The sequence below is a fragment of the Ursus americanus genome, chromosome 10 (genome assembly GCF_024610735.1).
Source record: "Ursus americanus isolate L20-20 chromosome 10, mUrsAme1.1.p, whole genome shotgun sequence".
NCBI lineage: Eukaryota > Metazoa > Chordata > Mammalia > Carnivora > Ursidae > Ursus > Ursus americanus.
In genome coordinates, this window is record NC_142136.1 from 57435096 (window position 1) to 57723453 (window position 288358).

Sequence of the window (288358 nt, forward strand, 5' to 3'; positions counted from 1 at the left end):
ACTCCGTCCACGAAATGCAACACCTTCCAGCCACAAAAACTTTTAGACAGATCCACCTGAATAGACGTGGACCCATCTCCTAGATACTTAGGTGGAAACCAGAGTATTATGTTACCATTTGTGTAAAAGGAAAAAAAAGAGACAGAGCTTAAATACACACGGGACATTTCTGAATCTGTAACAGATGGGTTTCAAAATAAAAGGGAGACATATTTCACTATATACCTTTTAGCTGTTTTGTAATTTTTAGAATGTACATAAATCATCTATTCAAAAAATTAAGAAAAACTAAAGAAAGCACTTAGAGAATTGATACCATCCAATTGACTGATTGACCTTGGCTTTCCAAAGAGGACTTGTAGATGGGAACTGAAGAGGGGGGAGGTGCTTAGAGGAATACATCTGTCTCCGAGGGAAGGTTTTAAAGCTGGAGGGCCTAGGGATGAAGAAAGTGGAAAAGGTGTCAATAGACACCTAGAGACAATAGTACTTGAAAGAACTTGGGAAGTACTTAAGTTTCCTGACACTTAGAAGATTACACCCTAGCTGTGATAGCATTATAAGATGTGAGAATGTGCTTGTTTAGAAAGCCCAGGCCAGTTTACTTCTGGTCCTGGAGGCTGTCCAAGGAGACTCTCCGCAGTCTCAAACAGTTGTGCCAACACCACGCGCACTTTCAACAAGGGCTGTTTATCTTTGCCTGGTAGGGGTGGGGAGGAGACTCAAAGGTTCAGAGCCCAGGCAAAAGCAAAGAGAGGTTGGGATGCATTGGATCCTGGGATCTGTGACACTTTATCTCCAGTATTTGCCATCTCGATGGAGAGTGGGAAATAGAGAGGAGTTTATTGGTTTATTCTCCAGGAAATATCCTAGGGCTATCCCCCAGTGTCAGGTCAGCCTGAATTTGGGATTTTGTCCTAATAAAATTTTATTTTGTGAAGCAACCTCCCTCTAGTTGTTTCTTTTCTGGCTGTTCATTCCAGAATTGCTTTAACCATATAAAAACCAGGTTTGCCATTGGCTTCCAATAAAGAGAACTTTGAATGGAGAAAGAGGTAAAGAGAAATGAAGGGAAGGATATTCATTGGTTAAAGCCACTGATTGCTTGTGGCCTGCCCTTCACCTTGCCCCCCTTAGATTTGCTTCCCTCATCAACAGCATTTCTAAAGATGGCATTTTGGTGTGAAAGACCCAGGTTAGCATCCCAGCTCCCATATTAGTGGAACCACCATGGGAATTCACACAAACGCTCTGAAACAGCATCCTCCTTGGTAAAACAGGGAACACTAATGGCTACTTCTGTGTTACAGTTAGGATCAGATGAGAGCCTTTGTGCAATTCAATAAGCATTTTTTGAGGACCTGTCCTGAGTTAGGAAGAGGGATAAGTCTGTCCTTGTGCTAAAGGGCCTCAGTGATGATCTGGGAGGTCAGTGGTGAACTATGGACTAAGAGCAAGGGGATGAGAAGAGGGTGGTAAATTAAAAAAAAAAAAAAATTAGGGGGGCAGGGCAGAGGGAGAAGGAGAAAATCCCAAGGAGACTCCGTACCAACCATGGAGCCCAAAGTAGGGCTCCACCCCATGACCCCCAGACCATGACTGGAGCAGAAACCAAGAGTCGGTGGCCCAATGAATTGAGCCACTCAGGCGTCCCAAGGGTGGTAAATTTGCAGAGAATCAAAAAAATGTCTGTTACAGCAGTTAAAGCAGATTTTCCCTACTCCTGTAACTCTCCAGCATGTTGCCCTATTTTATCTTCTTCACAGCTCCTGTCAGTGTTTTGGTTTTATGTTAGGGCCAATCTCCTTCCGCCAGAATGAAATCTCCCACAGAGCTCGTACTCTGCCTCGTTCCCCTCTAGTTCGCCAGCACCTAGAGTTTATCTCTTCCTTTTCCCTGCTCCCCTTTCTTTTCTTCTGTTTCTTCTTCTTCTTCTTCTTCTTCTTCTTCTTCTTCTTCTTCTTCTTCTTCTTCTTCTTCTTCTTCTTCTTCTTCTTGTTAGTATCTTAATTGGATTTTAAGATTACAATAACTTCATAAAATGTTTTAGGGATTTTTAGGGTTTTTTTTTTTGTCCTAATCAGCTAAAATAGTTTAAATAACATAGAAATTATACACTTACTAAAGCAATGCTACTAAAAATGTGATCTGCAGACATGAAAATGTAAATCAACTTTGTCACTAAATATATTGTTTAGTTCAGCTGATTATCTTTCTTTTTTTTGCCAGACAAAATGATATTATTTATGAAGCCATTGTGACAATTCTGGAAGCGATAGTGAGGGTAGTGGCACAAGGAATGGACATATAGTTGTTTTCTATTATGACATTTATAATATTTTAAAATTGAAGATACTCAAATGATTCATTAACATGGAACTGATTGAAAAAGTTATAGTATATCCATCCAATGGAATATAATTCAGTTATTATAAATGATACAGATCAATTTTGATATGGAAAGTCATTCTCATTTTTTAAGTGAAAGAAAGCAGATCATGAAATAGTTTGTATACTATTTAATTTGGAGGAAACTAACTGCCCCATATCTGTATTTGTACATTTACACAAGAAAATTTTCTGTAAGTGTCTAGAGTGCTCAATTCTGGGTGTGTAAATTAAAGATGTTTTATTTATTTGTGTTTTTAAAAGATATTTTGCTTATTCACTTGAAAGAGAGAGAGCGTGCAAGAGCATGAGCAGCGGGGAGGGTCAGAAGGAGAGGGACAAGCAGACTCCCCGCTGAGCCAGGAGCCCAACAGGACATGGGGCTCAATCCCAGGACCCCAGGATCATGACCTGAGCTGAAGACAGACTAACCAACTGAGCCACCCGGCACCCTAAATTAAAGGTGTTTTAAAAAAATATTCTTCCCTCCAACCTATAACAACAGTAATACAAAACTGAGACATACACCTATCTCATCAGCTTAGGATATAATAGGGCCACAACATATTTAATACTCAATATTCATTTGAAAATACATACCCCAGGATGCCTGGGTGGCTCAGTTAGTTAAGCATCTGCCTTTGGCTCAGGTCATGATCCCAGGGTCCTGGGATGGAGCCTCACATCGGGTTCCCTGATCAGTGAGGACCCTACCTCTCCCTCTCCCTCTGCCCCTCCCCATACTTGTGCTTGCTCTCTCTCAAGTAAATAAATAAAATCTTAAAAAAAAAAAAAAGAAAAGAACTATCCCAATACATGAAAAGTAAATTTTTCTCCAAAAGTTCTCTTCTCTGATATTTTCTGGGACCCCAAGTTGACTTACTAAATCCAAAGGGGTCAGTTTAGGACACCATTAATAAAATCAACTGACGTATTTTTTTTTTTTAAAGCAAGACTTTCTGAAGGAAGCAGTATGTTGATTTATGTTCTAGTGTAAGCTCTTTACCTCTTGGCAGGCTGGTAATAAACAGTGCCTAACTGGCTACTCGAAGCAGCACTGCGTTAAAGGGTAGACAGAACACAGTCATGGAGCTATCCGGGCCTGCTGCTTTTACAAATGTTAGACTTAAGCTACTCTTCTAATCTCTTCGATGGGTATTGATCTGCTTAGATTTTCTTCCTTTTCTTGGATCAGTTTTGGTAAATTATACTTCACTGGGAAGCCATCACTTTCCTCTATACTTTTAAGGTAGCACTAGCGTGCAGCACATATTATCATATCGTTTTCCAGACCTGTCCAGATCTGTTTTGATTCCTAATGAGAAGATGGAGGAAGATACAGTAAAAGAGATTGAGAGAAAGGGGTCAAAAAGATGAGAGTTGAGCCAGGAGAAGTGAGTATTATGCTGGGCACTGCAGAGGCAAAGATATTCAAGCTCTCAGGGGTTTCATGTTTTTTCTTTTAATTATTCTGAATTAGTTTCATCATTAATCACTATTTGAAGAAGTAGATACTGCTCTTCTGCTTATGGAATAGTCTAGGTAGTGGTTGGTTAAAGGGTTTTTCACAGGTTCCCATTTGTCTTGTCAAAAAATTTTATTTATTTATTTATTTTTGAGGTGGGGGAGGGGTAGAAGGAGAGACAATCTTAGGCAGTCTCCATGCTCAGTGCTTAGTACAGAGCCCGATACAGGGCTCAATCTCATGACCCTGAGATCATGATCTGAGCCAAAATCAAGAGTCAGATGCTTAACCAACTGAGCTACCCAGGTGCTCTTAAAAATTTTTTTTAATTCAAAAAATGTTTAAGAAAGAATAGAAATAAAGAAATTCCCTTTGCATTCAGGGGCTAACCTTAAGATTTATAGAGTACCGTTGTACTTATATATTATTAACTAATATTAATAATTTTAAGTTTAGTTTGGGACCTAGAGAACAATTCATCAATTAGTTAATCCAGATATTACAATTACAGTTGACCCTTGAACACTGTAGGGTTTTGGGGTGCTGACCCGCCTAGCTCAGTCAAAAACCCGCATATAATTTTCAGTTCCCCAAACACTTAACTACTAATAGCTTATTGCTGACTGGAAGCCTTACCGATGACATAGAGCATCAGTTAACACATATTTTGTACGTTAAATGTATTACATATTATATACTGTATTCTTACAATAAACTAAGCTAAAGAAAAGAAAATGTTCCTAAGAAAATCATAAGGAAGGGAAAATACATTTACAGTATTTTACTGTTTTTATAAAATAAAAAAGTCCACGTATAAGTGGACCTGCACAGTTGAAACCCATGTCATTCAAGGGTCAACTGTACTCATTAAAGTTGGTCCAACTTGGATTTGTAAACGTCTTATCAATCTTCAGGAGATATTTCAAGTTCCAAGTTCCCATAAAGCATTCGTTAGCAGCTGTAGTCTGAAGTCATTTCTCTCCCTCCAAACTTCCAGAACAATTATTATCTCTACAATTTGTCAATTAATTGTATACTCCACTAGGATATCTCTTTTCTTTTCTTTTATCTTTTCCTTTCTTTTCTTTCTTTCCTTCTTTCTTTCAGAGAGAGTGCACAAGCAGGGGGGAGGCGCAGAGGGAGAGAGAGAGAGAGAAGTAGATTCCGGCTGAGCACGAAGCCCCACACCAGGCCTGTATCCCATGACTCTGAAATCATAACCTGAGCTGAAATCAAGAGTCAGATGCTTAACTGACTGAGCCCTCCAGCTGCCCCTGGGAAATCTCTTCTATTATTCTTGCTTGTTTTTTCTTCTTAATAAACTTTAAAAAAATAAGCCTTTATTTTTAGGCAGTTTTAGATCTAAAGAAAAATTACAAAGATAGCACAGAGTTCCCATACAGCCCGCATCTAGTTTGCCCCATAACTAACATCTCATGTTAGTGCTGTACATTTGTTACATTTAATGGTCCTAAATCCCTAGGTCAGCCCAGGGGTTGGGCACCAAGAACAAAAAGGCTTTAATTACAGTGAGTTGACTCTAAGACAAATTTCAGCAAAGGGTAGCCCTTGGAAAAGGACACTTTTCAAAGGAAAGTGAGTTTCCAATATCTAAACTGGAAATTAATGATGAGAAAACTAGGATGGGGATTTGAATCCACATAACCCAATAAGGTAAGTATCATCATCATCATCTTTATTTTAAGTTCATAGTCAGGAGAACAAGTCCTCTACCCCTCTACCCCTGAAGCCTCTGCCTCCAATCCTGTGTTCCTTTGCAATTTGCTGTTGTCACTACGAAAAATTTTGTAGAGTAACATTAAATTCCAACCCTCCAGCTTACCTTGTCTTTACCTTTTTACTAATTGATGGTACCTCCTACTTCTTCCTCAGGCTGTTTCTCAGTACTCTGGAGTCTCTTGAGCTCTCATAAGCCATCCTCCATGGGACCATAATGATATGATATAGTCACCAAGATGTAAACTGGAACTCTTACAAATTTGTTCACTCCGTAATATTTATTCCATAGGGCTGTCTACGTACAAACAGTTGTGTTAGATAACTGTTAGGTAACAACTTCAAAATATTGTCCTTCCCTGTAGGACTTGCATAAATAGGAGCCAAAGCCTTTCGGGGTGGGGGGAACATATCAAAGGTAGAATAGTAGGCAGAAAACAATAGACAACAAAAGACGCTACCAGTCTCGAACCTTCCCAGTTTCGAAATTATACTGATTTCCTACCTAGAGCATGCCTGGAAGGAAGACCTTAGATGCTGTAGCTTGATGTGTCCACTATATCCTCCTGTGGGACAGTGCCCAAGGTCAAGACTTTCTCATTAATATAAAATCAATTCTATGTTTAGTTTGTGAATATTAATATTCAGTAGTATGTTTTTGAGTTCACCCAAGTGTGAGAAATACATCACTTTAGGTTCTCATCCTATCTGCCACTGACTCCTAAGTAATTCTGGGTAAGTTACTCAGGCTCTCTGAGCCATTAGACTTCTCTGGCCATTCAATTTCAGTCTCTTTTGCTTTCTATTCTCCTGCCTGTTCCTTTGTGCCAGTCCAGACCAGTTTGTCCTGATTCCCCTCCTTGCCCTGCTCTATGCCCTGCAACAGCGAGCTGATCCCTAAAGGTTGCATTTCCTAGGCTCCCACATCACCTGGCTTTGGGCTGGATTCTGCCAACCAGAGAGTGGAGGGCAGTACCTCCAGCAGCTGAGCATCTCCTCTGTGGTTCCAGTTTCTGCTAGACAGGCTCACTGTGATTCTTCCATCTTCCAAGCTCTACTGTCATCACCTCTGTCCTTTGTCCCTCCTACCTAGAGGTCAGTGGCTTCTGACTGGTCTCTCTGCCCCCCCTGTGGACTTCTCAGCTTCTTATATCACACATGTAACCATTTCTCTGAATACATTCCCTCTGTTTAAAATACTCAGTGCTTTCTTGTTCCCTGGTTGGGCCTTGAAACAGAACTTATTGGTAGTTTATTTAGGAAATGACCCCAGTGAATGGGAGTAGTGTCTGGGTAAAAGCAGGAAGGAGGGAGAATGAATCCCAGGCTGGTACTATTAAGCCAGTTGCTGCTCTGGGTACCTGGAAATTTATCCTGTTGGGGACTCTGAGTTGGTGGGGAGAATGGACCTCAGAATTGTCCAGTTGCCCCAAACATGGGCAACTCCCTAGTACTTCTAGGTTTTCACTCCTGTCTGAATAGCTCAATAGGTCCCCATAGGCATGACATATTTTAGGCCACACATTAAATCTCAATAGATTTTAAAAGATAGATATCATACAAAATATCTCCTCTGAATACAATGAGATGAAATTAGAAATCAATAACAGAAGGTAAATTGGAAAATTCACAAATTTGCAGAAATTAAATAACACATTTTTAGACAACCAATAAATCAAAGAAGAAATCACAAGAAGAATCAGAAAATACTTAGAGATGGATGAAAACTGAAACACGACATACCAAAATGTATGAGGTACAGAGAAAGCATGATAAGGGGGAAATTTATGGCTATAAATGCTTACTTAAAAACAAGAAAGATCTCAAATTAACAACTAACTTTACAACTTAAGGAACTAGAAAAGCAACAAATTAAACCCAAAGCTAGCAGAAGGAGGAAATAATACAGATTAGAGCAGAAATAAATGAAGTAGAGGAAAGAAAATCAATTAAACCAAAAGTTGGTTCTTTGCAAAGATCAACGAAGTTGATGTGCCTTTAGCTAAATGGACTTAAAAAGAGAGAGAGAGAGAGAAGACTCAAATTACTAAAATCCGAAATGAAAGTGGGGACATTACTGCTGATTCTACAGAAGTGAAAAGAAGTATGAAAAGGTTCTGTGAACAATAGTTTACCAACCAATTGGATAACTTAGATAAGATGGACAACTTCTTAGGAAAACAAAACCTACTAAGACTAAATGATGAAGAAATAGAAAATCTGAGTAGAGCTACAAGGAAGAGATTGAATCAGTAATAAAAAATCTCCTAACAAAGGAAAGCCCTGGGCTTGATGGCTTCAGTGGTGAATTTTACTAAACATTTAAAGGAGAACTAACACATTTAAAGGAGAACTAACAGAAAATTTCTCAAACTTTTCCAAAAAATTGAAAGGAGGGAAGGAACACTTCCTAATTCAGTCTATGAGGCCAGCCTTACCCTGATACTAAAACCAGGTAAAGACACAACAAGAAAGAAAATACAGACCAATAACTCTTATGCACATCGACGCAAAAATCCTCAACAAAAACCTTGCAAACCAAATTCTGAATCTTATTTAAAGGATTATACATGGTCAAGTGGGATTTATTCCTGGAAGAAGGGTGGTTCAACATTCAAAAATTGGTCAACATAATACAACATAAATAGAATGAAGGGGAAAAACCCACATGATTATCTCAATCAACGCAGAAGAGGCATTTGATAAAATTCAACACCCTTCCTGACAAAATACTCCAAAAACTAGAAATTATCTCAAAATAATAAAAGCCATATATGAAAACTCCATAGAAAACATACTCAGCAGTGAAAGACTGAAAGCTTTTCCTTTAAGATCAGGAAGAAGGCAAGGGTGCCTGCTTTCACAACTTCTAGTCAGCTGAGTACTGAAAGTGCTAACTAAAGCAATTAGGCAACCAAAACTTCTATGCCGGGAGGGAAGACATAAAATGATTTCTGTTCACAGATGCTACAATCTTATATGTAGAAAACCCTAAAGATTTCATAAAAAAACCTTTTAGAACTAATAAATGAATTCAGAAAAGTCACCATACAAAGTCAACATGCAAAAATCATTTGCGTTTGCAAAAAATTGCAGTTCTATACACTGACAATGAACATCCGAAATTGAAAGTAAGAAAAAATTTTATTTATAAAACATCAGAAAGAACAAAATACTTAGAATTAACTTAACCAAGGAGGTGAAAGACTTGTAAAGTAAGAGCTACAAAACATTGCCAAAAGAAGTTAAAGAAGACATAAATAAATGGAGATCCCATGTTCATATATTGGAAGACATAATATGGTTAGGATGTCATACTACCCAAAATGATCTGCAGATTCAATGCAATCCCTATAAAAATTCCAGTGATTTTTTTTTTTTTGCAGAAATAGAAAAACCCACCCTAAAGTTCATATGGAATCTCAAGGGACCCCAAATAGCCAAAACAACTTTGAAAAAGGAGAACAAAATTGGATGTCTCACACTTCCTGATTTCAAAGCTTACTTCAAAGCTACAGTAATGAAAACAATGTGGTATTGGCCTAAAGACAGATATATAAACCAACGGAATAGAATAGATGGCCCAGAAATAAACCCTCCCATGTATAATAAAATTATTTTTGACAAGGGTGCCAAGACCACTCAATAGGGAAAGGGTGATAGGAAAACTGGTTATCCACATGCAAAAAATAAAATTGGACCCCTACCTAACACCATATATAAACATGAACTCAAAATGGATTAAAAACTGAAATGTAAGACCTAAAACTACAAAACCCTTAGGAGAAAGTTAGGGCAAAAGCTTCATGACATTGGATTTGGGAATGATTTCTTGGATAGGACACCACAGGCACAGACAACACAAGCACAATAGACTAATTGGATTTCATGAAAAATTTTATATGTCGTGCATCAAAAGACAATATCAACAGTAAAAAGAGTAAAGAGAAAAACCCTACAGAATAATAAAAAAATATTTGTCAATCATATATTTGATAAGGGATTGCTATGCAATATACAGAGAGAACTCCTAAAACTCAACAACAACAAAAACAATCTGATTTAAAAATGGGCAAAAGACATCAATAGATACTTCTCCAAAGAAGATATGCAAGTGGCCAAAAAGTACATGCAAAGATGCTTAATATCACTAATCATTAGGGAAATACAATTCAAAACTACCATACTACCCCTCATACCCACTAGGTGTATAATCAAGAAAAACAAAATAAGTGTGGGTGAGGATGTGGAACGCTTGTGCACTGTTGGTAAGAATGTAAAATGGCATAGCCACTGCAGAAAACAGTAGGAAGTTCCTCAACAAATTAAAAAGTAGAATTACCTATGATCCAGCAATTCCACTTCAGGGTATATATCCAAAAGTGCTTAAAGCAAGGTCTTTTTTTTAAATTCAATTAGCCAACATATAGTGAGTGCATCATTAGTTTCAGATGCGGTGTTCAACAATTCATCAGTTGCATATAACACCCAGTGCTCATCACATCATGTGCTCTCCTTAATGCCCATCACCCAGTTACCCCATCCCCCCCCACCTCCCCTCCAGCAACCCTCAGTTTGTTTCCTATAGTTAAGAGTCTCTCATGGTTTTTCTACCTCTCTGATGACTTCCCATTCAATTTCCCCTCCCTTCCCACTTATCCTCTATGCTGTTTCTTAAATTCCTCATATGAATGAAACCATATAATTGTCTTTTTCTGACTGACTTATTTTGCTCAGCATAATAGCCTCCAGTTCCATCTACGTTGATGTAAATGGTAAGTATTCATCCTTTCTGATAGCTGAGTAATATTCCATCGTATATATATAGCACAGTTTCTTTATCCATTCATCTGTCAATAGACATCTCAGCTCTGTCCATAGTTTGGCTATTGTGGACATTGCTGCTATAAACACTGGGGTGCATGTGCCTCTTACGATCATTACATTTGTATCTTTGGGGTAAATACCTAGCAGCACAGTTGCTGGGTCATAGAGTAGCTCTATTTTTAACTTCTTGAGGAACCTCCATACTGTTTTCCAGAGTGACTGTACCAGCTTCCATTTCCACCAACAGTGTAAGAGGGTTCCCCTTTCTCTGCATCCTCACCAACATCTGTTGTTTCCTGTCTTGTTAATTATAGCCATTCTGACTGGTGTGAGGTGCTCTCTCATTTTGGTTTTGATTTGTATTTCCCTGATGCCAAGTGATGTGGAACATTTTTTCATGTGTCTGTTGGCCATTTGTATGTCTTCTTTGGAGAAATGTCTGTTCATGTCTTCTGCCCATTTCTTGGCTGGATTATTTGTTTCTTGGGGTGTTGAGTTTGTCAAGATCCTTTTAGATCTTGGATAATAGCTCTTTATCTGATAGTCATTTGCAAACATCTTCTCCCATTCTGTAGGTTGCCTTTTCATTGTGTTGTCTGTTTCCTTTGCTATGCAGAACCTTTTTATCTTGATGAAGTCCCAATAGTTCATTTTTGCTTTTGTTTCCCTTGCCTTTGAAGATGTGTCTGCAAGAAGTTGCTGCAGCTGAGGTCACAGAGGTCGCTGCCTGTGTTCTCCTCTAGGATTTTGATGGATTCCTGTCTCACATTTAGGTCTTTCATTCATTTTGAGTTTATCTTTGTGTATGGTGAAAGAGAATGGTCCAGTTTCATTTTTCTACATGTGGCTGTCCAATTTTCCCAGCACCATTTGTTGAAGAAACTGTCCTTTTTCCATTGGATATTCTTTCGTGCTTTGTCGAAGATTAGTTGCCCATAGAGTTGAGGGTCTATTTCTGGATTCTCTATTCAGTTCCATTGATCTATGTGTCTGTTTTTGTGCCAGGACCATACTCTCTTGATGATTACAGCTTTGTAATATAGCTTGAAGTCAGGCATTGTGATGCCACCAGCTTTGATTTTCTTTTTCAATATTGCTCTATTTAGGCTCTTTTCTGGTTCCATACAAATTTTAGGATTATTTGTTCCAGCTCTGTGAAAGATGTTGATGGTATTTTGATGGGTATTGCATTGAATATGTAGATTGCTTTGGGTAGCATAGACATTTTAACAATATTTATTCTTCCAATCCATGAGCATGGAATGTTTTTCCATTTCTTTACATCTTCTTCAATTTCTTTCATAAGTGTTCTGTAGTTTTTAGAGTACAGATCCTTAACCTCTTTGGTTAGTTTATTCCTAGATATCTTATGGTTTTTGGTGCAATTTTAAATGGGATTGATTCCTTAATTTCACTTTCTTCTGTCTCATTGTTAGTGTATAGAAATGCAACTGATTTCTGTGCATTGATTTTATATCCTGCCACATTGCTGAATTCCTGTATGAGTTCTAGCGATTTTGGGGTGGAGTCTTTTGGGTTTTCCACATAAAGTATCATGTCATCTGCGAAGAGAGAGAGTTTGACTTCTTCTTTTCCAATTTGAATGCCTTTTATTTCTTTCTGCTGTCTGATTGCTGAGGCTAGGACTTATAGTGCTATGTTGAACAATACTGGTGAGAGCAGGCATCCCTGTTGTGCTCCTGACCTTAGGGGAAAAGCCCTCAGTTTTTCCCCATTGAGAATGACATTCACTGTGAGCTGTTTGTATATTTTATGATATTGAGGTATGTTCCCTTTATCCCTACACTGTGGAGAGTATTGTATTTTGTCAAATGCTTTTTCTGCATCAGTTGAGAGGATCATGTGGTTCTTGTCCTTTCTTTCATTAATGTAACGTATCACATTGATTGGTTTACGGATGTTGAACCATCCTCGCAGCCCAGGAATAAATCAGTCATGGTGAATAATCCTTTTAATGTACTGTTGGGTCCTACTGGCTAGTTTCTTGGTGAGAATTATGGCATCCATGTTCATCTGGGATATTGGTCTATAATTCTCCTTTTTGGTGGGGTCTTTGTCTGGTTTTAGGATCAAGGTAATGCTGGCCTCAGAGAACGAGTTTGTAAGTTTTCCTTCCCTTTCTATTTTTTGAAACAGCTTCAGAAGAATAGGCATTAGTTCTTCTTTAAATGTTTGGTAGAGGGCACCTGGGTGGCTCAGGCAGTTAAGCTTCTGCCTTCGGCTCAGGTCATGATCCCAGGGTCCTGAGATCGAGTCCCACATCAGGCTCCCTGCTCAGCAGAGAGTCTGCTTCTGCCTCTGCCCCTCCCTTTTGTTCTTTCTCTCTCACTCAATCTTTCTCAAATAAATACATAAAATCTTTTTTAAAAAATAATTTTAAAAAAGTTTGGTAGAATTCACCTGGGAAGCCATCTGGCCCTGGACTCTTGTGAATTTTGATTACTGCTTCAATTTCCTTGCGGTTATGAGTCTGTTCAGGTTTTCTATTTCTTCCTGTTTCAATTTTGGTAGTTTATAAGTTTCCAGGAATGCATCCATTTCTTCCAGATTGCCTAATTTGTTGGCATATGGTTGCTTATAATATGTTCTTGAAATTGTTTGTATTTCTTTGGTGTTGGTTGTGATTTCGTCCCTTGCATTCATGATTTTATTAATTTGGGTCCTTTCTCTTTTCTTTTTGATGAGTCTGGTCAGGGGCTTATTGATCTAACTAATTCTTCCAAAGAATCAGCTTCTAGTTTCATTGTTCTGTTCTACTGTTCTTTTGGTTTCTATTTCATTGATTTCTGCTCTAATGTTTATTAATTCTCTTCTTCTGCTGGGTTTAGGTGTAAGGTTCTGTTCTTTCTCCAGCTCCTTTAGGTGTAAGATTAGCTTGTGTGTTTGAGACTTTTTAAATTTTTTGAGAAGGGCTTGTATTGCTATATACTTCCCTCTTAGGACCACATTTGGTGTATCCCAAAGGTTGTGAACAGTTGTGTTTTCATTTTCATTTGTTTCCATGAATGTTTAAAATTCTTCTTTAATTTCGTGGTTGACCCATTCATTCTTTAATACGTTGCTCTTTAACCTCCAAGTGTTTGAGTTCCTTCCGAAGTTCCTCTTGTGATTGAGTTCAAGTTTCAAAGCATTGTGGTCTGAAAATACGCAAGAAATAATCCCAGTCTTTTGGTAGCAGTTGAGACCTGATTTGTGACCCAGTATATGATCTATTCTGGAGAATGTTCCATGTGCACTTGAGAAGAATGTGTATTCTGTTGCTTAGGATGAAATGCTCTGTATATATCTGTGAAGTCCATCTGGTCCAGTGTGTCATTCTAAGCCATTATTTCTTTGTTGATCTTCTGCTTAGATGATCTGTCCATTGCTGTGAGTGGGATGTCTAAGTCCCCTATTATTTTATTATCAGTGTGTTTCTTTCATTTTGTTATTGTTTTATATAATTGGCTACTCCCAAGTTAGGAGCATAAACATTTATAATTGTTAGATCTTCTTGTTGGATAGACCCTTTAAGTATGATATATGTCCATCTTCATCCCTTACTACAGTCTTTGTTTAAAATCTAATTTGTCTTTAGAGGATGAGAATGAAAATGGCTGTGCCCCATTTTCAGAGCTGGAGCTGAAAGATCGCAGTCCCCTCTCTTCAGTAAACCCTCAAGGAAAGCAGTCTTCACTTTTGAGTCAAACTCTGCAGACTCCTACAGTGCACATCCAGGTTGATCCACGCAGGGGAAGGAGGAGGATCACTGCAGAGCTGCCACTTGCAGGGCCCCCCAGGAAGAGTGGTCGTCTGATAGTGCACGCACCTGCACCGCCCTCCCAAGAGAAGGTGGAGGGTCGCCTGTTTCTGCCCTTTGCAGGGTCCCCACATGGAGAGCGGTCACCAAACCGTGCCTCGGTGGCCGTTTGTGTCAAACTGAGCTGAGAACCCACTCCTGCGCTCACTAATTGTAGCCGGTTTCCAGCTCCAATGCTTGGGAACTCTGTGGGCTCAGACACCCCCAGTCTTTCTGTGATCCTGGGGATCCTGAGACCACACTGTCCCACCTAGGATTCCACCCCACTTCACCACCTGAGCACCTTTCAGGCAGGGATGGCTCTCACTGGAGCAGACTTCTAAAAGTTCCAATTTTGCACTCTAGGGTTATATCACTTTCTGGTAGCTGGCTTACGGATGCTTTCTCCCCCTGCCGTTTATCTTCTGATTTATCCCCTCAGATTACTTCTCCACACCCCTACCTTGTAATTCTTTTCTTACATCTCAGGTTGAATTCATAGGTGTTCAGAATGATTTGATAGTTATCTAGCTAAATTCAAGGGACTAAATGAAATGAGGTCCCCAGGACTTCTGCTATCTTGCCTCCCTGCTAAAGCAAGGTCTTCAAGATATTTGTGGGGCACCTGGGAGGCTCAGTTGGTTAAGCAACCACCTCTTGATATCAGCTCAGATCATGATCTCAGGGTCGTGAGATTGAGACCTGTGTTGGGCTCTGCGCTGGGCATGGAGCCCACTTCAGTTTCTCTCCCTCTCTCTCCTTAGCTCGTGCACATGTGCTCTCTCTCTCAAAAAAAAAAAAAAAAAAAGGTATTTGTACACCCATGCTTATAGCAGCGTTATTGACAATAGCTGAAACACGGAAGCAACCCAAGTGCCCTCAGTGAATGAATGGATAAACAAAATGTGTTACACACACACACACACAATGGAATATTACTCAGCCTTTATTTTTTTTTTAAAGATTTTATTTATTTATTTGACAGAGACAGCCAGCGAGAGAGGGAACACAAGCAGGGGGAGTGGGAGAGGAAGAAGCAGGCTCCCAGCGGAGAAGCCCGATGTGGGGCTCGATCCCAGAACGCTGGGATCACGCCCTGAGCTGAAGGCAGACGCTTAAGGACTGCGCCACCCAGGCCCCCCTATTATTCAGCCTTTAAAAAGGAAGGAAATTCTGAAATATGTACAACATGGATGGACCTCAAGGACATGCTGAGTGAAATAACTAGTCAGAAAAAACAAATACTGTATGATTCCACTGATATGAGCTATTTAGAGTAATCAAAACCATGGAGACAGAAAGTAGCATGGTGGTTGCCAGGGGCTGGGGAAATAGGGAAATGAATAGCTATTGTTTAATGGGTACAGAGTTTCAGTTTTGCAAAATGTAAATGGTCCTGGAGGTGGATGGTGGTGATGGTTGTGCAATAGTGGGAATGTACTTAACACCACTGAACTGTACACCTAATAATTGGTAAAATGGTAAATTTTACATTATTTGTAATTTTACTGCAATTTTAAAAATTGGGGAAGAAAATGAAAGAACGGGGAAAAAGGATTCAACAATGTTATTAACCCTACTGAATCAAAGCATTTGAGCAGGGCTGTTTTCAGCCTTTTAATGATTCCAGGGGCACCTGGGCAGTGCAGTCAGTTAAGCGTCAGATTCTTGGTTCGGCTCAGGTCATGACCTTGTGGTCATGGGATCAAGCCCTGTGTCGGGCTCCCTGCTCAGTGCACAGTCTGTTTCAGATTCTCTCCCCCTCCCTCGCTGCCCCTTTCCCTGCTCACTCACAGGCTGTCTCTCTCTAATAAATCAATAAAATCTTTTAAAAAAAAAAAAGATTCCAAATCCAGCCTTGTCCCCAATCCTGAATTGTGACACTGAATAACTAATCTCCACTGGACACTGAGGAGTTTAGTGCCAGTGAATGGCCTACATTTAAGTCAAGAGTTTCACAACCAACATTGAATTTCTGGCTTCTCAGGAAACGGAGGAGCCCTTTTAACTCTGGTCCTGCAATCTCACATGACAATGGCTACAGCTTGTCAGTGGTGGCACATGCTCTTCTCTCAGGCACAGTCCTTACCTCATGGATGTCTCATCATTCGAGTTCCGCTGGCTGTGGTAGGCACTGGAGTTCAAGAGATTACAGAACATGTCCAAACACCAGGGCTGTCCGCAGAACAGATCAAAGGAACAGGCACTCAACACAGACAGACAGACAGACAGACAGACACACACACACACCCTTGCATTTGAACCCCCCATGTGAAGTTCCCATGATTCCCCTCACTGTGTCTCCTCTTGGCCTTGGCTGTTTTCTTGCCTGAAAGGCTCTCCTTCACCCTCTCTCATTCACTTGGCCAATTCCCATGCATCCTTCATGACGTCCCCTCCTTCAGCAAGCCTCTTGGGCCTCCAGTCATGGGGTTCAATGGCTGTCTTCATGGAGACATGCAGGTTCAAATGGATGTCAGAGAGAACCCAAATAACAGTAACTTTTTAAAAAGACAGATGTTCATTCTCTTTCACGGGGTCCTGTTTGTGCTGCGCTCCCTGGCCTGCTGGCTCTCCTCTCTAACTGTTCCACCATCCAGCACCGGCTGACCCATGAGACACAGCAGGCACAGTGCCTCAGGCCTGTGATAGTTTTAGGATCCATGAAAATGTTTTAATCTCATTTAGAATCAGAGAAAATAAATAAATATAATAATAATGAATATATAAAAATGAATCGAGCCTGGATTATATTTGTCATTATATCAATACAGTTATCAAATAGAAGTTTTAACACTTTTTTTTTTTTTTTAATGGAAGAAGGGGCCCATAAAGCCATAGGTATCGAGGGCTCTCCAAAGTCATGATGCGGCCCTGTCACCCCCCCCTCCCCTGGATGTTTACTGTCATGCTATGGTCTCTCTGTCTCAGTAGGGGACTGAAAGGAGAGGAAATGGAAGGCGGGGATAAGATCTCTCTCTTTAAGGGCATAACCTGGGAGTTGCACATATTATTTTTATAATCCACTGTCTCAATCTTAATCCATGGCCACATCCAGCAACTAAGGAGGCTGAAAACACAGTCTTTATTTTGGGCTTCCTGGTGCCCAGATATAAAGTCTATTGTAGTGTGAGTCTACTGTAATGTGAGGGAAGAGTTGCTGTTGGGAGAACCAGCTCCTTCTGCTGCAGTGACCTTTCTAGAAGCTTCTCTGGATCCTCATCCAGCTCTTCCTCACTAGAACACATGCTGTCCACTCTGCCACAGTCCCCACCTTGCGATCATCTCACTCATGTATGTTCCTGACCGCACTCTTTAGGCATTTAAAGTTCCCAACCCTGTGCTAAGGAGATTACAGCTGTCCAAAGGCAGACGAGACTGTTCGATGAACTGGGGGGTGGTGGTGGCCGTCGTGGTGTGGTGTTGCTCTTTGTCTTGCTTCTCCTGCATTTGGCATAAGGTCTGACATGTAGGTGATTGAAAAGGATTCAACTTCTTTCCCAGCATTTAATTTTGAAACTTGGCTCCCATGCATGTTTGCAGCACTCATTCGGTCTCAGGTGGTTTGAGAACCAATACCCAAATCTTTTGCTCTTTCTCTGCACCATATTTCTCTTAGCCTGATTTCTTTGGCTTGATTCTATTTTTTTATGGGACTATTCATGAAGTCTTCCGATATTCAACATTAAAGGTTAAGTTCTACCATACTAGAAAGGCAATTTTTCCACTTGGTTTGCAATAGTGTAATACTGACTTTTTTTTCAAAACTTTATTAGGGAAAATTTCAACTACATCCCAACATTTTAAAATTAGAAAGGGAGAGAGAGAATAATGAATCCCCCAACATATGTATCATCTATCATCAACAATTATTAACTTACATCTAATCTTACTTCATCTACACCTCCACCATCTTCCTCCTACCACCATATTATTTTTAAGCAAGTGCAAGACAATGTATAATTTCATCCCTAAATATTTCAGTATGTATCTCTGTACTTGTTATCTGCAAGCCACCCCAAAACATAGTGGCTTATAACAACAACCATTTGTTTGCTCACACTTCTGCAGTTAGGCCGGGCTTACCTGGTGATTCTGCCAGTGGTGTCCGCTGTGGCGGTTCACGCAGCTGCAGACACCTAGTGGCCTGAGTAGGCTGGGCCAGTCTAGGATTGCCTCACTCACATGCCTGGGGTCTCGGTGCTGGCTGCCAGCTGGGGCTCTCTCTCCATGTCATGTCTCTTCATTCGGTTGTCTAATTCTACTTCTTACATGGCGACGGCAGCATTGGAAGAGGGTGAAAGTGGAAACTGCAAGGCTCCTTAATGTCTGGGCTTCAGAACCCATGCAACCTCACTTCCAGCTCATCCTACCAGCCTAAACAAATCACAAGGTCGGCCCAGGTAGAAGGGGAGGAAAGGGGCTTCTTCCCTTGATGAGAGAAATTGCAAAGTCCTGTGGCCAGGCCTTTTAATCTACCACAGTCTCTACAAGACAAGGACTCTGTTTTGAAACAGAACGATTCCATTGTCAAACCTAAAAAAAGTAATAGTATTACATAATGATTTATGATTGATTTGTAGCTTCAGAATTACAGAACACAAATAGTGTTAACATGAAACAGTAGTGTTCGGGGATAGTGTGTGTGTGTTGTGTTTTGGTAGATATTATTAATGGGGATTTGAACTTGAATAGAAACACAGTAATCTCCAGGATTTAGATTCTAATGTGTCTAACTCACTCCTTTAAAAAGTATTTTTCTGACTTCAAAAAAAAATTAAAATGTTTCACGATTAAAGGAATAAGGAGCCTCTTCGGGGAAATTATGTATTTAATTCACTGCAGTTTGCTTTCTAATTTGCTGACTAATGATGCAAACAGACCATTAAAATGTTTCTCACGTTGCAATTTCTGAGAGTTTAGAGATGGAGAGAGACTAACAGGGCCTGAATCCCTGACCTCCTCAGCAATGATCCTAAATGTGTCTTTGTGATAAGCCATGGCAGCTGCAGGCCCCAACGGCTGACAGTCTATAAGTGGCCCCCAAATCCTGAACGCCAGGAGATTGGGCCAGGTGCAGGCTCTGTCCAGCTAACAGGGCTCCCTCTAACTCATTTTTAATTGTAGAGTCACTTTACTAACAATCAAGGTCATGAGTACATAATTAGTCTTAACGGCAAAAGACTTTTAGAAAAGGGATTCAAAATTAATTTACACACAAAAAAAGAATTTACATATAAAAAAATAAAGTCTAAGGAGACTATGGGCTTTTTGGAGGGCAGAAATCCTCAAGGAACCTGGGAAGCAGCACTGAATTGCAGGAGTCATAAAGGTCAAGAACCCTGGCTTTAGAGTAGGTGGCTTGGCCTCCTGTTACTGTGAGACCCTAAACAAGTTACTTAACCTTTCTGAACTTTAGCTTCCTCATAGTGTTTCTTTGAGAGTCAAGTGAGATGATTTGTATAAAGTATTTAGTGGCGAGCCTGGCACATCTAAGCATAAGACACATAATAGTTTTTATTGGGAATCATGTATCAGTCATCTTTATATTCCCAGATTCTATCAAAATGCTCAGTTCAATGTAGATGGTCAATTACCACAAATGAACTGACTGTGATTGTGCTAAAGATGTGTGTCAGCTCCTGACCAGTCACATTCCTTCCTTGCAAAACCTGCCCCTGCCCCTTCCTTAGCCTGTATAGTCTCACTGCTGTCTGTTTGGACAGAACTGATTTGCCGGGGAGGCTCCTGGGGGGCTCAGCCATTAAGAGTCTGCCTTCGGCTTAGATCATGATCTCAGGGTCCTGGGATCGAACCCAGCATCGGGCTCCCTGCTCAGCGGGGAGTCTGCTTCTCCCTCTGCCCCTCGCCTCACTTGTGCTCTCTCTTTCAAATAAATAAAATCTAAAGAAAATAAAAAAAAGAAGGCATAGGGCCTGCAAAGCCTCAGGTCTTTACTACCTGGCCCTTTATAGAAAAGGTTGGCCAACTTCCTGTGCAGACCGACAGCTGGCAACCCATTTTTACCATTTGCATATTAAAATGCTGAGGGGCGCCTGGGCGGTGCAATCTCTTGAGTGTCCCACAATTGGTGTCAGCTCAGGTCATGATCTCGGGCTCCATCCTCAGCGTGGACTCTCTGTCCTCCCCACTGTGTGCTCGCTCGCTCTCTCTGTAAAATAAATAAATAAATCTTAAAAAAAAAAAAAAAAAGTAAGCCAGAAAGTCCATCTGCAGAGAGAAGTGGGAAAATGGCATAGACCACAGAGCGTTTGGCCACAGAAAGCAAGGGAACAGAGAAAGGCATGGCAGAGAAAAGAGAGGGTTGATGAGGGCTGGAGGATCCATTTGGAAGGAGGCTTGCCCTCCTGGATGGGAAACCGTGCTGGCTGTGGGCGGGAGGCCTCTGTTCTGCCCCACCTGGACCTCAGAGATGGCTGCTGGCTTCCCCGGAGTGAGTGACCCAGAAGGGAGCAAGGTGGCAGCCACGGTGTCTTTTGTGACCTAGCTTCAGAAGCCACACACCATTGTTTCTGCAATCCTATCAGTTACACACAAGTCAGGCCTATTTGGGGTGGGAGGCCCCCCACCAGGGCAAGAATATGTGGAGGGGAGAGTCCCTGGAGGCCATCAGGAGACATTCCAGGGTCTCTGCAGTCCCCCTGATCTCCCCCCATGAGAATTAGCGAGATTCTTCTTACTCTTATGAGAACTGTCTTCCTCTTCTTCACTTGCGATGATGAGAGCATTTCAGTATCCTTGCAACAAATGAACCCTGACTAAAGAAAAATGATGAAGGGAGAAAAAGACACTGTTATTTGAGCCATCGCCTCTTATCAAATGTGGAGGACTCTGAGATCGTGCCCTTCTGAGGGCTTCCTTGGTCACCTCATGTCTCTCCCTGGCGTGTGGCATTCCCCACCAGCCCCTCCTCATCCATGCAACAGGAGTGACTGGGGATACGGCCACAGACAAAATGGGAAAAGACCCTGATTCCTGGAGATTCCATTCCAGAGTGGGGAGAAAGACGCCAAAGAAATAGACACATCAGGGGCGCCTGGGTGGCCCAGGTCATGATCTCCGGATCCTGGGATCAAGCCCCTCATTGGGCTCCCTGCTCAGCGAGGAGTCTGCTTCTCCCTTTCCCTCTGCCCCTCCCCCCCCAACATGCTCTCTCTCTCTCTCTCTCTCTCAAATAAATAAATAAATAAATACTCTTAAAAAAAATGGACACACCGGATGGTGGAAAGTGTCATAAAGATAATTAAAGATAAAAGGTGCATGTGTTATTTTATAAAGGTGGTCAGAGAAGGCCGCTGTGCTGAAATGGCATCTGAGGAAAGCCCTAACGGAAGAGAAGAAGTGAGCCATGAGAATCTCAGGGGAGAGAGGGCCCAGGAGTTTGCTGGTGAGTCAAGAAGCGGGCAGTCTGCACAGGCTGTAGGATCAGGAGAGAGTCTTTTAAAATGGGGCTAGGACGGGTCCTGTAGCCAAGGAGCAATTCGTGATTCAGGGATGCAGATGAGAGAGGGATGAGATCCAGAGGCTGAAGAAAGGCAACTGCCCCCGCTCACCCTGACCCTGCTCGCAGCCTCACAGGAGGGAGGACGGGATGTGAGGCAGATGGGAGCACGCTGAAGATGTGAAGATGACGGATGAATTTCTGGCCATCCAGAAAGCAAGCCACTTAGGGCAGTGCCTCAGAACATTTCATGTGGGATGAGTCACCCGGTGACTTTGTTAAGATGCAGATCCCGATTCAGTAAGTCTGAGTGGGGCCTGAGCTTCTGCGTTTGTGCCAAACTCCCTGGCAAGGCCTGCACTGTTGGTCCAAGACTACTTTTTAAGTAGGAAGGGACATAGGAAGCACATAGGATTTGTGGGCAGTGTGTAGGGACCTTGAGGTTCGTGGCCATCGACTGAAGTGCGAACAGTCACGCCAGCCAGTGTTCCTCTCTCACTGCTTGGGTACAGGCATGGAGTAAAGGGGATAGTTGGGTCTCCTCAAGGCTGAAGACAGAGCCAAGGAGTTAGTGATATTTATGAGGAAGCACTTTTAATGATGGACCATTTAATCTAGGCTGGGCCCAGTAGGAAGCAAAAAACAGCTGTGACAGGTGATGAAAACAATGACAGGGCCACTGAATTGCTGGGAAGAGGGTATTACAGGCAGTAGCTAGATAGAGACGAGGTGGTCAGGAAGGGAGGGGCTTCAAACTGAGATTTAGAGGGGATGACAAGGTCAAGCATCGGACTCCAGAGTGGCAAAGTGAAGATCATCTGGGGTGAGGTCAAGAAACAGAGAGGCCAAGGTGTAAGACGGATCATTCCCCAGATAGTGACAGAACTGATTGCTGGAAATGAAGATTGTGAGCCCAATACTCAAGTCATTAAGGAGGAAGGAGTAATAAAGAGGCTGGCAGGTGAGAGCAGGTTTTTTGTCTGATGGTGTGAACTTCGAAGGAGCTTTGTGCCAGACTCTGCCAGGTGCTGGGGATAGGAGACAGGCACAGTCCCTCTCCGAAGTGCAACGGGAAGTCAGGGAGGGTTTCAGACAAGTGTCACAGACCGAGTGTGCACCGTCCCTCAACCTATGTTAAACTCTAAAAACGCAAGACAATGGTATTTGGAGGTAGGACAGGTGCCTGGGGAAGGTAATACTCTTTACAAAACATATTTACCACATGCCACATACCATTGTCGTAATTACACCCCTCAATTTCACGTGCCCAGTAGGCATCCCAGCCTCATTTGGCAGCCGAGGACACCAGGCCTGGAGACAAGTGACGGGCAGAGCCAGCCCTTGCTTCTTGTTCTGCCTCCCTCTGAACACTGTACTCTCCCTGCTCTGCAGCTTTGATGGGCACCAAGGCTGGGGGAAGGGTGCTCCGCCAGAAATGGGGAGAAGGAAAGGGTGCCAAGGCCTGAAGATCGGATTCCGTCAGCTTGACCCAAGGCACAGGAATTGTTCTGTACACTTTCTGTGCTTTTATTATGACTTCCATTCACAAGCACCTTTCAAGTGTCTTTACTCTCCACGACACGGGATAATATTTACTTAGATATTTGTGATGGCATATTTGAACAAAGATGTCAGAAGAACAAAGGGCCTCCCTGTGCCTACTAACCTAGAGAACAAATGCACAAGGGGTGGGGGTGGGGAGGCTGTCTCAGCCCTAGGTCTCTTTTCCAGGGGTCTCAATACGGTATACCTTGCACAAGGACAGCAGTATGTCCTGTGAACTTTGGTGTGGGCAGGTGAGATACTAGAGGAGTTTCGAGGCTGCTGCAGTTGATGACACCAGCTTAGGACATGAGAGACTGGCAGAGCAGAAAAGGAGCCCACGTTCCTTATTTTACAAACACACAAGCCAATGGCCTCGTCCACAGGCTCAGCATCGGTTAGCACAACAGAGAGGACACGAATCCCTGCCTCCCAGCTATTTCTCTAATCTCTCTAATCCTCTTAAAAAGAATTGCTACAAAACCAAACAACAAAAACTGCAGAGAGAACTGGCATCTTTTGGATGAGCATGGCCTTCATCAAAGAGAGTTTTTTCAACCTGCTCGTGGTACCATTTCTCCCATGAGTCACAAATGTCCTGCGGGCAAAACGCTGGCCAGGTACACCTATCCATGGCTTTGCACTGTGGACTCTGAACTGTCAGCAGGATGGGTGGGTGGATGGATGGGTGGGTGGGTGGGTGGGTGGGTGGGTTGGATGGGTAAGTGAATGCATGGATGACTGCAGGAAGAAGTTGGAGAATATTACCTGGACAGACTCAGAGTACAAATTCTGTGACGTAAAACATTAGAATTAACATTGGTTAGTTTTTCTGTTACAGAAGACTATGTCTTGGTGGAAAAACTCTGCTGTTGCCTAGCAGTGTAGACATGAGCAGTCAATTAATTACATATAGTTACTACTGTTTTTTTAATGTGTCCTGACTCCCTCAATGGAGAGGCAGTAAATAATTAAAACACTTGCTCCTAAACTGTCCTAAATACTCCTTTGGAGCCGCTGTGAAAATCAACCATCCTGAGGGATAGAGAAGGGGAGAAAAGAATGAAAAGGAATTAACCCTTAGCACCTTCCCTTTCAGAATACATCAAGCAGTAAAAAATCACCAGTAGACGCCAAGAGTGCTACAGATGAGTATGGATGTCAGAGCAGCTCCAGGTTCTAGGGAGAAAAAGGAAAGAATCAGTAAAGGCCGTGTTCGCTCTCTTGCCCCTGGGGTCTTCCGCTGGGCGCATGACTAGGTTTGCAAGTCACTAGGCTTGTCTGTGGAGGGCTGGATCCAAAGGTGTTTTGCTGCTTTTGGAATAAAGCAGACCTGGGTGCTATCTCTTTAGCTGTGTGATCCTCGACTAGTTTACTTAACCTCCCTGAGCCTTAATTTACTCATTTGTGCTTAAGAACAAGACTGTCCAGGGTAAGTGATGTAGCACCTGGGTGTTAGGGGGCTCTCAGTGAAGCACTCACAGTGTGGGTGTTCCCTCTCCCCGCGTTGCTGCAGGAAGCGGCCGCAGGGAGGAAGGAGGACTGCAAAAGGCAAGCCCTCCCGGCAGCTTCCTAACTGCTCTCTGCCCTCCCTCTGCGCGGCGGACCAGTCCAGTCCCGGGTTCTGGAGACAGCGCGCCCCCTAGAGGCCGGCCTCAGGAACAAGGGTTCCTTCCAAGATCGGACTGATTAAAAAGCTTTGGGGCGCCCTAGGCTAATGTACGGGGTGGAAAGGGGCTAATTAAAGAGAACACAGATGTTGATTTAGTTTTCTGGAGACCTAGAGGGTGTCCTGTCGGTCCTAATATGCCCCTCCCCACCGCCGCCCAACTGACCACAGTTGGCTAAAGCTGAAAAAACTCTGTTCAAATAGAAAAGCCTCGGATTCGACTAACATTTACTGAGCACCCACTACGTTTCAATCTCTAGGCTGGGTGCTTTCACTTACGTTATCCCGTTTAAATTCAGCAACCCTTTGAGGGAGGGTTTATCTTCTGTTTTTCTGATACGGTAACTGAAGGACTGTAAGAGAAATGATGTGCACGTGGTTGAAACACGGCTACACCAGGATTTGTTTGGTTTGTTAGGGTTGCAGTGGCAAACTGCCACAAACTGGGCTTGAACAACAGAAACTTACTGTCTCATAGTTCCGGAGGCTAGGAGTCTGAAACAAAGCGTTGGTAGGGTTGGCCCTTCTAAGGGCTATAAAGATAGGATCTGTTTCAGACCTTTCTCTTTGGATTGTAGATGGCTGTTCTCACGGCCACATGGTTTTCCGTCTGTATGCAGATCCGAACCTGATTTCCCCTTTTTATAAGGACACTAGTCAAATCGAATTAGGGTCCACCCTAAGGACCTTGTTTTGACTTGATTACCTTTGTAAAAATCCTATCTCCAAATAAAGTCACTTTCTGAGGCACTAGGGGTTGAAGCTTCAACATACGAATTTTGGGGGACTCAATTCAACCATAATGGTATTTAACTCAGAACTCCTGGTTCTAAGCCTGGTACTTGCCTATAAAGCAGGGTTCTTATACTTGGGTGTACACTGGATTTACCTAGAGAATTTTTAGAAGTTATTGATGCCTCGGTTCTATCCCCACAGATTATGATTTAATTGACAGTGTATGTCTGGCTGGACATTGGAATTGAGAAAATCTCCCCAGCAGGTTCTAGGAGCAGCCCAGCTTAGAACACTGGATTAGAGCACCTTTCCACCATCATTTCTGGGCTCCATCTCAGAGGAACGCAGCACTCTCTCCTTGCTGTGTGATCAGGGAAAGAAGGTCAAATTTGTCTTTAATGTCCCAAACTAGGCCACATTTCTGTTTTCCCTTTTAATGCTTTAAGAACATTTGATTCTCACACCGGTCACAATCAGAACCTAGCACAGAGCCTGACACACAGCGCATCTTAAGAAATGTCTGAAGAAGTGTGGGAGAGAAAAGAATCATAAAGGAAGAAATGCAAACAGATAGGATATAGAATTGGGAAATTCTTGAAAAAGAGATATTTCTGGACAAAGATTTCCTGGTGTCCACTGAAGGAGAATGTCAGTACAAATAGTGACCAATGGCGGATAATCTGCCAAGGATGTGCCTCCCAGTGATACCAAACAAGGGCTTCAGGTCAGATTCACAACTTTAGATTCAATGGTTGTGCTTGAAGTGAGGGCTAACTAACCTTGGGTTGTCACTTTTCCTTCCCCTCCATACTCCATGGGGCTGGCAAATTACCCTCCAAGAGGGTCTTTTCCTAATGTCGAATATCCCTGGAAGACAAAGAGTGAAATCCTGACATCATTGTCTTGTGAAGCGGAGAGCGAGTGACCTGGTTTTTGGTGCCCTGGCTACTTTCCCCAACCTGGGCCTAATCCATCCCCACTCTCTGGGCTAATTGGGGCTGAGTGGGAATGAGCTAATTAGGACAGGTGTTCCCTTATATGCATTACCAGACAGAGCACATACCTCTGGGGGAAAAGGAATTCACACATCAAAGTAACAGGAGATATTTGAGAAGCACAACCACTTGAAATGAAAAATAACCTATTAGATTACAGAACCAAGTATATATACAAAAACAGAGGAATCAATCATTTACCTAATGGCCAGTATTGGCCTCATAAACATACAAAAGAGATTAAAAAATATATGGCTATTAAAAAAAGAAACAAGAAAACAAACCAATAAGAAATCTTAGGTATGAAAAATAGTAAAAGTTGAAATGAACATATCAAATGGACAAATAACAGAAGAGATGGAGAACAAGTTAACAACTTGGGAGACCAGGTAGAGGAAACCTCCCAGAAGAAAGAAGGAAAGGACAAAGAAGTATGAAATATAAGAAAAAGCAAGGTTATTTGTAATATAGAAGTAGAAGTACTACCATGTGGGTTAAAATTCATAATCAGGAAGTATAAATCAAGACTATAATGACATAGAATTTTATACGCATTCAGTTGGTAAAAATTTAAATAGTCTGGTAATACCACGTCTTTTTAAAAAAATTGTTTTAAAGATTTTACTTATTTATTTTAGAGAGCGGTGAGGGGAGAGATCACAAGGCCAGCAGAGGGAGAGGGAGAAACAGGCTCCCTGCTGAGATGGGAGCCCGACTGGGGCTTGATCCCAGGACCCCAGGATCATGACTTGAGCCCAAGGCAGACACTTAACCGACCGAGCCACTCAGGTGCCCCTGGTAATACCAAGTCTTATTCAATACTGGTGGGAGTGTAAATTTTTGTAGTTTCTTGGAAAGCAGTTTGACGTTTTCTTCTAAATTTGGGCATTTATACACTGTTATGGGCTGTATCGTGTCCCTCAAAAATATATGTTGAAGTCCTAACTCCTGGAACCTTATATGGACTTTGCAGATGTAATTAGCTAGTTAAAATGACATCACATTGTATGGTGACTAACATAATATAATAAAAAATCATTAAAAAAAAAATGACATCACATTAGGAGGGTGGGCCCTAAATCCCATATGACTGCTGTCCTTAGGAGAAGAGAAAGGACAGAAACAGAAGCACTCAGAGAGAAGGCCTTTCTAAAGGCCTGAGACTGGAATGATGCAGCAGAAGCCTGGAGAGGAACATGGGACAGATTTTTCTTGAGAGCCTTCAGTAGCAACCAACCCTGACAGCACAATGACTTTGGATTTTTAGCCTCCCAAACTATGGGAGAGAATAAATTTCTGTGTTAAGCTACCAGCGTGTCATAGTTTGTTACAACAGCCCTCAGAAATTCATACACATACCCAATGCCCTAACAATTTTACTCCTAGGTCTAGACACAAGAGAAATGATTTCACATGTGCAGCAAGTAACTATCGAAGAAAGTTCACGGTATTTCTGGCACGAGAACAAAAACCCACAAAGAACCTGAAAGCCTAGCTACAGAAGAGAGAATAAACAAATTGTAGTAACTCTATACAATGGAATATTATTCAGAAGTCAAAATGAATGGACCATAGCAACACACAAAAATATGGGTGAATCTTAGCAATGTATTAAGAGAAGTCAATCCCTAAAGGTAAGATACAGAATGATGCCCTTTTAAACAAAGCTAAAAGTGACTAACGTACAAGTATTTCCTTTGGATGCATATAAATAGATTCAATTAAACTACCTAAAAAGGAAGGCAGGAAAATGGTCAACAAGGAATTCAGCAAGATGTCCGCCTTGAGTGGGAAAGGCAGAGAGAGAAAGTGGGAGAAGCAACTGTATACTTAGATTTAGGTTATTGTCAAGATCTTAATTTTCCCTTTACATGTTGAATTAACGGGTGCTTAGCTACATCCACATCTCTGTTTAGATCTCTATTAATATAATCCTATCTAATGGAAGAGGCTACTCAAGGACCATTGAGGAAAGTATATCATACACAGGATTATGATTTATTCTAATTCTTTCCTATGTACTTGAGGCTCCTCAATCCCCCAAATAGCTGGGCTTGTCCATATTGGTTCACGATTCTACGACTCTCACTTGGCTTGTTCTACTAGCTCACTTAGAATTTCACCAAGGTCTGGAAGTTAGGACCATTTTCTCCAAGCTGCCTCCCTAACGAGCACCATGGTTTTATCAAACCAGACCAAACCTACAGGTCTGGCATTCACAATTGAGTTGAACATTAGAAAGCTCAACTGATTAAATAAAGGAATCTAGAGGCTGAAATTCATTGAGTTAAGTGGAGTCAGCTCAGCGGATGGGAAAAAGAGAAAAACAGCCAGTTCCTATAAAACAGAAGAATGTAAGTTGCTGGGACCCTCTTAGACATGTAGAGACAGGAAGTGGTAGCCAAAACCATGAAACCACACCCTGAGGACAGAAGTATTAATCAGGGGTTACAACAGGGATAAAAAAACAAAACACAGGTGGAAGAAAAGAAGCAAATCTAATCGCCACTGCCCATGGATCAGAATTTAATGTTTTGGCTTTGCTCTTCTGTTTTTGAAACAATAGAGCTGCTTTTCCATTTTAAAAGCAATGTATTTTAGGCACCTCAAATACCCCATATTCTGCAGGCAAAAGTGAAGGAAGAGTTAACAGCATAAATCTGTTTCATTTGACTACACGAGGGAGGTTCAAATTCTCCTTTAAAGGTCTGGCTTGTGCATTGTTCTGAAGCAGTGGTAACACGGGGATCTGGGAGGCTTCAAGGGTACCCACACCCAGACAGTGGTTTGCCAAACAAGGAGCCCTGAATTGTCATGGTGTGAATTTGCAAAACTTGATAGCTTTAGTGATATGGCATTGGTCTTGAATTTTAGGGCGCAGTACATTTTCTTTTCACTGTAAGGAAAAGGGTATGAGCAAAGATAAGGTAGTATAAGTATGTCTTTCATATTTCTTCCCTCTTCTAGTCTGTAAATAAAAGGGCAAAGATGTTACTGAGCAAATGTTCTTTAGAAAAATTTGATTTATCTGCATGCTTAGAAATTTTGCTATAGGGATAGTCACTGCTACTGTTTACACGAGACATTCCTACCGGGAAAACTAAACTCTGAGGTATTTACTATGCTTAGATAAATCACATGTTTTTCCTTGTGAGTACAGCCTGTTCAAGTTTATACATACCGTGTGTAATTCCCCAAGCACTTTCTCCAGCTTAAAAGCATGATGTCAGATGCATTTGTGGAAGTTGCTGTGAAAGTTCTTTACTCTTTAAAATACTTGCTAACCGCACCTATTAAAAGTATGCCCTGTTACTGAATTTGGCTTTGATTGATATTGGCTCCAAGAATACTGATAAAATAGGAGGGAAAACTCAGCTTTTTCCCCCTAGAACTTGAATGGAGAAACCCAAGACTAAGGATGGGAAATTTGTCAAAATAATAGCAGAATCCTAAAATGAAAAGATTCACAAATGAAGGCAGCTGAAGAACCCAGAGACTTCTCTGGTTTCTGCCATTGTGAGGCTTTGACTCATGTAGTACCGTCATACCTTTCTGTACTTTTCCATCATGCCAGAAAATAGCTAAACAGTCTGTAGTACTAGGAAAAAAATTAGTCCATTGTGAACAGAGCCCAGAAGATGGTACAAAACATTTCTTCACAGTGCTCATTCACGTCATTATTCAGTTCTGCTGCCCAACTATGCTGCATGACAAGGCCAGAACACCTCTCTCTCACTAAAGCAATTGAGAAATGCATTAAGAGTGGAGCCCCTGCAAACTCTCTGAAAGGATGGCTCTGTGGTTGCTCTGCTTGGCAGACCAGGTGGTCTGGTCTGGCCTAGCCACTGACACAGCCTCCCAATCCCAATGGTGATGATGGGACGTTAAAGTGGTAGAGAGAGTGGCAGCACTTGATCACCAGAGGCAGAGTGGGTGCAATGACTGTGGAGGGTAATCAGAATGCCTTCGCCTGACCTTTGATGGTGGTTAATTTATCATGCTCCTGGAGTGAAAAATAGATGAGCCATCTACTAGAGTAGCTTGAGCTATATAAGAGGAAAACACTCTAAGTCTGGTAGCCAAACACCTGCCTTGAGCCACCACTGTGGGCAAGTCATGGCATTTTACCAGTTTTCAGACCTAAGTCAATTTACCTACCCGAAGCTCCTTGATTAAAGAAGAGGCAGGTTGGCTCCCACATAACCAGAACCCATGGGTCCAGAATCAAGGGCTGGAAATGGGAGTGGCTCTTCTTAGTATTTCACCTAATAACTCACTTCCAGTTCATTTTTGCTTATCCTTGAGTTCTGCTGGTTTGGAAGTCTTAGTCCCCAAAGAGGACATCTTTCCACCAGGGAAAACAACAACGGTTCTGTTAAGTTGGAAAGTGAGACTTCCATCTGGCCTTTTTGGGCTACTTATGCCACTGAACCAACAGGCAGACAAAAGTTAGTCTAATGCCTGCAGCAACTGATCTTAACTACCAAGGGAAGCTAAACTGCTGCTGCACTGTAGGGACCAGGAGATCTTTGTCTGGAACCCAGGGGATTTCCTGGGGTGTCTTTATAAAGTAGTTTCATGCCCAATGTTAAGTGTTAATGGAAACCATAGAAACAGACAAACAACAAATGCAAGATAATTGGCTACGCAGTCCTTTTGGGAATGAAGGTTTGGGTTATTGCACCAGCTGAAGTTCTGACTGAAGGTGGGAGAAACACAGGATGAATAATAAAAGAAAGAAGCCATAGCTATCAACTGTAGTCTCATGGCCAAATAAAGAAATGAGGAGTATATTGCTTTGCATATTTTCTCTTTGCTTGGTATATGTAGGTTTCTATTTGCATATATCAACCCTTTTCTTCATTTTTCTCCTTCTCATTTTTATTTTTAAATATAAGTTGTTGGAGGTTAGCTTTATAGCTTAGTCTTAAGGATAACAGAATAGCAGATTGAATTGTGACAAAACTTGGGGATTAATTAACATAACCAGCAATGGGTATAGTGACTGTTTGGACCTTGCCTCTCTTCATTTTGAGGAAAGGGTGAGAACTTCTTCACTTGGAAGGATACCTGTATCTTGATTAGTTAGAAATAGAAAGTTGTGGGATGTCTGGCTGGCTCAGCTGGTGGAGGAGGTGACTCTCGATCTTGGGGATGTGGTGACGAGCCCCACATTTACTGTAGAGTTTACTTAAAATTAAATCTAAGGGGCACCTGGATGGCTCGGTCAGTTAAGTGTCCGACTCTTGGTTTCGGCTCAGGTCGTGATCTCAGGGCCCTGGGATCGAGCCCTGCATCGGGCTCCGTGCTTAGCAGGGAGTCTGCTTGAGATTCTCCCTCTCCCTCTGCCCCGCCCCCCAAAATAAATAAATAAATCTTTAAAAAATATATAAAGTTACTTTGCTATTTTATATAAGTTGCAATGTTTGTAGAAAGATGTATATGGAAACTGTGTAGCCAAAGAGGTAGGCTGTGTCAATTATCAACTTACTGCCTCTTGGCTCCAAATCCATTCTTCATTGTCTGCTCTGTGATGATGGAGATGGACCCTCCAAATATTTCTTCTTTGCCCGTGGAGGTGATGCTTAGGCTGTTGGTAAAAGGTACTATAGAAACACTGGAGGAGGGAGGGTTTTGCTTCCTGATTCTATCATGCTTCTCATACAACTAGACCCCTGCAGTGAGGGTGGCTTGTCAGGCTAGGTTCCTGTAGTGTGCAGGGGTGGCCAGTGGCATATGGCACGTCCCTGTGGGCAACTTCCCCTGGCCCAGCTTGGGCAACTTCACAGGAGAATGATGCCAGCATGGCACCTCCCTGCGAATAGCTATCCTTAGCACCCCGGAGAGCAGCTTGGGGCAAGTTGAGAGGCCTGACACTTTCCTGTGCATGGCTTACTCTGGCACCCCAAAAATAGCCTATATCCAGCAAGTCCTGCTAGCTTAGCACCCTAGCATCCATAAGCCAAGGAACACCAAGGATTGTCAGGAACCACCAGAAGCTGGAAGAGGCAAAGAGGGATTCTTCCTTTAGAGCCTTTGGAAAGAGAATGACCCCTGCTGACACCTTGATCTTGGACTTCCAGCCTCTAGAACTGAGAGACATCCCCCATTCCAGGTTCCTCCCAGTGCATTACCTAGAGTCAGGGTGTGACAGAGTGCGTTACACTGCATCACCTCTAGTAAGGGATAGTGTGAAAAAGATTTTTTTAAAAGATTTTATTTATTTATTTACTTATTTACTTATTAGAGAATTATTTAGAGAGCACGCATGAGTGGGGGCAGGGGCAGAGGGAGACGGAGAGAGAGAATCTCAAGCCCAACGTGGGGCTCATTCTCACAACCCTGAGATCATGACCTGAGCCGAAATCAAGAATTGGATGCTTAACCCAGTGAGCCACCCAGGTGCCCCATGACAAAGATTTTTAAATGTTTAAGATGCTCAAAGAGAAAAATTAAAGCATAGTAGCTATAAAAAATGAATGATAAGAAATTATTTATTAAATCCTTAGTTTTTCTAGTGGGACGTTCCCTCATCTGCTAATCGACAGGAAAGCACCCTCAGGTTCAGATGCATCCATTCCCTGACCACCAACAGATGGCTGATCCGTGTGAAGGCCTCTCAAGTACCCATCGGTTACCTACATACGGCATTTGTAAGGTATTCTGGTCACACTAGAACTGGACCGCATACAACTTACTTTTGCTTTGTTGTCACTAATGCTCTTTTCTCATGTGTCGTGTCCCTGTGTTAAAAAAGAAAATATATTGCTACTAATAACCAAGATGCTAAATGGTGATTATGACTGACTAATAAGATGATTTTTTTAAAAAAATGAAGATTGTCTTTTTATCTACAAGAATGTGTGCATATTTGGAATTGATATGAGAACGGATGAGAAACTCATCTGTACCCACTTAAATGATATTGCATAACAAATACAGGTAGCAATAGAGTTTCATTTCCCTGTGATTTTTGTCTAAGAAAGTGACCTGAGTAGATTGGTTATTTCCATACTTTGTTTTGCTGTAATCTACGTGGTAGATCCTGTGAGATGTTGTTTTGCCCGAATGACTTGAGACTTGAATTGGTCTTTTGAGTTTCTGTGACTTGGCCAGAAGCCCTTGGCACTGAGTTAGTGTTAATTTTCCCTGGGGCTGTTCTACTAGAGCATTACTTTATAATGACTTGATGTTGTCACATAAACCTCAAGATATGTTTTGGAAATTTTGTTGATTGGGCTATGTTTTATTGCATAGTGTGGAACATGTATAAAGCCTGGTTAACCTGTATATGGATGGCTCATTGTTGACTAGTTATATAGTGTGCTTAGGATTGCCTGTAATATTTAAGCTGCTTATTGATATGTGTGGTAATAGAAACCTATAATTTTGTACATTACCTTTACTGAGATGTTGCCTTTTTTATTTTACAAATACTTATACAAATAGAATTCAAGTGTGCTTTTTGCTTTTGTGAGGATTAATTTGGAAAGATTTTTAATGACATTCCACTGATTTCAGATTTCACTTGAAACTGACTTCAGTACATTGTCCTGTATATTCCCCCCCAACCCCCCCCCCCCAAACTGAGAAATTGTGAAAGAAAAGCGGGCAGAAATTAAACAAGAAAAAGTGAGTATTTAAAACAGTGCATGGGAGATAAAGAATGGAGGCAGCATGTATAGATGGAGAGGTTTCACTGCGAAGAGGGACAGAGAAATGGGGAAGTAGCTTGGAGAGGAATGTGAGTATTTTAAAAGACAAGGGATGCTGGAGTTCTTCTTCTGATCGAAATGCATGCCCTGTGATTCAGCAGTTCTATTCCTAGGTGTAAAACTGACCAGAGGATTGCATGTATGCACAAGAATGTCAGAGCAGCATTATTGTAATAGCTCTAACTAGAAACAATCCAAATGTCCATCAATAGAATGGTTAAATAAATCGTGAGATAGTATTTTTAAAAAGGAGTATATACAACAGTGAAAATGAATGAATTATAGTTATATGCATAACATGGATAAATCTCAAAAACATAATGTGGGCAAAAGAAGCCAGACACAAATAATGGTTGCTTTTGGGCAGGATAGAAGGGTAGTAGTTGGCAGTTGGCATCAAGTGGGGTTTGGAGTGTTGGTGATGTTCTATTTTCTGACCTGTGCGGTGGTTACATGTGTGTATTCACTTTATGATAATTGAGTTCCTTTTCTTTTAAAATTTTAGGTAAAATTCACATAACATAAAATTGACCATTAGCTATTTTAAGGTGAACAATTTAGTGTCATTTTAGTATATTCATAATGTTTTGCAACCAACACCCCTATCTAGTTCCAAGATATTTTCATCACCCCAAAAGAAAAACCTACACCCATTAAGCAGCCATTCTCCATCCCCACGTTGTTCATTTTTCTCCACTTCTACAAGCATGTTTTACCTCAATTAAGAAAAAAAAATTTTTTTTTTAAAGTGAAACGAGAGAAGTCCACATCTGATTTTTCTCCAGTGACATTCAGCTGCTTAGATTCAGGCATGAAAGAGCTACTCCGGGGCTGAGGATCTGCCACGGAGGAAGGGAGACAGGCTGAGGGATGAAGTGTATTCATAAGGAAGGAACTATGGTGCACCACAGAATCTAGGCTGGATAAGGAGAATGGAGTCATGAGGAAGCTGATGAGTATCCACCAGGGGGGCCAGTGGATTGGAGATTTTGCTAAGTGTGAAGAAATATGGTAGTGGACGCATTTGAACAAGTGACCTGGAAGGAAAGAGGTGGTGTTCAGAGGGTAGGATGCTTAAAGAAAGATTTTAGTGGTGGGATCATTTCTGGTGGTCCTGAGGATGTGACTGTGTGAGTGAGTGGCTGAGGTGGAATGGAGGAAAAGGTCATTGGAAATGTTGGTTGAAGGCCCAAGAGGTCAGAGTATTGAATGATTCAACTACGTGGTGTTAGATGGTTCCAACTTATCGCTGTTGAGGTCACTGAGAATGGGTGAGAATGACATGACAAGAGCAGGGGAAGAGAGGAAGGCAGGAAGCGAAATGTTAGCATCTCTCCTGAATCAAGGGGTATAGCTGAGAGGTAATTAACAGCTCCAAGGAGGAAGCTGACGGAGCTAGATGACCTGATCTTCAGAAGAACTAGGTTTCTGGAGGCAGGAGGAGGGATGAGAAGCTGTACTATAAGCCAGGAGGACACTGCCTGGGTATCACAGTGTCCTCAGGAATAGCTGGGTTTTGGTTAAAGTCAGAGAAGAGGTGGCAGGAGTGGGAGAGTTTAGGACTATAGAGAAGAGTTCCTGAGAACACAGCAGGGCGTAGGGAGACATGATGCTTGCGTCAGATTGGGGGACACACACGGCAACACAAAGACAGGTGGGGTGGGCATGACTGGGAGTTCTGCCCTACTGCCAGTGACTGGAAAAGAGGTGGAGGCAGGATTTGACCTGAAGATTCTGTTGGGGTGAGGGTGGCAACCAAACCTGATGTGGTATGTCCCGGAAATTTCTCCCCAGGAAACACAAATGACAAAGTGATGCTTTGGGTAGGAGCAACTTCCAAACATGTAGTGTTGATAGCTTATAAAAGTTTTTTCTTTCTGATAGACTCTTGTCTTAACCACTCTGTTAGATTACCTCCTGAGGAGGCACATGCTATGACTGATGCAATAGGGATTAATTTAGAAAGATTGTTCGATCACTGAGGCCTTTGTTTGTATTAATGTTCTCAAGATAATAAAGTCAACGATTGTTATCATGGCTCTTAAGATTTGTTTTTTAACATTAAAAAGTGCTCTGCCAAGCATATATCTGACAAAGGATCTCCATCTAGATATTCTAGATAAAGAACATTCTAGATAAAGAACATTCAAAACTCCATAAGAACACAACTTAATTAAAAATGGGTAAAAAGTTTGAACAAATACTCCACCAAAAAAGATATAGAAACTTCAAACAAGTAGGTGAAAAGATCTCAACATCATTAGTCATCAGGGAAATGTAAACTAAAACCACAATGAGATGCCACTACATACTGATCAGAACTGTTAAAATTAAAAAGGCTGACCATGACAAGTGTTGGTAGTGATGTGGAGGGACTGGAACTCTCACACATGGCTGGCAGGAATGTTAAATGGTTGAATGTTGGAAAACAGTCCGGCTGTTTGGTAAGAATAAACGCACACCAATCATATGATCCAACCGTTCCACTCATAAGTATTTACCCTGAGAAATGAAAGCATATGTCCATACAAGAATTTGTATGCAAATTCTTGCATACAGCAGCTTTATTTATAAGAGCCCTAAGCTAGAAACAACTCAAATATCCATCAACAGGTGAACAGATAAATTGTGATATGCCCATTCAAGGGAATACTATTCAGCAATAAAATGGAATGAACTGTTGATACACACAACAACCTGGATGAATCTCAAAATCATTATGTTGAATGGAAGAAGTCAAATCTCATTCCCCCCTCGAAAATAATACATACAGTATGATTTGAATTATATAAGATTCTAGAAGATTAAAACTAATTTGTAGTGACACAGAACAGATCAGTGGTTGTCTGTAGATGAAAGAAGTGGGACAGAAAGAGACGAAGAAAGGGATTACCAAGGGGCAGGAGGAAACTTTTCAGGATAATCGATAGATGCATTAAATCGAGTGTGATGATGATTTCATGGGTGTATGCCTATGTCAAAACTTATCAAATTGTACACTTTAAACATGTATAGTTTATCCTATGTCAATTATACCTCAATAAAGCTGGACAATTAATAAATAAAATGCATTGTTACTGTATGTCAGGCATTGCACATGCTCATTTAATTTTTTTCTCATTTCTTATATAGCCCCTTGAGTCAGGCATTATCACCTTCCATTTTACAGATGAGAAAACCAAGTCTTCTCCAAACATTCCCTTTCTTTTTAATGGGACCTGCCAACTTCTGAGGTTCCTAAAGCTCTGTTGAGTGGAGGCTGAATTCCCTCTCACACCAAAATTCCTCAATGGTCAGGAAGTGGGCGTGGTGCCCCTCTCTCTCCATTTTACCTTCCAGACCATTACTCTTCCTAAAACCAGTTTATCTGGAGTCAGTTTTTGAATGGAAGTCAATCAGATGCTAAAGCACATGCCCTTTCCACACACTCTACCTGGGAAGATGAGCCAGGAGTGGCTTCAACTGTGCTCCTACCTCCCAGGCAAACGTACTGGGGCAAGTCCTGGAGCTCTTGAGGCTTCAGCTCCCCCATCTGTAAAATGAAAATATACCAGCTCTGTGTGCGTAAAAGGGGAAATGAATGTGAGTGCATCAGTTGCAAGGGAGGGTGAGTGTACAGGCTGATTAAGGACCCAGGCTCAACAACTGGAAAGGTCAGAGTTCCAAGGCTGGCTGTGACGATTCTCAGCTGTGTGACCTCAGGCAAGTTGCTCAACTTCACCACACGTGACTTTCCCTATCTTTTGACCCAACATTTTACTATGAAAATCCTCAAACACAGAGAAAAGTTGAAATAATTATACAGTGAGTACCCACCTTCTAGATCCTACAACCCACATTTTACTGTATTCTGCTTTATCCTAATCTGTCCATTCCTTTATCAATCTGTTACAAACCGAATGTTTGTGTCTCCCCCAAGATTCATATATTGAAGCCTTAACTCCCAGTATGGCTGCATTTGGAGATGGGGCCTCTAAGGAAGTAATTAGGGTTAACAGAGGTCATAGGATTAGTGTCCTTATGAAGAGAGACACGCCCGGTGTCTCTCCACAAGAGGTCATGTGAGCACATGCTGGGATCACAGCTGCCTACAAGCCAAGAGAAGAGGCCTCAGAATGAAACCTACCTTGTCAGCACCTTGATCTTGGACTTCCAGCCTTTAGAACTATGAGGAATGAATTTCTGTTGTTTAAGCCTCCCAGTGGTATTCTGTTATGGTAGCCTTAGAGGACTAATATACCATTCTGTTATGGTAGCCCTAGAGGACTAATATACCATTCACCGATCCAACTTATTATTTTGATGTATTTCAAGGTAAGTTTGCAGATATCAGTACACTTTAGCCCTAAACATGTCAGCATGCATATCACTAACTGGAGCTCAATGTTTATTTACCTATTTCTTTAATCCTCTTAAAAATAAATATATATTATATAATTATTAAAATATGTACGTTGTGTATATATACAAATACACAACACATATATTTTTAGTAATTATATAATTATACATATTTGTATATGTAGACAGGATATACACTAAATTTTTAACCTTTGAGGAGATGAGTGAGGCACAGGGAAGCAGAGGATACTTTGACCTTTTATTATTTTATAATTAGAAAACAAAGAATTTTTAAAGATAATGGTCATTATATGTACTATTTTCTACCTATTGATGGTTTAATTTTTTTCCTACCAATTTTTTTCTTTAAGATTAAGTCAGTGTTCAAATTCTAATTGTCTCATCCATGTCAAAATGGTTTTTACAACATAAAGTCCATACATCACAGTTAATTTTAAGTCTTTCAAATATTTTTAAATGTATATTTTCTTCCTTAGCCATCCCTTTTTCCTTCTTTGCAATTTATATGTTGATGTTGGGTTATGTGTCCTGTAGCATTTCCCACAGGCTGGATTTTGCAGATATATCCCTGTGGTGTTGGTGAATATACCCACTGTTCTCAAAATTTCTGGTAAATTGGTAGTTTGGTCTAGAAGCTTGATCAGATTCATGTTCAGTATTTTTGGCAAGATAACTCATAGGTTCATGGCGTGTTCACTTGACAATCTTAAATTAAGAATTTACAGAGTGAAGAGCTTGTATACAATAGAGTTTTTTTTTTTAACTTCAATTTGAAGGAACAGTAATTGTTAGAACTACACTTGTTGGTTTTGAGACTTTCTGGACATCATTAACAGCTGAAGCATGATTCTATGGAGTGGGAATTGAACTGGGGTCCAGAGACTGGATTATCATGCTGGTTTGGTCAGATTTTTGCAAGTCCATCTACTAGAAAATTCTAATACCTAGGATACTCCTTCACCTTTTCAACTTATTAAATTCATTTATTCATTCACTCAGTTATTATTTCATTGAATAAGTGGTTTTAAAATCTCTGGGCCCCTCATTTGCATAGGTCCTTCTAAATCCTGGCAAAGACTCTTGCAACATATTCACATGGTCATGTGTTTTCATAAAATTTACAAAAATAAGCATTCTAACCACAACTGGTTAATGGCTATGTCTTTTCCACTCCCAACTTCCCCTCTGTCATGCTTCCCCTGTGCTGGGTGGTGTTGGAGTGGCCATAGGCACTTTGGGGATTTGGCTAAGGAGAAGTTGAGTTGGGGGATCTTGGGAGGTTCACAGTCATTTCATATATAAAGTTACTGTGAGCTGTCCAGATGTAGGAGTGGCTCCAGGCTTTCTCCAGCCATACCCCGTGCCAACTTACCTGATACTCTGACACGAAGAGGCAGGGCCAGAGGTCATATTGCTCCATGAATGTGTTTATGGTGCCCACCACCAGAAGTATATGGGTACTAAAAGAGAAGCAAGTCTTGAAATACAGCACCAGAAGCTAATCTGTGGAATAGTGTGGTCATCAAGATGAAAACCATGGGTGGAGAATTTGATTCTGTTGACCAGAAGGTTCTCTCCTGTGAGGAACATGCCTGATCATGCCCTGAAATCTTACAGTGCACATATGAAGAGACTTTAGATAGAGTTTCTCCCAAATTATATAACAAATCTAAACATTTGTGAGGCATTAGGAATCACGAGTTGGGAAGCTGAAGGAAACTTTTTAAATTTATCGATAATAAAAAACAAATTTTCATCAATTATGCTAGAGAAAAGACCAAAATATCTTTCTCTTTTCTCTATAAAAATGACAATTCAAATACTGTCATCATATAAACAAGTGATTAAAGACTATGTAGCCAAAAAATGTAAAGAAACAATATTATAGAGGTTAATCATTAACTAATACAAATTTATTTTCCAAAATTTGTCACGTAGAGGTGATTAAGCCAATAACTAATAAAAGTATTATGTTATTTTTCCAAAATAATGTTATTATTATTTTTCTGCTCTGTAGAGAACAGATGATGGGGTAAATGGTAGAGGCCCAGAGCCCATTTACGAGCCTGCTGCTGAAGGAGAAGCTAGAGAGGCTGATAGAAGTAGAGATACAGAGACATGAACAAATCTGGGACATTTTGGAGGTAAAGTGCCCCAGTAATTTGTCCAAGCCCACACTGCCAGCAAGGAGCAGAGGCAGGATTTGTGACATTTGAGTTATACTCAGATGGGTTCTCTACTGAGATGATTACTTAGATTGAGCAGAGACAGTGTTCATCACAGTTAAGGGCCAAGGGTTGAACCTGACTCTGACGCAGGGCAGGGACGACCTGGAAGAGGTGCTTGACGTACTGTGCCTCTGTTTCTTCATCTGTAAATTGGGATGATAATAACAGCACCTCAGAGGGCTATAGTGAGAACCATACAGCACTCAGAATAGTTCCTGGCACATACAGACAGTCAATAAATATTAGCTATGCTTTAGAAAAATATGTACAATAACATAAAATTTACCATTTTAACTGTATGGTTCAGTGGCATTAATATATTCACACGATGTACAAACATCACCACTATCCATTTTCAGGACTATTTCATCTTTCCAAACTGACATTCTGTATCCATTAAATAATGATTCCTCATTGCTTCTCCCCAGTCCCTAGTGCTCTGTATTCTGCTTTCTGTCCCTATGAATTTGCCTATTCTGGGTACCTCAGATAAATGGAATCATACAATATTTGTCCTTTTGAGTTTGGTCTATTTCACTTACCATAATGTCTTCAAGGTTCATCCTTGTTGTAACATGTGTCCGAATTTCATGGCTTTCGAAGGCTGAATGATATTCCATGTTCCCCTTGTTTATCCGTTCATCTGGTGATGGGCATTTAGACTATTTCTACCTTTTGGCTGTTGTGAATAATGCTGCTACGAACAATGAATATGTAAGTATCTGAGTTCCTGCTTTTAACTGCTTTGAGTATACACCTAGAAATGGAATTGCTGGATCATATAGTAGTTCTATGCAACGTAACTTTTTGAGGAACTGCCGGAGAGTTTTCCAAGTGGCTGTATCATTTTACATTCCAACCGACAGTGCACAAGTGTTCTGATTTCTCTACATCCTGGCCACCACTGGCTATTTTCCAATTTTTTGATGATAGCCATCCTCATGAATGGGAAGTAGAAAAATAATATTTTTAAAGGAAAAAATGAAATTTTCCCAACAGATGCTTGCAACCTGGCTGTTGGCAAATGCCTTCTGTCTGGCATTGAATGGTTTTACAAATAAAAGCCAACATTTTAAAGTCAGGAGATCTCCCCCCCCCCCACACACACAGCTTCTTCCCAAACATCCCATAGACCCAGGCCAGGACACATGGGCACAGTTGTTATATTTCTGCATATGTGTTCTATGAACCTTCTTACTGGACTAACCTTGCTTAAGGCATACCTTCATTTCCCTGCTGGATTTTTTCCCCTCCGTGGTGGCCATGTGCAATCTCTCTTTTCTGTCAACATCCCTTCTTCTGCTTGGTCACATCCTCCTGTTCGGCAAGGCCCCTGTTCTCGCCTTTCCTGATGTCTTTTGTTTCTCTTCAGCTCATTGTGGTTTGAGGAAAGAGGAAGCTGGTAATGCTGTTTGTTAGCTGACGCACCAAATGTCCTGAGGGGGCCCTGAGGGTAACTGGAATGTGGTAGAGCCCGGCAATTAGGGACTTTGGGTCAGTCTCTGATGATGACCCAAAAAGGTTGGGCAGTAGTATTGTGAAAAGTCTCCCAGTCCCCACGCTAGGACCATGCTGATTGATCTCATTCATGAATCTCCTCCAGGTATTCTTCCCCTTCTGTTGTCTAGTCATTCATCCCTTCATCTAGAACACTTACTGAGCAACTACCAGGTGCCAGGCATAGGCTGTGGGGATGCAAAGATGGTTCCTGCTCTTCCCCAGGACTGGTTGGGGAGCTCCTGGAACACTGAGACTAGCTGGGTCATGATTATTCATCACAGAAACCACCAGGAAAAGAGGGAAACCAACTGCTACGATTGCTTGGGTTTATTCAGGGCAGGGTTCTCAAACTTGTGTGTGCATCAGAAGGGCTTGTTAGGACCCAGGTAGGGGGGACCCACCCTAGAGTTTCTAATTCAGCAGGTCTGGTGTGAGACCTGAGAACTTGAATTTCCAACAAGTCCTCAGGGGATGGCTGAGGCTGCTGGTTCAGGACACACCTTTAGAAATACTGTTCTATGAAAATATGCCAGAGTGGTTCGAAGAAAATTCATGTGACAGCCACTGCTGTTAAATGTCATGAGAGGACTGCTGAAATGACTGGCTGTCTTGATAGCAATCCCAAATTATAACCGTTGGGGCCAGAAATGAGCTATCCCTTTGGCTGGGCCCACGCTTGGGGAAAGGAATTTTACCTCAGAATAATGAACCAGTAACTTTCTGAATTGTTACTTCTGCATGCCAGGGATCCTTGGAGAAGCCCTTTTAAGTCTCAACCTAGTGGAAGTCAGCTTTGAATCTTTCCCTGAAGGTGAAGCTACTGACGCTGCTGTCGTCAAGAACACTTACTGGAAATGGTGGCTTGCCCAAGACAGTCACTCATCTCTGCAGAAACATCCGGAGTGCTAATCACTGGGGTTATCAGAGTGTCACTTATCTTCTCTTTTTCTGGGCAACAAGGCAGCTCTTAGCTTGTTGATTGAAGAACTGAATTCTACAGTCTCCACTTATTTAAAATTTGTCCTAATCAAGAAACAAGTATTATTTTATGTACCCCCATAGTCTACAGTAAAAAAGGGAGCAGAGAGGGAGAAACCCCTAATTAACCGCCCTCTGAAGGTTAGTATTTGCAGGAGCATATGACTCCATCTGAGGTTCTTTTTTATTTTCAGTTTGGATCTGTCCTAATTTGAGGGAAATCAGTGCTTTCATGGTGGTAAAATTCTAAACAACGTTTTACGTAGAGCAGTGGTTCTCAGCCTTGGCTCCACATTGGAATCATCTATGGAACTTTATAAAGTCCTGAGCCCAAAGGCCAGAGCTGGAACAATTTGAGCAACAAAATTAAGTAGTATTGGATTATAACCCAAAATATAAACAAATATTCATGGGTCCATACTGACATATATAAATGCTTAAATAAAGAAATAGGGAGACTAGACAAATCTCCTGTGCAGAAGAATTCTAAATAAATTATATAGACACTCTGTCCTCCAGGAGGTAGACCATGACTCCTTAAATTGCATCTGTCCCCTCCTACAACCAAAAAGGAAGCACAACACCTTGAGGGCCTCTTTGGATTTTGGAAGCAAAATATTTTTCATTTGAGTGTGTAACTTCAGCCCATTCACGAAGTGACCTAAAAAGCTGCTAGTTTTGAGAACAGAAGGCTCTGCAGCAAGTCTAGAATGTCGTACACGCTGTTCTGCTGCTCGGGCCATATGATCCAGCACATCCGATGGTGTTTGAAATGTCAGTGGCAGATAAGGATGCTTTTGGAGCCGCTGGCAGGTCCCTATAGGTGAATTACAGATCATGTGCTTAGGACTTTGGAGCAAAGCTCTACCGTCCTCTGGGAATAACTACTCTCCTTTTGGGAAACAGCTCTCAGCCTACAACTGGGCCTTAGTAGAAACTTAGTGCTTAACTATGAGCCACCAAGTTAACATGACTTGAGCTTCTCATTGTGAACTGGGTGTTATATGACCCACCAAGCCATGTACAGCAGCACTCCATCACCAAATGGAAGTGGCATATATGTAAGTGTGCACAAGAAAGTTACATGAAGAAGAGGACCAAACGAACTTGGTCTTCACTCCTGCTACACTATCTTCTCTCCCCAGCCTGTACCTAGAGCCTTATGGGGAGTTGCCTGCAATTGGTTGACCAAGGAAGAGAAGACTTGGGCCTGGTTTACAAATGGTTCTGCACACTATGAAGGCACCGCCTGCAAGTGGACAGCCGTAGAACTACAGCCCCTTCCTGGGACATCCCTGAAGGCAGTGGTGAAGGGAAACCCTCCCAGGGGGCAGAACTTCAGTGGTGCAGCTGGTGGTTCACTTTGTTTGGAGGAAGAAATGGCCAGATGTGTGATTATAGACTGCCTCATGGACTGTGGCCAATGGTTTGGCTAGAGGGTCATTGAAGAAACGTGATTGGAAACTCCGTGACAAGGTAATTTGGGGATGTATATGTAGAAAGACCTCTGTGAGGGAGAAAATATGAATATATTTGTGTCCCATATGAATATTAACCAAAGGCTGAGCTTAGCAGAAGAGGATTTTGATAATCAAATGGATAGGATGACTCCTTCTGTATTTCCCCAGAGAGAGGCTCTGTCATATCACCCACAGGGCTCATGAACGAAGTCGCTCTAGTGGTAGGGATGGAGGTCATGCATGGGCTCAGCAACGTGAACTTCCATTTACCAAGGCTGACCTGCCTATGGTCACCACCGACTACCCCATCTGCCAGCAGCAGAGACCAACACTGAGCCCCCAGTACGCCATTATTTCCCAGGGTGATCAGCCAGCTAGCTGGTGGCAGGCTGATTATACTGAGCTACTTCTATCATGGAAGGAGCAGTGTTTTGTTTTTACTGGAATAGATACCTACGCTGGATATGAATTTGCTTTTCTTGCATGCAATGTTTCTGCCAAAACTACTATCCACAGACGTACAGAAAGCCTTGTCCACCATCACGGTATTCCACCCAGCATTGCTTCTCAATAAGGAACTCAATGGTAAATGAAGTAGAGCACTGGGTCCACGCTCAGGGATTCACTGGTCTTACCATGTTCTCCTCCTTACCCCCCATCATGAAGTGGCTGGCTTGACAGAACGATGGAATGGCCTTCTCAAGACTCCATTACAGCACCAGCGAGGTGGCAATACCTTGCAGGCTGGGGCAAAGTTCTCCGGCATGCTGTACATACTGCGAATCAGCATCCAATATATGGTGCTATTTCTCCCATAGCTCATGAGTCCAGGAACCAAGTGGGGGAAATGGGAGTGGCACCACTTGCTATCACCCCTAGTGATTCACTAGCAAAGTTTTCTGCTTCCTATTCCTACAACCTATGCTTTGCTGGTCTAGAGGACTTAGTTCTTTTTTTTTTTCCTTTTAATTTTGTTGATTGTTTCCTTCACTGTGCAGAATCTTTTTATCTTGATGATCCCAATAGTTCATGCTTGCTTTTGTTTCCCTTGCCTCCGGTGGTGACATGTCCAGTAAGAAGTTGCTCCAGCCAAGGTCAAAGAGGTTACTGCCTGTGTTCTCCTCTAGGATTTTGTCTCACATTTAGGTCTTTCATCCATTTTGAATTTATTTTTGTGTATGGTGTTAAGAAAGTGGTCCATTTTCATTCTTCTGCATGTGGCTGTCCAGTTTTCCCAACACCATTTGTTGAGTAGAGGACTTAGTTCTAAAGGGAAGAATGCTTCCACCAGGAGACATAACAATGAGTTCACTGAAGTGAAACTTAAGACTGCTGCCGAGCAACTTTGGGCTCCTCATGCCTCTGAATCAACAAGCAAAGAAGGGAGCTGTTATGTTGCCCGGGGTGACTGATCTTGACTACCAAGGGGAAACTGGACTGCTACTCCATAGTGAATATAAGGAAGATTATGTCTGGAATACAGGAGATCTCTTAGTATGATCATGTCCTATGACTAAGGTAAATGGAAATCTACAACCCAATCCAGGCTGGACCATTAATGGCCCAGATCCTTCAGCAATGAAGGTTCGGGTCACTCCATCAGATAGAGAACCTTGACCAGCTGAGGTGCTTGTTGAGGGAATACAGAATGGGTAGTGCAAGAAGGTAGTTATAAATACAAACTACAACCATGTGACCAGTTAGAGAAACAAGGAGTATAATTTTTATGAGTTTTTAAGTTACAGCATACCAAGGAGAAGAGTAAACATTACTCAAGGACTTTTATGTCCTCTTCTGGGTAAGGGGTTAGTGTGTTTTCTGCTGTATGCAAGATAGTTGTATCATGTTAGGTGGAATTATGATTTTGCTATTGTCTTTATTGGCTTAAGAAGGTGCATATGGGTGCCACATTTACAAGGTGTGGACCTGTGATGGTTAATTACATGTGTCAATTTGCTTGGCCATGAGGTGCTTAGATATTTGGTTAAAATTTATTCTGGATGTTTCTATGAAGGTGTTTTTGTTTTTTGTTTTGTTTCGTTTTTAAGATTTAATTTGACAGAGCGAGAGAAGCCAGCAAGAGAGGGAACACAAGCAGGGGGAGTGGGAGAGGGAGAAGCAGGCTCCCAGTGGAGGAGCCTGATGTGGGGCTCAATCCCAGAATGCCAGGATCACGCCCTGAGCTGAAGGCAGACACTTAACAACTGAGCCACCCAGGCGCCCCTCTATGAAGGTGTCTTTGGATGAGGTTAACATTTAAATTGGTAGACTGGGTAAAGCAGATTGCACTCCCTAATGTAGGAGGGATTCATCCAATCGGTTGAAGGCTGACCTTCCTCCAAGTAAGACAGAACTCTTCTTACCTGACAGCCTTTGAACTGGGATATAGGTTTTTCCTTGCCTTCAGACTCAGACTGAAACATCGGATCTTCTTTGTTTTCATGTCTCAGACTCAGACCAGATCTGTACCATCAGGTCTCCTGGGTCTCTGGCTTGCCATCTCACCTCGCAGATCTTGGGACTTGCCAACCTCTGTAATTGCCAATTCCTCATAATCTCTTCCTCTATCTCTGTAGGTCTATATGTATAGCTTTATATTCTATCTATCTATCTATCTATCTATCTATCTATCTATCTATCTATCTCTATCTGTTGCCTATTCGTTCTGTTTCTCTGAAGAATCTTCACCAATGCAGGGAGAATGAACATATCTCCCGTGCAGAAGAACTCCATATCTATTCTGCCCACAAGGAGGTGGAACATAACTCCCCACTTTTAAGTGTGGGCTGTGCATAGTGAATTCCTTCCAAAGAGTACAGCAGGGAAAGGAAGGGAGAGAAGAGTAATGTTATAGTGGAGAAACCTGACAAACACTACCGCAGCAAGGGGACCAAGATCAACATCAACAATGCTGATAGTATGTAACCTTGACACGATGTGATGAAAATGGCACTTTACCTCTGTGGTCTTACTCCCCAAGATCCATAACTCCGTGGGTCCAACTTCAGGAGCAGGAGCACGGAGGAGTGGTGACTTGGGTCTCCCATGCTGTCTCTTGGCACTGGGAAGGACTGCCCTCTACATGTATCAGCCCGGGAAGCATGGTCTCAAAGGGGATGGAGAGATCATCTGGAGAAAGAAGAGATCGATTATTTCATACTACAGATTGGTGAAGAAAGTTATATTAGTTTTACTTATATTTTCTCTCTTTCCATAATTAGTATGTAATATTTTTGCTCTTTTATTGGTAACAACTTTATTGAGATCTAAATCATATACCATATCTCTTACTAATTTAAAGTGTATAATTCAATGGTTTTTAGTTTATTTACAGAGTTGTGCAACCATCAGCACAATCCATTTTAGAATATTTGCATCCCGCCAGAAAGAAACGTTCCCTTTAACAGTCACCCCTCATTTCCTCCCTAGCCCCAGGCAACCACTAATCTACCTGTCTCTGTAGATTTGCCTACTCTGGACATTTCATATAAATGAAATCATACAATGTGTAGTCTTTGGTGACTGGCTTCTTTCACTTAGTATAATGTTGTAGCATGTTGCCAAATGATATTCCATTGTATGGATATGCCACATTTATTTATTCATTTATCAACTTATAGACTGCTATGAACTGAATGCTTGCGTTCCCCTCAAACTCATATGTGGAAGACTAATCTACAGTACGATGGTGTTTGGAGGTGGGGTCTTTGGGAGGTAATTAGGTCATGAGGGTGGAGTCCTCTTGATAGGATTGGTGCCCTTATAAAAAGAGACATACAAGAACTTCCTTCCTCTTTCAACCCCCTAGGAGGATGTAATGAGAAGATGACCATCTGCAAACCAAGTCGAGGATTCTCCTTGGAATCCAACCACGGTTTTGGACTTCCCAGTCTCCAGAACTGTAAGAAATAATGTCTGTTGTTTAAAGCACTCAGTCTATGGTAACTTGTTATAGCAGCCCAAACTAAGACATGGACCTTTGGGTTATTTCCACTTTTTTGACTATTATGAAAATGTGGCTATGGACATTCATGTATTAGTTTTTGTGTGCACAGGTTTTCAATTTCTCTTTGGTATATACTGAAGAGTGGATTTGCTGGATCATGTGTTAATTCTAGGTTAACCTTCTGAGGAACAGGCATACTTTTTCAAAGCAGTGCACCATTTTACATACGAAGCAGTGTTTGAGGGTTCCACGTTCTCCATACCTTTGCCAACACTTGTTATTATCTTTTTGATTATAGCCATCCTGTGGGGGTGAAGTAGTATCTCATGGTTGTTTTGATTTGCATTTCTCTAATAGCTGATTATATAAATTAATTGGGAGTGTTCTTGGAAGCTATGGATAATAAATATTTCTTTCAGTGAATTAATAAAGCAGGTTGCAGGCCCTGTTACTGTTGCCTCACTTGCCAGGAGTTAAGGCACTGACTTAGACCATTAATATCTCCAGGACCTTGGCCATAGCCTCCCATTGGTCTCTCTGCCTCTATACGTACCCTACTCCAAACCACCATCCACACTGCTGCTAGAATTATGAAATTATCCTTGGGTAAAACCCTCTTTTGGCTCCTCATTCATAAGATAAAGGATAATTTCCTTAGCCTGGAATGTAAGACCCTTCACTGCTGGATTCAGCTGCCCTTTGGCATTCCCCTGTTGCTGACCAGGCCTGGTGCCTGTGTACCTTGTCTCCTTCACTTGAAATGTTTATCTCTCAAAACTCAGTTCTCTTCCTCCTCCCACCCCAAGAAAGAAAAAGGTAACTGCCTCCCCCTGTATCCCCATTATACTTTCCTTGTACCATCATACCATAATGATCTCTTTTTCAAGTCTCTAGTCCCAATGACTCTGTAAGCAACTCAGAGGCAGAGAACATTACTTCTTTTCAAGCTACTTATATACCCAGGGCCAGCCCAGTGCCTGACACTTCCATGGGAGAGACTCAGCAAAAGCTTGTGGTCAGACCAGCTGAAACAAATTCATGGAAATGTTCATGTTCACTTTTCTTAATCAGGCTGAGCCAAGTACCTATTATAGTCAATAGACTGAATCGAAGGTTTAAGAGACCCATCAGATATTCATTTGTTTGCTCACTGGGCAGGAACGGGTATGACATCCAGTTAGGAGGCAACTGCAGTGATCTGGGGGGAGAAATGATGGTGATTTATTTTCGGAACCTTGAAGCAGCAGGTGGATAAAGATGCTGAAGCATCCATATCTCTTCCTTGCAAATGAGACAGTAAAGAACTCACACCCCATAAGTTTCTATGCTCTCTACACTGATGGTAAAATGATTATCTAGTTTCCATCCATTAAGCCTATGACTCAGTGAGGAAAATGGACAATTGTATTAATTGAGGGAACTTTTTCTTGGGGTTTTTCTGTTTCCCTATGAAAAGCCTGGTTGAAAAACTTTCCTTTCATGCCTTCTCTGGAGCTCTGTCTTTAAGCAGAGGCTGAAAAAAATTATTTAGGAGCTCTCTGTTGGAGTCTTCCCCACCCCTCCACACCACAAATGTCAGCTTTTAAAGGACAAGAATCACGTGTCCCTTTTTAAATCTCCTTGCAATGCTTAGCCCACTCAATAAATGTCAACAAATGATTACATTCTTCCATATAGATGGACATGGAAGAAGCCAGAAATCCTTTATTTAATTCACTGGATTTAATTGTCAGATGATAGAAGTATTCTGTTGGAGAAAAACAGAAGAAATTCTATCTGATATAAATTAACAGAAATCTCTAGAACCATCCTGAGACAAAATAAACCCATACTTAGGAGTATACAAAGCTTAAGACCTCACATATTTAAGTAAAATGATAATATTCTGATAATATATTAGTGATGTAGCCACTTCCTGAATTGTGAACAATCAGCTTCTGAATATCTGTACAAATGAACTGCTATCTTGTTTCTGCTGCTTTGCCACCACCACTCTCCTTCCTGCCTTGCTAAAAGTATCCCTTGTGCTTTATGTAGGTTGGGATGAAAATTAGGTGATAGTCATGATCTTTTTGAGGGGAAGATGAATACAAAGTATTATTTTATTTTATAAAGGCAACTGCACCATCTCTGTCAATGGGACCTCAGGGGAGGAGATGAAACACCTGTTGAGAGTCTACCATGTGGCCAGGTAGAAGCTGGGGAGGCAGAGTTATTTAGGTCACAGCTCTTGTCTGGTTTGGTGAGGGAAGGAAGTGGGAGAGGAAACCTCAAAGGGGATGCACAGGGCTAGGATGTAAGTGGGGGTGGCATTCCAGCAACAGAAGAGCCTGGGGGGGGGGTGGTCAATAATGTTGTGAAATGGGGGTGGAATAGGGAGGGGGCAAAGGGAAAATGGGATCTGCTCTAGATGATTGGCAGAGGTAAAAGGAAGGCACTGAGGGGTCTGGCCTTGCTGAAGGATTTCTGGGGATACATAAATAAACATAAATAAGATAGCAGCATCAAATAGTAGAATAAGGCTTCAAAAATCTGTCAAGGAGTAGAGAAGGGAACGTACAGTTAGGGGCTAAAGCATGGGAAGAAGAGAGGGACCAAAGGTGAGAGGGCAGCATGAAAGGACTGAGATGGTTTTGGAAGAGAGATCCTTACCCCAAATGTTCATCTCCAAAGAAAGTCTGAGTTACTTAAAATGCACTTGAAGAGAATACTGCCCGAGAAGACCCAAGATTGAAAGAAGACTGAAAGGAAATCATGTTAATGGATGAGAAGACTGAATATCATAAAACGTCAATTCTTCTCATATTAATTTAGAGTTTTAACACAATCAAAGCCTCAACAAAATTTTTGTTTTATTTTTGGAAACTGACATATTACTCTACAGGCTATCTAAAAAAATAAACAAGTGATAATAGCTATGAGAATCTAGGAAAAGAAGAGTACAGAGTGGGTACAAGCCCTACAAGGTCAAGAGAACATTCTAAAAAGCAACAATAATTAACCCTTTTAACACTGGCGCAAGATCAGACAGCTTTGGGAAGGTTAGACCTATAACTGATCCTAGAAATGCCACATAACGGAGTAGTTAAGAAGCGTGGGATTGAGGGGTGCCTGGGTGGCTCAGTCGGTTAAGTGTCTGCCTTTGGTTCAGGTCATGATCTCAGGGTGCTGGGACTGAGCCCCGCATCAGGCTCCCTCCTCAGCGGGGAATCTGCTTCTCCCTCTCCCTTTCCCTGGCGCTCCCCCTGCTTTTCCTCTCTCTCTTTCTGTCAAATAAATAAATAAAATCTTTAAAAATTTTTAATTAAAAAAAAAAGAAAAGTGGGTTTGAATCCTCCTTCTGCCACTTCTTGGCCACATGAACTTGGGCAGTTTCTACATCTTTAAAATGAGGATGATTGTAACTACCTCATAACGTCATTCTGAATGTTAAACAAGGCAATCACGTTAGAACAGTGCCTGGCACATAATGCTCAATCCATTTTATCTTCTTTTGTGGTCCCTCTGAAATGCAGAAGCAAGTTATAATATTTATACCCAATCAATTTTCAATTATCTTCCTAAATAACCTGAATTCACTAGATGAGTATTGGCCAAAGTATTGTACAACACCTTGTTCCTAAAAAAAGGAGGTCTTTGATTAAATGTTTTGGTAATGTTATACATTCTACCTCCCTCTCTTGGTCACAAGCTAGTTCTCTAAAGTTCTGTAGTAAATACACATATTTCCTAAAGCAGTTGGCCCTTGAACCATTTTTTTTTAAAGATTTTATTTATTTATTTGACAGAGATAGAGACAGCCAGCAAGAGAGGGAACACAAGCAGGGGGAGTGGGAGAGGAAGAAGCAGGCTCATAGTGGAGGAGCCTGATGTGGGGCTCGATCCCATAACGCCGGAATCACGCCCTGAGCCGAAGGCAGACGCTTAACCGCTGTGCCACCCAGGTGCCCCCCTTGAGCCATTTTTGCACAATATCTATTAACACCCTCTAGAACCAGTATTCTCTGAAACACACTTTGGGAAACACTGTGTTGACTAGATATAGATCAGCAGAAAAGCTTAACTATACATTATCTCAAAATGTCAAATGGCCAATTTTTAACGGCCAATAAAATCAATTAAAATATATTTGTATTAACATTGGATCCATATTTTATTCCAAGGCATATCTATCAGACCTGAATCAGTAGTCATGTTTAAATAATCAATATGTAATGAAGATTGAAGCAGTTACTCAGACAATTAAAGCAAAGGTAGCATTTTTGCAATAATTACTCAAGAAATTGTGCTTGTATAGAGCTGCCTTTTGTGGGCTTTAAATCTTTCTTTTCTTTCTTTTTTTTTGTAATGGCAAAAAAAAACTTCCAAATCACTGCTTCTGAAATATCTTATTTTGCAAAAGGAACAAAAAAGTTGTTCAAATTAAATATGTTGGTTAATGACACCACAGAAATACAAAGGACTATAAGAGAATAATATGAAGAATTATATGCCAACAAATTGAACACCCTAGAAGAAATGGATAAATTCCTAGAAACATAACCCGCCAAAACTGAAGCAGGAAGAAACAGAAAATTTGAACAGACCTATTACCTACAACGAAATTGAATCAGTAATTAAAAAACAGAAAACAAAAAAAAACCTCCCAACAAATAAAAGTCCAGGACCAGACGGCTTCACAGGTGAATTCTACCAAATGTTTAAAGAGGAGTTAATAGCTATTCTTCTCAAACTTTTCCAAAAAATAGAAGAGGAAGGAAAACTTCCAAATTCATCTCATGAGGCCAGCATTACCCTGATTCATAACCAGATGAAGACATCACAAAAACAGAGAACTACAGACTAATATCCCTGAAGAACATAGATGCAAAAATCCTCAACAAAATATTAGCAAACTGAACCCAACAATACACTAAGAAAATCATTCAGCACAATCAAGTGGGATTTATTCCCGGGATGCAAGGTGGTTCAGTATTTGCAAATGGATCAATGTGATACATCACATCAATAAGAGAAAGGATAAGAACCATATGATCCTCTCATAGACACAGAAAAAGCATTTAACAAAGTACAACATCCATTCATGATAAAAACCCTCAATAAAGTGGATTTAGAGAGAACATACCCCAACATAATAAAGGCCTTATATGAAAAACCTGCAACTAACATCATACTCAATGGTGGAAAACTGAGAGCTTTTCCCCTAAGGTCAGGAACAAGACAAGGATGTCCACTCTCACCACTTTTATTCAACATAGTACTGGAAGTCCAGCAATCAATAACTATCAATAAAAGTGACAATGAATAACAAAAAAAATAAAAGGCATCCAAATTGGTAAGGAAGAAGTAAAACTCTCACTATTTGCAGATGACATGACACTATATACAGAAAACCCTAAAGACTCCACTGAGAAACTACTAGAACTGATACATGAATTCAGTAAAATAGCAGGATGCAAAATCAATGTAGAGAAACTCACTGCATTTCTGTATACTAATAATAAAGTAGCAGAAAGAGAAATTAAGAAAACAATCCCACTTACAGTTGCATCAAAAATAATAGAATACCTAAGATAAATGTAACCCAAGAGGTGAAAGACCTGTACTCTGAAAACTATAAACCATTGATGAAAGGGGCGCCTGGCTGCTCAGTTGGAAGAGCATGTGACTCTTGATCTTGGGATTGTAAGCTAGAGCCCCCCGTGCTGGGCAGAGATAACTGAAAATAAATAAACTTAAAAAACTGATGAAAGAAATTGAAGATGACACAAACAAGCAGAAAGGTATTTCATGCTCATGGATTAGAAGAACAAATATTGTTAAAATGTCTACATTACCCAAAGCAATCTGCACATTTTTTTCCTTTTCAAATTTTTATTTAAATTCTAGTTAGTTAACATATAGTGTAACGTTGGTTTCAGGAGTGCACATTCAATGCAATCCCTATCAAAATACCAACAGCATTTTTCACAGAACTAGAACAAATAATCCTAAAATTTGTATGGAACCACAAAAAACCCAGAATAGCCAAAGAAATCTTGAGAAAGAAAAGCAAAGCTGGAGGCATCACAATTTCAGAGTTATATTACAAAGCACAGTGTGGAGGTCCCTTAAAAAGTTAAAAATTGAGCTACCCTATGATCCAGCCATTGCACTACTGGGTATTTACCCTAAAGATACAGACGTAGTGAAGAGAAGGGCCATATGCACCCCAATGTTCATAGCATCATTGTCCACAATAGCTAAATCGTGGAAGGAGCCGAGATGCCCTTCAACAGATGACTGGATTAAGAAGTTGTGGTCCATATATACAATGGAATATTACTCAGCTATCAGAAAGAACGAGTTCTCAACATTTGCTACAACATGGACGGCACTGGAGGAGATAATGCTAAGTGAAATAAGTCAAGCAGAGAAAGACAACTATCATATGATTTCTCTCATCTATGGAACATAAGAACTAGGATGATCGGTAGGGGAAGAAAGGGATAAAGAAAGGGGGGTTAATCAGAAGGGGGAATGAAACATGAGAGACTATGGACTATGAGAAACAAACTGAGGGCCTCAGAGGGGAGGGGGGTAGGGGAATGGGATAGACCGGTGATGGGTAGTAAGGAGGGCACGTATTACATGGCACACTGGGTGTTATACGCAACTAATGAGTCATCGAACTTTATATCGGAAACCGGGGATGTACTGTATGGTGACTAACATAATATAATAAAAAATCATTAAAAAAAACACACAAAGCTGTAGTAATCAAAATGGTATGGTACCGGCATGAAAACAGAACATGGATCAACAGAACAGAATAGAGAGCCCAGAAATAAACCCACAACTATATGGTCAATTAATCTTTGACAAAGCAGGAAAGAATATCCAGTGGGAAAAAGACAGTCTTTTCAACAGTGTTGGGAAAACTGGACAGTTACATGCAAAAGAATGAAACTGGATCACTTTCTTACACCACACACAAAAATAAACTCAAAATGAATTAAGGGCATTAATGTGAAACCTGAAACCATAAAAATTATAGACGAGAGCACAGGCAGTAATTTCTCTCACACTGGCCATAACAATATCTTTCTAGATATCTCTCCTGGGGCAAGGGAAACAAAAGCAAAAATAAACTATTCGAACTGCATCAAAATAAAAAGCTTCTGTACAGTGAAGGAAACAACGAACAAAACTAAAAGACAACCTACAGAATGGGAGAAGATATTGGTAAATGACTTATCCAATAAAGGATTAGTATTCAAAATCTATAACGAATTTATACAACTCAACACCCCAAGACCAAATAATCCAATTTAAAAATGAGCAGGGGACATGAACAGACATTTCTCCAAAGAAAACATACAGATGGCCAACAGACATATGAAAGGATGTTCAACATTACTCATCAACAGGGAAACACAAATCAAAACCACAATGAGATAACATCACACACCTGTCAGGATGGCTAAAATAAAAAACTCAAGAAACAAGTGTTGGCGAGGATGTGGAGAAAAAGGAACCCTCGTGCACTGTTGGTGGGAATGCAAACTGGTGCAGCCACTGTGGAAGACAGTTTGGAGGTTCCTCAAAAAAATTAAAAACTAGAACCACCATATGATCCAGTAATCACACTACTGGGTATTTACCCAAAGAATACAAAAACACAAATTCAAAAGAGTATATTCACCCCTGTGTTTATTGCAGCATTATTTACAATAGCTAAATTACAGAAGCAGCCTAAGTGTCCATCAATAGATGAATGGATAAAGAAGATGGGAGATACACACACACACACACACACACACACACACACACATATACACACACACAATGGAATATTATTCAGCCATAAAACAGAACAAAATCTTGCCATTTGCAACAACATGGATGAATGTAGAGAGTAGAATTCTAAGTAATAAGCCAGTCAGAGAAAGACAAATACCATGAAACTTCACTAATACGTGCAATTTAAGAAATAAAACATATGAGCAAAGAGAAAAAAAGAGACAAACCAAAAAACAGACTTTTAACTATAGAGAACAAACAGAGGGTTACCAGAGGGGAGGTGGGTGAAATAGGCGAAGGGGATTAAGAGTACACTTATCTTGATGATCACTGAGTAATACATGAATTGTTGAATTCCTATACTGTATACCTGAAACTAATAGAACACTGTATGTTAACTATACTGGAATTAAAATAAATAAGTGAATGACTAGAATACATATATGTGTTGGTTAACAACCCAAATTTCCCAAATAAATATGTAGAAAATAAATCCTAAGGATTCTAGTCTACTGTTACCATGAGATATTTTCACTGTGATGCTGGTGAAGACATGTCTATGTCAATTTCCTTCTGTTGTTGCTGGTGGAATAAAACTGCAGCAGCGTCGTGAGCAGAGTCACGCACTTTCTTGAAGGTGAAGACTGTCTTACTCATCTTTGCATCTCCAGCCCAGCCTTGTGCTTGCCACACTAGATGCTGAAACATACTTGTTGAACAAATAAGCTCAGTCCTATAAAAATAATCAAATGTACTGTGTCATGAGATTTCAAGAGCTCACTCAGTTTCCACCACCATTTCTGAAAAGAGCTGTGGGATACTTAAGTTATACTATCTTGTTTTTCAAGATCCCTATCCAATAGGTAGGAACAGTTTTATGATTAGTTTGACAATTGCTTATAGGAAGATATGTACTTCTAAAATGTTGGAAAATTGTTTTTGTGATGAGTTTAAACCTTTTTCCTATAACTTCATTTGTATTATTATAATTGCTTTAAAGTGTTCTTCAAAAGTAAAAATAAAAAAGGAGCTTCAGAGTTTGACTCTTCATAAAATCTGAACCTATAAAATCCAGCAAAAAAAAATGAGGCTTTTCTAAAGATAATTTTAATGGGAGGAACAGGGGCTAGGAAAAAACTGAGGAATGACAAATACAGAAGATATATCATAGCTTACTTCCTTAAAGTATTGTGGATTTTCCAAGCTTCCATGGACATATTCCAATTTAATTACAAGAATATAACACAAGGAGAAGAATTAAATGTTTCCTTGTTCCCTGTCTTTGAGGCCACACTTCCATGTCAGCACATAACCCAGGGATGAGACTGGGTGAATCATTAACTGCTGTTTATTTGTGCTAATGGAGAGCTGTCACAGAGATAATCCAAAAGACAGATACTTATTTCAACATTTCTGACAACTTTACAGGCACCAACCCCTAAATAAAGGTAATCAAATGGGAATCTACCTAATGGCCTAGCCTGGTCTTTGTCTGTCTCAAGACGGTTGTATGAGGTATGTTTTGTAGGACTGCTAAACTGTCTTTCATGCGTCAATGTTAAAAAAGATATATTCCTAAATTTCTAGCTTCCATAAAAAACTCTTTAGAAACCTCTAGAAATTGTAAATGGATTTATCTAGTCACATGTTCATGTAGAATGAACTTTGTACTGTGCCTGACAGAGTGCTTATGTTTATTTAATGAATGCTGAATTACCTGGATTTTACTAACTGTGTCATCTTGGCCAGGATACCTAATCTCTCTTGGGCCACTTCGCCCACGTGGGAAGTGAGAATTTGCACAAAAGGCCTCCAGTATGTCTTGTTGCTTAACAATTCAGTTTCAAAAACTATGTCTTCCTATACCACTGCTGGGTGAAATGATCCATTTCTTACATAGCATCACATTTTTTTGCCTCTAAGTATTTCTTTTTCAAGTTTCAAGGGCTGCTACCTTAATTATTAGCATTCAGGAATTTGGTCAATAAATCCAAGTTTAACCTACTGATCCATACTCACCCCGATTTTATAGATTTGGGTAATATTCATTCTCAGCCTTGATTTCCAGACTGACGGGCCTACCTGTCTAGTGGCTGGCCTTCTTTTGGTCACTTGTGTTATCCTTTCTTGGGTTTTCTTCAACTCATCCTTTCACCTGAAATGCAATAAGTAAACCACACATAGGTAAAGAGAGACAAATTTCATGTTTTGTTTCTTATAATGGTTGCTAAGATTCTCTGCTTAATTTTCAAAACCCTTCCTAATAGTAGCATTTTATAGATAGTTTTGATTGTGACCATACACTAGACTGGGAGCTATAGAGATCTCTTTCTGAGCTTAAATAATATGTAGGAGACCATGATACTCATAGTTTTGTCTATTTGTCCCCAGATCTCCCAGTTTTTTGTTCATCACTTGTAAGTCACTTTTGTCCACTCACAAAACTGTGTGAGAACTTGTTTACCCTGTTGAGCCAGCACTATGTCCTTAAATAAACTTTAGTATCATCTCCCCTTTCCAGAATTTACACAAATTTAATATGACAAATCCCAGTATAGATCCCTGGAGCTTCTATGTCTCCCATTTCTTTGTTTTCAATTTAACTTGTTTGGAAACTTGGCAACAGTCTGAATGAATACAATTCAGTTTTAGAAAACATCAGTTCAGCCTTTAACTAAGCAGGAACCCTATTTACGCCATCTCTGGGATAGTAATCCAGCCTGTGTATTAATTAAATGCTCTGCTGTCCTGTATTCTTGGTGCTGTGGCATCTGGGGCCTTGCTGACAGGTGACACCCAGCTCCACCTGGCGTCCTCTGATCCCTGGAGACAGCCTGGAGCCTGCCTTTCATATGCAAACCAACTAATCTAGAGCCCCACCTCCTCTATCTGGCTTTTAACACTCCCGGGTCAATATTTCCCTGTCCTAATCACCCTAGGGCAAGGTACCGGACTCCATGGAACAGCCTCTAAACCCCACAGCCTGCTGAAACTATTCAAAGCCAATCCTAAGTATGCTTACCCTGCCTTACACGTGGAACCCACAATGAAGATCCATGCCATGCTTTCCCCTTGTTCCTTCTGCCTCCTGACCTAACCTGATGCATACCTGTGTGGCATGGTGTGCCCTTTCCTCTTGGGAACTCTAACAAATCATCTTTTTCAATGGCATTCGTCCCCTGATCTATTGGCCCACCGTATCTCCATTTAAAAAAACCTACATTTTAAAACAAATGTTAGAACAATTCCAGGGACCAGAAGTTCATTTCTTTGCAAGGCAGCAATTTTAGTGGTGAACTAATAGGATAGTTCTTTCCCATCTTAAACTGAAATCTGCTTCCCTGTATCTCCCAATAATTCTGCCTCCAGGGCAACAGAGAATAAATCTACCCATTTTTTTTCAAATGCTGAGTGATCAAGTATCTGAAACACACCTGAAATACATTTGTGAGAATCACACACATGAACCTATACAGAATTTTTTGGCTTTATTTCTAGTCTTTTTTTTTTTTTTTTAAGATTTTATCCATTCATTTGAGAGAGAAAGAGAGAGAGAGTGCACGAGCGGGGAGAGAGAGGGGCAGAGGGAGAGGAAGAAGCAGACTCTCCACTGAGCCAAGCCACTGGGCTCGATCCCAGGACCCCAGAATCATGACCTGAGCCAAAGGGAGACGGTTAACTGACTGAGCCACCCAGGCGCCCCTCTAGTCTCCTTATAATGATTAGCATTTCACAAGTCATTGTGTCTTCAATTGCCCAGCGAAATGAATATTTTCTTCTAACAGTCCCATAATCATTCATTCATTTTCATTCATGGGTTAAGCAGACCCTCAGCAGCCTGGTAGCCTTCACTGTTTTATCATCATCCTTTTAAAAATGTAGTATTTACTAGATCTGGACTACTCCATATGTGGCTTCACCAGCACTATTACTTTCCTGGGTCTGGGGATCAGATTAATGCTGGTGCCTGTCATGGCATCAGCTAATAATTTACCAGATAAATTCCACAGTAAGAGATAATTCCCTGTAGTCTTATTTCCAAAATGTATTTCTAGACTCGTGTTTTTTTTTAAATGGTTCATATTAAACATAGAAATGTTTAACAACTTTTTCCCCCCCATTTATCAATGTATCTTGCGTATTCTAGAGCCAAACTTATGAACTGCAATTAGCAGAGCTCTTTGAGGGCAGGGACTATCTTATCTAAATATTTATGGAACACAACGCATAGATGATCCAATTGTTAAATGACTACATGGTAATGATTCCTATGTAACTACAGATTACACATTTCTTCCAATACTGGGACAATTTTTCCTTTAAATTTCTATAGAACTCTTGGATGGTATGTGATTTCATTTATATTGCTAATAATATTTGGCATTATTCTGTGTTATACCCACCATTTCAATAATTTTGTCCCAGTTATTTTAAAAGAGCAAGTTGAAGGGGAATTGCCTTATTCAGCACATGGAAGAACGACAGTTAATTGATTCTACTATTATGTTTCCACTCATTCACATGAACAGCCCAATTAGCTCCCAACAGTATTTCCCTGCCAGGTTGCATAATTAATGCAAATTAATAAAAGTGGTAGTTGATTATATTCCATTTACGAGTACTATATTTGGTTGTATCTGTGTACAGGGAAATTCTAGTTTTGATTAGAGATTCCTTCTCATGATCCTATCTAGTGTTTTTGCATTATCTAAAAGTTGATTTAATGTATTTTACCAAAACTTGTCCAAGATCTCACTTGCATTTCCAGCTATGCTTTCACTGTCCATAACTACTTATATTAGAAAATAAACATACAGTTAAAGATCTGAGCAACAAAATCACGCATATGTCTGTTTTTGTTAATGATTTAGAAAAGCCCTAATTCAAATTATGTATTATACCATTCCAAAGTTAATTTATAATAGTCTGTAATCCAAGTTTAAAATATGTTCATATTATCTTAACAAATGAGCCAAAGGCAATTAAAAGCCAAGTTTGCTTTTTCTGGCTTTTTTTTTTTTTTTTTAAGATTTTGAGAGAGAGAGAGAGCGAGGGAGAGCACAAGCAGGGAGGAGAGGAACAAGCAGACTCCCTGCCGAGCAAGGAGCACAATGTGGAGCTTAATCCTAGGACCCTGAGATCATGACCTGAGCCAAAGGCAGATGCTTAACCAACTAAGCCACCCAGGCACCCCTTTTTTCTGGCTTTTAATATGTATACTGATCAAAAGATTTTCATTGTTTCACATATCTAACATTACAAATCATTTGCAATATTTAAATCATTGAAATAACATGGATAATAAATTTTCAGTGTAACTATGGAAAATTGCACTAGTATGAACAGATGGATTTTTGCAATATACAGAATTAAGATATTGGATATCATCTCTTTGGCCAGGAACAAATGCATGTCTTCGTGTGTCTTATGTCCCATCTAGGCCTATATTTAGCTATCATTAAATATTTAAGCTATACTGTACTAATGTTCTTCATGATGGCTTCATGAAAGGCTTAATTTTTATATTTCTCCTAGCTCAATGTAATGTTTTTTAAGTTTACGTATTTATTCTCTACACCCAATGTGGGGCTCGAACTCACAACCCTGAGATCAAGAGTCCCATACTCTTCTGACTGAGCCAGCCAGGCGCCCCATCAATGTAATTTTTTTAAGACTTTATTTTTTTGAATAGTTTAGATTTACAGAAAAATTGAGTAGTACAGAATTTCCACATATTTCCTCTCCCAGTTTCTCCCATTAACATCTTACAGTAGGATACATTTGTTACAATAAATGAATATTGATACTTATTATTAAAATCCATAGTTTATTCATATTTCCTTAGTTTTTACCTAACCTTTTTTCTCTTCCTGGATCCCACATTATATTTTCTTGTTATGTCCCCTTGGGCTCAGTTCCTCTTGGGTTTGACAGTTTCTCTTTCTTTTTTTGATGACCTTGACAGTTTGGAGGAGTACTGTTCAAGTATTTTATAGGATGCCCCTCTAATGGAACTTGTGGATGTCTTCCTTAAGATTAGACTGAGGTTATAGGTTTAGGGAGGTTATTTTCCTAAGAGAACTTAGATACCTTCAGATTAAAAACATATTTAGACTTCATGAAACTGTTGCCATGGACATGGCACAACTCATGTATCATTTTTAGTATTGTGCCTATTCCATATGACTAGAGGAGAAAAGATAGTCTTGAGTAAAGAATAGGATGACTAAAAAAAGGTTGGTTTTAAAAAAAATAACGAAGAGGTAGATAACATTTTATAAAGACAGCAAACAGTAGTCATTTCAATTCGCTTTCCAAAGTAAGCATGTTCTTTACGAATTAAGATTCAGAAAGTCAGACAAAAATGCATAAATAATATAGTTAGTTCAATTCTGTATCTGCAGAGGTAAATTTGGGTTTTATGTAAATAAATTTACTCAAGTATATTTATGTTTTCAAAGCACGTTGTCACATTTTTATCTACCAATTAAACAATAAACACTGCAGGATTCTCTTGCCTATGGGACAAAAATAGTCTTAAATCCTTAGAAAATTTATAGTAGGCAATCATTCTCTCCTGAACAGTGGTTCTCAAACTTTAGCGTGTATTAGAATCACCTGAAAGGCTTGTTCAAACACAGATTCCTGGGTGCTATCCCCAATGGTTTCTGATTCAGTGGGTCTGGGGCAGGGCCTAAGAATATGCATTTCTAACAAGTTCTAGAGGCTGCTGGTTTGAGGACACTATGAAAACCACTGCTGAAGAGTCAATAAGGAAGCTACATTTATTAAGTGCCTATGGTGAGTCAGGTGTTTTACATATATTACCTTATTTAACTATTTATAGAATCTTATCAAGTAAATATGAGTATCCCTTTTATAAATGGGGAACCTGAGCTCAGGAAAGCTAAGGAACTCAGCCGAGGAGGTAATGGGATAAGAAGGCAAAATTACAATTCAGATTTCTGATTCTAAAGCCCATTGTTTTCTAGTACAACACACTGCTCCTTGTTGACAAAGGAGAGAAACGTGCATATCCTTGGCTCACTAGAAAAGGAGACTGTACCATGTGTACAGTGGTTAGTTCAGGTTAGTAGGGTCTTGAAGGAATCTTTACTGAAGACTTGGCAGAGGCTCAGGGTCATGGAGAGGATTCGCTTATCTCTGAACTTCTGAAATAATCAAGAATGAAGTGAATTTAATGTAAAATTAACCAAACAGGAAGAACGTGTATTTAATATAGTACTAAATATCCCTTAATTACTATTATTTTATTATTCCTTACAGAAAAACACACATTTAAATAAAAGTTCTTAAAAGACTAATCTCATTTACATTTAAGGTTAAAGCATCATACTATTCTAAATGTCTGCCAGTGTATACTACATCACCAATCAACCACTACTTACTCTGCTATTGAAGTAACAGCATGATGGTCTTCAACAAAACGCTCTGACAGTTACTAAAACATTTACCTCCTTTCACAAAGCAAATTAAAACCAGTGACATACAAAGTAAGCAATTTAAAGTTTAAGAAAAGTGGTACATTTTACAGTAAATAAATCACCAAAAAAGAAGTTGCCAATAATATATTTTCTATCACTTTGTTATACTCTATATAAAAAAGAACACTCAGACACAAATTAGACTGCAGACTTAAAACAGTTAATGAGGTCTAAATTTCAGAATGAGAAAAACCCACCCAACTCTGCATGTCTAATATAAAAACAAATATTTTATGTAAGAAAGATTCCCCTTTAAATATCTATATACATATTTCCACTTAATACTGTTAATCAAACCCATAGTTATATTTATTTAAATAAGAATTAAATAAACTGCCCCAAACGCTGATTTCATCTCACAAAACAGAAGTATTTTAAATCACAACTTCCAGATGGTATCTTGAATACACTGGTTCCTTAAACAACATTAACAAGCATATTTTTAAGAATATATTTTCATCTACAGGTCAGGTAAAGCTTTATTAAATGGTAAACACTTTTAAAAGTGCAGAAACACGAGTTTCAAAAACAAATACATTCAGAAGATCTGCTGTTCAAATAATATTTTTTCAAAACCAGGTGGAGGAGTATGATAAAATTCACTGAACTGGCAATCCAAAATTGCACTGTCATCAACTAAAGACAGAAAAAGAAAGAAATAAGTTAGAAGCTAACACTTTAATTCACAAGAATACATAATTATAAAATAGACTTTTCATAATACCATATTATTAGCAGGCAAAAAGAATAAATACATCTGCTGCCCAGGTTACAAAACATAATCCTATTGGATAAAAATAACCACAATAAAAAATAAAATTAAAAACACTGAAAGGAAATACATCAAAATATTACTAAAATTAGACAGTGTGAATATGAGTACTTTTAATTTTTTCCTTATTTGCCTACCTATATTTTCTCAATTTTATACATTAAGATGTGTTACTTTTTAAAAATTATTCTGAAAAAATTATAGATTCAAAAACGATTGCAAAAATAAAAGAGTTCTCCGTACTCTTCACCCAGCTTCCCCTAGTGGTAACATCTTACATAACCACAGTACCATATCCAAATCAGAAAACTGACATCGATAAACTACTATTACCTAGACTATAGGCCTTACTCAGCTTCTACATCTTTTTACCAGCATTTATCAAAGACAAATAAATGCACATATCCAAACAAAGACTTATACATGAATTTCCACAGCAGCTTTATTTATAATGGCCCCAAACTGGAAACAACTTAAATATCCATTAACAGGCAAAGGGACAAACAAGTTATGATATAAGCACACAATGAACTACATATACTACTTAGCAATAAAAATGAATGAATTACTGATACATTCTACAACATGGTTCAATCTTAAAATAATTACACTGAGAGAAGTCACACAGAAAAAAACACAAATTTTATGATTCAGATAATGTATACTGACAGAGAGCAGTGGTTGTTTGGTTGGGGCTGGGGTGGGGAGAGGTGAGCAGGAAGGATTATAAGGGAACAGGAGGAAATTTTAGGGGTGATGAATATGTTCATTATGTTGACTCTGGTAATGACATGAGTGTTTACTTCATAGCTACTTCTTAAAACTGCACAAATATATTTAATGCATATCACTAAATATTTTGTATGTCATATTAAATGCAAAAAAGTTAAGTACTGGATTTGACATTCATGAAGCCACTAGACATTTTAGCAAGGGTGGTTTCAGTGAAGTGGTGGTAAAGGCAGTCAGACAGGGTTGAAGCACAACCGAATGATACAGTAAGCAGTGCAGGCTGTTAGTAATGCAGCCAGATAAAGAAGGGTAAACACAGGGCTAGTGAAGCCTATGAGTTTAGGAAGGGTTTTTTGGGGGGATAAGGATGATTCAGAATGTTTACAGGCACTGAAAAGAGAGGTTCCTTACATGAGATATGAGTGAAATAACTGACAAAGTAAAGTCCCGGAGTTCGGGAGTTTGAAATCTAGACTACACAGTGCTTTTTTGTTTTGTTTTGTTTTTTTTAACATGAAGGATAGTACTTCATCTAAGATGGGACAGAAAGAAGGCAAGATTGGATTTGATCTAGAAAAGCTTCAGGAGGGCAGGAGTGGGAAGGTGGAGTTCACTACTGACAGCCTGTTTCTTTATAAAGTAGAAGGTAAGGTCATCTGTGGAGAATGAGGATGAAATTCAAGAAGTATGGTGAAGGTCTGAAATGTGCAGAAATGTAAAAGAATTGCCACAAATGTTGAGAGCTTAGGCTGGAAGGCATAACTTTGTAATGACACTTTTCTTCAGTGTGATATGGCTTCTTCTCTCCATCGTTTGTGTGTAAGAACTGACAAAATGAATGACTGGATGGATCTAGGATTAGGGATGGGATGGAGGACAAAGGTAAAGGAATTGAAGTTTTATTTTTATTTATTTATTTATTTATTTGTAATCTCTACACCCAACATGGGGTTTGAACTCACCACCCTGATATCGAGAGTTGGATGCTCTACTATTTATTTATTTATTTATTTATTTATTTATTTATTTATTTATTTATAAGTAATCTCTACACCCAACATGGGGTTCGAACTCACCACCCTGATATCAAGAGTTGGATGCTCTACTATTTATTTATTTATTTATTTATTTATTATTTATTTATTTATAAGTAATCTCTACACCCAACATGGGGTTCGAACTCACCACCCTGATATCAAGAGTTGGATGCTCTACTAAGCCAGCCAGGCACCCCTTAAGCTTAATTTTTATCTCTGATACTATCAGACCATTAAAATACTTGGCTTACTTTACTGATTTATCAATGTCAATTTATGAAATATACTTTGTGTAATTTACTATCTATAACTTTACTACATTAAAAATTATACTAAATCCAAGAGACAATTTGGAATAAAATTGTTTACACCCATTTGTATAATTTGATATCTATTTCACTTCTCAGGCTTAATTATTTAGAATATCAAGCTACATTTCCATTTAAGTAGCTAAAGGAACTGCTTTACCCGATATGGCAAAGAAACTAACCAAAATCGAAACTTAAAAAAACTTTTATATGCAAAGACAGAGAAGGTAAAATCACTGAAAAGTAATTTTTGCGAGAAAAGACTAATGAAAACAACTAAAGAGTAAAGCATACGCTTTTGTTATTAACATATTATTAAATATTTACATTTGTTATTCATATACTTTTCTGACATCCCAGTCTATCATCACTACACTGTTACCTTTCTAGTAAGTTACTATAAAAATTAATAATCAGTTCCTATTATGGCTCAGATCTAAGAATTTAAAGAAAATAAACGAGAAAATATTTTTAGATCTACTAAAACCATAGGCAGAAAAGTCATGCACCTGTTGATTTAAAGTTGATAACATAAAAAATAAAGCAGAATAGAGGCATAAAGACACTGGGCTTATGTTTGTTATTTTTTATAAAGAGAGACACCTTATTTTTTAGAGATACATATGAAATAATTATGAATAAAATGACATAATGTCTGGCATTTGCTTCAAAATAATCCAAGGAGGGAAGCTGAAAATCAGAAGGAGTATTAGCATTAGGGGGCACATGAAACCCAACTGGCTCCAAGTTGATAATTGCAGCTGGGTGATGGGAACATGAGGGTTCATGGTATACCATTCTCCTTACTTCTATACATGTTTGAATTTTTCTATAATAGAAATTATAGTAATTAAATAGTATAGAGTCATCTCTTAAGTAACCCAATTCTTGGGAGGATGCACTTGTACAGAAATTATAGTACATACATACACATAACCATCAAAAGCAAAACAATCAATATCAAACTATTCTAAATCACAATTTCTCTCAGGAGAGTTTTAACACTTAGGTAATTTTATTAAGGTAACTAAAGCTTAATCTATATAAAATTCCCATCCCTGGTTCCAAAATATTCTTTACAATTACATTTCCTGGTTATCTATATCTCCCTAATAACTGGCAGAAAAAGCTTTGTAAATTCAGCAAAGTTCTTTGAAACGTTCTAGAACATAAGACTACATGATTAAAAAAGGAGTATGGTTATTATATATTTAAGTATAACTGTTGTATTCGGAAAAACATTTTTAATACACGGGGAATAAAAAACTTCCTTAGCCCTACAGAGTGGGATTCTGATTTCGTGAGTACATTTCATATAAAAGAGGTCCTTATTGTCCAGATTTTTGAATGATAGAAAGTTAATGAAAATGTCAAGTAAAAGGTTACATATATATAATAATATTTAGAAATATTTTAGCTTACCATAAACAACTGGATACACTGTCCCTCGTATACCTGATGCTGGACAATGCATATTTTTTCCATTCAAATATACATTTAATTCTACATGGTCATATGTAATACCCTAGGAAGGAAAGAAAATATTAAAAAGTAGAAAAATAAGTGTTCATAAAAAGCCTAAATAGTCAGAAAGCACCCACTGGGAAGCATGGAAAAAACTAATAATTAGTGTCATGATATCTTTCATTACGGGTTCACGATTTGGTAGAGTTCTGCTTGAACCGAGCTGAAAAAAAAAATTAGTGGTGATTATGTGGAGGAAAAGTCAGGTAAAGTCCAAGAGTTCACATTAGAGGTAAAACAAATGAGAACAGTTTGACGCTTAGCATTATATTCAGATAATGTGAATTTTATATTGTGAATATTAAGATGATGTAAGTACTGCCTGCCATGTACAGAGAGACCTTTATTTTCTTTTTTATTTTATTTTTTGAGAGAGAGAGAATGTGCCTGAGTGCACAGTAGTGGGGGGAGGAAGTGCTCGCTTCGGCAGCACATATATTAAAAAAAAAGTAGTGGGGGGAGGAAAGGGGGAGAGAGAGAAAGAGAGAGAGAAGCAGACTCCCTGCTGAGCACAGAGTCCAATGCAGGGTTTGAGGCAGGGCTCGATCACACAACCCTGAGATCATGACCTGAGCTGAAACCAAGAGTCGGATGCTTAACCGACTGCACACCCAGGCACCCCCGGAGAGCCCTTTAAAAGTCATACAGAACACACTGCTCTCTCTCTGTAGAATTTGATCTTAAGGGGGGAAAACAAAGAGGTTTTCAGCATTAGGGTTTACCACCTGTCACTGTTCTTAAGTTGTCAACAAGTGTCTCTTTTTAGAACTTATTTCTGAAAAGAAATACATTTCCATCTCTTTACCTTGCTTTCAAATATGTCAAATGTATTACCAAGGTAAAGCTAGTGCTTATGATGGAATATAATTGGTATTTAGTATCAAGTTGAAAAATACAAAAATAGCTCACAAGAGTAAAAAAAAAAGTGGAATAAAAATAGATGAATCTGAATATCTGAACGTTACTGACGGTACAAAAGTCAAAACTAATAATAAATAGTTATTATTATTAAAATGCTGGAAAATACTTTGAAAGCCTGTATTATGTACCAAGCACTATTGTTAAGTACTTCATATTTAGTCCTCATAACAAGATAGGTATTTATTATTATTACTATTATCCCCATTTTACAGATGAAGTAGCTAAAGCACAAAAAGATTAAATAATTTAGAGGCACCTGGGTGGCTCAGTTGGTTAAGCATCTGCCTTTGGCTCAGGTCATGATCCCAGGGTCCTGGAATCGAGTCCCGCATCAGGCTCCTGCTCACTGGGAAGTCTGCTTCTCCTTCTACCCCTTCCCCTGCTTGTGCTTGTGTTCTCTCTCAAAAATAAATAAATAAACAATCTTAAAAAAAAAAATTTATATAAGGTTACAGAACTAGGAAGTGGCAGAGCTGGGATTTAAACCCATGCAGTATGGCTTGAGAATACTAACTCTACTTGTCATGCCATACTACCTCTCTTTAAAACTTTATACTATAGTTACTAACTGCTGGCAGAAAGAGAGCTTTTCTTTGAAGAATTAAGAATGGATAGGAGAGATCTTTTTTTTTTTTTTTAAAGATTTTTTATTTATTTATTCGACAGAGATAGAGACAGCCAGCGAGAGAGGGAACACAAGCAGGGGGAGTGGGAGAGGAAGAAGCAGGCTCATAGCGGAGGAGCCTGATGTGGGGCTCGATCCCATACTGCCGGGATCACGCCCTGAGCCGAAGGCAGACGCTTAACCGCTGTGCCACCCAGGCGCCCCAGGAGAGATCTTTCAATACCAAAATCATCACAGACCAAGAAGACCACCACTCCAAGGATTTTTGACTGTGGATATATTTTATCAACTTAAAAAATTTTTAGAGGTAGAAAAAGATCTTACAGATGATCTAGTCTTAACTCCTTCACTTTCTCCTTAAAATAACAAAGGCCCAAATGAGTCACTGGGGTAAGTGCTATAAAAGATTCTCCTGGGGCATCTGAGTGGCTCAGGTGGTTAAGCCTCTTGGTTTCAGCTCAGGTCATGATCTCATGAGTCCTGGGATCAAGTTCTGCACTAAGCAGAGAGTCTGCTTTAAGATGTTCTCCCTCTGCCCCTCCCCCCACACTCGTGCATGCTCTCTAGCTAAAATAAATAAACAAATCTTTTAAAAAAATCTCCTCAAATCTTAGCAAAGCCAGGGTTAAATAGTAATTTGTTAATAGTTAAAAAATACTGACAGAGATTGTTTCTGTTCCATTTAAGTTGATGTATTTAAATATAATAATAAAGCTAACTGATGGCTGGAATTAGTTTTTGTAATGAAGAAGACACTTCTCCTTTAAAAAACAAAAACAAAATTACATAAAAACAACGTGTCCTCTCTTTATAGAAACACCTTACAGGGTATCTAGCAGTTCCGAGCAGTGGTTTGTAATTCAGGCGCCCTTCACCACCTGGTGGCAGCCTAACCTACTGCAAGCAAACAAATTTTAAAAGCCAAACCTGCAGCATCAGGGCAAAATCCCAACACTAAGAACCCCCAACTCCTATTAGCAAAGTTCAGTTCAAGTATTTCTAAATTAATCTGTCCTTTTACATGATCCAGAAACTAGGTTTCATTCCACCATAATGATACCAAAATATCTGACATGTTCAAGGCATTTATCAATAATTGTTTGCATGTTCAGTGAACAGACTCTGTAATTAAGCTGCCTGTATTATAATCCAGGATCCCTCCATAAAAGAAGTTACCTAACTTCTCCTAATCTATGAAATGGTAATAATAATACTATCTATTTTATAGAGTCATTATGAGGATTAAATAATTTAATCCCTGCCAGGCATTTAAAACAGTGCCTGGCCCATAACAAATGCTAGAGAAGTGTTTGCTATTACTATTATTATTATGTAGAATGTTTACTTCTCTGAAAATTAAACTGAAAAATGCAATTTTAGACTATAATTTCCACTTTTCAAAACTATATATAAAAGGAAAAAAATAAGTATAAGCCACGTATGCCTTCCTGGTGCTGTAGTAGGCCCTGTGGATACTGTAGGATTATTGTATAAATATAATGATTTGGTCAGATGTTGAAAGCTTAGTTTTCTTGGTTTCTCTTTAGGAAATGGTATATGAATGAAATTCTGCACATATGAGAATGTTTTCCCTGTCTTAAATCCATTCTACTTTTCCTGTCACTGTCAGCAATTTGGTGAAATTTGTTCTCAAATGTTTGAACTAGGAATATAAAGGTAATATGGTAGGGTAATGTTTTACTTTTCTTGATTCTGCACATATTTCACCTTTTTCAAAGTCCTCCTTTTATCAGAATGGGTATGAAAACTCAAAGTTTAATTTAATAAAGCTGACAGACTAAAAATGACATTCTTAAATCTGTCATCAATTTGTGGTATCAGTTATCTCAATGAATGAGATAGGAAGGCAAGAATAACACACAGTAGAAGTTCAACATATCACCAAAGAAAAACATTTGTTACTGATTATCCTTGCTTATGTTTGAATTTCATCTTAGTGTAAACAGGTTGATAGCATCGACTTGACTTCAAGATTCTCTTTCAAGAAATATCCATTTGAATTAGGGTGTTCCATATTATGGACATCTGGCAATGATCTACAAATACAAAACCAACTATTCAAAAAGAACAGGGAAAAGCAAATTTTAAAAATGGTTTATGCCTTTTGTCTCCTAAAACACTTTTGCCCCCCTAAAACTCCTTCAAGAATTTACCTATTTAAAAACTAGGGGAGCATGGGCGGTTCAGTCGGTTAAGCATCCGACTCTTGATTTTGGCTTAGGTCATGATCTCAGGGTTGTGACATCAAGCCCCATGTCAGACTCCATGCTAGGTGTGGAGCCTGCTTTAGTCTCTCTCTTCCTTTCCCTCTGCCTCTCTCTCTCTCCCTCTCTAAAAAACAAAACAAAACAACAACAAAACTAAATGTTCTTCATATTTTTTAAATTGCAGAAAAGATCAGGGGCACCCGGGTAGCTCAGCTGGTTAAGTATCTTTTTTTTTTTAAGTGTCAGACTCTTGATTTTTGGCTCAGGTCGTGATGTCAGGGTCATGGACTGAGCCCTACGTCAGGTACTGCGCTCAGTGGGGGGTCTGCTTGAGAGTCTCTCTCTCTCTCCCTCTGCCCCTCTCTCTAAATAAATAAACCACCACTCTCTCTCTAAAATAAATAAATCTTTAAGAAAAATGAAGATCAGACCACAGTTAATCTTAATTTCCACATCTGTCTTCCTTTTCACCAGAATACTATATCTTTCTTCAATTCAGTAACCTGAATTTATCCTGTCTGTGTCATCTTATTATTAGAAACTTTCCCTCATCATGTAGATTCCTTTCAACTTGGTACCAGAGCCAGGAACACAAGGTTCTATGTATAAGGACATCTTTGCTGAAGGAGATCCTAGGACTCTGTTCTCAGTCAATAGCTAATAGCCTGAACCCAGTGTATAAGGTTCTTGGATAATGGCATTTAAGAAGTAACTGGGAAAGCAGAAAGGGTTCTTTGGATTACATTTTCAACAGGGTGGCTTTGGTAAAGACTTAAATATATTAGTTGGCAATAAAAATAGAGAAGTCTTAATATATATAGTTCTTTCTATCCCTTGCTTTCCAAAAAAACTTTTCTCTAATCAAGCCTTAGGATTTTGAGTCCAGTTCTTTGAAGAGTTCTCAAAGTGAAGATTAAATTTAATGAGGACCAACACTCCCAATAAAATGCTGTAATTCTTTAAGTTCATAACAAATTAAATACAGGCATATCTTGTTTTATTGCACTTCACAGATACTGCGTTTTTTATAAATTGAAGGCAACCATGTGTTGAGCAAGTCTATCAGTGCTATTCTTCCAATAGTGTCTGGTCACTTCAAGTCTCTGGGTCACATTTTGGTAGTTTTTGCAGTATTTCAAACTTTTTCATTATTTTATTTGTTAAGATGATCTGTGTTCAGTGATCTTTGATGTTACTATTGCAATTATTTTGGGGTGACAAACCATGCCCACATAAGACCATTAATTTGATCAATAAATATGTGGTTTTAACTGCTCCACTGACTGGGTGTTCCCCTGTCTCTCCCCCTCTCCTCTGGCCTCCTTATTCCCTTAGACACAATAATGAAATTGGGCCAATTAATAACCCTACAATGGCCTCTAAGTGTTCAAGTGAAAGGAAGTCACATGCCTCTCACTTTAAATCAAAAGTCAGAAATGATTAAGCTCAGGGAGGAAGGCTTGTAGAAAGCCAAGATAGGACACAAGCCAGGCCTCTTGCACCAAACAATTAGCTGAGTTGTGAATACAAAGGAAAACTTCTTGAAGAAAATTAAAAATGTTACTCCGGTGAACACACAAATAATAAGAAAGCAAAACAGACTTATTGCTGACACAGAGAAATTTTGGTGGTCTGCTTAGAAGATCAAATCGGCCATAATATTCCCTTAACCCAAGGCCTAATCCAGAACAAGGCCCTAATTCTCTTCAATTCTATGAAGGCTGGGAGAGGTGAGGAAGCTGCAGAGGAAAAGTAGGAAACTAGCAGAAGTCGGTTCATGCAGTTTAAGGAAAGAGGCCATTTCTACAACACAAAAGTGCAAGGCAAAGCAGCAAGTGCTAACGCAGATGCAGGCAGCAAGTTCTCCAGAAGATCCAGCCAAAGTGAAGGTGGCTACACTGAACAACAGATTTTCAGGGTAGATGAAACAGTCTTATACTGGAAGAAGATGCCATCTAGGATTTTTCAGAACTAGACAGGAGAAATCAATGCCTGGCTTCAAAACTTCAAAGGACGGGCTGATTCTCTTGTTAGGGGCTATAGAGCTGGTGACTTTAAATTGAAGCCAATGCTCACTGACCATTCCAAAAATCCTAGGCTCCTTAAGAATGAAGTTAAATCTACTCTGTGCTCTATAAATGGAACAATAAAGCCTGGATAACAGCACATCTGTTTACAACATGGTTTACTGAATATTTTAAGCCCACAGTTGAGACCTACTGCTCCAAAAAAAAAAAAAAACAAAACTCCTTTCAAAATATCACTGCTCACTGACAATGCATCTGTTCACCCAAAAGCTCTGATGGAGATATACAACGAGATTAAAGCTGTTTTCATGCCTGCTAACACAGCATCCGTTCTGTAGCCCATGGATCAAGGAGTAATTTCAACTTTCAAGTCTTATTATTACTTAAGAAATACATTTCATAAGGCTACAGCTGCCATAGATAGTGATTCTTTTGAAGGGTCTTGGCAAAGTAAATTGAAAACCTTCTGAAAAGGATTCACCAGTCTAGATGCCCTTAAGAACATTCGTGATTCAGGGCACCTGGGTGGCTCAGTCGGTTAAGCACCCAACTCTTGGTCTCAGCTCAGGTCTTGATCTCAGGGTTGTGAGATCGAGCCCCGTGTTGGGCTCCATGCTGCGCGTGAAGCCAACTTAAAAAAAAAAAGAACATGCATGATTCATGGGAAGAAGTCAAAATATCAACATTAACAGGAGTTGGGCAGAAATTGATTTCAACCCTCATGAAAGATTTTGAGGGTTTCAAGACTTCAGTAGAGGAAGTAATAGCAGATGTGGTGGAAGCAGCAAGAGAGCTAGAATTAGAAGTGGTGCCTGAAGATGGGACTGAATTGCTACAATCTCATGATAAAACTTCAATGGATGAAGAGTTGCTTCTTGTGGATGAGCAAAGAAAGTGGTTTCTTGAGATGGAATCTACTCCTGGTGAAGATGCTGTAAAGACTGTTGAATGACAACAAGGATTTAAAATATTATATAAACTTAGTTGATGAGGCAGCAGCGGGGTTTGACAAACTGACTCGAATTCTGAAAAAAGTTCTACTTTGGGTAAAATGCTATCAAACAGCATCACATGCCATAGAGAAATTGTTAATGAAAAGAAGGGTCAATCTTTGCAGCAAAATGCACTGTGTTCTTCTAAGAAATTGTGACAGCCACTCTAACCTTCAGCAACCACCATCCTGCTTAGTCAGGAGCCATCAACATCGAGGCAAGACCCTCCACGAGCAAAAAGATTATTACTCACTAAAAGTTCAGATGATGGTTAGCATTGCTTAGCAATAAAATATTTTTAAATTAAGGTACATCCATTTTTTTAAACATAATGCTACTGCACACTTAAAAGACTACAGTGTAGTGTAAACATATATACTCACTGGGAAACCAAAAACCTCATTTGCCTTGCTTTATTGCAATATTTGCTTTATTGCAGTGGTCTGGAACCAAACCCACAGTATGTCCAAGGTATGCCTGCAATAAATGTCAACATTTTCTCTAAGAGATCTCTAGTTGCAAAAATACCTAGTATTTTCTAATATGAATGTCAGCAAACTTTTTTAAATTGTGGGCCAAGATTTCTCTGATGTGAGAGAAGCAGGAGATGTTGATAAGCAGCCAACCGGTCATTCTTTCTCCTGAATGGAAATAAGAGCTCACGCAGATTTTCCTGGCCAGCGACAGCTCTAGAAAGGAGAGCAGTTTGGTAAGGCAGCGGTATCTACACCAAGTGCTCTCTCTGGAATATATACCACCTCATTAGATCCAATCCCAGTGCTTTGGAATTCAAACCACAAATTCCCACTAAAAGCAGTTCAACTTTAATAATTTACAGTGGAAAACAATTCCACAAGAAAACTTACCACCACATCTCCCTCCTGCGGAAGACTGTTTGCTGGCAGCCTATTTTTTTCCTCGTTGTTGTGGTATAGGGCTCCATCATTCCTCATCACCAGACTGTGCACATCTCGGCCAAGAGGAATCTGATTCAAGTTAACTTTCTGAGTTGCAACGCCAATACCCCATATTCCTAAAAAATAATAGTTTAAATGCCCCCAAAATCTGAAGAACACAAATATGAAAGAAGGGGTTGTTTCTCAGAGTATAAGTTTTTAAAAGAAGTGGTGTACTATCACTAAACTTTTTCTATCAATTTAAAAAAAAAACAAATCTTTTAAAAGTAGTATGCAAACTACCCTACGTTCTCTACAGACAGAGTACAACACAGGCGATACGAATGGGTCCTGAAGCTGTACAGCCTAGGTTAAACCTTTGGCTTAGCTAGGTCATCGGGGCAAGGTATTTAACCTGTCTCTGCTTCCTCACCTGTGAACCTGGGATTCTAACAATACTTCCTTCAAAGGGTTATTAAAAGATATAGCAAGGTAACCAAGTAAATACTTGGAACAGTGTGAGTATTCCCCCCAAAATCGGTTAAGAAAAGCAGAGTGTTTTTTAAAAGATGTTAGCTATTATCATCACTATTCTCTAAAAGACATTTTGAAAGCTACACAATTAATTTAAATGGCCTAGGGTTCTAGTCAAGCACTACCTCAGAGAAGTGGGAAATTAGTCTTTAGTTTTTGCATCTATAATGTGTGACAAATAACACAGACCTGGTCAATACCGCGAAGAGGAGAAAATTAATGATGAAGTATAAAATGATTTTCTTACCCGTACCTTAAATCAGTGAGTTTAAAACCTTTTGGTCTAAGCTGATTTTAAGCAAGCAGGTCTCCTCTTAACCAGCCAAACAGAATACCTAGAGCTCTGGATTTTGTTTCAAACTGTTCCTTCTCAGTTTTTATCAAAATCAGTTAGGAGAAAATCTATAAATGGAAGAAGGTTTGAAGATCATTGCCAATCAATTTTTCTGAACTGAGCAGAACTGTCAAAATGTTGCATGTCTGGATATTACTGTCTGGGCTTCCTAAATAATCTTACTATATAATATATCCTCCAGAGTGGGACAATTTTAAGAGTGACAGAAGGTGATAATACTAATTTCATGGGACAACAGTTCTAGACAGGGTTATAGAGTCTTCTTACTCCTAAAGAACTGTGCATGCTGTGATACACTTTGGCATAACTGCCTCAGGCTTTCATAGAGAGATTAATTTACAAACTCCAACAATGTATTTATTCTAGAGATGTCAGTGAGGATGCCATCCTTTATGGAAAATCCACATAAAAATTTGTACTGGATTTGAGGCTCAAGAAAATATTTGCTTCTCTTGAGAAAAGGTAGATTGTACTTGAGAAGATTTTAGTAACGAGAGACATTTTGCAGCTGACTTATAAAAGAATGAAATGGAGGACAGTTTCATATTTATTTCATATACTTAAGAAAATCAGTATTTTAAATTAACTTAGAAAACAAGCCCCAGGGGGCGCCTGGGTGGCACAGCGGTTAAGCGTCTGCCTTCGGCTCAGGGCGTGATCCCGGCGTTATGGGATCGAGCCCCACATCAGGCTCCTTCGCTATGAGCCTGCTTCTTCCTCTCCCACTCCCCCTGCTTGTGTTCCCTCCCTTGCTGGCTGTCTCTATCTCTGTCAAATAAATAAATAAAATCTTTAAAAAAAAAAAAAGAAAAAGAAAAAGAAAACAAGCCCCAGAAGGATGTTTTACATCATTCAAGCTTGTCGAGTAAGAGTATGATTCATTCACTACCCTTTAGTTTTCCTATTCTACGCCTATACTTATATTACTCATGCTATATTTCACTATGTTTTTTTATAACAAAACTTTAAAAAATACATTTCCCCACATTCAATACAGCTACAAGTTAACTAATTGCTATTTAATACTCAAGCAGAACTGTCGTATGATTCAAAAAACTCCATAAATTTTTTAATGAAAAATACAGACATGAGAATTCTAAATCTGCTAATTGCTTCAGAAGATAATGAATCTAGGTATTTTAACAAGAATTATGAGAAAAAATTCAGGATCATATGATTGATTTTATCCCAAGATAAAATAGCAAGAATCTACACCTTTAATGCCTGGCCAAATGAAATGGACCATCCCGCACCCATTCATCCATTCATAATGCTAGTGCCTTACACTGATCCAGTGTAAAACACACTCCTAAGTATAACTGAGGCAGAGCAGGAAAGGCAGTTCCTGTAATCCCACTTTATAGATAACAAAACTGAACCTAAAATAATTCAATAACTAAATTAACTACTTTAACCAGGATCACAAAAGAGGTGGGAAAAAAAGTTCTTCCGAATAAGTCTGGTGCTTTTTTATTGCCTCGTTAATCTTTTCCATATATCGAAAATTGCTCTTAATATTTAGAGTTAGTACTTTTAATAGTAAAGGACCATTATACCAACCTGTGGACTGGATTTTGAATTCAAAGTAGCTTTTGTTTTGATGTAAAGGGGCACTGGCTAAACAACCTCCTGTTCCACATATTCTTCTTCCATTTTTTACAATGACAACATCTGTTCCTAAATAAAAAATGCAGAGACCATGTAAAGTTTTTTATTTTCTTATTCAACAATCAAGGTTAATGTTTCACTTCTCTCAGTTAAAAAAACTGCGATGCTATATTTACTTTGAAATATAGAAATGCTGATACATTAAAAACAATTTTTATTTCACTATTTTTTTCCCCTGAGAATGTTTACACTTAATATTCATTTGTGGCCAGAAATCTTGTTGAGAGACGCAATTTAGTAGTAACTCTGTAGGAGGAGCACCAGAGGCGCTCCCCTCGCCTGGGGGAGGCTGACGCGTCTCGGGAGATTCCCGTGAAAATGGGTAGGCAGGTCCACACAGCCAGCTCCCGATGACAGGAGCGGACAGGGCTGCGTAGCCTCGAACACAGAACAGAGCCCAGGTGGAGTCGGCCCGCGTCTGGAAGAGATCCGCGAGACGAAACTGGGTCGAGGGCAGCAACTGGGAGCGAAGAGCGGGGGGCGGCGCCCGGAGGGGCAGGGCCGCGTGCGGTCCTCCAGACCCCACACTGCCCCCGACCCGCCGCGCCACACCCGGCGTGGGCCGTTGGGTCTGAGGAAGGGAGGGCCCTTACCCATGTGCTGCGTGTCCAGCTGCACGGCCGGCATCTCCTTCAGAGGGATGTGTCCCGTTCCGCCGTCCCTGCAGCACCGCAGGCAGCAGAACACCGAGGCGGCCATGGTGCCAGGACCACCGTCTCCGCCGCGGTCACCGGCCGCCCGCCGCCCCTAGACCGCGGCGACACCGCCTCCACGCCTCCGCTCCGCCTCCCGCCCCCGCCCAAGCGCCGGAGTCTGTGTGGAGCGCGCAGACCGATACAGCGACGCTCCTCGCCGGGAGGGCGCAGCGCAGGCAGAGGAGTAGCCGGCCCGGGACGGAAGATGCAGCGGCTGCGCGCGCGGGGAGGGGCGGGGCCTAGAAGGAGGGCGTGGCTAGAGGCGGAGCGGGGGCAGAGGGCGTGAGGTGAGGGTGTGAGGTGCGGGTGGGCGTTGGGTGGCGTGACCCTGTGCGCAGATCCCTTTTTGCCTTGGCCGGGATTCACTTTGAGTCCTGACGTTGAACAGCTTGCGGGGAGTCGGCGCTCTCCGGCCACTCAGTAGTCGTTGAATGCTGAGTTTTAAAAACTGTTCCCCCCAACTTTGACATTACCTTTAGGGATGAGTTAACAAAAGCAAGTCAGGCTGGGGGAGTGAGAGCTGATAAAGGACCCCGAGGTTTTCCACACACACTCCGCCCCACCACCACCGCTTGCCCGGGGCTGAGAGAACTTGGCCTCCGCCGAGAGCCTTTGCCCCCTACGGCGGCTGGTTTCTGAAGAATTTCCTCAAATTCTAAATATTCGCACAGGCCCCAGGAGTAACGGCTGTCAGTGATTTCACCGTGAACGCGCACCCGGGGTTCTAAGTTGGGTCTGGTTCATTGTAGGTGCAGAGATGCGCGTTCCGTGGCCCTCGGGGCCGCGCGGTTGGGGGCGCGCAGGCGGCCATCCCGGGAGCCTCCCGCTGGGGCGGGGCGGGAGGGCGAGGCTTGACCTGCCTCTGCCAAGCTCACCCTCCTCGTGGACTGGGGGTTTCGAGGAGTGTGAAGGGAACTGCGGAGGCAGCGAGGAGGATGTCCGGTCCCCCAAGCGAAACCTCCTCCGTTCCTACCGCCTGCTCCTTTTCGCTTCCAAGTAGGAGGCCCACAGGGTGGTCACCTGTCGTCTCCTTGCCCACTAAGATCATCTGTCCCAGGTCGATTTTATTTAAATACACTGTGGGGCCGGGAGATGGTCTTCAGTGACCTCTAGAATTAGCCTGGCTCAAAACTTTATTCCCAAATAAGGCTTCGCCCGGGTTCAAGTCCCGGCGAACAGACGCAAGATGCTTACTTAATGTGGAATGGGTCCTACACATTATTTTTTAGTGACCTGACTGCAGATATCCTTAATGGAGGATTTTTTCCCCCACAGAATAGGAAGATTTTTTTCCCCCACAGAGTAAGAGAATTTTTTTCAGGGTCCTGGGTCTCTTTGCTGTCTATACAAATGGTGTTTTCATTACAATGGGGAAAACCTCCAAATTCGTACTTTATTTAGTTACCACAGAATTAATAACTAAAGTGATTATTAAAGTGACTGAGGGTAGACTCTCTCATTGCCTATAAAGTACTTTCTTGGTAATCATTTTACACATGACATTTTTCTTTTACTGAAAACCTCGACCTTTATTCTGAGAGTTTAATTAGTGTTCGGTTCTCTTTCCACTGGGAGGGAAGGGGAGATTGAATAGAATGTTGGAGAGACAAAATTTTCTGTTGTTCCGTGAGGTGGGCACTCTTTGACATATGTAGCTAATTGAATTATTGAAAGCTTTAGGGTGGATATTGTCCCCATTTTATAGATGAAGAAACAGAGCTAGAGGGATTACATAACTGGTATAGCTTCAGATGACTAAGAAATAAACAAGGTGTAGGACGCCCAAGTCTGTATTTGCTCCACCAGATCATGCTCTCAAATTCTGAAGATTTAACTCTTGTAATAAATGCTGAAATTCTTTTAAAAATGTTCTCAATTCAAAATGCAGATTTGCACTTTATTTTTATATGTTTCATTCATCTCCATATTGGCTCTCAGCTGCCATAACTCATGTACAGACAATAACATAAAATAGCAGTTGTTAAAAGGTAAAATATTTATTCAGAAATGTTATTAAAAGCAGCACTTGTATTTAATATATAATAAACATTTAGGCCATTCAAGTCACTCACATCTTCAGTGAAAAGCCAGACTTTGAGATGGTATGAATTCGCCATTTCTGTAGAAGCAGAACTGCCCTAGCCTTTCCCGGCTAGAAGAGTAATCTGTTGGGCCTCGGCCCAGTGCACTCTGCCCCCAATGTAGCAACTCAAGCGTACTCAGCAGTATGAAGCAAGCAAAGCCAGTTAGCTCCTGAAACAGACTTCCCTGTCTTGGCAGATGAATGCCATCCATGAGCTCACAGACCTTATCCTTCTTCTATCTGGGATTCTATTATCCTTTCATTATTATTTTCAAAGGAATTATCCTTTCTTTTTGAAAAGCACAATGCTAAAGATACTTTGACAGTCTTTCACAGTTACCACTTTAAATAACAATCACAAATAAAGCCTACAAAAAGTTTCCCAAGAGTTAGTTAGAAGGTCATTTATCTAAGTCAAAAACAATAAGAGAGAATGACTACTTGAAAAAAAAAAAAAAGTCTGCTTCAGCGACATATGCCAGGAACTTGAGAACTGATAGGACAATAATGTAAAGCATGTGTTTCCGAGTTGAGTTTAACATCGTGCTCAAGATTTTCTTTAGTGGTTTTGATGCCAACCAGACATCTCCTGTTAGTGAACTTTACACTCTGTACTGGGTCATACAAAATGATTTCTCTATAAAAAATTCATTAATCAGTTATTAAGCCAAACTTTTTTTCCTGGGGGTAATCCAGACCACATTTGTGATCTTTCAAAAATCAGAAACATTAAAAAAAACTCATACTTTTTAAACCTAAAAATATTCCTGGGGCCTTGATCTTTTCATCATTATAATTTTGAGTAATAGTAACAGACATTTATGTGGTGCATACTATTGCCAGGCAATAATAAGTGCTTTTTATAAACTAATTTAATCCTTGTAACAACCCCATGAGGTAAAAGTATCCTCCACTGTACACTGGAGGAAGCTGAGGCAAAGAAAAGATAAGAAAGGTGCCCAAGTGGCTCGGTTGGTTAAGCAGCTGACTCTTTTTTTTTTTTTTTTAAGATTTTATTTATTTATTCGACAGAGATAGAGACAGCCAGCGAGAGAGGGAACACAAGCAGGGGGAGTGGGAGAGGAAGAAGCAGGCTCATAGCAGAGGAGCCTGATGTGGGGCTCGATCCCATAACGCCGGGATCACGCCCTGAGCCGAAGGCAGACGCTTAACCGCTGTGCCACCCAGGTGCCCCAAGCAGCTGACTCTTGATTTCCGCTCAGGTCATGATCTCAGGGTCTTAGGATCAAACCCCACATTGGGTTCCATGCTCAATGTGGAGTCTGCTTGAGAATCTTTCTCTCACCTTCCCTCTGCTCCTCCCCCTGCTCCTCCCCCTGCTCGTGCTTTCTTGCGTGCGTTCTTTTTTTTAATTAAAAAAAAATTAAAAAGAAAACAAGCAAGCAAGCTAGCAAGAAAGGTTCCCAAAGTCACACAGTCAAGTGATGAAACTGCATTCAAACCCAGGCAGTCTGGCTCTAGGGTGTTTGTTTTTGTTTTAAGATATATTTATTTATTTTAGGGGGAGAGAGAGAGAAGGTGAACACTGGGGGGTGGGGAGAGGAAGGGGCAGACGGAGAGGGGAGAGAATCCCAACAGACTCCACACTGAGCGTGGAGCCCCGACGCAGGGATGATCCCAGGACCCTGAGATAACTACAGCCAAAAGGAAGAGTCGAAGAGTCAGAAGCTTCACTGACTCCACCACCCAGGTGCTCCTCAGGTTAAGATGTTCTTAAGCCTTATGCGAACTGCCTCCCTAGGGTGCTACATTGAAGAATAAATTCCTAATTTTTGTTTACAATCTCTTCCCTTATCTCAGAAGCTGACATTTAAATTTATCTGGCATTAATTGCACTCCTTTAATCTGGATTTACTGAATTCTAAAGTACCTTACCTAAATTCAACAACCAAAAGATAACATTGAGAACTTTCTTCCTGCAACAGCTCCCCTTTGTTAGCAACACATTCGAACGTTTTGTGAGGGTGTCCTTCATAGACGGGGTGTCTCTAAGTGATCCAAAGAAAAGGATAGTTAGTACTTTCAATTGCTGAAACAGTTGAGCCAGGTTGGAGACTGGGAAAATCCAGAGACCTGTAGTAGGAAGGAAAGAGAAGATGCGGTAAAATGAAGGAATTTGATAGAGGTACAGAAAAATAAGAATAATAGAGGAAAAAGCAGGACAATTTTTAGTATTGAAAAGGAAGAAAAAGAAGCCAATAGCAAGTGCTCTATAAATAAGAACTCAGGGAATAAAAAATGTGATTTGCCAAGAACTTTCAACCTGGAAGGACTGTACCTTCATCTGCTTCCCTTCTGGGAAGGTAAAGCAGACTGCATAAATTGAGGGGAGTTCTGTGATTTCTCCCCAACCTCAGCTTCTCTTACTCAAAGTGCAGGTATCCTAATGTACTTATACATACCTTTCCTTACCAATTTAGAATCTAGGTACAATTGCTGCAATAATTACGAGAAAGGGATATTGAGGATAAAGAAAAAAAAGAAGGAAGGCAAAGGGCACCACTAAGGTAGGTTTTGCATTCCTAGAAGAAGTTTAGGAAGAAGAGGATACATAAAGTTAGTCCCGGGATCTACACTCCTTGTCTAGTAGTACAGAGCGTACTTAAACCAGTCACTTGTCTTCAAGGAGTTGATGACAAGTGTTTGGTGCGAAGTTTCTATGGCCAAATATAAGGCTACATACAGAACTTGATGTTATGGACAGGAGGTTGCAAAAAACACTTAGTTGGCTGGCTCACATACTTCAATAAATGTTTCTCAAAGCATTTCAAACATTCAAGTGATTAAAGAATCTTGGGACTGCAGTAGGGCTTGGGAACAAGAAGTCTCCATCTCCAAATTATGAAACCAAAACGCACTGGACATTTACAGGAGGATTAGACAGAGAAAAAACAAACAAACAAAAAAAAAACCCTCACAAAAACAGAAACTTCTTGATATATGTAATAGCTGCAAAAACCCCAAGATTATCTCACTGAAATTGTGAGAAAGATCCGAAAATGTTTCTAGGAACGAGGAAGGGAAATGAATTATTAGTTAGGATATACATAACATTACTAATTTAAGATACGTACAACTTGACGTAGTGTCTGTGGTTTTATTTTTCCAAAGTGTAGAAATATTTATGAAGTTTTTCATAAGGTTTTACCTATAGTTACGATCACTCCAAACCTATTTTCTCAGTAGTGGTCCTACACATAAATATTCCAAATGCAGGGGTTGTCAGAACCCTGATTTTTGTGTTGAGAAGGAACTGTTTCCCTTCCATCCATTAAAACATGTGTGTCTATGAATGTAGTGTAGTTCTGGGTAGGCCTAATTTCAGTTTGGGGCATAACTGCTAGGCCACTAAACTTTGCAGATCCTGTAAGCTGAGTCACAGGGAATGTGAGACTCCTTTAAATTGCCAGTAAAAGTTTACAAAACTCTAAAATATTTGAAAACTGCTTAAAAAAAACTCACTGTGAAGTAAATGATCTTGAAATACCAACCATGAGAGTTAGCTCCAACGTTATGTTATGGCCAGGAGAACTTCAGTGTAGGAAAATGGAACTGCTAAGAATTGAACATAATTAAAATACTGTTTTTCCCTCTAATTTTGGCTGTTCCAAACTTTTATTTATTTATTTATTTTAAGTAGACTCCACACCCAGTACAGAGCCCAACACAGGGCCCGAACTCATGCCCCAAGATTAAGACGTGAGCAGAGATCAAGAGCTGGACACCTAACCAACTGAGCCATCCAGGTGCCCCGCTATTCCAAACCTTTAACCAAATGCTTTAAAAATTATTATATATCTTTTGTTTTAAGCTTCCTGTTTGTATGTATCATGTCTAAGATCTAATGCAGATTTCAGTTCCTGCCATACACTTATTATATTCTATAAAAAGAGATGTAAAGATTTGGAAAGAAGGGAAATAAAAAAGTTAGGAAGATACTTGAATTTTCCCAAAATTTCAGAAAAAAATAGTAAAATTCCATTTTATATGTTCTTAATTCAACAGTACTCTGTAAATGTTTGTAAAATGGTTTGGAGCAAATGAATAAAGCCCCTAAAATAAATACATGTATTATAATTATACTTCATCTAAAACCCAGAGAGTAGTATGTAAACTGAATTTTTAGAAAGAGATTTCTATGTTAACTGCACTAAGGCAGGTTGTTGTAGAAAGGAAATCTATATACAGAATTTAAAAAATAATAACAGCTTTATTGAGCTATAATTCACATATGACAAAGTCCAGCCTTTTAAAGTATATAATTCAATGTTTTTTTGTATGTCCACAGAGTTGTGCAACCATTGCCATCACCTCAAAGAGAAACCACACACCCCTTAGCAGTCACTTCCCATTTTGCTGCCGCCCGGACCCTGGCAATCATTAATCTACTTTCTGACTCCAGGAGTTTGCCTATTCTGGACATTTCATATACATGGAATCATACAATATGTGGTCTTTTTTTCTGGCTTCTTTCACTGAGCATGATGTTTTTCAAGTTCATCCATGTTGTAGCATGTATTGGTACTTCATTCCTTTTTGTGGTCAAATAATATTCCACTGTAATAAATATATCGTATTTTGTTTATCCACGCATCAGTTGATGGACATTTGGGTTGTTTCTATTTTTTGACTATTCTGAATAATATTGCTATGAACATTTGTGTACAGGTTTTTTAGTGAACATGTGTTTAAATTCTCTTGGTTATATATCTAGGAATGGAATTACTGGATCATATGGTAACCCTATGTTTAAAGGTCTGAATAACTGCCAAACTATTTTGCAAAGTGGCTGCATCAATTTACAACTCCAGCAATGTACAATTTCTGCACATCCTCACCAATACTTGTATAGTCTGTCCTTTTTATTTTAGCTGTCCTATGAGGTATGAAATAGTATCTCACTATCGTTTTGATTTGCATTTCCTTGATGATGCTGAGCTTCTTTTCATGTGTTTTCTTGGCAATTTAATATCTACTTTGGAGTAATCCTATTCAGATCCTTGGCCCATTTTTAAATTGGGTTGTTTATCTTTTTGTTCTTGAGTTATAAAAGTTCTTATATATTCTGGGTACAAGTCCCTTACTTGTTGTTGTCTTTTCACCTTCTTTTTTTTTTTTAAGATTTTTTTAAAAAAATAATTTCTACATGCAAGGTGGGGCTCGAACCCACAGCCCTGACATCAAGGGTCTCACGCTCCACAGACTAAGCCAACCAGTCTTTTCACATTTTTGATGGTGTCCTTTGAAGCACAATAATTAATTTTGACAAAGCCCAATTTATCAATTTTTTTCTTTTGTCACTGTGCTTTTGTTGTTATATCTAAGAAACCACTGTCTAATCCAAGGTCAGAGAGATTTACTCCTATGTTTTTTCTATAGTTGTACACTTTCAGCTCCAACATTTAGGTGTTCAATACATTCTAGGTTAATTTTTCTGTATGATGTGAAATAGGTGTTCAACTCATTTTTTGGCACAGACATCCGGAAGTCCCTGCGCCACTTGTTAAAAGGGTCATTCTTTCCCCTATGGAATTGTCTTGGGATCCTTATTGAAAATTATATAGGACTTTTTATAACTCAGATAACAAAGATTTTATCTGACTGCAAAGAATAGTAATGGTTGGTTTAATCTTAATGAATATGGGTAGTCAGAAAGCAGGTACCAAGATCTTGTAAATACCTGTGTACATGTTTTAAACACGGTTGTAAAGATTAATGGGAGTTTTTGTATTAACTATTCCTTTTATAGTTACTTTCGTAAAAGTGAGTAGCAAAACCACATTTCCTCATGGGTCCTTCAGGGGGACCTCCGGTTTGTCAGTGTTTATCCTTCCCACCCCATCTCTCCTCGTTAGTTCCCTGGGTGCAGCACCCTGGTTTGGGTCGGTACTAAGAACTCTTCCTTTCACCATTGGTCCTCATCCTCATCAGACCTCATGCTTCCTTTTTACACAACTAATACTTTGTCCACTTTACTCTCCTGAAATGTAACTCATAGATATTATAATGTATCTACGTAGGAAATTTCAGAAAATCAATATAATGCCCTTACTATTAAATAAGGAGGCACGCATTCAGTTGTTGGTGATTAACAATATCTTGGAGATCATATGCTTTGATACTGTCAGAGAATAGTGTCGGGATTGGGAACAGAAACAAGTACAAAAGGCTAAAAAGAAGTTGTATGGTACTCTTCTCAGGACAGTGTTAGATTAAGAGTGAAAAATAAGTCCAATAATAACCTCCAAAAAAATAAATAACTTCAATGAATAATGTTCTTATGATACTAAAAATTAGATATATATTAAATTAAATATATATTATATATATAATGACAGTAGTATAAGATGAAATTCAGTAAAATCCTTGCACTTAGTTTCTCATCTAATTGCATAATATTGGCTTTGAGCCTAACAATATGATTCTGTAATCTTATCTGTTACGTGTTTGCATTTGGTTTTCTTGCTTTTGCAGTAACTGCACTAGTGCACTGGGTCCCTTTTCAACTAACTATATAGTTAGTAATACTTCCCAAGAAAGTAGGTATGAACATTTTAGTTGGATGTAGAAGCTCGTGTAGTTAGGCTGATTAAATTGCTCTTTGGCCTGAAAATCTTTATGTTTTCTCTTGTTAGTTTTTTTTATTATGCTTTATTAATTTCTGCTAAGTTGGCTAACAAGGTCTACATTCATTCCAAATGTATAAATTATCCAATTCAGTGCTTTAAATTTGAAAAAAATCACCTTTTAAAATAATAGCCAAGTGAGAGCAATACATTTCCAAAACAGTATCATTAAGCGTATTTCTATCTATTAATTGCAAGGTTGGAAATTGAAAAATCTTGAACAAAGGGTTATTTGTAAATGGTTTAAGTTTGCTAATAAATTCCTTGGAATTTATTAACATTATCCTTCATGTTAATGAAAGTGTTCTCATTTTCTTTCTGCTTAAAAAAGAGCTCTTTCAACTTTTCAAATGTATTGAAAAGATATGTGATTTAATTTTGAAATATTTTAACTTTAATGTTTAATTTTTCATTAAATCAAAAAATTCTACAGTTGTATCAAATAGTGAACAAAGTCTTTTAAAATAATTTCCTGTGGCAAACTTATTTCTGTGCTTAGAAAAGACATCCACGTTTCAAATTCTTTTTCATTATCATTGTAGTTTGTAAAACAATCTATCATATGTCATTCATCAACTTAATTTTTGTGTTTTTTTAATTGAGGTAAAAAAAAAAAAGTGCCATTATCCATACCTGTTAGGCAGAATACTGGGCTCCCCCTCAAAGATACCCATGTCCTAAATCCCCAGAACCAGTGTATATGTTATTTTATATGTCAAAAGGGACTTTGGAAATGTGATTAATGTAAGGATTTTGAGATGGGGAGATTATCTTGGATTATCCAGGTAGGCCAACTAGTCATGGGGCATCTTATAAGAGGGAGGCAGGAGGGTCTGACAGGGAAGGAAATGGAAGCAGAGGTTAGAGTGATGTGGGCCGAGGAAGGCACATGGCCTCTAGAAGCTGGAAAAAGCCTTGGAAGGGATTCTCCCTAGAACATTTTGAAGGAATGCAGCCCTGCAGACCCATTTTAGACTAATCTTTAGAATTGTACCATAATAAATTTGTGTTGTTTTCAGCCACTAAATTTGTGGTTACTTTGTACGGCCACAATGGGAACTAATAGGTGCAACAAAACACATAAAGTACATTGATATGAAGTATATAGCTTGATGAGTTTTTATAAACATATAGACCTATGTAACCATCCCCACATTAACATCTAGCATATTTCCAGCATCTCGGAGTTTCCCTTTGCCCCTTCCAAGGCAACTCACTACACACCAAAGGTACGTACTATTCTGACTTCTTTTTGCCATTAATTGTGTGTTCTTGGACTTTTTATAAACAGAAACATACCATATGTATTCTTTTGTGTTTGGCCTTTTTATTCAACTTAATGTCTGTGAGAATTATCCACTCTATTGCTGTATGGGAAATTTGTTTTTTTTAAGGCCGTGTACTTATTGGTATTACATATATTAGTTTATTTATCCATTTCCCATAGACTTTTACCCTTTAATTTTTTATTTTTTATTTAAACTCAATTAGAATCCTTTATTTATTTATTTATTTTTTTTTTTATTTTTATTTTTTAATAATGATTTTTTATTATATTATGTTAGTCACCATACAGTACATCCCCGGTTTTCGATGTAAGGCTCGATGAGAATCCTTTATTTATTTTTTTTTAAGATTTTATTTATTTATGTGACAGAGAGACAGCCAGCGAGAGAGGGAACAGAGCAGGGGAGTGGGAGAGGAAGAAGCAGGCCCCCAGCGGAGGAGCCGGATGTGGGGCTTGATCCCGAAATGCCGGGATCACGACCTGAGCCGAAGGCAGACGCCCAATGACTGCGCCACCCAGGCGCCCCAGAATCCTTTATTTTTTAAAAAAGATTTTATTTATCTATTTATTTGAGAGTGAGAGAGAGAGAGAGCACAAGGAGGGAGGGGCAGAAGGGGGGGGAGAGGGACAAGCAGACTGTGCTGAGTGTGGAGCCCGATGCAGGGCTCGATCTCACAACCCTGAGACCATGACCTGAGCCAAAATCAAGAGTCAGATGCTCCATCTACTGAGCCACCCCAACGTTTATGCTTCAGAGGATTAAAAAAACTATATTCCAATCACAGTATGATGATTTTCTGACATTTCCCTTAAATTTCAGAAATATGATTTTTTTTGCCAACTTTATCAGTAATTCTCTGTAAAATGTACACTTAATCTTGATGGTTTCATTGCTGTACTAGAAAAGCAAATTGGCAGGATGTGTACTTTATTTGTGAGCAAAGTTATGAAACTCAACTTCAAAAAAACACTTGAATATTACCACCTTTTTATGTTGGACATTTTTTTTTTTAGATTTTATTTATTTATTTGACAGAGATAGAGACAGCCAGCGAGAGAGGGAACACAAGCGGGGGGAGTGGGAGAGGAAGAAGCAGGCTCATAGCGGAGGAGCCTGATGTGGGGCTCGATCCCATAACGCTGGGATCACGCCCTGAGCCGAAGGCAGACGCTTAACCGCTGTGCCACCCAGGCGCCCCTGGACATTTTGAAATAAGAACTAAACAAAAATCTTTGTATATGTACATATTTACTATATATATATATATATATATATATATATATATATATATCTCATATAGATATATTTACCATATATATATCTCATATAGATATATTTACCATATATATATATATATATATATATATATATATATATATATATATATCTCATATAGATATATTTACCATGAAGGTGAGAGCACAAATGTAGGCTGATACTAGTAAAGTAGTCCCCCTTATCCATGGTTTCAGTGAAGAAGGTACTTAAAAGGTAAGCTTCCCTGAAATAAGGGGCCCAGAGAAGAGGCCCTTGCTGTCTAGGTTAAAGGGCCGAACTGATTTCAGGGCAACCAATTAGTTGATGATAGAAAGTTCTCCTTTACTGAAGAATTACAGTGGATAAATATAGGGAGAATGATACCATTTAAATGTCACCCTTTAAAATCCACTAATGAAATAAGGGATTCAGGCAATGATCATCAATGAATGCTAGAACGATTAGCTGAAATATTGATGGGGAATTTTATAACATACCGAAACCACATAAATCCACTGAATATGCTTAGTTTCACTAAAAGTGGAAAACTTGACATTATGTCTCCTAATGTGGGGCAATAGGAAGAACACAGCATGAATGCAAAGTATTTCTGCCTTTAAAGCTGAAGCAGAATCTGACAAAACGTCTAGATTTGGCTTCCCGTTTATAAGGAATACAGACATAGAGGACAAGTTAAATGACTCCGTGGCAACACAATCAGCCAAATCCAAGTGTAGGATTGTCAAGAGCTGTGCAAGGCGTGGCATTTTACCCTGCTTACGAGCTAACAAGTTAGCCTGTTCCTGTTTTGGGGATGCTGGCAGAAGACACAAAATTCCTGAGTCAGAGACAAAGGACTTTATTGCTCACAGCAAAAGTAGTATATTCAGAGCTTCATGTTCCTTTGTCTTGGTTCTTCATGCCGCAAAAGTCCCACAGAACTGACACAAAGGGCCTGTGATGGATGCCTGGGCACGAAGTGAGTTGCAATAGAGGAAACACTGAGTTTAGGGGATTCATCGTTTGTATAGTGAGTGAGAGCCAGCCTGCTCTTTTTCCAAGGGGGGAGACATTACCCAGCCCAAGGTTGCTTGCTATAAACACAACCTGCAGAAATGGACCCTGTAAAGAATGGTTAAGGCTTTGCATTCATGGCATACCCAGTAAGAACACGCAAGGACACTCAGGGCCCAAGGCAGATTGCCTCTCTCAACAATCCACCCCTCAGCCCACAATAACACATTCCTGGCCAAACTTGAATTTTTACATGAGTATGCCACTCCATCAGCCACTCTGATTAGGCTGACCACAGAGGCTGGGAGTAAATTCGTTTAATTTGTCTCATTCAGCATTTAATCAAAGCTTCTATCGACAGGACTCCAAGCAGCAAGATGAGGCCACCTTGCAGTCTTCACCTCAATCATACCCCTCCCTGCCAGGGGTGCAGACTCAGCCAACTATGAATAAGTCCCATAGGGTATCAGTAAGTCTTATTTCAGACAGCCAGGCTGAGGTCCAAGGCAAAGCTATAACCCATTATGATCCACACAAGGGAGTTTAAACTGACCTGCTGATCTAGTGTCATTGCCAATAATTACAGCGTGCAATAGTTGGGCCGAAAAGCAACTCCATTTCCAACAGAGGGTTATTCTGTAGCCCACTCTTTACCACATACAAAAATATAACCTGAAGAGCACAGGTCGCTCCACTTTGGGATTTGTTGTTCAACTTGGTTTGGATCACCATTACTTTGGTTAAGCCACATAGTCAGTGTCACCAAGTAGTTATAGTCCAGATCACCATATATGGCATAAGTAAGGCCACTTAGGCATCAGGAGAAACATATGAATTTTTTTGTTATTGTTTGTTAGCTAGCAATTTAAGCAACACATTCCTTAACTACAATAGAGTAAAAATAGTTAACAGAGGACCATTTGATCTACACTTTTATTAATTTGGTGTCATTTGTTTTCTGGTTAGTTTAAAGATTCCTTATTATGAGAAAATGGAGAAACTCCCTGAAGAAAAAAACCAAAAAACAAAAAGCTGGAGTCATCTTGCTCCATTTTATTCATCACTTTGTTTTAATGCAGAAAATAATGTATTCCAATTGCATTTGAGAATGGCGGTTCCTGATTATTAATTATGTAGTTCTGGAATTCAGAAAGAAAAACTCCCTTAATCCAGACAAGTCGTTTCATACATAACAACAACTGATGGAGAGGCAAAAGTCCCAGACAGCCAACTCAATACTTAAGTAGAACAAATCTGAGGACTGACACCACCCAACTTCAAGACTTGTTATGAAGGTACAGTAAAAAAGACAGTATCTTATTGGTGAAAGAATAAACAAATAGACCAATCAAACAGAATAAAACCCTCAGGAATAGACCCTCATAAATATAGTCAACTGAACTTTGACAAAGGAGTAAAAGCAGTATAATGGAGCAAACATAAATGTCTTCAACAAATGATGCTGGAACAACTAGACATCCACATGCAAAATAATCTCTCTAGACACTGACCTTATACCTTTCACAACAATTAACTCAAAATGGGTCATAGCCATAAATGTAAAAGGCAAAACCATAAAACTCCTAAAAAAGATAACATAGGAGAAAACCTAGATGACTTGAATATGGCGATAACTTTTAGATACAACACCAAAATCACGATGCATGAAAGAATGAATTGATGAGCTGGACTTCATTAAAATGAAAAACTTCTCCTCCTTGAAAGTCAACATGAAGAGAGAGAGAATACAAGCCACAGACTGGGAGAAAGTATTTGCAAAAGACACATCAGATAAAGAACGATTGTCTAGGGGCACCTGGCTGGCTCAATCAGAAGAACATGTGACTCTTGATCTTGGGGTTGTGCGTTTGAGCCCCACATTGGGTGTAGAGATTAAATAAATAAACTTAAGAAAAAAGAGCTCTTATCTAAAATATACAGAGAACTCTTAAAACTCAAAAAAGTAGAAAACAAAGAACCTGATTTAAAAATGAGCCAAAGGACTCTCTCCAGAGAAGATAGACAGATGGCAAGTAAGCATATGGGAAGATGCTTCACATCATATGTCAACAGGGAAACGCAAATTAAAACAATAATGAGATACCACTACATGCCTATTAGAATGGCAAAAATCTAATTCCTGCGGCAAATTCCTGCGGAGCAACAGGAACTCTTATTGCCGGTGGGAATGCAAATGGTAAACTCACTTCGGAACAGAGTTTGGCAGTTTTTTGCAAAACTAAACATATTCTTAGCATATGATCTAGCAATTGCACTCCTTGGTGTTTACCCAAATGAATTGAAAACTTATTTCCATCTGCCCACAGATGTTTATAGCACTTAGGAAAAACTGAAATTTAAAATTTCTTTCTTCTTTCTTTCTTTCTTTCTTCCTTTCTTTCTTTCTTTCTTTCTTTCTTTCTTTCTTTCTTTCTTTCTTATATATTTTTTGAAAATTGAAACTTAAAATATATTTAAAATAGCACCTCCTAAAATTAAAAAAAACCCTTATAATCGACAATATATGTTCAGGATCTATTTCCAGAAAGCTATAAAACATTGATGAAATAAAGTAAAGAAGATCTGAGTAAATGGAGAGATATACTGTGTTTATGGATTGGAAGACTCAATATTGTTAAGATGCCAATTCTCCCCAATTTGACCTATACATTGAGCACAATCCCAAGAAAAATCTCAGCCGACATATTTTTAGATATTGACAAGTGGATTCAACATTTATATGGAAAGGCTATGAAACTAAAAGAGTCAAGTTTTTAAAAAATAACAACAAAAAAGAAAAAAGTTGGAGGATTTATACTAACCAATTTTAAGGCTTATTATAAAGCTATAGTAATCAGGACAGTATAGTAGTGTTAAAAGGATAGATGCATATATCAATTTATCAATTCATCAGAATAGAGAGGCCAAAAATAGACCTACAAAAATGTAGTCAACTTATTTTTGACAAAGTTACAAAGGCAATTCAATAGAGAAAATACAGTGTTTTCAATAAATGGTGCTGGAATAATCATTCATCCATGTGTAAAAAAGAAACCAAGACACATAACTCATACAAAAATTAACTTAACAGACCCAGATATAAAAGTAAAACTATAAGACTTCCAGAAAAAAAAATCCATTGGAAATTTTGGATTTGGTGATCTATTTTTAGATATGCCACCAAAAGTGCAACCCATAATATAAAAAGTTGAGAAACTGAATTTTATCAAAATTAAAAACTTTTGCTCTGCAAAATAATCTGTTAAAAGAATGAAATAACAAGTTGTAAATGGGGAAAATATTTGCAGATCACATACCCAATAAAGAACTTGTATTCCATGGAGCCTGGGTGGCTCAGTAGGTTGAGCATCCGACTCTTGGTTTCGGCTCGGGTCATGGTCTCAGGGTGGTGAGGTCAAGCATCAGGATGGGCTCTACGCTCAGCGGCCTGTTTGAGATTCTCTCCCTCTCCCTCTGCTCCTTCCCCCTGCTTGTGCACGTGCAGGTGTGCTCTCTCTCTCTCTCTCTCTCAAATAAAGAAAATATATCTTAAAAAAAATACATATAAAGAACTTGTATTTGGAATATATAAAGAACTCTTTTATTTTTTTTGGCTGTAATTTTTTTTTAGGTAGGCTCTATGCCCAACGTGGGGCTTGAACTCACAACCCTGAGATCAAGAGTTGCATGCTCTACCCACTGGGCCAGCCAGGCACCCCTGCTGTAATTTTTTAAAATTTGAATTTCAGTATAGTTAACATACAATGTTATATTAGTTTCAGGTATACAATACAGTGATTCAACAATTCTCTACAGTAGTCAGTGCTCATCATGATAAGTATACTATCTTAATCCCCTTCACCTGTTTCACCCATCTCCCCACCCATCTCCCCTTTGGCAAATCAGTTTGTTCTTTATATTTAAGAGTCTGTTTTTTGGTTTGTCTCTTTTTTCATTTGTTTTGTTTCTTAAATTCCACATATGAGTAAAAGCATATGGTATTTGTCTTTCTCTGACTGACTTATTTCACTTGGCATTATACCCTCTAGATACATCCATGTTGGTGCAAATGGCAAGATTTCACTCTTTTTATGGCTGAATAGTATTCCATTGTATATATAAACCACATCCTCTTTATCTGTTCATCTATCAATGGACTCTTGGGCTGCTTCCATATTTTGGTTATTGTATAATAATGCTGCAATTAACATAGGGGTGCATATATCTTTTCAAATTAGTGTTTTTGTATTCTTTGGGTAACTACTCAGTAGTGGAATTACTGGATCAGAGGGTAATTCTATTTAGAATATATAAAGAACTCTTGAACCTCAACAATAATAAAACAAATAACCCAATTTAAAAATGGGCCAAATATCTGAAAAGAAACTTCCCCAAGAAGATATATGAATGGCAAATAAATATTTGGGAAGGTGTTCGATATCTTTAGTGATTGGGGATACATAAATGAAAACCACATTGTGTCCCTACTACACACCTATTAGAATGGCTAAGACAAAGAGCCGAATACAAAATGTTGGCCTTGATGAGCAAAAGCAGGAGCTCTCATTCATTGCTGCTGGAAATGCAAAATGGTACATCCACTTCAGAAAAAAATTTGGCCAGTTCTTATAAAGTTAAATATACCTTTATCACAAGACCCAGCAGCAATCCCACTTCTAGGTATTTATCCGATTAGAACTTACATTCACATAAAAATGTGTAGGCGAGTATTTATTTGTAATTGCCCCAAAATAAGCAATCAAGGTGTAAATTAATAAACAAACTGTGGTAATCCATACAATGGAACATTAATCAGTAATAAAAAGGAATAAACTATTGATTCATGCAACAATATGGGTGAATTTGAATGCATTTTAGGAAGAAGAACGTAACTGTTGGGGCTGGGTGATAAATCCATGAAGATTCATTATTTTATTATCTGCTTTTGTATGTAATTGAAAATTTCCATGATAAAAGTTTTTAAATGGTATTTTGACATAGTATTTTAATGACATCATAATGTCCGGATATGACACAAATGTGATTCAAGTTCCATATTCTGATGCTAGCAGCCACATCTAAAATGTTGCACAGCAAAATGCTAGATAAATGGAGATCAAATCTGGTAATATAAATTATTTCATTTAATATCTTAAGATCTATAATAAGAAAGTTTTTTGAATGGTTTCCAGTACACAATTCTGAGAGGAAAGAAGACTTTGGCTCATTGATTTTAAGAATTTAACTTGCCTGCGTACTAGAAACAGTGCAGAAAGCTACACAGAACAGTCTGGACTCTGGCAGTGAGAGGCTAACAGACTTCCAGGACAGAGGCTGGGGACACAAGTGAGTACTTTTCCTTCTGTGTGTTTGTCAGTGTAGTGTATGTTACAGAAGAGAGAAGTTTGTACGAGCTGTCTCTACTTGTATTTTCTTTAACTTGAGACTGAAGTTCAAGAACAGCCAGTCATCGATCATTCTTATGGATCTCTTGAGATCGTAGAGGTGATGCTCATGGAATTCTATTTACTCCCCTGTATAGGACCACCTGAAGTTTGCCCCCACTATTGTAAACTGGAATCAGACCACACTGAAGTTTCAACCCTTCTATCCATTCTCTACCAAAAAAATCACCACTCTTAAAAAATTATGAGTAGCTTCTGAGGTGATGGTAGTGTTCTATATCTTGATAGGGATTTGGGATACACAGGTGTAGGCATTTGTTAAAACTTGGGGATTTACATGTAAGATTTTGCATTTAATTGTATATAAATTTCACTTTAAAATTTGAGAAAACCATCAACAAATCTTTAATTCTATTAATGATAGGCATGTTGAATTATTTAGGGGGACATATAGCGATGTCTGCAATTTACTTTGGAATGCATGAAAAATAAGATGAATAGGTGATTGGATAGAGAAGTGAATAGACATGCAATAAACTAAGTAAAATGTAAAATGTTAATGGTAGAATCCAGATGGTAGGTGTAGAGTATCCACTATTGAATTGTCTCAGTTTTGCTGTATATTTTATAAATTTGCATAATAAAATGTTTGAAAAACTATCAAGAAACTTAATGCCACTCTAATTCAGCAGGAAATGCGGAAGAGGCCACCGCTATGATTAGATCTGTATTCTGATTACCAGGTGCTATAGTGTTTTAGACTTAATCTAATTTCGTGGATTCTGATCTTTTGCATTTTTACTACTTAAAACTAGTTACCTTATCACCCCTCTACTTTGACTTTCTGGTTTACCTGTTAATTTGCTCATTCATTTTCAAATACTTAACTTTGCCTACTATGAGCCAAGCCCTGTGTAGGTGTTGGGGAATATTGTCTTTGTCCCTACTGGGCTTCCATCCATGGCTTATTCGCAGTAACCAGTACCTCTACTCCCTTCATTCTGTCAGGAGTGCTGGTTCCCGCGTCTCTGGCTAAGCCTCCACTGGAAGGACCATTTAATCCTGGAATACTGTAGACTGCACGCTAAGGGCCTAGGACGTTTGGGGTTGAGGGGGAGTCTATGAAAAATGTTTTATATTTGAAAAAAAAATCTACAATTTACAAAAAACAAACTGCAAAATCCTGTACATTCCCTAGGCTGCAGAAACAACTTCTCGTCACCTTGATTCTCCCTTTCTTATGGCTTTGGATCCCATAGGCCTGCCGACTGGCATTTCTGTTCCCAGTGGCCAATCTGGTCCTAATGTGGATGCTGGAGGGGAACAAGGAACTCCAACAGTCAGAAGGATGCCTAAGCTATCCTTCTTTGCTCTTTGGAATCCCTTGGGCCGATTCCTTGTTCACCAGGCTATCTTCTGATTTCCATGTAGGTCTGCAGAAAGAATGTAGTATTTGAGTATTTCTGGTCCCTTTAACAGTGGTTACTCAAGCAAACAAGTATAGTAGCTTATAATTAAGAGTTGCTACATCACATGTCTAGAATTCAGGGAGAAAAAACACCAATCATGCCAACGTCATCATAATTATCACCATTATCATCATCTCTTGTGGCCATTAATTTCTCGGTGTAAATTAAGTTGGTAATATAATGACTGAGAAAGGGGGATGAGGAATATTTTGGCCCACTTTCTCAGCCATCGCCTTAGCTTTGAATGGTTCTAGTTGACTCATGGCTCCTAAAGCGTTTTTCTCAGCTTCTGGGTTCTAACCACCACTCTTCTCCTGTTGTTGACTTTACTTGCCCTCTGACCTCATGCAAGGCCCATTTTACCGACTGAGACTTTAGCTTTTGTTTCTCTGCTTTTAGCTGTGTTATTTCAGGGTCCTTTGGGCAAGACGCAATCAGCCCAGGGCCCTTGGTCACAGTGATGCTTCTATGGCTTGTGCTCACTGCATACTCAGAGCTGGGACCTAGACAACTTTTTGCGCATAAAACTCCATAATTATAAAGATTGCCACCTAGTACATATCGACAGATATGGGATATTGGTGTTCAAGACTTTGTTTGAACAAAAGCAAACAACAGAACAATGTCTTATAAACCAGTATTTAATGAAGACCGAGAGTGTTATGGATATTTTATTTTTATTGGTTGGTAATTATGTCTGCATGATTCACAAAATTACTGTAACATTCCTGATTTTATTGTTCCCCCAGGAAATCCTTCTCTATTTTAAATAAAGCGTGTTTTATTTATCGAATACATTGGGTACCTCTACCCTGTTATAGAATTCAACACTGTAAATAAACTTAAAGAGCTATGTGGTTTGACTATTTTAGCAGAGGCTTGGCTCCCTACAGAGAACAGTGATTTGTATCCCTTCCTCTTTGGAACCAAAGGGGACCAATGACAGCAGTTTGCAAGGACTATGTTTAGATGATTGAATCTCGAGTCCTCTTCACATCTCTAGTCTGTTGTGTTCATTTGGAGAACCGTGAACAGATGGAAGTCCATGTCTCTGATAGAGACCCCACAGAACTCACTGCGTAAGACGTACCCCAGCTTGGCATTATCTTTTCTGCATTTTTCTTCTGTTTCTGTTAAAAAAAGCTATAGAGTAAAAGAGAAAATGAGTGCACGTGTGTGTGTGTGTGTGTGTGTGTGTAACTTGTTTCAGTTACCATCAGTTTGGCATTCAGTATTATTCAAATATATTCATCTAGTATTATGGCTGCTGATCGGCACATTTTTTATATACGTGTATACACAGCCTAGCGCCATATGGTTCAATACAATTTAGCACCTCTGATGTGAAAGGCACTGAGCAATCTTAAATCTCTTATGGAACGAAGTAGGGTATAAACCAGCTAACAAACTATACAAAGATACAATATGGGAGATACAAAGAACACTGTACTAGTCCTAACCTTACTGGAACCTAGGGGATATTCTGGTTAAAGGCCAAACTGATACTTTAATATTTCATAAAGAATTATGACGTAAAAGTTTATTAATAGAATAATGATTAGAGCTCTTTTTTATAATTGAATGGAGTTTATGTTTACTCATAAATATTTATTATTCATTATGTATTACATAAATAGTATTTATTATTGTTTATATAATAGGTAAAGTAGTGTATGTTAACCATTTTTCAGGATTAACTATTTTATATTAAAGCTGTATGAGAAGATACTGTCTAAACCTCTCTACAAGATACATGAAATTCTAACATAACTGTGGAAATTCAACATGTTTTACTTTGTCACCAGGCACAAGACATTGGTCTACCATACCCTCCTCTCCATCCTGGTCTTTACTCCCACCCCCTACTCCCCTGAATTAGGACAGATAAGGGAAGTATAAATATGATATAACCAGGCAACCCTTCTGATGAGCTTCCACTACGACACCGCAGCTACCTTGGTCATTACAGTGACATTGGTATGTTTTATACATTTTCATTCCATTTATTTCACAAAGTTTAATGTGCTATGTTCAAAATTACTACAGGTACATTCTCAACATTTCCAACAAACATAAAAATATTGGTTTTGTTTTTGCTGATTGAATAAAATTGGGAGGTGGTGTTTTTTGGTTGTTGTTGTTTGGTAATAGGGCTCCCGTTTGCTGAGAATTCGGTGAGGGTCTTCAGGGGCAGGAAGCCTGTCGAAGCATTTGCTGTTAAACCATTGGCTGACAACATTTGGCCAAACCACAAGTATCGAGGGCTGGGCTTCAGCACGTCAGTGTGGCCACTTGCCTTAGGTGCTCAGCGCCTCCCACCTGCACCAGCCCCTGCACCCCTCCCACCTCCATCAGTGGTGCCTGTTTGTGAGGGTGGGGGTGGGGGTGGGGGAAGGGGCTCTCACTTTTCACCCCATGCACTTCTGTCCTGACTGCGTTTCTCCCACACGTGCCTTTTTGTGAGAACCTTTAAGTTCTACTCGCTTTTGCCTGCGCTTTCCAAAGACATGCATTTCTGACACTTTAATTGTGAATGTCAAGTGTTCATCGTGGCGCGGCCCCTGCCCCCTGGCTACTCGCTCCTCACAGGTCATACTCCTTTCTGCTCCCCGGCCTCCTCCTTTCTTCCTTCTCACCTTTTGCTTTTTCTCCACTCTCACGGGGTTCCCGTTCTGCCTGTCCTTTCTTTCTTCTCTTGCATAGATTTTTGTGAACTATACCTTTGCAGGCTCCGTTTTAGAGATTCATCAAAGGTCCTCATCTGTAATTATATCCACTCTTTGTTGCTAAGACGAGTGTTCCTTTAGGCCTTGGTTTCAAGAAATTTGTCCAGAGTGACTTCTGCATTGAGTGGCATATTTCTCCACTTCCTTGAGAAGGCATTAAGGAAAACATGTGCTCTTCCTCTTTCTCCAAGTTCTTCTGCCTGCTGGCTTGTACAGCGTATTAGTTAACAGCAGAATTTTCTTTTAAAGCAAAAGCAAATCATTGCTAGAGGAGACAAAATTAACTAAAAGGCACACTGAGTTGTTAGGTACGTCCAGAGTCTGATTTAGATTTGAGAAGAGGAGCAGAAGTAATTTTTGTTTTTTAGAAAGTGAGGAGGTCTCCTGGCCTAGTTTCAAGAACGTGACCAGAGAAATTCTATTAAAAAAATAAAAAATAAAATCCAACAAAATCTAGCTGGGAAGATAAGCCAGACTCTTGTTAAAGTGTCAGAGATCTTACATATTTTAAATGCACTCATTACTTATTAATTTACTATCGAAATGCATAGATATCCTCGTGGCCCCTGTTGTTAACCTCCACTCCCTCTCTGTGGAGTCCTGACCTTTCTCTGCAGCAGCTTCCACATGAACCTTGGGTGGGGGCTGTCAAGACTACTCCCAGGTAATCTAGGTCTTTAAGGGAGCACAGCTTAGCCAGATTGCTCCCATGCAGGTCATCAGTTTCTGCGCACAGAGAAAATGCTAGAGTGAGTCACAGTCCTCCTTTTCTAACAAAAGGGTATTGTATTGTGCTGTTTGGTTTGGGCTCTTGTATGCCACTTGTGGTTGCAAACTTATGGCACATGAGGCACAGTTCCAGAGAGACACCACTCAAGTTACATTATAAAGATCTGATTTGGGTGTGCCCCAGTAGACTGTGAGATCCTTTAAGGCTGCGACTCTTTTCTTTATCTTTGATCCCCAGCCCTAAGCACACTTGTGCTTAGCTCAGGGTATGTACTAAATAAATGTTGCTTGGTTGGAATGCTGCAGCAGGAGGGGAAGGGCAAAAGCTGGGTTGTACCACGAGCGGACGACGTCCCTGTATGAGGCCGCATCACCTTCACAGGGCCAGCAGAGGGCGCACTTGCATCAGTAGACAGAGCGCGGTTCCTTGCCCCCCCACTTGTTTTCCGGAGCTTTACGTTTTGGGTGAACTCAAGGCCTGAGACTACAGACATTTCAACTTAAACCTGGCACACACCATTAGGACATCACCAATTGTACAGAGGAAGCCTATGTTACATTCAGTCCAAAGGCACATGAACAATCCAGAATTAGCTTAAGCAATACTAAGCCATGACATCTCTGGTAGAATCAAACTTAAAGAAGAAAAATCACCTAGTGTTCCAGGAAATTTTGGTAATTTTAAAGTTGGAATGCTCCTTACGCTCACTTGACAAGCTAGTCCCTCTAATCCAGCTATCGCATTTCTCAGACGAGGAAGCTGAGGTTTATGAAATTAGTCCTCTAGACTCCTCATGAGGATAGATCTACAGAAAAATTCTACTTCTTTCGATGTTGGGTTTTAGGCGTGTTTCTAAAACATGTGGAAAGATGGCCATTTGGAAAAACTGCATCTAGAACCCTTCTATCTCTCTTTCACACTCTCTCATATACATTTAAATATGTACATAATGTACATATAAAAGACATAATATATAATATGTAAAATGTAGAATATATAATATATATTTTATGTATAAATTAACATTGAAATTAAATTTAAAATTAAATAAAATTAAAAAAAAACCAAACTGAAATCCTCAAACCTTCAAAGAATCAAGTTCTCAGAGCATTTTAAATGTACCTACCCCTCCTGCTGGCTTGTTTCTGATGAATCATGACTCTCTGTCCAAGGCTGCTTGTCAGTGCTCATCCCCCACCTTCCCCGGGTGTCCCCATTTGAAGGCAGCCTTTCCTTGGGTTCTGCTTTTCTGTTGGGGCTGGAGGGAATACCAGGAGGAAAAAGAAACAGGATAGTATGTCCATGCAGCATGGGAAGTCTGAGAGGTCTCAACTTCAGGGCAAGTTATGGCAAAGGAAATCCCTTGGTCTGCATGAGATGGCTCACATCCCTGCCAAAAACCAAGGTTGAGGGCAGTCCGGCCCAGCTCTAACGGGCTGTCACTGGACAGGTTAAAGCAACTCTAAAAAGTGCAGAAGGGGGAGCACTTGGGTTGGTATCACAGGCCCTCCTTGGGGAGAAGTACATCAGGAAAGCCACCCTCCAGGAAATGTCCCAGGAGTGGAGCCTGGAGCCTCCTCAGAGCCCAGGAGCGGGGCAGGGGTAGAAGGGAAAGGGGTCCATAAAAGAGACGCTGGCTGTGAGGGGGCAGGGCAGAGTGGGTGTCAGAAGTCCTGGGCTCAGGATTTTTGAAAAGTGAGGACAGGCCATCTGGCTGGCTCAGGAAGTAGAGCATGTGACTCTTGATCTTGGGGTGTGAGTTCAAGCCTCATGTTGGTGTAGAGATCAATGAAAGAAAGAAAGAAAGAAAGAAAGAAAGAAAGAAAGAAAGAAAGAAAGAAAGAAAGAAAGAAAGAAAGAAAGGAAGGAAGGAAGGTGAGGACAATGAAGTAGGCTGGGGCTTAAGGGCCCTTGAGCAGGACACTTAGAAGAATGCTCCCTAGCCAGCAGGAAGGGAGGGGCCTGAGCACTTCTCTGGCTTCTCAAACTTGCAGATGAGTGGGGATCACCTGGGGATCTTGCTAAAAGTCAGATTCTGATTCAAAGGTCTGGAATACTGCCTCTGGCTCTGCATTTCTAACAAGTTCCCTGGTGAGCCTGCTGATCCAAAAACCCTACTTCCAGAAGCAAGGATCTCTTCCATTTGAGTCTGGACGTCAGGGAGCAGAGACCCAATCACTGGGCAAATTCTTTCAGCTGCAGTTCAAATCCAAGGTTGTCTGCAGCTTCCCAGGCAGTAAAAGCATTTAAGGAGGAGTTATTTATGGGGCGAGGAGGGAAAGGGGTCTCAGAGTTAGGGACTCCTCACCAACCTCACAGGGTGCCTGGGAGCTAGGAAGAAGAATGGCCGGTCTTCCCACGAGTGGGGCAATAACAGTCAGGGAGACGTGGTGAGGCAGAAGATGCTAGTTCCTGAAGGTCCCAAAGCAGCTCCTAAATTCCCCTCAGGCAGCTTTTCACATGCTACCTGGAGGCTGCCAGGTTGAGAGGTTTTGAAACAAGATACTGGGTTACCCCACAGAAGCACCTGCCAAATGAAGTGACCCATTGAGAGAAGCTGCTAATTGTAATAGAGGCAGAATGTTATCTGTACTAAGTTTAAAACAGTTTTCCAGGGGGAAGTGAGGACAGGCCAAGGCAGCCAAAAAGCACTGGGTGTTGCCTTTGCAGAAAGCTGAGTTACATGGACAAATAGCGTTGCCAGGTGTCCTGTATTGAACCGGACGGACAGTGTGGTGTTTTAGCTTCTGGAGTATTAAAATGCAGCAAACACCTGTTTTAAAAAATCATTATTATTTCAGATGTACTTTTCTTACATTTGGATTGATTTTGAATCAGCAGAGGTTTGTAATTTTAGCTTTTAGTTACTCCTTCTGCTAAGTATTGAATGGACAAACACCACTTACAGGAGCCTTAGGATTCTTTTGAAATGTGAGGAATCCTTTTATGTTATCTGTGTGCAAGGAAACTGTTCCAACACTAATGTTAAGTATTCTGTTAAGTGAAGTCAAAATCTATCCCTTGGGAGGGAAGGGTGCACTCTGCAAATAAAGTGTTTTGTTTCCTCAGTCTCTGTGGGTTGGATATTTTTGTAATCCTATTTACCCAGGAAGCAGGGAAACACAGTCATCTTGGGGGTAGTAATAAGCGCCAACGTTTACTGAAGGCTTACCATGTTCCCAACGCGGTGTGAGACTCGATGTCCTCTACCCCTTTCTGCAACGATCCCATGAGGGAGATGCTCTACTTGTCCCTATTGCACAGTTAGGGGAAACAGTCTCACTGAGTCCCAAAACCGAATTCCTCTTTTTCTCTCAGATCCCTCATCCAATTTATAACAAGTTCTGTCTGTCCATGATAACTCCGAAATAGACCCAAGACTCTGAACTTTTTTCAACTTCGCTCAGGCCCTCGTTACCCATCTTGCTCGAACATTGCATTAGCCTTCAAGTGCCCCCCTATGCCACTCTTACTCCTAGGACTTTCTTCCCTACACACAGCAGCCAGAGTGGTCTTCTTATTTTTATTTTTTTTAAATGTTTTTATCGGAGCCTTGTTGACACAGTGTTGCATTAGTTTTAGGTATCCAGCCTAGTTAATTCCCCTGCTCTATGCTGGGCTCACCACAAATGAAGCTACTGTCTGTCCCCACGTGGCACTATTACAATATCACCGACTAGAGTCCCTGTGCCATCCCTGTGACTAATTCATTCCATCACTGCAAGTCTGTATCTCCCCAGAGTGGTCTTTTTAAAATTGTAAGTCATACAATGTACTCTCCAGTGGCTTCCCTTCACATTTAAAATAAAATGCAAAGTCCTTTCCAGGACTACAAGGCCCTACATGATCTCCCAGTTGCTGCGTGCAAATTCTTCATTTGGTCAACAAGTGCTTGTTGAGGGCCTACTATGTGCCACGCACTATTCTAGATGCTGGGCATCTTGTTCCTGTATAGAGCTTACATTCTAGTGGGAGGAAACAATAGCCGAAGAAATATGTAGGCTATCAGGTGGTAGTAAGCTCTGTGAAGAAAAATGAAGTAGAAAAGGAGACTATGGGGGTGCCTGGGTGGCTCAGTTGGTAGAGCATGTTGACTTTTGATCTTGGAGTTGTGAGTTCGAGCCCTACCATGTAGAGATTACTAAAAAAAATAATAAAGTTAGAAAAAGAAACAAAAGGAGAATAGGGAGTGTTGAGTGGCAGTGAGGGTCCACCAGGAGGGCCAAGTAGTTAGCCAGGAAAGTCTTCCTGAGAAAGTGACACTAGTGTAGAAACCTGACGGTGAGGAAGGAGTGAGCCAAGTGGATTGTAGAGGGAGAGCATTCCAGATAGAGGGAATAGCAAGCACAAAAGCCCTTAAAGAGGAGTGTGCTGGGCATGTTTGAGGAACAGCAATGAGGCAGATGTGGCGAGAGCAGAGGCAGTAAGGTAGGGGAGTAAGCAGAGGTCAGAGAGGTCCTGGGGTGGGTTGGGGTGAGATAAGGCCATGTAGGCCCTTGTAGGTCCCCACCCCACCCCCACTCCAGGGGCCTGGAGTTTGAGTGGGTGGGCAGCAGGGGAGGAATATGAGCAGGGCAGGGATGTGATTGTGGAGAAGGGCAGGGAGACTTGCTTGGAATCAGAAACAGGAGCAATAATGGAGGTGAAGGTCAGAAGGGAGGCAATGCAGGAAGCGGGCTCCAGTGTTGCCCATGGGTCTGGGAAATGAGGACAGAAGATCAAGCATTGGATGTGCCAAGGCAAAAGATTTAGCAGATGAGGCACTTTCCGTGGGATGGTGGCCACAGCCTGCGGGAGAGGCTTCAGAGGGAACGGGGAGAAAGGAGGTGGAGACGGTGAGCAAAAGTGCTTGCGGTATAGAGACTGTCGGAAGCCTGAGGTGGTGGGTCGTCAGGAGAGGACTTTGTGACAGTGGAGGAAAGTACTGCATTCCTTATGCCGGTGGGATCACGAAGGAGAAAGGAGGACACTCGCTAGAGAAGACTGGAGGGGTGGAGTGTGCGTACCTGCCGGAAGGCCGTCAGCCCTGGCACCTGCAGGAGGGAGAGCGAGGATGGGGTACAAGTGCGTCTGGGAGCTGGTGGATGTCCTCGATTGCTGGCCTCTGTTTTCTCAGTGAGATAGGAAATCTGTCCATGAAGATGAGGATTAGGGAAGAAGTGTTACAAGTTTAGGGAAAGAAAGATGACAGGAAGCTGAGGAGTTGAGTGTTCATGCAAGGGAGTAGTTATTAAACTGGACTTTGGATCTAAGCTGATTAAGGGCGGAAGTGAGGATATGAGGGAGGAGACAAGCAATCAGAAGGTAGTGAAAGAGCGGACTACTGTAGGGTCCAATAGAGCTGGAGAAATTTGGGGTTGGGGGACTCCAGGGCTAGGAAGATTGGGGGGGGGGAATTAGAATGCTTCATGTGCCACCATTTCAGCTCGCTTGCCTTACTGCTGTTCCTCCAACACTTGAAGTTGGTTTCTGCCTCAGGGCCTTTACGCTTGCCATTCCCTTCACATCCTTTCCTGGCTTGTTCCCTAACTCTACTCAACTCTCTGCTCTAACGTCACATCCTCAGGGAGGTTTTGTCTGATCACCTAGATTTGAAAAAAGTCTCTGTCCCTTGACTCTGTTTCATTTTTCTTCATGACATTTGTTGCTTCCTGGAATTATGCTATATTCATTCATAGGTTTATATTCTGCGTCTCCCACTAGAATGTAAGCTCCATAAGGGTAGGGATATTGTCCTATACACCATTTTATCTCGAACACATAATAATGGGCACTCAGTAAATGTTTGCTGAATGAATAGTGAATGAATGAACTTGCCCAAGGTCACTCAGCTAGTGAGTGATGGAGCCAAGATTCACACCCAGAAGTCGGACTCTAGAGCCCCAGGCAGGGTGACAGAGGAACTAGACAGAGAGACGGGGGGGGGGGGGGGGGGGGGGGGGCGCCTGCAGCCCCGAGTGAAATTTCCACCTCTGAGATTTTGGTTGCTTTCCCATGATGGAGTTTGAGGGGAGCAAGGGAAAACAGTTATATTGGAAGCTTTATTGGAAAAGGCAGAAAGTAGAAGAAGAAAAATAATTTCCTGGATAGAAAACTATCTAGAAGGACAAAAAACAAATCAATAACATTGTGCAGGTCTGAGATTGGGGCATTGATCAAAGGTCACTTACTTCTGATGTGTGTGTGTATGTGTGTGTGTGTGTGTGTGTGTGTGTGTGTGTGAAAGAGAATGCATTAAGGGAGTGCTTTTGGAATTAAAAATTAAAATGCAAAAAAATACCCACTTTTTAAAAAAGGGGAAATAAAGAAAACTGCAGACTCTCTGGTAATGAAAGCAAAGGCTAACACTTGAGTCATCTTTTCTGGGAGAGCAATGGGTTTAGAAGATTAAGCCAGGCAAAGATTTTAAACCATCCATTTTCTGAGTTCTTTGAATCTTCAGTGTCATTGGGAATGACTCAGAGCTCGATGCTTGTGATGCAAAACTTACTCCTCAGTGTTATTTTCCATTTGCGAATTGGTTGGATCCATTCGAGTCAAACTGTGCTTTTGTAGACTTGGTTGCTTCTTTTGGAAGTGTTCTTTCAAATTAGGTTACAGAAACAAGAGCTGAATTACACAGACAGCTGCAGAAACAGATTTTTCCTTTCAAATGTAAGATGAAAAAGGGAATATTGAGAGTATTCCTTTAGCGTTGAAACCGACCAACTTTCTTGGTAAAGTTGTTTCTTCACAGTCAGAAATTGGGGGGGGGCTCTCCACACTCCCTGAAGAGGCAGCCAGGCCCCTTTCAGGGCAGAAGTTGGGGTCACACAGATGGATGTTTGAATCCTGTTCTGTTCCTCATAGTTGGATGACTTTGGTCAAGGCGCTTTAACCCTGTTACTTCCTTCATTTGTAAAATCCATGTCCCCGAAATTCCCTCGTGGGGTTGCTGTGAGGGTTAATTGAAATGATGTGTGTGGTGTCACGGAGTGATTTGCTTGATAAATGGAAGTTATTATGTAAATTGCTGGCAGACTATTACTTGCTTTTGTGCACTCATGTTTTCGTTCTAGCTCTGTTGTTCATAGACAGCATGACTATATAATTTATCATCCAAACTGGGATCCTTTTGAAAATGGAAGAGTATAACAAGCCAGAGTGGACTCTGGGCTCTTAGGAGTAATTAGGACTAACTCCAGGCAAACCTGGATGTATGATCACGCTCCCAAAGACTAACTCCTGGTAAGACAGGAGGCAGTGGGAGAGAGCGGGCTGCCACCATACCTCCTGCTGGAGGGACAGCAAGAAAAAGGGGAGGGGGCGGGGAAAGGCGGGCCTTGCCTGTATTGGTCAGCTAGTTAGGAACCAATGACCTAATCTTTCGAAAATGTTAAGAATAGAAGAAGCTGGGCCGTGTGGGTGGCTCAGTCGGTTAAGCGTCTGCCTTCAGCTCAGGTCATGATCCCAGGGTCCTGGGATCAAGTCCTGCATCATCATCAGGCCCCCTGCTCAGTGGGGAGTCTGCTTGTCCCTCTGCCTGTTGCTCCCCTGCTTGTGCTCTCTGTCTCTCTTTCTGTGTCAAATAAGTAAATAATACCTTTAAAAAAAAACAGAAGAAGCCCTCTTTCCCTTCCCACGAGCCACTTTATGATTTGGCAAAGGACTTCCCTCTGTTGGGAAATCCCTGGCAGGTAACGAACACGTGCCCTTAATTTCTTCACTTCCTTTACCTACTTCTGCCTCCAGGACAGAGATTAACTTTCTCTTCCTAAAATTGTTAGTGACCTCATTGGAAGATGCAATGGTTCACTTTACTTCTCCTGTCAATATTCAAGACTATACTCAGTTCTTGAGATTCTTATTCTTTTCTCATATTTATGCCACTTTTCCCAGTGTTTGTCTCCTAGTTCTTTTTCTTTTGCATACACCTTACATGTAGGTGTATTGATGGAATTATATAGTTGGCAAAAAGTATCCTTGTGAAGACTGTGGAAAGATGCAGAAATGATTGCTTTAACATCCTAAGTAGAAATAATGTCATAGAAAATGCTACATGTTAAAAATAGGTAAGGAGATTTTGGTCTTAAGAAGGCATTATGACGGCATTATGTGATCCAAAGATAACAGTCTTACCCAAGCCACAGCCACAGCCAAGATCCCCCAAGGGCAGTAGACGTCTAGGGAACACTAGCAAATGAGAATTAAAAGTGCCATTTGCTGGGCCTGAGCACCGCTACGAGCTTCAGCCTGAAGACTGCCTCTATCTTCCACGCATAAACAGACTCTTACCTCTGCAGGAGCACAGCAGAGAGAATGCCAGGTCCTCTGCCTGAGAGGGAAGAGAGCTGGCTTCAGCAGGGAACAAAGGGGCTGCAAAAGAGAAGAGAGATTCTCTCTTGGGTGTGCAGAGGCAGGCTCATATGAGCTTGAGAGAGCAGATTCTGGTCCTCTCTTTCCAAGTCTGCATGTAGTGAACTTCAGGTGGAAATTAGCCCTGGCAGGAATATTTACATCATGGAAATTGGTAAACACTACAAAGTGTGGCTTCCCACCCCCCACCCCCCCTGCTCAAAACTGAATGTGAACTATGTATCAGCACACCACCAGGAGAGGGCAGAAAACATGCGACACTCCCTTACTCTGAGTTGTCTCTGGTTATAAAATGCACCATTCTGTTTCATTGTGGGAAGAGCCTGAGATCGATGTCTGAGTTCACATCTGCAATAACAAAGATGACAATGACAACCCATTGAGCATGTCTGGGTACCGTGCTTCACTATACCAAGCACTTCCCATGCATAACCTGAATTTATACTCAAATCACTTTATGAAAAAGGAACTGTCGTTACCTCTCTTTTACATATGAGGAAACTGAGGGTCAGTGCAAATAATTGTCTAATGTTATACTGTTGGTAAGTAGAAGATTCTGGATTCAAGTCCAGGCAAGTCCTCTCTAGAGCCTCAGCTCTGACCTTCATGATAATCCCTTCCTGGGGAAGGTGGGCAGAGAGGGTGAAAAAGTTTCCTCCCCAAGTGGCACTTAACCGTATGTGTTACTATGATAGAAACATGTGTATTTTAAAAAGTTCATCCTTTTGTGTATTGTGATACAATTTTTACATAAGGTTTTTAGATGTGCAAAATAATACTATTTATTTTCATGGATATTCACATATGTAGTAAAGGTGTAAAAACATAAATGGAGATAATGTGGGTACATAGCTATTTTTTTGTAATCTTTTTGGTATATTTAAACTATTTTATAATAAAAATTTCATATATTTCTATATAAGGTAATCAGATTGCTTTTAGAGTTACGGGTAGTTCTAATCATTTATTTAAAAAATTTTAATGTTGTTATATTGTCTTTTCTGTTAAAATAGTTTTTTAGAAATGAGTGTATGCAAAATCTGGTAAAAGTGAATAATGTCTGTCAGCTATATTGTGCCAGTGTCAATGTCTGGGGTTTTGAGAATATCTTACAGTTATGTAAGATGTCATCACTGAGAGAACTGTGTAACACAATGGATCATTATTGCTATTTTTAAATGAATTAATAATTTTATTTATTATTTGCAAAAAGTTTGAGAATCTCTGTTTTAATGAAGGTCTCCTCTGACCCCCAGGTACTGTTAGATGTTTTCCCTATGTTCCCACCCCTCTACCACAGCACTTACCACTTTGTAGGTTATGTTTATAAAGTAGCATTTACTGGGGCGCCTGGATGGCTCAGTTGTTAAGCGTCTGCCTTCGGCTGAGGGCATGATCCAGGAGTCCTGGGATCGAGCCCCACATCAGGCTTCTCCCCTGGGAGCCTGCTTCTTCCTCTCCCACTCCCCCTGCTTATGTTCCCCCCTCTCTCGCTGGCTGTCTCTCTCTCTGTCAAATAAATAAATAAAATCTTAAAAAATAATAAAGTAGCATTTACTTAAAATGCTATTCTTCTTTTCCAGGAAACTTTGATAGGCCACCACATTTTTTCCACACTTAAAAATTGAGATATGATTCATAATACCATAATCATTCTCCCTTTTATAGTGTTAAAATTCAGTGGGTTTTAGTATATTCATGAGGTTGTGTGCAACCATCACCACTATCTAATTCCAGAATGATTTCATCATCCTTAAAAGAAACCCTGTGCTCATTAGCAGTCACTCATCATTTTCCTCTCCCCAGTCCCTGGCAATCACTAATCAACCTTCTATTTCTATGATTTTGCTTATTCTGGACAATTCATCTGAATGGACTCCTGTAATAGGTGGCCTTTTTGGCAAACTCCTTTCACTTTTAGCATAATGTAACCAAGTTTCATCCATGTTGTCACATGAATCAGTATCATCCTTTATATGGCTGAATAATATTCCGTTGAATAGGCATACCACATTTTGCTTATCCATCCATCAGTTCATAGGCATATGGGTTATTTCCAGTTGAGGGGGGCTATTCTACATAATGCTGCTGTGAACATTTGTGTGTATGTTATTGTTTGTACGTATGCTTTCAATTCTCTTAGGAATATATCTAGGAGTAGGTATGCTGGATCATAGAGTAACACTGTTTAATTTCTAGAGGAACTGACAAATTTTTTTTCCAAAGCATAGGCCAGCAGCTTTTAAAAGAAGTTTTTTTTTATGACTATAAAGAGAACACATTATTTAACCATTAGAGAAACTTTGAAAAATCCAAGGAAGAATCAGGACAAAATAAAAGTCATTCCCACTTTATACTACTTATGGATAACAATTGTTAACTTGGTGATCACTTTTTAACATGTGCACACACACACAATCTGCATTATGCTGTATATACTTTTTGAAAATTGTTTTTCACTTATAGAAGACATGCATTTTTGAATTGTTAAATGATCTTCTAAAACATGATTTAAAAATGGCTACATATCATTATTTTGTATGAATGTACCAGGATTCATTTCATTCATATCCTTTGGATGGGTAATAACAATATTTCTAACTTTCCCCTGATAGCTGTGTAGCAAATAGTTTTAGCATATAAATTGCTGTGTTTATGATTACTTTCCTAGGATAAATTCCTAGAAATTGAATTAAGTATATGTAATTTTTGAACGTTTTTTTATACAGATTCCCGGGTTGTCCTCTGAAAAGTTGTACCCATCTATGTTGGTTTCCAGCAGCAAAAAGATGGTCTGTCTCCCTCATTGCTGGCCTATTGGTCATTATGTTTTAAGTCTCTGCTAATTTAATGAACTAAAAAGGGCTTGCTTGGCATTTCTTTGATTATCATTGAGAATGAATTTTTTTCCTCATGCTTATTGATCGTTTGTATTTCCTTTTTTAATGTCCTGTTTTTCAGGTATTTGGCCTGTTTTTCTACCTAGGTGTTGCCTTGTTATTCAGTTGGAAGAGTTTGTTCTAATTGCCTTTTTCTTTTACAAATTTTTCTCTTCTTTACAAAAGTAATAGATGCTCGATGTAAAAATATAAAAGAATTCTAATAACATAAAACTTAATAAACACTGAAAATTTCCAAATTTTATCCTCTCAAATTGATAATTTGGTACATATTCCTCCAAATGTTTTTTTCTATCCATATTCTACCAATTACACTTCTTTTCAAAATTGGAACCATAGTGGCGCCTGGGTGGCTCAGTCAGTTAAGGGTCTGCCTTCAGCTCAGGTCATAATCTCAGGGTCCTGGGATCAAGCCCCACACTGGGCTCTCTGCTGGGCAGAGGGGGATAGCCTGCTTCTCTCTCTCACTCTGTGCTCTCTCCCCCTCTCTCGCTCTCTCTCAAATAAATAAGTAAATAAAATCTTTAAAAAAACCTGGAATCGTAGTATATCTATTGTATTTAACTTGATTTTTCACTTACTATATCTTATACATATCCCATTGTCAAACATACAGCTTTATCTTCTTTTGAAAAATTATTTTATTTTTTAAAGATTTTATTTATTATTTATCTGAGAGAGAAGCTGCAGACGCAAGCAGAGGGAGAGGCAGAGGAAGAAGCAGACTCCCTACTGAGCAGGGAGCCTGATCTGGGGCTCAATCCCAGAACCCCCATGACCTGAGCCCAAAGCAGCTGCTTAACCAACTAAGCCACCAGGTGCCCCCAGCTTATATTCTTTTTAATAGTTGTGTGTTATCATGAGTATAGTGTGTTTTAAACATGAATAGTTTTACATTTTTATTGAGTTATATCATTAAGTCTTTTTTACAGTGTATTGTTTAACTTTCATGCATAGAAAGAAGGTTCTCAATTTTTTATGGGCATTTTCTGGACTGTTCAAGAAATTATCTTCATTTTCAGAGACAAGCTATGCTGTGAAAGCGTGAAGACTCCTGATACATCTTGTAAACTGTAGAAGTCTGAAAACCTGCTTTGTAAATGAAGGGGAGGAGATAATGTTTTGATCAAATAAAATGTATTAAAGTTCCTATTTTAAGTGAATAAAATTCAGTTTTTGGCTGGTCTCAACAGCTAATTCCTAGAAGGTTGAAATGCATCAATAGTCTTTGAAAGAGAGAATTCTTACTTTCCTTAAACATTCATAAAAAAATTTGTGATCACTGGGTTAGGTGCTAGGAATGCAATGACGAGGAAACATGGACACACACAGGCACACAACACACAAAATCCCTGCTCTTACGGGTTTACAGTCACGTGGAGACAAGCATTATTCAAATAATCACACAAGTTAATATATAAAAACTAACTGCAGTGTCTGCAATGGAAGAAGAGTACAGGACAGAATGGGATGATTCAGAGGGATCTGTCCCTGGCCTGGAACATTTTGGAAAGCTAACCTGGGATGCATCAGCTGTGCAGCAGTTGAGGGACTGGGGTGGGGAGGTGGGGTTTGGTGGCAGGAGGAGGGTGCATTAGGGAGAGAAGGAACTACAGGGGTAGGAACCCTGAAGTTGGAAGGAGCTCAAGCCTGGGGCAACCCAAGGGCTAACTCAACTGCCCACAGAGAAGAAAGGCTATGGGAGGGGAAGAAGCATGCCTCTGCTCACGTATTTAAATTCAAACAGTTTTCATCATCTAAAAATGGTATGACGGGGGCCCCTGACTGGCTCAGTCTGCAGAACACGCAACTCTTGATCGTGGGGTGGTAAGTTTGAGCCCCAAGCTGGGTGTACAGATCACTTAAAAATAAAATCTTTAAAAAAGAAATAAAAATAAATGGTATGACTACAGGCTATCAGTTTGTGATCCCTGCTTTACAGGGAATGTGAGAATCACCAAACTGTGACTGAAGTCCTGAAGTGTCCTGAAATAGTGGCGTGTTCAAAGAGTTCCAGAATTTGAATGCTGGGTAGAAGAGGATGAGCCAGCAAGTGTTCCTGAGCTGGGAAAAGAAAAGCCAGGAGTGAGCAAGACGTTACTAAAGGCCAGGAAAAGAAGGCCTTTAAAGGAGGACTTAGCAAGTACTGCTAAGAGATCAAGGAAAATGAGGAACTGAAGCAGTGATCTCCACAAAATGCCCAACTGTGCTGATATCGTATAATAAGTCTCATGCATCTTCTGAATTGTCTGTGTCTTCTGCCTGACTGGGAGGGGGTGTGGCTGGGTTTGATCCAGCACAAGCTCCTAGAGACCCGGCCTCATGCTAGCAACAACCAGCATGGTGTAATAAATAAGACCATTATAAGATAAGCGCATTTTTGACAAGGTATTTATTACCACATGCTTTAATATCAGAGAGACTCAAGTAGGTTCACATCAAAAACCATGAAGCATGTATTTCTCGAGCAATGCTGTAAAGATAGGTATCTGATAAATCTAGGTCTTCGGAACCAAAGCTCTATGAAATGTACTATTGCCTTTATTTAACATAGACTGTTGAAGGTACGGGAATCTACCAGCTACTGAAAACTACACAAACCCCACCTCTGGTGTATCTTTATTTGTGAAAGAAATATTCTAAAAAAGAGTCCCATAGAACAGGATGAAAGTCATTTTCTAAATTGAAATTATAGGACTTTATTATTGAAACTGACATTTTTCAAGATAAAAACAGAGCACATAATGATTAATGAACTCAACAGAAAGATTCCAAAATAAAGTACTACAAACTCAATTATCTTAAACTGTAAATATATCGTATATGTAGCTTTACCTGAATTAAAAATTCTCAAGGCATTCACAAAGTTATTCTTCATCAAGAATAAAATTCTACATGTATGGGAATTCAGAAAAAATTTAGTTAACATAATTGAACGTAATTAATTATTGTTAAAATATCAAAACAGAGCAGTACATTTCAGAGTATATATATGTAGTGATTTTTAAAGCTCTAGTGAGACACATTCTAAAATGTAGCTAAGCAATGTATTAATAATGTATTAGTCATACAATGTAGTTAAGATCATTATAGAAAAATAAATTATATATATGATTGATATATAAATCTATATACAAAAATACATATAATTTCCTCTTATTGGATTTTAGGAAAATATGTGTCATAGTTAATTCTTTCTATATTGTATTTTATTACAAGTTAAGAACTTAATGAGCAATTATTTGGTATTAAATGTTTCAGTAGGACTTAGCCATATATGCTGTTACTTTTATATATATTATTGCATTTTTAAAAATCTGTAGTTTAAACAAACCTCAGAAGTATTAAAATAAAGGAAATTTCTTCCCCCTTAAATCTTGGATCCTTGATCAGATTAATCTTCCTGAAATTCTTTCATCTTATTAGTGCCACATAAATAATTATTCAGTGGCTCCCATTTTCTACAGAATGAAGTTCAACTCTTTATTCTGACATTCAAAATATTCCATGCTTTGGCCTCAAACTTTATTTTCAAACCAGGCCATGCTCTTCACTGACTCAGTGTCAGCAAAGCTCATTCCAACCCTGAGCTGTGTTCCTCACTTCCAATGCTCCCATTTCTCATCTTCAAATCCTATGACTGGTTGGTTGTTTGATTGATTGATTGATTCATTTATTTATTTTATAGGCTCCACACTCAACGTGGGGCTTGAACTCATAACCCTGAGATCGAGAGTCCCATGCTCTACTGACTGAGCCAGCCAGGTGCCCCAAACCCTGCGATCTTTAAATGTTTCATTGGACTCCCACCTCCCCTGGGAAAATTTCCCTAATGTTTCTGATGCCTACCTCTAATCTCGTCTTTAACACTCATGTTGGCTTTTAAATGGCCACTCTCATCTACCATTACTGAACTAGTTCCTGTTTTTAAGACTTGTCTCTTCAACCAAACGGGAAATTCCTTGATTAGTGCCTTTGGTGCCTAGCACAACCCTGAGTACATAATTATAAGCACATGCTAGTATCATCTTAATTACCTCTGACATTTTACTTTATTATTACAATTTTTCTTTCCAACTACAGAAACAGCACAACTAAAGGCCAAGTTTACTGTTGCTGTAGTGTCTCTCATTCTCTTCAGAACCCCACCGACTTTGCTATTTGCTCCATTTAATGCATGAACGTCACTGTGCAACTAAAATATATGGAATCTGGAATTTTCTTCAAACCAGGGGCTAATACCTTTAATTTCCTCAAGTCTTGGGTAAGTTTCTGTCTTCTGTGGTAAATGTATATTTGCAGATAGATTTTTTTCCCTTTTAATGGAGTATTTTGGATGTTCAATCAATTTCTCTGAAATTATAGAGCTTTAAAATAACGGAAAGTTCTCCTTCCGTTGAGTGTGATTCCCCCCCCCCCTTTTTTCCCTTGTTTCTGTAACTGAGCAAAGGGAAGGGGGTATAGAAGTGGTAGGATATATGCTTTTTAAAAGGCCACCCCGGGCTTGGTATAGAAAAGTATAAATTATGGTCCTTGCTTCCTCTACTGCATAGGCAGCTTTGTTCTGCTTAAGACCGTTATGCTTTAGCTTCAAATCTACAAATCCAAAGCAGCTGTAATCCCAAACCAGCATGGTTCTCTTCCTCCATATAACCGTAACGACCATTTATTAATCACCTCCTATATGTCGGATACAACATTGATTGCTTTACATATTACCTAATTATCATAATTGACTGAATCATAATTCCCATTTTACAGAAGAGAAAACTGAGGCTTGGAGATGTTAAGTAATTTGAACTAGTGATACAGCTAGAGAGTTTGGATGCAGAACTTATTCTAAAGACTCTGCTCTTTTCACTACACCTTGCAATGTCAGTGCCTCGTATTGCCAGGAATTCTGTTTCGGGAATGTTGGGGCTTGTACTGATGACCTTGGCAGCTATTGGGAAGGACATAATAATAATAAAATGTTTCAATGTGTTTGAGGAGGCTCACCAGCAGTCCTCTGCTGCACACATTTGCTTCAGTCTTATATTAGGTGTTTCCCACTCTGACAATTTACATTATAGTTTTCACCAAATTTGGCACTGTCCCTTTTGTTACAGAACATCTGATCACACGTCTTGGTAGGTGGAAAGAGAGCTGGCAGTTTTTACCTTTGTCAAGACTCAAGACACAAACAACAGAATGAAATCAACACAACACTAAGAATATATACATATATTTCATATGTATATTAGAAATTCTCCCTGTAATAATAGATCACAAAAGACAAACTTAAATAAGACTATATAGTCTTGTGCTGACATACGAATTCCAATCTTCAGCTGTTAGCTTACTTATTTGAAGAACAGTCAATAGAAGGAAATTCCAGTGTGACAAGAATTTTGACAACCCCTCAGCGTTATCTCTAATGGCATCTAGTTAACATTGTGATTTTCCAGGACGAATGTAGCTGTGTGTATATGTTTTAATCTGGCAGTTATTCTAGTCATACTGTATGTGGCAATTCCCATTGCTGTTTTTTTTTTAAAAAGATTTTATTTATTTATTTGAGAGAGAAAAGGAGAGAGGTAACACAAACGGGGAGTGGGAGAGGAAGAAGCAGGTTCCTAGCAGAGGAGCCTGATGTGGGGCTCGGGGGCTCGATACCAGAGCACCGGAATCACGCCCTGAGCCGAAGGCAGACGCTTAACGACTGCGCCACCCAGGCACCCCTCCCATTGCTGTTTTATTAGGACCTTGGGAGGAGAGAGGCTATTCTTCCCTATTTTTCTATATCTTAGAGTTTAACGTATAATGTTCTTTTAGTAATTTGAGTCTAAAGATTTCTATGTCGATTTAACCAATGTTTTACTTTTAGTTGGGCAGAAGTTTATTAGTATTTGCCACCAAACAGATCTAACTATATAAATATGTATTATATAATTACATTAAGGCTAATTTGTGTTTATGAGTCAACAACCTTTCACTCTTGGATCATTTTAATATTAGGCATTTAAAATGCTTTTATAAATCAGATTTTTTTGGTGTGTTTAAAAAAATAACACTAATTTAGTAGAAGACTAGGGTGCAGTTTCATGGCATTGACAGTTATGGTGCTGTAGAAAGAAGCTATACCTCGTATCCAACTTTAGAGTCTTGGCTCTACCTCTTGATTTTTCTCTTGGAGAAATCACTTCATCCATTTACTCCTCTACAGGATGAGAATCATAATTTTCATCCCACGGTGTTTTTTATGAAGACTATATGGCATATAGGAGCTGTTCTACAGAGGCAAAACTGGGTTTAAGGGATAGGGGCATGGCAAGGAACTAGACATCCCAGAAGGAAGTGGGGAGGGGCTTTTATGGAGTTGGAGCTAAAGACTGGTCACAGAGCCCAAGGACTATGTATGGCAGGCCTAGAATACCTCTCCTTGAAATTCTACTCCCAAAGACCAGACTTCCCTACAGGGGGTGAACTCAACCCCAGGGCATATTCTGTGATTTTGTCCTTGTTGCCCTTCCCCCAAGATTGTAAATTTTGGAGAAGCCATTCGTTCACCTTTGTATCCTTCTTGGAACCAAACAGATCATTAGTATAAGTGCTTAATGTGTTTGATATTAGACAAAGTCCCTATACAGAATAGTGACTCAGGTTAGCAACTGAATAACCATTAGCAGCATTTAAGTTAAAGCCAATTTTAAGTTCTTCCTTCTCTCCAAAGGAAAGAAGAGTGGTTTTTCCTAAAAGAAAATCTTAAATTGAATTGGGTCGCTAGTATTCAGCCTAAAGCCCGCAAAGAAGTAGGTGCAAGGTTGGGGTGGACGATAATTAACCTTATTTTGGTTGTGCTCTGGCCGGGGCCTATAACTAGAACCCTGGGGTTGGTCCCAACAGGAATGCCCGTCCCACCCAAACCGAGTTGTAGGGTGAAAGGCAGACAGTTGTCTCCGTCCTTCCAAGCCACTGTGGCTGTATTTCTGGTCTTGAGAGATGCAGATGAAGTGGTGTGAAGGGTTGGGCTTTTTTTTTTGTTCCTAAAAATGCAACGAACAAAAAAAAAAGTACAACAATCCAAACCCAACCATCTTGTTGCGCGCCAGCTTTCTTCCCGGGTGGCTCCACCGGGGACGGCACCGCCTCCGGCCGCCCGCAGTCCGTCAGGCCCAGCCCACGCGTCTTAGCGAACGCCTTCAGCTTCTCAGCGCCCAGGCTCGGCCGGCTCTGGACACCGCGCTTCTCGGCGCGCGCAGCCCCTCTGGAAGGGAGAGAAGCGAGCAGCCCGGAACCCTCCCCTCTTCCAGGCGCACCGCGGGCGGTGGCAGTTATTGTTGGCGGTTGTTGGCACCGGAAGGACTCCCGCCTCACCTCACCCGCTGCCCCCCCACCCCCACCCCGGGGAAAGGCGAGACCCGGGAGACGGAACAAAGGCGAAGCCCGGCCGAGGAGGCGGACCGAGGTGCCGGGAGAGGAGGGCGGTGGGGCGGGGCACGCCTGGCGCCGCGAGTCCATTTTGCGGCGGTGCTCAGCCGGTAACGCGCGGTCCCCGCGGCCGGAGGACAGGCGGCCGCACGGCTCCAGGCGGGGCCCCTCCCGCGGCCCCCGAGGTCCGAGATAAGTACCCGCCGGGTCCCTCTCAGGGAAGGGGGGGTGTGATCCTCGGACCTGCCGCGAGGCTGGGGACTTGCCCTGGCAGGACAGCGACCTGCGTGGGGGGGGGGGGTGGTTCCCGGAGAGCTCAATTTGAGCTCCATTCCGAGCTGCTCAGCGGAAACCAGCTGGGCACTGGAACAAGGCGTGAGATGGAGCGGCGTGCAGGGGGCGTCCGCTGGGCCCGTGCAGCGTGTCTGTGCCCCAGAAAACCTGCTCCGCTACGGATTATGCCTGGCTTCACTGCCAGCGCCTCGGTATCGCCTAGGAAAGAAAAGGCGACCATGAATCATAAATCGGAGCACTCGGCCACTTTCTGGCACTGAACCTGGGGAAGATGCCTGGCGCCGGGGGAGGGCGCCCTAACCGGGAAGCTCCTTAGTACTGCACAAAGATCTCGTCATGCTCCTGGCTTTTTCACCAGGTCCTAGCACGCTGGCTCTATTTGTGCCGGACGACTGAAAAATATTGAGGGTCAAGACTAAGGATCCTGTGCAAATAAATGCATAACTCTCTTCTTTGTTCTTTCTTTGCAGTAGCCCCGTGAGAAAAAAACACAAACCTGATTGCTTTGTCCTGGGAAATAGTAACCCTGACGAATACACCTGCTGGCAGGGGACAGAGGTAAACTACAATACTTCTCCCTACATTAAGAAACCAAAAAAGCACCCAGTTTTTTTTTAGGTCCAGAACCATGCAAAATTGAACTATGTGTAGAATGTATGTGTTCCCATCCTCATGGGTGGTCTCTGTACTTTTCGTATTTTTTCAAAACTCAGGATAGATTCAGTATTTGGAAAATATTTATGTAGCAATTAGTCGATATGTATTACAGTCCACAGATTTATATTGAAAAGGAAAAGAGAGGCCTTAGCATTTCTTTTTTTTAAGAAGATTTTTTTTCCTTCTCCCATACCATGCTGCTAGGACTTGTACAACAATACTGAGTTTTTTATACAATAGGTATTTTAAAAGCAGAATTTCATTTATATAGCCACTCCTTCTGGTAGAACTTGATGGAGCTGTTGATTAACTGGTTATATTTGTCTTACACAATGAGAAGATACATTTCTTCAGGCTCTCCTTTTCTCAAAAATACCATCTTTTTTGCACTAGCTGAGATACTGAAGCCTCCCTAGTAAGTCCTTCCATAACACCATGTTATTCTTTCAGTTCTATACATTTATGACAGGTTGGTTACCTGGTCTTACTTGTACCACAGCTATTGTTCAGATATGCCCATTTCCATGAAATGGCTTTGTACCTGCTATCCTATATAATGCTTTACCTGTTCATGAAATTGAATTTCAAGAGAGTCCGGCTCTCTTTCAGGACCTTTCTTGGTTAATATACTCATGCTCTAAAATAACACTTTAAACGTGAATTTACATTTTTTGTATTTGTACACAACTATAACTAATCCACCTTACATTTATATGGTTTAGCAATTTACAAAACTGGCACACGTTACTTAATCTTCCCAAAAGCATGATGATGTAGATAATGTAAAAATCCTCATTCTATGAAGGCTAAAACTCCTGCTTGAAGTTAGGTATTCAGAGACAGGTTCAGTGCTCTGTTTCCTCTACTAGTGAGCCTGTTATAACCTAATTTGTAAAAATCATAAAATTTTAGAGGGGTATTTAGAGAGCCATGATTAAACTTCTCCATTTTATGAATGAGAACACTGAATTCTTGACCCACTTTCTGGATAGTGCTAAAAGTCTAAGAATTGGGAAACTCAGGTCCTGTGCCTAGCTTGCTGTATATAATTGGGAAAGCTCCACTTATGCGGGGGGGGGGGGGGGCTCAGTTTTTTTCATTTATAAAGTTAGGTGTTTTCTAGATGGTCTCTAAAATACTTTTAGACCCAGTACATTTTATTCCTACCCCATAACTTTTATTACCATATATTCCCTATACATATTGGTAATCCTAAACACATACTAATATTAACTGCCTTAAACTGTTTTATATTTTAAATTTGGGTAGGTATGGTAAAAATGTATGCCTTATTCTTGGTTTTTTACTAAACTATAAAAGTATGGTTCTGTTGTAAGATCAGGAACTGCATGGAGAAGTGGGGCACTCATACGTTTTTGGTTAGAGTTCATAAATTTGAATACCCCTTCTAGAGGGAAACCTGGCAATCTTTTCAAGGTCCTTAAAAGTGTTTTCTACTCTTTGACACACCTAACAGTACACTTACAGGAATCGTCTAAGGAAATAACCAGAGCTGTGGACTAAGACTTTTCTACAAGATGTTCATTTAAATGTTATAATGCAAAAGACATATAGCCAGTAAGAGCATCCATAAGATGAACTATCACAATTTAGAAGAATATATAATAATAGGGGGAAAACATGTGATTAAGTAAGTAAAAAATGGTGGACACAAAATTGTGTGAAGCTACCAGTTTTGTTAAAATATGTATGTACACAAACAGAACACACACAAGATTGGAAGAAATAAAACAAAACAATAATAATGGTTATTCCTTGCTGATGTGATTATGGGTGATTTTTCCCCTGTATTTTCTGTACTCACAAATTACTTTTATAGTTTAAGAAAAACATAAAAGCTGGTTGCTTGGATAACTTCTCTAACTTCAGTATGGAGTCAACTTTCTATGTCCTTTTCATAAGGCATTTATCATACCTTTTAGAGGAACAATATCTTTGTAAATGTGCTGTATTTCTGAATTTAGGGCAGGAATTTACTTTTAGCTTATATTTCATCTTTTTAAATATCATTAGGTCATTGGATTATTCATTCTTGTTATTCATTGAAGACACTGCCATCTTCATTACCTTGGCCTTGAACTCTGGATACCAGAATGGTAGTGGATGAATAGAGTGCTATGCCCACTCCTCATAACCAAATACAGGCATCCTCTGACATATAGAATAGTTTAATTCCCGTTAAGCCTTCTATAAAGCAAATTCCTATAAGCTTTAAAAAAAAATCATTTCCATTATAGCTGGAGACATATTACTAAGGAAAAGTTGACTGAAAATTTTTGTTGATAGTTTATTGTCTTTCTTGTGGCATTAGTGCCACAAGTATATTCTACTGCAATAGCCTGGTTCCCCATTATAACTCCATGGGGAGCTTTTTTATTCCCCCTGCATATTTGTGGTATTGAATATGAGCATGGAGTGCCAACATAGTATATATAATATAGCCAACCAAAAAATTGCTTAAAGTTTAGCATGATTGGCTTTCTACTTGATATATTCTGTAGCTCACATTTACTTTAGAATAAGATGTATACATAATTCTACACTGAGCAAAAGGACCTTTGTTTATACTAGTGACATTTCTAATAGGCATCTCAGAAGTAAGTTCTTAAGTTGATAAGTAGTGCTTATCAGTTTATCTACAAAATGCCTATTTTCCCTTCTATGGTATTATATATAACATAAGTAACCTCACTTATCTAGATAAATCATGCTGGCTACCTACCAAATGTTAGACTTTGATAGTACTTTCTGAAAGCTGGCATTAACCTGAAATACAGATTTAGATGATGACGGAAACTTTTTAATAGATACCAACCAATAGAGATTGCCAAATTTATGGTTGTAAAAGAAGACAAGTGGTTTTAGGGGTAAAAATTTACATCTTCATTAAACCCACTTACGTTTATTTGAGAGAAAAGAGACCAGACATTTCTGGTTTGACCTTTCCATAAGTCATTAGTTCCAACTTAACTTAGTTGGAACTCTTAACAGATAAAGATAAATATCTGAATCTGGTTGGTACTATAGTAGGAGAATAATTTAGTCTATATGTATGTTTTCCTCAAATTCAGACTCATTCGAATGGATTTCATCTGGGTGGCAGAGAATGGGCTTCAATACTGTTTGGAAATCACACAGACTTCTGTGGGGTTTTTTGTTCCTAAATTTAAAATAATTTTTTGAAGTAATCTCTAGATTGAATTTACGACCCTGAGATCAAGAGTTGCATGCTCTACTGACTGAGCCAGCCAGGCATCCTCCCACAGACTTCTTGATAGTTGTACAGAAGTGGGATAGGGATATCTGATTGAGCTGGTACCTAAAACCCTACTGATATAATGCTGTGGATTACAGAATAATAGCTGGGGTAATTATCAAGAGACACAAGGAAAAGATGAAAGGGAAAGAAAGGTAAGTAAGGTGAAGAGGCAGGTAAGGGATAAAGAAAGAATAGGAGGAAATCAAAAGATTGTACACCTTGACATGGGGAGTATGATGACTTAAGAGAATAAACAAAGGAAAGAGTCAAGGCAAAATAGTGGTTCAGAAAAGAGAACGAAGGAAGGGAAAAACCCATGTTTTTCCTCTGACTGGACTAACTAGTAAGGGTAAAGACCTGGTTTTTATGTTTTTGAGAATGTTACCGTAGTCCAAAACCTCTGTGAAATTGCTGAATAGGTGGGTCTTCCTGGCTGATGGACCTTTTGTTCTAGCTTTATTTTGTCCTACTTATCAGGAATCCTACTAGAAATATGCTGTGGGAAATTTTAACTACTAGTTCTAGGATAATGCCAGAAAATGAAAGTTTCTTATTGTCTTACATTGACACATAAATAACTTTTATATTGTGTTTGTAGAGCCACATAACAATTAGACAAGCTGTTTTAGACACTATATATATCTTCATAGTCCTTTTTTGAGATTCTTAAACTCACTTTATCCTGTTTTGATCATATAAATTATGGAACAGTCTCTAAAAGCGAGAATAAATTATAATTACACATTGATATGGAGCACTTAAAACAAATATTTTATAAATAATTTTCATACATTATGACTTTTAAAACAGGTATATAATGAGGAGAGAAACTGTAATATGTATATGTGGTTTGTCAAAGGCCACTGTCTAAGAACCAGACAAGTATGTCAGCCTCCTTATAGGCTTGGATCCAGAGATTCTCAGTAATACATTTTTTTTTTATAAAAGATAAAACAATACTATAGCAGATCAAACTCTTGTAAAGCTTATCATACTTCGCTAATAATGCTTCTGAAGTTTTGCTTTTTAAGCTCAATATGGTTTTCCTTTTTTTTTTTTTTTTTTTTTAAGATTTATTTATTTGACAGAGAGAGACAGCCAGAGAGAGAGGGAACACAAGCAGGGGGAGTGGGAGAGGAAGAAGCAGGCTCCCAGTGGAGGAGCCTGATGCGGGGATCGATCCCATAACTCCGGGATCACACCCTGAGCCGAAGGCAGATGCTTAACGACTGAGCCACCCAGGCGCCCCTCAATATGGTTTTCTTATAATTGGTCTCCCTTTTTAGTTTTTTCCTCAATTTTTTTATTGTAAAAATTTTCAAATATACAGAAAATTTGAAAAATACAATAAATATCCTTACATCCTCTACCTAGATTCAGTAACTTGACCCTAAGTTTCAAAAAAGCATTACTAGTGGATCTCCTACTAGCAGAATACAGTATACTACTTGAAAATAAGATTAATATGCTAAGAGAAAGTTCTTAAAAAAAAGAGTGATCCCTTTTATTCCAAGCATTGTTTCAGGAAAGATTGATGGTTCCCAGTTTAGTTGAGGTTTGTGTAATTTAGTTTTGTCTGTGAAGTGTGTTTCAGTATTTGCTATGTAGTTTCATATTAGGTATCTACTTTGGAATTCCTGAATCCAAAGATGCCTCAAAGCAGGATGGAAATTTGATTTAAATCCTTAAGATACAAAGTATTATTAACTTTTCTTTTTGTTCTCTAATGGGATCTGGAAGGAAATCATGGGTAATATCTTGAACAACTTTATATTCCTGCCAATTAAATTCAGAGGCTTAATAGGAAAGTTTCTGTCAGTTTTTTTTATTAAAATTAACTTTTGTTTAAGAGTCAATAAATGAGCACCTTTTGCATTATAACATTTTGAGTTGATCATTTAAAAACAAGGGACTTGTAGGAGAGAGAAGTCTAATACACATATATAGGTTTTGCTTCTATTTTAAGTCTACTTTCCTTTATAAGTATTGACTTTTCCATTTTTAATATTCTGGTTATCATGTTTCAGTTTTCATTTGTAGAGACTTGTTGCTATATACCCACTCGAGGTAGGATTGATGAAGCAGTTTTCATAGTCTACCTTGAGTGCAGATGTCATGAATTTTTGCCTAAAAGTAAATCTGTGGTGGTGTTATACAGCTATGCATTTGTCAAAACTCATAGAACTGTATACCAAAAAGAGTGAATTTCATTATATGTAAATTAAAAGTATATTTAAAAATACACATATGGCAGGAAAATGAGGTTGAAAATGAAAGGTGGTAGACAATTAGGTATATATTTACTACTTTGTTGGTATAAAACTTGGGAAAGTTCTGGGGCGCCTGGGTGGCACAGTGGTTAAGCGTCTGCCTTCGGCCCAGGGCGTGATCCTGCCGTTATGGGATCGAGCCCCACATCAGGCTCCTCTGCTATGAGCCTACTTCTTCCTCTCCCACTCCCCCTGCTTGTGTTCCTTCTCTCGCTGGCTGTCTCTGTCAAATAAATAAATAAAATCTTAAAAAAAAAAAAAAAAAAACTTCGGAAAGTTCTAATTGGTGGGTAAAACCGATTTTTGTGCTTCAAAATTTAGATTTTCTTGGTTTTCAGAAACATATTCAAAGGAAAAAAATGAATCTTGGAAATGTGTTTGCTATTGTACACTGAATTTGACAGTGCTTAAGTTGAAATTTTATTACTGGAGAGCAATAATTTTGTTCACATAAAGTTTCTTGACTTCTGTATTGGTAAAGAAAATCAGCTGTAGAAAAGAGGGGATATGTTCTTTAGTTCCTACAAAGGAGTTTGTTTTATTGACTTCTCCAGATTTTTATGTGTTAGCCATACTTAAAGAAAAGGATCTACGAGTTCCTTTACTGCAAAATATACTCTTCACTTAGTGAGCCTAAAACCTTATTAATTATGTATTTTCCTTTAAAACTTGAGGCAACAAACTTTCTGTGGTTTTTTGGATTTGGCTGTCTCATTCTCTAAAAGTTGGCTGTGGAAGTGGTCACATTAATTTGGTCATAGAGAAAGTTTTGAGTATAAAGAGAAGAAAAAAATGTTTAGCTTTTAAAGTTAACAGAAATAAGAATCTTTATTTTTTTATTTTTTTAAAGATTTTATTTATTTATTTGACAGAGAGACAGCCAGCGAGAGAGGGAACACAAGCAGGGGGAGTGGGAGAGGAAAAAGCAGGCTCCCAGCAGAGGAGCCTGATGTGGGGCTCAATCCCAGGGTCCTGGGTTCACGCCCTGAGCTGAAGGCAGACGCTTAACGAGCCACCCAGGTGCCCCAGAAATAAGAATCTTTAAATTATAAACCAAAATTTGTAAGCTGCATCACTAAAAATGGAACTGGATCCACCATAATTTTGATGCAAATTTTTATTTTTTGAAAAAAGACTTGAGAGAGAAAGAGAGAGCACTAGGGGAGGAGCAGAGGAGCAGAGGAAGAGGGAAGTAAGCAGAATTCCTACTGAGCAAGCAGCCTTAAGCCTGGCTTGATCCCAGGACCCTGAGATCATGATCTGAGCCGAAATCAAAAGAGTCAGTCACTTAACCAACTGAACCACCCAGGTGCCCCTTGATGCAAATTTTTAAAAAGGGACTTTCTAAATAGTTTTTTCCTCTGGTTCATTTTCAGAGCTATAAGGTGATTATGGCTTTGGGATGACTGTTTACTACTAAATTTTTCTGTGTGTGACATTTTCCTGTTTATTTTTCATACTTGATTGCCTTAAAATTCTTTTTGGCCCCTATTACAGTATGTATTTCAGTTTTCCTCAAAGTTTCCCTTTGCCTAGGGTGCCCATTTTTTCCCTCTGTATCCCAACCACTTGGTATTCTTTGTTTTCCCTCTTACTTATTTAATATGCTTGGATAAGATTCTCTGGAAATATTCCTTGCAAGAATGAGTAAATTAGTTTACTTTATTGAATGCTGCCCCCTCTTACTTTCCTGTTTCTACTACCTTCTCCAAAATCTAGTTTTAGCATAGAATTCTTAGGTGAAAGAGGACAAAGAGGAGTAGAGATGATAAAATATAAAACCAGGACTAAGGTAGGAGGATCATCAAAAGTTTTCCTTCTTTGTTCTAGAGTCAGAATTTTTTAAAAGATTTTATTTATTTATTTGACAGAGAGAAAGAGAGAGAGAGAGAGCAAGCACAAGCAGGGGCAGCAGCAGAGGGAGTTGGACAGCAGACTCTCCACCAAGCAGGGAGCCTGATGCGAGGCTCCATCCCAGGTTCCTGGGATCATGACCTGAGCTGAAGGCAGACACTTAACTGACTGAGCTACCTGGCACCCCTAGAGGCAGAATGTTTTACAGCTGCTTCATAACTTCTCTCAGGGAGCACACTAACCCGTCTTTATAGCCATTCTCCTCCCAGTGCTTTTAAAAGGTTTTATGATTTCTTATGTCATGAGAGATTGTTCAGAAAGATCAGCTTATCACGTATTTTTGCCATATGACATTAAATTTGACAGAATAATCTTTGCTTTAATTCTGCATATAATTTTATTATAATTTATTATACATATATCTCTCACTACTTAATGTAAAGCCATAAACGAATTAATTAGCCTTACAAACTCAGCTTATTTTTTAAACACTATTTATCTTCTAGATTCTAGCTCTAATTGTGATTCTTAAAATTACTGCTAAAATTTATTTACTTATTTTTGATTATAAGATTGTCTATAGATTATTAGATCCTATCTTATTTATCCGTTTGGTGGTAACATGACATAATTTGTCCCTCAGTAAGCTGAAGAGGACATAGTTAGCACTATATTTGGTTTTAAAACTTTAGGGATAGAAGTTTTAAAATGTACATTTTAAAATAATAAACTTGAACTGAGAAATGGTATTCTCTAGATCAGGAATCTCAAATTTTTTTTGTCTTAGGACAACTTCACACTCTTAAAAACTGAGGATCCCAAGAGTTTTTGTTTACATATGTACTGTATGTAGATATTTACTATATTGGAAATTAAAACAAAATTTAAGATATTCATTTAAAATAAAGATAAACCTATAACAATAAACCTATTACATGTTAACATAAATAATTTGTATGAAAAATAACATTTTCAAAACAGTTGTGAGAAGAGTGGCATTGCTTTACATATTTATAGATCCCTTTAATGAATTGCTATTAATAGATTATAACTGGAGTCTTTTATCTGTCCCTGCATTATACTTTTATCATTGGTAAGAAATACCATTTGATTTCCTTGAAGTGAAGGGATTATTTTGTTCATTTTTGAGACGATGTCTGCTTTACCTAAGTCTGAATAGCCAGTTTTTCATTTATTCTTTAAATAAAAATTGTGTTCGATAAGAAAAAAGCAGCTGGTTCAGATTACAACTCAATCACGTAAGTGCTTTTTCTCCAGACAATATCTGTTGGGTGCCGCAGAAATGCTTTGTTTACTTCCTTTTTTTATCACTCAAAATATTAAAAAGGCATGTACACACTGATCAAGATCTAAAAAAAATGTGGGGCGCCTGGGTGGCGCCTAGCAGTTAAGCGTCTGCCTTCGGCTCAGGGTGTGATCTCGGCATTATGGGATCGAGCCCCACATCAGGCTCCTCCACTGTGAGCCTGCTTCTTCCTCTCCCACTCCCCCTGCTTGTGTTCCCTCTCTCGCTGGCTGTCTCTCTCTCTGTCAAATAAATAAATAAAATCTTAAAAAAAAAAACAACCAGAAAAATGAATAATTTTGGCTGCTTCATAAAGAACATTCTTGAATGAGCCGGCTACCACCACCTGCATCGTGGGTGTGTGGTAATGAAGAATACAGTAACTTGTAGTACAGTTTGGTGCTGCCTTTGCCTTGTTTGATTCCTGCTAAGGCTCCAGCAGTGTCTACTCACCATTGCTTTTACAGTGCAGTTGTCAATATGGTGCCAAAAGCAAATATCTCAGTATTACTGTGAAAAAAGTATTGAGCTTCACAAATGACTTGAAGAGTCTTAGGAACAGCAGATTTCTGCCCACATTTTGAGAATTGATGCACACTAGACAGTTTTGGTGGTTTAAAAGAAAACTTCATTTAATTCTCTGAAGAATGAATTGCAACTCTCAGGTTTTTACTATTTTAATAATTGTAATCTTGCTTTTGAAATAGAAAAATTTGCTAGTTTTTAATAAAAGCCTGCACAAGATGCATGCTTGAATTTATATTTCTATGCTTCTTTCTTTTAAATAGCATACCATTTTATAATTGTGGGCCCAGACTAAAGAGCTCATTCTATTCAGACACTGAGTAGCTTTGTTTCTGACAGCTAGTAGTCAGCTTTCTGTTTTAAAACAATCAGTTGGGTCCTGCTGGCTCAACTTGCAGTTGTCCTAGACCTAACCCTATCTCAGCCAAAGACTGTTGTTGGAAAGCCCACACAAAGGCCTTGTGTACAGGGAGTCCTGCTAATAAGGAGTGTGTTCCAGTCCCAGCAGATTAAATCTGCTTTGGTGTGCATTCCCTTCCTAAATTTCTCACTCATTTCCTTTGTTTGCCTGGTTATTTCAGTGAGAGATCATTTTTAATGCCTCTGAAGATAGTTTCTTCTGATTATTACATAGTGGAGGAGATGACTGGAGTTAAATTTTTTCTTTCTCTATGGTAGGATGTGATGGAGCTGCTTGAAGAAGATCTCACGTGCCCAATTTGTTGCAGTCTGTTTGATGATCCTCGAGTTTTGCCTTGCTCACACAACTTTTGCAAAAAATGCTTAGAAGGGATCTTAGAGGGGACTGTGCGGAATTCCTTGTGGAGATCCTCTCCATTCAAGTGCCCTACATGCCGTAAAGAAACTTCAGCTACCGGAGTCAATAGCCTGCAGGTTAATTACTCCCTGAAGGGTATTGTGGAAAAGTATAACAAGATCAAGATCTCTCCCAAAATGCCAGTGTGCAAAGGACACTTGGGGCAGCCTCTCAACATTTTCTGCCTGACTGATATGCAGCTGATTTGTGGGATCTGTGCTACTCGTGGTGACCACACCAAGCATGTCTTCTGTTCTATCGAAGATGCCTATGCTCAGGAAAGAGATGCCTTTGAGTCCCTCTTCCAGAGCTTTGAGACCTGGCGTCGGGGAGATGCTCTTTCTCGCTTGGATACCTTGGAAACTAGCAAAAGGAAATCTCTACAGTTACTGACTAAAGATTCAGATAAAGTAAAGGAGTTTTTTGAGAAGTTACAACATACATTAGATCAAAAGAAGAATGAGATCCTGTCTGACTTTGAGACCATGAAACTTGCAGTTATGCAAGCCTATGACCCAGAGATCAACAAACTCAACACCATCTTGCAGGAACAACGAATGGCTTTTAACATTGCTGAGGCTTTCAAAGATGTGTCAGAACCCATCATATTTCTGCAACAGATGCAGGAGTTCAGAGAGAAAATAAAAGTAATCAAGGAAACTCCTTTACCTCCCTCTAATTTGCCCACAAGCCCTTTAATGAAGAACTTTGATACCAGTCAGTGGGAAGACATAAAACTAGTAGATGTGGATAAACTTTCTTTGCCTCAAGACACTGGCACATTCATTAGCAAGATTCCCTGGAGCTTTTATCAGTTATTTGTGGTAGTCATTCTGCTTAGCTTTCTTATTTTCTTTGGTCCCACTATATTCCTAGAAGGGTCTTTATTTGATGAATTCACAAGTTGGAAAGACCATCTCTCAAACTTCAGTTCCTATCTGATTAAATCAGCTGATTTTGTAGAACAATCAATGTTTTACTGGGAACAGGTGATAGATGGGTTTTTCATTTTCAGTGAAAGATTTAAGAATTTTACTTTGGTGGTGCTGAACAATGTGGCAGAATTTGTGTGCAAATACAAACTATTATAAAATCTGTTGCAAGTGTGTAGTTCTCTGTCTTTTGTTAGAAATTTGTTAAAGAGCTGAGTGGTAGTTCAGATTGGGTCAAAATTTCAGATATTTTCCTGCAAAAGTATTCCTTTCAAAAATAATGTCCTATACGTGTTGTTCAAATTAGGTAGCATAAGATAAATGTGGGATTTAATAGTAAGTCCTGAACCCTCCATCCGTTTTAAAGAGTGCTTTTGTAATACGCTTCCTACCCCCACCCAGTACTGGTTGTGTTTATGCTATGGAAAAGAGGTGAGAGAGCACAAGATCTAATATTGTGTAAATGAGGTAGTGTTACAGTGATTGTTCATTTAAGCATGTAATAAAGACTACTCTCGTAAAGCAACTTTTTTGGAGACTGGACATTCTTTTAAAAAAGGAAAGATATGGGTGGGTTGGACTTCAAATTTCTCTAGATTTGGATTTCTAAATTTTACTTTTTTGCTAAAATGTACATTTCAGGTAAATAAAAAGTGGCATAATAGGTTTACATTTTTAGGAGGGTGGAGATTTCAGCTTGCCTTTTTCTCCTTCGGTTCTATAAATTTATCACCAAAGAATTCAAAGGAAATGTTAGGTGGCTGTGCAAGCAAAGGCATAGGTTAAAAAAAAAAAATTCTAACACATGGCAAGAACAGGAAATGGGAAAGCCTTCTTTTTACTGGCAGCTAAGTGTTGTGTTGTTCCAAAGTATCGTGGCAACTGTGCAACCAAACCAATCTACCTACTTGCTTAACATCTTTTTAAAGAGTAGTAAGGTTAATTTGACACTAGATGGAACAATCTTTCAGCTATTATAAAGTGCAAATTAATCAGCTAAAAACTAATATTTGTTAACTAGAATTTAAATAAAAACTTAAAAAATAGCAATACATACATATATACTACTGGGGGAAAAATAAAACACTAATGCTCACATGAGATAAAGATGTCCTACCTCCCACAGATTTTTTTTTTTTTAAAAGAGAACTAGGTAGTTTTTTTTTTTTTTTTTGTTTTTTTGTTTTTTTTAATTTATTTGAGAGAGAACAAAAGCAAGGAGGAGAGGCAGAGGGAGAAGCAGACTCTCCACGGAACATAGAGCCCGTTGCAGGGCTCAATCCTAGGACCCTGGGATCATGACTTGAGCTGAAGGCTGATGCTTAAAGGACTGAGCTGCCCAGGTGCCCCCCCAACTCCCACTGATTAAAAATACTTCATTTTTTTCATCTTGCTTAGAATCCAGATGAAAAGAAGCATTCTCATCCTAGAACTGCTCTCTAGTCCCTTATTTCTGTCACGGAACAAGACATTCCTTGAAAAGCCCAGAGTGTCTTTACCCCAACCTTTAATTTGGTTGAGAGGAGGCAACAGAAGAATTCAGCTATGGGAATAAGAGTCAGATTAAGCTGCTAGTTGAGGTAATGGCTGTTTCATCCATAACTGACAATTCATAATTTAGCCACTAAATTGCTAAAGCATTCATAAATTATGATAATGTTTCTCTGTAAATCTTAACTTCTGCCATGACAACTCATTGTAGATAAGAGGTCTGGGGAAAGGGGAATGCTTTTCTGCTCCCAGCATTTTTTTTCTTTAATTTTTCAAATCTTTAAATCTTTTTTTAAAGATTACTTATTTGAGAGAGAGGGAGCAAGAGAGAGAGAAAGAGCACAAGCGGGGGGAGGGGCACAGGGAGAAGGAGAAGCAGACTCCCCACTGAGCAGGGAGCCCAACGTGGGGCTTGATCCCTGGACCCCTGGATCATGACCTGAGCTGAAGGCAGATGCTTAACGGACCGAGCCACCCAGGCACCCCTGCCAGTACTTTTATTAAAATAGAGATTTACAATAGGTTTTCATGGATTTTTTTTTTTTAATGGAATACAGGAAAGGGATCTACCTGACGTCTATCCTTAGAAATATTGGCAGTTTTTCTTAAACAATCCAGTTCCTCATCTGTTGCTTTTTCATTTTGTATACTGCAAGTTCCTAAGCAACTCAAATTTGCAAACACAGCTATGGATACACTATTTGCTTTACAGTAGTGACGTGGGAATCTAGGTCTCGGTTTTTGTTATTTTCCCCTCCCCTCCCATTTCTTAATCATATATAACTAGCAACATTTATGGCTAGAGGTTGATTTACAAGTCTGTAGCCTCTAGTTTGAAGCAAGACAAGGATGAGTAGTCAGGAATTGGTCACTTTGAATGTGGGAGGGAAGATATTCACAACAAGGTTTTCTACCATAAAGCAGTTTCCTGCTTGTCGGTTGACACGAATAATAGACGGCAGAGACGAAGAATTCAAGATGATTGGTGGCCAGATTTTTGTGGACAGAGATGGTGTTCTATTTAGTTTCATCTTAGATTTTTTGAGAACTCACCAGCTTTTACTACCCACCGACTTTTCAGACCATCTTAGGCTTCAGAGAGAGGCTCTTTTCTATGAACTGGATCCTCTGGTTGATCTCTTAAACCAAGAACACCTGCTACAGCCAAGACCTGCTATTGTGGAGGTGCATTTCCTAAGCCGAAACACTCAAGCTTTTTTCAGGGTGTTTGGCTCTTGCAGCAAAACAATTGAGAGGCTAACTGGGAGGATTACAGTGTTTATAGAGCAACCTTCAGCACTGACCTGGAGTCGTAACTCTTTCCCTCCTCAGATGACCTTACTTCCACTGCCTCCACAAACACCTTCTTACCATGACCTGGTTTTCCAGTGCGGCTATGACAGCACTACTGATAACCAAACTGGAGTCAGGTATTTTGTACTTTGAAGCATCTCTCTTCTATATCAGTTCCTCATGTTTCCCCTCAAAACTGAAAGTTTCTCATGGTTGAAACTTTTCTTGGAAAAAATTATTACTCAAATGTTTTGGGGGTAATAAGTAGAGTTGGATAGAATGATCAGATAATTATTGTCCAAACTGGACTATTTTTCAGATCAAAGAGGGTATTGTTATTATGTGGGACAATAGGAATAAACCAAGACTGTCCAGGGAAAACTGGAACTATGGTCATTCAAGTTGTAAGAGGAAATAATTTTATAGATTATGTTCCATTGCTAGTGAATTTGGCTTAGGACTGAGACAACGCCTTTTTTCCCCCCAAGAGATTCTTTTTAGTGGCTGGCATACAGTAAAGTCTCAGTAGTTTCTCCTGATTTCCTTACACTCTACGTGTATTTGTTCTTTTAGTCTTTATGATTTGACTACTGATCTTCCTCCATCTCACTTTATTTTTAAACGCCATTAAGGCAGATATATCCCATAGCAAATTTGATATCCTATTACATCTTTGGCACTCTTAGACAACTCAAAATATTGGGATAGGCTGTCAGTATGTTAAGGATAGTTGCTCCTGAGTCAATTATTCACTTTCTCCCCGTGTTGTTCTTGGCTGAACACTAAGGCTGATTTCTACTCTTCCGTCAGGGACACTTTTTTTTTTCTCCTTAAAAATGTCTTAATGCTGTCCCATCATTATTTTACTAACTGTGAAAGCTGGCTTTAATTTTCAGGAGGAAAAAAAATAGTCCGTATATGTTCTTTACTGATACTATTTAAAATGTTTTTTGGGGAGGAGAAAAGGTAGACATAGTTTGTGGTATTTTCTTGACTTCAGCAGTTGCCATCAGGAACTATCGATGTTTGCCTCTCCTACAACACACCCCTTTGTTCTACTGACCAACTGAAGAACACTGGGCAGTATGACAATTCTTCAGTTTCTACACTTAATAATTTCCTGCCCTCCCAAAAAAGGTTGAAATGTCACTTTGGGAAAAGGGAGCCAGTTAAATTAATAGGCTGACTGTGAAGAGAACTTAAGACCCTACCTTTATCTCAAAGTGTTTTAAGATATCTCTGTATACACCTTTCTTTTCACTAGTGGGTGCTAACATGAATAATTCAGAAGGGAAAACTATTACCTTTTTTAAAAAATTGATTTAAAGATTAAAGATCTTTGAAGATCCCTTAAAAAAAAAAGACAGCAACCCCAGGAAAAATCGTACAATTAATTTTAAGAAGAAACATGCAAAGTAAAAAGATCCTGGAAATAACAAACACTTTAAAATCTATGCACATGGAGAAAATAATTGAAAAAAATATGCTGAAAAACAAGACTAAAAACTAAGGTTGGAATATTCTTGTATGTACAGTGCCAAGTGTTTTCACCTTTGCTAAGTGTTTGTGTTTTAGAAATAGTACAAATTTTTTTCATTTTAATGTGAGAAGGGCATTATATTTAAACTTCCAAAATAGATATTCCAAAACCAGAGGCTCTTTTAATAACTATTTTTTTTCATCACCAAATGGTATTCTTTTCATTTGCTGGAAGTTCAGAATTTTTTTCCATTTCATAAGTGTTTATGATTTTTTTCTATCATACCAATTTCAAAGTAGAGATGGAGAACCTGACTAAGGGGACATTACTGGGATTTTGGGTGACTGGATGAAAACTCTGGCCCTGAAAGGCCCACCTTAGGTACATAACTGCCTGGCTAGCCATCATTTTTATTTCTTGCTCACTCCCTGTTCTGAATCATCCATTCAGATGTTTTTTGAAGGTGGGAAGTGGAGGAGTAAGCCTGGATGGCTCCTAAGAGTCTGGTGTATCATCCAGCTGTTCAGTATGTTCTTGTTAATCTAGCAGATTGCTCAGTTACTATCTCTCAAGTTCACAGTATGAGAAATACTTGGCTTGATCTTGCCGAAGACCATTCATATGATACCACATTATCAAGCTCAAGTTATGGTCATAGGATTCTAGAGTCTCTTTGGTAGCTAGCCTTTATTCTATCTGACCTTTCCTTTTTAAATGGGATCAAATGGAAAAGTGTAGTTGCCTTTTAAATTTTTAAAATAAGTTTTGATTTTCTATTTCTCAATGCATTCTTCTATCCTTTTTTTCTGCCTTAAAATCTTTCATTTCTTAATTTGACCTCTTAGGGAATAAAGTACTATGGCTCAGTGATTTATTGCAAGCGCTTGGTAATACCTACTATGTATTATTTGTATCTTAATGTGAGATGTGCTATAACTTCTCTTTAACAAATGTTTCTAGGCTACACGATCAAAATCTGGGGTTTGGGACTAGATGGAATGATCTAATGTGAAAAATGTGCTGTATCAAACATAAACATTTTTTGATATGTACTTTGTACTTCTATAAATCTTACAGTATTTTCTTTGCCTAAAATTAATTTCTAAACATGAGCTACAATAACTACTCTATTTTAATCATAATTAAAAGGAGGCAAAGGATGTCCTAAAGGCTCTTTTTATGCCATAAAACTACAGAGAATTTAGGTGCTATGTGGAAGTAATTTAAGTTAGTCTTTTCTTCACATCTCATAAACAAATGGTGAGAGGACTCAAAGACATAAAAATATCCTTGATGGTATTTAAAGGGGGTAATATAGCTATATCTATGTAGACATGTTGACATTATTAAAACTAACATACAGCCAATCTGAAAAGTTCAGGTTGGCTTTTTTCTTGAACTATATGTATTGGTTCTATAGAATATCCTAGGAAATACAAACATTTGTCATTTTGACTCCAGAGGCCTTTTGACCCCATGCTTTACTCTTTAACAATGGATAGTTATTGAGTAAAAATTGACAATAAAATCTTGACATTTTTTATCCGCACAATTGTACCTGAAAAAATGCATTTGATAGAAATAAGTCACAAAAGAAAAAAATTGTAATGTCAGTATTAATAATGGGTAGAATTAGATCTAGGGGGGAAACTAGTGTATAAAATATTCATTAAAATGATTAAATCAATTCATTTAGTTAAGCTGATTAAATGATATTTAGTAAATTGAAAACAAAAATTAGAAATAGTTAAATTATATAAAAAATTAAGCTAATTTGCCTGATCAAATTGTTTGCTCCAGAAAATAATTTCTCAATGAAAATTCATCAGTCTTGGTTATATTCCTAAATGTGGATTTAAGTGACTTTGGAGATCACAAGAAGGTCTCTATTTTCAGCACCCTGAAATTACTAATTTGGATTTATAAACAAAGTCTTAAAAAAAATCTGATCAAAAATGGTATGATGCCTTTATTTGAGGTTATAAGTCAACTTGATGTGTTTAGTTTTGCTAGTTATTAAAGGGATGCTTTATAATCAAACATGTGTTGTGTGTCCTAGGTATGTTTCTATAAAACCTGATAACCGAAAATTGGCCAATGGAACTAATGTCCTCGGCTTACTAATCGACGCTTTATTAATGGAAGGCTTCCACTTAGTCAGCGCTAGAACATTATCCTCTGAAGACAAAAGTGAATGCTATTGCTTTGAAAGGATAAAAAGGCCTGAAGCTCTCACCATGAACAAAACATTGAAACCAGAGACTACCATCACGTCAGAGCAATCTCAGAAAAAGAAATGAGGTTCTCTGTTCTCTTTTAGAGTAAAGAGAAATTGCCATTTTCTTGTTTGGAAATTCCATATTTATGGCATGTATGTTAGTCATATATGTACTCATCTTAACTTTTGGTCTTGTCTCCTAGCGCGCCATCTCCGGCAACCATACCTCAACAGTGCTTTAAGCCACACTAACTGCTTGCTGCTCTCTAAATAACACTGTGCACTTGGTGCTCTGGCATATGCTCCTTCTACCTTCAATGCCTCCTTCCCTTTCTTTTCTTCATGAACACTTACACAGCTCTTAAGAATGGGTTCTGGAATCAGACTGCTTGATTTCAAATCCGAACTTAAACAGTTACTACCTATATGACTTGGGCAAGTTATTTAAGTTCTCTGTGCCTCAACTTCTTTATCTATCAAGTGGGGATAATGTTATCTCCTTCTAGGATATGTGAAAATAACAGGAGATAATGTAAAGTACTCAACACACTGTCTGGCACATGGTAGACAAGTAACTGTTAGTGATGGCAATGATGATGATGAAGAAAAAGACTGGTAGCCTGCTTTCAATTGTACCTCTTCTGTGAGGCATTTGTTCCCTTTTTTCCCAGGGATATTAATCAGCCTTTTCCTCTGTATAGACTTATATGCCATCATAAAAACAAACTTTTTTCACTTGACTGTGAGCTTAATCCACTCAAAAGTTTTAACAATACTATGTGTCAAGCACTACTAAACATTTGGTAAGATGAATAATAACTGTTACTAATTAGCACCTACATTCAGTGAAAAGCTTCTGAATAACCTCTCCTAACATTTAAAATATACATATACTATGACTTAGTGATTCCACTTGTAGGAATTCCTTATATATATGTGTCATTTTGAGCACTAGGATAAACATCGAGAAAAGGAAACTTTATGTCAAAGAGCACCAAACACCCAGTAGGGTTAAAAACTTGCACGGAAGCAGTTGAGTACCTTTTTAAAAAGTACAAATTAATTCATTAAAAGATGTACATTAAACATTTGTTAGACAACATACTAGGTTTTCAGAATTAAAAAATGAGTAAGACAAAAATTCTTATTCTCAAAGAGCTCACATTCAAGAAAGAAAGTACATCATCATAACAGGAAAAGATTAGAAATAGACTCAAGTTCATCAATAGGGAATGGGTAAATTATGGTTCACACAATGAAATACTATGTAGCCCTTAAAAAAGAATAGGGCAACAGTTTACAAACTAAGGAAAGATTGTCAAATATTTATAAGTGGAAAAAAAGCAAAGAGCAGAACAATATATAAAGTGGGAAAATAGATTCCCCTTGTGTGTGTATGTGTGTGTGTGTGTGTGTGTGTGTGTGTGTGTGTAGTTTCCATTTGTGGGAACATACTCATTTTCTTATACATGCATAGAATTTTCAGCAAAGATACAGGTCACCTATGTAGAAGGCAACAAGGTGAGTGGGGTTTAGGTGTGGAAGGAAGACTTACTTTCACTAGATCAGAGTAGATGTATTATCTATTTAAAAAAAAAGGAAAGGAAGAAGATACACCTGAAAGACTGTGTGTATGTGTGTGGGGGGGAAGCGATTTTAGGGGGACTATAATGGCATAGTATGGCCTATTATCTTATACTGATACAAATGTTAATCTACTACCTTTCCTGTGAAAGCCCTCCACTTAGTAAAGAATTTGCATTCCATAAATTTCTACCAATTATAGATTTGTGTACTAGGTTGTAGAGAAGAAATAAATATTTTAAAAATTTCCCAACAGTATCTCAACAGGTTATGTATAATGTAGAAGCCAAATACTTCAAGATTAGTAATGTCAACGTTAGCAGTTGAAAAAATGACCCAAATAAGAGAAAAAGCCCTATGAATAAGTATTTTGTTTTTGGTGGCACTTATCCCCTTTTTTCTGCAAAAAAGCCAATTTAGTTGTTTTAGTATGTCATCTTAATTTTGGGGATGATGAGTTTGGTTCCCTTGCTAGCACCATATTCTAGGGCACAGTATTTCTATTCTGGTAAGTTTTTGACATTTTGTGATTTAACTAGTTGGATATAGTTGGCATGGTTATATATGCAACACTGTTTAATTCTGTAGAGAGCTTTGCTGATAAGATTATTTAAAAAACTGGTAACTGGTTAAAAAATGCTGAAACAAAAAATATTGTAACAGGTTGGCAAATAATAAGACAGGAAATGTTTAAACTACTGTTAAGGGGCGTCTGGGTGGCTCAGTCGGTTGTGTCTGCCTTCAGCTCAGGTCATGATCCCAGGGTCCTAGGATCGAGTCCTGCATTGGACTCTGCTCAGTGGGGAGCCTGCTTCTCCCTCTGCCTGCCACTCCCCCTGCTTGTGCTCTCTCTCTCTCTCTCAAATAGATAATATCTTGGGGCGCCTGGGTGGCACAGCGGTTAAGCGTCTGCCTTCGACTCAGGGCGTGATCCTGGCGTTATGAGATCAAGCCCCACATCAGGCTCCTCTGCTATGAGCCTGCTTCTCCCTCTCCCACTCCCCCTGCTTGTGTTCCCTCTCTCACTGGCTGTCTCTATCTCTGTCAAATAAATAAAATCTTTAAAAAAAAAAAAAAAACCAAAACAAAACAAATAGATAATATCTTTAAAAATAATTACTGTTGATGTGTTCTCAGTCATTCATATTTGCACAAAACTACTTTGAGTTGAGAAATAAAATATTCTTTTTAATGTGCTAATAGAAACATATTACCTATGGAGACATAATATATATGACATTCATTTATTCATTCAATAAATATTTATTGACATCTACTGTGTGCCAAATACTATTTTAGACATCGGAGATACTGCAAGGAACAAAACAATGCCTTCCCTTCTAGGGTTTTTTCACAAAAACAATTCATAACATTGACAATGGGTTCAATCAGAATAACAAGCATTATTATTAAATAGTTTCTCAAAAGTTATGAGTTCACAATGCAGAGGTTTTTAGAAGGAGACAGAAGATTCCAATTTTAAAATATTATTCATTAGGGGAAGTGTACTTTCAGAGTAGATTGAGTTTCTTATTTTAGTAAATATTTTACAGATTATTGCATCTGTAGATACATATGTCAAGATCATTTCAGTAAGCCTTTTGTGTTTACTCTAAAATAGAGTGGGACACTGTTACTCGGATATCAAGATATGCAAAAAATTCAGTCTTGTTTTAGAAAGGGAGGCAGGCAAATGTAGTTTGAAGAAAACAGGGATATATTAGATGCACCACAGGCAAATTAAAGACTCTTATCTGCTTTAGAAAAAAAAACTTTTAACATTTCCATACAGGTACCACTTAACTCTTGACTGAATTGATTTGTCACTGTTAAAAGAAGCTTGTCTTGGGCAAACCTCGTTGAAAACCTTCTTTTACCAAATCATATGTACCTATCAATCCATCTCATATATACAAACATGAATCATCACAATGATACATTTAGCTCTGTCAGTCCTTAACAGGACCATTAGTAGTTGGGTCTCCCCTATTCTCCCACTTCTGTTATGTTTAGCCTCTATCACCCACAGTTTTGTTTTGCATAAGGTACTAAATATCTTAGCTTATTCTTGAACCTCAATAATTTACCTTATAAGCGATTGGAAGTTGTCCCTAAAAAGATTTTCTAAAAAGGAGATCTAATGTTGAAACTTACTTTTGAATTTAATATACAAGTCATAATTACAAAGAGTTCTTAGGTTATAGTAAAGTCAGAATTAATTTGGGCTGCTTTCAAAATATATCTGAAATCAGGAGCCTGAAATAATATAAAATGGTCAAAGGAAAGCAGCTAGAGAAATAATATATGGTTTAGGGAATCATAAGTTATTTCCAATTTAGCTTCTATACTGCTTACAATATTGGTTATCTAACACAAATATTAGAAATGGCCACATCACCAGAAACCTCGCTAGGAAAACAAAAGACTTGCTTAGAGCACTCTAAATTTCCCATATTCTACTGTTATTTTTACTCTATGCTGGGGTAGTTGACTCCTTAACAGCAAGTTTAGCAATGCAGAAGAGCCACTATGAGGGAATTTTTAAAAATAAATTTAGGAAATTATATTACTTTCCTGGAGCCAAAGAACCCATGGAAGAGAATAACATAACAAACTTAGTGTTTCAAACAAAGTTCAAGAAATAGAGTTGACATGAAAATATATTACTAAAAATACTTAGATATCTGGAATACCAATGACCTAGTAAAAGCCATAATTATAATTACTCACTAGATTTGCCACAGAACTACACTTCAAGAATTATTAGGCCTTCCATCAGACCTATTAGAGGTGAAAACTTATGTTAAAATTTCACCAAAAAACTCATTATGTCATAAATATTAAGCTTAGGAAATGCCTTAATATTTACTTAAACTATGAGATAGATACAATCACAAAAATCTTTCCATGGATAAAAAGTTAACACCTTACATGGTAAATGGGAAATAAGTATTAAACATGGCACAGAACAAAAGGGCAGCAACATGCAGCAAAATAAATAGGACTTTGATCCCCGAACTAAAACATGCCTAAGGTTTGTCTAATTCTACAGAAATTTTAGATAGGCAACATTCTGCACCTTTACATTTCATACCAACACCTCAAATCCAGAAATCATTATTTTATTTTTTAAAAAGATTTTATTTATTGGGGCGCCTGGGTGGCTCAGCCGTTAAGCGTCTGCCTTCTGCTCAGGTCGTCATCCCAGGGTCCTGGAATTGAGCCCACATCGGGCTCCCTGCTCAGTGGGGAGTCTGCTTCTCCCTCTCTCACTCCTCCTGCTTGTGTTCCCTCTCTAGCTGTCTCTCTCTGTGTCAAATAAATAAAACCTTTTAAAAAAAAGATTTCATTTATTTATTTGAGAGAGAGATAGTGAGTGAGAGAGAGCACAAGCAGGGGGAGCGGCAGAGGGAGAGGGAGAAGCAGGCTCCCCGCTAAGCAGGGAGCCTGATGCTGGGCTGGATCCCAGGACCCTGAGATCATGACCTGAACTGAAGGCAGACATTTAACTGACAGAGCCACCCAAGCACCCCCAGAAATAATTATTTTAAAGTGGCTTTTTACTCTATCAGGTGAGTAAAACACACCCAAAACTAAGTGTTTCTGTTTCACGTTACTCTCCATTATTTCACACTCTGGTAAGAATCTGAATTTCTTTGGGTTCCCGAGTTGGAAACCGAACAGGAGAGGTTTGTCTTACTCTCCTTGTAGTAAGAGACCCCAGGAAAGTCTGGCTACGGTGTCTGAGCTTCCACAAATTCTTTTAAGATGAGGATTGGGATTGTGCTTTATACTGATCTTTATCCTCCCCCCACAGCGCTGGACATCTAATAGTCTCATTTGAACTGAACTGAAAAATTTGGAACACTGTAGTCTCAGTAAATAAGCACTTGGAAAAACAAATATTATAGTAATTCAAAGATGGATGACACTTTATGTAAAGAGTCTGAAGGAACTGATTCAAGCTAGAGACTACAGAAAAAAATCCCATGGTATTTTTCTATTAGAAGTCTACTTGGGTAGTGCCCCTAACCCCACTTTGGCTTATGTGCTCTCTCTTTCTCTCTCAAATAAATAACAAAATCTTAAAAAAAAAAAAAAAAGTAGTTCACCTGGGTAATAGCATACAAAATGAGATGAAAATATAGATGCACATAGGAATACTAACTAGTTGAAAGTTACACAAAATTATACATTTAATCAAACTAATACAGTCCAGCCAAAATTGGAATATACATACTTTGCTAATAAAAATGTAATGCTATAAGAATGCTTAGTAATTAAAGAAATGTGAAGGGAATACAAGCTCAGGATGAATGTTATATGACTATAATTGATATTAAATCTTGACTTACCTCCACAATTTAGGAGCCATAAAAAGATAGAAGTCATCAGACCAGGCATATAAATCAGATGGGACTAGGAAAGAAATACATGAAAAAAATGTTCCCAGTTCTGGATAACCTGATTTGAAGTCCTAGGTTTACTGAACTTGGATTAATCAAATGATTCAAGGATTAAGGTGAAATGGTCTAAAAGATGCTCGTACATCCAGAAGACATATTACTGAGTTTTTTAAATGCTATTTTGGAAGTACAGATTAACATTTTAGGTTTCCTTACATATCATTAAAATGGAATATATATTTAAAAATCAATTCAAGATGTAGAATAATGTGGAATTTCTGTCTGATGAAGGTGGCTGTTTTTCACAGCAAGTAGTAACTAGGTAAACAGTGCAAGACACTTTGACTCTCTAAATAGAAATCCTAAAACACAAGGTTTAGCTCCTAGAAAACCAAAATATTTGCTTTCAATGAAATTTTCCTCCCTTTGGTCACTTTTAAATTCCTGGCTACAATTTACTGAATCCGTGTTTGTTTTGTTCTGGCTAGCAGTTTTTTTCAGAAGCAAACCTGATTTAGGGTGAGAAGAAGAAAGTCACAGCCTTCTTAGAACCTTCATTTCTGCTTAGCTGTGTTTCTCCATCAAAAACAAGTATTCATATAAGGAATCTCAATTACCTAACCTATTTTTGGCCATTTAATGGAATTTCTTGTTATATCTCTTTTGAAATGCCACAATTGCACATTTGGAAAACCTGTCTTCCTGGTTTTCAAATTTCTGTTTATTATTATTGCTCTTCAGCCAGAATGCCAGGTCTTTGTGCTGTACTGTTTCTTGAAACTGGAGACCAGCACATTTTCCACAATTCAATTACCTGCCTTTCCATTTGAGAAATTTAAGCCATGTCAATTTTATAAAGTTTTAACTGACTGAATCATTTGAACTTTAAGTTCTCAATTTTATTCCCTCAATCTAATACTGGGAAAGATCTCTGTTTTATTAATAGGCATGAAGGTAAGGTTCAAGAATATTAACACACATTCGTCATTGATGCTTATAACTAATATAAATGTAGGGATTTTCTTACAGGCATAAGCTTGGGATATGACAGTCAAAGGAAAAGAGAGAGTTGATTTTTTGGAAATGTTTATTTAAGATTACATACCTAATCAAACTATTTATGTAAATTTATGTGTTACATATTTCTTTTTAAAAGAAAGGGATTGGGGTACCTGGTTGCTCAGTTAGTTAAACGTTGGACTCTTGATTTCAGCTCAGGTCATGATCTCAGGGTTTTGAGATCAAGCCCTGAGTAAGACTCGTGCTCAGCGCGGAGTCTTCTTGAAATTCTCTCTCTCTGCCCTTTCTCTTTGCTTGCACACTCGCACATGCATGTGCACGCTCTCTAATAAATCTTTTTTTAAAAGATTTTATTTATTTATTTGTTATAGAGAGAGAGCACAAGCAAGGGCAGTGGCAGGCAGAGGGGGAAACAGGCTTCTCGCTGATCAGGGAGCCCGACCTGGGGCTGGATACCAGGACCCTGGGATCCCGAAGGCAGACGCTTAACCGACTGAGCCACCCAGGCACCCCTAATAGATAAATTAAAAAAAAAAAAGAAAAAAAGAAAAAATAAATAAGAGAAAGGGATCTATCGTCCTTAATAGTTTCAGTTTGCTTGTCTACTCTTATCAGCTTTATGAGACTAACTGATAAATTTACCTTTCCAGCCTGACTTTTACATAGAAGTCCCCTTCTGTATATTCAGTGATCTTTAAAGAATTTGAAATGGAATTCCTGGATATCATCTTAAATTCAATATTACCAAAATGGGACACAACATCTTTCCTTCTCACACCAGCTTCTCTTAACTGTCCTCTTTCAGTGATACTGCCGTTGTCTTCCAGTATAGAAAACATAATTTTTGACACCTCCCTTTTATCCAACTCATCATGATGTTCTACAATTTTTTTTGAAATATCTTAAATTTATTATTTCATCTCCATTCTCAACACTATTATTCTGTTCAGGTTTTCTTTACTCCTAGATTACTACAACAGTCACATGACTGGTTTCTTTGCCACCAGAGTTTATATCTTAGAATCCTTCCCCATATAGTATATAGTATTGCTATATTTAATTTCCAAAAATTCTATTACTTTGTCAAATTCCATTATTGTGTTGCAAGAGGCCATAACATCTCCTTATTCCATGCTATATCAAGACTAAAGTTCTTTAATTTGTTTTCCAGGCAAAGGCCCAATTACTTAGTTTTAACCCAGTTATCCAAATTCATGTAACCTTTGCCTCAGGTCTTAAGGCAAATGTCCCAAGTTTACTTTTCAAGGAATATTGCACTTTCCTTTGCCTTAAATTCTTATTCACAAACTAGGAAAGGCCACTATTTAACAGTCAGCACATCTTAATTTACAGCATACAGGCCACAAATTATAAAATGAAGACATTTTTTTTTTATTGAGTCATCAGGGACAATGGTCCAATTCCCCTGAACTTCCCCAAAATTACTTACAGTTTTGTGATGAGAGATCATCTTGTGTGGCATCTATTGCCCGTTACTAGAGTGAGCTGTTGTCAGGCCTCTGTTCTATACAATGTCTTTTTTCTGTTTTCAGTCTCAGTCCTTTCTCCACATGGTCTAGGTACACATCAAATACTCAGTTCTCACCTTTTGGAGGGGAGGCAGTGGTAGTATCAAAATACATGCCTAGAAAACAGGTCATAAAGCAAATCAATACCGAGGGAAAACTGCGTTGCCATATAAACCATTATTTAATTGCTGGTTGAAATCCTGGCTTTTGGTTAAATGTTAAGTATAACAAGTCAACCACCCTCAAAGCCAAATCAAACTCAATAGCAACAACAGATCTTTCAAAAAATGTAATTTACATACAAGTTCTGAGAAAGACATGTCATACAGATTTTATATAAAAGCTCTCAGTTTACATAAAATAAATCCTTATCACATTATAAATATGATTTAAATGTCCTAGTCGAAAACAAATGCTACACATTTGAGCCACAGTTTTGTCTTAGATTTCTAAAAGCTTTCCCTGGGGTGCGCCTGGCTGGCTCAGTCGGTAGAGCATGAGACTCTTGATCTCAGGGTCTGAGTTCAAGCCCCATAATGGGTGTAGAGCTTTAAAACAAAAACAAAAACAAAAACCTTTCATTGGTGTGATGTGGATAGTCTCTTACACAATCGTCCAAGAAAATTAGAAAACTTATTTCACTAAAAAAGGTGGTTCCAGTAAGCAGAGGGATGCAGAAGCATACCATTGACTTTAAAGATACACTTCAAAGAATCGCAGCAGATGCTCAGTACATTTGTTTTTTTATGATTATGGTCGGTGTTTCTTGAAAATTATTTTTTAATGTAAGTACTTTTCATTCTATCATGTCCCATTTCCTCAGAGACACACAAATAAAGGCCAACAGAAACAGTTAAACTATACTTCATTGACAAGCTTTAGATGATCAATTAGATTATCAATGGCCCTCCAGAGGGATACTGAAATTTCATGGGCCTTCTAACTGTTCATAAACCTACCCACAAGTTTTGGCTTTGATTGAAAAATTTTTAAAAAGGACATTTTAAGATAAGTAAGATTTGAGGCGGGTGTTATTAGGTAGAACAGAATCAAAGAGCCCTGTAAACGTAGTAAAAGGTGAACTTTTTAAAGTACCAGGAAGGAGCTAGGCATTTCTGTATTTATCTAGCTGGTATTCAGCCTTTCCAGAATAAATTTATCATAAAGATATTACTGCTTATTTTCAGCAATCAATTGCCATTCATCAAGAACCCACACTATGTTAAGTTTGCAGAGTATACAATAAAAAAGAGTTAAGATAATCCCTATCCATAAAGTAGGATATATTAATTGTTCTAAGTCAGGTATATGAGCACAAAAAGAGAGAAATGGTATTTCTGGCTAAGGAGGAAAAATGAACTGGGAAAATTTAACGCAAGGGATAGATAGCCTGAGAAGATTTAGACAGGTGAAGATGACGGAAAGGATACTCTAAGAGTAAACAACTGGAGCTAAGGCTTAGATGCAAATTAGAGAGGCATTTGGAAAAGGAGTATTTCTATTTGGCACGGTACTTTGGTATTAATTCACAATCATTCCCATAGCATTAAGATCAATCTTACCTAGAGCAAAAAATATCCCTGGTAGTAAAATATTGGCTATGAAATCCTTTCCTCTCTAGATTTCTCACTTGATTTGTTAAAATCCATAGACCCCCTAATATTTAGGGTAAACTTGTCTAATTTAATCCTGGATTTCCTTCCAATTGTGTTTTTTTTTCCTCCTTCAAATCATCACATTTCAGCTCTCAAAGGGTTGCGGGCAATCCAAATACTCTTGTTTTCTTCTATCAGATATTAGGGCACCTTAGGCAAAAGAAAACAATCTCAAACATGGTTACATTCATTTCCCTACCTATTCCTCAATACCAATCTCTGTTTTCGATCTAGTGTATGGTTATTCCTTCCTACTTGATGACGCTTTGAGCCATGTTTCCAGCACTTGAAAGTCTTGATTTCTTCATTTCATTGAATTAATTCTATTCTTTAAGCCCAGATCATCTTCCACCTAAGAAGTCTTCTTTGATGAGTCTAAGTCCACATTTTCTTTGCGCTTTTACTGAATTTCAAGTTTGCATGACAGAATTTACACTACACTATTCTCTAGTTGTTTCTTGTATGTTAGTATAATATTTCCATCTAGGCTAAAAATTCTTTGCTGACAGTGACAATCTTTTTAGGACTATAGTGGGCATGAACAGGCCCTTAAAAGTCACTTGAAAAATACAAACAAATGTAAAAAAAATTAAAAAAAAATTTTTAAAGTAAACTCTATGTCACACATGGGGCTTGCACTCATGACTCCAAGATCAAGATTTGCATGCTGTACTGACTCAACCAGCCAAGCACCCCAACTTAAAAAAAATTTTAAAGTAGCATTTTAATAACTATTTTTGATGATTTAAAATTATATTTACTCTCATTTATAGAATTTGAGGCCTCAAACTATAACCAACACAGATTTTCACACTACTCAAATAGATTTGCATATTAGTAAAACTATCTTACTCTACCACATGTACATAACCATGATCAAAACCAGTGGCCATTCTTGGTAATCCAAGCCCTTCTGATCCAATTTCTAACAGTAGGAGAGATATACAAGTACATGGCCTTGCTTACAAGCAACAGATTATAAGGGAAAGTTTTAGAATTCAAATCCTTTAGATGTACATCTTAAAGTGTGTTGTCAAATCATGAATACGATATAATAATGTTCAGCTTGAAATAAAGTGAAATTTTGCTTAGGAAATTGGAATTCTTCAAATCAAATCCTTAGTTAATCCAAATTAGTGTCTTGTACTCTATCTCAAGAAAAAAACTGTAATCAAATACCCTCTGGCTTAAAACACACTGAACATAATTCTTAAAACTTCTGTACCTATTATTACAGAATATACGACTTGATAAGATTCCTTACTCATAAAATTTAACAATATTAAGATAAGTCAATATACTGAAATTTTGTAATTTTTTGTTTTAGAAAATATTCAAACAAAAGTTTAGGGTAATTGTAAACTTCAGTTAACTAGTACTCCATATTGTCCCATTAATTCAATTAAATGCATTATCTGATAAACTTTAAAAATTTTATCATTATTTTTCATTTACAGTACAGCAAGTGCTTCTCTTTCTCTAAGTTCCAGTGGGGATTGTTTTTCTTTTCTTTTTTTTTTTTTGACTGTATCTCATACAGTCAAGGTGTCAGTTTGACAAAGGGTAGGAGAAACCAAACTAACATTTTTTTTTATAATGGCAAAGTTAAACAAATAATTTCCAAAATTCTAAGGTGATATTAAAGTTTCCACATAAATCTATAAGTTTTTTTCCTTTGCTTTTGTAGTATGTCAATATAAAGAATTATTTGCAAAATGGGTATACTGGAGGCTGACTTTGTTTAGGGATTTTAAAAATATGGGACAACACAGAGCCAAATTCATTCTCTTACCATTTTAAATGGAGGATTGGAGAGAGAGAGCAACTTACTTAAGGTCACAGAACTAACCAGTAGTACCACAGCCAATTTTTAAATATTTGTATATGACCACACTCAATGTCTCTGGGATAGGAACAGTTTAAGCTTCTGTTTACATTGTCATTCCTCTGGCAAAGTGATCAAGCTACCTAAACACTTCTTTAGCATAATATTCACAAATATGAATTTATTATACTGCATTATGACCTTTTGCTCTGCTTCATTTCATGGTCTTCTAAACCAGTGAGAAATCTTTAGCTTCTTTTACATGCTCAACTGCTATCCGAATAAAATGGCATCTTGATGACATTGAAGAGATGGGTATCAGAGGCAAGTGCCTCTGAACAAAGTGACTTGTTGGATGAATGAATAGCTATATACACATTACTGAATGAGAATGAACTGATGGAAGTTTTACTGTCTGAGACCTTAAAAATAAGGACAAAATCATAGAAAATAACTTACAGATTTGCATGTCTAGAATCATCAAATTAATGTAATGAATATTTTCATTTCTAATTTATATTACCTGATATTCCACATTATTCTTAATTCTTATATGAATTCTTGAATGAATACTAATTCTAAGTTATTTCTTTAGGGATGCTTGTATTATTTTCCATAGGAGCAAGTAACAGACCAAATGCATAGTCTAAAAAGAAATTATTTAATCTAAAAAATTTATTTTACTATTTCTAGGAGAACTTGCATCTTTTCAACCATGAGAAATTAAATATAAAAATATTGACTACTAAAAGTAAAAACTTTGAAAGCGGAGAAGGTACTAAACTTATGATTTGTTGATAACAGAATTCTAAAAATTCTGACTTACCTTTTAAAACCCCCATGAGAAATAAACCACATTTATTTATTCCATATTAATTAAATGCTTACTGGATATCTACTATGTGAGTTATGTTTTCAGCTTAATTTTAATGTTGCCCTTAAATGTGTAGGGAAATTTTGTTACTTGAAATAACATCAGATATCACAAATTGTAAAACTATACAGTCCATGCATGAATAAATTAAAATTATGAAAATGCAAACAGTACAATTTCATATAAAAAGATTATCATACTAAGACAGGAAATTAAACAAGGTGAAAACTAAACTTAGCTAGAAAAAGTAGTTTCCAACACTTTAGACCTCTCCATGGCTAATACAGTAGTCCCCCTTATCCTTGGTTTTGCTTTCCATGGTTTCATTTACCTGCTGTCAACCACAGTCCAGAATATGATTCCCCTTCTAATGAATCATCAGATCTACAGTAGCCTAATGCTACGTCACAATACCTACATCATTTACCTCACCTCATCACATAGGGATTTTACCATCTCACGTCATCACAAAGGTGAGTACAACACAAGATTATTTTGAGAAACCACACTCACATAACTTTTATACAGTATATTGTTAAAATAGTTCCATTTTATTATTAGCTATTTTATTAATCTTACTGTGCCTAACTTACAAATTAAGCTCTACCATGGGTGTGTTGTATGTATATACGTATATATATTCATATATATATTTATATATATGAAAAACATAGTATTTATAGGGTTCAGTACTACCTGTGGTTTCACGCATCCACTGGGAGTCTTGGAACATATCCCCCATAGATAACGGGGGACTAGTATATGCAGGCCTGGATTGAAGACGAAGTTATAAGATGATTTCATCATTCTTATACTTCCTTTGTGCCCTGCGTTGTACTTGATATCTTGATATCAAAACCCTATACTAACGCAATATCTCACGCTTTTTACTTGTCCAAAAATGAGGATATTGAGTATTCTCTGGAAGTGAGCAGTTAATTTTAGATGTTACTAAAATAAAAATTAATTTTAGACTAGCAAATGTGTCAGGTAAATTATCAAGGAATTCATTTGTTAACTATAAAACAACCAAATATTTGACAAGGTAGTCTAATTTGGGAGGACTTAACCCAGGAAGAGCAACAGAGACTACCATGTGAAACCTATTCAAGAGGCTATGTAGAGCAAACAAGGTATTATGAACTTCAGTTAGTTTGGGAATATACTTGGGTCCCCCCCAAGCAAAAGTAGAGCCCAGAAGCCAGAAGATTTCCCTATACAGAGCAAAGCATCTGAATGTCACAGATTTACGTAGGCAGGATTCAGAGGCTAGGTACTGTGGAGTTCAGGCAGGCAGAGTTCAGGAGATCAGCAAATGCAGTACGAGGTAAAGGAGTCACACCCAGATCTCAGGTAAAGATGCAGGTGAAAACATCTATTTCTATTTCTTAATGTGGTAGAAAGAGAGTTACAAAGGGCTGTTTTGGTTGGATTCTTACATACAAGCTTGTATGAATTCGTTAGTTTAAGCAAGGCTGACTTGGATTCTAAAGCTGTCTTAAGCAATCAACTGTAGGGTCAATCAGATAACAATGAAGCGGGAAAAAAAAAACAACCACTAAATAATTTTAATACTTTTTTAAAGTACTTAATACTTAAAACTCTGAATCTTGAGGTGGTAGAAAAGCTAACCGAAATTCTGACCTCCATACTCCCTTCTTGTAAAATCTGAGTAAGAATATCTGAGAATCCATTTCAGCCTGCTAGAGACAATTTTTCTTAAGACTTAGATATATTGTCAAAGTTTTTCTTGTGTTACCTAGGAGATAAAATATGCTCTGTAAAATTCTTTATTCCTAACTAGTACATCATCTCAGTGAGAAATAAAGAGCCCTTACACAGACTTATTTCACATATAAAACTGTATTACCTGGCAAACACTATTTCATGTTTCTAATTTATCTTTCCTACTGATTATAGTGAAATTGTGATACTGGTGATCTATAGATTTGACCTTGAGCTTGGGAGAATTCCACTGAAAAGCAAGATCGAATGTCTAGCTGACTAGTGAGTTGCTTTGAGTAGCCATATTAATACTGGTATCAATGTATTATACAATAAGGAAAGGAACTAACATATTAACTTAGTGCTATGTGAGGTCATCAATTCTATTTACTACATCAGTCATATATCAGCAGAGTTAAGATATAGTCTCTGGGCTCAAGAGTGTTAGGCTTTCAGCCCAACGGCAGAGAAATAAGGAAATAATCACAGTATGATGTAACATAAACAACAATGAAACTATTATAAAGATGATGGTACAAAAAAGGGAGTTATTAATTTTCTGTGCGTGTATGTGGACAGGCTGGGAAGTTGCCCTTGTGACGTAATATCTGAGAATGTTTCTAAATGCTGAGTAAGGATTTGCTATACTGCCTGGAATTGTTCTATGAGACAGAATGAAGTTTATTATTAAGCCCTGCCGAAAGTACAATTCTTTAAATTGATAGGAAATACTAAGAAAATAGTATGTCTGATAGCTTAGGGATGATCTCCAAACAAGTCACAATTTTTACTGTACAGTTTGCAGCCTTTTAGTTACAAAAGGTCTCTTTTTCTTAATTTTGATGAGTTTTTCAGAGACACAGTGTGTTTTGTTAAAGTGAGATGACAATGATGTTTGATGCTTTAATGCCTTAAAAACAATGCAACTAAGTATAACATACAGATTGTGTAGTCTTTACTCTGGACAATTAGGTGGTAGCAGTTTTCTCAGGGGAGGACTACACTATTACACTGAAGCTGACTGAATTAATATATCTGCATGTATATCCATGGACCATACAAACATACAGGACATGGACACATAAACCCACCCGTCAAACATTACCAAAATACACTTTTAAGAGTGTGTCTCCTTGCAACGGGGCAGTAGTACCACCCTGGAATATGTGAGAAGATAATTTGTGTTTATAGAATATTTCCACATACAAACCTATTTTTAAGGTATCAGTATTATTTTTAGCATTTTAGGGCTATTTGTTAATTTTTCTTCTCTGCCTCTTATTAGCTATAGGACAGAGGCTATAATTACCAAGAGCATGATATCTGCAATCAAACCACCTGAGCTTGAGTAACTGACAGCCCCCACCCCTTTACAAGTTATGTGGCTTTAGGTATACTATTTCCCTGTAACTCTATTTCTTTACTTATAATATAGGGATAATGATGTACCTCCCTCATCAGGTGGTTATAGGACTTAAATGAGTTATAAAATGTAAACGTTCCTGGTAAAGGACAATCGATATATTAGCAGTTATTTCTATCACTAATAGCATTATGTAAAGCTTGAGTGGTTTCTACATGCACTTAAAAAAAATCAATCCTAGTATGTATTGTAATACTTTAATTTGATTGATTTGGGTCATTTTCATTAAAATAACCATTTAAACAAAAAAAATTACTGCCTTATTTCCCAGAGGGGCAAATACACCTTAAAAACTGTGCCACGGCTGATGTTCATTACTGTATTTACAATTATCTCATATCCATAATCTCTTATCTAATTTGGAAGAGAACCAGAATAGTTTGAAAAAGTACTTAACTGTAATAACTAAGAAGCCTGCATTAAAAGATGTCATAAAAATTATCTTCTTAGCCAAGCCATAACATTGTTTGTCTCACAATGATTTGGCCTCAAAAGAACTGGCAAAGATACTACAGAATTATTTCCTGCATATTTGATGCCAGAATCAACTAGACCCCATTGCCAATTTCAGAGTGATATTGATCCTCCTGGGAACACTCCATCTTATAAGTAACTGAGCACCTACTGTGTGCCTGGCAAGAGGAAAAGCTCCAACTGAAGCTGGATTCCCCTATATTTAACTACAAAAAGAGAATCTCAAGTGTGTAATTCTAAATCCAAGCTATGGCCTTTCAGTCTTATTAACATCCAAACACCAAAGAATATAAACATCAAAGAATGCCCCCATTGACACTATAACTCACCTCAAACCAAAATTGTACAATTAAGAATTTCTGTAAAATTGACTTCTTCCTGTTGGTTTATCTAAATTTTTTATTTTTACTGTCCTTTGAAGTCTTGAGGAAAATGAAAACTTAATTATCTAGTTCTATATTGGATTTATCCAATAGCCTTCAAAAAGTAATCCTTGAAAACAAATGCCAACTTATAAAAGCTTTTAGTACTTAAATATTATGTTCCAACTCCGTATTTAATAAGTTGACATTTTCATTTATTTCATAGTTCCCAGACAAGTGACATGTTTCTGGAAACCTTGATCTTGAACTTCTTAGAGCACCTTCCTAGACAGTGTCAGGTCTGTTAAAAAATCTGTTTCCCTATTTCCTTTAGTCAAAAATTGTCCTGTTAGCACAAATGCCCTTACATTTTAATGGCAAGGATTTAAGATGATGTATTCATTTTCTTCATTTCAAATAGTTATCTTTACATCTTACTAACTCCCCCCATCCTCATTTCATCCCTTTTGAGGCCCTTGGTAAAGCAGTCCACTTCCATAATGCACACATCCAAAGTTGGTAGAGAGCCCTTGCTCGTTTTAAGGAGCTGTATTTGCATCCCTGAAACTTGATCTCCCTGGTTTTGCTCTCCAGTACCAAAACAAAATACACAAGTCTCAAGATTGTTACTTGTCTTCTCTTTTTCAAGGAAGCTTCTTAATACTTTCAACCATTCCTTATGACATTTGAATACCCCATATTTTTCAATTCTCTGAAATGTACTCTAGTTGGTTCACATCCATATTTTACATGTGTCCTGACATGAGCCATACACACCAAGACTTCCAATCAACAATGGTTTGGGGGAACAAGTGTTTATTAGCATATAATAGGTTAATCTAAATAAATGAATTTTCATGCTAGTTTTGAAATTTGTTCAAACTTTACCTAAATTTCAAATTAAATTATCCAACTTGGCTATCCAGAAACCAAGAACATCTGGTATTGTTGAAAATAAGAGTACATTAGAGGCGCCTGGGTGGCTCAGTTGTTAAGCATCTGCCCTCGGCTCAGGTCATGATCCCATGGTCCTGGGATCGATCCCATGATCCTGGGATTGAGCCCCACATGGGGCTCCCTGCTCAGTGGAGAACCTGTTTCTCCCCCTGCCTGCTGTTCCCCCTACTTGTGCTCTGTCAAATAAATAAAATCTTAAAAGAAAAGTACATTAAAAGAATTCTCTTTTTCTGTGTTGGGGGGATTTAGTTTCATAACGAATATAGGAAGTACAGTAAAACTACCATAAATATTTCCTGAAGAGCATACTGTGTAGTCTTTCTAAAATGAATGTCATCATATCTTAAAGGTCCCAATTCCTTGAGTTTTAGAGGTAAACATATCTAAGAATCACTAATTTTTTAAAAAATGGTACAATAGCTTATTTATTATGGACCAAAGACTTTACTTTCGGGTGTTTTCCTATTTTTCCAAAGGATGAAATAAACCACTAAAATGCTGACCAAAGTGGCACAACAGAGAATCTGACTTGAAATCTGTACCATAGGCCTGTTTTGGCGACCAATACCCCTCCCATAAAAATTTTTAGACTTCCCCCAAAATATTTTCTTTATTAGCAAAGTTGTGAATCTAAACCTTTCTAAATTACTATTGTTCTTAAGAGTTTTAGTTAAGTTCTAAAATATTTGCATGTGAGAAAAACAAGTTGAGACATACCATTTTTGGTTATATTCTAAATGGGTCACTGTAACAGAAAGGTCATACACTATGAATTCATATATTTGTGTCATATTTACATTTAGCCATGTTTTGAACTGAAATGTCCACAATAAATGCTTTTTGGATATCAAGTACAAATTCCACAATTTCAGAATAGCTCAGCTTTATGATAAATTTGATATGGTTGTGGGGATACAAAAGAAACAAACTCATAATTTAATATGCCAGTCTGAAATTTCTCTTTGAGCAAATCTTTAGCCACTACACATACTTCAGTAGTTATTTTTCTTATTCTCCTGCTAAAAAAACTTCAATGATTTCCCTTGCCTCAGAATGCTTCTCACACTACGGAAAGGTATCCTTGGGGCTGGCATAAAGGTGTGGTAGAGGAACCCACAGGGTCAAAAAGATGTATCTTATATGTTCAAATTTACTAATATTGAGGAAAAAAGTCAGTAAAAAATTTTAATCATTTTTACAGTAAAGTATTATGGAACAAATTATAAAATTAGTAGTTCAAGGAATATTTTTGATAAATGTGAAGAAATTTCTTAGTCAGATGCATATCCCATCTCTCTTTTCTAGAGGGAAATACTCTAGATTTCCATCCCTGGCATAGAATTGGATTAAGAAATAAAAATTCGCTAATCCAACTATGCCACTAGAGGGAATAAGGCTAGTAATAGTAGTTGCTGCTGGATGGTAAAAATGTCATTTTTAAATAGAATTTTTTGCCTTTTCCAAGGTTTCTACACCTATGTATTACTTTTATGCTAGGAGAAATTAAGACAAATCTTTTTAAAAAGGAAAATTCTTTTTTTCTTTTTTCCTATTAAAAAAAATATATATTTTTAAGTAAGCTCGACACCTGAAGTGGGGCTTGAACTCATGACCCCAAGATCAAGTCACATGCTCTACCGACAGCCTGCCAGGTGACCCAAAACAGGAAAATTCTTAATTTTTAGATCTAAAAGTCAGTTTAATTGCTGTTAAATATAACTATAAAATAAACTAAATTTTTCTTTACCTAGTTCATTAATATGGTTTCAAAATTGAAACAGATTTGTCTTGTTTTTTTTTTTAATACTTACCTTTTGAGGTTTTGGGGGCTGGAGAGGGAGAAATGACAAAAAAACCACTCAACAAATTCTTGAATTCTTTTCAACACTCCTTTGAGAACACATAGATTGCTCCCCTACAGTTGATTTTAAAATTATCTGATTTTTGAAATTACCTGTTCAGTTCTTCCCTGATAGTTAATTCTTCATTATCACTTCTAAAGTTCCTGATTTCCATTTACAGATTTCCAAAAGGGGCTGATTATGTGGTTGTTAAGTCTGCTTCAAATAATTTTTTATTTTTCAAGGATTTCTCTCTCTCCTTTTCAGAAAACAAACTTTCCTCTCCCTGAGTCACAAAAATCATACATGCTTATTTATAATCATGAAAATAAATCCAACCCCTCACCGTAATGAGATTTGTCTCCTACCTGCAGTAAACCAGTAGTAACAGTTTAGCAAATGTATTCTTTTAAGGAGTTTGTTTATAATATCTGACATATCTTTACTTAATCATGAACAATTTCTAGCTGATTAAATATTCGTTACATTATTTTAAATAGCTGAACAATATTCCACCCAGCATGTTATTTAATCAGCCTTTTATTACTGGACACTTTAAAAACTCCTCCAAATTTTTAATATTATAAACAACACTGTAATAAACACATGGGTTACTTCTTAAAATAGTATATTTATTAATTGCTTTTACAATATTGAAAAATTAAAAGAGAATTTATTATTTTTTAAAATATGCTAAAATCCTAGAAATGTATATGGCTGGTCCATACTCAATTATAGGTGAGATGGAGAGAGAGGGAAGGGCAGAAAGGAGGGAGAAAGAGGGCAAATGGAGCGAGGGAGGGGAAGAACTTTTTACATAACTGAAGAAAAAAAGTCAAGTATATGACTCATCAGCATAAAACTAGTATTTAAACTTTGGAACCTGATTCTTAGGCTGATGTTTTCAAGTTCTGGGCATTGTAGTCCACTTGCTTTTCTTCATTTTGTTTATAAAATTATGAATTTTTATTCATATGGCTAATACATTTAAAAGGTTAACATGTATTAATGAGGCACTATTAATGAAGTGTTATGTCCCTCAGGTATGTTAAGTTAGAGAAAACGGTTAAGAACTACAGATATAAACTCTTCATACCACAAGAAGGGAGGGATAATGTCATATTGTTAAAGCAAGGAGACATTTACCATACGCAAGAGGTCTGGCCCATTTTTAAGCATGTACAAGAATTAGGGGAGAGTTGTGGTGGGTGAAATGGCATAAATAAAGGCAAAGACAAAAACAGATGGATCAAGACTGTTTCACTTGAAGAAAAGCGGAAAAACTTAAGGTTAGGGCAAAATCATGAGGTGTAAGCTAAGGAGATTAAATTTTATCCTATGAGCAAAAGTAGTGTTTCAGGAAGATTAAATTAGTGGGACATATACTGTAATGAATGAAACAATTACAGGCAAAGAACTCCTCAGATAAGATGCGAGAATAGGTGAGAAATAATGAAATACTTAATTATGGCAGCAATTCCAGAAGGGAGGAGTCAAAGATGGTGGTGATTCATTTGGGGAAATGACAAACATGAGTAAGGTCAGTGTCTCCTGGAGCCATTAGCATTGACAAGCTAAACAGATCAAGTGGAAAACAAGTTCAGAGCCATGAAAGCACAATATGTAAAAACCTGATCATCACACATGTACCTATTAGCCAACTATTTCAACATTTTGCTTATATTGTAAATGGTGTCAGATGGAGGTTCTAACCTTGAGTCAGATTCGTAAATATTGTTCTACCTACAAGGGTCAAATAGGCTGAATGAAGCACATACCATTGTCAAGGATCAAGAAGTATGAAAAATTAAATCTGTAAAGCAAGCTAAAAGCTTAAACAGCCATAAAATCTAGCCCCTATAAACTCTTCGCGATCCCATGAGCTACGATTCTCCTTCTTGTATATTTAATCATGGCCACCCAGACCTCCTTGCTGTTCCTTGTACACACCAAAAATGCTTCAGCCTCAAAATCTTTGTAGTTGCTATTTCATCTGCCTGAAAGGTTGTTTTCCCAGATACCTAATGGTTTGCTCCTTATCATTTTAAAAATCTTTGTCTTACTAAATATCATCTCTATGAGGCATTTTCTGACCATAATATATAAAAACATCTCTCTCCTGCCTTCTAAACATCTTTATTCCATCCTTTCCCCCTTCCTTGCATTATTTTTCTACATAGAACTTATCACCATCTGACACACCACAAGTACCTATCAGTTTTTTTGTCTATTCTGTTACCTACGTTTCACTCCCAAGACTGTAAGGCCTATGAGGGTGGAAGTTTTTGTTCAGTGTTGATCCTCAGCATTTAAATAGAACAAATTTGTACCTCTCTCTATATAAATGTTTCAAATCTATTTTTAATGCTCCCTATCAAAATTAGTACTTTCACACTGCCACAATAGACATTCATGAAAATATAAACAATATAAAAATCTGCATGAACTACTTAAAAATTTACAAATTCTCCTAAGAAATGATGTGTTTAAACTTTCTTGACTTATACTACAGGACAACAAATACCCTTCTTCATTGATTGTTTCATGCTAAAGTGGCATTTTTAATTGATGACAGGGAAACTCAAAAAAATCTGTAATTTACTATCATATGCATTAAGTACAAAAAAGAAAAAAGTTTTAGTGGTACTATAAGAGCTTATAACCCTGAAAGGCTATAATATAAGCATTCCTAAAGATTATAAAATAATGAAATGTGGAAATAAGCAAACTCTGGGGTGATTCAGAATTTCTACCACTTCCTAAAGATATTCTTTAATAGAATAATCCATGGTAGTGGATAATTTATAAAACAAAGATACATAAAATACTTTTAAGTAACAAGTTAATCAGATTAACATTTTGTGCAAAAGTAGCTTAAAAGTTCTTTCTCAGCATAATTTCTTAAAATCTAACCCTACAGTATATGATAAATAGAAACAACAACATTTTCCAGGTAGTTTATATTTCTTCAGAACACAAAAGTTCACTCACAAGAATACAATATGTTATTCAAAGTTCCACAGAATTAAGGGGGACCTATAATCATTAATATGCTAATTTAAGTATTTTACTCATAAAGTTTTTGTATGAATTCCATGTATTAGTAATCAAGAAATAGACCCAAATAGAAATTATAAATGTTGAATTTAATTTCAGTAAAGACCAAAAAAAAAAAAGCAACTAACTTGTCACCTTGCATAGTAACTTTAACATAAAAGGTTTAAACTTATTTATTTTGTGAACATTTTCATTGTATATGCTTAAAAAGAAAGACATCAGAAATCTGTGAGATATATTTATAAACAAACAAGGCAAGAACACATTCTCTCACACTTCTGGTGAGTTAGTTCTGCATTAAAGGGGCTCAAGTTATTACTAATAAGACAGAAATTGCAAGAAATCCTTTGACAGAGGTAAAAAAAAACCAAACAATTTTAGCTGGAAATGATGATGGTCTCATTTCTTCTCCTAGATATGCAAATAATATGTCTAAATACTTACTAGAGCCAAATCTATCTCAAAAGTTTGGGACATTAATTTTTCTCCTTTTTGTTAATACTCAATGAGAAACAACACTTAGAATTAAAACTTTTTCGATGAATAAGGGATAGTAATATCCACCTGCAAAAGGAAAAAGAATTGATTTAGAATGTCAACTTCTAAATAAATAAATCATTAATTTAGAGATCACAGTTTATGAAAGTATAATCTTGCTAATCCAATTATGGCTAACCTGGGCATGAATCCATAATGATACTCAGTGGCTTACAAACAACATGTAACTCTATAACAACCAAAAGGATATATAATTGATTGAAGAAAACCTTTACGGGTGAGTATAGAATTTAGTGTAAGGCCAAACTGTCATATCTACCATCACATATCCATATGTGTGACCTTAAGAGATCTTCATTTAAATACAGGATGTAAACTGAGTAATTCAACTATTAAAATATTCCTCTTGCTACCTCCTGGATACTTGCCCAAGTCCTCTGAGTTAGCTCCGAACTCAATCCATATTTCAAGTAAAAGACTTAAGATGCTCAATATTTAAATTATTTGGCATTAACTTAAAAAGAAACAATGAAAAAAATGAGATTTTTTTCCCCAAAGATGATGGAAAAAATGAAAATTTAATACACACCCATACCGATTTTTCTTTGTAAAATAGCCAAATTAAGGTTATTAAAGGGGTATAACTTTTATTTTACTATTTGTGCTTTATGTGTTCAAAATTACACAAAGATGGAAGTGTATTAACCCATACAAATAAAACTTCCCAGTTCCGCTGAATTACCTAAAATGTGTGTTTCATTAGGTACTGACAGGCCATTTCCTCTTCTTTAAGTAAGAGACTGGAAAGAAGCTGTATGCTGTTACGATAAATTTCAATATAACAGTTTTTCTATAGTTTCTCACTTCGCCAATATTTCAGTTTTTCTTTAATCCATTCTCAGGATTAAACCAAGAAACTTTTCATTTAGCTGTAATAGCCCCAAATGTTCCTTCTTCACATCTGGAGGATCTAGATATAAAGATTCACCTAGTAAATGTAAAATCCAGGTTTTCTCTCTGTCATTTAGAAGGCAGATTAGACTAAATATAATTTTCTAAAATTTAGTCAAAATATACTTAGGAAAACAAAAATAGAAAAAAGAAATCTGGGGCGCCTGGGTGGCACAGCGGTTAAGCGCCTGCCTTCGGCTCAGGGCGTGATCCCGGCGTTCCGGGATCGAGTCCCACATCAGGCTCCTCTGCTATGAGCCTGCTTCTTCCTCTCCCACTCCCCTGCTTGTGTTCCCTCTCTCGCTGGCTGTCTCTATCTCTGTCGAATAAATAAATAAAATCTTTAAAAAAAAAAAAAAAAAAGAAAAAGAAAAAAGAAATCTAATTCCTGAGTTGTTCTGGAAAATACTGGACAAACTTTGTAATTTATTCAATAAATATTTCTAAGCATTTAGATGTTAAATCCTGGAATACTTTTAGTGGAATTAAAAATTATCATTTATTTGTTACAGTCTTTCACAAAATAGTTGAAATGAAATAAAGGAAAACAGGTTAAGAGCTTGATGAATGATTTTTCAAAGCACCAAGGCAATACTTATTTCCATGTAAATGCTGTCATTTAATTCTAGCTACCATATATATGGTATGCTGCTTCCTTATTTGGGGGGAAAATTTTTTTGCAGAGGAAAAACTGTTCTTAAAAATGAAAGCTTTATCTTATATATTTTCTTTACCTTCAAATTAGAATTCAAGCAGAAGATCCTCAAATACAATTCCTTAAATTACATCTGACATAACTTTTAGAGTTTCTAAAAGAGACAACAGTAACTGGAAATGATTCGTTAAGAACTGCTTTTATTTTGTAGATTTTCCGCTGGGTTACAGTTGAAAAGGTTAAGATAGTCCTTGTAGAAAAGAAGACCAGAAGTGTGGTACACTACTTACAAACACGCCTGTCTTATCCTGAAAATTAATTTTCAGTTTAATGACTTCATAAAACAACAAAATAAGAAAAAGAAGGTAAAGAAAACATTTTCCTGGGGCGCTTGGGTGGCTCAGTCAGTTAAGTGGCTGGCTGCCTTTGGCTCAGGGTCCTGGGAAAGAGCCCCCCCATCGGGCTCCCTCAGCAGGGAGTCTGCTTCTCCCTCTAACCCCTGCGCCCGCGCCCCCCCCCCGTCCCTGCTTGTGTTCTCTCTCTCAAATAAATAAAATCTTAAAAACAAAAAACAAAAAACATTTTCCTTCAAATCTTAAATTAAAAATTTTGACAGTGTTTGCATCTATAAAAGTAATAGCTATAATAATAATTTTTACTTTTACTCTGAAGTTGAGTATTGGATATAAAAAAACAGACAAGGCTTTCATATTTTCGACTTGTCAAAAATCTTCAGCCTAAGGATTTAGAAAAACATTTTAATAAAAAGGAGAAAAAAATGTGATACTATAAAGTTAGGAAGCATAGAATTAAGATCATAATCTGTCATGTGGGGCAAATTACTTAATTTGAGTTTCTGTTTCCTGAGTTACCCAACAGATAGGTAGGTCATCTGTTAAGGTCTTCCCTACTTTTGAAGTTATGATTAGGAGCATTTTAAGACCCAGGATTTCAGGAATTTAATTTACACATTTTGATAGTTCCCTCTTCCTTTATAAGGAAATATTTAGAAACATTACTAAAAACTATCTTCTAAGTTCTGTTCAGAATGTATATTTTCTAATATACACTTATCTGTGAGATAAGCTAATAACTTTAATTTCATTTCACTAGGGAAACAAAGGGAAAACTAATATTTAAGTAAAAATTTCAGTATTTACATTGAATAAAATATGCAAATTAAAGCTTGATTCTGTGTAAACGCTTTTGATAAACTCTTGATGCATTCAACACAATTATTAAATTGTAATTATTTTATTTTACTCTATTTTTTAAAAGATTTTATTTTTTTTTAAATGTATACATGTAATTTCTACACCCAATGTGAGGCTCAAACTCATGACTCCGAGATCAAGAGGTGCACGTTCCTCCAACTGAGCCAGCCAGGCACCCCACAATTATATATTACTTTAATACACATACAATACATCGGAACAGTTAGTACTTATTTTTATAGAATCGTTCTAAACATAACAAGATTATCAATACTGAAAATGCATTATCAATAAAACTGAAGATATATCAGTATATTAAGACATATTAAGCTATAAAACATCAGACTGTAGAGTATGGCCAACCTTACTTCAGCAGCACAGTTAATACTGGAGATAATTTTAGAATCTTAACGCCAATATTTACGTGCTGCTAAGGCACTGCTGACATCACTATCATAAGAGCTATGAATAAAAAGAAAAATATTTTCTTCAGATGATCAGATCCTTGTATTTTTGAGGCAGCACAATATGGCCTGCACCTTTTTAAAATCCACAAACCATTATGTGCTGCTACTTTACTCCAAGGTTTTTGTTTTTTTAAACACACATTAGCACCTAAAGATACAAAAAATTTTTTTCTTTTAGAAGAGAATACATTAAGAAACCCATGTTTAAAGATTATAATTGACAAAGTATGCATAATTAGCTATTTCTTAGAAGCTTTAAAGTAGCATAATAAAATTTATTTCTACATCAAATGTTTAAGAAAAGCCTACTGTGTGCCAAGCACATTGCTATAGGTTAGGAACACAAAGATGTGTAATATACGGAATGAAAAGCATTTCCCTTTGTCAACCTAATAAGCCAATACTGTTAAATATTTGATCATATTTTTGAGTGTTATAGTATATAGAAGTTTTTTCCTTTTATAAGCACAAAATGAATTCATAAAATTTGGTTTTTACCTTGGTAAAAGCGTTAATTTATAGACAGCATTGCGTTCCTTGCAGAACACCTTTCAAAAGACCTCTTCATCAAGTAGATAAGACTTCATGTCAAGAGAAAAATAAGAAATGACATACAAAAGCTCAGTTTCAATAAACTTAATCGGGCAAATGCAAATATACTTTTATTTCTTTCTATCTATCCATTTTGAGCGAGAGTGCATACATGCCCATGAGTGGGGGGTGGTGAGAGGCACAGGGAGACAGAGAATCAGGATCCATGCTCAGCATGGAGCCCATAGGGTTCCATCTCATGATCCTGAGATCATGACCTGAGCCAAAATCAAGAGTCGGACGCTTAACCAACTGAGCCACCCAGGTGCCCCCAAATACACTTTTAAAAGAAAAGACTGCTTAAGATTCTTTCTCTCCCTCTTCCCCACACCAATCTCTCTCCCCACCCCAAAGGTGATCCCAGATTATGAAGCCTTGGAAAGATGAGTTAACTTTGTATTCAGAGATGAGAAAATAAAACCGGAATCTTGTGGCTCTTGATCTTCCTATATCCTACCTGCCTCCACCCTTCACTAGGCAAAGAAGTATACTCCTAAACAGTTTCCACTTATTAAGATGTAGGAATGCAATTACTTCTCTAAAAGATACAATAAAACTACCATGATTCCAGTTCAAGCCTTGACAACCTTGCTCCAGTTTTCTCATCATTAAAATGGCCATGCTAAAACTATGGTATAGAGGTATGGAATAAGGAGATGTGCAGTGAAATTTGCCCCTCTTCTCATATCTAATACTTTACAAAAGCACAACTGTCCTATATTCTACAGTTTTTGTGAGCACCTTCCCCATTAAAAAATAGATGTAGCTAATCTCTTGAGGAACCCCTATTTCATGTACTACTCAGCTCTATTATGTTCTCAAATTTCTGCATAATATTTGCACAAAATAACTGTTTTGCAATGACTTGAGAAATACACAACATATATTTTTATGTATCAGTTAAGGAAGAGTTCTTTAGGCTATCTCTCCCATAAACCCACTTTCCAAACAAAAAACGTAAATGCGACATTTTCAAATATACAGAATTTATATATGTATACTTTTTCGTTTAATAACTATCTTACTGAACACCTACGATGTACCAGGTACTGTCCGGTTATTACACTAGTTAGTACACTAGAATACAGGCACAGTTCCTTCTCAGAAAAAATTTAAAATCATTTAAATTGTAAGATACATAATCATTAAACAAATAACTATTCAAGACTATATATTGTTCTTGCCCCCCCCGAGTATATATATACACATTAATTCATGTATACATATACATGATAATAATACATGATAATTCCAAAGTCAAGAAGAAATCCACTTGTCAATTCAATTCCAATTTTCTTTCTTTCTTTTCTTTTTTGCTAAGTCTATTTATTTTAAACAAAGTCGAAGGTGCCAAACTTGAAAGAAATAAATGTGAATATTGCAAAATGAAAGTCACTTTTATAAATCTTTACACAAAACTCCACAGTAAGAATGTCTATTTTTTAAAAACTGTGGTTATAATACACGATATAAATTTTACCATTTTATACAACTGTGTGGCATTAAGTCCAGTTACACTGTTGTGTATGTATCACCATGTTCCATCTTCAGAATCTTTTCATCTACACCAACTGAAACTGTACCCATTAGACACTGTCCATGCCTTCATCCCCTCAGCCCCTGCACACCACTATTCTATTTTCTGTCTTGATGAACTTGTCAATTTTAGGTACCCTATATAAATGGAATCATACAATATTTACTCTTTTGAGTCTGGTTTATTTTACTTAAGATAACTTTTTCAAGGTTCATCCATGCTGTTGCATATATCAGACTTTCCTTTTTACAGCTGAGTAGTATTCAATTGTGTATCTATACACATTTTGTTTGTCCATTTATCTATGGACATTTAAGTTGCTTTGATCTTTTGGTTATTATGATTAATTGCTGCTATAAACATGGTATACAAATATCTGTTTGAGTCCTGCTTTCAATTCTTTTATGTATAAACCCCAGGATCACATCGTATTTAATTGTTTTTAATTTTTTGAAAAATTGCCCTACTGTCTTCCATAGTGGCTCTACCATTTTACAGTTCAGACATACAAAAGGGTTCTAATTTCTCTAAATCCTTGACAATTTTTTTTCTTTTAAAAAATAATAGCCATCCTTATGGATGTGAAGTGGTATCTCAGTATGGTTTTGATTTTAATTTCCCTAATGAGTAGTCTTTTGAGCTTACTTTCTTATGTTTATTGGCCATCTGTATATCTTCTTTAGTGGAATGTCTATTCAAGTCCTTTGCTTCTTTTTAAGCTGGGTTGTTTGGTTTTGTTGTTGCTGAATTATAAGAATTCTTTATGTATCCTGGATATAAGTCTCATATCAGATATATGATCTTCAAGTACTCTCCCATTCTGTAGGTTGCCTTTTCACCCTGTTGATAGTGTCTTTGATGCACAAAAGTTTTACATTTTGATGGAGTCCAATTTACCATTTTGTTGTTGCTGCTGCCTGTGGTCTACTATCCAAGAAACTGCTATCAAGTCCAATGTCATCAGGTTTTCCCTAGGTTTTCTTCTAAGAGTTTTACAGTTTTAGTTCTTACATTTAGGTCTTTGACCCATTTTAATTTTTGTATATGGTATGAAGTATTATTTTATATGTTGATACCCACTTTTTTCAACTCCCTTTGTTGAAAAGACCATCCTTTTCCCATTGAATGTGTGTGTGTGTTTTTTTTTTTTAAAGTAAGCTCTGTGCCAAATGTGGGACTTAAACTCATACCCCCAAGATCAAGAGCCACACATTCTACCAACCGAGCCAGCTGAATGGTCTTGGCATACATATTAAAAATCATTTCATCATATATGTAACAGTTTATTTCTAGGCCCTCTAGTCTATTTCATTAGTCTGTATGTCTGTCTTTATGCAGTACCATACTGTTTGATTTCCATGACCTTGCATTAACTTTTGAAATCAAGTGTGAGATCTCCAAATCTGTCACTGTTTTGGCCATTTGGTGTTCCCTGAGAGATTCTATATACATTTTAGAGCAGTTATCTATTTCTACAAAAATGTCATTGGGATTTTGACAGGGATTACACTGACTCTGCAGATCACTTTGGATAATACTGTCATCTTAACAATACCAAGACTCCCAAAACATGAATGTGGGATATCTTTCTATTTATTTCTGCCTTAAGTTTCTTTTAGCAATGTTTCATAGTTCACAGTGTAGAAGCCTTTCACCATCTTGGTTAATTTTATTCCTAAGCATTTTATTCTTTTCAATATTATAAACATAATTATTTTCTTAATTTACTTTTTGGATTGTTCATTTTTAGTGCAAAGAAATGCCACTGATTTCTGACTATTGATTTTGTATCCTGCAACCTCACTGAATTTGCTTATTAGTTATAACTTTTTTTTGTGTGTGTGTGAACCAAGGGTTTTCTACATATAAGATCATGTCATCTGTGACCAGAAATAATCTTACTTTATAAATCATTTATAAATAAAATTGTTTCGGAATTTGTTTGGCATCTTCCCCGCATCTTTAGTTTTTCTACTGGGTCATTCTTATCAGCAAAAATGTTATAATTTCTCTCATCTTAATTTCATCTCTTAAAGATTATTGCAATTTTATCACTGGTGTTTTTTTTTGTTTGTTTGTTTTTTAAAGATTTTATTTATTTATTTGACAGAGATAGAGACAGCCAGCGAGAGAGGGAACACAAGCAGGGGGAGTGGGAGAGGAAGAAGCAGGCTCATAGCGGAGGAGCCTGATGCGGGGCTCGATCCCATAACGCCAGGATCACGCCCTGAGCTGAAGGCAGACGCTTAACCGCTGTGCCACCCAGGCGCCCCTATCACTGGTGTTTTAATAAACACCCTCAGAGGAAGATTTTTTCTTATTTTTATTTCTATTTTTAACTGAGATAATAAAAAAGAGCTGCTTTCTATTTGAAAGCCTGACAAATTTTAGCTATTATCAAAAGTATCTTTCCACACTCCAGAAAAACATGGAAATTCTTGATTTAAATGTATTAATAAACTGAATAATTCCAGTGGAGCAATTCCAGCCAGATAAATCTCTTTACCTGTGTTTAACAACAACAAAACAACCACAATCTCCCAGTCTGGCAAGTTTTGATTTTTCCTTTCCGCTTATAATGACCTTTTTACTCTGGGGCTGCTAAAGTAGGCTTTATATTATGCTTTCAAGAAGGAGTTATTTTATTTTTTTAAAGATTTTATTTCAGAGACAGTGAGGGAATGAGCAGGGGGAAGGAGCAGACTCCCCACTAAGCAGGGAGCCAGATGTGGGACTTGATCCCAGGACCCTGGGATCATGACCTGAGCTGAAGGCAGACGCTTAACTGACTGAGCTACCTAGTCGCCCCAAGAAGGGGTTATTTTAAACTAAAAATTTCTTTGAATCTATAGAGGGCTTCCACTGTCACATGATAGAGATATTCATACTAATGGCACGAAAATATTTTTGCTCTTTTGTTTAGACATACCCACTCTGTATCAGTACACTGCTTTGGGTTTTTCAAATATAAAATTTCACTTTTGATCTGGCATCAACACTATTTGTAATAATTACTTTCTTCAAGTATGCTTCAAATTTTGCAACATAAACCTCTAAGGAGCTGGCAATACAGCCCCTGGGTCACAGAATGACTATACTTGCTCAGGCCAATGGAATACTACACTCACAGTATGAAACGTTGACACCATACCTGGAGAAAATTTAAAATTAGCCGTGCTGTAATATCTTTAAGACTAGGCCTAAATTATGGGGTTTAACTAAACTGCATGACAATTTTATTAAACATAATAACTTTTCATTACCCTATTAAGAAACTGAAAGTTTTGGGGAGCCTGGGTGGCTCAGTCAGTTAATACAGACACCCCCCCCCCAAATATCAAGGTCTATGTAATTAAGACCTATCCAATATTTCATACGTCTTTTCAATTAGAACCCTCTACCATTCCAATTAAGTCTCTTTTAAGAGACATGACAACCCAATACAGTATATGGATCTTTCTGAAACAATCAGGAATTTTAAGAGAAACTAAATATTACAGTAAGAGATTATTATTCATTTTGTTATTATAAGTATGGGTGGCTATATATTTAGGAAAAAAGGATCCCTATAAGTTAGAGAAGCATAGGAAGTATTTATGAGTGGACAAAAACTGATCAGGCATGTGCTGTGGCCACCAGGTAAATAGCAAATGGAATAAAATTACTTATCATGCTTTTAATAAATTGTTTTCTAGTTCTTTCTTCTGCTAAGCTATATATTCCTGCCTGATCTCTGACACTGAAGCTACTGCTGGAGGCTAAAATACTCACTAATCCCCTTTCCATTTATTCCTACTTTAGAGGACAACTGAAGTGTATCCTCTCCAGTGCATTCTTACTTCAACCTTTCTCACTGACACTGAACTGCCCATTTATAAGAACTTTGTGAACAGAGAAAATTATTCTCAGTATTAAGTACTGTGCTGAGCAAATAACTGGCTTAATTATTTCATACCTATCATCCAAACTGGACTACCTATGTACCAGTGCTTGCTGGTATGGCCCACACCATTTCCCCACTCTTATATCTTAGTCCACTACAAACATTATAGTGCCTCCATCCCTTAAACTGTGCTTTCAAGTTTGCTGGCTAAAAGAAAAGCCACATTCCTTAACTAGATATGGAAAGAGCCCTACTAGCTAGGTGCAGGACCAAACAACGAGAGCTATTAAAAAAAATCAGAGAACAGTACCATTCACTTCTTTTCCTTTATCTTTATCAAAGTCTCAGTTCCAAGTATAGTGGTTTATATTCTGGCCTGTGGGCTCTTAATTATCTTTACTAGTTTTTGATATATTATCAACTTTTCATTTTTATGATCTTCTAAGAAAAAAAGAGTCATTTTGAAGGGTGAGACAATAAATGTTTTGCTTAAGAAGTCAACTTGAACATGAATCTGAGTAAATGGAAATCTTTAAATACTTTAGTTTTCATATTAGGTAACAGATTTAATAAAAATTTAAAATACAGTAAAAAAGATACAAATTTTATATAAATTAATGGTCCCCCTCCATTTCCTTATAAATGATTTGTTTCTCTAATTTTGACTCCATTAATATTTTTGTTTAGGGATATCTACTTTCTCCCTTATGCTGCTGTAATTTCGGTTCATCTAGTTTATCTAAGGCATTACTGCATTTAACAAAAACATTAAAAAATTCTAGGTATGTCTCCTAAGCTCTAAAATCATCCTGAGTGCAAAAGAATTTACTAGTCAATTTCTGCATTTCCAATTTTATCAATATAATAAACAACAGAAATAATTTACTGAGGCAGCAATGATATAGAACAGTGAATCTGAATCTGGAAGACCCAAGATGGAACCCTGGATCTATCCTTTATGAATCCTTATCTTGGGTAAGTTTTTTCAGTACACGAGCCTCGAGTTTCCTTTTTGTAAAATGGGTTATTAATACCCAGTTCATAGCCCTGTTAAGGTTGTACAAATTTAAACATTTATGAGCACATCTAGTAGTGAACAGGTATTTAATAAATGACTGCTGAATCTAACTTTATAGGTTTTGAAACATAATTTGGACAAACAGGGTTTCAGTAGACTGTGATTCAACACGAACCAACAGTGCTGATGACAAAGAGAAAGTTAGTGGAATCAGGCAGGCTGCATTAACAGATATTATTCATAAGAGAAAGACTGTATTGTGTACCTCAAACCACACAGAGTACACTTAGTTCTGTACGAAATATTTTTAAAGGAATACTGACAAAACGTAGTGGATCCAAATGTGAAATATCCAGGATACTACTGATCTAGAATTCATACTGTGAGAACCAGTAGAAGGACCTAGGTATGTTCAGCCTAGAGAAAAGATAGAAAAATTATTTTTAGAAGACCTATCTAAGGACAAATGATGAAATTATATATTAAACTGAAATCCTGCTCTGAGAATTTTATTTTTTATCAATTATTATAACTGACATAATTTATACCATTAAGGAAAAAGCTTATCTATTATGGTTCTAATTCTAAAACTCTGAGGGTTAAAATAAAATGAATATAGATCAATTAAAAAATTGACTTTTATGGGCTCTTAGGTGGCCCAGTCAGGTAAGCAGCTGACTCTTGGCTTCGGCTCAGGACATGATCTTGGGGTTGTGAGATGGAGCCCTGTGTGGGCCTCTGTGCTCAGTGGGGAGTCTGCTTAAGATGCTCTCCCTCTCCCTTTCTCTGTGTGCTCTCTCAAATAAATAAATAATATTTTAAAAAATTGACTTTTAGAAATTTTAGTGTATTTTACTAAGCTGTCTTATTAAGGATTTGGAGGACAATCTCCATTTAAGTTCTAACAATAGGGCATTAAATAAGAGGGGCATATAGAAATAACTTGAGGACACAATTTAAAGAAAATGAAATTAAAAAAATTTTAAGGAATTTATTTATTGGATATAACAGGAAGCATGAAATGGATAGTCTAGACAAAAAAGTCAGGTGTGACTGCTGACAACATATATCTTATTTCAGTTCTGCATTCAATTACTGTTTTACATGGACATCACTTTGAAACTCAATTTCAGTCAAAAAGATAGTGGCACAGGAAAAGACTGCATTGAATAGTCTAGGGATGTTACCTATTGTATTTATGCTTAGAACTTGAAATCCCTATTACAGCAGAATTTATTGTATTTGTATGTTTATTTCCTATTTTAATTATGGCCTGTGCTATTAAATTTTGCCTTGTTTTCATTTTCCTAAGAAAACATCAAAAGTAACTTCATAAATAAGAAATTCCTTATTATTATTCTTTGAATCATCCATCTTGAACTGAGAAGTTGCTCAGGGTGGGAAAATTATGACTCCAACCCCTTTCTATAATTTTGGCACTAAAATTCAAATTTTATGGCTACAGTTTTGTTGAGAGCAGAAACACAGCCTTGCATAGACAGAGGATCAGATTTAATAATTTAAGTTATTCTGTTAAACATATATATGTCAAATGTAAGACTTTCAGGACAGGAACAACTGGCATTTGATTAAACACCGTCTAACTCTCAAAAAGAGCAGTTATTAGAACAATGACTGAAAAACGGCTGCGGCGCATTGTAAATTTTCTCTATGTTCATAAACCATAGAACATACCCCTTTAAGAGCTTAGATTTAATATACTTAACTAAATTAATAACAATTGGCCATATCAGTAAATTTGCAAACCTTCTTTACCACCAAATGCTGACGGTACCTAGCACCCTTATAAATTTTGTTTGTTGTAAACATTGCTTACTACTAATCCAAGTGCCAAAAGAGCAACTTGTTCTTTTTATCTGTTTTGGTACAAATCTTTCTCTCAGAAGCATTCACATCATAAAATTATTCGAGATAATTTTATGAGTACCACAGGTAGACAGCAATTGACATAAGAGTAAATTTCAATCACAAAAATGTTAAAAATAGAATATTCTGCTATATGTATTGACTCATACCAAAAGATTACATTTTCACTGAAAGCACAACAGATTTGATATCATTTGCCATATTAATTACTTACTGCCCTACTCATTACAACATTCTGATTTTATTTGCAGTACTTTTAGTCAGCCCCACATTTACATTATTTTTTTAAAAAAGATTTTAATTACTTATTTGAGAGAGAGAACATGGGGGAGGGGCAGAAGGAGACGGGAAGCAGACTCTCCACTGAACAGGGAAGCTGGCGGGATCCCAGGACTCTGGGATCATGATCCTGGGATCATGACCTGAGCTGAAGGCAGACGCCTAACTGACTGAGCCTCTCAGGTGTTCCCACATTATTTATAATTCAAGAATTGATAATATTTTCTAATATGGTATGATTACACGCCATCGTTATTCTATTGCTAACTTGATAACATTTCTAAAAACTTATCTATATAGATACTCAGTCCAATGTGAGAAATAATTTTTGTCATTTCTATTTATTAGACTAGTTCTTGATAGTAGACAAATAATAAGTCTCCTGAATTACAAGGTAACTTGTTTGCATGACCTTTTTTTATAGGACTAACAATGACAGCCCTGAATGAATTTTCTGCTTTATCTTCTGGTACTTATTTAGAAAGTCAGTGTCTTAAAATTTTTGTTGTTGTAGATTAAAAAGAAGCAATAATCTTACCTGCTGACAGCGCGTCTAAAGGTGTTATTTCATTTCGCACTAAATGATATATCTAGTTATTTTAAGTTTATAAAACAAAAATATGTAATTTAAGTGTATGTACCCAAAACTGCAACGTAAAAAAACGAAACACTGCTCAAAAAAGAAAAAGTGGGAAAAAAAAGGAAAGAAATGATTATTTCTGAACGTTTTCTGTTAAGCAACAAATACATAAAAATGAACCCAAAGCAATATATAAAAATGAACCAAAATACTGCTATTATTTAATTCTGACAGCATCAAATATATTAAACACCAATATTCTACAACTTCTGGAAATATCCACATTCCACAAGTGGGGAATAGCTTAAAAAATACCCTTTCTTAAAAAAGAATGACATTAAAAAGAGAATGATAGAAGAGGGGATATACCCACATAATCCTACAGAATCACTAACTACTGTCACCATGTACCAAGTTTTCTGGGTACTGTTTAATTGGAAAATCACCATTTTAATAACTAAGATTAAAGAGAACTCCAGACATACTACTACCTAGAACCGACAACAGAAGCATTCCAATTATAAAATATTGTAAATGACTTATCTTTAAAAGATGCTGGGCAATATCCAAGAAAGGCTATTTGCTTAGAAATTTATAAAGGACATGAAATAAGGTTAGGAATGTGACATTATCTATGCTTATAAATCTGTCAGAAGTTAAATGATACCTATTTCTTTTTGAAAAGTTGACTGCTCTCCAGTCTACAGTAGGAGTACAATACCAGTCAAAAAGATTTCTTTTCCTAAGAGTTAAGCTGAAGTAAAACTGAGCTGTCTTCCAAGGGACCAATTAAGGAACTTACGCTTGGGCTGTATAGGATTCTTTGGGGATTTGTAAATGTTTCCATTCTAGTTTTCCAGAGACAAAAATATAAAAAGGAAAAAATTAGAGAAAGAAGTGACCATTTGGCTACTACTCTTCAAACTGGCTCATTAATAAAAGTTTTCAATATTTAATTGATTTCTACCCTAAAAACTATTTACTGAGTTCAATGGCTGATCTTCTACGATCTGTCATTCCTCAACAAATACACATTATTTACCAAGTCACTGATTCAATGGTATTAGATGAAGTAAGAGAAAAATCTGATGCACTAGTTTTCACTTAAACGGCGCCATCCCTCAACATCAAGGACAGAAAAACAGATGCACTTGAGTTTCTTTCATTTAGAGATATAGAGTTAGCTCAAGGAACAGATAGAAATGAATCTTTTTGGTAACTGATTTCAGGAAAATAGTTATCATCTTGTATAGTTACCATTACCTTGATTTGAGAGTTTTTCTAGGGGTAAGACATTAATTTCAGCTAACCTGTTAGAATTTTTCCCTTAGAATTTTTAAGTTTCTCAGGGCGTCTGGGTGGCTCAGTCGGTGGTTAAGCAAGCGTCTGCCTTCTGCTTAGGTCGTGATCTCAGGGTCCTGGGATTGAGCCCTACATTGGGCTCCCTGCTCAGTGGGGAGTCTGCTTCTCCCTCTCCCTCTGCTCATGCTCACTCACTCTTACTCTCTACTAAATAAATAAAAAGTCTTAAAAGAATTTATAAGTTTCTCAAAAGTTAAATCAATCAGGGTAAAAATGTTTGTTCTCAGAAAGGTGTGCATGTGCATATATCAAAGGAAGGAAAAGTGATTACCTTCCTGTTTTTCCTACCTTCTGAAGTTTAAAAGTTAAATTTTAAGTATCTCACAAAAAAGTCTGCAGTGCAATCTAGTTAAATGCAAAAATAAATGTAAAACTATTTCTCCAGTGAAGAGAATACTTCCAATTTATAAAAACATAAAATAACTGTCAGTAAACCTAATTAATGATAATAAAAAAGATAATTACTTATGTATAAATTCCTTTGAAGGAAAAGTGTTTTAAAATTGTGATTCTCAGATTTAGAGATGATAGGGCCTGGCTATAAAATACTTCTCAAAATCGAAACTTACCCAAAGCAATGGCTTTATTATTCTTGCTCTAAATTGGACTAAATTAATACCAAAGTTCAATGCGTAGGGGGTAAGGGGAGATCAGAAAGTTGTCAACCTAGGGTTGCCTGGGTGGCTCAGTTGATTAAGTGTTCAACTCTTGATTTTGGCTCAGGTCATGATCTCAGGGTCATGAGATCGAGTCTTGCAACAGACTGAGCATGGAGCATGCTTAAGATTCTCTCTCTCCCTCTGTGGCCCCTTCCCCACATGCTCGCTCTAAAAGAAAAGTTCTCAATCTAGGATAGTAGGAAAAAAATTCAGAAATAAAGCAAAACCTGTAACCAAACACTAACTTTTTATAGCAATGGCTAAGGTTAATACTAAATATTTAAGTGAAAGTTAATACTTACAAGGTAAGAATTCCTGAGCTAAGGAGGGGGACTGTTTTATTATGGTCTTCATTTTATCATTAAACCTAGGAAAAAAATAAGAGTGTAGACTTTAAAAATTTGATCACATCATGTAAGTTAGAAAATTTTCAACTGAGGTTGATAATCATGGTTTTCTGATCCTTATACAGCACAATCACAGATTATAAACACTCAGCAGCATTTCTATATTTTAGTCCAGGGTGTTATCGTTAGTTTTTTAAATTCACTTTTCTATTACTATTACCTTCTCAAAGTTTAAAAGTCAAATATGTAAGTGCAACTACAACTCATACTTCAATGTCTAAATTGGAGCACAATGAGCTTCTAGAGGACATCATATAATTGCAGATATTTTAAGATAAATTCAAGATTATACCTCAAGACTGACCAGTATTTCTCTCACACACATACATACACACATGTACACAACTGCAAAATCTAAAAATCCATCTATTGCCCAAGAATTCTACTGTAATACAGTACAAATACAGAGCTTAAGTTGGAGTTTCAAATGCTTAAAGAGATGTCTGAAAATAATGTTATGATCTATAGCCATAACAAAAGAAAATACTATTATGAAATTGCATGAAAAATGGAAGAGTAGTGATAAGAAAAACTGTTTCCAAGGTTGTCCTTTATTTACAAGAGTAGAAGTATTAAAAGCCAGTATGCAAAGAAAGGAAACACTACAGCTTATCTTTAAAAATGAAAAAATTTAAAAATATCTTAATTTAAACTGGTTAGAAGGTTTACTTACTGCGCCATGACTGTAAGTTGTAGTTCTTACACCAACTAGTGGTTAAGTACTTACTACAAGATATTAGAATAAAACAAGTAAACTCACCCATGCTTTTAATGGAGCAATTTAAGTATACATCTTAAAGACAGCACATTTTTTGATATATTTGAAAAAACATTTCAAATCCACAGAAAAATCAAGACAATACAAAAATGAATCACCACATCCTACCCCTGGCCCTCTAACTGAATTCTAATATTCTGCCATGCTTATTTTGTTTTACGTTGTCTTTTTTTAAGAAAAAAGACAATACATATAGTTGAGTCCTTTTTGTACCATACCCTGATCCCATTCTCCTCTCTCTTAACATAAAATCACAATCCTGAATTTGGTATTTATTTCCTATGCATGCTTTCACACTACTATTGTAAATTCAAGTATAAATTACTTGAATAAACATATAACATTGTTTTCAAGCTTTATTTAAATGTTAAACAATATATAATCTTTTGCAACTTGGTTTTGTTTGCTGAAGACATTCATTCATCACCATACACAGAGCTCTCACTTTAATAGCAGTATAATAAACAGTACATCATATGACTATGCCACAATTTGCTATTCTCCTGTTGCTTAATGTTTACCGTGCTTTTGATTTTTTCCTATTAAAAATAAAACTAAACAAGACTTTGCTATACATGGTCTCAGTTTATCTAGAACATCTAGGAATGGAATTGTTGGGTTCAAGCCTATGTATATTCAATTTTACTAAGATATTGTCAGATGCTCCCACAAAGAGCACATGAAAAGTTCATTTTCTCTAATATTTGGAAGTACATTTAAGAAAGATCGCCTCTATCTAGAGGAATATTTTCAAAATTCTTAAGTGATCATATCCTTTTGTTTTTATCAAGTGTAGGTCTAACATAGGTATACTAAATGTTCTAAACAAAAGAGATTAAAATTTGCCTGAAGGTACTTGCACAAAAATAAAGCTCTCATGATACAGATTTTTCTCATATGACTGAGGAAATACCAAGACTTATTCTAGAACTACAGTGGTAGAAATAAGATTCAGAATTAGTTACTGAGCTTTAGATTCGCAATGACCAAAGAGGGCAGGGGGCAGGGGTGGGGGGAGAAGAAAATATAAATGGTTTATTACTGTGAAGAATCCTCCCCTATTTCATTCTGGGCAGTGTTCCTCACATGTGGTGCTTCTAAAAAAAAATCACTTGGAGCTTGTAAAAATTACAAATTCCTTGTCCCAGAGCTCCACAGAATCTGATTCAGCAGGTCTGGTAAAATGCTTTATTCTAAGTTATTCTGGTACAGGTGGTCCATAAATACTTTATGAAGTAATTCATAGTAAAAACAAGGTGTTTTAAATATAAAGGATTTTGTAACTCACTTTTTGATAAAGAGCAGGTAGCTAATTAAAATGTTATCCGTTAAATTACATCAACATAAATTACATCAAACATCCTAGTATTAAAAAAAAGTAATTTCAATTTGTGGTCGAATATGTTTGACTTCACGTTAGATGAGATTTTAGGCTCATTTATTATTTCAGATAACTAAGCACAAACCACAACAAAGCTTGTTTTGATAGTATTAGGAGGAAATTCATATTCTGAGTTTACTGTTATTGAAAATGGAAAGTTGGTAGTTGTGATTTTAATGAAGGTCGTGACCAAGGAAAAACAACGATTACCTTTTTAAAAGAATGTTCCTGGAAACATCAGACTTTAAATTGGGACATTAGACTTACACACTAAAATAAAATGTCATTTGTAGTTTTCTGCCCAAAATGCTACAAATGAAATCAGAACTTTAATAGCCATCTAATATTCGCTTCCCTATAACTACAACGTATTGTAATTATTTTTAAATACAAAAGAGGAGAAAAATGCAGATATCTAGGTTATACAAATGTGTGCAAATTCAAACTGTAAAAATAAAAAAAAAACCACCCTCTGTATCATTTGATATTACAAAGCCCTATTTCCAAAAGATACAGAATCATCTGAACTTCCAGATATAAAATTCAGATATACAATATTATTTAATAGAAAAAGACAAGACTTAATGAGTTTCCAGCTGCAGCCTGCTTTGTCTTTAGGGTTTTTTTTTTTTTTTTTAACACATTAAGCAGTATGGGGTATTCTTTTTCAGTTATAGTGAAATGAACAAGAATTTGGCCTTTACACTGGGCTATAACAAAGATAATATGGGTTGAAAATATGGCTCCAAAGTGAAAGAAACACTCCTGTGTGGCCATAGTTAACCTTTCTTTCCTTAATATAACACCTACCTTGTGTTATCAGTAACTAATAATTTTTTTTCAATCTACCAGCTTAAAGGTGAAAAACATGAAACATACCATACATACTTCCAGAAGCAAGACAGTTTTCCATTCAAACAGAGGGAAATGACTGATTAAAAATTAAATGAACTAAAACCACAGAGTAAATAATAGAAAATAATGTAAGTCTAAGAACTATAAGTAACTACTGTTTTCTTTATTCAGCTTTGGGAATAAAGCACCTTTTTGTCAAAGAGTGTATTCATTATACTATATACGGGTTATAGTGACAGTTGGGCCCTTCCTACCTGGTCTGTAAAAGCTGGTGGGTGCAGGCTCCTTTGGCCACCATTATTGCATATTGATGCTATTTTGTACAACAGCTGACAAGCAGTAGCAATCTCCCAGCCCCTGCTCCCAGCTGTAAGGGACAAGAACAAGGGCTGTGGTGATACTTGTTTATTCACTGTTGTTGCTGCTGCTGCTGAAGCAGCAAGCTAAGAAAAGCATATGCAACTGACACAGAAGACAAAAATGGTTCTAGTCCTAACTACCTAGCAGGCTGGCTTTCATCACTATATGATAAAACTGCTTAAGGATAAATTTTTTCTTTAAGAAGTAGGATGGGAAGAGAAGAAAAGACAAAATTAGTATTTTGATCAGAAAGGGAACTTATAATGTATCTGAGGAAAAAAATTAATGACACATGTAATGATCTTCAGCTCCTAGTTAAGATTTAACTCAATTATCAAAATTCTCAGAAAAGTTTTAACCAGGTTTGGAATGAATTCATAAATTTGTATTATCTTTCCTATCCATTCTATTGGAAAATAAGTACCCAAACTTTAATCAAGAAATGAAATTATATTATGCTTATAAAAAGTTCTAGGCTCCCAAGTTCCGCATATCTAATCATCACCATATGTTTGACATTAGACCCTATTAACAAAGAAGTAAGATTGTAGCCCATAAAAATTTTTTAACAAAAACTCCAACTATTAAAAAAAATTCCCACATGTAATTTATATACTTTAAATGTGTACTACAAAGCTAAAAACTCATTAAGTACACAATATCATTGATGAGTAACACAGAAATATTTATTCAGTCAAATTATCTTTAAATTTAAATGTGATGCTATTTAGGGACTTATAACTTCAATTTTAAATGCAATCCTTATCTTTTAATACCTTAAGCAAATTTTGATTCTGAAAAATATTTAAAAAGTCAGAAAAATTAGGACATCTATAAATTATTTTTTTTAAATGCTAGAATTGGCTGAGAAGTCTAAATAAGATCAGTCAAGAGGCTAGATTTGGGATTTATTAAAATAAAAGTATAAAATATAGTAATATTGAAAAATCAGATCAAAATATTTTGGAAAAAAGGGAAGAAAAACCAATCTTTTATTTTTATCAAAATTGCAAAAACAATTGTTCTGCTTAGCAGCAGTCCAAAAACAAATAATGCTAATAAAAATAAAAGAAATAATTCTGAGGATCACAGGATAACAAAATTACTAAATAAATTTATTTCGAAAGACATACAATGAAAAAAACGGACAGCAAGTATCAAAAAAGTATTTCTAAAAATTAAGACATTTACAAAACGGTAATAAATTAATAAACTATTAACTGGATTAATCAGTCTCAGGAACTACATTTGAAACATGCTACAAGTTTCTCTTCCAAGTGACTCTAATTATGAAACAAGAAAGTAAAACTAAGTCAAATCATATATGTTAATGAAATATCAAAAGTGTGGTGTGTGGTGCTAAGGACTGAAATTCTATTTCAAAATATTTAATGAAAAATTAAAATCATCTCATTAATTAAATAATGCCTTTTGAAAATGCTTAGAAAACAAAATTCTGAAAAGAAAAAATAGATTAAGTATATATTTTATTTGTTGGTCAAGAAACAACACAAAATTGCTTCAAACAAACATTTAAAAAAATTTTAAGAAAGTTAATTGTCTATTTTTTAATGAATCCTCAGCAACATTACACAATCTCAATAAAGGAAGCTGTTAGAGCTGAGAAACTGCTTAAAATATGTTGTCCTTATAAACTAGAATTATACATCAATGACAAATAATAAATAATTTCAAGTCCCCTCACATGTAGACATGTTAAATTACCTCTATACTATCTAGTTTATCCAAAATATTCTTTCCCCCCTAAGAATAACTATTTCAACACAACAGGAACACTGACAGTGTAACTGTATTTTAGGAACAATTAAGAATTTTTCCCAAAAATGAATGTTATTTAACCTGGAAAGTGCATTTAACGAAAAATATAAATATTGCACAAAGAAGTCTATCAGTAAAAAACAAAAAAACACAGTAAATCCTTTCCTCCAAATCTTGACATAATAAACTACTTATCAAGGCTTAGCTAGATATAATCAGGTTTGCAAATTTAAAACACTCAAAACCCTTAGAAAATGTCCTTTAAGGGGTAAAGGCTAACCAATCACACATAGTAGTAAAAGCCTTTATTAACCTGTCTTCTAAAATAACACATACTACTAATTAGGTTAAAGTTTCTTACCCTGTAAAAGCTGACCAAATACAAAAAAACTATTAATATTTGCATCAAGTCTCTTAGATGTTAAGTTATTTAGGAAGCTAAAAATCTGGAAGTTTATAAGCCAGTATATAGCTATAGAGAGATGATTTTATCATGTTAAATATTTGTGTTCAAACAGTTAAGTTTTGACAACTTCAAAGATCATAAATCATAAACACTCTAAATTGTCTTTATTTAAAATATGAACTCAAAAGCTGTCTCTCTTCCTCCATTTAACAGCAGGCTGTGTATAAAAGATACCTGGATTGAAAGTGATAAATTGAATCTAGTTTGTTTTTTTCAGACATTCAGAAACCGTATTTTTCACTTTTCATCTTAATGTTGTCTAATCTGAAAATCACTGGTTACATTAGAGGGGGAAAGTTGTATTCATTTTCATCCTATTCAAACTAAGCTGCTTTTTCATAACATTCTCAAATATAAGTTATGAAGACATTCTATACCTTGTATTTATCTCAAACAGTATAGTGACACTTCACAGTATGACACCAATACCTGAACTTCAACCTTACATTAGACTGATTTCTATTAAATTTTAACATTTCATTTAACATTAACTGTTAATGATTCACATTCCTGGATTATCTAATATCTAATAATAAATATAGAATATTAGTTTTTTAATATTTTGATATACATTTCAATGTTTAAACACACATTGGAGAATTTGTTTGAAAAAAAACCAAAAACTGAACACTGTTTAAAGACAGAAGCAGTTCTATGACCACAATTACACTTCACTCTTAAGACTAAATTACATTTTTCTTATGAAAACAAAATTTCATCTCCTGTATCTTAAGTATATAAAGTAAATAATTTTAGGTGAAAAAAATTTAAAGAAAAAATTGTAGTGTGCTTTATTTTAGTAGACCTCACTTTAGCAAGTAGTTTTTTTTTTTTTTTAAACATTATGGTTGATACCTTATCATGTGACTAATATATTTACCATGGAAAAATTAATCAATATTTAGTAATATTGTTCAATAAATTCATTTACATTATACCAGATCACTAGCAAACAATCAAAATTTTTATCAGGTAAGTATCTGAAACTTTCAACTAAAACTATAAAAATCAAAGAAAATAAATATACTAGAAAAGTGGCTCTTCTGATAAAGTATTTTGGAGGTAAAAATAAGTTACTGGAAGTTTTGGCCTTCTACATTTTTAGAGTTTGCAATTTTTGATATGAATAATTTAAATATTTTACTCAGAGTATCTATGAGTAAGATACTAGTTTCTGCTTAAGAAAGTGGGTTTTTCAGTTTCAACCAAAATGCCACTTTTGGTTAGGAGGGTATTTGGAATACTTTAAATTCTCTTAAAATAGTCTCATTAATCTTATCTAATCTTATAGGCTCTACCTATCACTATACCTATCAAAGAGCCAAGCACCAAATTCTATTCAATTTAAACTTTCCATTTTGAGATGAAAAGTCCACTATTTAATTCTTCTGTATATGTAACAGTGTAATAATAACCTTAAGAAAAAATCACTATATGTACTTATTTTTAGAATAAACTCAGCTGGAATTGGACCTAATAAAACATGATGAGAGTATCAATTACATTAAAAAATCTGGAGTTTTAATAAGCAAGAGAAGTCCACCTTGGCCACTTCACAGATTTCTATTAATAAATCTTTATTGATTTTAGCTCACTTAAAAGTACTAGCTTTACTGTCTAGTCCAATTATATTGTAAAGATATAAAATAGTACACTTTAAAAATTCATCAGTATACCTTAATCTCCTATCATGTTCCAATGCATTATGTGAGTGTTCAATCAAAGAAGTTAGGTTGTTCTCCAGAATTGGCTCTCTCCTAAAGGTCAAAACCTGCAATAAAAATGTCATGTATTATAGCATGAAGACACTCAACAGATTTCCGCCTCCTGCAGTTCCACAGTTGATCCCTGAACACTGAGGTAAAATCTTCAAAATGACCCCAATATTGCCTGTGTTCAAAGAAAACCTAACTTGAAAATAATGTTTTTAAAGTAGAAATAACTTGATTAGAAACACCTGTGATATCCTTTATCATCTGAAGCCTCTTCAAACAAATCAGATTAATATGTTTCTGCTTTCATTTCTCTTTAGGGCATTCATTTTCAAAGTTGTGTGTGTGTGTGTGTGTGTGTAGTATTGGAGGACTGCTAAAGGGGACTCCATAAGGAATATATCAGAAATATAGTTTGTGCTTCTAAAACTCATAAAATTCAGTTTAAAAAACTACTCAAAAGGACAGAGACAGATTTTTAACTACCTTTCTCCCCAAATCATCAAACATTTTAATGATGACAGAAATTACCATTATTCTTAAGTTTAGTCTTTTGCCTTGCCCGAATAAAGAAATTATACTGATATTTCCAAATATTTTAAGACATTACAGTTCTAACAGAACAAAATTTACAATTAACTTTTTAAACAAAATATAAGTAACGAGTGGATGACTATTGGGCCAATGGTTTTTAAATATTTTCAAATAGATGTGGTGTAATCGAATGTATATAAGTGGCTTCTTCATTTGTTTCACCTGAAACAATGATTTGGTGGCAATCAACTATCTAAAAATATAAAGTTGTTAAATTACCAAAGGCTTATAACATACTATATGATAAACATAATGTTCAGTTTTCTTTTATTTAAGAATAGCTTAGGAAAAGAAATGAAAACCAAAAACCTTTATTCCTCTGCCACCAAATATCTGATTGTTTAATGACAAAAACCACACATATGTAACTCACAAACACCAATCCAAATATGACACTTTGAAAAATTAAAATCATTTCTACATAGTCTTCCTCAAAAGACACAAAGTTTTCTGTATTTGAGCACTCTGAAAATTAAGGTATCATAACTTTAAAAATCACAGAAGCAGTATGTACTCTATGCCAAATGTTAAGTTTTTAAATAGTAAGGAAACAACAAATATTAGATAATAAAGAACAAAAGAGGTTCAGATATAAGACAAATATTAAACCAAATGTGTATAAGAAAAAAAGATGTAAAACACTCCCGAAATAGTACAACTCAATGTCAAATCTATTACAAAATACAGTTCATTATTTATACTTAGAACCCAGTGCAAAGTCTTTCCATCTTTTAGTGAAATAAGACAGGAATAAACCAAAGTATATTAAACTTCTCATAACTGATAAAAAATGTTAAGAATAAAATTCGTATATATATATATTTAATATCAATTCCAGTATTTAAAACTTGTCTTTCTAAAAGGAGATCCTAAAAGGAGACAGACAAGAGGGGGAAAAAAAGGCAAAAGAAAATAATTTCCCTGTAAGAAAGCAATATTTATAGGAAGGCTCTACAATTATTTGTATATGCAAATAGACAAATATGTAAACATATATTAGTACTGTGATATTCTAAAATTGATGTTACTCTTATAATATTAAGACAATCACAACTTTAAAATTCTAATACTGTCACTTGTAAAAATTTAAAGCAAAAATGGCTTAATCTAATTTTCGACACTTGTTTGAGAGAAAGTGGTGGTTATTACTGATTTCCTTTGGTCTTAAAGAGATCTGGGGCTACTAAATTTCAGCAAGTCATTTTTTGCCTAATTATATGCCAAAATTAGTTGCCTGGCCACAGTGTTTCTAAGTTTGCTGAGTAAAAATTAATAGTAATAGGAAATAAAATACATGTAAATGAATACTCTAGTATGACAATTCTAAGAAGTGTTTTCTAGTTATAAGACCAAAAATCTGTTTCTTCCAAAAAAGGGTTAAAAAAAAAAATCACTGTGGGAATTATTAAGCTTCACTAAACAATAGGAAAAAAAGACAAGAGCAAATTTTAGGCCACTAATTTTTTTTAAACGAGACAAATTTTTATAGAGTAAAATTTCAAAATTGTGTGTCTAACTGATTTTTTTAATTGGAGAAAACTTATGTTATCATGTAGAAGAAATATCTAATGAAGTCTCTGGGCATTTCTTTTTTCTTTTTGTAAACTAAATTAACTGACCAATATCAGTATTTCTGGATTGAAGTATATTGTGACATTCTGAATAGTTACTGCATACCAATAAACAGAAATGTGTATCAATACACGTCTTCACAAAACAAAAACCAAACAAAAATGTAGTACACAAAGCATGATGAAACAGGGGATCCAGAATACGAAAGCTATTTTGAAATTTTCATCCTTAGTTCCAGTTCTTGATAACGTTAAAAGTGATATTAATCTGATTACAACAAATGCAGTGTTACATGCAAACACCTGAGGCTACATTTTGTAAATGTACAACTAAGACAAGTTAACAGCATTACACCAAAGTTTAAAATTGCACTTTTATTTGGAGTTTAAAAATACTAGGAGAAGCAAACAAATGAAAATCAATGCTACTAGGAAGACTAACACCTTACCTCCTCTAGTTCCCTCTCCCTCATACTATATAAACATAGCTTTTAAAAAGAGTAGAGCTACTGTAGTAACACATTACCCCATCATTGTTTTCCAGTGATAATGTGACTTTTCTAGTCCTTACAACAGAAAATTAGAATGATCAATTTCCACAGAGTAATATGGATAATACACATAATAATAAAATACATCTGTTGGATCTCATACCTACATGCCCACAAATCTAAAAACCCAAATCTTACTCTCATCTAGCATCACATAAAAAGGGAAAATATTTTGAATGCTGTGGGTTTTATTTAGGTGCTAGTGCATTCTCAAGCTTTAAGTGTAGTATTTTAAATAAAGGAATCCTTCACTTCTTTTAAAAATGCCTTATTAAACAAAGCAATTTTTCACCATCACCCCTCAAAACAAACAAAAAACCCTATAAACCAAAGCACTAAAAAAGTATGGTTAAATTTAACCAGCCTGGTGGAATTTAAAGCCTTCCCCCACCCCACCCTCAAAACTCAACAAGTCACACAATAATTTGAATGAAAATTAAAACACAAAACCCCAAATAACAGCAAAAAAGCAAAACCCACTACATCTGTTATCATAGGTAAAATTACATTTACAATAGAAATGGGGTCTCCCACAACTTCATTAAGTCAAATTTTATAGAGAGGATAATTAGCACCTTTCATGAAATTTTCATGAGATGATTCAAAATAAACAGCTTTGAAAAAAGGTAATGAACAAAGATTCTGTAATTGCAACTCCTGTTATAAAGGCAATACAAAATAGCATGATTTATAAACTCAGCTATTCCACTCAATATAAATTATATTTATAGCCCTACAGAGATTTATAAAAGTCGTGGGATCTTTTCATCTGAATATTTTCTAACAATGCATATTTGACCTAATGTGAGAATATAAACTGTAAGTTTCAAAATTTCAACCGCTATTCATAAAAGACATTAATTTCTATTAAATTTTAAAAAATCTTTAAAAAAGCATCTACAGCTATCTTGTTTATCACTGAGTTTACCGATTTTCTTTGAAAACCACACCCGCCTCTTATCAAGATGCAATTAAACGGAATGACAAGCTTGGTAATAAATAGAAATATATTGACGGCTGTCTCAAGCAACATTAAACAAAAATCAACTGAAAACCAACCAAGTAAGACACAACACACCCACACTGTTGTATGCAATATATTTCTTCACAGTGAATTTATCAAAGGAATGAAATCATACATAGGCACCTGTGCATACTTACCTGTTGTACTGTCTAAATTAAGCAACGTAAATTTCCTGTAAATAAAGTTCTAAGTTCACAGCAATGGCTGAATTAGCAAAATCCATGTATTTTAAGTTACATGTAAAAAAAATTTAAATACATCCAATTTTTATGGACAATGTGGAGAGGCTCATTCCTAAGAAAACTAAAGTTTCTTTTCATCAAAATAAAAGAAACAATTCTCCCGTAATCTGCATCGAATAGGTAGCTTAATCTGAAAAATTTCTGTCAAAGAAATAAAAAACCTAGATCGTACAGTTTTTAACCAATAGAGAACAGGGGCAAATACATAAAAGCCTTGCAATTTCAGCCAGCAGAATTACAATTTTTCAGAAAACTGCCTCCTCAGTTTTACTTTTAATATACATTTCAGAACCATTCGAAAGTCCTTTATGTAAGAAAAAAATATTACACTCCAGCTCCCCCCCCAACTCCCCGTCTTAACGTTTCCTATTTCCGTGGTTCTCTAAAAGTATAATTTTTCGGAAAGTCGAGAATTGTAATCTAGTGTTCAACATTCAAACCCCCCAGTCCCGCTCTCTTCCAGCCAATCAGGGGGGTAACAAGTCCGGTGTTTTGGGAACTCCGTTAGATACAATTTGAAAAACATCACATTGCGCTCTCCTATTCTCCTCGGGGATAGATAGATTCTAAATGAGGGCGGGTCCTCTATATAGAAATAAGAAATCAATCAATCGTTACATCAATTCCAGGAGGAAAAACTCTTTAGGCAGTTGGTCCTAAAGAGTGTGAGATTGCGGTTCCCAGAAAGCGTTATTCCTCTTTGCGAACAATTGAGTAACTGCTGCAAAACCCATCTCCTGCATATTCGCAACCCAGAGCCGCGCGCCCCACACGCAAAACACCACATCAGCAAAGGGTTAATCAGTGGTGCCTTCAGCGCAGAAAAAGACTCAAAACCTAATATATCTTTAATGGGCAATTTTCACAAAGGCCATTATTTATAAAGTACTACTTAAAGTTAAAGCCGTCACTGGCCCAAATCATTCAAGACTTGTCGACTAAGAATTGGTACAAACTACAAGGATAAAAAATCACGAAAGGGAAAGACAAATAACAGCCCTCTTCCCTCCGCCTCAGAGTCAAGAGAGTTCCCGAGAAAAGGTGGGGATTGCAAAATTACCGTTAAGTTGTCCGGGCTAAGACTTTTCGGGAGGAAAACATCAATAGTTTCACAGATTGCTTTTATCCTTGCGACATGTTTCAAAGACTGGAGAAGCAAAAAGTCTTCTAAGAAAAGTGCAACTGGGTGAAGGAAATTGCAAGCTCGAAGCCCTGTCTCCCCCCCCCCCCGAAAAAAACAACACCGTGAGAGCAAATGACAGAAATCCCGAGCAAAAATCGAAAGTCCAGCATCTTTCCTAGGAGCCCGCTAAAACCTCAAAAGTCTGCCCCCGCCCTGTATTACCCAAATTGGAAAAGCCAGACACCGACAGGGTTACCGCTGCCGGGACCGAGGAGCGCAAAGCGGGAGGGCTGCGTTGTGAAACTCAACATTCCTAGGGCACCTCACGCTTCAGCGTCAAAGACAATATACAGCGCTGGGTCCCGCGGACGTAAGTCCGCACGACGGACTGGAGGCACCCGCCACTCCTGGTTCTTAATTTTCTGCCGACCTTAAGTTTTATGTCACGAGAAGACGGCCGTCAGCGGGCCGGGAAAACTGCGATAAAAGACGGCTCAGTTCGGCAAATGGGGGAGGGGACGCTCGTCCCCCTTCTCCTGTCAAGGGGCCGCGGCCTGCGGAGCCCCGCCGCGCCCCGGGTCCGGCCCCGGGCGGGGGGTCCGGCTGACAGATCCGCTGGGCGGCGGCTGCTCCGCCGCAGCCCGTCCGCGTCCCGCTCAAACTGCAACTCCCCTCCCCCCACGCCCCCGTCTCTCCGCGCTCCCGCCACATTCCGCCCGCCGCCGCCCACTCCCAGACACCCAATTACCCCCAACCCTATCTCCTCGCATTTTTAGCAATTAAAATGAGGGCGGACCCAGTGCCCACTCCCTGCACCCCCCATCGTCTGACGGTCCCACCACTACCACCTCCCAGGTCCCGCTATTACTTCTTCAGGTTCTTACCGTCTGCGCCAATCCTGGCGAAGCCCCACGGACTGCCCTTTGCTCAAAGTAATTTTTGGCGATTTTTTTGGTGATTTTTCGGCGGAGTCCTAGTAGCGCTATAATCTCGGACAGGTTATCCCGTCTCTCCCGCTAGATTGATGAGATCAGGCATCACTCGAAAATGGCGCCGAAAGCGCTGAGGCTCCTCATTCAAATTCGTTAGAGCCAACCCCGCCGCCCCGGGGCATGCCGGGAACGCGGGCTGCCTCCACAGCTGTCAATACCGCCTCCGAACCCTTCTCCAGTTTTCCCGACACTTCTGCTCATGCGCAAACTCCTACCCCAACCTCCGCGCCTTGAACATGCGCAGAATCGTGGCTGTTCGCCGCTCTCACTTCGCTTCCTCAGTCTCACTCCTCCGACCTCCTTTCTTGCGCGTGCGTGCAGTTCCTTTGCTCAGCCGCGGACGTGGAGGAACCGTGCGACTGTGGGCCCGGGGGTCCATAGATGACATGTCTGTCGATAGGTATTTACTCTACTGTTCGAGGAAAACAAATAAGGGTGCAGCTTAGACGAAAAGAAAAACGTTTTATTGCCAGTGTCTAAACTAACAACGGAATGTGTCTCTAAGACCTTGTGAATGGATACACGTGTACTTAAAACAGCCTCGCCTGTGTGTAGAGCGCTTGCTGTATGTCAACGCTTTACAGGAGCTATTGCACTTAAGCCTCTTAACAACTTTATGAGGTAGGTACTGTTATTATTATCGGTTTGCAGACCAGGAAAGCAAGGCTCAGAGACTTTAAGTAATTTGCCTTAGCAGGCACAGGTAGCAAGCACGTGGATGAGTCCGCATCTGTCAGATTCTGGAACATGGGCCATTCTTTGCCTTGCTGTGCGATGCAACCTGAGCACACACAGGAGGCGTGGTTTCCCCTGCTCAACAGCTGTGCGTGTGCGTGTGTGTGTGTGGTGTGCGGTGCATGCGTGCGCGCGCGTCTGGGGTTCAGGATTACTTAAGTGTGTTGGAGCTCTTCTTCCCGGTTCTAGAGTGCCTGTTGCGAAGGCGCTTTCATTCAGTCCAGTTTCTCTCTCTGTCTCACTTTGTTCTTAAACGTTCTGCTCCGTTTTGGAGAGGTGAATGGGCAGTCTGGCCCTCAGTGTGTGTGTGCGTTTGTGTGCTTAAGGGTGGTAAGGGAACCGAAACTATCAAAGACGGGTTTCCATTGTGTGACACATAAATAAAATAATAGTAGCTAGATGTCACGTACTGACTGTACTCTGGCTGGGCACGGTCCTAAATAAACGCTTTACGGATTGATCGTGTTTGCTGCTCACAACAGCCCTACTAAGAAGGTATTGTTATCGTCATTTTACACATGAGGACACCCGACACTCAGATTAAGAAATTTGCCCCTAAATCTAACAACTATTAAGTAGAAGCACAAGACCTAGGCAAATCTGTGCTCACCTTCAGAAACTGGACGCTAAGATAGGACAATAAATGATGATAAAGTTGTCAGTATTTTAACACCTTCCTTAAAAACCTCTTCATATGCTTGGGAGAGTTATCCTACCTGCCACCAGTCTAGTTAAGATGAAAATGAAAACAAAACCACTGCCATTGATTCTAATTTATTACATTTTAAGATAATTTTTGGTTACTTTTTTCCTGATCCCAAGTTATAATACATTTTCTAAAGAATCCAACAATTTAAAATTTGGAGTATTGGTACTTTTTTTTTTTTTTTTTACAGTTTTTGTTGCAAAACAACTTGTGATGAGGGTTAAAGACGACGATGGATATTGAAAGTGCCTGACGTACTAAGAAGTAAGGAAATGGGAGAAGGCTAGCATGATCTGCATTACTGAGGTAGAATTAGAAAAGAAATGGATTTTAATAATTTGAGATCATCAAGAAGTAACACCGCAGAGTACTGTTTGTCTTACATCTCTGTGGTACTTTTGTGCACTGATTAAGTGCATGGACTCTGGAACCAAACTGCCTGGTTTGGATCTCAGCTCTGTTACTAACTAGCTTTGTGACCCTATGTAAGTTGCTTTTTCAGTTTGATCTTTTGTAAAAGGAGTAATGCTATTATATCATTGGGTTGTTGTAAGGATGTAAATGAGCTAATATAGTAAAGACATTTGAACAGTGTTTGGTGTATTAGTAAATGTTAGCTATTGTGAGTCATTAACACTGATCTTTTAAAGCAGCTTCTTATGTTTTAAAAAGTTTTAAGTTAACACCATTAGGAGTTAAGCATTTGTGTTCAAAAGTCCCTTAAAATGATAAATCAGCCTGACAAATTATTTTTGCCAAATATGAGTAATGGCTTCTGCCAGATGAATAAGGATGTTAATTTGTTTTATCATTTCCTAAGAGTATCGTATGGAAATGGAATAGTTTTATTGATTTTTCTAATTATTAAAATTAAGGGGGGAAGGGAGAATCAGGCCAGTCTAAAATATAAAGTAAAAACTATCCAAATTTCTATCATCCAGAGATAAATACATATTCTTTGTTCTTTAAAAATGTATCTGTGGTGATTGGGGCGCCTGGGTGGCTCAGTCGTTAAGTGTCTGCCTTCGGCTCAGGGCTTGATACCGGAGTCCTGGGACCGAGCCCCACATCAGGCTCCTCTGCTGGGAGCCTGCTTCTTCCTCTCCCACTCCCCCTGCTTGTGTTCCCTCTCTCACTGGCTGTCTCTCTCTCTCTCTCTGTCAAATAAATAAATAAATAAATAAATAAATAAATAAATAAATAAAATCTTTAAAAAAATGTATCTGGTGAGAATCGGCTAGAGGTAGTCTGGATAAGTGGTATATTTGGGGAACTTATTTGCACCATTGTACTTGAACTTAATGAACTGGTAAATTTTTTATCTAACCCCCTTTTAGATATATTCTGCCAAGAGAATTCTGAAGTGATGATATTGGTAAATAACATTTACTAAGTTCCTACTGTGTGTCAGCTAAGCATGTATATGCATTTTCCCCTTGAGTCCTCACAGTAACACTTGAGGTTGGTGTAATCATCTCCATTTTGCACAGACTAAAGTTTATATGGAGGTCACTTTTAGAAGATTTAAGTCCTGTTTTAAAATACTGTTCAATAAACCCAAAACCCTTCATAAATCTTCTCGATTCACCAAAATGGGAGAAAACAAAATTGAGTAACATGGGTCCCATGCCTGAACAAAAAGCCCATTTGGAAAAAATGTTTTGAAAACCAAGAAGGTTATGTTTGACCACAAGGGGGTGCAAATAATTGAGTTGAATTTTCATGAGGAAAAAAAGTGCTTTTTACTTTAGATTATCAAATTCACAGGTAAAAACTAGTAAGAATACCTTCTCCAAACTTTAATATTCCACATGGTTATGTACTTTATGAAAAAAGAAGTCACTTATTTAGGTACTCAATTAGGGCAGAAGTTTTCAGCTTTCTTTTATCTTCGATATCCGCCCTACCCCCACTCTTTTCCACCCACCCCATTTGTGTTTCTGCATATTCTACTTGTCATAATGGTAGAACTGAAGTCATAAATTTAAAATCTGAGGTTTTACTTGGAAACTGGAATGCAATCACCAGCAAACGAATAGTAGATATGGGTAGTGTGGAGAACAGAGGTTTTGTAATTTCAAGGCTTTCTTTTCCTCCTGCTGTTTCTAATGAGTAAGCTACAACTGATGGAATGTTGGATTCAACATATTAACTTATTTAGATAAAACTGTGAAAGCTATAAGTCTGTTCATCTTTTACAAAAGAATGAATACTCTTGAAGAAAACATTTTGAACAGTAACTTGGAAACTTAGTATATGCTGGAGAATGTTTTAAAGATGACTTGCTTAGGTTTTAAAGTAACTTTTATTTTCTTGTTGGTCTTGTTTCTCCAAAGTGGACTTAATTCTTAAGAAAATCTTTTTACTTAGAAAGAATTTAAAATTGGCTCAGCTGGTTAAGAGTTCCATTCATGATTTTGGCTAAGGTCACAATATCATGGGTCTTGGGATCCAGCAGGGAGTCTACTTGAGATTCTCTTCCTTTGCCCCTCCCCCCACACTCATGTGCTCTCTCTCTCTCTCTCTCTCAGATAAATCTTTAAAAAAGGAAATAATTTAAAATTTACAAAAAATTGCAAAAATAAAAATAGTTCAAAGAACATCCTCATCATTTGCTTGCCCTTGTGCAAGGTCTCTCTCTCACCACATACATGTACACTTATATACATTTTTTTTCTGAACCATTTGAGGTTAAGTTACATACATTTTGGCCTGTCACCCATGAATACTTAAGAGTTATTTCTTATCCATTCATAAATTTACATTGAAATAATACTTCAGTGTACCACCATATTCCAATTTTGTAGCTTGATCCTTACAGCATTTACCCCTCCAGTATAGGAGCCAGTCTGGGGTCAGGTAATACATTTAGATGTCGTGATTCTTTAGCTTCCTTTACTTTGGGACATTTCCAGCCTTTATCTGTTATGACCTTGACATTTTTAAAGAATTTTTAAAGACTATAGCTTTTCACTCCACTGCACCTTTTTTTTTTTTTTTTAAGATTTATTTATTTGAGAGAGAGAGAGCACCTGAGTGGAAGGGCAGAGGGAGAGGGAGAGAAGCAGACTCCCCACTGAGCACAGAGCCCAAGGCTGATGATCTCACAACCCTGAGAACATGACCTGAGCTGGATTCACTGTGGGAGCCACCTGGGCACCCCTCCACCACTCTTTTTAATAAAACATTCCTTCTTTTGTTTTTGTCTGATGTTTCCTCATGATTAAGTTGGGGTTATATACATTCTCAACTGGACTATTGCACAGGTGATATTGTGTCCTTTGTAGGGTATCACTTCTAGAAGCACATGATCCATCTGTCCCTCCTTGGTATATTAGTTTTGATCACCTGGTCCATATGTGGCCCAAATTTTCCATTGTATAGTACTGGGTTTTTTTTCCGTCCTGGCAATTAAAAAGCAAATGGTGCGGAAAGATATGAAGATACATCCTGCTCATCATCAAAATTCCCGTTTAAATTTACCATCAATTATTGCTGATATAATTTTGACATAATGGCTGCAAAATGATTCAACAAATATAATACTCTCTCCACATCTACCAGTCAGTCCATAGCATTCTACTGTGAACAAAGAGCCCTTTCTTTTCTATTTATTATCTGCATTAACTTATGAATTCCTGTTTTTCTGTTCTGTATTTGCTTTGTTTTCTTGAGTTCTAGCTGTACTTATATATGTATATTTTGTACACTTTTTTTAAATGAATCACTTGAAGGTAAATTGTTATGTCATGACCTTTCACCTCTAAATATTTAAGTCTGTATTTAATTATTTTGGTATTTCAATTGTCCCAGATTAAGCTAGTAGGAGTACTTTTAGTCTAGGTACTATGTCTTTGTGATATGCCTACATCCCCCCCCCTTTTTTTTTATGAGCATTTCCTTACTTTCTCGTATAATAAGATGTTCCATGTTCATCTTGTCCTTACCAGCCCTTTTTCTCTAAGGAGCCCTGTTTCCTGTTAGTACAGAATGGTTTTAGAGACCAAAACTAGATATGCTCATGCTAATGAAGTGTTTCTGCTTCTTGGATCTTTCATAAGACTGACTTAGGAAATATATACATACATACAGAATATTTATATACACAAACAAAATATACATAATTACAAATGTGCTTACACTTATATACATATGTTAATGATATGGGCTTAATTTTAAATTATCTTCATTATATTTGAGAAGATACCATTTATAAAGTTCTTAATAAAGGCAACAAAATCACAATCCACAGAAACCACTCATACAATTTTCATGTTCCCTTTTAGTCAATATCTATACATATAATTTTAAAGGGTCATAGTGTGAAATCAGTTTTCTTTGTCCTTTTCCACTTAACATGTTGTTAGCATCTGTGAGTTACTATATCATTTTATAAGCTTCATTCTAAATTGCTCTGCTACATGTCATTCAGCAGATTCTACCATTCTTCTATTGCTGGACATTTAGGTTGTTTCCAATATTTTGCTATTTTAAGTAATTCTGAAGTGAACATTTTTATGCATATACCTTTTCTAATTGACTTTCTTATTTATTTGCTTATTTATTGGAAGATTTCCCAGAAGTGGGAATACCACTTCCCACAGGTAGGTATGTTTTGATGGGTTTGATATGTTTTGGCACACACATTTAATCAAACAATTACCCAAGCCTAAACCTGGGTTGGATATATAGAGATGAAAAATATGTAGTCCTTGCTAGGAAGAAACTGAAAGTCTAATGGAAGATAGATAAATTCTCTAAAAATGACAATTAGAGAAATAATAGATGAAGAGCACTTAAACCAGGTTAGGAGTAAGTGGCCCAGGAAAACTTTTCAGGAGTAGAGCTGTATCTTGAGGGATACCTTGAGGGAACCTTAAAGGACTGGGGTTATCCCAGTGTGAAAGAGAGAATAGAAATAGGCCATAGAAAGCATTTTAAACATAATCATTGGATTGTAAGAAAACAGAAGTCAGGAAGAACCTGCATGTGCAAGAAAATTCAGGTAGTTTATATGACTTGTTGCTACATGCCTTTGGAGGAGTTGAGAAAGTTTAGCCTGATCAAGTGGACAGAGGTAACCATGAAGGGTCTTGCATGTATGCTTTATAAAATGCAACTGAAAAATCTCAAACCAGTGAGTAATATGATCAGATATGTATTTTAGAAACTCACTTTAACAAGGATACTGAGGGATGCCTGAGTGGCTCGTTGGTTAAACCTTCAGCTTCAGCTCAGGTCATGATCCCAGGGTCCGGGATCAAGTCCTACATCGTGCTCCTTGCTCAGTGGGGAGCCTGCTTCTCCCTCTGCCTGCTGCTCCCCCTTCTTGTGCTCTCTCTCTCTGTGACAAATAAATAAAATCTTAAAACAAACAAACAAAAAACCAAGGATACTGGAAAACAGATTAGAAAACGTGAGAGCAGTGGTTGAGTCATTCAGAGGCTATTGTAGTATCCAGGCAAGCAATAAAGAGTACTTGAACTAAAGAAGTAGAAATGGGAGTGAAATGAAGTACAAAAGGTATTAAATTTATTTAGTCAGTATTAATATGTAGGTATTTCCAGGTAACTAGCACCTACAAAGTGTCACGTTTTGTGCAAGATACTGGGCATATTAGTCAGGGCTCCTATTGTGGTGTAGTCTAGTGAAAGAAACAATGTTTAAGTTAATAGTTATACAGATTATAACTGTGATAAGTACTGTACCAGAAAAATACAGATGGAATGAAAGCATACACCATGGAGACCTAACACTGGAGGTTTAATTAAGGTCTTCCTAAGGTGGGACGGTTAAGCCGAGACTTAGGAATTAGCAGGCCAAAAAGAAGGGAAGAACATTCTAAGCAAAGGAAGAGTGTATGTTAACATCCTGGGCAGGAAGGACTGGTAAATTCAATGCCCATATGGCTAGAGCAGAGTAAGTAAGGATGGAAAAAGTTGGAAGGTGAGACTACAGAGGTTTAGGAGGCTTTGTTTTTGGAGAAGAGAGGAGGAGATATGTCACAGGACTCCTAGGTTTCTGGTGTAGGCAACTGAGTGGATGTGGGTGCCATTTCCTGAGATAAGGAAACTAGAACAGGTTTGATGGATTCTGATATACGAAGTATTGATTTTGAGATGCCTGTGGGTTATAAGTACATCCTCCCATCCTCACTTAACAGATAACTAGATATTAGGATTGGGTTTTGATTTAGAAGTCTGGAATTTAGGGGAAACGTCTGGTTTGCATGTTGTCTATAGATTTCCTAGTTGACCGATTACAGATGGTAGTTTAAACTATGGGCTTGGATGAGGTCACTGAGATATGTAGAGTGGCAAAAAAGTTCAACACAGAATCTCAGAGAACATTGTTTGGTAGCTACACAAAAAATAAATACACAGGAAAACATTCACTATTAATACACAAGACACATGACAAACTAAAAAATATGTTTAACTTGTAAAGCAGATAATGGGTTAATATCCTCAATGTACATAAAGAGAAGTCTCTAAGAAAAATGGGATAGTTAACAAACACACAGTTAACAAAAAAAGGAAAACAAATACAAAAAAATTAATGAATATTTGAAAAAGCAAGACCTGAAAGTGAAAGTAAAGAAATTTGTAAGTTTTCACCACCTATCTCATTTTTATTGACTTACTTTTTAAAATCAATAATTGAGGACATTGTTTAGAGACTGGCGGGTGCTGATGGACTGATGGATCACATAATTCTTACAAATCTGTTTTTTAAAGCATTTGCTTCTCTGGTTCATAAAACATTAGATCCCACTTGTTATGACTTTAGTGTTGTGTTGTGACCACAGTCACAGAACTTGAGAGATATGGAGAATCCAACTGGATGATCTTAAGGTATCCAAAGATATGTAAAGTGAGCTAAGTAGTGATGAAAATTAGCTACAGTCCTAGTGGCACATGGAAGAATTAAGTTATGTGTAATTTGGATCTGGGTTATATGTCTGTAAGATCATCTCTTTTGAGAGGCTCTGATAATTGACTTCAGTGCCTGGGATGGTACCTAACTTGCTTGAGTTGACAGTTTTTACCATTGTCATAGTTTTAGCCCCAGGAAGATATAAATTAAATGTGGAATGATTTAGCAAATCAGGCATATACTATTATAGCTTAGGTAGGAATGATCTATATATTTTAAATTCTTGTAATGTTAAAAAAATTAGGCAAATACCAATTTATTTCAATTAAAAACAGTATTATGGGTATTATGGGAGTAGTCAGAACAAATTCATACATAGCATTTTCAACTCTGATTTAAGGTTATAGAAGTATAAGGGGTTTTTCCCCCCATATGAAGAATTGTTTTGCTTCCATATTCTTGAGCACAGATTATGAGACTGATCTAAAATTTATTTACAATTAGTAAAAGCTAATATTTACTGAAGAAGTATGGGTTCCCCTCCCTTTACCAATAAGGATACCTGGAAAAGGATAAACCCACTTATTTCAGTTATCTATTTCTAAAAAATTCATGTGACCTTGCTGCCTTCAGATAAAATATTAAATACAGTGTTTTGGAATGTTGTTTTTAAAATAATAGGTTTGGAGTCATAGAATCTTAGTAGTTCAAACATATCTCTTTGTAACTGCTACCCATTGTTGAAGTGCCCCATGCAGATAGTGAGAATAAATTCATTCCCATCTATGTGTGATAACCTTTTAAATATGACCAATGTTGGCGTACCTGGCTGGCTCAGTTGGAAGAACAGGAGACTCTTGATCTCAGGGCTGTGAGTTCTACACGTTAGGTGTAGAGATTACTAACAAAAAATAAATAAGCTTAAAAAAAATATGATCACAAACTGAGGGCTTCAGAAGGGAGGGGGTGGGGGAATGGGATAGGCTGGTGATGGGTATTAAGGAGGGCACGTATTGCATGGTGCACTGGGTGTTATACGCAACTAATGAATCATCGAACTTTACATCAGAAACCAGGGATGTACTGTATGGTGACTAACATAATATAATAAAAAAATATTATTATAATAAAAAAGAAAAAGAAAGAAAGAAAGAAAGAAAGAAAGAAACAAACAAACAAACAATCTGATGGTCACCAGAAGGGAGGAGGGACGAGGGATGGGTTAAATAGCTGATGGGAATTAAGGAGTGCACTTGTCATGATGAGCACTGGGTGGTGTATGGAACTATTGAATTATTATAGGTATTCTTGAAACTAATATAACACTGAATGTTAACTGGAATTAAAATAACTTAAAAAATAAAAAAAAATATGATCACTATTATCTTCAACCATGAAGACAACTGAATCCCTGCCCTCCAAACATCTTTAGTTTCCTTAGTGGCTCTTTGATTTTAAACCCTTTACCATCTTGGCTTCCTTCTAGTTATGCTCCAGTTTAACAGGGCCCCTCTCAAAAGTGATATGCCACATCATATACCATATATGGTCTGAAATATACCAAGTGCTAGTTAACTTTTTGTCCTAGCCATTAAAATGTTTGTATTGGGGGAATAATTTAAGTAATAAAAAGGACTGGTAAATAACAGAAATGGATCTATTAATCCTTTATCAAAAGAAAATTGAGAGTTTTTTTTTTTTTAAAGATTTTATTTATTTATGTGACAGAGAGACAGCCAGCGAGAGAAGGAACACAGCAGGGGAGAGGGAGAGAAAGAAGCAGGCTCCCAGCCCAGGAGCCTGATGTGGGACTCGATCCCGGAACGCCAGGATCACGCCCTGAGCCAAAGGCAGACGCTTAACGACTGCGCTACCCAGGTGCCCCAGCACTACCCAGGCGCCCCTGAGAGTTTTAATAAAATAAACTTCACATTGTGTAAAAACTTTTAAAAATTATAACTCGTGACCTTCTTAGAGACTTTGTTGACTTGGGGCGAGCCTTGTCCTGGAAGTTGAGAAAGACAGCAAACCAGGAATCTATAATCATTCATTTCTTTTTTATTTTTAGTAAACAGAAGTAAAATTGAGACCCTCTGGTCTCTAGGATAGACATGACTGAGAATGTGTGATGAGTTCTCTATGACAGTTGAGCTTCATGTTACGTATCTATTCTTCATATGTAAAAATTATTTCTTTCATGTAGCACAAATCTATAGGGAAATGAGAATAAAATATAGCACATTCTTTTTTGGAGAAGAAATGCTTACGTGTTTAAAACAAATTAACTTTTTAAGGCAGCTCTGAAGAAGTAATTTATTTTAAATAGGTGAACAGTTTACAGCTCTTGTGGGAACACTTTTTCCTCACTTTTCTTCATCATAGGATTCGGCCCTATGTTTTTAATTTAAGTCCTTTAATTTTTGCTGTTAACATTTAATTTACTTGATGACCCTATACTATTAACTTTTGACCCAGTGAACCCAGGATGGTATATACAATGCATATACCTAATTTTAAGGAAACTCTTAAAGAAAAATAAGTGGTTTGAAGTATCATACATTTTTTTCCCCTTTTGGGACGATGTATTTTATAAGCATAGGGTTTTGTTTAACAATTAGATGTTTATATGCCACTGGCAAAACAACCCAAGGCTCATGAGACTTAACTGCAATATATTTAATAAACTGCAAAACTACTAATATATTGTGGTGGATACAAAACTTTTCCTGACCAGAAATTCTTATAGCATATGACCAAACCTAATGATCCTCCCATCTACCTTTATTTATAAACATATTTCCTTTAAAAGGAAAGGAATATGAAATTGAAAGTTCCTAAAGTTTAATCCTTTAGATGTAAAAAGTGTTAGTAATACAGTTGTTAATTATGATAAAGTTCAAAGCTTCTTGTGAATCACTTGATGTAACAATACTTTTATTTGCCCTTGACACTAGACCTGTCGACTCACTTTTGAACATCTCTGCCAATTATAAAATACATGTGCATTAAAGAATATTGAAAAAAATAAGGCATTGCTTTTGAAGGCCCCTTAACAGTATACCACTTTACTCTCTCCTTCCCCAATTGACAAAGGAAGACTCTATATTTGTTTTTCCTGTCTTGGTATTATTGAATTTCATTCATTTAGCATTATTAAATGCTATACTTTGTTTTTCTTCTTCAGGAAAATTGCAGATTGTATCTTGTGGAATAGATGGTTCCATCTTTCAGGCATCAGAAAGCAAAGCAGAAAATATTTGGAGAGGCAGTGGGACCCCTCTGATCTACCTATGCCACACTTAACCTTACTAAAAGGGTGGCTGTGAGGGTGCATTCACTTTCATAATTTTGGAAGCATGGAAAGGTTGAGTGCTGTTAAAGACAGTAGAATAGGAATGAAAGGAAGCTCAATTTATAGGGAAAACTCAGTTTGGTAGTTTATCTAATTCCTAATATGGAATACGTATATAGGTATGTGTGTGGTATGTGTTTTAAAGAAATTCTGGTGAACTAACAAGGTGTAAAATTGTAGTTTGTTATAAAACTTAATATGAATCCTACTATTTATTGAACTTTTAATATGCAGGTTATGATGACTATAGTTATCTTTAAGTGTGCCATGTTTACCTTATTCAAAAGTGAACAGATAGTAAAGCAACAACTGCTGTGTGATAAAAACTTAGGTAGGGGGGTATAAACAAGGTTTCTGATCTCTGGGAATAGTGGAGGCTATTTATGCTTCTGTATAAGCCTTCATGGTTTGCTAATAAGGTAACATGGTTGTAATTTCATAATTTGAATACTAGGGGAAATGTTGTAAAATGTGCTCTATTATTATTATTACATATTGTTATATGTAATGATTATTATTACTTAAGTAAATGGAAGTAGTTTTATGTGGTTTTACAGTCATGAGGGCATATAATCAGATTTTGGACTAGGGTAGTAATGGTTGGAATAGAGATGAGGAAGAATCTAGAATGGCTTTCTAGTTCCTGGCTTGGTTGTAGAGTACAATAGTGGTATCATTAACTAGGATAGAGGCAAATGGAGAAGAACAGGGATTTTGACTTCTGTGTATGTGTGTATAAGGATGTGGAATAGAAAACCGGGAAAGGCGAAGGAGATGAGAAACTCAATGCAGACATATTGAATATGGAAGATTGTCACTGGGATATCCATATAGAGAAGTTCACTAGGGAGCTCAGCATGTGAGTCTGAGGCTTAGGAGAAAGGTTGGAGCTGGAAGTGGGTGTCACTAAAAAGGTAGTAGTTGAAATTTTGGGGAAACTGGATGCCATTGCTCATAGAAACTGAATATAGTGAGAGGAAATGAAAACCATTAGTAAATGGGCAAAGTAACAGAAGGCAGTGGGAAAAAAAAAATTAAGAGTAAATAGCAGAAGGATGGAAGGGAGCACCAACACAGCTCAGTGTTCTAGAAGCCAAGGGGAGAGAGGATTCAGGAAAAAAGGAGTCAGGAGTATCAGAAGATAAAGACAGGTCAGGTAAATTGAAAAATATAACGGGATTTGGCAATTTTGTCATTAGTAATGTTTGTCAGAACATTTTCACTGTGCTGATGATGGCAGAATTCTGTGTTGGTTGAAAAGTATTTTATTTTTTTAAAATTTATTTTCTTGTTTTTTAAAGATTTTATTTAAGATTTTATTTATTTATTCGACAGAGATAGAGACAGCCAGCGAGAGAGGGAACACTAGCAGGGGGAGTGGGAGAGGAAGAAGCAGGCTCCCAGTGGAGGAGCCTGATGTGGGGCTCTATCCCATAACGCCGGGATCACGCCCTGAGCCGAAGGCAGATGCTTAACCGCTGTGCCACCCAGGCGCCCCAAGATTTTATTTATTTATTTACCAGAGAGAGAGAGCACGTGCAGGGGAAGTGGCAGGCAGAGGGAGAAGCGGGCTCCCTGATGCTTGACTTGATCCTTGGACCCTGGAATCCCCTGAGCTGAAGGCAGACGTTTAACCAACCGAGCCACCCAGGCTTCCCGAAAAGTATTTTAAATGAGAAAAGTTACAATAGATTTATATAATTTCAAGGCTTTTCAGTTCTTCAAAACAGAAATAAAGGATCACTATAGGGAGTAGTTTATAGAACTGAGGAGGAGATTCTCCAGTGAAGAGAGTTTAATCTTTATAAAATGTGGGGAGAGTCAGAAGAGGAAGAGAAGAGATGAAAGAGAAGAGGGATAAAGGTAAAGAAAGATCTGTAGGAGATGAGGGAATGTGGGATCAAGGGTGCAGTAAAGGAGTTGACCTGGAAGAAGAAAGAAGATACTCCTTCCTCTGAGATTAGAAGAAAGGAGGTGAAGACCGTTATATATATAACTTGTAAATGTGGAATAAGAAGGTTAGGAGGTTCATAGCTTATAGTTTTCACTTTTTTTCTGATAAAGGAGACACTAAAGATAAGGGCATAGGTGAAGTAGCAGGTCTGAGTTGTAGTAAGGTGGCATAAAATACATGCTCTGAGGAATGGGAGAGGGAATTAGCCAGGGGACAAGGTTATTCTCGAGAGAGACTGACGTACTTGGGAAACTAAGCTAGATAGGAAAAGATTCGAAGCCATGCTGGAGATTGTGGTTTGAAGAAAAGAAAAGGGAATAGTTGAGGAATAGAGGTTAAAATAAGATAAGAAAGCAGGTATTTAGAGAATAAGGGAGTGAAAAAATTGGAACAATAAGTGATTGTGGTCTGAGATCAATAATATTGACGTCTAAGGCTGTGGAACAATTTCCTGGTGATCAGAAGGTTGAGGGTATGGGTCTGGGTATGGATCACTGAATGAAGTGGTTGTAAGCGGTGGAGTCAGAGTTCTAGGTTGTTGGATGGGTTGTCCATATGGACACTGAAGTGGCACATGATGGCAGGAAATGCAGGGGAGGCAGATACTGGAAGTCAGGTGCCAAAGTCCTCTATAAATAAGGGAGGGAATCATTGGGTAATCAAGTAATAAGAATGAAAAGGAGGAATAAAACATTTCAAAGATTGTTGACTATGCCCTTTTTGCCCTCACAAATTAAGAGTCATGAGAGCAAGGACTTGTCTTATTTATTACTGCAAATATTGTTAATTAATGGGTAAACAAATGATGACCTCATCATTTTGAGTAAGTATTTATTCATGTTGAATTAGTATTTTTGGAAACTTTGGGTATTTCGTATTACATGCAGTTGCTATTAAAGAATATAAAATAAGATGAGCAAGATGTAGAAAAAAATTAATAATCCAAACCCAGAAAATAACCACTGTTAACCCCTTTTATTACATTTTCATACCTGTTTATTTTTCATCCTAGTAATAAATACTCAGCTATAATATCCTTTAATGGCCGAGTAGGTATTCTATATAGAATAAGGATATACCGTAATTTAAGCAATTTCTTATTTGGGGGGTATAATATTTATGTTTTTCTCTATTTGTAAAAGGGACAATCTGATAGTTAAATTTTTGCTTTATTTCCTTAGGATGCAGACTTACAAGTAGATCTAGTAGGATCTTCATAACCAGCCTATTTTTCTTTGTTTTAGGCTTATTTCTAATAGGCTTGTTTATGTGTATTCTTATTCTATCCTGGACTGGAATCAGAAAACTGGACAGTGTTGCAGGTACTGAATGATGTAGGCATGCTGATAGACACAACAGTGAGAATTGGTAAGTAAAAGTCCTTTACAGGAATAATGATGGGTATTTAAAAAACTTGGAATTAAGTGTAGTTTTCATGAGCACTATAAGAAATGATTCATGAGCTGAATAACAGGATAGTCGTCAATTCATAAATGCATATTGAAATTAAATAAAAACCTTTATGAATAACCTACATTTGTTGACAGCATCCAATTTGAGGGGAGGTTTTAATAAATCATGAATAATCATCAAGTTCACAGCTTCTCAAACTTTTTCACAAAAGTGTGGTTAATGTAGAGAAAAGTGAAAAAAAGTGCCCTAGAAGCTTGATCCCAAACTAGAAGTTTCTTAATTTCTTGTTTTGTCTTAAATTTAATATAAATGTTGCATTATATATCATAATAGTCCTATGTTTAGTATAAATATAATGCTTATACATTTTTTCAAAATCCCTAGGTAAAACTGATATGTAAGAAGATGCCTCATGTTTATTCAGTAGCTTTTAGCACCCTGGCATACTATAAGTTTCCTTTGCCTCAAACTGGACTTTTAGAGGCAAGGTTCTAGGATATTTCATGGTTGTACAGTATGCTCCTTTTCAGTTTTCTCTTTTACACTTTAGCCCAGGCTATTTATAGTAGTGTATGGTAGAGAGTAGATTAATTGATGATTACCTACTTTGAACCTGAGAGTGTTTCAAAGACTCTGAAAATTCACAGAATGAAAATTTAATATCATTGCCAACAGACTGCACTACAAGAAATATTAAAGTAAGTCATTCAGACGGAAGGGAAATGATACCAGATGGAAATATAGATCTACACAAAGAAACGATGAACACTGGAAAAGGCAATTACAGGGTAAATGTTTAAGTTCTTTTTACATTTAATTCTCTTTTAAGATAATCAACTGTTTAAACAAAAATAACAGCATTGTATTATGGGGTTTACAACATGCATTAGTAAATATACGCCAACGATAGCATAAAGACCAGGAGGGGAAAAATAGAAATAAGATATCATAAGGTTCTTTTATTATACCTTAAGTGGTATAAATTCACTTGGAAGTAGACTGTGATAAATACGTAAACTATAAACCCTAAAGCAATCAGTAGAATAATAACAAAATTGTTATAGGTAATAAGCCAACAAAGGAGAAAAAAAGGAATAATAAAGTACTCAATCCAAAAGGAGGCAGAAAAAGAAAAGAAACAACACATGGAAAACAGAATAGAATAGAAAATAGCAAGCTGATAGACTTAAATCTAATTATATCAATAACCACATTAGATGTAAATGACCTAAAAATACTAATCAAAGGGTAGAGATTGTCAGATTGGATAGAAAGCAAGACTCAACACACTTAACATATAAAGACACAAAATGTTAAGAATGAAAGGATGGAAAAAGATACACCATGCTGATGCTGACATTAGTTAAAAGAAACTAGTGGAGCTGTATTAACATAGTAGAAACAAAGTAAAATTACAGAGCAAAGAATATTACCAGGGTTAAAGAATGTCATTTCATAATAATAAAGGAGTCAGTTAATTAGGAGGTTATAACAATCCTAAATGTTTATGCCCCAAATAAAAAGAGGTTCAAAATATATAGAGCAAAATCTGACAGAACTGCAAGGAGAAACAGACAAATCTATAATTATAGAAAGAGATTTCAGTACTTCCCCTTCAGTAATTGCTAGAACAAGCTGAAACATAGCAAGGATATAGTAAACTCAACACTATCCACCAGTATTACCCAACTTTCCTAATATTCCACTAACAGTAGAGTACACGTTTTCTTTAAAGAATACATGAAACTTTTACCCAGAGAGACCATGTTCCTGGCCAGGGGGTAGCAAACTCTGACTGGGGGAGCCAAATCTAGCCTAGTTTTTTATGGCCTATGAACTAAGGATGGTTTTTGCATTTTGAGAGGTTTCTTAAAAGAAAAAAGGAAAGAAAATATGTGACAGGAGAAACTGTATGTGACCCACAAAGCTTTAAATATTTATTGTCTGACCCTGTATAGAGAAAGTTTGCCAGTCTCTGTTTTAGATTATAAAAGATGTCTCACTACATTTTAGAGGATTTAAGTCATGCAAAGTATGTTCTCTGACGACAGTGGAATTAAATTAGAAATCAATAACAGAAAGTTAGCTGGAAAATCCCTGAATACTTGGAAATAAAATCACATGCTTCTACATAACCCACTGATTAAAGAAATCCAAAGTGAAATTAGGAAGTATTTTGACCTGAGGGAAAATAAAAATACAATACATCAGAATTTATATAAACAAAATGCCTACATTAAAAAATACAAAAAGTCTCAAAGCAATGACCTCAACTTCCACCTTAAGAAACTAGAAAAGAAGAGCGAATTAAACAAAGAAGCAAAAGAAATGAAATAATAAGGTCAAAGTGGAAATCAATGAAATAGAAAACAAAGATCAATTGAGAATATCTATGTAATCAAAACCTGGTTGTTTGAGATCAGTAGAACTGATAAACCTTTGGTCAGACTGGTAAGGAAAAAAAAGAGAGGGAAGACACTTATCAGGAAGACCAATATCAGGAATGTGAGAGGTGACATCATTACAAATTCTACAGATATTTCAAGGATAATAATGGAATATTATGAACAAATTTAGGCAAAAAATTTAACAACTTACATGAAATGCCTAAGTTCCTTGAAAGACATAAACTACCAAAGCTGACTCAAGAAGAAATAGATAACCTGAATGGTCATATATCCATTTCCAAAAAATTGAATTTTTAGTTTAAAATATTCCCATAAAGAAAAATTCTGGTCCATAGGACTTTACTGGTGAATCCTTCCAATATTTAGAGAAAAAAAATACCAATCACACAAAAACTCTTTTAGAAAAGTGAAGAGATTGGGCACCTGGGTGGCTCAGTCATTAAGCATCTGCCTTCGGCTCAGGGCGTGATCCCAGAGTCTTGGGATCGAGCCCCGCATCGGGCTCCCTGCCCCGCTGGGAGCCTGCTTCTTCCTCTCCCACTCCCCCTGTTTGTGTTCCGTCTCTCGCTGGCTGTCTCTCTGTCAAATAAATAAATAAAATCTTTAAAAAAAAAAAAAAAGTGAAGAGAAAGGAATACTTCCAAGCTTGTTCTTTGAGGCCAGCATTACCCTGATACCCAAGCCGCACAAAGACATTACAAGAAAAGAAAACTCAGGCCAATTTCCCTTATGAACACAGATGTAAAAAGTTCTAGACAAAATCTTATCAAATCAAATCCAACAATATATTAAAAAAATAATATTTATTGGGTGCTATTTATCCCAAGAATACAGGATTGATTTAACATTCAAAAATTAATCATTGTAACTTACCAAATTAATCTAAAAAGGAAAAACTGATCATCTCAGTAGAGGAAGAAAAAACATCTGACAAAATCCAATATTCATTCCCTATTTAAAAACTCAGCAAATGAGGAATGAAAGGCTACTTCTTCAACTAGATAAAGTGCATCTACAGAAAACCTATAGATAATCTCATACCTTCTGGTAAAAGACTGCACGCTTGCCCCCTAAGATCAGGAACAACACAATGATGTCTGCTCTTACCACTTTTTTTTTTTTTAAGATTTCATTCATTCATTCATTCATTTAGAGTGTGAGTGGGATGAGGGGGAGAGGGAGTAGGAGAGAATCCCAAGCAGACTTCATGCTGAGTACAGAGCTTGACATGAGGCTGGATCCTGTGACCCTGAGATCATGACCTGAGCTGAAATCAAGACTCGGACACAACTGACTGAGTCATCCAGGTGCCCCTGCTCTTACCACTTTTATTCAACATTGGAGGTTCTGCCAGTGCAATCAGGCAAGAAAAGAAAAAAAAATACATTCAGATTGGAAAGGAAGAAATAAAACTGACATAATTATCCATCTGTTCCACTTGGTGGAATCTACAAAAAGCTACTAGAACTAATAGGTGAATGTAGCAAAATTGCAGGATACAAGATCAATATACAATAATCATCTATATTTCTACATTCTAGCAACAAACAACCAAAAATGGAAATGCAAAAAATATATAGCATTTACAATAGCATAAAGTGAAATATTTAGGAATAAATCTTATAGAAGGCAAGAAAGATCTGTATACTAAAAACAGCAAATACTGTTGAGAGGAGGAAGTAAAGACAACTTAAATAATTGAGGAGATTTACCTCGCTCAGTGGGCTCATATTGTTAACATGTCAGCTCTCCTTAAATTGATCTATAGTTTGAATACAAACCAAATCAAAATCCCAGTAAGTTAAAAAAAAAAAAGACAAGCTGATTCTAAAATTCATATAGAAATGTGAAGATCTAGAATAGCCAAAATAATTAACTTTGACACAAAGAACAAAGTCGGAAGGCTGATACTACCTAATTTCAAGACTTATTAAATATCTACAGTAGTCAAAACAGAGTGGTATTAGTGTAAGACTAGACAATTAATGTAACAGAACACGGAGTCCAGACATAGACCCACATATATAAGGATAACAGATTTTTTACAAAGTGCAAAGGTAATTCAGTGAAGAAAGAGTAGTAGTTGTTGTTTTTTCACACATTGTGCTTGGAAGAACTGGATATCCATATATAAAAAATAGGAATTTGATTCATATCTTACACCATGTACAAAAATGTACTCAAAATTGATCATAGGCCTAAACATAAACCTGATATTACTATTAAACTTCTAGAGAAAAATGTAAGAAAATTTTTGTGACTCTGAGTTAGACAAAGATTTCTTAGATGTAACATCAAGAGTACAATCCATATGTGAACAAATTGAGAAATTGGACTTAATCAAAATTTTACAAACTTCTATTCTTTAAAATACACTGCTAAAGAAGACAAGCTCCAGCCTTAGAGAAATATTTGCAAAGCATGTAATAAAGGATCTGTATCAAGAATGTAACATACTCGCAGGGTGCCTGGCTGTCTCAGTCAGTAGAGCATGTGACTCTTGATCTTGGGGGTCATGAGTGCAAGCCCCACGTTGGGTATAGAGATCACTTAAAAAAATAAATAAAGATTAAAAAAGAAAGAATGTAACAAACACAAAACTCAACAAGGAGAAAACAAAAGTCTCAAAAAATAGGCAAAAGACTTGAATAGTAACTTCACCAAGAAGATAACCCATATAGCAAATAAGCATATGAATAGATGTTCAACTTTATTAACCTCATTAGTCTTTAGGGAAACACAGAGTAAAACCATGATGGAACAACTGAATATCCATATCCATATACATCTATTAGAACAGCTAAAATAAAAAGTATTGTTAAGGATGTGGAGGAACTAGAACTTTATACACTTCTAATAGGAATGTAAAATGATGCAATTGGTTTGGAAACAGTTTGGCAGTTTCTTGAAAAGTTAAACATACACCAATATATGATCCATTTCATTCTAGGTATTTCCACAAGAAAAGACAGCATATGTTCCTACAGAGATCTGTATGTGAATATTCATAGTAGCTTTATTTTTAACAGTCTCCAATTTGAAACAACTCGAATGTCACCAAGAGATAAATGGATAAATAAATTGTGATATATTCATACAGTGGAATACTACAAAGCAATAAAAGGCAATGAACTACTGTTATGTGCAACAGCATGGTTTAATTTCAAAACAATATTCTGAGTGAAGAAAGACAGAAAATATAAAATTCTAGAAAATGCAAACTGATCTTTTGGGACAAAGGGCAGACAGACCAGTGGTTGCCTGGGGAGAGAGGTGCTAGGGGGAGGATTATAAAAAGGCAGGGGAAATTCTTAGGGTTGATGGATATATTCACTGTCTTATTCTGGTGATGGTTTCACAGGGATATACATGTTAACATTTATCAACTGTATACTTATCAATTCTATACATGTTAAAACTTATCAATTGTATACCTTATGTATATGCAGTTTATTGAATATCAGTTATACCTGAGCTTAATACATTTAAAAATGTATCTAGAAAATAAAGGAGGGGTGCCTGGCTGTCTCAGTCAGTAGAGCATGTGACTCTTGATATTGGGGTTGTAAGTCTGAGCCCCACGTTGGGTATAGAGATTACTGAAAAATAAAATCTTAGAAAAGAAAGGAAAATTTCAATTGAAATATAAAAGGGAATAAACATTTATTAGAAATATACTAAGGAGCAAGTACTAGGTAGGTGCTTTAAATAAGAATTACAGTATATGTAAATATATAATTTTCTACGTGCCAACCTCTGTTATATGTACTTAAAATATATTAAGGTGTTAAATCCTCACAACTCTTTGAGGTATAGGGACTTTTATTACCCTCATTTTATAGATGAGGAAAAGGAGGCATTAAGTCACAATTTCTGTGTGAGGGAGCTGAGATTTGAATCTGGGAAGTCTCTTCTTTTAATAGATCTTTATGACATCCATTAGACTACAGAGTTTTAGTTCCAGTTTACAAAATGAAAGAACTGTGACTCACAAAGGCAGTAACTTTTTCCAGATCACAGAAGTTGTAAGTAATGTCAAGATTTAAACTCAAATTTGTTCTACTCCAAAATATACACTCTTCTATACTAGATTGCCTCCATTTAGATTTGTGGTTCAGTAGCAGCACTGATCGTATTCTACTACTGATAACAAGAGCTCAGACTGTGTGATCCACGTCTTCCATACCCCCTTTACCACTCAATAGTGCTGTCTGGCATGTTTGTTGGCTATAGATTAGAATGTTTTACACCGATAAGCAACTAAGCTCAAAAATTATTTGTTGCTTTGTCTTGACAATTCTCTTTTCAGTATTCATAGTATAGCTGTGTCTGTTGAAACTAAGAAATTGAATGTGTGACTTTGGAGGATTTTTTCAGGCTAATATTAAAGCCAGTACCTTATCTATGCACTTCTATAAGTAGAATTAAATAGATGTGTTCCTATATCCCTAAAATTGTACTGGAGGATTTTTTTTTTTTTTTTTTTTTTTACTTTTCCATGAAATCTTCCTTTCCTGTGAATGTATGTCTGTGTGTCTCTGTATGTGTGTGTTAAGTTATGATTACTAATCTGGGAGATATGGTTTGATATGTGGTCCAAGTGGCACCCAAGAAGATTTTCTTGGTTAAAGTCATGACAGTAAGCAAGAACACAGGAACATTTCTAAATTGCCAAAAAAAAGTATTCCATTATATTGAATAAAATTCAACAGAAAACTTTTATAATAAAAATATTTTTAGGTGAATTTTGGAGGCAATAGCGTATTAGGAAAAGTGGCATTAGAATCAGATAGATCTGAACTCAAATCCTAGCTCTGCCCACTTACCAGCTATGTTACCTTGAAGATATAACTTAACTTGGGCCTCAGTTTTGCCCATCTGTGAAATGGGTTAGTAATGCTTCACTGAATTGTGAATGTTAATTAAATGAGATCGTAAATACTGGAGCACTTAACATAGTGTCCAACATATAGAAAGTACTCTAATAAATGTTCCACTGCTAGCTACTACATAAATATAGAAATCCAAAGCCAGATTATATAATGATGAAATGCTGAAATTATTTTATGATATAATCTGCGTACAAAAATAGCAAATAGGTTCTAAAAACTTTTAGTTCAGGGAGTATCAAGCTTGATCCTTTCCTATTTAAAGAAACATGTAACCTAGCGCATTTTAAAATTGAACCTTCTTTAAAGGTGAGTTTCTATTTATGTGGTTCCATAACCAAGATTTGCTTTGGGCATGGAAATTTATGTTCACCCTGACAGTTGTATATAAAACAAACTCCATATTTAACATAATATTTTTTTTTAAAAATCCAGAACTTGAGTGAGATAATCCAGAAAAAATAAGTCTTTCAATTTTATTCATTTGTTTTGTTATTCTCACTTACTAAGGAGTCAGTCAAAATGAAGAGATGATGTTTAATAAAGGACAGCTTTGTCTGACTTGAAGGAAAGAGTTCCAAAACTAGATTGTCTTCTTTGAAATTGATACCTCATCTTATAATCAAAGTTCATACATAGCCATTTGATCTTCTTCTTTGCAATTCCTCATTAGTCCATAGAGGTTTCAGTCAATTTCTATATGATGCCAACTTACACGTGTACATTACAGGTCCATTAGCTTATTGAGAAAGTCTGAGTCCTCTGTCTTCTGGTGACATCTCATTTAGATCTGACATTAAGTTCATTTTTTCCCTTCAAGCTATTTCTTTCAATTTCTTGGCTATTCTTATTGACAACACAAATTTTCAGACCTTCAAACTTAAAATCTTACATTCATTTCCTTAGTTTCTTATCCTCCCATAGGTAAACAGGGGTTAAACTTGTTATTTTGTATAGTTGTTCTTTATTGTATACTTCAGATATGTCTCTTTTCATTTTTAAAGCTGCCCATTTAATCCAAGCTCTTAATTGTCAAGTTTGTATTCTAGGCTCTTATACTGCATTGCATTACAGCCTCTTGGTATTTTCCCTAGCCCCCATCTTGTCTTACCCCTTTCCCTACCATCCTACACAAAACATAAAGTACTTTTCATCACACTCTGTAGAGAAGTATTGCTAGGTGAATAAGGAACACCTGACTGACCAGAAAAAGGGAATTTAAATGGAATCTCCTTTCCTTTCAGTGATTCCACCTAGAAGGAAAGAAGAAGAGCAGAACCTTCAGGAATTGAATCACAAATACTGAATGGGAGACTTGCTGGAAAGGGACTGATAATACGTAATAGCCATTATAAAGATAAAAGGAGACATAAAATTCAACTTTTGCTACCCATTCTTTCCCTTTTTGCTTTCCACATAATTTAGCTGGGAATTTTTATATGTGTAGTATTTATTTTGTGTTATCCTCGTTATTATAAAGTTATCTAAGAGGCTAGGAGAGCTGACCGACAGAAGGGGAAAAAAAGCAGTTATTCTGACTGCAGTGACCAAAGGAGTTCAAGTCACACCAACATCTTTCTCCCATTTAGAAGCATTCTAGTATTTAAGGCCTTCTACTATAAGCCCCTTACTAGTTCTTTTCCTTTCTATTTCATTTCTTTCTACTCTCATATTTGTGTTTTCTGTTCCTATCAAATTATCATGCCTGGGCAATGAAATACCTGTTCCTGCTCTGCAATAGTTTGTGTATTGCCCATCTCTAGTGCCTTGAACAGTGCCTGGCACGTGGCACATAGTGAGCACTCAGTAAATCTTTGATGAATGGTTATCTTTTCTCTCTGGCAATCAAAATCCATCACTTTAAAAAATCTATATAAAATTTGCCTATTCCAATAAGCTTCTACCCATTATCAATCTAGTTTTAAATCACTTCATTTTCCATTACCCCTTAGCAATTATTAATAGTTTGCATTTGATTAATATACTCTTATTATGTTACTTTTCAAACACTCCCAAGTCTTTTTAACATATGCTGTATTTTCAATGAAAATACCTCAAATTCTTGGGGCACCTGGGTGGCTCAGTCAGTTGAGCATTTGACTCGATTTTGCCTCAGGTAGTGATTTCAGGGTCATGAGATCAAGCCCAGCATCATGCTCCGTGCTCAGCAGGGAGTCTGCTTGAGATTCTCTTCCCTCTCCCTTTGTCCCTCCCCCCACTTGTACTCACACGCACTTTCTCTCTAAAATAAATCTTAAAAATATACCTCAAATTTTATATATTATATATGCTGCTCAGCAGTGTCTCATGTGCTGTAGAAAGCTAGATACTCAGTAGACGAGCAGGCTATCTCCTTTTAAGATATTCTCTGGATCATTGTGATCTGCTTTGAAAGGAGTTTAGATACATAGAAAGGTTCTATTTTTTGCTATTTCACTCCTGTATTATGTGACTTTGAGTAAAATTGTTCCTTCAGTGCTCAGTTTAAGAACAAATTGAATTTGTTCCTAAAGAAAAAACATTTTGAAGTTATAGAAGTATCTATATGTTGGTATATTTCTCCAGAAATATTTAATGTAATATAAAAGTTCTAGACTGGTCAATTTGAATCTCTTCTTCTTCTTCTTCTTCTTCTTCTTCTTCTTCTTCTTCTTCTTCTTCTTCTTCTATTTCTTCTTTTTTATGGAACGCTTCATGAATTTGCATGTCATCCTTGCACAGGGGCCATACTAATGTTCTCTGTATCGTTCTAGTTTTAGCATATGTGCTGCCAAAGCGAGCACTGAATCTCTTCTTGTAATTTCCATAGAGATGTCCATGTAACAAAGAAACTGAAATAGTATTATGTAGAAAATATCACCAATCCTAAAAAGACTCCTAATTTCTTCATAGAGGAAACAGAGATAATATCCTGATTTTTGCAGTACTTAAGCTACTTCTTAGTTGTCTCATGAAGGAACTAATGTAGTAGAACACATTCAGGGAATTGCTGAGGTGTCAGAATAAGAATATACAAAGTCTAAGACTATTTTCTAGAACATATTTTTAAATAGATTCAGAGTCATGCACTCTCTGTCTTCTTTCTCCATCTACACTGTCTTCTGGCAATAATAAAGTTGGGGAATCTATATAAAAAAGCGATTTCTAAGGATGCCAAACTAAGCAGTTTCTGAGTCATTCCCATTTCTTCCTCTGTGAAAGTATACAACACATGAGTTACTCTACATATTTCCCCCAAACCCCAAAGTGTTAGGTTGCCAAAGAAAGCTCATCAGGTAATATTACTATTTGCCTTCATGTAATCATTTGAAGTACATACAAAAATCAGACATTAACATGAAAATATCAAGCCATAGAATTGAGTTTTAGTTTTACTGACATTTATATATTACACTTCCTGTTTATGATTTCAGAAATGCAACCATGCGTGCTTCTATTAAAAACTGAGTGATTGAGAACAGTTTGAGGATTATAATGACAACTTATCCAAAGGAAAAAAAAAACAACTAAACTTAACTGCTGCCTTCATTTGTGGAATTGCTATCTTTGTTGTGTAAAAAGTTGAATACTTTTCAAACATCATTTACTAATTATGTAGTTAAAAGGGGAACTTGGTGGTCTGTGTCCCTAAAACACACACACACACGCACGCACATACACACACACACACACATATAGTAAGGGTAATACTTGCAAAAATTTTCTTTTTTCCCTCCTTTTTAGATGTCAGTTACTAATTGGTTATTGTTATGCATTAATTAACAGTCCCACCTAAAGGAGGGAAAGGGCAGAGGTGAATGCAATTCTTAAATAAAAGCCCCTTTCTTTCATTATTTATTTGTTCTATTTGAAGCATAATCATGTGAGTTTATTTTTTTGTGTCACTTCAGAGTTTGTGTGGGGGGACTGTATGTGGAGAGAGAGAGAGAGAGAGAGAGAACCCAAGTGAGCAATGACTCTTAGTTAGACATCCAAATCCATGTTCTCATTTCTTTTTGGCCACACAGATAAACTTATTCCCAGCCTCCCCTGCAGGCAGGTGTGGGCATGTGACCAAGTTAGAGCCAATGGAATTAAGAATGGCAGTTATATGCACTACTTTTGAGTCTCCTAAAAAACTCCCCTTCTAACGGACTGGTACTGAAGTCTGCTACTGAAAGCCTAGGTACTAGAACACCTTGGAAACTAAGTACTGAACTAGTGTATTTTAGCAAGAAACTTGATTATAACAAATATAATTTGAGCCATTATACATCCTTGTTGATCTGTATGGCAGTTAGCCTACCCTAATTAATTTAATATACAGAACTTATATTTGCAGTGTCCCTATGATGCACAACTCCATTGGGCACTATTTACATTGTAATATATGTAAATGTCATTTCTGAAGCAGGATTAAGAAGCTACAGGTATGTAAACATATGGATATACATAAATCTTCATCCCAGGAGTTATGCAACAATGTGGTTCTGCCAAATTAACTCCAGCTTTTCTCCTGGGTTTTATTTCACACAAGCATCAATTTGTATAATTTTATATCTGTGCTAACAGACTGAGGTGGAGTGGATCTTCCAACAAAAATCTTAAGGGAAAATGTGTACTTCGGATACAAATCAGATCTCTTTCTCAGATTTGTTCATCTGTTAGCTACCTACTTACTGTACTTATAACCTAATACCCTCTGGTATGCATTAGGCTGAAAGAGAGTGTTAGGATCCCTCATCTGCCTCCGCCCACTCCAAGCTTACTGCTATGAGTAATAAAAATTTTCTGGGTTTTACTTTCCTCATCTGTAAGATGAGAGTTGGATTATGTGACCTCAAAGATCCTGTCACTAAAATTCTACTATAATGTCATTGATATAATGTCAATTGACATAAGTGATATGTCAATAGCTATGGAGCTATTGGTAGAAATAATTGTTAATGTGAGTGTTCCTTTGGATTCCAAACTGATTCTATAGAGGTCCTTAATAGTATCTTGGAGGTTTTTAAAAAGGTATTTAACTTGCTCCAATTCATATCAAAGAGGCACAACAGAGGTTCCATTCTTTTCCTAAATAAAAACTACTAAGTTGAAAAAGTGTTTAACTCATATTTTTTTAGGGTAATTTTAAAGTAGGTGTCACCTCTCTGATTTCTTTACTCATGGGTGGAAAAGTACCAATGCTAATGCAGAATGTGATAACTATTGAAATAATATATTGCAAAAAAACTAAAAAACTAAATAGCAGAATATAGTTGTTCACTGAATTTAGTAGTTAAAACCTTAAATTTTATTTCTCCTAATTGTATATTTATGCTCTAATGCTTCAATGTAGTAATAGCTAATATTATAGCAAGTTCAGGATCATGGCAAAATCACCAAATTTGTAGTTATTTTTGTCATAATTAACACACTAAATCACATTTTTGGGATAACTAACAGAAATGAACCTTTGCCTATTTGTCTGCTTTTGGGGTTTTAATCTTATGGATTTCAGCTTTGGTTAAAGCTAAAATATACATTATCCAGACTTGAGGCAGGCATGGAATTGGCTTTACTCCACATTCTTTTGCTGCAGGAAGCTGCAGAAATATGGACCTTACTCTGGGATGATACCGTTTTAGAAAGGAGAAAGGACAGGCTCTATAACATTGTCCAAACTGGAGTTTTTATATTAATAGAAAGCCATGCAAAGGCTGGAGTAGATAAGAAGGAATCACAGTGATTTTTTTTTCCCAAACAAGAGGAATAAAACAGAAGAGAAAGCCTGTAATAGTATTTTGAGTACTAGTTGACAAGTATAGATTCCAAAATATCCTTACAATACTGCGGAAACTGGGAAAAATCGTTTAGAACTAGGGCATGGATAAATACATTTTGGTATATCCATATGTTGGAATGCTATGCAGACGTTAAAAACACGTTTTAAAAAATATTCAATAACATGAAAAAATGGTCAGTAAAAACTATAAATCCTTTATCTCTATTAAACAGGAATCAATCTTATTCCTCTTCACCCCCACTATAAATAGGAGCATAATGGAAGAGATGTGTAACAGAGAGATGCATAGATAGTGAATTTTAAAACCTAAAGTGATTTGTAGAGATCATCTAGTCATTTTGCAGAGGAGACATACTCTGGAAAATGAAATGTCTCACCTAAGGTTTCAATCCCTTTAGCACTGTCACTTGCTAAAAGTGAGGATTTCTTACTCCCCAAATTTGGAACGTTTTACTTTGTACTACAACATGCTACATCAGAGATTGGGTCAGATCAGAGTATAGAGAGTGATGAAGGGAAGGCCAAAGTCTAGATATCTTAGTCTGTTCTTTCTTTTGGAGGGGGAGTACAGGGCAGAAGAGGATGATAATGACCATTCATGAAAGATCTGTAGAGGTATCTATATGTAGAGATATCTATATTTCCTAATAATCCTAAATCTTTAGCTTTTTTCTTACTCAATAGTACAACTTTAAAAACTCTTGGGGTAGAACCCAAATCATTTCTTTGTCACACTTAAGTAATATTGGTAATGGAAGTGCCTAGATTCCAGCTTAGGACTATTCATTTATTCATTTGCTTTTGTCTGTCCCTTCCACCAGAATGTATCTTCCAGGAGGACAGGCCTATATCTTTTTTTGGTTGACTCCAGCGCCTAGCAAGTGTTTAACACACAAATCAGTAAGTATTTGGTGAGTGAATGAATAAATGATAGCTACTAAAAAGCAGTAATCCTTTATTTACTTAGACTAGATTTCTTCTGGATGTTTTCTCAAGTTTTGCAATTCCATCACAAGTCTAAATTAATTTTGGAATTAGGTGAACCTGCTTTGTTCATATGCTCTGTATTTCAGTCTAGAACAATAGAACTGTTTTGTAGTATTAATTTAGGCACTCTTAAAACTCTTGTGCCAAGTTTGCTTAGTTTGGAAATGACCTTGGCCTGCAATTTTATTTAGATTTCCATCCACAGATGAATGTGTACATATATACCAAGAATTAGTGGTGTACATGTGAGATTAAACTGATGATGAGTCAGGAGGCAACACTGTTGGGTAAGCATATCTGAAAATAGGAAAAAAGAGATGATGATACCCTAGGCTGAAATAAGTATATATTTAAACTTACATCCTCAAGTTAAGTGTAAGTTTTGAACCTAAGAAAAACAAGTAAATATTTTGAAGAGTGGATTTTTCCTTAAAGGTAAGATATTAAAACCAAAACCAAAACACTGAAACTAAACTTAAATATTAGTCTCAATTTTAAAAGGTAGTCCACATAAATTTTTCTCCTTAGATTTATTTTCAGTATAAAAGTGTGTAGAAAATTAAAAGATTTTTTTACAGCAAAATTTTTTACCAGATGAAGAACCTTAAAGATATTGGCCATTTAAGCTCATTTCTAGGAATTTTTCGTAACTTAGGAAATAATTTGAAATGCTAAAACAGACTTAAGCATAAAGAAGTTCATAGCAACATTACTTATAAGAAACTAAGGAAAATAGCTTAAGTGAGCACTTAAGGAAATACTACTCAAGGAACATTATGCAGCCATTGAAAATGTTTTTGAGGACTTTTAAATAACTTGAGGAAACAGTTATGATATATTATTTTGAAAAAAGGCAGTGTACTCAAGTAGTTTAAACTCCATAAGCTTAAAAAACGATATGGAAATATGTCAACCTCAATAGTCGGTTGCCTGTAAAAGAATTATTGGGTTTTTATTTCCTGCTGTCCTTTAAAAAAGATGTTTTCTTAATTTATTTTATTTAAACATATTTTCAAAATTTTCTTCACTTACATATACTACTTGTGTAATCAGAAAAAGAAATCCATTACTTGTCATAGATATATGTTTATGTCTCATTGGTATGTTTTCAGTGTCATCACATGAATATAAATATTGTTGACCAATAGAAAAGTTTGATATTATTTAAATTTAAATTATGGAGTTTCCAAAACAAATACTGATACATCTCCTACAAGTTGTAAAATTATAATGGTTTAATATAATTTAGTAATGGTTTTAACATAGCAGGCTCTCAGTATGTTTGTGGATGATGAAGATGGTTAGAGAAAGGGCAACCTCCATTAATTTACCAAGTTCCTTGAATCTGTCAGTTAAGTAGACTCTCCCACCAAGAGTTTAATGATATAGTACAGTGTCAAAAAGCTGTCCCTAAAATTGCTTTTAGTTTGTGTGGTGCACTTTTGCAAACTATTATTTTGTACTTCAAAAAGGAGTCTCTTATGTGCTAATTTTTTAAAAACACAGAAGAGAGAAAAATTTGTTCTTACCTTGTTTATTTTGGTCAGCTGTGAGCTTCAGGTAAGGTTCAGTGATCTGACATCACTAGTAAAAAAGGTTTCTTGTGGAAATAACTGGCAACGGTACTTACCTTGTAGGCTTGTGATAAGTGTTAGAGATCATGTGTGTAGAGTCCCTAGCATGCAGTGCACACAGGCATTCAGTAAGTGGTGGCTATTATAATAATATACAATAGTACTGTGACATCTTATTGTCATATTCCTACATATAGGGTGAGCTGAAAAAATATGAAGTGCAATCTATTTAAGAACACTATTCTAGACTTCCAGATAAAGACGGGGAGTAAAGGCAGACCACAAAGTCTTCCTCTCCAAATATCTTACAATACAGGAAAAACAAGTAACAGTAAAAATTCCTTTAAAAACAAAAAATGTCTACAACCTAAGCCAATGAAGACTAAAATAATACTATTATTTCAAAACCAATATATTTGGAATATTAAGAAATGAAATATGGCTGGAAATCAAATTCTCAACAAAAGGGAACGCTGGCAATCCCAGCATATTCACCTAGTCAATTCATTCTTCTGTTCTCCTAGATGATTGCGCCTCACCTCTTCTCCTAAATCTCTCACATCTCCCCACTCTTCACCCCAAACTCGTGTTTTATTGATAAATAGAAGCTGTCTCAAGAAAAACTCATCTTTCCTACACCTTATCTACCAACCTCTCTTCATCTGTACTTATACTCTATCTTCCTTTATAAAGGATCAACTATCTCTGCTCTTAAATAAGGCACGCCCCTACTTGTGCCCCCATTCTATGTTTTCTTGAAAACTCAAGGGTTGTGTTCTGTGATTATTTCCTCCATTCTCCGCATCCTCATTTTCTCTCTCTTTACTGGATTATTTTAACCAGTAAACATACTGTAATATTTCCCACTCTAAATATACCATCACTCCATTTCCCCCTCTACTTACTGAGCGAACCCATTTTTCTACTCCCCTTTATAATGAAACTTTTTATAGACTCTGCTTGCAGTTTCCACTTCCTCACCTTACATTATCCCTTCAGTCCATTCCAATTAGGATTACTGTTTCCACAGTCCCACCTAAACTGGGCTTGTTGAAATCATCAATTAACTTCTTGCCACATCATTTTCCTCTTCTCAAATGTTTGGGACCCTAGGCATATTCCTCACCCCTTTTTTCCTTCTCCATCAACATTTATTTTCCCTTGGACCAACTCATCAAGTTATTTATTTTCCCTTTTTTAATGTTGCAGATGTTCTTGGGACTCCTAAGATTTGTATTCTATCCCTCATATCTATTGAACTCTGAACTCATGCCCAACTGCCTACCTAGGAACTGCACTCAGACGTCTAGTAAGGACTTCAAAGTTAACACATTCAAAACCAATCTCTTAATTTTCTTCTCCCCCTCAATTTACTTCTCTCCAAGTCTTCCCTAGGTCAATAAATGACATTATTTTCATCCCGTTGCTCAAGACAAAAATCTAGAAGTCATCCTTAATTCCTTTCTGTGCCAGTTACTAAGCTGTTACCTCTTAATAATAAACCCTTCCACACTCATACATTTTGTGATGCTAGGATGGGACTCTGCAAACTACATTTTTATTTTACCAGCTGAAACCTTGCTGCATTGTTAATAAAGTGCGTTAGAAAAAGACTGAAAGTCAAGAAGAGATGGGAAAAGAACTCACTCTTTGCTGGCTTTCTGCACCAGTTATGGACTCACCCTCACAAGTGGCAGTCAGCTCCAAATTTCAACTATTTTCCACTCTCCTAGAACCAGCCCCAACATACCCAACATACCCTGTCAGAGGTATCAGCAGCAAATGGGCAGCAACCTGTCTTTTGAGGCCAGGGTTCTAGCTCTGCTGAGTCTCCCCTGCTAGCTTCTGGGTTCTAAAAACTTCAGGTCTTCTTTGTGTTTATCCTAGTATTAGGGATAGTGGCTGCTTCTTGAAGCTGCTCTCTTATTTTAGTGCTCCCTTTTTGCATTTTCAGTTCTACAGCACCTATCAGACCGATTCTTTATACTTAGTTATTGCTATTGAAATACTTAGTGGCAACTTGAATTACTTCTCTGAAGCATACATCATCTCCCTGCTTCTCATCACACTTAGAACAAAATTCAACCTCCTCACAACCCCTTTTGTGATCTGGCCTATCCACTTCTCTGGTCTCATCTCTCGCCACTTTCTGGTTACTCATTTGGCTCTAATGATTCTGTCTTGAACACAACTTTTTCCCACTACAGGACCTTTGAATTTACTCTTTTCTGCATCTGGATTGCTCAGGTCTTTCCCTGGTTTACCGCCTCACTTCATTCAGATCTCTTCTCAGGTGTCACTTTACAGAGAGAGGCCTGTTCTCACTTTCCATCTAAAATGCACAATTCTTTCCCCCATCCTTCCAGTTTCTTACCTGGGGTTCTTCTTATTACTACCCGACATTGTTACAAGTTTATTTATTTCTTCTTCCCCTATCCTTAGCTAAAAGCTTCATCAAAGCAGTTAAACCGCTGTTGCTGGCACTCAATAAATTCCAGTTGACAAATGAATTTAATAAATTGCAGTGAATGTAGGAGAAAAGTAGACCAAAGTAATTGCAACGAAAATCATATGAGACAGAGATAACATTATAAACCTGATTCATCTTCCTGAGTACATAATACAATAAATGAATCAGAAAAAGCACATAAAGATGTAACAGAAGAGAATTTCTACAAAATAATGAAAGAACTGAACCTGCAGAAAAATAATGGACACATAATATTCAGTATTGAGGCATATCCTGGTTAAGCTACTAACCATAAAGAATGAAGGAAAAACTTCTCAGACCTCCAGGCAGAAAACTAACTTATCAAGAGGGAGGAAATCATGCTGGCCTTAGACTTCCTCTAAGCAATATTCAAAGCCAGAAAACAAAGGAAAAACGTCTGTACAGTTTTGAGGCAAAGCCAGCATGACCCCAAACTATTACATCTAAATAATTGTCATTTGAGGATTGATGAAAAGGGCAAACACAGCATCCATGGATCCATGTAGAAAAAAAGAAAGAAAAAAAAAACTAGTGAAGAGCAGATAACTGATCAATCATAATAACCAGGATATTGAGAATCAAGCCATGTTATGAGCACTGTATTAAGATACAGATCAAGACCAAATGATCAAAGAAATTAGGATTATAAAACAGAAATAAACATTAAAACCTTGACTTTGTAAAAATGATGATGTAAGAATACATTTTTCATAGCAGAGTCTGTTAGCATTTCTAAATTTGAAACATAGATTAAAAAAGTCTCCAAGCTCCTTTTTAAACTTCAGATATTTTAGGAAATAAGATCTCTTGTAGTAAAGAAACATTTTTCTAAAAGTTCAGCAATTCCTTCAGTTTATCTTACCACCTCCAAATTAAAATAATTTTAAATTTAATGCTTTTTAACTTAAATGTAATGTACATGTTCTGATCTTAAATAAGATTATCTTATATAAATGCATAGAAACGCCTACCATGATGTTCATTTAAAATTGATGGTAAAAGCTGGGATCTGAGATTTTAAAACGTTCCTATAACTTTCTATATTGTTTAAATTATTTATAAGTGAACCTGTATTATTTTTGTGAACATTTATTATTTTTATAAAAACACTTATAACAGCAATGTGAATATACTTAGTACTACTGAACTGTACATTTAAAAATGGTTAAGATGGTAAATTTTATGCTATGTGTTTTTTACCACAATTTAAAATAAAAAATTTTAAACATACTGTTGTAAAACTTACAAAATAGATCCGGCCATTATAGCTTTATAGATGGATTTTCACTATACTAAATTTTTCTTAAATCATTTTTTCCACCAAAGGTTACATCTCAGATTATACCATTCACATAATACTCTCTACTTGCCTATACTTTATCTAATTTAATTTTAGAAAGCAGAGATTCACTGGTAGACATTGTTTTAAGTATACAAAATGAAAAAGTACTTATAAAGAGTAACTAATATGATGTGTTACTTTATTAAATACCCTAGTGTTGTAAGAATGTAAATATATGGCATTTGATTTACATATTTGGGAGGAGATCTTTTAAGTTTAGTGATTTTTTTTCTGATTGTTGAAATAATTTGTGCTCATTTTAAAAAAGAAAAATTACCATAACCACATATAACACACTGATATATTTTCCCCATCCTTTTTCTATGCATATAAGTGCATCTTCAAATAAATGAGGAGAAATAGTTTTATAACCTAAAAAATTTAACTGTACATTAAATTATTATTAATATTTTCTGTGGCATTAAGTACTTTTAGTTATCACATAATATTCCATTTGATTGATGTACCAGGGCTCATTTAACTACTCCTTTACTGTTGAATATTCAGATTGTTTCGTCTGTATAGAAGCTGTAGTGAATATATATAAAACTTTGACTTTGTATTTATTTCTTTAGGATTGGTTCCTGGAAGTGGAACTACTGTATGAAAGATTTGGACATTTTTATGACCCCAGAAAGGTAATATTGTATTAAATGTGATTGTAAATTTGAACACATTCTTAGCAACACTAGCTATTAGCACTTACTTTCAATCTTTGTCAATCTGATGGGGAGATTCCTTGTGTAATTTAATTTGATAGAATTGCATTTTTGCTCATATACTCATATTAATAACTTTACTACCTCAAGTACTTAGTAGTCTTTGTCTTCTCCATGATGCTTACTCAGCTGGTGAAGAAATGTATTTTTTATTGATTTTAGCAGTACTTCTTTTAAAATAAATTACATTTTGAACACACACAAAGGTGAAGAAAAATAGCATAAGGAAGGATCCAAATTATTTCACTTAGTAAAAACAGCTAAGACTGTATTTTGTTCTTAATGTTGTGGCAAATATAGCATTATTATTATAAGCTAGCAATATCATATTTTATTTATTGAATTTATGTTTATTGAAATCATATTGAATTTATTGCTTAATGCGCCATTTTTGCTATAGCACTTTCCAAAATGTTTCCTGAATGCTTAGTTTATAAGGTTAAGAAAAACATTTACTAGATAACTACTTTGAAATAATTGCCTCAACTCTGCTTTCATTCCCAATGCCTAGAAACAGACTTGCCTACTTTAATTTTCTTTCATGTTATCATTACTATGAAGTCATTATATAGATAGGGTAATAAGCATTCTGGCATACAGAAAAATAGCATCTGTAAAACTATATGGCACAGTTTGGTTGGGGCTGTTTCTCCCTCAGAACTTCATTACGTAATTTAAAAGTGTTTACTTAAGCTCCTTTGGGCTGCCTCCATGGTAGCTATGAAGTCACAGACTTAGGAGCAGTTTGGGGCCTGATAACAAAGTCTATTAGTTTAATGTGAATGCTGTGTCAATTTTTTTTTTTTATCATTGCTGTATAAGAACCTTTTTAAAAACAAAGATATACTTAATTCAATTTGTTTTTTAAAACACATATGCTTCTTCAAAAGTCATTAAGAAATAAACAAAAGGGGTTCATAAATGTATGTTCGCTCATTATTTAGATGTACTTATTTTTAAACTTGTATTCCATACTATGGATTCAGAGTATAATTTTGACTCAATATAACTATAAATAATTATGCAAAATGACCAAAATGTGTAGAGGTATTAGATACCCTTTAGGAGAGTATGAATTATTAAAATGCTATTTCTAAGCCAAGAAAGCACTATTTCTAAGTCATAAATGAAATCTTCCTAAGAGAACATCGAAGATGTATAAATTATAGTAATGTCAGCTTTAGGAGAATTTAAAAGGATACTAGGTTATAAGAAAAGATTATTTTATTGTGTTTACTCAAAGAAAGGTAGTATTTTCAGTTCCTAAGAGAACTCTTGAGCCTTTTTATCAGCCAAATAACTATGTGTACTGGTTTTAAAGAAAAATAATGCAATGTACATTGTAAACATGGAAGAAGAGTCATTTAAATTTTGTATTAGAATAATCAAGTGGTATATCACCTTCAAGGCAACATACAAATTTTTATAAAATACCTAAAATCTCAACCATCCCTTTTAGAACACTGAGTTTTATTAATAAACAAGCCTAAGTCAAGATCCTGATATCTAAAAACATAGCCCTTTTAAAGAAATGTCATTTTGTTTTAATTATGTAACATGAATTTGTTATAAAATTATTATTGGAATAATTCCCCTATAGCATTTTGCTTTTTAACCCTGAGAAGTAAAGACATGTCACTGATGGCCTTCCCAATGATCTGGTGAGGTACAAAGTCAGGGATAATTCAGAGAAGGAAGTGAAAAAAATTTTAGGACCTGATTATCACTTCAGAGGTATAGCCACTGTGGGGAATCCTACCTGGTTTGGGAGAGAGGGGTATCTGTTTTTAGGAGGCCTGACCTGGAGTGGGGAGAATGGTCAGGAGAGAGAAGGAAAGATTATGAGACAAACTGCCTACATGGATTGGTTTAGCATTAGCTTTGCTGTAACAATGGAAATGTTTGGGATTTTGTATCTCATTCTGATATCAAAAGAGGATGTTTGGTTTCTTATGTTTAAACATTTTTAATATACAATATATTGTTTATAAATCTATTTATCTGAAGTAAGTATGTGTGGATTTTAAATACATCGCAAATTCTTTGACGCTCCTTCCATTAAAAGATGAGTGTAATTCCCCTCTCTAGAATATGTATGGCATTAGTGATTTTTCTCTAACGAATGGAATGTGATGGATATGATGCTGCATGACTTCTAAGATAGGTCATCAAAGGCGATACAGCTTTACCTGGCTCTCAGTCTTGGGACACTTGGAACCCAGCAACCCTGTTGTGAGAAAGCCCAAACCATAAGGAGAGGTCATTCTGTAGATGTTCTGACCGGATAGTCCCAGATAAGGTCCCAGTCATCAGTGAGTACTAATCACTAGACATGTAAGTGAACAAGCCTTCAGATGATGCCAGCCTCCAGCCTACGAGCTGCCCCAGATGAGGCCAAGCAGATTAGAAACAAGCTATCCCTGCAGAGCCCTACACAGATTGCATATTCAGGTAAAGTAATGAGTAAGTTCTGGGGTGGTTTGTTATGTACTTGAGTCCCTGTTTGCAGGGACTAGTTCTAGCTCAGGTTAGCTGTAACAAGTAGGAAGGAGATGGAGGAAGCAAAAGAAAATGCTTTCCCTCTACTTTTCCTTGTTTTCTTAGCCAGACTGAGACCTTAGCACCTCCTAGTACTAATTGTTGGTGATTAAGTATGGTTTTGAAGTGCCAAAAAAATACCATAATGAGGACCTATCTAAACTCCTTTTCCTTGAAGGCTTAGTGTCTGAGCAGGGAAGACAAAACTTGAGTCTATTTCTCCTTTTCTTCTCCCCTAGGTATCCCTAGTTTCAAAAAAGAGGGGAGGGGGCGCCTGGGTGGCTCAGTCCTTAAGCCGCTGCCTTTGGCTCAGGGCCTGATCCCAGAGTCCTGGGACTGAGCCCCACATCAGGCTCCTCCGCTGGGAGCCTGCTTCTTCCTCTCCCACTCCCCCTGCTTGTGTTCCCTCTCTCTCTCTGTCAAATAAATAAATAAAATCTTAAAAAAAAAAAAAAAAAAAAAAGAGGGGAAAGCAAGATTTAATCATCTCCTGCCCTCATCTCTCTTCTGAATTCAAATCTTTGGAAAGGTGCCCACCCCCCCCACCGGAAAGAATAGACTTTTCAATCTTATGAAGGGACCATACCTGCAACATATTTTCATTTCTTACCAAGGAAGCAGGATTCACTGACCAAGTTATACACTAAGGACACCACTCTGTCTTTAGTCACTCATCAGTGTCCTTGAAAGCTTCCTCTGGCTCCTCCCCTTCCCCTAAATGTGGGCATTCCCCAGGGTTCTCTTCTCAGACCTCTTCTCACTTTTCAGACTTTCTGGTTCATCTTATACAGTCCCATGACTTAAGTTACCATCTACATTTTATTGACTCCAGAGAGCCAGACTTTACTTCCAATCCTCCTGGGCCAGTTCCCTGATAGCTCAAATTCCACAGGGACAAAAGAGGGTTCCTCCTCCTGGAGCTAAGGCCCATTCCTCACCCCAATCCACACAGTGGACCAGAAACTTGGGGATCTCCTGCCCTTGCCCCATACAACCAGTTTCACATTCCACCAATTCATTTTAATTACTTTTCTTGATTCCCTCTTCTATTCCCACTGTCATTAGGTACACAGCAGTGGTCCCAATCCATTCTTACTTAGATTACAGGCTGTTTTACATTCCATTTTCAGGTCTCCAGGACCCCAGCCAATGTAATCTTTTCAAAGACCTGTAATCTTTTCACACCTGACCATGCATTTCCATTTAAAAAAAATCCTTTGTTGGTTCTCCCTTTCCTATAGGTTTAATCCTGAGGCCCAATAGTCCTTTATGCACAAACCCCTTGAAAATGTATGCAAAACTGTAGTATAGATCTGTAGATACATTTTTCTGGAGAGAGGACACATTGCTTCCTATAGGTTCTCAAAAGGGAAGGGTATGTGTCTACAAAAAGGTTAAAAACTTGTAGCTCTCAGGATAAAGTAGACTCTTCTGGCCGCCTGTCCAGCTTCCTTTCTCACCTGTCTTTACTCCCTTCTTGTCCTGTACTTCTCTCTCTGTAGTTCCAGGCCTTTATACATTCGGCTTCACTTTCTCAGTTTGGGAAGCCCCTTCCTTTCCTAGCTGGCCTAACTGGCCATCCAGGAGACCACCTTCTTTCTTTCAAGAAACACCTCAGATCATGCTACCTACAGAAAACTGTGCGGAGCTAGGCAAGCTGGGTATGGACTGTTGGCTCTGTGAAGCCAGCCTAGCAACTGCTCTTTTTTAGCATTTACCCCCTGGATTTCTGAACTGGGTTGGGGGGAGTGAGGGGATGGGAGAAAAGAAAAAAATAAAACCCATAAAGCCTGTAAAACAAGCAAGGGCTGATCATTGTTTCTGCAACACTTCTACACTGTAAAACTCCAGGCTGAAATATACATTTTTACAGTACTTTTTGGGAAGAAATTGGATGGGAAACGTTGTAATTTATATTTGTCAGCAGTTTTGATAAATACCACACACACCTTCCTGTTACAGAATATCGTATAGGAATTTTCAACATCATCCAGTTTTCCTTTATTTTATGCCTAGCCACCGCAAGGTGTTAGGTATTATTTAAGAAATCCTGTAAAAATGCAATTCTGATATTCTGTAACCTGCTAGGAGGGCTGCTGGGTAATATATCTGTATTATTGCTCCTGGTTCACGCAGCACCAGAACAGTCTACCATCACGACGTGTCCCTAAACTTCTCCATCTACCCTGGAAGATATTCCAACTTTTTGAGAGAAAACGTGTTCTGACTAGTATATGCGTGAGACCTGCTGTGAATAACAGCATAGGCTTTTTAACAGTCAGACCTTTTTTCTTTATGGAAAAAAAAAAGGTTGTTTTTTAATTGTCTCTTAACAGAGCTCTTTGCCCTCCTCCAGCGGACGGATCTGAGTGAAGTGTATTACCCTGCTAGTAACGCATCAACTTATAAATAGCGCTTACCGCGCTGAGTCACCAAAACCCCGAGTTTCCCCAAATAGCTTATAACGACTGCTGGAATCACGTCCCCTGGAGCGGTAACCGACTCCTACCACACACCCGCAGGACTGTAGTCCCGCGCCACTGAGCGGGTCCCCAGCCACTCGGCGCCCCATGAACGCGGGCAAGGCCACCAAATTCCCAACCCGGAGCCGAAAGTGTTGGACCTCGCGCGCTGGGACGGCGCTCTCGGGACGCAGCAGGACTTGGCCTTGACTGCTCCGGGCCGCCCCGCCCCCTCCCGAGCTGGGAGCCGCGGGGGGCCGGCACCAGCCTCCGCCCAGCGCCGCCCGCTCACACAATGGGACGCGTAGGGAGGGGGTGGCCACGGCTCCCACTCCGGTCCAGGCCCGGGACTGCGGATTGTTGGGGAAGCAGCCAGGGGCTAGGGCAGTAAGGAAAACCCCAGTCTACCCTCCGCCCACTCCCATACTTCGAAATGGCTGCAGTCGCAGTTACTGGAGGCTAGAGGAGAAGAGATGGGGGAGGGAGCGGAAGTGCCACCCCCTGCAGTCAGGGGATGGTGACGTCACCTCTACATCCAGCCTGTAGCGGGGGCGTCTGCCTATCACGTGACCCAGCCCCCCTCCCCGCCGAATCCGGCGCGCGCCTCCCTCCCCCAGCTCCGACTCCCACCTCTCCCCCACCCCTTCTCCCCAACTTTCGCCCTCCCTGCTCCAGCACTGCTGTCAACAGCGCCAGCTCCGCCCCCTCCCCCGCGCCCTGAGTAACCGCCACGGCGGCGCGGCGGGCGCTCGCGCACAGGTCCCGGGCTCCCGAATGAAGGCTTGCCCCCTGACCCCACCTTGCCCCCCAATTCCTGGCTCTCTGGGTGTGTGGGCACCGGAGCCAGGGTGCGCGGCGGCGTGTGGCGACAGCTCTTCTCTGCTCAGCCCTCCCACAGCAGCCGCAGGACGAGGCGGAGACGCCAGGTCGGAGCTCGGAGGGGGCGAGCCACGCTCAGCGGCCTCCTGGACCTGGCACGTCCCCGGCGGGGGTCGGTCCCCGGGCGGGAGCGACAGCCGGGAGCCAGCCTTCGACCCGTGCCTCCGCAGCGCTCCCGCCTCCGCTTTCCTTGCCGCTTGGGCGGCGCACGCTAGTCCTGCCTGGCTTCGTCTCCGGCCGCGACGCGGGCACCGGCCATACGACGAGGGGCCAGGCGCTGACCGCCTCGAGCCCCCTCGGCCACCCCGCCGTGGACTGCTTCGGTTGCAGATTTGGTGGCTGTCACTGCTTCGCCTTGTTCTATTTTTTCCCTCAATTCCCTTCTAAAAGTAGAGGCTTGGGGGAGGGAAAAGAAAACCCAGTGTAGAAAGGGGCGGTACAAACTGACCTGTCAACGGCGGAGGAGGAAGACCCCCGTTCGGGGCGAACTCTCGAGCCCGCGCAGGGACCGGAGCCCTGGGTTCGCGCGGAGCGGTGCGGCGGTAGCTGTGCCTCAGCCAGGTGTCCCCCCTCGGCGGGGCCCGCGCTACCGCGCCCGCCCCCTCCCCTGGCGCCGCGCTCCCCGCCCCGTCGCCAGGGACCAGGGAACCCCCCAGCTCGATTTTTTGTGCAGTTTCAGCAAAGCTCCGAGGAAGTTGGTCCTTTTGTTCCACTATTTATAGATTGCGTCAACATTGCGAAAAGGAGAAGGCGGAGCGGTGGCCCCTCCCCCTCCCTCCGCCGGCTCCTGGGAGAGAAAAGCCCCAGCACACGACCTAAGTACACAGCGAGCCAGCCGCCTGCCCGCCCCCGGCCTCCTGCTCGCCGCTTCCCCCTCCTAGCCCGGGCCATAACGCTGCCAACCCCGTCACGTGCCCACCCGGGAAAACCAGCTACCCGGTGCTCCGCGCCGCCCGCCAGGCTCCGTGGCGGCTGCGGCTGCCTCGCTCAGCTGTGCGCCCAGCTCGTGGGTTTCGACTGTAGCCCGAGCGTCGCGCACAATGTGGGTACCCACGTCTTAGCCACCCGGCGGGGACCCTTGGTCTGCGGCTCGAGGGTGTGCTCACAAAAGTCCGGCGCTTCCGCCCTCCACAGCGCACCCCCCCCCTCCCCGCTTCGGCAGCGCCACCGCCCTGGTCGCGAAGTGTGCGCGCGTTCGGGCCTCGCTTCGGAGCCAGGGGCCTGACTCGTCCCTCACCCAGCCGCTGCGCCAGGCGTTAAGATGCCCGCCCCGACCCTCCCCCGCATGACTGGATGAGGGCGGGGGACTGAAGCTTGCGGAGGTGGCTCGCAATGGCTCGCAAGCTGGTCCGCGGAGCGCGGGAAGCGCGGTGCGGCCGTTTCAGAGACGCACTCTCTACTCCGCAGGTGCAACGAGGCATTGCCCGAGTTCACTTACCGCGTCCGGGACAGCTAGGGACCGAGGAGTTTGCAGACCTAAGCCGCAGTGGGGGAGAATATGGTTTTTGAGTAGTTACTGGAAGTTAGATACGTGACAAAAACATTGGAACTTTCCCTCAAAACCTGATGAAATGATAGGCCCCGCCATACCCCCGAAATGAAACTGAGCTCCCTGCCGGCCTAAAGCCTCTGTTTCTGAGCTCGATGTAAGCAAGGAGGGCGGTAAATACGAGAGGAAGGCCTTACAACAATACCAAGTGCAAATAGCTAGTTTGAGTGTAATTTGCCTTCTCACCTTATGGTCTTTTCCCTAACTAATTTATTTAGATCGCAGTTTAACTTGCCTGAGTCGGAGTAAAATATTTTAGTCCATCAGATCACGGATGGAGGAAAGCCCAGGCTGAGCTGGGACGAGTGCAGGAAATGCGTTGGACCTTTCCGGGCAGCTGGACAGTGTGGTAAACAGTCGGGAAGGGTTATGTTATTTTCTGAGAAGTTTGAAGAGACTGTACCCGTGCGTTCAGCCTCGTTCTGGCTCAAGTGCAGACCAAGGGGGAGTGGGGGCGGGACCTCTGTATCGGCCCGCGCCCGAGAGCCGCGCTTCCTGGCGGTGCACTATGCTTGTCCAAACCTAGGAGCGCCTTCGCACGGGCCACACGGGGCAGCAATAAGCGTGCCACTATTTGACTAACCGTTCCAGGTTTGGGCCTTGTTTGTTTGTTTGTTTTAAGGGGGAGAACTTAGGCCATGGGTTCATCAGTTTAGCAACGTGTGCTTCGCTCGCCATAAAGAGGGAGGTGAGAAGAAATAAAGCAAACTTGTATAGCGGCTGCTGGGTTTGCAAAGCGCGGGGCTAAGCGGATCCGCTGCAAATTGGACGACGTATTGGTCCCCTGACACCTGACGGGTCTCAGAATCTGGTGGGGGAAGTCATTCTTAATCTTACGGCTTTCGTGCCTCCTCTCTCTTCCAAGTTAGTGAAAGGTCCAGGCCGCCCTTCTTCCCGCCTTTCTATTTTGCCTTGTCTTCTGTATGTGAAAGACACAGCCTAAGAAGGCGAATTCGTTTCCGCGCCAATTTTGTTGCATCCATGCCTACAAACCACGTTTCTTTGCAGGAAGAAAATAAGCCAGGGCCTCCTGGTCCTTCCCGCCCCTGCAAATGACAGGGGTGTCCAGGCCTGAGCCTTAGCCTTCCTTCCCCCTTCACGTTTCGGGCCAAACCGCGGTGTCCCCGCCACTTTGTCGGGACACGTGCCTTTCACCCCCACTTTGTTCTTCCGCAGTCTTTTCAGCTGCGGAGAGGAGGGAGCGAAAGTAAAACGAAAGCGCCCGGGCGCATCAGTCGCAGCTGCTTCCCTGGGTTTCTCTGAGAGCGGCCGTGGGAGGCCAAGGTCTGGGGTGGGGAGGCGAGGGTGGGCGCCGGAGCTGCGCGGAAACTGGGTCGGGGGTGGTCTCCGGAGGGCGTCTGGGGGCTGCCTTAAGCCCTAGCGCTCCTCCTCCCCCTGGGAGAAGCGAATGCCAGTCCAGAAGGGAAAGTTTGGCCTGGGTCTGGAGTTGAAATTCGAGACTGATTAGGGCTGTGCGGAGGGGACGCGGAGACCAAAGAGTGAGGCGTGGAGGCTAGCGTTGGCCCCTGGAGGCGGATCCCAGGGAGAGGCCTGGGCGAGCGAATGCGCACAGAGGCCGCAGAGGCCCACAGAACTGTTGATCCACTGAGGTTGTCTAAGCACCCAGACTCCCCGCAAAAACCATAGTTCTACGTGGTATAAAGATTTCAGGAAACTTTGGTGACATCCTCTGCTCCCGCCCTCACCGCGGGGACAAAGGAGGCCTGCGCAGATTTGGATGAGGCGCGCGGCCCGTGTGGGCGGCCTTACGGGCCGCAGACTTTTTCAGTTAAGACGCGGCTTGACAATATCTTCACGAGGTAAAGGTAACCCCCACAACCATCTCTTAGGGATGGCAGCCAGTCCCAAATTGCGTCCTCGCTTCCCCACCCACCCCCGCAGTGAACCAACAATGGAACAGTGGCCTGCTAGAGGCTCGTTCTGTCTCCCCAGCGCATACACACACACACACACACACACACACACACACACACACACACACACAATGCCAAACGCCAGAAAAGCACCACCTTACCCTAATAAACAACTAACTTTATTTAATAGTACATTTGTTGTAGCAGTATCTGTGGGTTCTGGCAAGTGTTAAAAAATCATTTGATCCTAAATGAGTCGAATGTGGAAACAGTTTTCTGTGCGAGTAGTTGGGTCTGTGCTTTATCTCACTGGCACCTACGGCACCGGGCAGCCCACAGCTGTTACATCTCTAGCTGGTAAGATGCACTTTCTCATCGCGCTCTTTCACTCTTTAAATAGAGAGACTTGGAATTGTGTACTTGTTTACGTCGTTTAGATCCCGCATTGCTGGTTATTCATTTCACCAAGGTGACTTTAAAACAGCTGTAATTTTAAAAGATGCGAAACTGAGTTCGCTTAGGCGAGCTTCGAAAGGCAGTCTTGGTTTCCTGCTAATGTTTTGCTGTTAACAGGCAGTAGTCAATCCCAGACTAGCGTTGTTCGTTTTTATTCCTTCCTTTTTCACCACAACTGCAAATACCAGAAAGTTCTAACTGTAAAAAAAGACGGCCTACTCCACCCAAATTTCTTTATACAATGTTGAGAAGAGAGCTACAGGTGAAATAGACCCTTAGGCTTATAGACCCTTAGGCTACCCTTTTGTAAGGACCATCTATTTCTTTAAAAAATATTTATCAGAAGCTGTTTTTAACGCAGCAGACTGATAAAAATCCCTACTTTCACCATGCTCGCCCTTTGACTTCATAACTGACCACCGTTCTCACTTTCTTGCAAGTTTTTCCCCTTGTAACTCATAGCTCTGAAACAGAGGTTCCATCAGGTTATCTTGCTTACCTGGGCGTATGTAATTAGGAAGTTGGTCTGTTCTCCACCCCACTTAAATAAAAAGTACATGCACGGCTTTGAAAGCAGCAGTTGTCTTTATTCCGCACCCCCCCCTTTTTAAAATAAAACTCCGCACACGCAAATGTACATTTCCTGGTCTAGGTTGAAAATGCAGCACCTGAAACGTTACCAGCCCGGGCAGTCGCTTGAGCCATCGAAAGCCCAACCTTGCATACTCCACTGGAACCCGCACCAGAAACCTCGATTTGGAGTCCAGTTTGGAAACAAATCTGTGCTTTTCGCGGTGAAATGGGAACTTGCCCAAGCGATGCATCTGGCTTTAGATTTTATGGGGAATATGATCTGGAAAAGGGAACGCCTGCTTCAGGCGTGGCAACATGCCCCGTGCGGATCCCTAGGGGTTCCCTCCAGCAAACAGTGCGCGGGGCCTCGACCCGCAGGGCCTCAGCCAACCTCTGGGCGCCCTGGTTTGGGTTAACCCCACACTAGCGCTCTCTCTTCCCGGCTTCGCCTGGGGTCGCTCTTAGCGGCTGAAGAAGCTTTTAGACTAGAGGAGAAAGTTTGAGGCCGAGATCAGATGTCCTTAAAGGGGCTGGGAAAAGGGAGAGGCTCTTCGAAGTGAGTGCCAAGGAACTCGGACACCCCGCTCTCCACGCGAGGCGAAGAAAACTGTCCTGGGGGAGCACAAGTGTTCCCCAGACTTTGCCAGAGTTTCGAGGATCCAGCAGTAGCATGGCCCCCACCTCCGCCCACCACTAGTTCATTTCATAATCCCCTCCCTCCAGGTTGCGTTAGGCGGGGACCTAGGCGGAGTGGGGGTAGGGTGGGAAGTGGGGTTGGGGTGAGGTGTGGAGTTTGAGCGTTCTCTGTGTAGCTCTCCCTCGGCTGCGGAAACCTGTAAGGGGTTAAATAGCGAGGCGGGGTGGGCGTGGGGAGTGGTGCCTGTGTTCGGCCCCGACGGGCGGGAGAAGCGGGGTGGGAGTGTGGGATCCCGGAAAGGGCCGGGAAAGCGGGGACCAAGGGGGGGGCGTGTGTGAGGCGAGGGCTTCTGCAATTGGGGGCTGGTTTCAAGGAAGATGCGGGCGGTAATGGGGATGGGCCCGGTAGCCGAAGAGCCAAGCACTGGTTAGTGCGCGTCTTGGCCCCTCTGGACAGGATGAAGTCAGGAGACCTCTCTGGCATCGAGCTCTGACCCGCGGAGAAGATACTCCCCCTTGGGCTCACTCCGCGAGCGGGGCTGGGCGGGCGCAGGGAGGCTGGCGGAGCGCCGCGCGGAGCCCGGGGCGCTGAGGTCGACAAGTAGCCTTCGGAGCGGGCGGCGGCCCTTCTCCAGTCTACGTGGAAAAACTCTTTTGAAAGAGCAACCCCTCGGCAAGCAGCCCTTTAGCCCTGGTGAAGTAGACAGAAAGGGACTCAGACTATAAGGGAAGTTCAGTTTAGAACTTCCCACAGTTTCCAAGTTTGTCAGGCGACTGGGAATCTTGATGCCTCTGGAAGAGTTGCGCCCATTTCCCCTTCCAGAACAAAACTAAAGTTTTCCTCCAAAGGAAGGCTGAAGGGCAGGCCCCACGTGGGACCCGAGCAGCCCCAACAGCTGACCTAGGGCTCGCTTCTCCCGGCGCGCCGGGGAGCGTCCGTACTGAGCAGCCCCGGGCGGGAAGCGCGCGACTCCCGGCGCGCTCTGCGCTGGGCCGCTCTGCGGCCCGGGCGTTACAGCAGGAAACGCTTCGTCCCGTTTTCTGTCTCCCAGTCAAAACATTTGGCTGAATCTCGAAATAACTTTTTTGATAGTCCGGAAAAGAAACACGACAAATAGACTCACCATCAGGCTTGCGTCAGAGAACCATTTCCTCTGGACTATAGCAAGATTGGTTTTTTCATTAGTTGCAAGAACTGAATTTTTGATGATTTACCTGCCTGCTGGAGCTCCTGGGTTTATTCTCCGCCTCTCCTTTCCCACTTCATCTGGTTGTCAACTCCTTTCTTATTTTTTTTTAAACTCAATTACACCGTATCCATTGTAACGTATGTAGCCGCTAGTCTAACTCAGCCTTTATCAATGGTCAATATAAGCCACAGTGTTTGCATAACTCTCACAAAATGGGTCATGTTTTCGGTTCCTTTGATCCACAGCGACGGAGGTTTTGTTTTGCATGTTCTTTCCTTTCCTTTTTTCTTTCTTTCTTTCTTTCTTTCTTTCTTTCTTTCTTTCTTTCTCTTTCTTTCTTTCTTTCTTTCTTCCTTTCTTTTCTTTGGTTCATCGCGTTCAATGATGGTACTCTTCTCCCAGTTACAAGTTCCTCTCCTCCCAAACAGTTCGGGATTTCTTTTTCTTTATTCTTACAGGGACCTAAAGAGTTAGGAGAAATTCAGCGTTTGCTGACTCACCTTCACTTTTTTTTACCAGTCAGGATTAACACTAAACGATGTAATCGGTTAAACAAAACAGACTTTAATATCATTAAACATGGATCTCTCCATTAACCTTGGCAATTATGTCACTTCGAAGAAGGAAGTAATAAAAACGAAATTCTTGCGAATAAAATATAATTATGGAAGCTATCCATTTGAGGTCCGGATGCAGAAGAAGGAGGTTTCCGTCTTTTAAAAGAGAGCTCTTATTTATAAACAATGATTAATATGAAATAAAATGGGTAAAACCAGCCCCAACAGGGTGCATGGACATAGTGGGTACTCAATGAATATTTAATCTCCTTCTTTCCCTTTCTTCTCTCCATCACTGGAAATTTTGGCAGGAGGTACAGAGTCCCAGTGGCTAAGGAAATTATGCTCAAAGTTCGCTTCTGGTTCATGTAATCTCCACTCACTTAAAAAAAAAACACGTCACAAAATTTATCCAGGGAGCTTTAATAGCTTATTAAAACTTAATGGAAATAGCTAGAAAAAATAAAAAGTATGGTGATTACACACATATAAATCCGAAACACACTAAATTATTTCAAACTTTTCAGTGGCTGTAGTAGGTAACTATTACCATTTGATTTCGTTTACCGACTTCTACAGTAAAAACGAAAATTGTGGGCTCCTGCTCACTTCTCGCGTTTCTGCTAGAGCAGCCTTCACCCACAAACTGATCTATCTCGACTTCATATTTTTTACAATGCAAATTTTATCTGGACCCTGTTCAGTTATCCACATTTGAGACTTGTGCTCATTTTTTTTCTTTTAAAAAATAAAATGAGAAAATAGAGAGGAGGTTGTAGCACTTACGGGTGGAGAAAACCCACCTGCCCGCTCCTCCTGCCTTGGTTGCGCAGTCGCTGGAGGTCTCACAGAGTCGCCGGGAGCGGCTTTGCAGGTCTTGCGCAGGCACCTGGTCCAGAAGTGTTTTCTTTGGGGCCCATTCGCCGGGAGTAAACAGTTACGTTGGCAACTTTGCGCTGCACTTTAAGAGAACTCCCGCACGCTCGCGTCCGCTTACAGGCTTTCCTGCCTCAAATGATTAAGTATTTAAAAAGTGTTCCACGCAGCCTTTCTTCTTCTAAATGTTGAGGCCAGTCACGGCGGGTGACCTTGGAATCTGCTGCGGGTCTCAGCCTCCTGGAGAGGGGCTGCGTCGCCCTGCGAGCTGGCGACAGTGGCATCTAATTAGTACGTGGCGTGGCTCCCACAGACGTGAGTGCGTGAGCACAGTGCGTGCCTCTCGAACGCTAACCCAGGTTCCAAGCGCCGTACGTGAGGAAAACTTGGGGCGCTAATATCTTCTCTCAGGACAAGCACCCTTGGGGGATCTGTGGAGAGGACGAGGGGGCTCAGTGGTGGCTTTGGGACCAGGACTTTGCTTTTGCGATCTATTAGGTCGTTCTGGAAAACTACACCATACATGAGCATATATAAATTTCTCCCCGCCCTCCACTCCAGTGGTCTGCAAGCCCCGGGTGCGAGTGCAGCTCCTCCAGAGTCTCGCACCGGGGGCCCGCTCGTGCGGAGCCGGAGGCGGGACGCGGAGGTCACCGTCAGGTCAGAGCCGCGGATCTAGATCAGAAGTGAGGGGGGGAAAATCCAGGTCCAGCTGGGAGCTGCTGTCTGGGGCTCAGCCCTAGCCCCTCAAAATCCTTCCTACAGCGCAAAAGGAGTGGATTACCAAAGTTTGAGCAAACGACGCCACACCTGAGGGGCCCGCAGAATCACTTGCTTGCCTTTCGTGGGGGTCCTGGCATCAGTGCGACTAGAGCATGTTACCATTTTTGCAAACTGAGACTTGAAGTGAGCCCCGGACCTCCTCCCCACCCCCGCGGCCCAGGAGCAACCCCAGGGCTTTCCGGTCTGGAGGTCAGGGGTCCCGGCAGGCCCAGCACCGAACGGCGCTGTCTGCAGCCGGGCAGCGCGGACGGCGTCGCGCACCGAGCCCAGGGCACTGGGGAGCGGCGGCCGCGGGAAGCCCACGCGGGGCTGGCGCAGCAGCGAAGGCCGAGGCGCTTCCAGCCTCGGCTTGGAGCGAGGGGCACGCAGGGGGAACCATTTCGCGAGCTTCGAGGCGCAGGCAAGTGTGGCGGGGAAGGGATAAGGGGCAGGAACGAACTCTGTTCTCGTCAGCGATCTTGCTGCGTCCGCGGTTAGCAGGGGCACGCGGGGTGAGGGTCGAAGGACCCCGGTAGCTGTGAGCAGCAAAGGTGGGCCTCGCTGCAGCGACCAGGAGTGTCTCCCGGTCAAGGGGGTGCAGCGGCCTTCGCCTCATGGCTGTCACACGCAGTCTGGCCACAGGTCATACAGTTGGGCCCCCGTCAAACGCTCAGCGCGGGTCTGTGCAGATGGCCTGATGGCAGGGAACTCCCAGAAGTTGGCCTAGACGCCGAATCCACAAGGGTATTTCCAGGCCCCAGCGGCCTCTGGGCAGGGGTTAGCTCAGAGTCAGGTTTCTTCTTTCACCGGAAGAGAACTACACAAGTTTCCCAAATCTGCAATCAATGAACTCAAGGCTGACTGTTCTCCTAGGATCTTATAGGTATTTTTGCTTGTAGAAATGAATTTTGGGACTATTTTCTTTTCCTCAAGTGAGGTGGTCACAAAGACAAAAGGTGGGTTATAGGCCTGGGAAGGATTCATCCCCTGTTCGTGTGTGTGCCTCCTTCTTGGGACATTGTGTGTTCTCCACACTCCTGGGCTTGCTAGGGGGGGATCCTGCACTGAGCTGAGGAGGTGGGCTTCCCAGCAGGACTAGTCTGACAGGAAGGTCTATCCGCAGACTTGGGAGGGATTGAAGGAGGGCCTGAAAATGACCAAGAGACAGGATCTGAGTGTGTGTGGAGGACTTGGGGTGGTTAGGGTCCCTCTCTCACTATGGGGAGTTTAGTTGCCTTGCCTAAAGAGACAAGGTGGATATGCCCAGTCCAAAGGTGAATGGCACAAGGCTGAAGCTTCCAGAGACTATGTTACTGTCAGAAATCTGTATGTTACTGGCTAAGTTTCTTGTACTGTATTTTAAGATTCTTTCCATTTGTTTTCCGTTTACTCTTTAGTCAAGTGGTTTTGAAAAATCTTGCAAAAGGAAATCATTCACTTAACAGATATTTATGGAGAGACTACTGCGTGTCAGGCACAGGAATGGGACAGTGAACAAGATCATTCCTGTCCTCACAGAGCTTACAATCTAATTTTATTTATAGAGAGAAAAAAAAACCAGGCAATTAAAATATGCTTTGAAAAGAGATACATGGACACATCCATGGTGAAGTGAGCATGGTTATTTGGGCCTATTTACAAGGTCAACAACCCTGGAATATTGTGGTTAGAGGACTGGGTGAGGGAGTAGAGAGATAGACTGAGGTGATTGGCCTGGATCCAGGCGAGGAGTTTAAAGGGTAAGGCCTTCAGAGTAGTGGGTGGCCCCGAAAATAAAGCTGAGGAGGCTGTGGTGCTACAGTAGGTCAGATGCTTCCCAGGTTTTTCTTCTGGTGCTAAGAAGGATTCACTTTCATTTTATTAAGGGAGTCGGTATTTCCATTCTAGGACCTGCTGAGGCACATATAAATAAATAAAATGCATCTATCCCTGTTATACCTAGATGACTGACACTTCAGGCCTCTGAAAGAAGAAAACAAAAAACTAATTTTAAGAGAACCATCTAGCAGAAAACTTTGTGAAAATACTGCAATTAGAGAATTGTATTTGAGACTAAACCTTAGACAGTGAAGAAGACACTGTCCTGTCCTCAAATCCAATGGAAGATATGGAGAAATAAATACAAGATGGTTAGCATCCTGGAATATAAAGGGCAGCAGACAAGGCAGGCTTTAAATTCTCAGGAGGCCAGGTCGTAGGGGTGGGGCATTTAGTTCAAGGTAGCGCAGGGAAGTCCCATGGGGAAACCCCAGAGAACATTCCTAGGAAAGAGAAAGCCTTTGTGGGTTGACACAGCCCTTATCCTCTCTGGAAATGTTGGAGTCTTCACAACGTTTGTGAGTCTTAGGCGTGCTATCAGCTAGTAACTCTGTTTCAGAGAGACGTAAGAAAGGTCTTGCAACTAATTAGACTTAAAAAGTGTTGGTGTGATGTCACAGTTATTAAGTATGAAAATACCTAGATACCAATCTTTAACTAGAGCTACTGAATTCCTTCGTAGTGTTGTCTGTAGGGGCAGGAGGGAACAATTCATTGAGCACCTGCTGTGTGACATCGATGTTTCATATATATTGCCTTTTCTAACCCTGATAACAGCTCCATGAAGTAGGTGTTTTTATTTCCATTCTACAGATTAGGAAACTGAGGCTCAGTGTGTTTATGCAAGGTCACTTGGCAAGTAAATGGCTGAGCTATCTGACTCCAAGTCTGTTTTCTCTTCACTCTTCTCACGGAGTCTGTTCCCAGCCAGAGGGTGATGATCCTAAAAAAGAAAATGGGGGTAAGAGAATTCACATTTGAGACTTTGAATCCTTCTGGAAAATATAGGGTTGGGTGAAGTTATAGTATCCCTATACATTATATTTTAGAGTTGAGAATATTAAAATTCTCAAGGGGATCCCAATAATTAGAACACGAGGAATGTTTTTAATCAAGTTGAATCCACACAATGTGATTAATTTCTCTTTCAGCTCCTGCTATGTGCTAAACACTCTCTGAGACTCATTTAATCTTTCAGACAAAGCTGCTGTCTGTCCCTGTATATACAGTACATACACAAATAGCGGAGGCTCAGAAAATTTAAATAACTTGTTCAAGATCACACTAGTGAATGGCAGAGCTCCAATTAAAACCCAGCAATACAGACTACGCTTTTCCACTACTCCACTAGGTATCCTTGATTATGCAGACACTAAAAATTGTGAGTACTTGTTAGTCATTTTATCCCTCCTTGTCCTGTTTTCTCAACTAAAACAGATAGTTATTCTTATCCTGTTTACCTGATGGAGCACTGTTAAAACCCAAAAGCAATTGTTTAGCTTAATTTAATATCACAGGATAAAAAGCATATGAACTCTAGTGACAGGTTTATTTTAACAATCTATTGATGGGAAAGAACTTCTAGTCCAGTCGGATCAGATTCTGATGAATTATTATTGTTCTTTGTTTTGTTAATTATTCAATGCCAAACACTTACTGGATGTAGTAAAATTGTACTGAGCCTGTAGATACAGAGATCAGGGAAGTTCCTTGTCCAAAAGGAGCTTCAAGTCTAGTGGGTGAAAGAGACATACAAACAGGTAAATTATGAAAATGTGCTATAACAGAAGCCTAAGGTCTCTTGAGATCCAACAGCATTCTGAGCCTCCCTTGCCCAGGCTAGACTTTTGTCTCCTGAAACATTGTTTCTCAAGCTAGGAAACACTTAAGCAGCTTGTTAAAATCATACCTCCCTCTTGTATAGTCAGATTTTCTGGAGGTGCGGCTTTGCTCTCCATTTTATTTTATTAATTTTTTTTTTTAATTGGGGTGCCTGGGTGGCTCCATCAGTTAAGTGTCCAACTCTTCATTTTGGCTCAGGTCATGATGTCAAGGTTGTGACACTGAGCCCCTGTTGGGCTCTGTGCACTGGACAGGGAGCCTACTTAAGATTCTCTTTTTCCTCTGCCCCTCCCCTCCAAATATTTTTAAATTAATTTCTATGCCCAGTGTGGGGCTTAAACTCACTACCCCAAGATCAAGAGTTACACGCTTCTACTGACTGAGCCAGGTGCCCCCATTACTCTCCATTTTAAACAAATTTTCCAATAGTTTTTTTGAAGTCTGCCTAGATTAGCATTTGAAGAAAGGACGTAGACCACTTGATTACAGTCAAGTGGCCCAGAGAAAAACAGCCCCCCAGCCCCTGACAGTGTGGGCAGGGATGAGGTTATACTCTACCAGTGAAAGTTAAGAATCCAAACCCGCTTAGAGAGTGTGTGTGCCAAGGGGTGGGAAAGGTTGACGGGAAGTCTTCAAAGCAGATATAGGTGACGTAAAATTAATGGGAGAACATTTGGTGAATAGTTTCACCCATGGTTCATTTAAAACTATTAGTGGATGTCACTCAACTCCAGAACATCCGGTTTGACACATGTAGCCAAACTGCCCTCCAGAATGGTTGCAGTGAGGCCTCCTCGTGCCGTGGATGGATGCAAGCCTTGCTTCTCACACCAGAGCTTTACTTTTCACCTGCAATGACATTCTGGCTCTTAATGTTCAGTATTTGACAGGGAGTGCACCACTCTCCTAGCTTTGGGAAGGAGGAGAGGGTACTTAAGGTTTGGGAGTAGATATTTTCCAGCATTTACCATTAAAAGTCTATCTCAGTATTTTGTTTTTCTTAAAAAACAGCAAAGTCTGAGGAAGGCTGATTAGCTGGCTCCATGGCTGCCACTCTTAATGCCTGCAGGACATTTTGAGTATATTTCCTTCTTGATTTCAGACCTCATTCTCAGGCCTCGAGGAGACCTTACCCTAGAAGCACCCCTGCACCATGGCCACCACCCCGGCTGGAATGAGTCTTTCTTTGGCTGTAAATTTGCTTTGGGGACTTTTTCAGAAGTTAAATTTATTTGTGTGGAGGCTGAAACTAGTCACTTTTGTGATATGAGTTACATTAGAATAAAGATCTAGAAGGGTGGTAAATTGTCTGCCTAAATTGTAGCACTAATGGTTGTGGATATTAGTATTTAGAGCTACAAAAACATCTCTTCTAGTCCCTCTCAGTTCAATCTGGATTTAACATTTTTTTTTCATGATCTGTATATGGTGTGTGTGTGTGTGTGTGTGTGTGTGTGTGTGTGTGTGTTATTTTGGAAAATTTAAATAAAAGTTCCATATGTTGTTATAGTATACTGTTACAACCAAGTGTTAACACACACACACACACACACACACACACACACACACACACACACACACTTTATCCATTTAGGGAAAGTACGCTTTTTCTTTCTTTGCTCACAAAATTGAAAAATTGGCAGAATCTTTAATTTGTAACTTGGCAGTATTGCAATTTACAGGCAAGAAAGGCAAGCCAAATTCGGTGAAAATTGTTTGAGAATTTCTTTTGAGTCTTAGTGAAAATCATGTAGCTGAATGTGCACATTCGGACATTTCCTGCTTGATTTTTAACCACATTTATTGGCACTGCCAGAGGTAGTTAAAGCGTTCCAATGAAGACATGTGATGTCCAGAGGAAGGTGTGGGGACTTATGGTCATCCTATCCATGTATTGATGCTAAAATGACTGCTGATTTAATTATTTTGAAATACTGACTGGGGAAATATGAAATGGGATATTACCCGAGCTTCATAAATCTATTTTAATCATGAATTATACAAACACAGATTGGGATGTTGGGAGGTCAAAATCAGATGTGTTTTCAGGCCTGAGCTGTTTCTGTGGGTTTCTGGAACATTCATGGTGCCCAAGACACAGTGGGACCCTGACATGTTTGAGGCTTTCTCTTTTGAATGCGGGGGGCTTTGAAATTGTCTTCACAACGAAGGAGGATTCATGAAGTAATGAAAAACTGTTTCCTTTTTAAAATGTTCAGACAGCAGCACAAACATCTGGGAATTTGTTTAAATACTCTGGTTCCCCGAATTACCCATTTCCTTAACATATATTTTACTTATTTTTCTAAGGGGGATAAATTTCTACTTTGTGTTTTCCCCAGTTCAGTTGTGTTAGGCTCATTTAAAAAAAAAAGATTTTATTTATTTGACAGAGAGAGACACAGAGAGAGAGAGGGAACACAAGCAGGGGAAGTGGGAGAGGGAGAAGCAGGCTTCCTGCCGAGCAGGGAACCCAATGCGGGGTTCGATCCCAGGACCCTGGGATCCTGACCTGGCAGCCGAAGGCAGATGCTTAATGAGTGAGCCACCAGATGCCCCTACGTTCCTCATTTTAGCATTTTGGTTCCTAGTATTTAAGCACACAAGGGAAGGCCTTATCATGCAAGCTATGATTTAGAGTGGGGCAGGATGTTGTCAGGTGCCAAGGGCCAAGTGATATTTGTGTGTGGAAGAAGTTTCTTTACATTACAATTTCACTTCTTATAAATTAAGTAAATAAAGAAATGGCTAAAAAGAACTAGCGTATCTTAAAAAGAATAATCAAGCAATAGTATTCGATACTAGAATTAAGCAAAACTGTCATTTTCTTTCTTCTTTTCAAAACGTAGCTTCCCTTTCCAATTTCAGAAGTCATGAGACTTCTTTTTCTTTCTCCTTTCTTTCCCTTACTTTGTAGTGTCTCAGATGGTAAAAAAGTATGTGTGGTGGAGGGAGGTGGTGGTAGGGCAGTGGTCAGAATATTCAGGAAGCTAGGATGAGAGAAACCAAGTTGACTTCTGAACTTAGAACATAGTTTATGTCTATTTAGGGATGTGAGATCTGGACTGATGTAAAAATTTGGACGTGCTTAAATATATCAATATGTAATATCAGATGATGAAACAGTGCAGTGTTTATAGCTTCCTGAATTGTCAGTGTAGCTCTGTCTCTGTTTCTGTTTTACTTGTCATACTTGTAGTAAATAGAACAGGTGTGGTTTTAAATGTTCAGGACTGGGCTTTTTTTTTTGACTAGCTGGACTGTGTTATCACATGTGGCTTGTCAGTTTACAATCAATTAAAATATGAGAAAACTGTGAGACATATTGGTTAGTATGACTATACTAAGTAGAATTTAATCTAGTAGATTTATTTGGTAGGTATTTTAATATATCGCAGTTACTACTGTGACCTTTGGTGTGTTGTAAACAGCTGTTGTTACTATATAGCATTAGAAGTGAACCTGTGGGGACTGGGCTTAAAAGATACCAATTTAGTGGTATAACTTGGCAGTTGCCTATTTGAATATCCTGCTACCACTTTGAATGTTATTCATTTGCCCTCTCTCATTAAAGTAGGTTGCGTAACATATTTTAAAAAATTCCAGCTATGTGAACTGGCTAGTCTATTTATTTATTTCTAAAAAGTTAAATGGTAGTTAATTGTGATTTGTGTGTCATTTCTTTTTCCCCATTGCTTTATTTTCTGCTTGCTTAAATAAATGAAGGAATATTCTGGATTTTGCCTCCTCCACTTCAAATTTAGGGATATTGTGAAGTGAAATTATGACATTTGACTGTGGAAAGGTATATATTTGTACCCTGTTACCGGGTTTCTCTCCTCAGTGTCTCCTTCTGGTTCAGATGGAATTATCAACTTATATCCAGGTCTGAGGAAATAAACACTGACAGAGAAGGGTTCCAGTCCTCCATTTTCTGAAATGTTACATTGCCTGACATGAACGAATACACACCACACTCTGGTACCCTGTACCAGTGAAGGTATTTGCATAGTTCCCAACTAAGAGAGAACCCTGTGAGGAAAAGATAGGTCCAAGCCCCTTGAGCTTGAGGATGTATTGTGACAAGTCCCAGAAATAGTTCACTGTTGAGATCCAGAATTACATGTTTGACATTATGAAACACAGAGCCCAAACAAAGTTTCCATTAGCAAGGGTAAAAGTACCTAATACTCTGTTCTATCAAACTTATCTGATTAATGAGAGAACTGAATGTTATGGATGTTTTTGTTTGTTTGTTTTGGTGTGTATGTGTGTATTTATGTGTAGAGGGTGCTGAGAGAGAGCTAGGCAGTGTGAGAACAGTCTGGGGGTCTACTCCCACTGTGAACAACTCAGGTTTCTCATCTGACCTTGGTAGTCTTTGACAATCACTTAGCACAGTACTTGTTTCATAATAAATGTTCTGCTTCATAGCTGCAATAGAAATCGATCCCTTTGCCATGTGGTCACCTCCCTCTCAAAACCCCATTTGGTCTTTCATCCTTGGATTTGGGTCACAACCTTTGGGGAAGGGTAGAAAACAAAAACAAAAACAGAATTGGCAATTATCCCAGTGATCTAGATTCTAATTAATTAGGGTCTACTTTTTCCCCACTTTTTCAGGGGAATTGTGCCTGTAGGCATTTTGTGGGAAGGATGCATTTCTTAATGAATGACTCTACCTCAAGGTTTTTTGGATCCAGGAGGGAATATAAAAAAATAATTAGCTGCAAGGGGCACAACTGAAAGTATAAGATTTACACTCAAGCCAAAAATTTTATTTGCATATTAAATAACAGAGTCATGCTTGATGTCTCAGAATCTCTAGCCATCATAATCAGTAAAGAAAGTGAAACCAGATGTTTTCATTTAAGCTTTGAATTGTGTTACTATTAAAATAAAAATCAAGTTTCTTTAAGATTCCTTCTAGGTACAATCTAGTCATTTCTTTAGATAGACTTCTCTGAAAGGCCAATTGGTTTTTTTGAGAGTGGAATCTGGTATTTTGCTGAATTTAACAATTCTCTGTGAAGCTACATACAAATTTTGTCCATTTGCCATTTTGCTGTACATTTCTTAAAGTGCTATTTTTGTTGTGGTTTCGCTGATTCTCTTCCAAAACATAGCAGCATCATGTCATGGAAAAACACCGGACTGGGAGAATCAATTCTCGTCTCAGCTCTTCCGTTAAATGAAAAGATTTGAGCTTTTGGAAAACCGCTTTAACTCTTTGGACCTCAGTTTCATCAGCTGCATCAGTCTGCTATATAAAGTCCCTTCTTTCATCTAACATTTCAAGTCTGTTAGTACGTGCACATCCTAGTAAGCGCAAAGGATAGTCATCTGTAGAAATTTGACATCTCAAGCTTCAGAGTAACATTGTGAAATTAAAATGAATGTCAATGTTGGTAGAAAGTGTAAGTCTTAACGTTAGAAATACAAATACCATTAACTTATTGAACTGACAATTAAAAAGTTTAATGTATTAAGAATAATATTTACTGTTCTTCTCTCTTATACTAATAATCTGTGTTCATTGCAGAAAATTGATGAAATTCAGAAAAAAAGAAAAAAGTAATCTTTATCTTATCATTTAGAACTAACCGGTAATAGTGGAGGTATTTTCATTCCTTTGACTATATTTCTCTTATGTTCTACACCATATATGATTTATTTTTTTTTACAGAGTTGGGATCATATTGGTTGGAGCTATGTTGTGTCATGTTTTTCTTTTTCACTTGAGAAAATACTGAGTTGCTTCCCATGTCCTTATTCTCAAACATGATTTTTTAAAGCTTTTTATTTTTGTTTTTGAACTATAAGGCAGATACTTGCTGAGTTTAAAGATTTAAGCAATAATTAGTTTTATAAAGCTGAAAATTAAACTTTCTCTCCACGCACTGTGACCTCACTCATTCTCAGTCACATTCATTGGAGGTGACTCCATTTAAAGCTTAGGGTATATATTTAATGGTCATTAAAAAAAAATGGAAGTATGTAAATGTATACGACTATCTGTGATGTGAGAGTGTTTCCTTTAAATGGGGTCATTTCATTCATACCACTTTCTACTACGGGATTCTTTAGGTAGCATCACTGGGTGGGTATTTTCTAGTCCGTGTACCCAGCCAGAGTTGTCTCACCTCAGTGGCTACACGGTGATCCCATCCATGGATGCTTGTTTCTATGTAATTATCTCCTACTGCTGGACATTGTGGTTGATTTGAAATTATTTTATTTTGCTTTTAAACTTGTTGCATAAATATTTTGTCCAAATCTTTGGGTGCATGTTTGTTTATTTCCCTAGGATAAATTTTTAGATGTAAAATGACTGGGTGAAATGTTATATACATGTGACTCTTGGTACGTATTGCCAGTTTTCCTACAGAAAGGTTAGCCTGGTTTACATCCCAGCATGCCATGTAAGAGAAGCTCTGTCCTGCCCTTTTACAACTTTGAACTAGCCAAAATTTAAGGCAAAATTTTCATCATTATTGCACCAATTTTTACCTCAATTCTAGTCTAGGACATTCATTTCAAAGCATAGGGAAGAAAAGTGCAGTTGACCCTTGAACAATCCAGGGGTTAGGGGCCCTGACCCTCCCCCCACACACATAGTCAAAAATCCATGTGTAACTTTTGACTCCCCTGCCACCAAATTTATCACTACTAGCCTACTGTTGGCCAGAAGCTTTATTGTTAACATAAATAGTTGATTAAGACATATTTTGTATGTTGTGTGTATTATACTATATTCTTACAATAAAGTAAGCTAGAGAGAAGGAAATGTTATTAAGAAAATCATAAGGAAAAATACATTTATAGTGCTGTACTGGATTTATTGAAAATATCCACGTATAGTAGACCTGTGCAGTTCAAACCTTGTTGTTTAAGGGTGAACTGTAATTCAGATTCTCTGGTGCCTTGATCACCTTTGATTCCTCTGGTGAAACTTTGTAAAGGACCCTTGGGAATTTTAAGTTCTAATATACAAGATTTAAATTTTTCTTTAGTGTGATGAACTCAGATATTAATAATTTACATATTTCTTCCTTTAACTTTCAAACTGGCTTGCTTAGATTTTCTCTCCTATTGAAATATAAAGCCCTTTAGTAATGATAACATATTAAAGAATACTGTCATTTATATTCCAGTAATTAGAGTCTTGTTTGGTTGAGCTTCTAAAAATCCTCATAAGTGAGGAGGTGTAGGGAGTCCAAGATTGGAGGGTAGGGTGCCTTACCCTAGGGGGAAGGGGAACTGTTGGAGGAGGGAAAAAGGGACAAATGAAGATTCAGTGTGACAAATGGCAATTTAAATACAACAGAGGTTAAAATGACCAAGGTTCAAAGCCTTTTCTTAAGCACATAACAATAAAGGTAACCATGTGTTAGCCTTATTGAATAACACTCTTTAACACTTTGATTTTAGTGAATTGTAACCAAAGTTTCATCCAGTCTTTAAAGAAAAGTCATGTGTTACATTTTAGTTGAATGGTTTTCTGATCTTTAGATTTGAGACTCTAGAGATAGACCGAAGTTATTGCTATGCCTTTTTCTGAGGAAAGTGCTTTCAAATAGGCGATGTTTTGAAATACAGCCAACACAATTTTAATATAGCACTCTACTGTGGGGGCTCAGTTTATGACAATGGAATGTAGCAATAACTACTCACTAAGGAATTCAGATCGTGGTGTAATGGGGAGCAGGTTCAACACTCGACCAGGATGCTTGTGTTTGATTCTTGGCCCTGAATTACTTAATAGCCTGGATTACTCTGGGCAGGTATCGTCAATCATGACAATATAGGCAATCTAATAAACAGTGGTGTGACCACATTGCAGTTTGTGGTCCTAATATTCCATCCTCGTAAAGTCAGGTGGTCAAAATACACCTGGTTAAAAAGAATACCTGACCACTTAGCTCAGCTTATGCCATACAGACAAGCCTTTTTATTCCTCTTTGCTTGAGTTTCTCCAGCTCTAGCAAAATGTTGGTACCACTAAGATATGATCTAGAATTTACGACCTTGTTTTCCCTATTCGTATATTCAGTGAATATTTATTGAACGAGATTATATGTCAGGTTCTGTGCTACCCACTTAAATTTTCAGTGGTAGGTGTCAGGGGAGTCAGGCTGGAAGACACACAAAAGAAGCCCACCCCACATCTGGCATTCCTGGATTCTGCATTACAATGCAAATGCCTTCAGCCTGTGGAGAACATTACCCCTGGCTTCACTGCGGGAGGTAAGGGCCCGTCTTTTCAGTTAGCATCTGAACCTTCTTTCAGTATGCAGAGTTTCGAAGGGAGAAACAAATGTTAAATTTGGATATTAAAACTATTCATCTCCCCATCGATCTTGATTCCTGAATTTCATTATGGTAGTAATATCTTTAGTCATTTATTTCACAGATGGCAGCAATTTGTTTTTGATAAGTAGCTCAGTACATTTTCAATCAGTGAAAGACCAACTTGTCCACACAACCGGTTGGTAAATTAAAGACACATTCCGAATACACATTCATACATACAGTTCACAAATGTATTCAGGAACACGCATATAACTTTTAAGGCACCCTGCCTTGGTCCTTAAGAATAGAATTTAACCTACAGTTGACAAATACAAACTTAACCACATATATTTGGGAAAAAGTATGATGTAAGAAAAAAAAGTTCCGAGGCTGAATTGTGGTATTTAAGAAACGAGGACTTGTAAAACACCCTACTTTGTCTTTGTGAAAATTGACATAATAGAAGCGGCATCTTGCCAACGTATATCTAATCAGTATTTAGCCTTACTGAGGCCACAAACTAGGGAAGGGTTCATCTTCAATCTCGCAAAACCCTTTTTCTTTCTTTCTTTCTTTCTTTCTTTCTTTCTTTCTTTCTTTCTTTCTTTCTTTCTTTCTTTCTTTCTTTCTTTTTCTTCCTTCCTTCCTTCCTTCCTTCCTTCCTTCCTTCCTTCCTTCCTTTCTTTTTCTTTCTTTCTTTCTTTCTTTCTTTCTTTCTTTCTTTCTTTCTTTCTTTCCTCTTTTTTTTACTCTTGTCGTAATCAAGAGTAAACAGTTAAACTTCATACATCTGAATGCATTTATTCTTGGATTCTTATTTAATAAAGATTGAAAAAAAACTTGTAAAGAAAACTCTTGGTGTATTTTGTGTGGCACATCCTTTGAGGCACAGGAACCCAGCGTGCTCTAAGAAACACTGACATTTGCAGGGCTTTCAATCCCGTGGGGTTTAGATAAATAATACAAGGCACATCTGACCATCTCAGGACAAGGAATGTTCTTCTCAGGCATTGATTATGCTCTATGTCTTGTTGAAATCTTGGAATAGAGTCAAACCATGTGTCTTGGTGTGTGACTTTAACATTTGCATTCAGCATTTATTAGCTGATGAGTTACTGGAGATTTGCATTCTTCTGAGTCAGCCAATATTGATATTATCTAGTTGTTTTATTGCAGTCTAAAATTATACTGAAGGGTGCCTTGGACAGCATGTTTTCCAAGTGTTGGGCAAGATTGATGTTCACAAAACTTGCAGCTGAATGTAATGCTATCCAATGCTAGTCTTGAAAACACAAGGGCTCTGCAAGAAATTGGGGAAAAATTTAGAACAACTAAGACTTAAATTTCCAAGACTATCTTGGTTTCATGCGTTAATTTCGGTATATCTTTTTCCAGTGTTCTGTTACCCCATCTCACCATCCCTGTTTAACCGTCCTCAAAACTGTCTCTCCAGTCCACTTTAATACCTTAACATCATGGATTTCATGTTTAGTGGTCCAGGGCTATTACATAGGAAAGAAAAAAATTGATCAAAAGGTTAGAAAAATAGGATTTATGAAGGTTAAAGGAACTGAGATTATTCTGGTTGGAAGAAGGAAACTGGTGGGTGGCTTAATAAAAGTTTTCAAGTGTATGAAGGGTTATTGTATGGAGACCGGTAACCAGCTGTTTTCCTTGCTGCTGAGAAGAGAACAAAAGGAAATGGTCTTTAATTTCAGCAGAGGTGGAGCTACGTTGAACATAGGGAAGAATTTCCCCAAAAAAGTGAGGTTTGTGAAGCATTGGAATGGATTATTATGGAATCTCTTTTTCTGGAGATGTTTGGAAATAAGACAGAAACTGATGTGGGAGGAATGGTTTAGATAGGTGGACCCTTGCTTAACAGAATGGAGGGTCAACCAGATGGCCTGTGGAATCTCTTTGCTGGTCCTTTGAGTCTACACCAAACCAACTGGACCTCAGTTTGACAAGGTACTAAGTGCCAGGTTAGTTCATGCCTTCAGCTGTTTTAGCAGCAGCTGAGCCACTGTTCACTTTGCCATGGGCTCAATTTTTAATTGTATGGTGGGAAGTAGTGATTGGGGTAGCGGTGGATAGGAGATAAAGAATATGGCCTTGTCACAGGCTAGAACATACATAGGCACTCTTTAAAGAATTCTGAGTGAATAAGAGTAAGGTCTATGAAGTGTGAAGGGCCCTTGTAATTTCTCTTTTTTTAGAGCCTCAAATAGTTTTTTTCTTCAGTAGTATAGCTTCTATGTGTTCATGAGAACTGCTTCTTCCTTTAAGATTTGATATATAGAAGCATGTATATATCTCTGAAGGAGTGTTCCACTTAGTGCGTATTAATAAAGTAATTACAATTACAGGATTTTGGACATGACTAGAATTTTGGAGAGACCATTTAGTGGAAGTTTTTCTAACCTTATTAATAATCCCCAATTTATATTGCCATAACAGTAATAAGTATGTAATTGTTAATAATACCACAAGAATTTACATTTTTAAAAATAACTCAGTGTGTTATTTTTGTTAAATATGCTGTTAGTACAATACTTTCAACTGAACTGAACTTTTTTTTTTTTCAAATTTAGTTCAGCATTTAGACACCACCCAAGAGCTTTGACAATATTTAAGTATTGTTTTAAGTATAAAACTTTGGATACTGGCCAATACAATATTTTTGGTTGCTTTAAACATGATTATTGCAATAGAATTACAAGAAGGGGTTGATTTAATACTAATTGCTGATTATGAAAACACACACACACACACACACACACACTAAACCAAATGTAAACTTTGTTTCTGAGCTGTTAAGATGAGAGATTATACTACTGCAGTTTTTAGAGGTTTTTCTCTTTCAACTATTCTAAGAAGTTTTGAGATTAAAACTGTTTTAAACTTTACTTCTGACATCATTCTACAAAAATGTCATTAAAGAGAATGAAAGTAACTTTTTACTCTGCAGCATCAGACTAATGAACATGGTGTATTCTTTCTCTCTTAGTCATTTCCTTTAATGTTCCATTCACAAAGATTCATAGGGAAGCAACTGCAGCAAGGACGTGCTTTGGCAGGCAAGGAAGGGACTTATGCTCAATCTCCCACCCTACTCTCTAGCTTTGAACTATTAATGTAAAGCCCAGAAACCTAAACTCTTACCTTTCCCTTCCCCAATAGGGGTAACCAGACCTATTTATATTAACCTGGTGAATGTCCAAAAAATTAATAGTTAGTCCGATATTTTTAGGGCTTCCTAAATTTTCTTTGTTCTTACAAGATATTCAGGTCTATAAAACCTGATTTATTCTTAGGAACACCCTTAGACTGCTTGAAGTTGGAATTTTCATCTGAAGAATATAACAAATGGGTGAGTAAGGGCAAGACACTGGAGAGAGCTTGATGCTTCTGGCCCAGGTTCACAATAGTTAAGTCAGCAGGTCTTTCAGCTTTGCTTAACAATGGCAGCTTGAAGCTCGGATTTGGTCAATAGTCTGTTATATGCCTTCTCTCTCATCAGAAAGGTCATATGTTACAGAATATTTTTTCTGCTTTTAAAAATCTACTTGCAGATTATCCTGATTCCTTGAAACAACTTTTGGAAGGAGCAAAGCTAGAATGTTTGATCCATCTTATGGGTCCTTGGTAGGGTTCAAGGCAAGCACACACACACATACACACACACTTAAGACTTCTGTGTGGTCAAGGGAGCTCGCTGTTCAGAGCTCGAAGTTGGACTAATAAAAGACACCAGACTACAGTACTTGCTTTGTTTGTTCTGTTGGACTCAACCAAATGTCTTCAAGTTTCGTTTTCAATTTTTATGGTGAAAACTGTGAAAGCAAGGTATTTGCTTCCTGCTGGGATTTGATTCCATCTTAAACACCTGGAGCAGAAGTTTTATACAGAGAAAGCTGATGCTTTATGATGCATCTAGTACAAGGTATAAAAGTGTAAATTAATCCAGTAAGAGTAAACAACAACATAACAACAAACACTTATACTATATTCAAAGGTGAATACTTAGTATACCTCTCACAATAGAAACCCAGACTTTTAAATAATTGTTCAGTGCATTTAAATGAGAGCTCTGTGAATGTTCTTTCCTAACAGTTCGAAGGCCTGATGTGGTTGTATGTTTACATTCTCTTGTTCATGTTGGCCTGATATTCATATATTTGCCGTCAATAGAATCATGAGAGAATTTCTAGCATGACTTCTGGTTTATCATTCTGTCTTATGGTTTCTCTATCTGTCTTTATGATGCACATCCTGTTGATTCTACTCATAGCAGGAAAAGGAATTATTTTGCATTATGATTGTGCTATTGATATACACTTGACACTTTGGCTGAGATAGTCATAATTTAGGGAAAGCTAAGAATATTTTAGCTTTTTAACCAAGCTATGCATTTGGCACCTGCTCAGACTAAAAACCATCTTGTAGGATTAAAGGGATGGGGAACGTTCATGGGAAATCATTTTTAAAGGAAAAGAGAATGATATATAGAGTTAAAAAGCAACATTATAAACTGTTAAAAGGTCAATATTTCAACGCAAATAACATCCAAGTTATATAAAAGCCCTGTGTATGATATGTTTATTATTATTAGTTTTTAGGCTTTGTAGTCTTTGGGGACTTTGCTGGCCTGGATTTCTAGTTTAGTAGAGTACATTCAGCTGCGCTGTGCACTTGAGTTCTATGAAACCGTTGTGCTTCATCTTTATTTACCTCATCCTTGTGGGCAAGCATCTGCTTTTGTGTCTTACATCTTAGAACTGCAGCTGGATTTCTGGAATTCTGTGGCTGTCTGGTATTTTCTTCTGCATATTAACATGATTAAATTGTGCCAATGGTTCTCTTTTTTATCCTTTCAAAACGAATATACCTCGGATATTTTTAGATTATAAAAGTGATATACTTACCTTGTAAACATAGTCAAACAGCGTAGAAAAGTATAGGTATCCCCAGTTTTGAAAGTTTGCTTTATGCCACTTTGCTTTTATGAAAGACTTACACTAGTACCTGTTTTCACTACCTGAAAGAAATCTGAAAAAGATTTTTGTGTTTAGGAAAAAAGGTGAAAAGCGAAAATAGCGTTCAGCATTCGTTTTGCAGCCACATGGAGGTAGTACATACCCCAAGAAGTGAGAGCGGCTCCGCAAAGCTCCTTCCCCAGAACTATGCTCAGCATCTCAACATCAAGCCTCCAGAGCTTTGAACTGTGTCTGTGGACGTGTGTGCTTTATCTTGATTTATTTTGTGCATCCATTAGCAAGATGTGTCCCAAAGTGTCAGGAAAGCCTAAGAGAAGTAATTTGTTGGGTCTGGGAATGCTGAAAAATTTTTCTGTGTAAATTAATGTTAATTGCTTCTTTGCTTCATTTCAGCTTATGAGAAGTTTCATGGGCATGCTCTACTTTCAGATAGTGGGGGAATCCTGTGTAGAGATGAACAACAAAAAAGCCCCAGAGATGATCACTGTTAATACGATAACACACTGGTGATCATCCTTACAGATGTCTCTCAATGTATACATATTCACATATAAATATATATAAGTAAATACACATGCACTTTTACATAAATGAGATAATACTATATGAACTGTTAATAACTATAGATCTAAATCATTATTTTAATGGATGCTTAATGTATACTGCATATAGAATACTGCCTGGCACTCAGTAGGCCCTGGCACTCAGTAGGCCCATTGACCAATTGTCGATGAATAAATGAACAATAATCCATTTAATTAATCTTCTATTAATGGACATGATTTATTTCCAATTTTTCGCCATTACAAGTTGCACTGCAATGAATATCTTTTTGCATCTTCTTTGTTCACATGTGCAATGATCTGTTTAAGGAAACTTCTGAGAAGTGGAATTGCTGGGTCAAACGTAGAAATATTTAACAGTTTGACAGAGATAAAGTTGCCAGGCTGGTAAATTTATGCTCAAGTAGTATCAGTTTACACTATCATCAACAGTACACAAAGGTATCTGTTTTACACATTTTCCTCTACATTCTGACTGGTGTCAGAGTTTTTAAAAATTTGCCATTCTGATAGAAAAATTGCCATACGGGGTTTTTTCTTTCTTTCTTTCTTTTTTTTCCCCCAATGCTTACATTATAAGCAAAGCTGAATATCTCTTTGCATATTTATTAGCCATTACATATTTCTTCCATGCGTTGTCTGTTCTTTGTCCAGCGGTTTTCTCTTGAAACACCAGAGACCTATTTTGTCCTGCTGAAGTAACTTAATTTTATAATTTTAAAACACACTCTGAACAGGTAACAAAATACTTCCTTTAGTTGAGTACATTGATAAGTGAACATGTGGAGCCATGGTTCTCATTTGTTAGAGATAGCGAAGAAGATAATTTGGAGATTTTACCTCTTAGTACAGTATCTTTTTGTCTGAGGACCACTACTAAAGTTTTAAAAAGATTTTTTTTTAAAAGATAATAGTCATTTGGAGCAAAGATTAGGTCGTCCAATATCTGGATTCCAAAAAATGGGAAAAAGATAAATTAGTTATTCATATATATTGAAATGACACACTTCATTTCCAACTACTAAACACAATGCTCACCTTTCTTCTGTTTTAGCTTCAGTATGCTTCTGAAATGTGTGTGTGTGTGTGTGTGCGCAACCAGAGAGAAAGTCATTCCTAACCTCATATTTAGTGTTGGGACCATCACTTTTTCAGTGAGGCATTTTTATTTTTCAGGCCCAAGTTGCTGCTGCCTAAATTCCTTCTGAATTCCCAATACCAATAAATTACAGAGGTTTTAGTACCCTTCCACGAAGTGATAAAAAAACGCTTATTTTTAAAACAGTAGGTTGTGTCCAAGGGTGTTAGTTTAAATTCTTAATGTCCAGGCCTAAATCCTGGAAAATGAACCTCAGTTTTTTGGTAATAATAAAGTGAACAGGCTTCCAGCAGGGAGATTTTGTGGCTTCTGTGACGTGCCTCTGTACTACCCTGTCTCTAGCCCCTTTTCCACTTGGCAATGCAGAGTCACCTTGCTCAGCCCTCCGGCCTTGCCCAGAAAAATGTCCTCATCAGTGAGTACTTGTGGGGTTTGGGTGATAAATATTCTAAAGGAAGGAGCGCCTGTTTCAATTCAAGTAGTTGGATTAGTCATAGGGATACTTAACCCATTTACGAATGGCAGAAACCTCCAGCAACCTTCTTTGTGTTCATCAGAGCATTTTGTACTCATTTAAAGGAAAAAATTAAAAACTGAATGCAAACCATGCAGGAATTGTTCAGTTAGCAGAGTTCTAATTTTCCTGAATACAAATAGTATAAGCATTTAGACACCTCTAAAGATGTACATTTTCCATAGAGTTTTACATTGTGGTTAAAATGTACATAACATAAAATTTACCATTTTAACTATTTTTGAGTGTATGGGTCAGTGGCATTAAGTACATTCATGTTGTGCAACCATCACCACCATCCACCTTTAGAACTTTTTTCATCTGGCAAAACTCCGTACCCATTAAACGCTAACTCCCCATCTTCCCTCCCCCCAGGCCCTGGCAATCACCATTCTACTTTCTCTGGACACTTTTTTGAGGGATGTTATATCTCTTTCTTTAAAAAAAAAAAAGGGGGGGGTTTATATCTTTCTTTAAAAAATCCATCTTTCGGGAATAGTTTTAGGCGCATTCCTGCGTAGACACACAGTTGGGCAGTCCTGTAATTATACCTCTTCCAGAAATGCATTTTGGGTCATTTCTACGCAGAACTTTAAAAAAATACTTCCAATGAGTACTGGAGGTTCTTGCTTTTCTTATCCCACTAACTTTTTGAAGGCATAAGAATATCTTATTAAGGATTATGCAAAATAACCTCCTACAAATCCTGATATTATTACACTGCCCAAAAAACTTCAAAGCATCAGGAAAGTTTTTTTTTTCCCCCCAACTTTTTAACTAAAGCAGATTCAGCTGGCTACCCCACTTGGCTACAGAGTACTAAAGAAGAGACGGAACTGACTGAACTTGATCCTGCTGCCCCTGCACACACAACACTCCCATTGACTCTAGAGAAGACTTAAGTGCATGAAAGGACTCCAGGATCAAAAGGTTAGCTCTACAGGGAGCTGTGTCTGGCTCAAGCAATCCATTTTTTTTTTCTATTGACAGTGAAAACGTTTTATAGTTCTTTTTCAAAGTTTTTCAAACTTTTACAAAAACAGGCTACTTGTGAAAAAGTGAGAAGGCATCTAATTGAACTATATCCAGAGGAGATCATGGCAGAGACCAACAGGGAGGAAAACATTTCTAAGCCACAGTGATATTCGTCAAATCATTTGTATTTTAAAAATAAAGTATTTGAGTCGCCAGCTGAGGAAAATTTTCATTATGAAACCTGGTTGGGCTATGAAGCAGAATGTGAAGTGAACTGAAACACAAAGCTCATGAGTGTTTATATTTGTCTGCTAATGACTTAATAATGCTGGCAGGATTATGCAACCTTTGAGTTTTATGAAATCTATGAAAATAGGAAAAAATACATGCGATATCTAGGTGGTGTAAATGCACACATTCTTAACCCACATTAGTTCATTGTTGGGCAAATAAATGCCTTAAAACATTTCAAAAAGAGAAATTGCTTTAAGTAATTAAGTAATTAACAAGAAGAGTAGTAATAGCATTTTTGAAGAAAGTGAGATATGGTTCTCCATGTTATGGCTCTAAGTTTTCTACATCTATTGGAACTCTTTAGTATATGTAAGAATTCATTCCTTCATTCATCAGATATTTTTCTGTGACTTACTATGTACCCAACTTTAATCTAATGGTTTTCCAAAACTTCAGTTGAACAAATATATAAGGAAGTTGGATTGTATGTTATAAAACAGGATCCATGACCTAGGAAGGGGGTATGTGTCTCAAGTATTTTCAATTCTCAAATCACTCTTCATTAGTAAATTTGCCTTAACAACTTTCTCTAGCTTCACTTTCTCTAGCTTCAATTGTGTGAACATACAATTTTGATTGGCAAGTGGCTTCTTCCTCCTATAAGTAACTATTATATTTATTCTAATCTATGTACTAGGACAGAGAATGCTATGTTGAACTAACTTGAAAAGCATGTTTTATAATCAGAAAACTGATTTAATGTCATTAGAATTTTGATCTTAAGTATCCTCTATTATATGAGCAATGGAAAGGCTTGGTGAGGAGCTTGTCTAAGCAGTTCTCTGGCATTTTCACATAATAGGGCTTGATGGTTTTCTGCCATTGCACAGGCTAACTGCAGTTGATGGTGTTCATGTTTTTACTTAAGGACCATTGAATTGTATTAGAAACTTTATGCTACGCTCTTGTAATCCTCTAAGTCATTTTTGAGTTGCATGATTGAAAGTGAATAATAATGTACCACAAAACAAAAATTACTCATGCAGTTAAAGCTTTTTGTGTGTAGCTTTAGAAACAACCAGTCCACAGAGAATAGGACTCATGAAAGAAATGAAAATATATGATCATCCCCACCCACTCCTTGTTGTCTAGGCCTATTCAGGTCTGGTGAAAACATTAAGCCACTTAACCTAAGTGGTATTGGATGCCTAATTTATTCAGCTTCTGGAAGGTACCAGGTTAATGCTTATAGAGGCAGGATTTTAAATTTTGGAGTGGGGGTGGAGGGGGATGTTCCAACAAACTCTTCCACTTAGCATGTGCCCAAGGGTCCACAGAAATCAGGTACTTCTTTGTTAAGCTACCTTAACTTTTCTTGGGAATTATTAGGTGTTTTATGGGCTGTGTTCTTATATGGTGGTTAAGTTGGTTTGCTGAAATGCATTTAGAAAGACCCAGGGCAGTAACTGATTGTTAAGAGTTGTTGAGTGGATGGAGAGAAAATCAAGGAGGTGTGACTGGGAGCAGTTTCTCTCTCATGCTCTCAAATCTCTCTTCTAGCCAATTAACATGGGGCTGAAATTTTCTCCACTAGTGTCATTTAGGCCATTGTTTCCAGAAGGGCCCTGCTCCTTTGGGAAATTAGCACAGTAGGTGCGTTTTCAGACTAACTAAGCAGTTATCTATGGCACTAAGAAAAAAAACAGTCCAGGAGAAGTGGGACCATAGTCATTCAGGTGTTAACAGAGAAGGAAGCTGGAGGAAGAAGTGTCCTGAGAACATAATGACGTCTCTGGAAGGCAGGCCCGGGGTGGGCACATAGCATGGGACTGTGGCAGCTTGAATTGACATAAACATCACAGAATGATGGATTTGTTGGGGATGGGGATGATAGAAACAACGGGATGACTCCTGTAAAGAGGTTTTAGGTGTCCCTGAAGATAAATGTAACCTATTTCACAGACTGATTTGGAGTTTTGTCTTTACAGAAGCTCTTCATGGGAGATTTGAAGGCGCTAGCCTATATATCAGAAAAGGGCTTCATCTCAGGTCTTCACTGTGCTTGACTGAGGCTGCTTGGGTTGTGGTGCTGGGTCAAGAGAAGTTCGGAGGCCAAGTCTGGACTCAGGGGAATGAATTCCATCATTTAATGATTCCTGCCATGGGTCCAAGGGGAAGGAGTGGTCATCACAGTCTTAGCTTCGCTGTATTTTTGAGGATTTAGTAGATCATCATTGGCAGTGACAACTTAGTCCAGTTCTCACAAATGGGAGAAGGGCTTGGGGCATCCAGCTAATGAATCTACAAGATTTCTGGGAGGCCTTGATGCGCCTTAGTATTCTCCTTACATATTTGTATTAACCTGGAAAATTGCTTCTTGAAGAGAAAAGGAAGTGATATTTTTAGAATTGGATCAGCATTTCCCAACACATCTATCGATGGGCTAGCTCCTCAGTGTTTACATGGCAATGGGATGAACTATTATTAGTACTGCTCACGTCGTGGGGTATCAGAATGGTTTTTGCTCTGGTAGACGAGTTGTACACATGAAGAAGTTGAGTACATTGATTTATTGAAATTAGTGTTGATATTTTAGCTGTGATTCTTTCTCAGTTTCTTCTGTAATGTCAGACTGCAAATTTTCATGCCCCTGAGTGAGGATTTTTTTAAGACAGTAAATTGTTGAATCATATTTAGTGCAATGAGTTTCCCTTGAATGCTTGCTGTGTTTCTGACACTGTGCTGAGTGTTGTGGGGTACAAATGAAAGAGGGGATACACAGTTCCTACTCTCAAGGAACTTATAATTTATAAAGTGAAACAAGGTGTTCTTGAACCAGTTAAATAATGAGATAAGACAGTATATGATACATACACTTACACTTATTTAGTAGTTTAAAAAAGGAAGGAACAGTGGGATTATTTAAAGAGCTAAAATGCCTACAACTTGCTTCTGTCACTTAGTGGTCAAGGACTCCAAAATCTGTGAGAAAAGGAATAGCAAGGATGGAAGAAGGTTTACTCATCTCTTACTTCTTTGCTCATTCAGTGATGCTCTTGTCGGTCGATGTCTACGGAAATTTGAGAGCTGATGGGAAATTACTTTCACAAATAGAGATGAAGACAGTAATGGTAGAATATTATCCAGCTGTAGCTGTTGTCCATCTACCCAGAGAGCTGAGCATACATATGTATTCTTCTAGCTCCTGCAGTGCATTCTTTACAAAATTTTTAAAAATTACTTCTACTAATTATGGTTTTTTATTCAAGTATAATTAACATACAGTGCAGTCTATTCTTGCATGGTCACAGATCTGTGTGAGGTCATAGGGACTCACCTTGATTTCTATTTTTTTCAGATGAATCCTAGTAAAATGTCTATTTGAGGCAGGGAGAGACAGAGAGCCTATTTCTTCTTCATTGCTTCTTCTTTTCCCTGACCTCCCTGCCCCATTCCCGATGTTTTTACTGATTTCCCTCTCTACCTTCTTCCCAGCAGCAACATCTACTTTTTCCTGGAATTCCTAGTTTTCTTTCTCACTGTTCTCCATACATCATTATCTCTGTCTAATCTGAAGAAGGAAAGAGAATAAAGCATGTATTGCCAAGAAAGGCCCTACCTTCCCTTCCATGTTTGGAAAACTAACTCCTGGAATATAGCTCTTGAAGCGCAGAAGTTGGGTTACCTTTGTTGTTCTACACACATTGCAGTGTGCTTAAGACATTTCATAAACTTTAAGTGAGAACAGTAACAGTCACTTGTATTATGCAAGACATCCTGGGCTTCATCCAGATAGGTGGTCACTGCTGTATCTGTCTCATTCGCTTTTTTATAATTCATTCATTCATTGAATAAAGAGGTAAGCAGAAGCCAGATCTCATTAGGCCGCCCAGACCATTATGAGTTTAGTTTTGATTCTAAGAACCATAGGAGACCAGGGGCCTGGCATGGTCTGATTTGTGTTGTGTTTTTTTTTTTTTTTAAAGATTTTATTTATTTATTTGACAGAGAAAGAAAGAGACAGTGCAAGCGCACACACAAGCAGGAGGAGCAGCAGGTGGAGGCAGAGGGAGAAGCAAGGTCTCCGCTGAGCAGGGAGCCCAATGTGGGACTCGGTCCCGGGACCCTGGGATCCTGACCTGAGCCGAAGGCAGACGCTTAAGGAACTGAGCCACGCAGGCGCCCTGATTTGTATTTTTAAAAGTTCTCCCTGGCTGTAGTGTGAGAATAGACGAAAGAGGTCAAGGGCGGGAGCAGGATATCTACTGCAGAATTCTAGGCTAGAGGTAATGACGGCTTAGGCTAGGGTGTTTGAAGTGGAGAGAAATGGACCCATTCTTGCCAAAGTGTGTATTTGTAGGCCAAACCCTGTTTCTTATACTAGCGTAAACTTCATTTATGGCTAGAGCCTGGTTCTAGCATTCATGTGCTTAGTCTCTGAGCAGCTGGTTTGGAACCCGAGAAGCCAGGCTTCCCTGGATCATCTTATTGGATTGGATATACTCCTTGTATGCTAGCCATTCATGCCTGTTTCAGAGGCTTGATGCTGCTCAGAATGTTTGTTTGAGAACTTGATTATTGTTTGTTTCACCTTACATTCCACTGGCTTAAACTATTTTTTAATAAACAGGAGATGCTGGAACTGATGGTTTAAAAAATTGCAAGAACACTTTTCCCATCCATTTCTTACTTTAATTGCATTGTCGTGTGAGGTATTTCATCCAATCTGTTGAAATGAAAGTTTTGATATTTTGGGCATAATGCCTAGCGTTGTTATGGAAAACACTGTGTCAGCTATCACCAGAAAGTACTGGACATGGCAGGGCTCATTTCCACAGGTATTTGCTAAAGCCTGAGTATGTGTAAGATAAAAGAAAATAGAAGATAATGGAAAAGGGGTGGCCTCTGCCTCCAAGAAACTTGAGAGGAAGGGAAAGTAGCAAAAATTACTGTGTATATTTTAAGTGCTGGCCTTTTACATCTACCACTCATTCAACTTTTGTAACACCTCTGAGGTGGATGCTGTTCTTACCCCTGTTTTATGATAAAGAAAGGGGCAGCATCATCCGTCTCAGGTCACACTGCTATTGTGTGCAGAACCAGGAATCAGGCCCAAAGCCCAGGGTTTCCCCACTTTACACCGTAATACCACTTCACGAGATTTGGGAATACTGCCCCTGCCCCCTTGACAGCTGCAAAATCTTGAGGAAAATGTCTTAATCTCTCTGAACCTCTGTTTCCTTATCTATAAAATATGGAAAATAGTATTTACCTCACAAGGGTATGTATGAAGCATGTATGCAATGTTCCTGGCACACAACTCAAGTCCATGTTCCCTTTCTTTTGTGAACTAGCTTTATGTCAAAAGAATCTCTGATGTGATTTTGTTAGGGAGCCCTAAGCAAGCATTGCTTTTTTTTTTTTTTTTTTTTCAACCTTACAACTATCAGAAAAGCCTGTGCTATGCGTTTGGACTTAGGGGATAGGAGAGGGCTGCAAGATCATGGGGTGTGTTTGTGGAGTATCTGTGTTCAGGAAGCAAGGCATTCTCAAGCTCCCTACTCTGTCTCATCCAGTTCAGGTAGCAACAGGAGGGAAAGAGGCAGTTGTTTATGTAGGACATATAAATGAAGGCATCAGATCTTAAGGGGCCAATCTTGTGTGTCCTTTGGTGGTGAAATTAACGGATATTTCCCTTTGAAGGATCAACTGTACAGTCACTATCCAGTGGAATAAAAGGAACTCACGCTGTTTTTTGGTGAGGGATCATATTTATTTTTTCAGTTCTTGGGGAAAACCAATCTGCCTTTCTTGAAACTAGACATGCAAAGTTTGATGAGCTAACAAGAAGGGAAAAGAAGAACAACAATAACCTTCCAGTCTATATCAGGCTCTTAAAAATAATGCATGCGACAAATAATACTGCTAGGTTTTCTACAAGGTGGCCCATTATACATATGTCAGGAAGATAAGAAACAACCACCCGGAGAGGAAAAAAAAGCCGAAAGGCTAATCTTAATTATTGAAGTATACTGTATTGCTCTGCAAAGTTTTTGTTTTTGTTTTTGTTTATAAGAATGGATTGTGGAGGCAACTTTTGGGGGACACTCTCAGTCTCACTGGGAGACTGTGGTTTATTAAAATCATCATAGATGCTTGTTTTACTCTTCTTCCCTTACTTTGTGTCTGCTTTGAATCAAGTCTTGTCCAATAAACAAGGACACCCAGAGAGCTTGTTAGACTCATCAAATATCCTCTTAGTCCTTGGATTGCTTCTCTTCCAATTCTGTTTTCCTACAGTACGATCTATTCCACACTGGTGGCCAGTCTCCAGCAATCTAATGAAGGCTCTGCAAGGGGCCTTACCAGTGTGTTCACATGATCATGTGTGTTTCTAAATTTTGCGAAAGCAAGATATTTTAAATGTAATCGCTCAAGATCATCTCTTTCTACTCTAATGTCCCGATCACAGTTTGTCACCTGGCATTTGAGTGATAGGCATGTTTTGGATCTGGCTAGGAGGAAGTTGAACTGGGAATACATGTAGTTTGGTGCAATATTTTCATGTAGTTTGCAGCCCCTTTTGTGGCCCTCTGGGTGAAGAATTACTTCTAGGAATACTCCTACCACCCACTGGATTGGATGACTCACCCAAGAGAGATGGTGAGGAAACACGAGGGCCAGAGGTCTTAAGGTTATAAGCCAGTTTACGGCACTCGTCGCTGGAAGTACAGGGGTAGTGGAGATAAAAACGTTTGAAGCAAAGTTTGAGAAACTAAGCTGTGGAAAATTCTTACCTTTGGCAGATGTAAAATTGTGAGTGGAAGTTTGATGCCTAGCCAAATATATTCTCTCCTATACTGAGCATACGATTATAGACTCACTACATATATTTTTCTTTTTTCATGTGAATAGCATGGAATAGATTTCATCAGAATTCTTGTGTTTGTGCTTGTTTCTTCATCCCATTCTGGATCTCGTCTTATTGTATCTGTTGCATCTTGTCCCCATAAAGCTTGGTGGTTTCAGAGGAAAGTCACCACCAAAGCAAGAGAAACACCCCGAAGAATAAGTGTTCTGGTGACAGGGGCTCCTGGGTGGCTCAGCGGTTAAGCGTCTGCCTTCGGCTCAGGGCGTGATCCCGGTGTTATGGGATCGAGCCCCACATCAGGCTCCTCTGCTATGAGCCTGCTTCTTCCTCTCCCACTCCCCCTGCTTGTGTTCCCTCTCTTGCTGGCTGTCTCTATCTCTGTCAAATAAATAAATAAAATCTTTAAAACAAAAAAGTGTTCTGGTGACAAAACTCTCATATAATCCATCAGTAATTCACAGTATGTAGCATAAGAGGAATCCCATTATCCAATCATGTAGCTGGATGCAGTGTAGGGATATTTGACTTGTTCTTGTGTATGCCTTAATTTTAGGTTAATTTTGTATGTTTTTTTCAGAATTATTGTTCATACCCAAATTCAGATGTGATAGAAAGGATGCATGTCTATTGAAAACCAAAAGTGTACATTGAAAGAAAATGTTTAATCGCTGTCGTCTTTAAAAATGTGCAATTTCTTTACTCATTCTCAAGAAATATTCATTTTTTGTATCTAATTTTGTATTATACTTTCCTTAAAGAGGGGTACAAAATTTGTATTAGCTTTAGGTCCCATAAAACCCAGCTCTGCGCTGTTCTGTACCTTCACTCTCATATGGACATGTTCAGTAGCAGCTGGGGCACATGTGTAGAGGGCAGCAGCATGTTGTAATGGAAGGGTAACCTTGATTCTGCCACCTACCAGCTGTGTGGCTTCGGCAAGTTTTTTAGCCTCTCTGAACTTTAGTTTCCTTAGCTGTATAGTTATAGTAATATAATAGTTGTAATAATCACAGGATTGTTGTGAGACCTAAAGGAGCACTTGATAAATGCTTAGCATGGATAAACACTCAGTAAATATTATTTCCCTGTTTTCCTCAACCTCTCTCCAATTGTTCACAGGTTAATCTCAGGTCAGGGACCCAGGTGAGGAACTCTTTTGTCTTTTCAAAGTGCATTTTGATAGAAGGGTATGAAAAAGGGAATTGGGGTTTCCCCTGTGATTTCTTGTCTTTAAAAAGCTCTAGGCAAAATGAATCACAATTTTATATTCTCTGGATAAAAAGCAAAGAGTGAAGTGCTTTCTTCAGCTGTGTAGAGGTTTGGACCAAAAGTCCCAATTCAGTGTGTCTGCCACTGTAACGTGCGCACGCGCGCGCGCGCACACACACACACACACACACTCACATTTATGTGCTATGGCTCAAGGATTAGATTATTCTGAATCACTGCAGTTTTTCTACAGAGCTTCATTTCTCCATCAAAAACAATTGATGGGCAAAGCCCTAAGCCAGGTGCTGGATTCTCATGACATGTAGGAATCCCTGAACTATGGTTTACCCTCCTGGGGTGTCCTAATGTGCCATGGTATCCTGGAGCACCACAGTCGTTCTGATATGTGTTCTTCAGCCACGCGCACACAGAGATATGCTCTTTGAGGTGGGGCTGGGAACTGGAAACACAAAGTTAGCTGAATACTGACTTGCTGGTAGGATATGAGTTAGTCCTCATAGCAGACTAGGCTGCTGCCTATGATGCTGGACAATGAACTCTTTGAGGGCAGAATTCAAGAATTCTTTTTTTTTTTTTCTTTCTGTGCCTACCAGGGCTAGTACATGGTAGGTGTTGGTAGTATTTGTTGAATTGATTTATAGTCTATATACAATTAGGGTACAAAGAAAGACTATAAAAGTGCCCAAATGGTTTTCCTTTCTTCAAAGAAAACTATAGCTTTTGATTAATAAGCATGATAATTTTGTCCCTTGCCCTGCTGTTTTGGAAGAAGGGGAATGTTTTTGAAACGGGAAATCAGAAGACCTACTTCACGTACTTTGCCTATAAGCCTTTCCTTGTCTGTGTGAAAGAAATCAAACTTAAGCAAGTCTAGGGAAGCCTGAGAGGTTAGCATACTTGTAAAGACAAAACAATCGCGAGTGGACTGTCAGCTGAGTGAAGACCAGTGTGGACTCTAACCTCCAGGCAGTTTAGAAAGAAAACTCATTCTGAGACCAGCTCTCTCTCCCTGTGGCAGGCATACATGACTGATTTCTAATGAAGAGGAATTGCTGGTTAAATAAGAAAGAGTCTGTGTAACGTGTGTTATAATGAGTTATACATTTACCTACTAATTGTTCAGAAAACGTGGATGCATTGAGCTTACCCATATTTTATTTGAGGCCATCTTGGTTAATGTTCATGCTTTCTAAACTACTGAGTTAAATAGGCTCACTCAGGTGTTGTCACAGTGAACCCACCTAATCTCATTAACATCTTGGTGTCTGAGTAAGATGTACCCGGGATCTAGTCTATTTGGCTGCTAAACACACACACACACACACACACACACACACACACACACACACACACACACGTTTGCTTAAAAATATTCATCGATGTCTACTGTGTGTCATGAGTGTGCTGAGCATTGAGGGTATGAGCCAGGCACAATTCTGAGGTTAGACTAGATGAACAGAGCAGCCATATCTCTTCTTTGGGTATTACAGGAGACCTACAGCTTGCTGCTTTTCTTATTTACCCTCCCAAAGGGCAAGACATGCAGGTTACCACTGAGACAAATGCCCCATTCATTGTTGTCTGGGCCACTTAAACATTGATCTATTGATCATATGAAAAAACAGAAAAAGTTTAAGAGAATGATAATCTCTCAAATAGCCATATTTGATCAGTCTTCAGGTTGATTTCTAGGGTATTTAGGATGATTTGATAGTTATCTAGTTATGTTTGTGGGACGAGATGAGCCTAGGGTCCTCCTACTCTATTGCCATCTTCCTCTTAAGTAGCCATATTTTAAATGCCAACTCTTAAACGGATTAAATATTTAACATGAGTGAATTGATAATTTTAAGGCCCTTAATAACAACTGTTCTTAATTGCAGCAGTTTTGCTTTGGACAAAGATTATGGGGATAAGTTTTAAATCTGGTTGGAAAATTGCATTGAAATATACTAATTTTATCAAATTTTGAGTATGTGGGTATTTGGGGTCTTTCAGATTTACTCTTTGTATGTTCAGGAACATTAGTTGTTTCAGACTGGAATATGACTGGCTATAGCTAGTTGAATAAAATTCCTGCAGTTCATCCATTCTTCTCCTACCAGCAGGTGTCATTATGGAAATATGAAAATACTGTAAATTCCAAAGTTGTAGGAACTGGCAGTGAGAAAGAGAAGTAGCACTTTGGATATTAAAAAACAACGAAGAGTGAAGAGAAAATTTGGTGCTAACCAAGGACTGCATGTTTAATTACTAGTTTGGCAATGTTTTATAATAGAATGTAACTGATAAAGGATTTCAAGGCACAAACTTAATTTATTTTAATTAGATTAAGCAAATATTAAGACCAGCTCCAAGCTCATAGGATCTCAAAAGAAAAGACATAACTCTTATCCTTAAGGAGCTGGCATGATATCTGTGGAGAAAAGGGTACATTCATGAAATAATTAACAGAATGCATCAGTCTTTCTTTTTAACATGCCAGATTGAAGTGCATTTATAATGTAAGTAGTGAAAGTTCCAGCTGGAAGAGCTGTGTGTAGTATTGTTGCTTCTGGATTAATCGAGTAATACTGTTTATATATTTAAGTAGGGAGAAGTTTCAAAATTATTTGGTAACTTGATAGCTCATTCTTTCCTTTCTTGCTAACTACCATCACCTATCTTTCTCCATACATCTTAAGCAATAATCAAAATAATTACATATGTATTGGTTAACCTAGGATGTAACAATTGTTTATAACAGTTTGCTATAATCAATTGATAATATGATTAAGTCTTTCTAAAAAGCAAGGTAAATACTACCAGTGGTCATTTTTATTAAGAGATCTTAATACAGTACCCTGGATAAGAAGAGCATTAGTGTTCTAGATCAGGATCTGAATTTCCCCTCTAGACTGTGAGTTCTTCTATGGGATGGGATATGTGATTTGTCTTTGTATTTCTGACACTCTAAAGCTGTGTCTGTATCTTTGGTGGGCTCTTAGTACATGTTTGTTGAATGACTAAATGAGTGATAATATCACCAAAGGATAGGGTATTAGCAAGTGTGCATACATTATGTTGTTAGAATGTATGTTGATATTAGATTAAGAAATCTCAGATGGAATAACTCAGAAACTGAATTGAAAAGTTGATAGAATCCTAAATTTTTCTCTTTTGATACTATTAGTCCATCCAAGGAAGATTTGTCTGAAAAATTATTTTAGCATACAATGTGAAGGACATTATAATTCACCTAAGTAGAATGAATCAATATTTTCCAATGACAGTTTACTTACTGTACTCATAGTAACTCTTTTAATCTGAATTATTAATTTACCAGCTACTACATGGTGAGGCTGATATCCTTAGCCTACCTTTGGTGGGTTGAGCTAACCACACTTTATTCATCATTTATATCTCCAGCTGCTTACTGGACTTCCCCATTTTGATTTTCTGTTGTCAGCACCACCTTAACATGGCAAAACAGGAAATCATTGTTTTTTACCTGCAAACTACCTCCTTCTTCTGGGCATTCCTTTTTTCTTAAAGGTACCATCATTTTTCTAGTTCCTGGGCTAAAAACTTCGATATTTCCTTTTTCTTAATCATTTTCTCCATCCGATCAACAAATCTCTTACATTTCCTTTGTGATGCTTTTGTTATTAATTCTTTTCTTCCTTTCCATTTCCATTACCAAGACCTTGGGTTAGACCATGCATGGATAAAATAGCCTCCTGGATCATCCTGCTATTAGTTTCTCCTCTTTTTTTCTATGAATGACTATGAACATTTTAGTTAGAATCATTCAAACATCAATACCAAATCCATACTCTTCATCGGAGTTGCCATGGCCCCTCACGGTATGCCACCTGATCACCACTCTAATTCAAATCTTGTCTACTCCACTGCTTTGCTCTAGTTATATGGGAAAAATGCAATTTTCTGTCTAGCCATTCCTCTCTGACTTCTAGAATTTTTTTTATTGTGGTAAAATACACATAATGTATACATGCATAATAATGTATACATTATTTTGTACCAAATGTATAAAATTTACCATTTTAACAATTTTGGTAAAAAATTCGGTAAATTTTTGTAAAAATATATAGCTCAGCGGCATTAAGTACATTCATGTTGTTGTGCAATCATTACCACTTTCCATCTTCCAAACTTTCTTATCTTCCCCAAATGAAACTCTATACCCATTAAACAACTCTCCATAACCCCCTCCCCCAGCCCCTGGCAACCACTACCATTATTCTACTTTCTGTCTCTATGAATTTGACTACTCTATGTACCTCACATAAATGGAATTACATATTTGTCCTCTTGTGACTGGTGTATTTCACTTAGCATAATGTTTTTAAGGTTCATCCATGTCATAGCATGTGTCAGAATCCTTTTTAAGGCTGCATAATATTCCATTGTATGTATATATCACAGTTTGTTTATCCATTCATCCATCAAGGACATTTGTAGTTTTTACACTTTCAACATATCCTACTAATCGCAAAGGATTAATCTTCTACACCTTACTTCATTCATATTACTTGACTGCTCAGAAGTCTTCAGTGAGTTCCAGGTAGAATCTACCTGGATACTACCTTTTTCCAGGTAGTATCAGGTACAGCATTTATAGCCAAACATCCATGGCTTTCCCCAGTGGGTCCTGACCTATGTATAGAATATTATTGCCCACTATTATTAATCTTCAACATTTGTTCATGAAGCAAGTATTTTTTCAATGTCTGGTATGTGTTGGCCCTGAGATAAGTGCTGCCAATCCAGCATTAAACCAAAGGAACCTGGTCCCTTGTTTCATGGTACTGACCTCAGCAAAGTGATTCTTTCATTCACGCTAGAATGCTTTTCCCTTTCACCTTGGAAGCTGGCTACTGCACCCAACTTGAAATTGCTAAGAACCATTAGGTGACCAACTTGCCAAAAGCTAATTCTCTAGTAATCATTTGATCAAAAGATGAACTTGCTGAAATACTGAGTTTTTCTAAAAAAGTTATTTTTGCCCTGATGTCCCCAAAGCCCTTTTCCTGGAGATATATTTTGGTCAAATGCTGTTTAATATCAGCTTGCCTGTGTTTCACATTGTAGACCCTGAGAATTCCTAGAACACTGAACACTTTCTACAGAATGATTACATTTTTAGCACTGATTTTCGTCTTAATTATTATTGTTTCTGTCCCTGTTACTTCTGTCCCTAACTGTGCCCTGCATTGTCCTGGTGCAGTGGCTTTGACAAATTGTCCTGTCTAAGGTATTTGTCAGATGATTACTCAGCAAATTGGTTATTCGTTGAATCAGTCATTAGGGGGCTGATCATTTGACAAATCAGTTTCCAAAAAAATTTCAAATGTCTTCTCTCCCTTGTAGTAAATCAGGGGGAAGCATTTTCTTCTATTTTTCAGGGTCTGTCCTCTCTAGTTGAACCATAGTATTTTTTGATATTTCTGTTGATTTGTCTTTAGCAGCGTCCTTCTTATCATATCTTGTGATCAGAACCAGTAGTTGGTTTGTTAATCATGAGAAGTTGAGGGATAATAGAAAATCATATAGACACATCTTTTAAAATAAAACATATTAATGTACATTCTATTAGCCAGTCATTCAGTGGAGGGTTGAGGCATTTTCTGTGCACATGGGCCAACTGATTATTCATATCATCTCTCTTACATAAACCATACTCGTAATGAATCACCTATGATTTCCAGTTTCATGTTTTTAAAATAAGAGCAAGATCTTAAAGACACTTGTGCTATAATGAGTGCAGCATCCTTGTATATTTTTATTATTCTTCCCTGTGATGAACAGTTGTTTCACTCATACTCAATTTAAGAGCAGATTTTCCTAGCAACTCATCTTTATTGATTCTTTAAAAGAATTCAGTTTGCGTTTTTAAAGAAACACAACTCTCTGTTGTCATATTTCATCAGATAATATAGATATTTAATTAAATTATATAATTATAATAATAAATACAAGTGGCACCACTTTACTCCTTTGGAAAGCCTGCCATGCGGTTGGTGGGAGTAGAAGCTTGCAGGCATGTGGCTGCTGGCTGTGAGCACCGAGTGTGGCGTGGTTTATCAGCTCGTGTATTTTACTGAGGACGTAGGGAGCACTGTTAAATGTGCAGTCTAGTGCAGGTTGGCTAGAAGGGCTTTTACTGTATTTGTTCATTCTTACAGACGAAGGTGTGTGCATGCTTACCATCTTAGAATGAAGGAGGAGCTGAGGAGGGATCTGTCAGGAATTGGTATATGCAAATCTTTCTGGTTCAAATGATAGGAAAAGGAAGCTTCTACATTTGATGTAAATTTATCAGATGTATCAGAGATCTAGGGAAATGAGGGTGGAGAGACTGAAGAAGCAGGGTCTCAGACTGTCACAACTGGCCACTTTATCTCCAGGCAGATAGATTTTCCCACATGGACCGTCTCTGCTAAGGAATCCCCTCCTCTGCCTATGTGACCATGCAGGGCCCAGCCAGGGATTGCAGCCCCCTCTGAGGGAAGTCCCTCGGTGGACTTCATCTGACTGCCCACTTTTGGGCCCTCGTCCTCCATGTAAAGGTGTGCTGGTGGTGCTCTGTCACGGTCTCCTCTGCGTACTTCCATACATGTGTGTGGAAAGAAATCATGTGTGGGAGTGGGAGGCGGACTCTCCCTCTCTAGTTTCCAGTATTGACGCAGTGCTGCTCAGTGTTCACACCATTCAAAGTTATCCTTCCTAATCAGACTTAAGGCAATGGAGTAATAATAATGTAAGTTATTTTGTGCTGTGCTTTGTGGTGTTAGTGTGGTTTATTGCTTCATTTAGTGAGATAAATAACCAGACTGCTTGAAAAGGGCGTGATTTGAACAAAGCATTAATGAAGGTGAGGAAGGAGTTGCCTTCCACTTTCTGTTCTGCCTTCCTTGCAGTCCAGTCTGGGTACTTTTTTTTTTTTTTTAAGATTTTATTTATTTATTTGACAGAGAGAGAGACAGCCAGTGAGAGAGGGAACACAAGCAGGGGGAGTGGGAGAGGAAGAAGCAGGCTCCCAGTGGAGGAGCCTGATGTGGGGCTCGATCCCAGGACCCTGGGATCACGCCCTGAGCCGAAGGCAGACGCTTAACAACTGAGCCACCCAGGTGCCCTGAGTCTGCTTACTTTTTAAATTATCTGCTCCCGGCTTTGTCTCATGAAGGTGCAGCTACATCAGGACATTAGCTTGTTGGTGCTCACGGTTACTTCTCCCCCCTCTTTTAATAGATATAGCTTTTGAAAGAAAAGAAAGATAGACCAATAAACAATGTCAGGAGAGCACAGACCCTAGTCTCAGTCTTGAGGACAGCTTTTGGAAAACAGTGGCTGGGATTTCCTTGTCTATGATCTTGTTTTCTAACTGCCTGAATCTGCATTGTCACAGATGGGCACATTTTTGCTAGATCAAGGAAAAGATGAATTCTGTGGCTTTGGAACAACGTTTTCTTCAATTGCCTAACCACAGGCAGAATAAGGTCTTTCTGAGAAAGGGAAACTGGACTACAGGCATCTTTCTTCCATCAGAAGATGAAATGGATCCCCAGTCAGCCTCACCACATACAACTCTTGCTTTATGTTAACATGCGTTGAAATCTTATAGACTCTGTCCTCGATCTCTGAACTCGAAAATCTCTTGTAATACTATAAATTATCCTCACTGGCTTCCTTTTTTAAGCTCTAGTGAATAATCCATGTGCTCTCAAGTTTCTGTTCTAAAAATGTCCCTCCAGGGACCTGCAGTGAAAATGAGGCGTTGTTTTATGTTGTTTGAACACTGCATGAACCCGGTCCCTGCTTTGATTTTAGAAGCTGACCATATCTGAGGCAGTTCTCCTAGCCTACAGCTGTGGCAGATTCTCCTCTTCTCTTCATTGCCTCCAGAGCTAGGAGGCTCTGCCTGCATGAAGGTGGGGTAAGAAGTGTGACCGCCGTAAGGAAAAACTGAAGCTTACTCACCCAGTGAAGCAGTGAGCCTTGATAAAAATGGTCAGTTAAAGGTCATAGACTGAGGAGGCTTCAGAACCAGCTTCTCTCAGCTGCAGACATAGACACCTGCCACTACTGTCCTGTCCTGATGCTTGGCTGGTGGCATGGTCATAGTGGTCAAAAGAAGTTCATAGAATATTGACTTTTCAAGGTCCAGGTTGGGTTTCTAATGTTTTATAAACCAAGGAGTTTAATTAGCTGTGTTCACACCACTTATCTTTATTCCAGCATACTTTGGATGAGGTGCATGCTTTTGACTCTGGAAATGTGAAGGGTCCTCCTCTAACTTCTCAGCTTTACAGAACATGGTTTGTGTCTGTTACCATTGTCATTTCTGGCTTTCGTATGGCCACAACTATCTGTTAAGTCAGTGGAAAACAGACTGTGGTTTTTCTTAGATGTTTTCTTAAACTCCTCTGGGGCAGTGTCTACTCTGGAGGCAGTTTTTCCTTTCTCCACCTTTAAGATAGTTCTGAGAATCTAAGGAAAAATTGGTATCTTTTGGACTTTCAGCCAAGTGTATTTGCTGGCGAGGCTAAACATTCAAGCAGATTTAGAGTGAGTGACACTGAGTCTTCAGTTACACGGTGAAGTTCACCACTTTGATGTGTCTTCTTTCCCATTGTGTTTTTTTTTCCTTCTAAATAGAGTGGAATCCTATCAAATGTATACTTAGCTTAAACAAATACAATTATGCTTAAATAATTTTGTTCTCTACTGCAACCAGTAAGTGTTTGCCTTGGGGCACACAGAAGATGATAGGAAAGAACCTGCTCTTCCCTTGGTTGTCTTAGTTCCCATGTGCTGCTCATGGTGTTAACTTATTGTGCTGAGTGTGATTCTAATACTGATTGTACAACAGATTGTTGTTACCACTTAGTCTCTAAATAGAAGTTAGGTCCCTGGTCTCAACCAAAGCCATGGTTATCTGTTCCACCTTTGCAGGAAAATTTGGATATGTTGGACTGAACTGAGAGACTGTGTGTCTCTGACATGGTACATTCCTTAGAGATTTTCAAGTGTAATTTTGGTGATATGTAATTTTAGCCCTAAGTGCTCACTTCAGAATCTGTCACCTAAGATAATACACCATAGTAGTTTCTGATTTGTCTTTATGGTGCCTTTTGTGATAAATAATTCACATTCTGGTAACATTCTGCATTCTCTTTTAAATTTAAAGTGTTTCCTAGTCTTTTTAGGTAGTGAGGATATAGATTGAGCTGGTATTTGTTGTCTTCTCTACCATTGCTATATAGGGTCTATGTAGCCTTTCTGTTGATCTGGGACATTATGGAAACTTAGAGCCAAGCCTAGAGCCAAAATGTTGGACACACCCCAGTTTGCTTTTTTAGAGTTGATTGCTGGATGCTGTATGCTGAAGATGCTAAGAGTCATAAAAATAAGCTAAGATTTCTGAAAGGTAAATACCCAAAACACCAAAGCTCAATCCTACAGTTCTTGGTACTGCACGGTTTATTGTAGATTGTAAGTTGTTATAGTGATAGGAAAGGGCTGCCCTGAATGGGAATTGGGAAAGATGTTGGAATCTGAAGATGGCCTTTGTCTAAATGCAATGAAACTCACACAAAACCAGGCTTCCTTGTACGGCAACATTCAACAACAGTCTCACTTGAGAAATCTTGAAGAATGATGTAACTATTTACTCTTAAGTTTTATTTTTAAGGGAGTTCAGATAGTGAAATAATACAGAAATATTCCTAAAAATTCCCTTTACACTTCTTTCTTTTTCACCAGCTTCCCACTCATGGCAACTGCATAAAGCTCTCTTTTGCTCTGCCTCGAGTGCACTTCTGGGTGGCTCTGCCATTCTGAGACCTCACACACCACACACTGACCTTCTTTGGTGTATGTAGTCTTCTGGAACATGTACTGTCTAGTGCTGGTGGTTTTTCTTGTAAGCATAAGCTACTCTTGCCCCAGAATTCTGGTGAATATAATCTTCATATCAGTGTGAAAGTTTTTCTTTTATTTACTCTTTGATATTGACTTGACACATACTGCTTGTGCTCATGTTGATATAATATGTGCAGTTGAGTTGTCTAAGACCCTGACAACCAGACCAATCTGCCTTCACCCTGTCATTAAATCAGTGGGGCCACTATAATGGGAGGTATGTATATAATTACAGTTACAGTATATAGCAAACAGCTGGCCCAAAGTAATACTCCTCACTTCGTCTCTTGGTCTCCCCAGAGGCCATATAAAGGTGGTGGATTTAGATGTAAATGGCTCTGACTGAGTGTGGCAGCTCTGAATATGGCAGTAGTGGTGGTGGCTGTGGCTTTCCTTTTTAGTCTGGGTGTGACTTTTATCTCAGATGATTTTTTGAGTTACTACCAGAGTAGGACATATGGCTGCGGTCTGGGGGAGAGAAAAACTAAATCTACTTGGTATATCTTTATTCTTTACACAACTTTGTTATAAAATTTATACAAGCATCTGTATTCGTCAGGTTCTCCAGAGAAACAGAATCAATAGGATGTTTATGTGTTTCTCTCCTTCTCTCTCTCTCAAGAGATTTCTTATAAAGAATTGGCTTATGAAGTTGGGAGACAGAAAAATTTCAAGGTTTGCAGCTTGAGTTGGCAAGCTGGAGACTCAGCAGAGCCATTGGTGTAGTTGTATTCTGAAGGCTAGCAGGCTCAAGACTCAGTAAAAGTAAAAGCTGATGTTTTAGTTCAGGTCTGAAGGCAGGAGAAAAACTGATGTCCCAGCTCAAATGCCACTAGGCAGAAGGAATTCTCTCTTCTTTGGTCCTTTTGTTCTATTCTGGCCTTCTACTGATTGGACGAGGCCCATCCACAATAGAGAGGACTATCTGCTCTACTGAGTCTACCAATTCAAATGTGCAATTTCTCTTCCAGAAACACCCTCATAGACACATGCGGAATAATGTTTGAGTAACTCGCTGGGTACTCTGTGGCCTAGTCAAGTTGACCCGTATATTTATCCATCGCAGCATTCATGAAGAATGTAGGAACATATAATTTACAATTCAACTCCCATTTATATGTATGTTATTACTTGATGGATGTGATCATTTTGTTAGAATTCAGTGAAAGGAGAGGCATGAGAAAATTTTAATGAGATTATTTATTTCCTGTGTTTTTCTAGAGGAATTATATTAATCTGTAGATCTTTTTTCTTCTACTTCATTTAACAATTTAGGGTATATATTTCATCTTGCTGTCTTTGGCATCAAAAAAATGATGTGATAGGTCTTTCTCTGTTCTATAAAAAATGATTTTTTTTCTCTAAAAAAGGTGCTCATCTTCACTTTATAAAGTCTAAATGGTCTACTCACCTCAAAAGGAACAGTTAGGCCAGAATTTCTGCCTGAACAATAGCTTAAAGAAATCCTGTGGTTGTGCTCACTTTGGCAGCACATGTACTAAAACTGGAATGATACAGAGAAGATTAGGATGGCCCCTGAGCAAGGATGACATGCAGGTTTGTGAAGTGTTCCACGTTAAAAAAAGAAAAGAAAAGAAAAAAGAAGAAATCTTCTGGCTTTTTTTCCATTAGCTTCAACTAACATGGGTTGTCTCAGAAAAGCTGCTTGAGCTGACTCGCCTCAATATGATGCCTGCTGGGTTTTGTATTACCAGCTTTCTTCACCTTAGAATTTGACTAAGGCAGAAGTCTATCAGAGGATTACAGTTTGATCCAATTGGTTGTTATTTGGGCCACAGCACGGGGAAATATCTGGGGGGTTGGATGGGCTTTCTAGGTGTGAGGCTCTTTCTTGTGGAGGTGGTTTATACAAAAGGCATGGAGAGGGAGCTCCTAAATTTCTTAACACAATCAACTGGGAGGAAAAATGTGCTGTAATGTAATGGTATTACTTCTGTGGTAAACCTTCTCAGAGATCTCTGGCCCGGTAACTGGCCCAGAAGAAAGACCTAATAGAAATACTGACTTTACTTGAAGTCTGTGGGCCATTTTTTAAAAGTTTTTATTTTATTTTATTTTTTTAAAGATTTAAATTGCACTACTGGGTATTTACTCCAATGATACAGACAGTGAAGAGAAGGGCCATATGGACCCCAACGTTTATAGCAGCATTGTCCACAAGCTACATTGTGGAAGGAGCCGACTTGCCCTTCAACAGATGACTGGATTAAGAAGATGTGGTCCATATATACAATGGAGTATTACTCAGCCATCAGAAAGAACGATTACCCAACATTTGCAGCAACATGGACGGGACTGGAGGAGATTATGCTAAGTGAAATAAGTCAAGCAGAGAAAGACAATTATCATATGGTTTCACTCATTTATGGAACATAAGAAATAGCAGGAAGATTGGTAGGAGAAGGAAGGGAAGAATGAAGGGGGGTAAACAGAAGAGGGAATGAACCACAAGAGACTATGGACTCTGGGAAACAAACTGAGGGCTTCAGAGGGGTGGGGGACAGGGATAGGCCGGTGATGGGTATTAAGGAGGGTACATATTGCTTGGTGCACTGGGTGTTATATGCAAACAATGAATCATGGAACACTACATCAAAAGCTAATGATGTACTGTATGGTGACTAACATAACGTAATAAAAAATTATTATAAAAAAGTAAAGATTTAAAAAAATTATTTGACAGAGAGAGAGAGAGCACAAGTAGGGGGAGTGGCAGGCGGAGGGAGAGGGAAGCCAGACGTGGGAGTTGATTCCAGGACCCTGGGATCATGACCTGAGCCAAAGGCAGACACTTAACCTACTAAGCCACCCATGCGTCCCTAAAAGTTTTTATTTTAATTCCAATTAGTTAACATACAGTGTTATATTAGTTTCAGGTATGCAATATAGTGATTCAACACTTCCATATAATACCCAGTGCTCATCACAAGTGCCCTCCTTAATACCCATCACCTATTTCACCCATCCCCCCAACCCCCTCCCCTCTTCTAACCATGAGTTTGTTTTCTATAATTAAGAGTCTGTTTCTTGCTTTGTCTCTCTCTCTTTTTCCCCTTTGCTCATTCGTATTCTTTCTTATATTCCACATATGAGAGAAATCATGAGGTGTTTGTCTGCCCCTGACGGGCTTCTTTCACTTAGCATTATGCTCCATCCATGTTGTTGCAAATGGCAAGATTTCACTCTCTCTTTTTTGTGGCTGAATAATATTCCATTGTATATATAACCTCTTTATCCATTCATCAGTTGATAGACACTGGGCTGCTTCCACATCCTGGCTATTATAAATAATGCTGTTATAAACATAGGGGTGCTTGTATACCTTTGAATTAATGTTCTTGTATTCTGTGGGTAAATACCGAGTAGTGCAATTGCTGGATCATAGGGTAGTTCTATGTTTAACTTTTTGAGGAACTGCCATACAGTTTTCCAGAGTGGCTGCACCAATTTGCATTCCCACCAATAGTACATGAGTGTTCCTTTTTCTCCACATCCTTACCAATACCTGTTGTTGTGTTTTTGATTTTAGCCATTCTGACAGGTGATACCTCATTGTAGTTTTGCTTTGCATTTCCTTGATGATAAGTGATGATGAACATCTTTTTATGTGTCTGTTAGCCAGCTGTATGTCTGCTTTGGAGAAATATCTGTTCATGTCTTCTGCCCATTTTTTAAAAAAGATTTATTTATTTATTTGAGAAAGAGAGAGAGCATGTGCAAGTGGGAGGAGGGGCAGAGGGAGAGGGGAAAAAATCCTCAAGCAGACTCCCTGCTGAGAGGGGAATCTAATGTGGGGCTCAATCCTAGGACTCTGAGATCATGACCTGAGCCGAAATCAAGAGTAGCATGCTTAACAAACTGAGCCACCCAGGTGCCCCTTCTGCCCATTTTTAAATTGGATTATCTCTTTTTTGGATCTTGATTTGTTTATGTTCTTTATATATTTTGGATAGTAACCCATTATTGGATATGTCATTTGTAAATATCTTTTCCCATTCAGTAGGTTACCTTTTAGTTTTATTGTTTCCTTTGCTGTGCAGAAGCTTTTTATTTTGATGTAGACCCAAAAGTTCATTTTTGCTTTTGTTTCCCCTGCCTCAGGAGACATATCTAGAAAGAAATTGTTACAGCTGGTGTCAAAGAAGTTACTTCCTGTGTTCTCTTCTAGGATTTTTATGGTTTCAGGTCTCACATTTAGGTTTTTCATCCATTTTGAATTTATTTTTGTGTATGGTGTAAGAAAGTGATCCAGTTTCATTCTTTTGCACGTTGCTGCCCATTTCCCAACATCATTTGTTGAAGAGACTGTCCTTTTCCCATTGGGTGTTCTTTCCTGCTTTGTCGAAGAATAGTTGACGGTATAATTGTGGGTTTATTTCTGGATTTTCTATTTATTTAAAAGATTTATTTTAGAGAGAGAAAGAGAGAGTGAGCAGGGGGGAGGGGCAGAGGGCGAGGGAGAGAGAGAATCTCCAGCAGACCCCCTGCCAAGTGTGGAGCCCAATGTAGGGGTTGATCTCACGACCCTGAGATCATGACTTTAGTCAAAATCAAGAATCAGATGCTCCACCAACTGAGCCACCTGGGCACCCCTGGATTTTCTGTTCTGTTCTATTGATCTACGTGTCTCTTTTGTACCAGTACTATACTGTTTTTATTACTACAGCTTTGTAATATAGCTTGTAGTCCAGAATTGTGATGTTTCCAGCATTGCTCTTCCTTTTCAAGATGGCTTTGGCTATTCAAGGTCTTTTTTGGTTCCATACAAATTTTAGGATAGTTTGTTGTAGTTCTGTGAAAAATGCTGTTAGTATTTTGATAAGAATTGCATTAAATGTATATGTTACTTTGGTTAGTATAGACATTTTAACAACATTTGTTCTTCCAATCCATGAACATGGAACATCTTTCCATTTCTTTGTGTCACCTTCAAAGTCTTTCATCAGTGTTCTGTACTTTCCAGACGACAGTTCTTGCCCCTCTTTGGTTAGGTTTATTCCTAGGTATCTAATTATTTTTGGCACAATTATAAATGGGATTGTTTTCTTAATTTCTCCTTCTACTTCTTCATTATTAGTGCATAAAATACAACAGATTTCTGCACATTAATTTTTGTATCCTGTGACTTTATGAATTCATTAATCAGTTCTAGCAGTTTTTTGGTGGTCTTTAGGGTTTTCTATACAGAATATCAAGTCGTCTGCAAAGAGTGATAGTTTTACTCCTTCCCTACCAATTTGAATGTCTTTTATATCTTTTTGTTGTCTGACTGCTGTGGCTAGGACTTCCAGTACTATGTTGAATAAAAGTGGTGAGAGTGGCCATCCTTGTCCTGTTCCTGACCTTAAGGGAAAAGCTCTCAGTTTTTCCCCATTGAGGTTGATATTAGCCATGGGTTTTTCATAGATGGTCTTTATTATGTTGAGGTATATTCCCTCTAAATCTACTTTGTTGAGGGTTTTTATCATGAATGGATGTTGTACTTTTTCACATGCTTTTTCTTTTTCTTTCATTCTTTCTTTCATTTTTTATTATGTTATGTTAGTCATCATACAGTACATCATTAGTTTTTGATGTAGTGTTCCATGGTTCATTATTTGTGTATAACACCCCATGCTCATTGCAGCATGTGTCCTTCTTAATACCCATCACTGGGCTATGCCCTTCCCCCACCCCCCTCCCCTCTGAAACCCTCAGATTATTTCCTGGAGTCCATAGTCTCTCATGGTTCATCTCCCCCTCTGATTTTCCTCCCTTCAGTTTTCCCTTCCTTCCCCTAATGTCCTCCGTGCTATTCCTTATGTTCCACATATGAGTGAAACCATATGATAATTGTCTTTCTCTGCTTGACTTATTTCACTTAGAATAATCTCCTCCAGTTCCATCCATGTCTATGCAAATGGTGGGTATTCATCCTTTCTGATGGCTGAGTAATAATCCATTGTATATATGAAACACATCTTCTTTATCCATTCATACATTGAAGAGCATCTCGGCTCCTTCCACAGTTTGGCTATTGTGGACATTGCTGCTATGAACATTGAGGTGCATGTGCCCCTTCTTTTCACTACGTCTGTATCTTTGGGATAAATACCCAGTAGTGCAATTGCTGGGTCATAGGGTAGCTCTATTTTTAACTTTTTGAAGAACATCCATACTGTCTTCCGAAGTGGTTGTACCAACAACTTGCATTCTCACCAACAGTGTGAGAGGGTTCCCCTTTCTCCACATCCTCACCAACATTTGTTGTTTCCTGCCTTGTTAATTTTTGCCATTCTAACTGGTGTAAGATGATATCTCTATGTGGTTTTGATTGGAATTTCCCTGATGGCTAGTGATATTGAACATTTTTTCATGTGTCTACTAGCCATTTGTATGTCTTTAGAGAAGTGTCTATTCATGTCTTCTGCCCATTTTTTGACTTGATTATTTGTTTTTTTGACTGTTGAGTTTGAGAGTTCTTTATAGATCTTGGATATCAGCCCTTTATCTGTAATGTCATTTGCAAATACCTTGTCCCATTCTGTGAGTTGCTTCTTTGTTTTGGTGACTGTTTCCTTTGCTGTGCAGAAGCTTTTTATCTCAGTGAAGTCCCAAAGTTCATTTTTGCTTTTGTTTCCCTTGCCTTTGGAGACTTGTCATGAAAGAAGTTGCTCTGGCCAATGTCGGTTACTGCCTATGTTCTCCTCTAGGATTTTGATGGATTCCTGTCTCATATTGAGGTCTTCCATCCATTTTGAGTTTATCTTTGTGTATGGTGTGAGAGAATGGTCAAGTTTCATTCTTTTGTGTATAGCTGTCCAATTTTCCCAGCACCATTTATTGAAGAGACTGTCTTTTTTCCATTGGATATTTTTTCCTGATTTGTTGAAGATTAGTTGACCATATATTTGAGGGTCCATATCTGGAGTCTCTATTCTGTTCCATTGATCTATGTGTCTATTTTTGTGTCAATACCATGCTGTCTTGGTGATCGAAGCTTTGTAATATAGCATGAAATCAGGCAATGTGACGCCCCCAGCTTTGTTTTTCTTTTTCAATATTTCCTTGGCATTTTGGGGTCTTTTCTGGTTCCATACAAATTTTAGGATTGTTTGTTCCAGCTCTTTGAAAAATGTCAATGGTATTTTAATAGGGATGGCATTGAAAGTGTAGATTGCTTTGGGCAGCATAGACATTTTAGCAATGTTTGTTCTTCCAATCAATTAACATAGAATGTTTTTCCATCTTTTTGTGTCTTCCTCAATTTCTTTCATAAGTGTTCTGTAGTTTCTAGAGTATAGATCCTTTACCTCTTTGGCTAGGTTTATTCCTAGGTATCTTATGGTTTTTGGTGTTATTGTAAATGGAATCAATTCCCCAATTTCTCTTTATATAGTTACAATGTTTCAAAAAATAGAAACAGAAGGAAAACTTCCAAACTTGTTCCTGAGGCCAGCATTACCTCAACCCCAAAATGAGGCAAAGACCCCAGTAAAAAGGAGAATTACAGACAAATATCCCTGATGAATATGGATGCTAAGATACTCAACAAGATACCAGGTGGGATCTGTTCCTGGGATGCAAAGGTGGTTCAACATTTGCAAATCAATCAATGTGATAGAACGCATTAATGAAAGAAAAGATAAGAACCACACAATCCTCCCAATTGATGCAGAAAAAGCATTTGACGAAATAGAGTCTCCTTTCCTGATTAAAACTCTTCAGAGTGTAGGGATAAGAGGGGGCATTCCTCAATTTCATAAAAACCATCTATGAAAAGCCCATAGCGAATATCATTCTCAATGGGGAAAAGGTGAGAGCTTTTCCCTTAAGATCAGGAACACGGCAGGGATGCCCACTCTCGCCACTATTGTTTAACATAGTACTAGAAGTCCTAGCCTCAGCAATCAGACAACAAATAGAAATAAACTGTATTTAAATTGGCAGAGAAGAAGTCAAACTCTCTCTCTTTGAAGATGACATGATACTTTATGTGAAAAACCCAAAAGACTCCACTCCCAAATTACTAGAACTCATATAGCAATTCAGTAATGTGACAGGATGCAAAATCAATGCACAGAAATCAGTTGCTTTTCTATACACTAACAATGTCACATGCTTTTTCTGTATCTATCGAAATGATGATAACTTCTTATCTTTTTTTCTTATTGATATAATGTAGCACGTTGATTGATTTGCAAATATTGAACCACCTTGCAACCCAGGAATAAATCCCACTTGATTGTGGTGAATGATTTTTTTAATGTACTGTTGGATTCAGTTTGCTGGTATTTTATTGAGGATTTTTGCATCTCTGTTCATCAGGGATATTGTCTGTAGTTATCTTTTTTAGTGGGGTCTTTATCTTCTGGCCATTATTTTGCTGTTCTTTGTACCTTCAAATCAGACTCCCTCCTTGTTCATCTGGCCCTTCTTCCATCCTGTCCCTTCCTCAGTGGTTCAGGACTGGTACAAGTGTCTTGTACTTGTTCCAGACTTTATTTTGGACTGTTCTTCTCTCCTATCTTCCATTTTTCAGTCCCAAAGTGTTTCAGACTTGGCCTTTGTCTTTCCTTTCCAGGCTCGTGCTCACCCTTTTGGATCAATGAGATTTTCAGCTTCTTTGACTCCCTGACTCTTCTCTAACTCTTCTCATTTCTAGGTTTTTGAAATAGACATCTCTTCCAAACCTATTCTGGGGTCTGGGACCTCACCCTGTGCTAACCTGTCCAGACTATGGTAGGAGGGGTAAAGGAGGAGCGATCTAACAAATATCCCATGAGATCCAATTAAAAAAAAAAGTTGCACTTATCATAGGTAATTTGAGAGATAGCAAGCTCATTATTTGGATTAAATTTATATATCAAATAAATATATACAAATAAACACATAAAATTACTTCATTCCAAAATTATTTTTCTTCCAAACTTCTGCTTGCTAAGATCAGTATTTTGCCCCTCTAGGACCTTCATAGTAAATCACTAAGGAAAATGCAAAATCTTCCCCTAATAAAACAGCCTCTAAAATGGATGGGATGGAGGGCCAAACCAAAAGGGGAAAAATAAGAAATTTGAGAAATAAGAGAAATATCTCTTTTGGTATTAATACTTTTTAGATTGTATCTCTATGTAGTAAGCTCTCAGCATTTTATGGGACAAACAGGAGT

General features: G+C 38.3%; 3 protein-coding genes, 3 long non-coding RNA genes, 2 other non-coding genes and 1 pseudogene across 9 annotated transcripts; 5 read left to right on the forward strand and 4 right to left on the reverse strand.

The window, feature by feature from the left end:
• Positions 1 to 9091: 9091 nt before the first annotated feature.
• On the reverse strand, positions 9092 to 55102 carry LOC123791866 (uncharacterized). The gene is made up of 3 exons (XR_015725963.1): positions 37768 to 55102; positions 20918 to 26491; positions 9092 to 20388 (listed from the first exon to the last, which is right to left on the reverse strand). It is a non-coding gene; the product is annotated as an uncharacterized LOC123791866 (long non-coding RNA).
• A 7146-nt stretch (positions 55103 to 62248) lies between these two features.
• Positions 62249 to 79519, reverse strand: SPRYD7 (SPRY domain containing 7). Its single transcript, XM_045796860.2, has 5 exons — positions 79308 to 79519; positions 78607 to 78723; positions 76128 to 76294; positions 68367 to 68469; positions 62249 to 64731 (listed from the first exon to the last, which is right to left on the reverse strand). Exons 1-5 carry the CDS (start codon positions 79411 to 79413, stop codon positions 64634 to 64636), a joined length of 591 nt encoding a protein of 196 aa, XP_045652816.1. The 5' UTR covers positions 79414 to 79519; the 3' UTR covers positions 62249 to 64633.
• Positions 79520 to 120738: 41219 nt separating this feature from the next.
• On the forward strand, positions 120739 to 133155 carry TRIM13 (tripartite motif containing 13). The gene is made up of 3 exons (XM_045796861.2): positions 120739 to 120879; positions 121459 to 121546; positions 131559 to 133155. The coding sequence occupies exon 3, from the start codon at positions 131565 to 131567 to the stop codon at positions 132786 to 132788; it is 1224 nt and encodes a 407-aa protein (XP_045652817.1). The 5' UTR covers positions 120739 to 120879; positions 121459 to 121546; positions 131559 to 131564; the 3' UTR covers positions 132789 to 133155.
• LOC123791871 (uncharacterized) lies at positions 121004 to 191757 on the reverse strand. The gene is made up of 7 exons (XR_015725964.1): positions 191152 to 191757; positions 185127 to 185221; positions 177727 to 177791; positions 166127 to 166209; positions 147572 to 164101; positions 145051 to 145114; positions 121004 to 121186 (listed from the first exon to the last, which is right to left on the reverse strand). It is a non-coding gene; the product is annotated as an uncharacterized LOC123791871 (long non-coding RNA).
• Positions 134897 to 139461, forward strand: KCNRG (potassium channel regulator). Its single transcript, XM_045796865.2, has 2 exons — positions 134897 to 135550; positions 138953 to 139461. Exons 1-2 carry the CDS (start codon positions 134970 to 134972, stop codon positions 139191 to 139193), a joined length of 822 nt encoding a protein of 273 aa, XP_045652821.1. The 5' UTR covers positions 134897 to 134969; the 3' UTR covers positions 139194 to 139461.
• LOC123791872 (uncharacterized) lies at positions 191496 to 227398 on the forward strand (annotated as a pseudogene). Its single transcript, XR_015725871.1, has 4 exons — positions 191496 to 191659; positions 191744 to 191880; positions 220181 to 220259; positions 226329 to 227398. The product of XR_015725871.1 is annotated as an uncharacterized LOC123791872 (transcript).
• Positions 193065 to 213373, forward strand: LOC148109372 (uncharacterized). The gene is made up of 4 exons (XR_015725965.1): positions 193065 to 193185; positions 206127 to 206250; positions 206971 to 207083; positions 211654 to 213373. It is a non-coding gene; the product is annotated as an uncharacterized LOC148109372 (long non-coding RNA).
• LOC123792013 (U6 spliceosomal RNA) lies at positions 216269 to 216375 on the reverse strand. Its single transcript, XR_006779604.1, has one exon. It is a non-coding gene; the product is annotated as a U6 spliceosomal RNA (small nuclear RNA).
• Positions 227399 to 280663: 53265 nt separating the features above from the next.
• Positions 280664 to 280770, forward strand: LOC123792035 (U6 spliceosomal RNA). The gene has a single exon (XR_006779620.1). It is a non-coding gene; the product is annotated as a U6 spliceosomal RNA (small nuclear RNA).
• The last annotated feature ends 7588 nt before the right edge of the window (positions 280771 to 288358 follow it).

Coding starts and splice junctions, on each gene's coding strand:
- SPRYD7 (XM_045796860.2), bottom strand. CDS start 79,413: ATGGCCGCCTCGGTGTTCTGCTGCCTGCGGTGCTGCAGGGACGGCGGA. Junction 76,295..78,606: donor ATTCAAAATCCAGTCCACAG/GTTGGTATAATG, acceptor ATTATTTTTTAG/GAATATGGGGTATTGGCGTT. Junction 64,732..68,366: donor AGTGTATCCAGTTGTTTATG/GTAAGCTAAAAT, acceptor TTCTGTCTTTAG/TTGATGACAGTGCAATTTTG.
- KCNRG (XM_045796865.2), top strand. CDS start 134,970: ATGAGTAGTCAGGAATTGGTCACTTTGAATGTGGGAGGGAAGATATTC. Junction 135,551..138,952: donor GATAACCAAACTGGAGTCAG/GTATTTTGTACT, acceptor TGTGTGTCCTAG/GTATGTTTCTATAAAACCTG.
- TRIM13 (XM_045796861.2), top strand. CDS start 131,565: ATGGAGCTGCTTGAAGAAGATCTCACGTGCCCAATTTGTTGCAGTCTG.